This window comes from Watersipora subatra, chromosome 7 (genome assembly GCF_963576615.1).
Source record: "Watersipora subatra chromosome 7, tzWatSuba1.1, whole genome shotgun sequence".
In the NCBI taxonomy this organism is placed as follows: Eukaryota; Metazoa; Bryozoa; class Gymnolaemata; order Cheilostomatida; family Watersiporidae; genus Watersipora; species Watersipora subatra.
Genome location: NC_088714.1, coordinates 42,887,097 through 43,143,190, shown reverse-complemented (window position 1 = coordinate 43,143,190; position 256,094 = coordinate 42,887,097). Strand labels below are relative to the sequence as shown.

At 36.6% G+C, this 256,094-nt stretch overlaps 8 protein-coding genes across 10 annotated transcripts; 3 read left to right on the top strand and 5 right to left on the bottom strand.

Moving 5' to 3' along the window:
* Window positions 1-13,406: 13,406 nt before the first annotated feature.
* LOC137399466 (RNA-binding protein Pasilla-like) lies at window positions 13,407-24,857 on the bottom strand. The gene is made up of 7 exons (XM_068085595.1): window positions 24,697-24,857; window positions 23,636-23,788; window positions 19,680-19,834; window positions 17,742-17,886; window positions 14,968-15,076; window positions 14,715-14,860; window positions 13,407-14,619 (listed from the first exon to the last, which is right to left on the bottom strand). The coding sequence occupies exons 1-7, from the start codon at window positions 24,779-24,781 to the stop codon at window positions 13,799-13,801; spliced, it is 1,614 nt and encodes a 537-aa protein (XP_067941696.1). The 5' UTR covers window positions 24,782-24,857; the 3' UTR covers window positions 13,407-13,798.
* An 88-nt stretch (window positions 24,858-24,945) lies between these two features.
* Window positions 24,946-78,183, top strand: LOC137400780 (mitotic checkpoint serine/threonine-protein kinase BUB1-like). The gene is made up of 25 exons (XM_068087117.1): window positions 24,946-25,094; window positions 35,376-35,580; window positions 35,859-36,055; window positions 39,810-40,023; window positions 44,176-44,319; window positions 46,013-46,149; window positions 51,276-51,387; window positions 51,583-51,670; window positions 52,515-52,779; window positions 54,325-54,423; window positions 58,781-58,883; window positions 61,614-61,753; window positions 63,323-63,863; window positions 64,946-64,983; window positions 66,627-66,842; window positions 69,139-69,398; window positions 70,453-70,619; window positions 71,164-71,278; window positions 71,424-71,507; window positions 71,620-71,762; window positions 72,542-72,667; window positions 72,973-73,091; window positions 76,608-76,779; window positions 76,921-77,039; window positions 77,551-78,183. The coding sequence occupies exons 1-25, from the start codon at window positions 24,946-24,948 to the stop codon at window positions 77,735-77,737; spliced, it is 4,140 nt and encodes a 1,379-aa protein (XP_067943218.1). The 3' UTR covers window positions 77,738-78,183.
* A 29,496-nt stretch (window positions 78,184-107,679) lies between these two features.
* Window positions 107,680-131,819, bottom strand: LOC137401206 (WD repeat-containing protein 43-like). Its single transcript, XM_068087603.1, has 12 exons — window positions 131,600-131,819; window positions 129,316-129,459; window positions 128,479-128,600; window positions 120,564-120,681; window positions 118,628-118,846; window positions 118,226-118,459; window positions 115,918-116,133; window positions 113,654-113,788; window positions 113,321-113,527; window positions 112,572-112,752; window positions 109,069-109,130; window positions 107,680-108,480 (listed from the first exon to the last, which is right to left on the bottom strand). The coding sequence occupies exons 1-12, from the start codon at window positions 131,795-131,797 to the stop codon at window positions 108,433-108,435; spliced, it is 1,884 nt and encodes a 627-aa protein (XP_067943704.1). The 5' UTR covers window positions 131,798-131,819; the 3' UTR covers window positions 107,680-108,432.
* LOC137401207 (splicing regulator SDE2-like) lies at window positions 131,308-143,154 on the top strand. Of its 2 annotated transcripts, none has more exons than XM_068087605.1 (8): window positions 131,308-131,370; window positions 134,157-134,277; window positions 135,037-135,148; window positions 135,774-135,951; window positions 136,976-137,058; window positions 137,145-137,563; window positions 138,099-138,255; window positions 142,817-143,154. In XM_068087605.1, exons 2-8 carry the CDS (start codon window positions 134,169-134,171, stop codon window positions 142,875-142,877), a joined length of 1,119 nt encoding a protein of 372 aa, XP_067943706.1. In that variant the 5' UTR covers window positions 131,308-131,370; window positions 134,157-134,168; the 3' UTR covers window positions 142,878-143,154. The 2 variants fall into 2 exon arrangements, with proteins under 2 accessions (XP_067943706.1, XP_067943705.1); XM_068087604.1 differs by lacking the exon at window positions 131,308-131,370 and adding an exon at window positions 132,041-132,364.
* Window positions 143,155-143,408: 254 nt separating this feature from the next.
* LOC137400779 (UDP-GalNAc:beta-1,3-N-acetylgalactosaminyltransferase 1-like) lies at window positions 143,409-184,283 on the bottom strand. The gene is made up of 8 exons (XM_068087116.1): window positions 184,072-184,283; window positions 181,319-181,551; window positions 180,608-180,768; window positions 180,001-180,228; window positions 176,228-176,414; window positions 146,147-146,242; window positions 145,708-145,849; window positions 143,409-143,751 (listed from the first exon to the last, which is right to left on the bottom strand). Exons 1-8 carry the CDS (start codon window positions 184,281-184,283, stop codon window positions 143,682-143,684), a joined length of 1,329 nt encoding a protein of 442 aa, XP_067943217.1. The 3' UTR covers window positions 143,409-143,681.
* Window positions 184,284-189,020: 4,737 nt separating this feature from the next.
* Window positions 189,021-233,756, bottom strand: LOC137399867 (nephrocystin-1-like). The gene is made up of 19 exons (XM_068086119.1): window positions 233,568-233,756; window positions 230,231-230,319; window positions 228,969-229,104; window positions 223,781-223,842; window positions 220,209-220,324; window positions 219,846-219,970; window positions 212,740-212,837; window positions 210,046-210,217; window positions 207,289-207,468; window positions 205,220-205,348; window positions 203,952-204,125; window positions 202,798-202,880; window positions 201,402-201,478; window positions 195,365-195,461; window positions 194,587-194,699; window positions 194,076-194,149; window positions 192,652-192,696; window positions 191,593-191,706; window positions 189,021-189,363 (listed from the first exon to the last, which is right to left on the bottom strand). The coding sequence occupies exons 1-19, from the start codon at window positions 233,631-233,633 to the stop codon at window positions 189,208-189,210; spliced, it is 2,106 nt and encodes a 701-aa protein (XP_067942220.1). The 5' UTR covers window positions 233,634-233,756; the 3' UTR covers window positions 189,021-189,207.
* A 215-nt stretch (window positions 233,757-233,971) lies between these two features.
* On the top strand, window positions 233,972-246,353 carry LOC137400150 (uncharacterized). 2 transcript variants are annotated; one of them, XM_068086467.1, is made up of 4 exons: window positions 233,972-234,074; window positions 238,364-238,433; window positions 241,185-241,306; window positions 246,067-246,353. In XM_068086467.1, exons 1-4 carry the CDS (start codon window positions 234,033-234,035, stop codon window positions 246,202-246,204), a joined length of 372 nt encoding a protein of 123 aa, XP_067942568.1. In that variant the 5' UTR covers window positions 233,972-234,032; the 3' UTR covers window positions 246,205-246,353. The 2 variants fall into 2 exon arrangements, with proteins under 2 accessions (XP_067942568.1, XP_067942567.1); XM_068086466.1 differs by having other exon boundaries at window positions 233,976-234,110.
* Window positions 246,354-247,506: 1,153 nt separating this feature from the next.
* On the bottom strand, window positions 247,507-255,180 carry LOC137400052 (uncharacterized). The gene is made up of 5 exons (XM_068086362.1): window positions 255,048-255,180; window positions 252,198-252,440; window positions 251,620-251,933; window positions 251,059-251,175; window positions 247,507-248,021 (listed from the first exon to the last, which is right to left on the bottom strand). The coding sequence occupies exons 1-5, from the start codon at window positions 255,055-255,057 to the stop codon at window positions 247,899-247,901; spliced, it is 807 nt and encodes a 268-aa protein (XP_067942463.1). The 5' UTR covers window positions 255,058-255,180; the 3' UTR covers window positions 247,507-247,898.
* Between the last annotated feature and the right edge of the window lie 914 nt (window positions 255,181-256,094).

The window sequence follows — 256,094 nt, the reverse complement described above, 5'->3', positions numbered from 1 at the left end:
CTATGTGACCTCTAAAACCAAAATCCGTTAGCACAATTGGCTGTACAACTACATTTACACCTTTCATAGTGGCACAATTACGTTTCTATTGGCATTCAATGCATAAAGATTTGGACAGCTCAAGGAAGTGGCATGTGATGTTTGCATGCATAATCATAGCTTTGGTCATCTTGTTTGACCACTATACCTAGTTGAAATGTGTGATATCAAGCATATCATCAATGTGAGCAAATCTTTGATCTGAACGCTTTCGTTCAAGCGGTGCTTGAAAACTTGAACAAAAGCGTTCAAGCATCTAGTTCAGGTATTTTATATTAACATCTGTCTAACTGTAGATAATCTTCATATCGTTCATCAAATATTACACATCATGTTCTACTTATTAAAAAATTTAGTTTTAAAATATTAAATAGTAGCAAGTTAAACAATATAAGAATGCATAAATGTGATAGTTGATGCACTCGCCGTAAATGATTTGTCTTACTTCGTATCAATGTTTCAGGCAGTCTGTCAAATAAACGGATTGATTTTTTAGTCAATTTGTAAAATGCCTGAAACTTTCGGTCCTTTTAGAAAAGTGTCATTAAAAACTAATCTTCCAAAGTTTTATATCTTCATAATGTAACACTTTTAGAATAAGGAACCACAGGCTAAATAGACTAATAGAGGTTATGGTTACTGGAACTAATGGATAGGGCTTAGACGTCTAGGAGACACAAACCCCCTTTAATATATAGTGACAGGAGACGAGGCTGAGGGTCTCTTGTGATCTTATGTTTACGGTGAGTGATTTGTTGCTCCCTTGAGCAACTTAACATGGCATCATAGACAGTTTTGTGCAGGGAAATAGATGACTGTGCTGTAGAAAAAGACAGTGATAAGTGACAAACTATTCAGTGTTGTAGTGATAACTAGTGATATTGGCGATAGTAGTGATACAGTGCTTAGTGATTTTCCGTGGTGTATTTTCTGTGGAGTAGTGGTAAGAGAGTGATGTTATACATGGAAAGTGGAAGCTATTTTGAATATGGCTAAAAGATTGAATTTCAATGAATTTCCAATATTAGTAATTAGTAGTGATGATGTTGGTGGATCATGGAACATTGGTTAGCTGACTGTGAACTAAGTGTTGAGATGATGGCTATGAAATTAGGCCAAGAAAAGGTTACAGTAGATAGTGTTGAAGAAACTGTTGATTTATTTAGAGGTAAAATAAAATTAGTATCTTTGTTGAATGCAGTGGGTAAGGCGGGTAGAGCAGCTTTGACATATTTAGGATTTGATCAAAAAGTGCAATTTCTACATATGATGGAGCTATGGAACTTTTGAAAACTGTATATAAATTTGAAGAAACTTTTTATGTTAAAACAGGGTATGGTAAAGATAGGAAATCAAGTAAATATAGTAAAGATTATAGTAAGGATAGAAGAAGCTCTAAGGACTGTAGGGGTTCATCTAGGAACTCTAGCAGAGAAAGAAAACTGGCATAGCAGAAGTAGAGATAGGTATTCCCCGAAGAGATATGAAAGGTTTAGTAAAAGCTCTAGACGGTATCCATCCCTAGGGAGAGATAAATGCTACGGTTGTGACGTGAGAGAGCATGAAATTATATTGTGACCAGAGATAAGGTGCTATTTCTTTGCTACCAAAGGTCACACAATTAAGGACTGTAAATTATGTAAGAGTCAAAGTAGAGAAAGGTATGAAAGCAGTGGAAGTGAATCTGGTAAGTTAGGAAGAGGTTCTACTCTCAGAGTAAGGCTTACTGAGTCTATTAATAGCAGCTGACTAAACGAGAAATTTGTCAAAAATTTATATGTAAGTTATAAAGATATTGAGTTTACTTTTGACACAAGAGCTGATGTATCTACTTTGACTAAAAAAGCTAGTAGAAACCTTGGTTTGAATTTGAAAGAGCCTGAGCAGATATTGAATGGAACTGATGGAAATAGACTGAATAACTCAGGAGTATGTAGCTAATGTAGCTATTAAAAGTACTTATAGAGTTATTGATACTTCTGTTTACATACTTGAAGGTTCTAGAAAAAATCTTTTAGGTATGCCCGAGATTAAGAAATTGAATTTGTTAGCAGTTATTAATGCTTTGTGTGCGTACAAATTTGACCCCTTGGAGGAATTTCCCAAGACTTTTGAGAGACTAGGAACAATGCCTGGTATTTTCAGTATTGACTTGAATAGGAATGCTGAACCTGTTAGATTGTACCCACCTAGGTCTATTGCAGCAGGTTTGCATGAAAAAGCTAAAAGAGAAATTGATAACATGTTGGAAAGTAAGGTTATAGAGCCTATAGAAAAAGCAACTGATTGGTGTTCTGGTCTTACCATTGCTCCAAAACGGGGTGGTAAGATTAGAATGTGTGTAGATTTGACCAACTTGAATAAATGTGTTAGAAGGGAAGTATATCCTTTACCTAGGATATCAGACATGTTGAGTAAATTGTCAAAAAGAGTTATGTTTTCGAAACTTGATGCTAATTCTGGATTTTTGGCGATTGTGAAACTTGATGAGAAATGTAAGGAATTAACGAGTTGTGTAATCTTATGGGTAGATTTTGCTTTAAAAGAACGCCTTTTAGGATATCTTCAGTTCCTGAATTTTTTCAGAGAGAAAAGGAAAAGATATTGAAAATTTTAGAGGAATTGTATGTTTGATAGACAATATTTTAGCAGTATATCCTTTTGCCGTTAGATCAGCAACAGTGCTTGCAAAGAGTCGCCCAGCTATCGGTTGTTACACTCCACTATATCGTTGGCTCGAGTGTGGTAGAGAGTGTTGTTCGTCTTCTTTATATTCTAGAGATGGCACAGCTTGGTCATGAGCTAACTCTTGAACTGTGGCCCCTGGTCAGCATGAATCTGCTCTGGCAGGCCCATATAGCATAATATCCACTCGTCCAGTGCACTAACCACTACTGGAGCAGTGGCTTCCAGGAGGACCAAAGCGTCCTGCTATCTGATAAAGTGGTCAGTCAGCACCAGAATCTACTTGTTTTCTCTTCCCATTGTTGGCATCTGTCTCACCAAGTCCACGGCCACCTTCTGCCATGAGTGTCCTGCATACAGTCTGTTTGCAGCCAACCTTTTTGTTCCTTCCTGCTATGCTGCCTGGCAAACTTCGCAGTTATTGATCAGTTTTCTTATTGTGGCTGGCAACCCTGGCCAGTACTAGGTCAGAGTAGGCTGATCGTCTTTTTTACCTCAGAGTGAGCAAGGGTGTGAGTTTGTCAAACGGTTGCCTTCCTGATGGCCTGTGGGAAAAGTGTACACCACCAGGGCCGACCGTGAGGAGATGTCAGAACCCTCAATACACCGTTTGGTCGCAATTGGAAAAATGACTGAATCCTGTGTAGTTGCTGGAGCTCTTGGTTTTTCTGCTCAAGCTGATCCTCAGCTTGAGCTGAAGGATCAGCTCGTTCCTCTGCAAGGATCAGTCAGTTCCTCTGCTCACTTGATAGCTTGGTTTATCATGGCCACCGGTTCCTGGCCAGTTGCCTGCATCCCCGTGCCAGCTCCTTATAAGTAACTGAATGGGGTGAGACTTCCAGGTGCTCTGCTCTTTGTTGTTTTTGTGGGTTTTTTAATATATTTCATCCTGGCTTGACTCCACTCCTCGGTAGCATGGTCAACTCGGCAACTGTCGGCTAACTGGAAGTAGTATCAGAGGCTGTGTTGTTTGCTGAGTTGGGGCTCAGTTCGGTCGTGCTGTCGGTTGCTTCGGGGTCGGCTCCGCTCTGGCAATTATCTCTGGCCTTAGTGATTGTCTGCCACACATAGAGAAGGTGTTACTTCAAAGGAGGTATGACATTGACAAATAACTGACACTGTCAACCGGTCTGAAACATGATGATAAAAGGGGGGGACCACTAACCTAGATGATCAGTGATCAGTTAAACAGACAGGAAAAGTAATAGTGAAATTGGACAGGGAAACCACAAAAATACTTCATCTCATCATGCCCATCATACTGTATACAAGTACACGTATTTGTGTATATAGGCTAATCAGATTCATCGCAGCACATCATTATATCACCTTTTTATAACAGAAAGAAAGATGTACCAAGATAGCCATCCGATCCAGCTGAGATCCCTGTTGAAATATTATTGTCTTTTTTGTCATGTTTTTCATAGCTTATTTCTAGTGTAATGTAATTATAGCTTACTGGTTTATGTGGCTTTTTTTGCTTTTCTAGCTTGGCTTGCCAGCTGTTGATAATACTTGTTATGGTGTAATTAAAAGGTTGGACACTCCTGTTGTAGCTGTCATATTGAACTGATATGAAAAATATACTGTCTCAATGTTCGCTATAGTAATTTCCTAAGGCTGATACTCTCCCTTAAAGGGCCCATTAGGTTCGGCCCAAAATCACGTTTTAGGAGGGGTTTTCAGACCATGGGGCACTGTCAGTGAATTTGCTACTTTAGGGGGGTTTCCACAGCCAAGCCAGTAAAAGGGCCCATGTTCATTAAAGGTTGACTTGCAATAAAATTCACATTACAGTTATTTGGTATCAAAAGATTCACCATGTTTTACTCTGTTGTGGTGTATGTGCCAAATATGTGGAAATGTGATTACAAGCTCTTAAAAGCTCAAAAACGAACAGAAAATCACAGCCATACGAGACCGCCGTAGTTTGGATTTGTTTTCCAAAACGGCTAAAATGTGACGTAGTTGTGCAAGATGGTTTCTGTTTACGCTTTCATGCATCCTTATTCGTCGAAATATTTTCACAAATATACTTCACGCTTGCAATAAAAACCATGTCTATTGTTCTTACGCGTCTATTTTCTCGGCATCGTAATGCTGCAACTTTGAGCACTGATATCTCAAAACCTAACAAAAAAATATGTTTAATTTTTTAATCTTAGCTTGAACGATTGCATATCATCCTCTGATAAACATGATGAGCCTTTTGGTCCGCTGTGATGGCCGAAAAATGCTGTAGAAATTGTTCACTCCATATGGCGAGAATTGTAAGTCGCATGATCAGATAATGTTAGTTTCAGTTCAAGTTTGATCAATCGCAAATAGCAAACACGCTTTCTCGTATTAAACTTGTTAATTTTAATTCGTCATAATGTCTAACGCGTCTTTATTCAGCCAAAGTAATACCAAGAAATTGCACCAAAATTCCAGTCTTAATTTTAATGCAGATTGCATTAAAATCTGCATACTTGCCGACGGGAAAGGAAGGGAAAAGAGACAGTCGACACTGCATCATCTTAGCAACCCTTTAGCAATATACTCAGAATGAATGATATTATATTTCTTTTATTGATATTCATTATGTTTTCCTTTGTAAATGAAAATGATGATCTGATGGTTGATGTTTGGAATCAGTTTTATTAACCCTTTTGGAGGCATAGCGACATTTTGTCGTTTTGCGATACTGACGCTAGTGGGCAGAGCGACTATTATGTCGCCACACGAACAGTTTTTATAAATTGAAAGAAAAAACGATCGTTTTTGCAATACTAAACAAACGAAAAGTCTGAAATAAAAACGTATTTAAATAAAATTGGAATTTTGTTTGTAGCTTTTTTCTGTTTTATTAATGCATGAATCATATTGGATGTTTAGCGGGGCGTGGAACCTGGGCGCCCTCTAGGGAACTCCCAGTGTTTAGGGGGTGTATTTCAAATTGACCAACCAGGTGATTGGGGGAGTAAAACATCCAAATTCAAATTGACCAACCAGGTGATTGGGGGTACAATATCCAAGTCTGGGCCTATCCAGGTGGGTATTTCTTTCAGAGTATCAGCCTTGGGAGTAATTTATGTTTCAGCTATGAAACGTAAACAAACAACAATCCCATACAGAGTAGAAGAGCACTCCCATGTATATATCCTCAAACTACATTGAAAGACTGAGTGTATCACATGACTAGATTTGCAATGCTTGAGCTCAAATTTTAATAGTTATACTTCATGTTAATTTTTGTACTTAGTGTTAATTTTATTTTTATTATACATTGGCAGTAATAAAGGTATTCCTTAGCAATTATCAAACTAATGAATAATAATCATTTTAAATAAATTTCTATGAGATTCTGATTAGTCACAGAATATTCCAGGAAGCTAACTTTTAGGACTGGGCAGAGCCTCTGGAAAATATGTTTTAACAATTATTCACAACTAAAGAAAACTTTAAAAATACTCCATTCAGTAAAATTTTAAACAAATACAACAAAATACATACTCCTTATTTTTCCCAGACCTTGAAAGCTAACAACAAAAGAGATAGGGACATCTTTATAAATTCTACACGCATTAAAATAAGTTTTTTAATCATCATGGGTTCTCAACAATGTGAGGTAATAGGCTAATGGCAGCTGGAGCGTTGTGCTATACCTACTAAGCATTTTCCAAGTGGCTTGCAAAAGATCAGCGCCGAATAAATCAATTATATTCAAACAGACTGTATAAAACAAGCCTCTGGAAGAAACAGCGGGCCAGCAACCAACGTAATAAAAAAGGTTGGCGGTAATTATGACACGGAATTCCCACCACTGTCACCACAGGACAGAGCTTTTTAGATGGAATGGTGGCCCCGAGAAGAGCCGAGATGGGAGAGGGGAACTAATGAAGTGACTATCAGTCGATACTCATATTTATAGACTGCTGGCGTGTGTAATAGAGTTCTCTGAATTTATCGCCATGAATTCAAATTTGAACAGTCAATTATAATGCGCTCGCTTAATACATGTTCATTGTAGTGTAATATTATATGTATGTTTTATATTAGCAAATTTTTATGTTAACCATTTATTACTATATTGTTTTAAGATTTGCATGTTACTATATAAATACTCAGAAAATTATTAATACTCGTATTGCGTGATTAGTTAGTGACAAATATTATCGTTTTTGTATTCGAAATATTTTATTGTGGCAATGGTTGACCTAATTATTGTGCAGCCACTAAACTGTAGATTTTTTCCTTGGTTTGCTATAGTATAACCTTTCAGTTTGTCATTGCTGTTGCATTTGTCATTACTGTTTGGTACTGTGAGATATAACACCAATAAAGATACTGCGTTCTTTACAATAGCTCTGCTTGATTTCCCAAGGCAAATAGTGTAGAAAATTCTTGTCACTGTTTCTGACTTTAGCATTGTGATATTAGCCAGCGTATCATAGCTGCATTCACTATAAGCGCTATTGACCGAACATCAACGATTATTGCGATTGGGTAACTAGGGTGTAACAGTTGGGAAAAGGCACCATCGAGTCTGTTTATCAGCTCGCCCTTGAGTCTATTTATCGGCTCACCCATGAGTCTGTTTATCGGCTCACCATCGAGTCTGTTTGTCGGCTGACTCTCGAGTCTGTTTATCGGCTCACCATCGAGTCTGTTTGTCGGCTCACTCTCGAGTCTGTTTATCGGCTTACCCATGCGTCTGTTTATCAACTCACCTACGAGCCTGTTCATTGACTCACTCTCGAGTCTGTTTATCAGCTCACCATCGAGTCTGTTTATCAGTTTACCATATGTTTATCGGCTCGCCCTCGAGTCTGTTTATCGGCTCACCCACGAGTCTGTTTATTGACTCATCGAGTTTGCGTGAAATCGCTTGAGTTGGGAGTCATCTATCCTTGTCTAGTAAAATTTACTTCACCAAGGGAATGAAAAGTTTGCCCTCCTGCTGCATCAGCAACCATTTCTTCATCAAGCCTACGAAAGGCGTAGAAAGGAAGTTCTGCCACACTTATAGCAACTAAATTAGAGTACTTTTTTTTTTATTTTTATACAGCTGAAGGGCAAGATTGAATGCCAATATTTTTACAAACTTCAAATTTATATATTGTACTGCGATGTATCTCAAGTGAAGATGATTATTTTTATTTTGAAGCGAAGACTATCAAAGTCTGAGATAGGCCAGTCTATTGCTGATCAAATAACTACGCTGATATCCGAGACATATGCGAGATGACATACAGATTTATAATCAACACCTAAGAGAGGCTATACAGTCCCAATTGAAAGGTTTGCCTTTGCAATAATGAAGAATTTCTTGCCTTTCTCGCGAACTGACATTTATGCGCGAGAAAGGCAAGACAACTACCAAATTGGAAGTTATGTTAATATTCAGAAGACAAATCATTTTGAAATTACAGTGTAGCAAAATAAAACCCAAATTCTGCCAAATTAAATTGTCAATTGTAGCAGTTCTGTGGCTCTGCCTGGCATAGTTGAAACGTTGCTACGTTGAAACCACAGGTGTCCTTTAGCGGGGATATTGCCGAAGCCGAGCCGTAGTCTACACACACAAAAAAACATGTTGTTTTGTGTGTGTAGACTACGTCCCGGTCTCGGCAATATCCCCGCTAAAGGACACCTGTGGTTGAAACCTATTCTATTTATTACAAATATACAAGAGGACCTGTCAAGGGCACTGCTTTACATAGAAATACAAAACGCACAATTATTTCATTTATATTATTGTTTTGCAAGTATGTACTTGTATCACTTTTTTTTCACAAGACATTAGTTACACACAGACAAATTAAAATCGAACTACATGTATTCGTTAGTATCAAATTTTTAATCAATGAAATCACTTGTCTGATGAGGAAAACTCCGATTCCAAATCAACCATTGCTTTAGAAATATGTGATAAATCATGGAATACAAAACATTAAAGAAACGAAACAGACACTCCACGATATAATAGTAACGATGTATTTTTGTTTGTGACGTGCCATTTGCGAGTTATCTTCTCGCTTGTCTACTACTACTAAAACATGACTTGAATACTAACACTTTTTGTACTTTAAGCACATCTTTGCTAGTATATTTAACACAGACCTATTAACTATACAGTAACAGTATAGTAACTATTCAGTAATAGTATTATAGTTAATAGGTCTATGATTGAACACGCGCAGTATTCGCTAGACTGACAAGTTTTATCTTGTCAGTCTAGTTTCTATCTTCTAATTTGTCCCGATTTAGTTTTCAATTCAGACAATAAATTTCTTTAACACGTAAATAAATCAGACATACAAACCAGACAATTAATTGTGGACACAATTTTGAGCTAGCAAAGAGCTGCACGACTCCTGCATATCTTAAATGTGATTTTGTCAATGGAATGGTACATAAAATGGTGCTCTTGAAGCTGTTGCTGATGGGCAGAACTTTGAGGAAATGGTTGTCTAATAGGCTGTATGACTGTTACGGTATTCGACATCGGAGGATTGCTGATGAGACTAATGTGAATATTGTCACAAAAGAAAATGCTTAGCTCAAGTTTTCCGGCTCTGACAAGTGAGAAATGTTACATGGTACAGATGGATGTACAAAATGCCAATGTGAACCAGACTTTAATAAGCGAGGGTCAACTGCTGAAGAGGTATTGAAAAATATTTAGCATTTGATAGCCTCTAGAAATTGTCTCTAGAAAAATGGGTCCTTAATATAACTTGCTTAAGAACGGAGGCCACATTCTACAGAACAAATGGTACAAAGAGATATGTACTTTGTAGACACCAACTGTAATGCAGTGCATCAAAAATAAAATGTATCAAAATGCACTCCCGGTTTTAGACATACACTATAAATAATGAACACAGACAGTTGACTTCCATCCAAATTGAACATCAGCATGGAGCGAAAGCATAGTAGTGAACAAAGATTTATTTAAAAAATATACTGTACAGACTAAACAACAAATTTGTGTCATGTTATATAATCTCAGGGCCTGTTGGAATTCCTGAGTAGACAGGAATGACAGTCACAACAGTCATAATGCGCTTGAAATACTGGAACTAGATCGCAAACAATATCCCCGTAGGATTACCTCTTGTATATTGCAACCAGAGATAGCATCAGCAGATGTGGTCTTTTGCAATTCAACATATACCACCTGTCTCCTGAAAAAAACAACAATATGATTAGGATGATCAAGCCTTAATAGGCATAGATATAAAAGGCAAGTAAAGGCAATCAAATCACAAAGTGTTTTTGGTGAAAGGGCAAAAAGGAAACAGTAATTATTTCGTTATTCTAAAGCAGTTGGTGCAAACCAAACTAAACAACAGTAGTTTTTCGGCAATATTTTTGCCAGCTTCTGCTAGTGAGCATACAAATAGGAAAACAATGGTTTCCTATAAGCTTTTGAAACTTCTTACCAAATGCTATAAAATACTTCAATTAATGCATTTTATAATAGATGGACTTACTGTTGTTTCACACAGAAAATCAGCAATTGCTGCTTGATTTAATCCAGTAAAATCTAAACCAATGACTTAATAAAGCACCCTTTGGCTCAGCAAATGAGAGGTTTATCAATTTAGTGAATTCACTACAGGTAAAAGCTAAAAATTCATGCTCAAACATCAACAATTTCAGGGAGTATACAAGGATATACAAGTTAATACATATGAGTATGCTAATGGTGTTGTAACTTCTATCAAAATGATAGCAACACAAACGTATTTTGGCCCAAAAGCTTTTCAAGTCATGTTATAAACCATTCAGTCATTGCTTGAACACATTCACTGGGTTTCCATGCTTTGAATGGATTCGGATTTGACCTCTGCCCATGAATTCGCACTCTCATCTTTCCAACAATTCGGTGTTGCACTTTATCGATTTTTCTCAGCCTAGCGATTTACTCCACAAAACCGAAATTGTTAAAGTTGACTAGGTTTCGAGTATCAGTCGCTTTTCAATTCACATTTCGAACCCTTGTTACACTAACTCAGCCACAACACCTGATACTACTTGCTATAATTATAGTTATTACTTCAGAGGTCGCATGAACGATGGTCTTTTTTATGACAATGCGTTCTATATTGGATTGAATGAGGAAAGCTTCTATTTGCAGACCAGATGAAAGTGTGGTCTTAACAGAGAATGTAGTCAAAACAAACAAAAAAGATATTACAGGATGTAACTATAATAAATTAAATAAAAAGATCATCATCTTGTTATCGTTATATGAGCAACCCATCGTTTGCGATAGTAGTTAGAAGAGACCTCCATTGGTGAGAGCTTAGCCAGGTATTATCGATTCGAATCCATACGCAGGAAGCATTTTTGTGACGTCGAATAGTGATCTCACTGCGAATGGCTTTGCACAAATTTAGTGAAGTGAAACGGCGTCGAATCCATTCGGATTTTACTGATCTATGATTCGGAGTGAAACAAACTCCAAACCCAGAGCCGTATAGTTTCAGAGTCCTGCGACAAATGGAAGCTTATATGGGAACTCGCTTACTTCAAAACAAACAGGCCATGTCTACCATTTTTATGTAGGCCATTATGGAGAGGCCGGAACACTAACCAGCAAAAATTACTCCCATTGACAGTCGCTTTAAAATTGATTGTTGTATTATACACCATTTGAAAGAAGACACAAGTCCCTGCAAAAAGCTACTAATAACTTTTTTGTAAAAACAAAGTAAATACAAAAAAGAGAGGTATTGAGAGCGAGGTATGTATATTCCATTAGATATCAGGATGCCAATTGGGTTTGTTTGGAAACAGGAGTTTTGTTTCTGGCATTTGGTCGCAAAACTTTGTAGAGCTATACGACTCTGACAGTACAGAGCTGTATAACTTCACAGAGTCCTGCGACTAACGGAAGCGTATATTGGAGCTCGCACGGTTCCAAACAGACCACTATTTTTTATATAAGTTATAATGGAAAGGCCGCAACATTAACCAACCAAAATTAGTCCTCTTGGCAGTCACTTTGAAATTGATTGTTGTATTATACACCATTTGAAAGAGGACAAAATTCCCTACAACAAACTACCAATAATTTTTTGTAAAAATGTTAAGTAAATGCGAAAAAGTGAGATACTGAGAGCGAGGTAAGAATATTCATTAGAGATCAGTATGTCGATCGATTTTGTTTGGCAACCAAGTGCTTTTGTCGGGGGACTTTGTGAAGCTAGCCAGCTTTGTCCAAACTCCTTTGAGGGAACCCAGTAATTGTCATTGGTAGGTCAGACATTCTTGCCAAACTTTAGGCGCAGAAGACCAAACTGAAATGCTAATAACTGTTAAAAAAACGGTTACTCGTCCAGTGCTAAAAATCTGGTAAGAATGTGTCAAGATCTTACTCGACAAGGTATACTGAAATATCGAGATAAGCCATGTAACTTTTATAAATATGACAGTACACTCTGTTAGCCAGTACTAATGCTATAGTATTCAGAATACTTGAAACTGCTATACAGCAGACTGAGTAAGGATTTCTACCAAACTAATACGTTTGCAAATATTTTTAAGAGGTGAACACCAATTCTGGTCTTCAGAAGACATTTTAGTGACACTATTTTACTGCAATACAAAACTATGTCTGAAGTTCAGAGTACCAATACTTCTATGACATTCCTAGACCCCCAAAATCTAATAGAGTCATGGATTGAATCGTGGTCTTTGCAGAGCTTAGTCTTTCCTTTTTACTAGCGAAATGATGGGCTAATAATGTAGATGAATTTGTAATACTTGTAGCGGTAGTGATGTGTAGCAGCATCTTGCTCAATTCATATAATCTACAGCTAGAAGATAGACTTTGTAATTATCACTATATAATACTCACCTCATCACTATAGACCAACGACTTCTCAATTATCAGACAACTTCTAAATTATCTTGGTATTAAAGTTTCCATCTTTACACCCAAACCGAAGGTCATGTTGTAGGTAGACCTGAAACATACATAGCAATATCAGAGGTCATCAGGCTCTAACGCAAATGAAGCCAAAAACTAAAAAATGAACGACAAGTCGGAAGCGGCAGACAGAAGTTATCTGCCATTTACTAGAGACAGGAGAGCTAAAAACAAGGACAGGCATATCTACTGCACAACAAAACTTACAAGAGATGGTAACGAGTAGGGGGAAAAGATTTCTATAGTCATTAGCATAACTATCCGCTGTAGAAACGATCAGAAAGAGTTGTGTGAGATGAGAAAGAAAGGCAAATTGTTTAGCACATACTTATTGACAAGGGTGCAAAACATATGCTACTGATGGAAGAAACTTGAGCAGATGGAGTAGAATATTGCAGCCTTACCGTGAATGAAGACAGATGCCAAGAGGATGTTGCCTCAGTTTGTATGCAGCGTTTGTGTAGGCAATTTAAGAGAATGATGACTCTGATGGCAAGGTTAACAATATAGAATTTGTGTGTGTAATAGAGCGTTAACTATGGTAAAATAAGACTTCCATCATCTCCAAGACAGTCAATGTTACAATGCATAATCTTCTTTTCTATCCTCAGAGAAGGAGAGTGGTAGCAGTTAGCGGCAGTGAGAGGAATGCCAGATCTTCCAGAGTGATGGTGCCTGCACGCTAGCAGCGGCTGAGATGGAATGCTGCTGACGGAGATGCAACGAAAGCCAATGAATGATGCATTGCTAACAGATGTACAACGCTTAATATACTACTGTATTTGTGTAATAAAACATGACAAAAATGTTTACAATGTAATTCGCACAGCATTTCATAGTAAGATTTTCTATGAAAGAATAAAAATCTCAAAATCCCGTCGAATTGGAATGAGACTGAAAGATATATTACATAGGGGCTACAAAATACAAGAAGAGTCGAATTTAGAATATAAGCAATGCAAAGAGCAAAAGATAGGCGAAGCATGAGTGATGCTATGCGAGCTGGCGCATGGTAGATGGTAAATAAAATGACAGTATTTACAAAAAGCTGCAAGAAGGAGTGAGAGTCAGCTTGCTAGAACACAGCATGTCAAGACAATGAAATCGAGAAAAAGTCAGGCCTCTGATAGATAAGCTGCTCGATAACAACTAATAAGCATTTTGTGTGCGCCTTTGTTCAGCGTCTTGTATTTTCTGACGCACCATCTGCGCAGCTCTCGTCACCCCAGAACTCGGACCTGAGATGCTAACCACCCGATTTTGCGTGCCTGGAGCATAAACACCCCTACGACTGACAGAGACATGCGCACCTGTCATCTGCTGTATCTCTGTGATACCCCTCCCTTGCTGGCCAATTATCGCACCCGCCAAATTTTCTGCAACCTCAATTTCTTGGCTATCTGAAGCCTCAGGACTATCAGAGTTCTGCTGACCAGTGGTGAACCCACCAAACCCTCCGGAATTTTCATTGCCACTAAAGAGAGATGAATTGTTAGGAAACATGTTAGTTGCCCCTGCTTCGGCCTTCATGCCGCCGACTGGACCGAATGAGTCGCCCCCTCCCTCAGCCTTACCCTGGTTTCTAGCGAGAGTCTGTGTAAGCTGACGGAGCAGCGATGCCCCATCATCCTCAGAGCTGGTGCCTGTGTAGCCCGAGGTGTTGTTCTGGGTGCCAGTGAGGAGGGATGGCACCGAGCCCTGACTGCCATTGGAGGTGCCATTGCTAGTGGTAGAACCAGGCAGATTACGATTGAGGTTCATGAGATTGCCGAGGAGGCTCCCTCCAGTGAGACTCAACACACCATAGTTAGCGAGAGTAGACAGGGCAGTGGCTATCTCATCAGCAGCCGAATCAGTGTAGCCTGTCATCTTAAGAGTCTGGACAAGCTGCTCCAAAACAGGGTTCCGAGGGCGAGTGCCTATGTTTAGATTGTTGATTCCACTTCCGAGGTTATTGAAGCTTCTCATCACTATAACAGTAGCGATGGAATAGTGATAAATAGAAAAAACAATAGAGATGAGGAAATCAACAGCACAACAGTGAAAAACAAAAAGATAAACCTACTGGTACTCAAACTTTGTGCGGCCTGTTGCACCTGCTGCGGTGTCATGGCGCCACCCATATTTGCCATGTTGAATGCGGAGTTAGGGCCAGAATTGTTGCTCGAAAGATTGGTGAAGGAGCCACTAGGAGTTGCCATGTTTCCGGTGCTACAATGCAGACAGAGTGACTGAGAAAATCAAACAAATGTATGGAATATATCAAGAAGGAAGAGACAAATGCAAATGAAAAAAGTTCAAACTTCAAAAGTGCATACTTGTGTCCCATGCCAGCATAGTTGAGACTTGGGTAGGCGGAGCTCTGTGGGTCTGCAGCAAGCTTCTCCAATATCATAGACATGGCTGATCGAATCTCGGAGACATCGCCTTCCGGAAAACAATAAATAAAATATTAGTGCACATAATAGACGGAAAGGCCAGACTAGACACACCTCAACACAACGCATAGCCAACACACAGCCTAAATATTTGTAGGCCAATATAATATCACTAGCATGCTAAAGAATGTTCTGCAACTAATGCGAGCCCCGCAAAATTATCAATCACAAATACGTCTAAATAACAAGTCGCTAATCAGCAGTTTTCTGATATTATGTGAAGTTATCTATTTAGTTGGTATTTTTAATTTATGTGAATGGATGGTGTATTTAGTTTCCTGTTAAGTAATGATTTAACTTTATAATGAACAATCAAATTAACGTTTAATATATAATCCCAATTAACAATCACTACGAAATATATTTCCTCTGATATCGCAATGTGCCTTATTGGGGTAGCTCAATGGAGCAGCAACAAAACTTTATAATGTAGAGCTGTCACACCACATTATAAATCATTTCCGTACCGATACTGGCAATATCGGGTGAAGCATCTGTGCCCAGCGTACCAAATCCGATTCAACTCAATGGAACTACTTTTTGATAGACCTTTCACAATCCTTTTTTAATTAAGTGTTATAACATAAATTTATGTTATAGCAACTAACTATTGGATTCAGTAAATACGACAAAGTCTGTATTACTACTATCAGGTTAATGTTTGTGCTGAACACTCGTGTGCAGACAGTGCATATTCACAAGTTACACTTCCGTTTCGTGAAGTATTTAAAATGATTACACATAAAAACTCCTGCTCTGCTAAAAAAAATAAGCTCAACTCTTCAACATAATGGATAAATTGATTGTGTTTTTGGGCAAATGCACAAAAACTTTCGCCTCATTACAAGTTGTGGCAAGCTCCAGGTTACGAAAGATTTAAGACAAGGCCTTTTATCCTTTTATCTGGAGATTATATCTGCCCTTTCAGGTGTACGAAACTAATCTTTACTACAATAAGAGGTGTGTCCATCTGTCAACTCGGAGGGCCGGTTGGGAAAAATATTGCATCATACAAGATTCGAACTTGCAACTTTGGCTCTGCAGCCAGGCCATCATCTACACTAATTGCTAACATTCCCCTATTTTAGAATAGTTGTGCACATATCTACTGTAAAACCTCTATTTGAATGCCATGGTGCTCTATTTTTCAATCCTTTTCTTTGAGTGGTGCTTTATTAAAGGTGCCATTCAAATAAAGGGTGGCGTTGAATTTTTGAGGTTGAGAAGATAAATTTAACCTTTTTACGAGTGAATCAATTGTCGCCTGTATTTTGCACTCTCCTTCAGACGGTGAGACTAACCTTCATGGAAGCAAGAGATTTGCTTACATACCTCCATCTTGTCGTGGATTTTTAAATAAATATGCACGAGGAAACTGATACATGTTTCTACCAATTGATATTTATTGCTTGCGATTAAACAACAATGATCTTATAGCCTGCATTGCACGTTGTTGAAGCTTTAAAGATTTTTATTTCATTTAAATTTGAAGGTATATTTTCATTTTGTAACTAGCTTCATAAAAGTTTATTGTACTCATCAATGTTTGTTACAGTTCGCAAACATAACTGGCTTGTTATGTGCAATAGAATAGGAGTTACGAGCATCGATCCATTGTAAGCCAAGTTTAGATTATCGCAACCACGCTATCGAATAATATGCAAACTTATAAGTTTTATAAGAATCTAGCAAATGCTAAATATATATTCAAAAGCAAGTGACATAATTACAATAAAACATAAATATACTGTAATTCGTGCTGAAACAAAAATGATAATTTTTAAAACAAATATTCGCATCGTTTGCTTGGTCAGTTCCGTTCTGATTGTTGTTTTCTTTTGAAACTATTCCATATTCTTCTGACTGTTCAATACCTTCCACGGTGTCTGACCTCAACTACTCTTCTACACAGCTGAACTAGTCGATATTAGTGTCCAAACAATATTTTAGCAGAGCGACTTTTTACACGATGCCATTTGGAATAGAAACTTCTAGAGCAAATAAAGAGAAACTGCGTGTCATAAAAATAGCCTCAAAATACGTCGTAGCACAGAATCCATCATAAATGCAAAATCTTTTCCCGCATAAATCGAAGTGTCAAGACAAAAAAGTTTAGAAAGGAACTACTATTAGCCTGATAAAGTCACTAACTATTTCTATGGTGTTGCAAGTTTCTAACAAAAGAAAGTCTAATAAGTTGGAAAATGGACTTGGATACAAACAGAAACAACAAACGAATTGATTGTTATTGATGTAATTTTATTAGTACAGTTTTGTGGTCACTTTTCTAATGATCACTTGCTATTATGGGTTCATAAATATTAAAAATGTCAAATAGTACCGGTTAAATAGAAGTGGTATTCAAATAAAAGTGGCATTCAATTAAAGGGTGGTGTTTTATTTTTTGCAACACTTCTACTGACGTTCAAATAGAGGTGGCGTTCAAATGCGAGTTGTACAGTATTCTCTGCACTTTGTCCCCACACCTGAGGAGCTCTGGTGGCACACCGGACTGACAAGTTACTAGCAGTAATCAAATGAGTTTAATCTAAGTTCTAGTAATGTGTTCAATATTAGATCATCCTAATTTTAACTAAATTTATTGAACACTCAAAGTATGAACTTATGTATGAAGTAGAACATATATTAACTACCTGATACTGTAACGATTCGCTCAGGATTCTCAGACTTATGCGAGACGTTGACATGGGCACCACTGCTTTCCTTTAACTCCTTTATGTAGGCTCCTCCCTTCCCAATGATCACACCTGCACTCGAATTGGGAATGACAAACTTCGTCTAGAACATAGATAGGTAAATCATGTAATGCCAGATTGACACTGATATATGCTAAGTAGCTCTCTTAGCTACAACTAAAACAAGACTACATATTACAATTTCTATACGTACTACATAGATCTATGGGCCCGATTTTTGTTCAAACCTTTTTCCAGGGTGGCTTCACCTGCGGAATCGTTTGGAGTAAAACTTCATGAAAAATCCATTGAAAATTCCTAACTGTGTTAACTGGAGTTGCGACAGAAATTTAACAACCTAATGTCTATAAACAAAGACAATAATTTGGCTTTGAATTTTGAAACAGTCACAGGCAGTTTAGTATTTTACAATGAAAAGGTGAGCGGCAGATAACAGTTTGTTAACCATCAACAAGCGAACTTAGATGATTCTTTATTCTCGTACCTGATGATTTAACTCGAATTCTTACTTGATCTAGATAATATTTCATCGTTAAATGACTGTTATACAAAGCCTAGCTGTGAACAATGGGCAACTTGCCAAAATCTTTACAACCACATAGGAACTTGTTGGCGTATTTATGAGTAGCAAACATGCTTTCAGTTAACCCTTATGGAAGTTAGCCATTACAAGAGCTACGACTGAAAATTGTATATAGATTCTTGAATAACTCATTCAAAGATAATCCAATACTAAACTGTTTCATATGACTGTGAAAAGCAATTCCAAAAATCCTACTGTAAGTTCAATAAAGACTACTATTTTGGACAGTTTAGCCACACCTGTGTTATCAAAACACTAATTAAGGACTCGCTTATACAGATTAACTCACACTTACTCTTTTGTAGAATTCATCAAAAATAATCAGTATTTTTCTCTCATGTGCGATTGTTTTTCATTTTTGAGGTGACCTGATTGTCAGGATGTTTCGAGATTAAAATCTATGAAACTTGCCCACGATTAAAAGTTGAAACGCCAAGAAAAAAAATGTACGAAATGTAGTCATTAGTTGTTATAATTGCACTAGTTGATATCGGCTATTGTGTTCAAGTTGGAGCATTAACCATCTCTATTCTGTCGGTCTCATTACAATTATTATAGATGCCACAATCACACTTTTGATCGATCTGAGCATTTTAATCGGGATGAAATTTCATCGATTTTAATCGTGATGAAATTTCATCGATTCTAATCATGATGAAATTTCATCGATTTTAATCTTGAAACATCCTGGCAATCAAATCAAACATCGAAAACGATTGCAAATGACAGAAAAATTACAATACTTTCCAATAAAATCCCCTACAAAAAAAGTTGTAAAAGTTCATATTTAAAGCCTGGTTCACGTTGGGTACGCCTACATGTAAAAGACGGAAATCATTTTACTCTCAAGACCAGGCTACCCACAAACATAATGCATCTTTGGTGTAGCCAATGTGTTGTGTCAAAACAAGCATGCTCGTCCGCTTCAATAGAAATAAACTGACACATTTGTGATTGGATGAGCTGGTTGACTCTAACATACATACCCTGAAGACTCTAACTGAAAGTAACCTCTATTTGACCACCACTATGAGAAAAGAGTTGAAAAATACAGGTGGCACCTGCTATTTGAACGCCACTTCCATGTGAACGTCACGTTGACAATCTCTGATCTCCATAATATTAAAAGACAAGTAGAAAACTGTCCGCAAAATCGTATTAACAATGAATCGTTTACATCAATAGCAATCAATTATCTCGGAGTCCTCCATCGCGTTCAATTAGAGGGTTTGCGGTATCTATAAAATACAAGCAAAGTGACCAGTAGGACATGGTCTTCTTCATAACAATACCTGATTATGTCTTTGATAGTTTATTTTGCCATCACCATCTCCACTTGGCTTGGGCTGCGGATCAGGTTTATCCATTACTATTTGCGCAACTTCATCATGCGCCAGATGACAGGCACTCACAGTTCCAACTATGAGACAAACTCGCTCTGTTGTGCCTACAATAATTTAATAACTGTCTTGAATGCTGTTGAATTAAGATTGTTGTAAATTACGGTTGTTATGGAATATCTGGATTATTCACATGGACAAATACACCAAAATCTCAATTTGAATGCCATGGCACTGTATTTATCAACCCGTCATATATAGTGATGTTTTTATTAAAAGTGACATTAAAATAAAGAGTGACGCGGTATTTTCCGACTAGCTCGTCAGAATTTTAGGAAGATAAATTTAACCTTTTACACGTGAAGCTCTTGCTAATGTTGCCTATATTTTGCACTCTCCTCTGGGCCGAGCGACACCAATGCCATCCATTTTTTGCATTTTTATTAAACCGTTTTTCATATACATCGAAGTATCAGACCAAGCGAAACAGTCTTCAGATGAGATTGTAAATCACATTTGAACAAATCTGAAAAAAAAAGATTGAATATAGACCTTGTTGACTTTGCATCAGCGTGTAGTTCTAATGATTGAGACGACCGATCTTCTTAGTATGGCATCGCTAAAACCATGACAACCACTATAGCAACAACGAAAAAAGTCCATAATTATTTATGTAACCGAGTCATTACTAGTCCCACTTTGTGAACAGTTGCCTCCCGATCACTTCCTATTGTGGGTTCGTAAAGATCAAAGAGTGTAAAAATGACGGGCAAACAGAGATGGCGCTAAATTAAGGGTAACGTTCAAAATTACAGGTTTTATAATATATGAAACACATTGTGACAAAACCCGAAATGTCACACACCTTATATATTTTACAGGAACGATTAAAGCATATACAAAACTGTCGTGAGTAGGTAAATTTTTCAAAAATAATTATTACAAGAATTAAAAACCTTAACGACCTATCGCAGGCCTTTAGCCCAATCAAGATATTATAACCACCCGAATTCGTTGTTCAATCTGTTGCTGGGCAAATTTCCCAATATGACGTCTCATGGACATTTCATTGCCAATGACATTGCTAAGGCTGTCAGATGCACAGATGAATGAAAAGAAACCTACTCCTAAGGTTATCTGCTGTTAGAACAGTCAAAGCAAATTTTGCCACACTAATATTTCCAAGCCGTGATGATATCACTGGGCATCATCTTAGAACTTCTAATATTCCTTTTTTCTTTCTTTAGGATCTGTTGTTGTTTGTTGTAGTACTGTTTGAAGACAGAATGCATTAAGAACGTTAGTTGTTGCTCTTGCCGTAGAATGTGAAATCTTTTTATTGAATAAGTAATTGGCTTACGCTTTGTTTAAAAACGTCATAATGTCGCTCGAATTTTGAGGCATGGTTTTTAGTCCCAAGTTTTTTTACATGCACATTTAAATCTGCAGATGCATATACTGCTTAAAACACCGGTGGCAGGATCACAGGACTATCGGCTGTGAAATAAAAACCTATATGATAAGTGCTGCTAGTAGTTGTTGGTTGTCAACGCAGAAGTTCAGCGCTGTTCAACTTTTGCAAGGAGCCTCAGACAAAACCTTCTCGAAATGCACTGTACAGATGAAAGTCGGCTCTTTCGAATCGGCATGGTCATTTTTATGAGATTATCAGTGACGCAGTTTCAAGTGAACATGAGCCGCTGAGCCTAGCGCTGCAGGTGTTTTGCTGCCCAAGATTATCGACGGGGTCTCGCAGCAGATATGGGAGCCCTGCTTTGGGAACTTATATTTTTTCTAAGGAGGCGTGGTTTCTTTAGCACAAGGCAACGCTTCTCAAATAATTAGTGCATATTGTACTTTATCGACTGATATCTTGTTGATGTTTAAATTTTACTATCTTTTGTTTAACGTTACTAGACAACTGTTCTATAAACATCTACCTCACCCAACCGACATTTTTGTCATTTCCCCAGCCAAAGGGTTAATGACAGGTTTTATAAAAGTCAAGGTCGCTATGTATTATTGGCATGCCATAGAACCATAATATAATCGAAAAATATCTCTACCAGTTCATATCTATTGCTTGCAATTGATCTGTGATGATATTATAGCCTGTGTACTGCTTAGCAATTTGTTGACATTTTCTATTTTCATTTTATTCTAAATTTTATTGAAATTTTATATTTATATTAACATTGTTGAATAAAAACACATTGCATTGCACTCACGGATATGTTTGCTAGTGTGCCCAAATTAGCTTTTTATGTGCAATAGAAGACCATCGATCCATTGTAAGCCATGTTAAAATAGCCGCAATGATGCTATTAAATAACATGCTATAAATCTGCATATTTAGAAGTTATACAATAATAATCTATCAAATGATACAAATATATATTGATGAACAAGTGACATAAACGAACCATAATTATATTACGTGCAGAAACAAAAGGTGATGTTTTAAAACAAAAAATACTTGGATCATTTGGTAGGATAGCTGCTTTCTGATTGTTGTTATCGATGGAACGAACATCTTCTATTTGTCCAATACTTTCCACAATATATTCGAGCCTCAACTCTTCTTCTGCACTACTGAACTAGTTAATACTAGCGTCCAAACAATTTTTTGGCAGAGCAAAACTTTCACGCGCTGCATTTAGCACCAATGCAACGCGCAAAGGTTTGCTTACTAAGCGTAACCTTCAGTCAAAAACTTGCAAACTGGTTTTTATGTGCATGTCCTTCAAAGTATTAGGACCGCGTTAAACAAGGAACTACTATTAACCTGTAACAGTGGTTATTTCTATGGCGTTGCTTTGAAAGTTCATCTACCATCGTAAATTTACGCCAGTTTTTTATATATATGTAGGCTACTTCGAAGTAAAAAGACTGCGTTAAACAGAGAACTACTACTAGTCTGAGACCGTATTTGATTATTTCTTTGGTGTTGCTTTCAAGGTTTTAACGAAGTAAAAAACTGAAAAGCTTTAGAATAGGACAACGAAAGAATTGATTGTTATTGATATAAAGGATTTTTTAATTAAATTTTGTGGACCCATTTCTGGTGATCAGATTAGATATTATGGGCTCATAACAATCAAATAATGTCAAAGTGGGGGTCAAATGGAGGCAGCGTTCAATTGGAGTAGAGGTCTATTTTTTGACTCCCCTCTCAGAGGGTCAATTGGGAGTGACGGTCAATTGGCAGTCAATTGGTAGTGGCGGTCAATTGGTGGTGACGGTCAATTGAGGGTGGCGATCAATTGGGGTGATGTTGAATTAGAGGTTTCACGGTAGGTTCTAAAATGGCTGAACTTTACTGAAGCTAATGGAACAATTTACAAGGCAAATAGTGTTGTCTTCATGTCATCTTCATCCAAATTTTCTTCATATGGGTTCTTTTAATAAAAAACTCCAATTTTTATGTTTGTACCCTTTGTTGTAGAAACCATATTTGGAATAGTTATGAAGCGAGATGAGAAGTGTAGTTCAAGAGAAAGTTTTACTGAACAGGTTTACACAAGGTTCCATATGTAAAATGAAATATGATAGTCGTAACTATGGAAAACATGAAAGTAAACAATTATTGCTGCGAATATTTTAATCTGCAACTTGACTGCAATTGTTCCCCTGCCCTACTTTGTTTACTGTAATAGAAGTCCTGCCAGCTTTTTTAGTAAAATTTTTGTTACAGTTGGACAAGTGGGACCAAATAGAAGAAAAATAATTAAGAAAAATTAGACTTTCAGAGAATATTAAAAAAGGGTTGTGAAATTTATGCAGCATTGTTGGTTTTGTCAGGACAGATGCCATAATAACACTCATGATTGAAAACGGTCAAACACACTTAAAATGAGACAAGAATAGTTTACAACCATTAAACATGACAAACGAGTAAAGCAAATAACCTGGAAATGTGTCTTGGTTTTTAGACATCTTCATTTTGGTACCGGTATCTCTCTGTAGTTTGCCTATTGTCTCACCACCCTTGCCGATAACGGCCCCTGCAGCACAGCTTGGCACTAACATTTTTAGATGCACATCTTCTCGGGTTGTTGGATCTACAAAAACGATAATAAATACAGATTCAATAAAAAAATACAAAAAAATAAACACAATTTCACACCATTTATTTTATTTTCTAAATTAAGTACCATGACAAATATTAGGGCAGTAATTATGCATTACGTACTTTGATAGCCGACTACATAGGCCTAACCGTATTGGTGCTACTTCGAGTTTGTCATTGAACTTCGGTACATAACAATTATAAACTGCTTTACAATAAAATTATTTCTTAACTACGAAAGAAACCGACATTTTTCATAATTTTCGCTAATCAGAGGTTTTATGTGCAAGCACTAAACATCATATGGTATTACAACATTAACTGAAGGCAATGAGGTGATTCCGTGCAAAATATAGATGTTGATGTGACGGTTGTGATATTTTTTTCATTAAAACCCAGTCTAATCATATACGTATATTAAAGGTTACGGGAATAACGAGCTTAAATAGTGAACTGAATGAAACAGGTAACTCGTCTACCTAACGTAATTGTAATGATTACAATACGTTAAATAGTATGAATATACACACACAGATATATATATATATATTTAATGTATAGTTAAATATATATTATATGTTTTAGTTAATATATATATATATATATATTTAACCTATTAATCCTTCAATGCTACTCGCTGAGAATGTTGAGCTCTACAAATTACGTTATCGGAAATTGTTATAACAGTCGAACACAATATGCTACCACTAATTTATCTTAGTTTTAGCGCAGTTTACGTACAGCTTGAAAGAATAATCTGTTTCTTCACATATTCTAACCAAATATATTAAATTACACAATGATACGGACTGATTTTGCACAATTTGGAATATACTCCTACTTTCAATTGCGGTAGGCTCAGAACAAGCTAATATACATTTTGCATTTGATGAAAGTTACCTATGCCTTGGTTAGAACGTTTTGTCATTCCGTCGTCACCGTCTGAATCCAAAGGACGTTTGCGAGAATCTGTGTGTCCCTCCATTGGTTCGGTTGAAAGCTTCAAGAGTAAGATTAAAAGACACGGTACCAAGATTGTAAAAATGGCCGATTTATAATCACGTGTCCAGTCTCGTTTTCGCAACCAATTAAACAGAAACCTTTTTAATCGCATAAACCAATCATCGCGTGTTTTATTATTGCTTGAAAATGGAGCGCGATGAGGAGATACCTGAATGGGAGAAGAGTAAGGAAAATGTGCAGCCTAGAAAACATGGCCGATGTGCTGACATCTTAAATTCAGGTTTATCCGCACGATCTGAAAAAGACACTTTGACTAAACTGAAACTCGAAAAAGAGTATGTACCAGAGCTCATTAGAATCGATTTCAAGTGAATATTATTGCTGGTACCTAGCCCTAGGATTACGAACTAATGTTGAACTACTAAGTTGATAGAAGATGTACTTGTAATGCAAGAAAATCTTGTGTTAGTTTTAAATTTGCTATAAATAAAGCGTGACCAAGCCTAACACTTTGAACTCATCTAGTTACCTTCGTGAATCTTGGGAGACTCTTAATAGATCAAAATTCTCGAAGCCAAATTTAACGTAGTCCATATTTCCAATTTTTTATATTTTTACATTGCATTATTACCTTTTAATTGCTTTTCACTTTCACTAATAAATACTCCAATGTTTTGAGAAACTTTCAACATTGTAACCCGAACCTTGTAGCCTACGTTGAAACTTGAGTGTAGAGTCAAGCTTAGGCTGAAAATTGACATCAAATGTCAAAAAATCATTTGTTGAAGTGATCAGGATTGAAGCTTTACTGTTATTATACGCTTTTATATTTGCTAAACAGTTACTGTGCAAACCAAAAATATTTGCAAAAAGTGGCTGTCAATAAGAATCAGGTGAAACTGGCTGTCATTTATGATGGTATGAACTCAAATGATGTCACAAACTAGTATAATGTTGACTCTAATCTACACTACATGCAATACACCTGATTGAGCTCGTACATAAATTGACTTACCCAGTCTTCTTTCCACACAGTGCTATATTATTCTTAAAAGTAGACTGGCAACAAAATTCATATTACAGTTATTTGGTATCAAAAGATTCACGATGTCTTACTCTGCTGTGTTGGAGGTGCAAAATATGTGGAAATGTGATTACAAGCTCATAAAAACTCAAAAATGAACAGTTAATCGTCGTTATCACGGAAACGTCATAGTTTGGAATCAATTTATTTCTCTGACGTACTCAAACAATTTGGTTATTGTTTTGACACGTAATGTTATCACGTGAATTGAAAGGTTAATAAAAGGCTTAATATAAAACGCCTCGTAGCACTAGTTTATGACAAACACTTCGCGTTCTACCGGAAAGCCCTTATCAAATATAGATGCTCGCTACTTTACAGTTTTGTTTCGGCTTGGTCTAATCGTCTAGTCGTAATCTGATGTGACTCATCATTCCCGTCATATGGCGCAAACAATTTCTACAGCATTTTTCGACCATCACAGATGACCAACAGGCTCGTCATGTTTATCGGAGGATGACATCCACTCCTTCGAGCTAAGGTGGAAAAATTAAACGAATTTGTATGGTGGGTTTTGAGATATCAGTGCTCAAAATGACACCATTACAATGATGATGTAATAGACGCGTAAGGACAATAGACATGGTTTTATTGAATGCGAGAAGTATATTTGGGTCTATCCATAAATAAATAGATTTTTTGGCAAAATTTTAAAACAGTAATTTAATTAAAATAATGCTTCACATATGAAGTAGACATACCAAACCCTAAAATAGAAAAAAATTGTGGGGGTAGTGCTCCTTTATCATGTTGTAATAATTTGCTAAAGTTAGTGTATATGCACAAAATACTTTATAGTCATAATGGTAAGATAGAGATGCTTGTACACGGTATACATATTACACTGAACACAAATATCTAATTGTAATGGATTTCACAATGGCTTTGCTGCCCGTTAATGCATAAATTGGCATTGCGTGCACTGATCTGTTGGTGTGGGGCTCTTTTATAAGTTGGCATATTTTGAGTAACAATGGTGACAGGAAACATCAATAAGTTTCTGCTACACTTGTATTGTTAGTTAAAATTGGTAGTAACTTGTTTTCAACGCTAACTTTATACGCTGTACCTTTAACTAATTTCAGTTTTGCTCAAAATTGCATATCTTTCCAAAATTTGCGTCACCGCTGTTACACTGTCACCATTGTTATACCCCTCAACTCATCTACCTGTAAGATTAATTTGAGTGAATTTCACATTTAACAGTAATTTGTGGTGTTGTTGATGTTCTCATGTATGAGTTACTCATTATATTGTAAATTTAAGCCATTGTGGGAGTTGAACAAACTTCTAGCAAGTTAGCAAACGGTTGCTACCTTACAAATGTATTACTAAGACTTGCAACTCCGATACTGAGAATGGTTCAAAATTTAATCCGATCCAATCCTGTGAGAAACTTGTAACAAGCGCTTGAAACAGAATATTGTTAGGTGGAACGTCTGTTGGTCATTTCTGCTTTCAACATGGGTAAGACAACATCTGCAGAGCAGATGCGTAAATATCGTAAAAAATATGTCAGTATTCCAAACAATAGACTCAATATTTGACTGCCCTAGTCAAAATCAGAGGAGTAGAACAAAATAAGAAGCTCAACTTACAGAAGATCAATTGGAGGAAACTCGAGAAAAAGCAAGAATTAGAGTTAAGCAATACAGAGATCAGAAAAAAACTTTTGAAAGTAAAATTACCAGGTATGTACATTCATGTTTTTCTTTAAAAAACTTAATTCTTTACTACATCTGCGTACATTATGGATGTTTTAGGTTAATGTGTCAAATATTTTGTAAAAAAAATGTTATTAAAGTTTATATTCATTTTTTGTAGCAACCACTTCCCAATTTGGCAACCCACAATCTGAAGTTAAAGCTGTAAAAAAATTGATCGAGCACTTCTAAACAGCCCAAGCAAAGGTCGCCAGACCGTCCGTAAACTAGCAATGACAGTTGGACTATCATTGTCAGAAGATGGCAATAGAGATGAGAAAAGATAAAATAAAACAAAGAAATAGAAAAGTAAAAGTATGCCATTGGAAAGTTTTAACTTTTACATAGATCCTGATGACCATGCAATCAGTGATCCAGAAAGTGAGTGCAATTCCGAACCCATCAAACAGCTAGCAAGCACATTGAAAGGTGATCATGTGCTAACATTGCTGCCTGGAAAAAAAACTTCTAGGCATTATGTAGAAGTGGTAAACAGTGTAGATGCCCTCAAAGCTAAAGTGCGGGTTTTTTTTAAAGTGAAGCCAAAAAACACTTTTGTTGTTAATACAAAAAATATAGCATGGGTAGAATTTCATCACATAGCCAAGTCACTTTCTTGTCCTATTTTCTCTAAAAGAGGTCAGTAATGTTTTACAGAAGATTTAGAGCATACAGAATGCTCTAAAACATTTTGTTAGTACATTCTCACAATTACATGATCAATATAAATTTTGTCATTTTACGTTATTTAAGCTTAATCATGTTTGTTATGTATTATAACTATTATATTTTATACTTTGAAACCAATAAAAAACATTTCAAGTTAAGGCTTGTCTATATATATTGTAATCATTAGCTTTAATACCATTATTGATCTCATTACAGTGAACTTAAATACCTAAATAAGTTTACAGGATATAATATGCGTAGCGATGGTGACAATCAAATGTAACAGCGGTGACATGTTTACAAGCAGGTAGTTCACAACTACCATCTAGTATCTGGATAAATTTTAGCGCATATGTCAGCAAGCTTCTTTGAAATAAGAGAAACAAGTTTTTATAATTGTGCTTCCCAACAAATCAGAGAGTTTTAAGGATAAGCAACTAGCTCTTCAAAATGCATATTTCTCTGATGTAACGCGAGTGACACACCAACTACAAAATTTCTCAGTAAAAATCAACTTTAGTGTGACATATTATACATCATTCGAAAGAGCTTGTTGAGCTCTAAGAGAATATCTGATTTCAAATCGTATTAAATGCAATACCAATCTTTTATAATTAAATTTCTGCTCTAATTGTAACAATGGTGATTATGGATAGACCCATTTATGAAAATATTTCGACGAATGAGGTTGCATGAAAGTGGAAACAAAAGCCATATCATATCGTTCAGCTACGTCCCATTTGAGCCGTTTTGGAAAGTGATTCTAATCTATGGCGTTTTCGTGATGGCCGCGATTAACTGTTCGTTTTTTAGCTTTTAAGAGCTTGTAATCACATTTCCACATATTTTGCACCTTCAACACAGCAGAGTAAAACATGGTGAATCTTTTAATACCAAATAACTGTAATGTAAATTTTGTTGCAAGTAAACCTTTAATTTAGATAGGCCTATTGAAATGAACGTTACATGTTCCTGACTTTGAGCTGGAGTTTAGCTTCGAATCTATCACCTTCCTTGAAAGGTGCATCTAGCATAAAATGCTGTTCTAACAGTAATACTAGTATTCAGCTCTCCCAATTTTTTTCTAATATCCTCATTCATTGGCTCTGTACGGCCGCCCTCAAGTTGGCTAACGCTATTGGTATAATATTTTATCAGAAGATTTTAGAATATGCACAGTTTTTCTTTTTTTATTCTTTGGCTATTTAGTTTTCGCTGCATGATCAACAAATCTGCTGTTCTTTTGTTTATCAATTCGAATAGCTGGAGTTGCTTGTTTTTGTCTTGTATGTCCTTTAATAAGGAACACATTGATAGCGACGTCAATTGCTCAGGACTTAAGCAAAAGTTGGTTTGGTCACAGACATAAGCGATGGCATGGGTTGAACCACAGCATATAGTAATTGTATATCAGGTTAAGTGAGTTAGGCTTACATCTATTGAAAGTTAATACTCTCTTTTATCACATGTATTAATGTTGTATCAATATATTCCCGGGCACAAAAACAAACTGTTAAGTTACCACTCTTTGCTTACTATTTTCTTCTACTTCCAACATTCAGGTACTACAAATTCATTTAAATGCTAGCTTTGGCCAGTAGTGGGTCAAACTAAGGAGTCTAAGCCTTGTTACAATGTTTAATATATGTGTCATATTTCTGATATAATATTTTCTCAGCCTTGGTCTAAAATACCTATCTGTAAACAGCAGATTAGTGTCTAATTCCCAGAGCAGAGCATGCTAGTGGTGGTGATAGGAAAGACATCTGACCTTAAATTTCTATCGCTCTTTCAAATTAACTAATGCAGAACTTTTCTCAAAAAATATCTGTACTTTTGATAATCTACTAAAAATATTGTCTTTAGCAGGGTTGGCTTGGTTTAAACCAAGTGGTTTAAACCAGCTCGAAAAAATCGGTGTTTATGGTTTTTTCATAATTTTTTGTGAAAAACATAATATTTTAAGCTCCTAGTGGTTCATGTGCGACAGAAATGCAATTATATGTAATTATCAGCTGTGGAAGTTTATTTAGGACACAGTAGTAAATTGATGACAGAGCTCAAGTTGAAACTACATGAAATCCAACAATGAAATAGTGAATTTCATTTTCAATTGGTTTTTATCAAGTGATATGATGATCTCTTTCCTGATGAAATATAAAAACCGTGTGAAATATACTAATCCAATCATCGTCTCTAATAATGAATGAATACTTTCTCAAGTCTGGCCAGTGAGAAAGAATTACTTATAATTAGAAATTAAAACAATAAAATCCTTTTGGGCAAAAGCTTTAAGTTTGCAAACTAATATTTCATTTATTGGGCACTAGCCAAAGTCATTGGATTGTTAGAATTCAGTTTATCAAGTTGTGTTTTGAAAGACAAAGGTTTTAAGGCAAAACGTAATAGGTGCGCTGTCGTAATGCGAGGTCACGCAGATAGGCTTAAAGCTCATGTAGCAAAATGTCAAGCTGAAAACACCAATTCAGACAGTGATGCTAATATTCAGGTGATAGAAGTTGAGTCATCTGCCACAGCTGCCAGGAGTACATATCATTGTCTGATAATCATGACGATCCTGTTGGTCACCTGTGATAATCGAAAAGTGTTGCAAAAATTATTTTTGAAGTATTGGGTCACATGATCAGATTACGACTTGCCTATTAGACCAGGCCGAAACAACTGTAAAGTAGCGAGCATCTATATTTGATACGAGGTCCTCGGTAAAACCCGAAGTGTTTGTCATAAACTAGTACTACGATAAATTTTATATTGAGCTTTGTATTGGCCTTTCAATTCATGTGAGAACATACGTGACAAGACGATAACCAAATGTCATGGCTACGTCATCAAAATAAAGAGATTCCAATCTACGGCGGCTTTTCGTTTTTGAGCTTTTAAGAGCTTGTAATCACATTTCCACATATTTGGCACTTACAACACAACACAGTAAGACATGGTGAATCTTTTGATACCAAATAACTGTAATGTGAATTTTGTTGCAAGTCAACCTTTAAGAAACATGAATTATTAGCAATATAAAACAGTTTGTTTTGATTTTCATTTTAATGGCCAACTTGCGCCGATTGAAAAAAGCTTAATATGTCTGAATCTGCATGTTTTAAGGCTCTATTAAAAACCCTCCATATTTTAGCTTCACTTGTTCACCTAAATTTCACATAATAAATATCCATAATGCAAAGTTGGATAGCTTTATAACAAACTTCTCAAGTACAGCAGCTATCAATTAGGCTATGTAGAATCAAACATGGATAACTCAAACTCTCATCAGAGTCTTCAAATTTTGCAAGGCCTCTGCAACAAAGCATGTTTTACATCTGATCAGTTGTTTGCATCTAAAATGCTTATCAAGTATAGTCTCTAACAAAGTATTTTGTTTAGGAAGATCAACAGCATTAACTGAGTGTAGATATAGACTAAACAGTTTTCATAGGCCTTGCACTCCCTAATATTTATTAAATGTCTGAGAACATTTAAAGCATTGTTTTCATCAGGAACTTTAGTAAGGTCAGGTTCAACAATCTTAGGCTTATCCTCTTTATCGATCATTCGGGTCATCCAGTCGTTCTCAGCAACAGTAACTTCTGCATCAAGTGCCAAAAGCTCATCCGCAAAACAAAATATAAATTTGAACTTATGAGAAAACCACACCATCTCTAAGACATTTGTTAGTCGGCATTTTTCAGTCTCTAAATTTAGCACTAAAGTGAGTGGAGTTCATGATATTATAATAGCAGACCATAAAACCTTTAATTCAATGCCATGTCACTCTATTTTTAAACCCTTCTCTTAGAGTGGCGTTGTATTAAATGTGACGTTCAAATAAAGGGTGGCGTTCAAATAAAGGGTGGCGTTGTATTTTTCAAACATCTCATCAGCATATCGAGAAAATTAAATTTGACCCTTTCGTGGAGAAATCAAATATTGCCTGTTTTGCGCTCCTTTGGGCAGTGCGACAAATTCTTTTGGGTGCAAGGAATTTGCAAACTTACTACCACCCTGTTGTAAAATAAATTGATTATTAAATAAGTATGCGCGAGGAAGCTAAATTACCTTCAACTTGTCGTAGACCTCTAAACGATATGCACAAGAAAGCTGTTAAATGTTTCCACCAGTTGATATCTATTGCTTGCGATTGACCAACAATGATCTTATAGCCTGCATTACTACCCTAGGAATGTTTATGTATTCGCCTCATCTTACTTTCGCGTTTTCGCGGAGTCATCCTCTCGCGAAAATTTCATGAGTGAAACTAAACTATCATAACGAACGAGCGAAAACGCGGAATTAAATAGCTTTGTTCATTGATACTGTAGAATGGAATTTTATAACGACATTTATTTTAACGTTTTTAACGACCACTATAGCATCATTAAAATATAAACCAACAAAATAATTGTACTGTTAAAATTTATTACGTTATTATTTTGCAATTAATTATGATTATTTTCCCATTAATAATGATTTATAATGATAGGAATTTGATGTCAATGCGCAGTAGTGCAATGCATTAGTAGCGTTATTGTTTGTTGGGGACATCAATCAATGCAGTGAGCACCGCGTGTTGAAAGAAAATAAGTCACATTGACACTCATAGTACTACACAAGCAGCATGGCTCTGGAAAGGTTTGGATTCACCACTGACACCTCTTCAATAACTTGTAATGATTCAGAAGATGAGGCAATAGAGAAAGAGTTAGCTCTGACAAATAATACTAATAAAAAGGAAGAGAAGAAGTTATAATAACTACACGCTGTCCTAGTATCTGTAGCTGTAGTATTACTAGCAGCTGTATCATGTATGTATTTGTATACAACTTGTAATTACTGTAATAAAGATGTTCAGCAATTATTAGCAGCAGTTGAGTGTTTTGGAAAACGTTAAAATTGATACCTATACACAACACCGTTGATCGTTAAAATTAAAATACGTCAATATAAAAGCAAGCTAAATTGTGACAAAAACGTTAAAATTTTCAGCGTAATTAAATTCCTTTCTACAGTAGTCCAAGAAACAAATGGCAGCAAACGATCAAATTACATTATCGATCTCGGCCATACAATTCTACCTGCGGTTCACAATTATAAACTAGTCCCAAAATGAAAAAATTCTCTTACCGGCGAACCGAACCTGAGGAATATAATTATGTTTGTTCCACTGCATTTATTTTCACATCATTATATTTTCGCCCTCATCAGAGTTGCGAAATTAAGTTGCAGCGAAATTTTACTCTGTATGCTACTCACGAAACTAAATACTAGCGAAATATAAGTGTCCTAGGGTAGTTAAAGCTTTAGAGATTTTTATTTCATTTTAAATTTGAAGGTATATTTTCATTTTATAACTAGATTTATAGAAGTTTGTTGTACTCATCAATGTTTGTTACAGTTCCCAGACAAAATGGCTTTTTTCTGTGCATTTGAACAGGAGTTACGAGCATCGATCCATTGTAAGTTAAGTTTAGTAAGTTTTATAAGAATCTAGCAAATGCTACAAATATATATTCAAGAGCAAGTGAGATTATTACAAAATTACAACAAATTAAAACAAACCATAATTATAATACATGCAGCAACAAAAATTAACATTTTAAAACAAAATAACATTTTTAAAACTAATATTAGCATCGTTTGCTTGGCCAGTTCCGGTCTGATTGTTGTTGTCTTTTAAAATCATTCCATATCCTTCTGGCTGTTCAATACCTTCCATGGTGTCTTCTGACCTCAACTACTCTTTTGCACAGCTGTTCTAGTCAATATTAGTGTCCAAACAATTTTTAGCAGAGCAAAACCTTTTAGACGATGCCATTTTTAATGGAAACTTCTAGTGCAACAAAGAGAAACCGCATGGGATCAAAATAGCCTCAAATACTTGTTAGCACATTTTCCATCATAAATGTGAAACTTTTTCCCACATACATTGAAGTATCAAGATTAAACAAAGTTAAAAAAGGAACTACTATTTGCCTGATACAGTCACTAATTATTTCTGTGCGGCTGCAAGTTTCTAACGAAAGAGCCCAAAGACTTGGAGTTGGAAAATGGACTTCGATAGGAACAGATACAACGAATGAATTAATTGTTATTGATGTGAGCGAGTCATTATTAGTATGGTTTTGTAGACGCCTTTTTACTGATCACTGCTATTACGGGTTCGTGAAGATCAGAAATGTAAAATAGTGTCAGTCAAATAGAAGCGGCATTCAGTTGGAAGTGGAGTTCAATTATTTGGGTAAATTATTTAACCCTTCTCCCATAGTGACCCCAAATAGAGGTGATGTTCAAATAAAGGTTTGACGGTATGCTAGTTCAAGTTTAGCTGCTTGCTGTCACATTGAATGTGGGATTTATCGTGTGTAACAGCAGATTCAGTTTTCTCAGTGTCTTCTTCAGTATGTCTTCTTCGTCACATCTGTTTGATCACAGTCAGGATTACCAAGCCCGTTGTGAAAACAGTTGGTAACAATTTTTTTTGTGACAAGATTCCAAGCTCCTTGTACTCAACGTATTGCTTGCAGGGCATTAATAGCTGCATCTGGCTTCTTTCCATGAAAGTCAAAACAATCAATAGTCAACTGCAAAGCTTGCTGGCTGTAGTAAAACTTAAAACTTCAGATAGTTCTATGCTTCACAGGTAGCAGCACGCTTGTAGTTTTGAGTGATGTGTTTAGAAGCTTGATTGACATAAGCCTTTTTATAGTTAGGTGTGCTACGTTGTTGCCAATCATGAGAAGAACTTGGTTTTTCTTGGTCATCCAGGAACAAACGTGTAAATATGGTCTCCTACCCATGTTTAAAAATGTCACTCACAATCTACGCCTTGTAGTATTACTGACACGAAGGGTTAGTAAAATTTTTCAAATGACAAAGTTTTCCAAACATTCCTGTTAGTGTCAATTTCCCACAACTGCATTTCTTTCTCTCAACGTCTTTTCTTCTGAACCTTTTAACTGCAATCAAGTTTTGTCAAATTTAATCTTGAAACGTAACGGCAGTCAGATCACATGACAACAAATAAAATCTCAAATAACAGAAAAATATGTATACTTTGCGATACAATCTTTTAAGATTTGATGTGAAAGACCCTTAAATTCTGACCAGCGCAAAACAAATGAAATGATGAAATATTTATTTGTTAGGAAGTATGAGGCAGCATTGCGATCATACTCGGGAGATGATCCGCTTTCTGTATGGTACAACTACATCAACTGGACAGAAGAAAATTTTCCTAAGGGTGGAAAAACATCACACCTCAAAGAGCTGCTGACGTCTTGTGTGAAACAATTTGAACAATCTGAAAAGTATAAGAAAGATGAAAGATATATACAGATATGGATAACATTCGTAAGGTTTCATTCAGCATTTATAAGAACTTTTTGCCATTATGTAAGTTTTATACAAGCCATTATATAAGCTCTCTACTTTTAACAATACTGCTAGTTTTTATCATTCAGTACACGCCATACCACAACTTGACCTTAGTAAACACCTTTGACTTAGTACACACGTTATCCTTAGTACACACTTTAGTCTTTGTGAAAAACTTAGCCTTTGTATCCACCTTAGCCTTAGTAAACATCTTAGTCTTGGTACACACCTTGGCAGTTGCAACCATATTTTAGGCAGGGAAATGCAAAGAGCCATGTGAAGTGTACAAACATATGCACAGTAAAAAGATCGGGCTACAGTCAGCTGCATTTTATAAAGCTTGGGCTCTTGCTACTGAAGACCTTGGCCAGACAAAGATGGCAGACAAGATATTTGTACAGGGACTCACTGTTGGAGCAGAACCGACAGACACACTAAAACGAGCACGAGAGTAAGCATATGCAGTGGCGAAAATTTGTGTTCTTCTTGAAAAAAGTTTTTTGTTTTGTTGTTAGCGTGTGAGTTCCATGCTAGGTAATGAGGGAAGTTTATTATCGTTTTAATAATACTTGCTACATACATGTATATTAATTTTACATTTGTTGCATTAGTCACGTAAGCTGTCTTCTTTTCTGAACCACCAGTGATGATGTAAAATTAAAGTACTGTGCCCCCTCGAGTTATGATGACCCTGTTATACAATCTTTTTGCCATACGATGGAGAACCCGATGTTTTTCGCCCTCGCCATACAATATATTTTTCGCCATACAATATCGACAACAATTTCTTGCAAAATTCAAATTTGGCAGTCGATATGCCGAATACGTCATAATAACTAAGATGCTGATATGCTATCTGTCGAAATCCTTCCCAGAACGCATGAAAAAATACGAGGCTCACTCAGTTCAGCTTTATTCGTAATTAGTTATAGTGAGAACGAAATTGAAAACAGATACGTAATAAGATTGTGGGCGATATGAAACTTTTAGCCACATGTAAAGTTTGCACATGCTTGCCAAGCACAAATTTTAACCTCGAAATAGTAGAACAAGTTGTATCGTAACTCAAGCCAATAGTTGAAGTCATTTTTAAACTCCAAAGCTTTACGGTTTTTTCTTTTAAACCTAGATATCAAAACCATCGAAATAATTAATAAATATATCCGGCTAATGTTTTACATTGCTTTGCCCGTAAAAGGGTTCAATTTATTTTCTCTAAATTCTGACGAGCTATTTCGAAAAATACAACGCTACCCACTATTTGAACGTCACCTCAAATAAAACCCCACTGTAGGAGGTTAAAAAATAGAGCGCCATGGTGTTCAAATACAGGTTGGAGTGTAATTTATTTTGGGATTTTATTTGTGTATCTAAACCATTGCATGTTGAAGCAACTATTCTACTACCATAAAACCGCTAATTGAACGCCATGAAGTTTTATTTTTAATCCTTTCTCTATAGTGGCAGTCAATTGAAGGTGGCGTTCAAGTAGAAGCTGACATTGTTTTTTTCAGATGGCTCATCAGAATTTTGGAAAGATAAATTTAGCCCTTTTACGGGTGAAGCGATTGTCGCTTATATCTTAAAGTCCCTCTTTTTCCGGTGGAGCGATATTAAACCTTTAAAACGCAATAAATCTGCTAACTTACTTCCAACTTGTCAAAGATCTCTTAAGTTTGACTTGCAACAAAATTCGCATTACAGTTATTTGCTATCAAAATATTCACCATGTCTTACTCTGCTGTGTTGTAGGTGCAAAATATGTGGAAATGTGATTACAAGCTCTTAAAAGCTCAGAAATGAGCAGTTAATCGTTGCCATCACGAAACTGCAGTAGGTTAGAAAGATTAGATTTTAACACTGAATTTAAAAATCTAAATTATATTTAAAAAGACTTTGGTAATTTTGCTTTAACAGCAAATGGAGGCGTATAGTGTGTAATTCAAGAGGTAAGCATGTAGTACATGGGTGTAGGTGGTGATACAGATACAAAGAACCTAGTTTAATACAGTAGGGAAACAGAACCTACCTCTATTGTTTGTTATTAGCTTTAACTATCACTTCCAGTTTCTACATTTCAGACCGTTTTGTTTATTGCTTCTGTTAGGTCATTTATAGGAAACAACCTGTTTATGTCATGATGTTAGTCTGAGTCATTTATGTAGAATGACTAAATTTTAGTTTACTTGAAACATCAGTTTTCTTCATGTACACGCTTATTTGGTCAAGGTTCAGGTCAAGGTTCGAAAACTAGCTACAACCTCCAAAAGTCATTTGATGATGCATTAAAAATATTGCGCGTTATTGTTTACAAAATGCTAGGAGTTCATAATTGCTTTAACCAATTGTGATCTACTTATCATGACTTATTTACAAAATAAAGATCTTCGCTAGAAGTACGTATGTGTAGTACATGTCAGTAGTAGTACATCACAACGTATTGTAACTTTCTGGGAAAATATTTGCAAGGTTAAAACTACAAAATTATAAAGCTATTCACAAATGATTAAAGCAGTCTCATAATACAAGTACTCATGTGAATTCTGTTGTTAGTCTGCTAACTAAATGTATCCCCATTCTTCAAGTAATTTAATAAACCTTTTCAGTTGTGACTAGAATTGTGTTAATGTAAGTTGAATACCGGTCATTGAATTGTAAACTTGAACTGTTCTTGAAACTTTTCAATTATTTCTTTTGTTAAGTAAATCTGGTAAGACCCTAAGGTAGGTATATTTAGATTAGACCCTAAAGTATATTTTAATTAGACCCTAAGGTATATTTGAATTAGACCCTAAAGTATATTTGACTTAGACCCTAAGGTATATTTGACTCAGACCTGAAGGTATATTTGAGTTAGACCCTAAGGTATATTTGAATTAGACCCTAAGGTATATTTGAACTAGACCCTAAGGTATGTTTGAGTTAGACCCTAAGGTATATTTGAATTAGACCCTAAGGTATATTTGAATTAGACCCTAAGGTATATTTGAATTAGACCCTAAGGTATATTTGAATTTGACCCTAAGGTATATTTTAACTAGACCCCAAGGTATATTTGAATTAAACCTTAAAGATTGACTTACAACAAAATTCACATTGCAGTTATTTAATATCAAAAGATTCACCATGTCTTACTCTGTTGTGTTGTAGTTGCAAAATATGTGGGAATGTGATTACTAGCTCTTAAAAGCTCAAAAATGAACAGTTAATCGCAGCCACACAAGACCGCCGTAGTTTGGATTCTCTTTCCAAAACGGCTCAAATGTGACGTAGCTGTGGTAGATGGTTTCTGTCTACACTTTCATGCAACCTTATTCGTCGAAATATTTTCACAAATATACTTCACGCATTCAATAAAACTATGTCTATTGTTCTTACGCGTCGGTTTTATCGTCATTGTAATGCTGTCACTTTTAGCAGTGATATCTTATAACTTACCGTAAAAATTATTTTAATTTTTTAACCTTACCTCGAAGGAGTGCATATCATTGTCTGATAATCATGACAGCCTGTTGGTCACCTGTGATAATCGAAAAGTGTTGCAAAAATTATTTTCGAAGTATTGGGTCACATGATCAGATTACGACTGGACGATTAGTTCAAGCCGAAACAAAACTGTAAAGTAGCGAGCATCTATATTTGATACGCGGGTCTTCGGTAAAACCCGAAGTGTTTGTCACAAACTAGTGCTACGATAAGTTTATATTGAGCTTTTTATTGGCATTTCAATTCACGTGAGAACATCACGTGACAAAACAATAACCAAACTGTCATGGCTACATCACAGAAATAAACGGATTCCAATCTACGGCGGCTTTTCGTTTTTGTGCTTTTAAGAGCTTGTAATCACATTTCCACATTTGGCACCTACAACACAACAGAGTAAGACATGGTGAATCTTTTGATACCAAATAACTGTAATGTGAATTTTGTTGCAAGTCAACCTTTAAGGTATATTTGAATTGACTCTAAGGTATATTTGACTCAGACCCTAAGGTATATTTGAATTAAACCCTAAGGTATCTTTGACTTAGACCCTAAGGTATATTTGAATTAAACCCTAAGGTATATTTGACTTAGACCCTAAGGTATATTTGAATTAGCAGAGCAAATTGAGAAGCAAATTTTTGTCATTAAACTTCTATGAATGGTGCCATAATGCTGAAAAGTTTTGCTTGAAGGAGTGGTTATTCACTTGTTTGCAGGGAGTTTGAAACGAGAACATGCAGAAATATGATAGCCAACATGTCTACCTCAGACGAGTCGAATGAAGAACTTGCTTGTCAACGTAGAGCTCTTGTCCCTCTCACTTCTAGTAGCAAAGGAAGAGCACCTTGTGACAGAGTTTCTGGCGCTCGACCAAATATCGTTGCTACTCATAGCACAGGAGAGCTGACTAGTCCGCAGAAACCTCTGCAGGTAAGATCCAATGTAAACGAGTTGGAGATTAGAGTGTTTGTCGCTCTCATATATCATGTTTATACTGCATAGCAGCTGAGTGAGCTTGATATTCTTAGCAACCAACAATTTCTTTCATATGAGCTAACAATAACTTTTTAGGGGATTTATTTACAGTGCACCTCCTCCATACGACATTAATTCGTTCCGGTGTTGGCATTGTAAGGCGAAAATGTTGTGTAGAAGGGTATAGAAACCCATAGTAATTAGATAATGCGAACACCCCTTGTAAAAAGCATCAAAATTTTATATACATATTAAAAATTAGTAATAAAGTAGCATATTAACCTTAGTAACTATAGTTACCTACAGTAACTTTAGTGTATTTAGTGGTTATGATCTGCTGATGATTATGATTTTTACTTTTTCCTTTAATGTCGTTATCAATCTTAGCACCCATGGCTAACAAATTGAAGTTATATATATGTAGTTATGTACGAATAATGAACTAAATGGAGTTTATAGTAAATATTATATTAAACGGCAAAACACAATTAATTTTTGCTCACTTTTCACTAATTTTTCGTTTCACTCACGCAATATCAAGCATTTACAAAACACAAAGAATTCTGGAGGTAGAGAGAGAGAGAGCATCGTATCTCGTTCAGACATTGTGCAAGGGATGTCGGCGAATAGCATATCGGCATTTTCATTATATTATATACCGATATATATATTATATTATTATACCGATGCATTCAGCACACCGACTGCCAAGTTTTAATTTCAAGATAAATTTTTCTTGATATCGTATAGCGAAAAAATGTCAGGCGAAAAAAAAACAGTATAACAGGGACATTGTAACCGGGAGAGGGGGAGGGGGTAAGGTGCACTGTATTCTGTTATTTCAATTAGTAAGACATGAGATATTTTGATGCCTAATCGTAGTGGTTTATAACATGATGTTGTTCTTAAACTCGTCTCCTTAAATTGATTTCTGTTAACTGGTAACAAACATTCCATACTTCTAGCATAGTTTTTTCTGTCTGGAGGCATTCGATAGACCATTTCATAACAGCGGGTAACAGATACATAAATAGCATGGTGGTTTGGCCTACACCTTACGCCGTCATGGTAACTACAGTCAAACATGGATAACTCGTCCACGGATAGCTCGAACACATGGTTAATTCGAACATTTCTTTTGGTCCGTTCCCACGTAATGATAAATTGCTATAGATAACTCGAACTCAACACTGTTAATTCGAACTGTTTTTTTGCCCAACAGCTACCAAAACGGTTGTTTTCGCTTTAGAAAATCACTTTATTCAAAGCCATAGAGGTAAACTTCATCTTTTCGTAATTCATAAGCGTCGATATTACCACCATCGGCAAAATATTTTTGTCAACGACTTTTCTAAAAGTTTGGTGAAATTTGATTTATACTGCGATACGATGAATAGCACGGGCTAGCCGGGTCACAGGCGCAAGGATTTTCGCCACGCACATACAAAACAAAAATCGCATGTTGTTTTGTATGTGCGTGGCGAAAATCCTTGAGTGCGTGACTCGGCTAGCCCGTGATGAACAGTTTTCCGACGTTGATTCCGTGTTGAATCAACGTCGGAATGTTGAATGTTTAAAACGTCTTAAAAAATGTTGTAATTAAACAGATACGTTGTCTGAGCTACAAAAAACTATTCATCGTTTGACCTAAACACAGAATACGTGTGTACATTCAATAAGTATCTATTAAAAAAGCGTGAGTGATATAGAATGTACCGTAAAACCTCGTAAAACTTCTAATTGAACTGCCTCGGAGTGTTGCTCTTAACGAATCCCAGGTAAAGTAAGGTAATCTGCATAAACTTCAAGAAAAAACGGCAAAATTGATCGTGGGTAAAACCCCAAAAGAAAAAAATGTCTTTTCTTTTGAGCATTTCAACAACGATCAGGTTTTGCCAATGTCAATCTGAAAAACGTCCTGGCAATAACATCACCTCAAACAACAAACCAATCTCAAGTGATAGAAAAATCTCTATACTTTTTCATGAAAACGTTTTAAACTTTACATTAGAAGCTTTTAATTTGAAACAAGCCATTTGTGCTTTTGATTTATATTATAGTTTGTATATGTACATGTATCTACTAATAAATAAGTAAATATATGGACTTGTGACAGTGCTCTGATAACTTGAATGCTCTGATAATTCGAACACTTTTGCTCGGTCCCTTGAAGTTCGAGTTATCCATGTTTGACTGTATTTAGCAAGCATGAGGCAAGTTTGTGTACATGTGTTGACAATAGTCATGTGCTTGCCATTTTTAATAGTAGACTCGATAGTAGTTGGAAGGAATGAAGAGCACGCTATTAGGGTACTAGTACTAGTTTCTTAGATCAATAACTAGATTCAGAGAGTAAAGATAGCTTGTTCAGCATTGTTGTTTCTCAAGGGCAACTTAGGTGAAAGCCATTCACAAGATCTGCTTTACTAACATTATTTCATCGCAGCATTTGTCTTATCATTGGCAAGACAAATGCATCAGCAAGCGAGTTTAGGCTTATTTTGTTCAGGTAAAAATATTGAACTGTCTACAGTAATTCTCCACTTTTCGCAGTTCATGGTGACCGTCATCCCTCGCGATAGTGAAAATCCGCCAAATAGAGACTAGTTTTTAGTGTATGTGCAAGCTAAATTTTAATACCAGAACACTTAAGCCGCTGTCTAAACATATTGTATTTATTTCCTATGTAATAGGTAAGTAAATTGAAGTTATTTTGACTGACTGTCAGATTATACTTCAAATAAGTCTCAGTATTGTAAGCTGAAGAAGTTTGGATTTTATCTGGTCTGAATATTTGTACTTATGGTTAACTAGATTTGGTGTGAAAAGGAAGTCACGTGCTTGTAACTGTATTTCATGTATGTATATTTGTGCATTTAATTGTTTTAATGTTAATTAATTTTCTTTCATTTCTAAGGAACATTGTTTAACCGAGAATTCGCTGAACCACTGCAATCTTGAAAGGTGAGCCGCGAAGTAGCGAGGAATTACAGTAATCTAAATATAGATTAATCCCTCTTACTTTGCGGCTTCAACTACACATGTCTGCATTGTATCACAAGTTTTTAATTGCCTTCGTCTTATTACTAAATCTGTTTATGAATTACATATTGTAGCAATTGAGAGTTATCCCCTCTCTCATATTTGCAAATAAGTCATTTCCTTCTCACAATGAACCCAATTAATCACATTAATCATCAATTAAATCATCATTAATATTCAAACTAGAACAATTCTATACTTAAGCATGAATACATGCTCTGGCTTAAAATACTGTGAGAGAAGAAGTTGAAATGAAAACTTAAAATCAAATCCCTTGCGTATCCATAAAACTCACACAATCTGCGCAAAACAGGTCATGAATGTGGAACGCACCTTATATGAAAGTGGCATTTCAACTGACTAGTTGCGGTCAGCAATAAAAGTATAATCACTTCCAACAAGAGCTTAGAGCACTTTTCAACAATTGAATGGAATTTGACCAATTATCCTTCTTCATCTACAGAGAATAGCCAATAAACACTTTCCATCGTTCTACTATCCTGGCACTGATTGGTTCAAAAGTATTTAGCACTAACTTTACCTCTTTGATTCTCACCCAAGTTATTCTTTGGTGTTCAGTTCTTGTTATTTTCCTACGAATTTATGTTTTGTAATATGCAATGACACAAAACATACAATACAAGTATATTGTATGTAGAGGGACATGCATTTAGTAATTGTTTGGAAAGCAGCTAAGTGTTAAGAAGGGTAAAAAATTATGGCTCATACTTAGAAAAATATCAGTTTTTATTTCACAGAAATTCGCGTTTCTCAGGTCTTGAACTTTGCAGCCACCCCTGCAAAGAGGGAGGGATTGCTGTAGTCTATATTTCCTACAGAAACTGACTCATTACTTACAGGCTTCTAAAGCCCATAACTCATATAGCCTACTTTGTCAATTTCTGCAAGTTTTCTTACTAGTGTGAAGCTTGTGGGATTTCCCACACGCCGACTCCCTCACTCTGACTCTTTCATAATATTGTGTTGAAATCAACTTGTTTGCATGCAAATGTATAGGAGGTCAAGTAGGTGAACTCTCCTTCTTTCATTCATTACTGTTTCTAGATATTTGTTGATGAGAATGACAAGGGTCAGCATTTACCACTTCAAGGTCAGTCTCTAGGTCAAGGTCAATCTTCTAAACAGTCTGTTCTACCAAATGCTAAAGAGAATCAACTGGCTGCTGGCAAGTGGAATAAAAGTGAGACGGTAAGTGTCTTTGATCGATGCGTGCTTATCAAACATTTCGAGACGTACCTAGGCATGAGATTTGATGGAATTTCACCCTAGCAACAAATTACTAATTGGTAATGGAACAATAAGGAACAAAGTATTCATATGAATAACTCAGCATGCCAATTATATTAGCCAGGATCCGCTTGCCTACTAAAATAACAACATGGCCACATGAGAAATTTGTAAGTGTGACTTGGAGCGATTTATTACAACTGGTTAATATTCTGAATCATGCAAAACGTGTAATAGGTCATATAAGTATACAGTTTAACCTCATCAGATGCTCACATCTGCTTGCAGATTTCTGGCATACTACGTAAAGTTCATTTTGAGCAAAGTTTGCTCCCATCATTTTACATGATTTCTAACATACAACTTCTGAAGGTTATAGAAATACTGCAGGTTGACAAATTGGTGCATATGTGGACAATGTAGACAGTTCTCCTGCAAATAGTTGGTTCTAACTTTTACATTGCTACAATATTACTAAATACTGCTTCGTACCATTCTCTACTAAATCTCGTCTACTCTAATAATCATAGCTCCTAAGGAGGTGAGTACGAGTGGTAATAGTTGCATAAAAGGCAATGCTTTTCATTTTAATTAAACGTAAAATAATTGGAAAGCAGAGACATCGATTCTAGTAGTCATCAGAAAGAAAAAAGGTGGAACTGATAGGAGGCCAAAAATGAATGAAAGTGGAATGATTAGACTGAGCATGATAATTAAATAATTTAATGTTTTATAATCTTCAAATTTTAATGCAAAAAATATAAATAATGTTAACATACAAATATATGATCTTTCATTAGTCTAAATTATGCTAGCTGTTAGGTTTAGTGAACAATTTATGCGTTTTAGTTTCGATATGAGTGATAGAGTTGCAATGCCATTTTAAATGAGGTTTATTACTGCTATCAATCACGCACTAGGATTTAATTAACTAACCCATTAATAGATGCATATTCCATTAATATTTTCTGAAATAAAAGAAACGACCTTGCAACAGTATCAGCTCGATCAGCTCTTGCATTTAATATCGAGGCATCTCTAGTTTTTGTCAGTTATCTTATTTTTGTCAGTTATCTAGTCTTTGTCAGTTATCTTATCTTTGTCAGTTATCTTGTCTTTGTCAGTTATCTTATCTTTGTCAGTTATCTAGTCTTTGTCAGTTATCTTGTCTTTGCAGTTATCTAGTCATTGTCAGTTATCTTATCTTTGTCAGCTCTCTTATCTTTGTCAGTTATCTTATCTTTGTCAATTATCTAGTCTTTGTCAGCTATCTAGTCTTTGTCAGTTATCTTATCTTTATCAGTTATCTTATCTTTGTCAGTTATCTTTGTCAGTTATCTTGTCTTTGTCAGTTATCTTGTCTTTGTCAGTTATCTTGTCTTTGTCAGTTATCTTGTCTTTGTTAGTTATCTTATCTTTGTCAGTTATCTTGTCTTTGCAGTTATCTTATCTTTGTCAGTTATCTTGTCTTTGTCAGTTATCTTGTCTTTGTTAGTTATCTTATCTTTGTCAGTTATCTTATCTTTGTCAGTTATCTTATCTTTGTCAGTTATCTTGTCTTTGTTGGTTCATTTATTTATAAGAGTCCATCTAGCTAAACATAAATTGTTCAGATTTCATCTCTCTTTGTCAACTTACTCATGGTTTTTGGTAGCTCTATAGAACATCGACGTCGACTGTCCCTTCAGCGCAGAGATGCAAAGAGAGCAACTTTGATGTGCATGAGGATGCCACTACAGCAGCTACATCAGCTAAATCTACAACATTGTTGGGTGCAGGAACTGGTTTGAGGTAAGTTATTTTTCATGCGTGGCACTTTGGCTAGGTTACTATTCTGGTTACTTAAATTTTTTAAGCTTGTCTTAGAGGTGTCGTGGTTTCCTAATAATCAGTGGCTCAGCTTCAAAACTTAATGAAAAACTGTTACGGGCAATTCTACATGAATATATAGACATGTATATATATATATATATATATATACATTTTGAATTAAGTTTGAAATTGTGGAATGAATTAAACGCTATAAAATGAATTCTTATAGAAATCTTTGCTCCAATATACAATGGTGCATGTATAATGGAGCAATACATATATATAATATATAGCATGGAAAGTAATGCAGTACCCAAAACTGTAAACCAACAACTAAATTATTTATATGATATCACTGAACCTGAAAAGTTTTTATTGTCATCTGACTATCAAGCTTGAGACAGCAAACGGAGATGTAGCCCAGGTGATATTTACCATATATCTCGTATATAAGCCTATCTCGCATATATGTAAGCTAACCTAGAAAAACAGTCCTAAAATCAAGTAATTTACAAGAACTCGCATATAAACCAACCCTACAGATCGTAACACGTCGTACGCATCTAGCAGAGCAGAAGGTTGTGGAAATGGGCCGGCTTTTGTGAGCTTAGTACAAAACGTTTCTGATTGGTGAGTAGTTGTATAGTTTACGTATCGAGTATCCACTTAATCGGAAGGAAACAATCATCTGTTTACGTTGAGCCAATGTCAAACATGTTTGCATCTCACGTTGACTTGAGTTTAGCTTTTGAAAAGCGCATTTTTACAGCTATTTGTTCTTCGCGGTGATCAGAAGCATTACAGCTATGTAGGCTTCCCAAATCTTAGATCGATGGACTTGCGATGATTATCTATTGGGCAATTATAGTAGTAGTAACAGTATTGATTTCAATAGTAATAATAATGCTGTAAGCTATAGTAATAGCGGTAACTCGTCTGGCTCCGGAACATGCTTAACTTGTCCACCACGATAGTATGAAGAGGACAAAAATGTGTCCAAACTGATTTTACAACACATTTGTGGCCTTTTTATGGCATCAGATGATGTACAGTTTTATGCTAATTAATTAAGTTGAGTTAATAAAGGATTGAGTTGTTAAAATTAAGTTAGCGTGATGTCATTTTGTTTGCTTTCAATCAAAGTTGCGCACATATAAGACGAACCCCCTAAGTTTTGTCAATAAATTTTGTGTTCTAGTGTCAGCGTCTATGCGAGGACATACGGTATATAAACGATATACAGTAGACACTCTAATAACGTACACCTCCTATAACGTAAATTCCAGATAGTGTAAAAAATTCTGTGACATTTTTGCTTCCTATTACGTAAAAAGCTCCATATAACAAATTGTCAAGACGGGTGAGTTATCAAAATCGATTTGAATGGTAATTATTTCGCCGCACTTGCGGAAGAAAGAACGTCGTGCGATTAGCATACTATTTATTATATATAACTTTAGCGACATTCTAGTTCGTCGTCATAGACCGTTAAATGTGTCGACAAAAAGGCGAATAAGATAGCTGCGGTAGGTGTTATAGCGTCAGTCTGCCAGTCTTATCGTCACGAGTTGGAGTATCGTCAAAACTTAGCTTTATCCTAGCCTTGACCCTTGGATAGTAATGGACGACGAACAGGTTGAACTGCTTTTTATAGTAAAAATATTTTGTTGTTTTGCTTTATTGTAGACGTACAAAATATTTGTTATTAGCGTCACTTTGCAGGATAGATTTTGCCATTTAGAAAAATAAGCAAATCGTTGTAAATGATCGTCGAAGATGGGCAGCTCCTATCAACTTGTTGTAATTTACCGCAACCATGGTCTATATAACCAGTGAGATTGATCATAAAAAGGAGAAAGTTGTTGACGCAAACCAATAATTCAGCAGTTACGGTACAGCCCACAAATTAAAAGAGTTTTAAGTAAAGTTTTCCTTTTTTGCATGACCAAAGGGGTGAGTTTGGAAAGATCTTGGAACGAATTAAGCAATTTACATGTATTTTAATGTTCTTAAAACGTAAACTCCCTATAACGTAAACATTCCTGAAACATATGATTTATGTTCTAGGAGCGTCTGCTGTATACAAACGGTGTTTGGATATAGGTAGTAGTATGGTGCAAGTCTAACCTACATGAAAATTACATGACCTGTTAATGAACACATTGTATTGTTTTTTAGGTAATATTTTTTACATTTTATCTTTAACCCTTTGAACCCTAGCAGCCAGTTTTCTGGCATTGCGTTGGGTGTGTCAGAATCCCCAAAGGCCGGTTTTCCGGTATTTACATGGCTTTGTTAACAAAAGCTATTTCTAAGTAACAGCAGAAACCAATCAAATTAATTCTTGCACAGGATATTAAATCAAAATTTTCACTTCCCTTTGTTAGTTTTCAAATATCTTTACCCACTTCCTTTGTTTTAATAACAAATTTTATTAGAACGATATTGCGAAAAAAATCGATACGACCCATTTATTGGTAGGTCATAAATGATTGCGATGCAAATAAAGAATTTTATGATACTAGTTATAATTTTCCAGTATATTTTAAGTCATGAAATGATGATAAACAAGTGCACAGTGGATATGCTACTGTAAATATTTTTACGAGTTTTATAAAATCGTACGAACTTTTATAGTTTTAGCCCAACTAATGGTGAAGTACTGTTTTTTCTGTTTGATGACATTTGCTGTGGGTTGCCCGACTTTTTTGCTAGTGGTTTACTAAATATCCTTGTATTATGAGCACGTTAAGATATATTAATTTTAATAAAAGCTTAACAACTTCGAATCGTTGGACAGATTGCCCAGGGTTACTGACATGCATTTACAAAAACGGCCAGGGTTCAAAGGGTTAATTATCAGGTTGAGCATCTCCACCTACACTAGTTTCATGCTCACCTTTTTAGTACAGTAGGCACCCCTCAAAGATGAATAATTTGTTCCAAAAATGTTTACATTATAGGAATTCTGCACTATATGAAGCGTAAAATACTTGTAAATAGCCTCCATCGTTCCATTATCTTCCTAAATTCAGCCCTTTGGCTCTTCAAAATGAAACAAACTAAACTTAACCCATTTAATTTTACGACTGTACAATAACTGGGATATTATTGGTTTGTATCGATAAATTTTCCTTTTTTTATCACTTGAATTTACATTAGTTAAGAGTTCACGATTACAGTAATTTTATGTTGAGTGGAATACGTACCTTCAATGTCAATTTAACTCAATTTTTTCTGCAGCTAGGTAAAACAAGAAAATATATTATAGATGGCTCAAATATATTGCATGAAAAATATCCTTACCAAAATAAGAGCGCTATCTATCCGTCTGTCTTTCCATCTGGCTGTCTATCCGTCTGGCTGTCTATCCGTCTGTCTGTCTATCCGTCTGGATGTCTATCCGTCTGGCTGTCTATCCGGCTGTATGTCTATCCGGCTGTATGTCTATCCGTCTATTTGTCTGTCTGTCTATCCGTCTGCCTGTCTGTCCGTCTGTCTGTCTATTCGTCTGTCTGTCCGAAGACGGGATTAGAGGTTAAGATAAAAGATTGCTTTAAATGGGACTTTTGATATCTTGGTAGACCAACACTCAACACCTGCACCAATCGACTGCCTTGCGGTATTTCTGAATACTTATGCAGCCACTTATTCTCTATTCCTTGTCGGAAACCTGAAGATCTCTCACCGCTCGTCTGAATGCTTAAGGCTAACTGTGTGACTTTCGTTATTCAAATCAAATTTGAGAACTTGCACCGACTTTACTCTTTCCATTATATAGAATTCATTAAGTAATATAATGCAAAAAACTACATTAATTTTTACACTCAGTGGAATTTATGTAAAAGGAGGTTTATGCTATAGGAGTATAGGGACATCTATTATAGTATTAAAGCCTCATCTGATTTATTTTGAAAAAACCAATAATATAACAAAACATAGGCTGCACCTTTTGTATAGGCCGCAGAACTCATGACGGTGCTTTTTAACACAGCCGCAACTTGGCTGGTTGGAACCAGCCGGACGCTTTAACCAATGATTTTTAACCCAGTGCCTAACGGAACAGTTCGGTTAAGCATTGTTTTTTTTTTCTTCGCTAGAAGTGCACTACTGGAGATTCCGGTTAATGCGCCCTAGCGGCGAAAGAAAAAACCACAGAATAGCCGCACCCTTATATAAGCCGCATGGCTCAAAACATCAGAAAAAAGTAGCGGCTAATATTCCGAAAAGTACGGTATTTTAATTATAAAGTATACATGGCCTCCTAAAGTATGCATAGCCTCCTAAAGTATGCATGGCCTCCTTCTTAAGTATGCATGGCTTCCTTCTAAAGTATGAATGGCCTTCTAAAGTATGCATGGCCTCTTAAAGTATGCATGGCCTCCTTCTTAAGTATGCATGGCCTCCTTCCAAAGTATGCATGGCCTCCTAAAGTATGCATGGCCTCCTTCCTTTTTCCTTCTTTCCATCACTACTATCACTAGGATTAGTCTTCTGGTATCAGAGGTTTTTTAATCTATTAAAATGATTAAAGTTCAATAACATAAAACAATATGAAGCATTGTTTGATGTTATTTGAACACCGTACAACCAAACCATGTGAAGGAGAACTGCGCGTGCACACGCACACACACTTACTGATCTACAAAACTGTGTTTTTAGAAACTGGAAATAACTTTAGATTTGCAGTCAAATATTTGCCTAAATTTGATGTCGTATCTGAATTTAATTGTAGGTTACAGTTAGACTGATAATTGAAATGAAAAATGTTATTACTATATAAAGTTCCCACCACTTCTGTAAAAGCCATGCTACGTGAGGGTAGCTTTTTATAATCTGATTTATGCCAAAGCTATATTTAGGTTTGTCTTTCTTTCGTCTATTGCACAATGGTGTATTGACTCCTCATTTGCGCTGCTGTCGTATGAATAAAAAATATGTTTTCTTATCTCTAGTGTGGCAAAACATAAGAGAGTTCGATATAGGACTAGAAGGTGGTGTGTAATCTGGTTTTACTCTTAATGATTTTCTCCTTTACAAGATAATTCACACCGATTTCCTTATGTAATAATTGTTGGGTAAAAACTAATGTCATTGCGCTATAGCGTGAAGAAAGCAGAAAAGAAGGGGATGAGAGATGATGCTCCTCATTTATTTACTAACCAAGAGCAAGGGGACTACTACGTACAGGAGGTTCCTATGTATGACAAAGCCAAGGTAATGCATCTCCTCTTGAACTCTATCATGAGTTATTGTTTGCTGATTAGTCAGCAACTACATGTAGGTAAAGTTGTTTGTCAGTTGTGTATGTCTCACCTGGAATTTTTTAGTGCTTGGTTAGCCTAATCCTCGCTCTCTATGTTGTCAGCTGTCTCCTCCGCGACAAATTGTCAATTTGAACTTGTATTTAAGGTATATGCTGGCGTTATGGAATACTCATTTGAGGAGTTGCACGCTCTTAAATGGCATCAGGAAGTGGAAGAGAAAAAGAAGGAGCAAGGTAGAGACTTTAGTATACACATTGATAGCTGATCTAGTGAATGTCTTACTTATAGTTCTTGGAGTCTATTTTTGTCAATCTGCTGTATCATCTTCATCACATATGCATTTTGAATGCTATGAATTTTACTGTCCATCTGCAACCATTTTATATAGTTTTCTAAATTCATTTGCAAATTGAGCTTTTTATCATACTTTTGGTTGTATGTTTTTGGCACGGTTTATTTCCTGCTTTGATAATTTGACACTGCAATACATTGTGCTGGTGTTCACCACATTTACATAATTCTGCCTCTGCAATTATCTCCCTTTTCTTAGGCCCTCTGTCATTTATTTTACAAGGACAAGTTATCTATTAAAATGAATAGCAAAAGCTAGATAGTTTTATTAGCTAGTTCACTAATACTACAGCAATTTATTGCTGGAACAAGCCTACAGCAGCCTCTCAGTTACAGTTGTCAGTCGTAAGTTTATCTTCTAAACTGTTTTTGTTGAACAGTATTTAAACGTAAAAGCAAGTGGTCGATGTCAATTTTATTGTAGAGTTTTGAAGATGGAATATGCTAAGCTATAGCCAATGAGAAATGCTATAAAAAGCTTTAAAATGTTGGGAAATAGTATTAATAGTTTTTACCGACACTATACGAGGTCAAGTGTCTGTCATGAAAGCTTGTCACCTCATTGTATACAGGTTAATGTAGATGAAACTGATAATATAAACAGCTCAGAGTTAGTTGACTGGGTGGTGTAGATGAGCTGAGACAGTTTAAATAGCTCATAGAATGTTGACCAAACAAGAAAGCAAATTATGTGAACAAGCTCATCTTCGGCTGGCATCATTGCAGAAGCAGCCACTCTCCTACAGACCCAACAAGCCCGATTGCAAGGTGAAACCGAACAACAAATGTTTAAGCTCACCCAGTTATACAAACAGTTCTCTCATGAACTCTCTATGGAAAAGGTCGTTGTTTTGGATCAGTTGAAGGTAGAACTGCGGGAAGTTGTATCAAAGTCTGTTTGTGAATTGGGAGAGAAGTTGCGTGACGAGTTGAATGCATTGAAATCCAATGAGGCTAGAAAAGCACATGATTTGGAGTCATTGGAGATGAGGTGAGATTGTTCTTCCTATGTTTGTGGGTACACGTTTTCACCTAGCCTGTCTTGACAAACTGTTGTTTTTGCGAAGTTGTTCCCCGTCGAGCGGGCGAGCAACAACAGCTTGTCACAAGACGTACTGCAGCTGATGCATCAGCTGCACTGAAAGGGAGTTGTTCTCTTCCGTCTATGCGGCTTGGTTGCGATGTTATGTCGGTCGCTCCATTAGTAATCATAACGGATTTCGTGCAAAAATTTATGTAGAAAAATTAAGATAAGAACATTTAACTAGCCACCGGTCTCTGCTGTAAACTTTAGTAGAATTTGAGAACTTAGGCAACAACAGCGACTAAACATGTCATTATTTGTGCGCTCAGTCAGTTTTATTTCTATTTTTGTATCAGTCAGTTTTATTTGTTCTTATTGATTTTATTTTCAATTAATTTTATTCTTAAGTTCTAATAAAGTTTACCACATAGACTGGTCTTTGGTTAAATGTTGTGATCTTATTTTTTCTACATAAATTTTTGCGTGAAATTCGTTATGATTACCAATGGAGCGACCGACATAACATTGCAGCCAAGCCGCTTAGACGGAAGAGAACAACTCCCTATAAGTACAGCTGATGCATCAGGTGCAGTACGTCTTGTGACAAGCTGTTGTTGCTCGCCCGCTCGACGGGGGACAACTCCGCAAAAAACAACAGTTTGTCAAGACAGGCTAGTGTTCACCATTTCTAGCAGAAATGGTGAACATGTGTACCATTTCAGCTAAAACTAGCAGTTTGTAAAACTTGGTAGATTTTATATAATATAAAATCCTAAACTTTCAAGAGTTGATCTCCCAGCATATTCTTTTATAACAAGCTAGTTGAAGCATCCGCTATTAATCAGTCAGCAAGGCGCTGCCATTATGTTGCGATGAGGTTGTTGCAAGAAGCTACTTGGTTTCAAACATTTACCAACAGGTATGCTTGATCCATAATTACTAGTAAGTTGATAGCAGTTTTTTTATTAGTTTTCACTCATTTGCACTAGCAGTTCATTCATTGCAAATATTCCATTGCTTTACAAAAAATATGCCTGCTTATGAAATACTAAGGAGGTTCCAAAGTTCAAAAACCCATGAAGATGGAACTGATAATGTAACCAGTTCAGAACTAGTAGACTAAGTGGTGCAGATGGGAGTGATAATATGAACAGTTCAGAGCTAGTAGAATAAGGGATGTAGATGGGAGTGATAATATAAACCGTTCAGAGCTGGTAGACTGAGTGGTGTAGATGGGAGTGATAATATAAACAGCGCAGAGCTAGTAGACTGAGTGGTGTAGATGGAAGTGATAATATAAACAGTTCAGAGCTAGTAGACTGAGTATTGTATATGAGAGTGATAATATAAACAGTTCAGAGCTAGTAGACTGAGTGGTGTAGACAATTTTTGTGACAATCACATGATTGGTGCTCAGTACATATTTCAATAGGCACAAAAGAGTTTATAGTTATCTTCTCCATGCATTATTGCCGAGTTGGGATTAACTTGTTAAGACTTCTGCTTTTGTAGAGTGGATGCATTACAACAACAACTATCTGGCTTGGTGCATTCATCCAGTGCTGTCATAGCTAATACAGAACAAAGACTAGGAGCATCTATGAGCTCAAAGTAGGTGCTAGATGTACGCTAGATGTATGCTTGCGGTTTGGGAGCCCTCTGCAAACTCATTCACTATGTAACCAGTTATACGATTGAGTGATTAGGTCTGCTCTCTCCATGTTAAGCTTGATTCCCATACCGGCTGCGAGACCCCGGCAGTAATCCTGCGCAGCAAAACACTTGCGGTGCTAGGCTCGGCGACTTATGTTCACATAAAGATAGCCACCCGCTGTGCCGTTTTGAAAGTGTTGACTTTCACCTGTACAACTGTACAACGCATTTTCGAAAGTTGACAAGTGCTGAATTCTTCCATTGATCGCCTGTGACAACCGACGGTACTTGGTGCATAGGTTGCCATTTCAACGTCAATAGCCCTGCAATCCTGCCACCTGCGCTTGGTGCGTGTATAGAAACCAGGTTTTATCAAACAATTCGCCTGCTCATTGTAACTAAATAGTGAGTACAGAATGGTTGCCCATGTGAGAGCAGTCTTTAACTATGAAACAAGCAGATGCAGGGTAATGTACTGACAAAGGTTGGTGAACTTCCCAGTGGTATGAGGTGAGGTGTGATCAGCTACAGTCCTCTGACATTAACTGAACCTGTCGGCCTATAAACTACACTTAAAAGTGTTTAGCCTTCCAGACAGACTACATAGGTATGATTGTATTATAGACAGGGTTGTTACGATTTAAATCGACCGATTTAAATCGACCGATTTAAATCAACCGATTTTTATCTGATTTAAATCACCCACAAAAATCACGATTTTATTGATTTTTTTATAACACGGTACATACGTTTGAAATAAACCTTGCTATGTATCTTGAGCTCACTGAAGGCTCTTTTGCAGACCATTCTAGCAATCTAGCTCATTGTGTGCAGCAATACAGTGGGTAGGGAAGGGCTAGAAGTAGGGTTGCACGATAGCTCGATAGTCAATTTCGATAGTCGATAGTTGTCTATTTTTAGCTTACCGAAACATCCGAAACAAATATATTGTTATCGAATAATAAAAAATAATATAACTCGATAGTTATCACCCTCGGATAGCTCGAACACATGGTTAACTCGAACGGATTTGTTTGGCCAGTTCCTATGCAATGATAAATTGCTTTAAATAACTCGACCTCAACTTGGTTAACTCGAACAATTTTTTGCCCAACGGCTACTACGACGGTTGTTATCGCTTTAGAATATCACTTTATTCCAAGCCATAGAGACAAACCTCAACTTTTAGTAGTTTTTAAGCTTCGTTATTACCATTACTGGCAAAATATTTTCGTTAACGATTTTTCTAAAAGTTTGCAAAAATCAAATTTTGCCAATCATCCGCTTGCGATGGCCCTCCGAAAGCTAAGAAAAGTGAGCTAACCTTCGAATAAACTTAATTAAAGAAAAATCGGCAAATTTGATCTTGGTTAAAACAATGATATACAGCGCCCTGTACATGTATATCATTCCTGGGGGCTGTATATCATTGGTTAAAACGCTCAAAAAAAGATGTCTGTTCTTCTGAGCATTTCAACAGAAATCAAGTTTGGCTAATTTTAATCTGAAAACATCCCGGCAATCACATCAAACAACAAACCAATCTCAAGTGATAGAAAAATCTCTATACTTTCTGATGAAATTTTTTTTAAACTTTACACTAGAAGTCTTTTAATTTGCAGCAAGCCATCTATGCGTTTGATTTATATATAGTTTGGAAAAGTACATTCATCTACTAATAAATACATAGACTTGTGACAGTGCTCTGATAACTTAAACGCTCTGATAACTCGAACACCTTTTCCTATTCCTTCTCACAATCCTCTATTTTTTCAGGCACGATAATTCGATAGTTTTACCAGCTGCCAATTCACTCGATAACTATCGGTGAACTCTGTCTACTCATTGATAATTCGATACTATCGCTAACGGTGGAACAACTCCAACGATAGTCGATAACACCTTTGCAAACAACAAATGCCATCCCTAGCTAGAAGCCTTCTAATGTCCATAGCTTATAACGATGCGGTTATAAACAGCATTGTACCAATGATATACAGCCCCCCAAGGATAGCCGACGGCTATCATATGGGCGGGGTTTAATGATGGAGCTCAGTTAGGACTGTGCTAGCCTGGGCTTTGGAGCAAACACAACTCTCGCGGGGCGGTTGCGTTGCCTTGTTAGGTTTTGGAAAACACGACTCGCTGTTATCGTTTCATTAGCTCATTCAGTCAGTAGACCCGCGGTTCATAATAGCAAACCTTGAATTTCTACAATGTAGGGGTGATACCTAACCAAAATAATGGATCCATGCAAAATAAAACATTTCAAATTACTTTTAGTAATTTTAAAATTGGTAAAGGTCGTAGTATATGCTTAAAGTTGAATATAATTTACCCGAAATTATCCGAACAACGGCCTTATTTTCCTAGTTTTTGATTAATATGTTGCCACCCCTAATAGAAAATGACAAAGTCTCTCATTGTTCTCACATTGTTTTACCTGGCCAATAAGATGGGACAGCAGGCAAAGCTGTGCAGTGTAGTTTTCATACCCAAAATCTAAATACAAAACAGAATTTGGGCTATTTTACGATTGTGCCTATTAATATAACGAATGCTTGTGAATGGCAACTGACTGATCATAATGGTGACAATATTGGAATACTATATTTATTTGACAACAAAATGAATTCAACAGATAAGTAAAATAACCACTACAGTTCATAATATTTGTAAATTTGCGAGGGGCTTTATTCAGCATATTTGTTTGTTCGGTTGCCGTGTTCGGGTTCATCCCAACAGAGCTCCATCATTAAACCCCGCCCATATAAGAGCCGTCGGCTATCCTTGGGGGGCTGTATATCATTGATTGTACCTTTCATTAACTAATGGAAGGGAAGACAAGTCGTCTGGTAGATAATTAAATTTATTTCAATCTTTAATGACCGCACTGATTTAAGTAAAAGACTAGATGTCTAGGCATTTGCATCTCCCCAATGCTTCGTATAAAGCAGCGGGTGGAAAGAAACTGCCTATGGTCTGCGATGTTCGATCGAAGAGTGTTATAGATACGTTGGAGGCCTATTATATCGCAAACTGGCCAAATCTCTTGGCAGTGTGCGAAGAGCATCGAGACAAGATTGACAAGGGGATAGCTAAGAAAGTAGGAGACATGTCAATGAAACGGAATGTCGAAGATGTCATCATTTTCCTGAAACCTGTAGCGATAGCCATCGATCAAGCGCAAGCCGAAAACTGCACCATAGCTGACGGTGTTCAAATCTGGCTGTCATTGGAGCAGAAGTTAGAGGGAGCTATTGATGCAGCAAAAATGCAGAAGCTGAAACTAAGCATGATTAAAAACTTAACAGCTTACCACTACTTGGCATACATGCTTACTTCTAAGTATGCCAGCTCGTTTACGCTTTCTGATGAGGTACTAAAAAGTGTGACCAAATCTCTTTCTGATGAATGGCCAACACTGCTGCCCATGGTGATGAATTACCAAGCCAGAACTGGGCCATTTCAAGCTTACCAGTTTGAGAAAGGAGTTGTCGAAGCAGTCGACACAGCAACTTGGTGGAAGTCGGCTATCGGTTTAGATCAGGAACACAAAGCGGCGGTTCTGAGAATGATTGGTGCCATATGCAGTAGTGCGAATGTGGAAAGAATTTTTTCATCATTTGGCTTGGTACATAGCAAACTCAGAAATAGGCTTGGAACTGAGAAGGCCGGAAAACTAGTGTTTTTGTTCAAAACTTTAAATTCTTAAGACTTGATGCATTCTAGATAAATTGCTATTGAACTAAGGAGTTAGGTCTATGTATTTTGGTTTCTTACTTGGGAATGTCAATGTTAACATGTAATAATGCTTTGGGTTGTGTGATCTGTTCTCTGTGATTCTTCATCTTCGTTTCTGGGTTTAAAATGTCCAGCGCATAAATTATGCTATCCTTTTTGTCGTGTGTTAACTGTGTAAATGTTTTTTCATTTCCTAATTGTTGTAATAGAACTAAATAATACCCCTGCAAATCATAAATTCCAAATTGATAGCAATAACTTGCAATTCAGAACACAAAACATCTTTTTGAAACAAAGAAAATCAAAAAAATCGATTTAAATAACAAAAATCAAATAAATCAATAAAAATCGATTTTTTAATTTTTTTTTAATAATTATCGATTTTTAACAACCCTGATTATAGATCGTGTTAGCCTTATAGATTCCACACTCTTACTTGGCATAATCTAAGAAATTATCAGAGTCTGGTTTTGATCATTATTCTACCTACCGCAGGCAGCAATTCTCTCTGCCATTAAGTCAGTAGCAAGGCAAGGTGTTTGTATTATACCTTTCATTGTCATGGCAACAGGACACCAAGAGGGAAGTGCAATTCAAGTCAGTCCAGCGGAAGTGTATCATTCAAGCGCCACAGAACACCTGATTCATCTTCCGCTAAGCGATCATTAATCAAGGTACACAGTTTCATCTTTAGTACTATTTTTTAACCAGTTTGATTTATTTTATTTATTTACGTTAAGGTGACTGATTGACTATATTTTACTGCATGTGCCTGGGGAGCAGCTGTGTTCTATAGCGCTCCATGATTAAAAATGTTATGCAGCTGTTGAACCAACAAGAATTTAGAACAGCAACTTACCAAGTATTTTCTTAGATGTAATTTAAATGTCATAATCTATGGGGCACTGTTCCTTCTTAATCATACCTTACTCTATTTTCAACGCTCGCTATCTTCAGCATTTGTACTTTGTACTCAGCTTATGTACTCTATATTCAGTATACGTACTCTATATCCAGTGTATGTACTCTATATTCAGTGTATGTACTCTATATTCAGTGTATGTACTCTATATTCAGTGTATGTACTCTATATTCAGTGTATGTACTCTATATTCAGTATACGTACTCTATATTCAGTATATGTACTCTATATTCAGTATATGTACTCTATATCCAGTGTATGTACTCTATATCCAGTGTATGTACTCTATATTCAGTATACGTACTCTATATTCAGTATACGTACTCTATGTTCAGTATATGTACTCTATATCCAGTGTATGTACTCTACATTCAGTATATGTACTCTATATTCAGTGTATGTACTCTATATTCAGTATACGTACTCTATATTCAGTATATGTACTCTATATTCAGTATATGTACTCTATATCCAATGTATGTACTCTATATTCAGTATATGTACTCTATATCCAGTGTATGTACTCTATATTCAGTATATGTACTCTATATCCAATGTATGTACTCTATATTCAGTATATGTACTCTATATCCAGTGTATGTACTCTATATTCGGCATACGTACTCTGTATTCAGCATACGTACGCTGTACATCGACAGTACAGTGCATCGACAGTACATATTGTTGTACATCAACATGTACAACAGCGTATGTATCACACCCTGTTTTACATGTTGATGTTTGATAAGGAGATAATTTTTAACCACACACCTCATACATAGGAAAAAGAAATATTAAATAATAAAGTTTAATTCAATTTCGTCGTTATTTTAATCTTCTATTACACATTGGAAATCAATAATAAGCTTTGATGCATTTTATCATAACTGTATTACAGTGTATTTGCTGACAGTTAAAGGTTGGATAGTCTCTATAATTATTCTTAGTTTTATGTACTGTTTAAAGTCTCAATATTGCATACAATAATTTAAATGGACAGCAAATTGATGATGTCATGTTTTATTTTTGGCTGCTGCGAATTTATTAGCATAAGTAAGAAAAATATATGTTGTAATTTAACAGTTTTAGTAATAACATAATAGGATATATTATAATTAAAGTAATAACAGTTTACCAGTATAGTAGACGCTCTTGTAGCGTACACCTCATGTAACGTACACCTCCTGTAACGTAAATTTCACATAATGTAAAAAAGTTGGTCGAGTTTTTGCTTCATACAGCGTAAAGAGCTCCATATAATGTAGTGTTAAGTCTGTGCAAATTTTCCAAATTCGATTTGAATAAAAAGAATATCGTAGTTAGCTCTAAAAATAGTGATATCATTTACCAAACTTGAAAGAGAAAGCTACATATGTATGGGGCTCTCTATACGTACCCTTGCAATCTAGTTCGTCGTTGAAGATTGTCAGGCGTGTCGACAAAACACAGAAAATAAGTAGCAGCGCAATTATTCAGAAATAGGTGCTTAAGGCGGTCTATTGGTGCGTGCATGTGAGTGTTGATATAGCAAGCTTAATGTTACGAGTTTGAGTTTCATCGAAGGCTATTTCCTATCCTAACCTTGAACTTTGGCAATGGTTGGGCATACACACACCGCTCCTAAAACGTCCAGTGAAGGTATATTTTTGTTTTACTTTATTTTAGACATACAAAATATTTTGCAATATTTTTTCTTTTGTAGAATAGACAATGCTCTCTAAAAAATTAAAAATAACCAATGTAGGTTGACATTGAAGGCGTGTACCCCCTGGACGAGTATAACTGGAGTGGCTCAGAACCTCGTCACGTGACGGGGGAATTTTATGTTTTTGTCTAATACTTAATATCTTATGCCAAATCTTACCAATTTTTTCGAGATTTATATTTTTTTTTGTACATTTCTCTATTTTTCTATACATTTTCCAAATACCTCTGTGTGTACAATAATCTTATGCAAGATTCTGCAACTATTTATGCACATTTTTGCATAATATCTTATCTTATATTTCTTAACAGTATTGGGTTATTAGTAGTGGGTTATTGCAATATTGCTGTGATAGAATATAGCATTGTGGCAAGTGTCTAATATTAATTAAAATGTATAATATTAAATTAAAATTCAATGCAACTGGGCATGTGCAAGACATGTGACAAACTCAGAAAATTCCCCCGTCAAGTGACAAGGTTCTGAGCCACTCCAGTTATACTCATTCGTACCCCCTCAACTTATTGTAAAATTACCATAATCATCAATCATAAACCGAGTAAAATTGATATGATAAAGTATTAAAAAGCTTTTTCAATACAAACCATTAATACTACAGTTGTTGTATCGCAAAATTGGCAAACCAAGTATTCAGGCAGTTGTAGCCCAAAGAACTAGTCGCTACGGAAAATACAGTGGCCATTAAGAGCTAAGCCCTAAAGCTAATTTAGTGGTGCAGCCTTATTTACGCTCTGATGTGTCTGGTGTTTGCTGCAGAACTCTCCTCTGTCCGTCACCCAGGACTGCGCTCGTCTCATTAATGGCTTCTTTAACCAGACACTTGGAGCAGGCGCTGTGACAGCTAGTTCTGTTCCTGATGAAGCTACTTGCAGTGTCCAGGATCAGCAAAGCAATCAGTACGACTGACTCAATTATCCTTAGACAATGTTTACATCGCAGCTATTGAGGAAATGCTTTAAAAGATTTATCATTTTACAACAAGTGTCTAGTTTATTGCAAATGTTTAAATTATAGATTGGAAATGATTGGCTTATGGAAAATTTCTAGCCAATCATTTGGTTGATGATTAAACTAGTTTCTTACCTTCAAGCAAATTGTGAATACTTTGTCTTAGTCTCAGTTTGAGACACGTTGATAACATGTGAACCATGGGCCATATGTAGCGGATCATCAAATAGTGGAATAATATTGTTGCTTTGTTATTAATGAAGCAAGCTTGTTGGTAAAATCAGGCAAATTTTTATGAATTGAGTATTCAGTACAGTCATGCCTCCACTAACGAGTGCCCCAACACGCGAGAAACTAAAGATACGAGCTAACTTTCTAGCATGTTTGTTCCTTGAGATACGAGATACGTTTGTTCATTGAGCGTACAAGAAAGTTCTCGATGGCCATTACACTATATGCATGGGCAAGTATGCAAGAGGTCGCCTTCAAGAACAGCATCGCTCGGTATTTTTCCACGAATCAGTTTGAAAAAAAATTTTTAAGGTTGGCTAAAAATTATAGTATACGCGAGGCAAAAGCCTGAAACAGAAAAAAGGTACTAAATAAATATGGCAACAAAATCAAAGTAAATTTAGTTAAAGATTAAAACTTAGCTCGAAGTGTGTGTTTAGTAAGCTAAATTCTTTTAAGTTAAATTCAATGTTTCTGTTACGTAGGGTCACAAAAGTTTAGTGTACCAAACAGTAAACTGAGTAAGTTGACATACAAGCTCAGTCCCAGAACACATTAAGCTCATATGTCGAGGTATGACTGTAAGTTATAGAAGACTCAAATAGACAGACTATCTGTCTGTCTGTCTGTCTGTACAGTCATTTGAGTCTTTGAGAGTTTAAAGATAAACTTGCACAATTTTTAAGTAGATTTCATCAAAAAGTATCCGTGTTTTTCTATCATTTCCATCAAATTTCCTTTAAACCGCTCAGATTAGTCATTGTCGATTAACATCGACTATGCTTGCTTGTGATTAAGCCGCTCAGATTAGTCATTGTCGATTAACATCGACTATGCTTGCTTGCGATTAAGCCGCTCAGATTCAAGTGAAAGTGTGATTCAGTCGCGCTGTCACTCTTCAGTCACAGTCTGTAGTTGCTCTCGGCAAATAGACCAACAGAATATAGCCACGTAATGCTGCAAATTAAACGTAATAGTTGATATCAATAATGATAGAGACAGTCAGCCGTGCAACTAGTGATGTCATTTTGTCATGTAGTCTTCTGAGCGTTTTAACTGCGATCAAGTTTTGTCAATTTTAATCTTGAAACATCCTGGTAGTAAGATGATCTCAAACATCAAAACAATCACAAAAAATAGAAAAATACTGATACTTTCTGATAGAATCTACTAACATTTTGTTTAAGTTTACCTTTAACTTGTATAGAGCTGTACTGCTACTCACAATAGCTTTTGGTTCCGATGGATTTCCGCTCAGTTTATGGTGCTATTTAACTTTTCTGTAGATTTTCTATTTATACGGAACAAACAGAACAGCACAAATCTGTCCATGAACCTCCAGCTCAGGAGGCACCCATCACCATATTTACCGATGCGCCTTCTGAGGCACCCGTCACCGTATTTACCGATGCTCCTTCTTCTGAGGCACCCATCACCATATTTACCGATGCTCCTTCTTCTGAGGCACCCATCACCGTATTTACCGATGCTCCTTCTGAGGCACCCGTCACCATATTTACCGATGCTCCTTTTGAAGACCCTCCAATGGAGGTTACTGCAGCACCATCGCAAGTTGTCAGTGCTATGTCACCTCATACTGATGCTCGTGAGCCTGCACTTGCTTCAGACCAGCTGCCACACTATGGGGCTTTTGAAAAACCATTGTCAGCATTCAAACGGCCAGAGAATGTCCTGGGTAGTCACTCACTGCAACATAAGTCGGTGGGCAACCCATTCTCTGTCTTCACAGATCCGTCATCTCATAAAGACTTTCCAGGGCCTGATCACGCCTCCAAGAGTGTGCGTGTCTTACCCCACCCTAACCAGGTACGTTGTTGTCTTATATTAGCCCTAATTTGACTTTTTACTTTTAGAGATTTGGTATTTGGTTATTAAAGCATGGTGAACAAGGACTTTGTCATGGCATACAAACATCTATCAAAAATTCATATGTTCTCACATTCGTCTGTATGAAATTCAACTCTTTATTATCATGCAGTGGTTATTTACAGTTCTTTTGCTCATTTTTATTAGGGATCTGATTTGAGGAGATAACTCTCACAAGCTTGGTCTTAGCATTTCGTTATGCTTGTCCAACACACCTACCAGCTTTCTGCACTCCCATTCATCACTGCATTTATTTACTACATAAGTTTGGCATAAATTCTTAAAAGGTTGTAAGGTGGGAGCGTGACAGTAGATGCGCATACACACTAGGCGATATGTAGTGCGAGATCTTAAATTGTGTCGCGTAGTGCTAGAATTCTCCCAGCGAGTTGATGCTGAGCGATAATGCTAGACTTGCTTAATCAGAACTTTATTGGATGAGAGGTGCATTTCGATTGGTTGTTTTTTCTAAATAAAAAGTTGACCATTTTGAGAATATTAAATATTTATTATATTAGAAATTAAATGTTAGTATAAAGTAAATTATATATAAAAATTGTTAAATATTGTAGTTAAAAATATTAAAATCATTGTTTTTTTGTAGTGTGCAATTCATAAGAATGAGATAGCGGCTTCAAGCAAAAGTTGTATACGTCGTTGTCTTACTTAAATTCATTACCGACTCCGAAGAAACTTTTGATATAAAATTTTAATGGCTCCTTTCGAGCGTGCTCGCGTTACCGCTCACTGGTGAATCGTCCGAGTGTGTTTTAGTACATGCCATCGATATCTCCCTGCTCCTCCTGTAAAATCACCTAGTGTGTTTGCGATTTCAATTCTAGAAATGGTTTTGCACTTCATTGGCCTTCTTTTTATCATTCACCTTCTTATCATTCACCTTCTCCGTATCGTTCACCTTTTACTCTTCACCCACCTCCTTTCCTTCACCCATTTTCTCCCCTTCATCTCCTCCTTTAAGGCTTGTTGTATTTATTGATGTTAGACTCAACTATTTTCTTTAGGAGAATGAGCCTCCAAAGCCACCTACACTGAAGTCCAGGTATGGCTTGTTTATAGCTTTAATATTATTACAATCATACCTCGACATACTAGTCTCCCAACATATGAGAAGTTTGAAATACGAGAAAAATTTCTAGCAAACGTTTGCCTGGAGATATGAAACAAATTTGAGATACGAGCATACGAGACAGTTCTCGATGCGGGTGCTAGATGACTGAGTATGGCTGAGAGGCCGCTTACAAGAACAGCATCACTCGGTATTTCCTGTCGGATCAGTGTAAAAAACTTTTTAAAAAGGCCGACTAAAAGTGAAGGCGAAAATGAGGAAAAAAGAGAAAAAGAGCCAAGCCGAAAGGGAGATAATAATAAATTGAAAACGAAGACAAAATTAGAATCAAGTTTTGTTTAAGAAAACTTAATTTCAAGCGTGTGCTTAGTAAGCTAAATTCTTTTTTAAGTTAAGTTCAAAGTTGATGTTCGTCTCACTAAAGTGCAACATGCTGAAAGTGTTGCCGTGAAATCTCCATCTCACCACTGTTAGCCACTACCGTCTGTACATAATAAATGTTACATTTTATTGCAGATCATAAAGACTAAACCACTAGATAGGCATTTATTACTTTGTGAGCGTAGATGGTGAACTAGGTCAATTAAAAGCATGTTTTACAATTGTAATATTCTATTGAGGTGGTTTTTTGAAGAGAATGGATTTTTATTTAGTTAATTTATATATAAAAAAATTATTATTGAAGACTTTTATTACCCAGCGGTGCCCGGGTAATAAAGGTCTTAGCACAGAAAAACTTCATATCATGTGAAAACTGTTTTGTGAGGTTTAAATAAATAAAAGAGAAGAAAAAAAAACTGGAAAGGTTTTCAAACCTCAGATCATGAGGAAATGTTTTGTGCAGGTCAAATAAATTAAGAAACAAAATAAAACAACTATACAAGTGTTTAAATGTTAATGTGAAATAATTAGCAAGTAATAGCTAAATTTAGTCTGATTTGCTATGATTACAATAAAAGATGATTCGGTAATGATACAATTAATACGAACTGAGAAAACAAAATAAAAATCCTGAATATGTGGAATTAATAATAACAAGTCTTGCATAGAAGTGTGTGTGTGTATAAAAAGGTTACTGTTCTACGAGAGAAGCTATCTCTCAAAACTTTGAATACGGCGATACTGGTGCCTCTCGATACTGGTACAAATGTAAAAATGAGATATCTGACTTTTTTTGACCGAACGGAGAGAGAATGTAGAAGCTATTCTTACTCGATAATACAATTGTCCGCGTGAAGAGTATTAGCATTGACCGATTCAGCAATTGAACCTTACGAAAAACAGGAAATAAAAGTTCACAAAAACACAAAACAGCATTGTGTTTCATAGACTTATTTGAGTTTCAATTAATCTGTCGTTTAGCGTATGAAATAGGGAAAAGGGTGTATACAGTAAGAGCTACCAAACGTAAGAGTCTTCGTAGACTCGTGGTTAGACGATTTAGTGTCAAACCTGCGGTGGTTTCGTGATTTCAATTCCAAGATATTAATATCTATAATATTTTAATAATATTTATAATATTTATAATTCTATAATAATATCTATAGCCGGACATATTCACACATACTCACAAATTCTGAGAAATATACGTATAGATTGTCAATTATTGTAAGCAGGCTGATGTCAGGCTCAGACAGCGCTGATTTGCAAACGGATATGGAGATACGGGCTAACTTCAATCAAGCAAGTCGCATCGTTTCTTCCACCCCTTTTGGAAACGAAAATCAACTCTCAGGCCCAAGCATCAGTGAAATTAAACAGAGTGAAGCATCTGCAGTCCCTAAGAGATGCTCAATAGCTCCAATAGACTTTGCTCCTACTCAAGTGCTCAGGTACATTCTAAAGCTTTCTTTCTGCTCTGGCAGCCACTTAGGCTCTGGGTATAGAAAACACAACTGACATCAAATAATGATAGTTGTGTTGTTAGGCCTTTGTAATAAGAGCGTGTTGAGTAGCCGAGTCACCTCCAATCGACCGCGTTGCCACTGTTGGGAATACTTGTGCGGTTAGTTACTACACCTGACGATCTCTGCCAGGGTACTAGCTTTACTAAATGCGTTAGGTTTTGTCCGAGTAGAGGCTAGTCTCACAATGAATTGGTCTGTTCTTGCAGTCATGTGAAACATTTCAAGAGATGCACCAGGTACTTGGGGCAACCATTTTTGTTCAAAGGTAAACAAAGTATAAATTTGTTCCGAAAGGGCTTCAGGAATGTCCGATGACTAAATAATAGGATGGGTCTACCACATCTTATTAATTTAGTCTGGTAAAAATTTGTATGACGTCTGGGTAAGCATTTCCCCATGGCTCCAGACAGTAACTAATTTCTGAGCTAATAAACACGTTGTATATTAGTTTCATAACACTTCTGGGTAAAAAGTTACCCAGAAGTGTTATGAAACTAATATACAACGCATTTATTAACTCAAAAATTAGTTACTGTCTGGAGTCATGGGGAAATGCTCCATTTTGTTGTTTAAAAAAATACTAATATTACAAAAATGTCTAATGCGCATAATGTTCAATAAACCACCACTTACTTCATCTCGGTCCCTGTTTGTTCAGCTGTCTGTGTTGCCTGTTGATAAACTTTACCTGTATAAAATTTTCTTGATAGCTCATTCAAAATTTGATTCAAGTGACGAAACCAAGAAAGATTCACACTATAACACCAGATCTTTGGAAGCCCATTTACCTTTACCATAATTTTATACCGCTTCAGGTTAAAGCACAATCGAATACAGAGTACCATCACATTGGAACAGTCTTTCAATAGATATGCAAAACCCCTGCATTTACTAGTTTTAGAAATAATGTTAAAAGCCATTTGTTAAGCCTAGATTAATTCAGACCTGCTGTTTGAGTTTACCAATTCCTGTGGGCCCAGCACCTCTACAGTAGCAGCAGTGCTACTGCGCATGTGGGCCTCATCATGCCTTAACGAGTAGGAACTAAGCTTTCATTTATTTTGTTTAACTCAATCAATATTATAACTATATCTTTATTTTGCTTAATGTTATATTTCTACTAATTTATACACACATAGCAAAACATACGGTGTAATAATATTATCATTAAAATTGAATGAGGTTGTATTTCTTTTAAATCTATCAGTTGATAGAATGAAAGCTAGTGAGTGAAAGTAGCTTTTCTAGCAGTTACCTCCCTTTTATGCATTGCTCATCCAGTATTAGCCAGAAGTTACTGATATGACCAAAGTATTCGCATTGAGAGCCTATTAATTTGTAGACAAGCGACATTTGGTGGTTTGAGTAGGATTACCTTGACATGATAATTAATACATAAATATATACACGAGATGCATAGATTTACTTTTATTTTCATTCGTACAGAGGGTTAGTTTTTCTTTGCTAAATAATACATAAAATAATTGATTTTAATTTAGTAGGTAATATTTACTGTTGTTCGCTTTTATTTTATCAGGTAATGCATTAGTGTATCATAATTACTTTGATTACGTTGCGTGAGGATGGCAAGATATTTCATTTTAATAATACATGAACTGTTGGCAGTAGACTCATTCAGATTTATAAATTACCAACAGTTTACTGTAATGATTACCATGGACTTCCATAAACTACCAAGAACTTCCATGGACTACCATGAATTACCATGGATGACCATGAACTACCGTGAACTACCATGCATGACCATGAACTACCATGGATGATCATGAACTACCATGGATGATCATGAACTACCATGGACGATCATGAACTACCATGGACTACTATGAATTACTATGAATTACCATGGACTATCATGGACTACCATGAACTACCATAAACTATCATGGACTACCATGAACTATCATGAACTACCATGGACTATCATGAACTACCATGTACTATCATGAACTACCATGGACTATTATGAACTACCATGTACTCCCGTGGACTACCATAAACTACCTTGGACTATCATGAACTACCATGTACTATCATGGATTACCATAAACTATCATGAACTACCGTGGACTATCATGGATTACCGTGAACTACCGTGGACTACCATGAAATATCATAAACTACCATGTACTGCCATGGACTACCCTACCATTACCTAATGCTAGTTATAAATAATCATGTGCCAACGCTTGCATTGTAGTCCTATCTGTGAGCAGAGCCGCGAGTCTGTCTCAGCCAGTCGTAGCACATTTTCTTCTGATGGCTCTAACCAAATGGGAATCACTAATGCAGTCTGCTCTAGCAGTAGCAACATATGTCTGACCAAGGTCACTTCCGATATGATGAGGACTCGTTGCCATGGTGGTAGTGAATCGGACAACGCTGCCGCTACAGACAGTAACTCGGAAGCATCCTTAGCGCAGAGCAAGTCAAAGGCACGATTATCCTTTCATGAACTCGGTAAGATTTGCACTCCTGTTTCACACTGCCCTTTTTTTGTCAAACACTCGTTCATATTCTTCATCCTGTTGCTTTTCTTTCAGCAAGTCTAGTCATGCTATCTCACTAAACGCTAACTGAAACAGGATGATGTACTCTCTGCACTGCATCTCTGGCTTCAGTGTTTATATTCTACGTGAACATCAGCGATTTTACTCTGCTTCGCACTGCATTCTTCACGCCTAGATTATTGTGGATTTTTCCAACGATCACGGTTCTATTATCATAACACGGTGCAAAGGCGGTGAAGGCCAAAAGTCTAATAGCTCAATTCGAAGGCTAATAACCTTCGAAATTCCTTGATTGAAAACTAGACACAGAAAAGAACAACAATGGCTCGACTAGCTTATCCGTTCATCAAAGATTACATGGGTGAAGGTGATTTGCAAGGCAAACAAGCAAGCAGTCTTACTCATGTGTTTTTCGAGTCAGACAATGGAGTGAACGAAATATTTAGTTGTCAGTTGATTTCGGGTGAAAACTTACTCACAAACAGCTCTTTCACTCTGGCTTATTTAATAAACGTAGAAATAAGCACTGCTTGGAATACATTCACTTTATGTGGTTAGTACTAATTTTCATCAACTGCGATAGACTGAGTGACTATAGGCTGAGTGACTAGATTTCAGTGGGGCGTCAGCCCATTTGCAATAAGTGTCATAGACCAATCAGAGCAAAATTATTGCATCATAGACAATCAGAGAGAGAGAGAGAAAAGATTATATGTGAGAGGCCAATTATAGAAAGGGCTAAACATTACATATCAATTCATATTTCCTCACACTGAAACACTCTTTTTGATAGTGTTGCTGAATGCTATAAAAATAGAACTTGGATTTGATAACCCAATCACTTTTTCAGTTTGCTAAGTGTTCAGGGTCAGTCAATTTTATGGAGGGGAGTTGTGCTTTCATGGTAGGGTTGCTTGGGTAATTTTCAGGCATTCAAGCGTTAAAATGGATGTCATGTGTTTGGTGGATTATAGCTGCTCACTTTAATGATTGGCATGTCTTAGATGTGGTCAAGGAGGAGAGTGGAGAGATACTGCAGAAGGCCACGCCAATAATTGATTCAACTTTCTATCAGCCACCAGAGCTGACAGAAGCACAACTTAATACTACAGTTTTCATAGACCCGAGTAATCCCTTCTCTGAGTCTGTCCAGTCCAAGCTTCTTCGGAAGGTACGTCACGATGCTAACAGGATGTTACAGGGCATATAACAGCAGATGTGTTACTGTGGGCGTGTCTTTGCAGAGGTGGTACTGGGGGCGAGTCCTTGCAGAGGTATCACTGCGGCTGTGTCACTGCAGAGGTGTTAATGTAGGCGTGTTCTTGCAGTTGTGTTACTGTGGATGTGTCCGTGCAGAGGTGTTACTGTGAGTGTGTCACTGCAGAAGTGTTACTGTGTGTGTGTCGCCAAAGAGGTATTACTGCGGGCGTGTCGCTACTGCAGGAGTGTTACTGTAGGTGTGTCACCGCAGAGGTACTGCTAGGCTGATAGCTTTCTAACCTAAAGTTATAATGTAAATTGATTATGTTTTCATATGAGCGGTTCCAAAGACATTAAATGGTACTTGCTCAATAAATGCGATAAAACTGTTTTTCTTACTCTTATTTTATACTTCTTTATGTTAGCACCATAGACTTATTAACTATACTTAGTATAGCTAATAGGTCTATGGTTAGCACTAACCTTTAAATGACATTTAATATTGGACTCTCCAGGTTGACCTCAGCTCTTACGAGGAAGTTGAGGTACTTCCCGATGCTATGCCAAAAGTGAAAGTAGGAAGTAAGATGACTCTGTCCGGCCTGACTTTGAAGATTGTCAGCAAGATTGGTAGACAATTTTTTACAAAACATTTCAATTATTTTGTTTGCATCATTAGATTAATGACGCGTGTAATAATCTCCAATGTGGTACATTTGGAACCACATAGGGTCCCAAACGAGTTTATTGTATACTCTCTTCTGTGTGTTTGTAGGCCAAGGAGGATTTGCCTCCACATACAAAGCAACTATCTTGCAATCAGAGAAGTCATTGCAGACGTCTGTCACTTCTGAATATAGTATGTTATGCCTTAGACTTAGCTAGTAAAATCTTATAACGTAGTAAAATGCCATAATATCTTCGTCGTCACGCATCGTGGCAGGTTATAAGGTGACACTATGCTGTTGCAGGTTTGACTACGAGCTCACAATACATCAAGTCTCACCCTGTCTGTATTAAGATGCAGAAGCCGGCATGTCCGTGGGAGTTATACATTTGTCGAGAATTGAGAGAGCGCATGCAATGCATGGACGATGATTTAGATAGAGATATCGTGAGTAGACTTTGCAATGGCTTATATCCTGTTAATGGACTAGAAGAAGATGTTTTCATCAGACCAAAATCTTTGTCATCATTTCTTTTATTCAAAATATATAATAGTAGGAATTATACGGCAAACTTCATGAAGACTCAAGAGACTCTAGTTATAATACTTTATTATACTTTGACTTCAAGAGACCCTCTAGTTCTAAAACTTTATTATACTTTGACTTCAAGAGACCCTCTAGTTCTAATACTTTATTATACTTTGACTTCAAGAGACTCTCTAGTTCTAATACTTTATTATACTTTGACTTCAAGAGACTCTCTAGTTCTAATACTTTATTATACTTTGATTTCAAGATACTCTCTAGTTCTAATACTTTATTATACTTTGACTTCAAGATACTCTCTAGTTCTTATACTTTATTGTACTTTGACTTCAAGAGGCTCTCTAGTTCTTATACTTTATTATACTTTGACTTCAAGATACTCTCTAGTTCTAAAACTTTATTATACTTTGACTTCAAGAGACTCTCTAGTTCTAATACTTTATTGTACTTTGACTTCAAGAGACTTTCTAGTTCTAATACTTTATTATACTTTGACTTCAGGAGACTCTCTAGTTCTAATACTTTATTATACTTTGACTTCAAGAGACTTTAATTGGTATTTTACTTGGCAGCCTGTACGTCAAGTAGGTATGTTGTTTGTCTAATTTTGTTCATGTTTTACAGATTGCTTCGTTAGTTTGGGGTAAAATCTTCTTTACGTGGACTTTCATTGTTTCAGCTGACGAGGGTGATGCATATCGCACCTGCGGTCTTCTATAGCGATGGTTCCTTAATGGTCAATGACTTTGTGCCCTTTGGCTCTCTCCTAAATCTTGTCAACTTGGCCAAGGCCAGAAGAATGATGGTGTGTTGCCGCAATCTTTTCCTAGCTCATTTGTTTTACATCGACGAATATGTTGCGTGTGTTGCTGTATACAACCGAGTACGCTGTATATGCTGTTATATACAACCAAGCCTTTACTTGCAATCAGTTTAACCTACCAGTTTTCCAATACACGATCTAATATTTGAGTGATTATCCTCTAACATATAACTTCATAAGTTTCTCGGAGCATTTGTAGTTTGATATGCAAAAGTTCAAATCGAGAATACACTGTTCAACTGTTTACAAAATGATAGAGCAACTCCATACCATTTGTATTCTTTTAGCTGCATGAATCACTGGTTATGTATATAACCATAGAGCTACTCCATACCATTGAAGTGCTTCACAGGTGTAAGATCATCCATGGAGACATCAAACCAGATAATGTACTCTTCATTGGTTTGTGAGTATTTTCTTGCTAGTCTACATGCTAACTTTGGTGATCACTGATTTTACATGGGAAAATTACTACATCACAGATTAGTTAGTACATCGAGGCATCGAGCAATTCAATGAATTTTCATGAAAAAATATTTTTGATGTCCAAATAAATTAGGTTTAGTGTTAAGAATACGTCGTAGAGCTTGGTGTATTTCCCAAATAGCAGTGATAATAATAGCATAAATAGTTAGAATTTGTTAATTTTGTTTCTCTGGTTATTAAACGTCGACTAAATCACTAAAATGACATGATTCTGTACAAAGTGTGCAATTATAATGCGCTTTAGACGAAGAAGTGTCGTATCCATTCTTCATCACAAATTATCAATTAATCAAGTCGTTGTTGTACATTTGCTTCTTCAGCACTTGGCGATTGTAAGTTCCATGTCTATGCCATGTTATTATCAAGTTCGCTGGCAAAATTTTTACTGGAAAAATCTCTATCATGGAATGAGTGTCCTCTATTAGTTATTCCAACCCTCAGCGAAGTCAAACCTGTACATTTAAGAGTAATTCATCACCTTATCTGCTTTGTATATCAAAGTGATCATGAAATATGTACAAATTACTCTATCGGAATATAGAGTAATTTATTCCGGAATTGAGTAAATACTGTAAGTAACTGCACATAGCGTTAAAAGTTAAATTAACGCTAAATTAATAAAATATTAGTCTATAAACACAGTTTTGATTTTTACTCCATCATAGAGACAGGAGAATGGAAGAGCATGGTGAGAAAGTAGAAAGTGTAATAAACATTTATGTCATCTATATTTTGCACTCTCCAGCGTAAGCAGTTATTTACAATAGCTTCTCATATACATCGAAGTACATATCAAACTGAGTTAAACAAGAGACCACTTTAAGTAAAGGATCTGGACATCACTTGCATATGGACCTGCTGTAACAAAGGTGTCTTCTGATGCTAGTATACCATACACTGTTCCTGAATAGCATTCTAGTCACCCATCTAAACGTTTTAAAGTTTTCAAATCGGGTTGTAAAACACTTCATGGACAGATCTGAATGAAGTGGGTAAGATTTAAACCTTAAACTTAGTGACTTGGAATCTAAGCGAAGTTCTAATGATTCTGAAGATCAACCCTCTCAGGAACACTCGTCATCACTAAAACCTTGTTTTCCATGACAACAGCGACAAAACATTCATATATATATTGATGTAATCTAGGCATTATTCATATATATATTGATGTAATCTAGGCATTATTTGTATATATACAGTCAAACATGGATAACTCGGCCACGGATAGCTCGAAAACATGGTTTATTCGAACAGTTTCTTTGGTCCGTTCCCACGTAATGATAAATTGCTATAGATAACTCGAACTCAACACTGTTAATTCGAACTGTTTTTTTGCCCAACGGCTACCGAAACGGTTGTTATCGCATTAGAAAATCACTTTATTCAAAGCCATAGAGGTAAACCTCATATTTTCGTAATTCATAAGCGTTGTTATTACCACCATCGGCAAAATAATTTTGTCAACGACTTTTCTAAAGGTTTGGTCAAATTTGATTTACACTGCTATATACGATTAATAGCACGGGCTTGCCGGGTCACGCGCCCAAGGATTTTCGCCACGCACATACAAAACAAAAACAGCGTGTTGTTTTGTATGTGCGTGGCGAAAATCCTTGAGTGCGTGACCCGGCTAGCCCGTGACGAATAGTTTTCCGACGTTGATTCCGTGTTGAATCAACGTCGGAATGTTGAATGTTTAAAACGTCTTAAAATTGTTTTTACTAAACGTATACGTTGTCTTAGCTAAAAAAAACTATTCATCGTTTGACCTAAACACAGAATACGTGTGTACATTCAATAAGCGTGAGTGATATACAATGTACCGTTAAACCTCGTAAAACTTTTAATTGAACTGCCTCGGAGTGTTGCTCTTAACGAATCCCAGGTAAAGTAAGGGATTTTTCTTTGGTAACTTTTTCTTGAAGTTGCATAAACTTCAAGAAAAGTCGGCAAAATTGATCGTGGGTAAAACGCTCAAAAGAAAAAGATGTCTTTTCTTTTGAGCATTTCAACAACGATCAAGTTTTGCCAATGTCAATCTAAAAAAACGTCCTGGCAATAACATCACCTCAAACAACAAACCAATCTCAAGTGATAGAAAAATCTCTATACTTTTTGATAAAAACGTTTTAAACTTTACATTAGAAGCATTTAATTTGAAACAAGCCATTTGTGCTTTTGATTTATATTATAGTTTGTATATGTACATGTATCTACTAATAAATAAGTAAATACATGGACTTGTGACAGTGCTCTGATAACTTGAACGCTCTGATAATTCGAACACTTTTGCTCGGTCCCTTGAAGTTCGAGTTATCCATGTTTGACTGTATATTGATGTAATCTAGGCATTATTCATATATATATTGATGTAATCTAGGCATTATTCATATATATTGATGTAATCTAGGCATTATTTGTATATATTGATGTAATCTAGGCACTATTCATATATATTGATGTAATCTAGGCATTATTTGTATATATTGATGTAATCTAGGCACTATTCATATATATTGATGTAATCTAGGCATTATTTGTATATATTGATGTAATTTAGGCGTTATTCATATATATTGATGTAATCTAGGCATTATTCATATATATTGATGTAATCTAGGCATTATTTGTATATATTGATGTAATCTAGGCGTTATTCATATACAAATATATATTGATGTAATCTAGGCATTATTCGTATCATTTTGTAAAGAATTGTTTACTGCAGTTCTCATTTGAGTTCATAGAAATCAAACAAACTGCATTTAAGTGATGACCAAAGTAGTTAACATGGAGCATATTAAAAAAATAAAATAAATTAATTTTCCCATGGGATGAAAAATTTTGAAAGGTGGCCCATTGAAGGGTTAGCAGGTGTGAAAGAGGGGATACATTGTAACATAGTGTGACATGGACAATGCTTTTGAAACCTCTCTGGAAATTGCCTCAGGTGTATCAAGAACTGCTGCCGAACTTTGTGTCACATATTCAAAGATTTGGATATTAAGGTGTTTATAAGAAAATGTTTCACTGTATGTCATTAAGTCAGACTCATAAGTCATTCGTTTATTGTCCTCTTAGTTTTAACTTCTACCTGAGAGCATGGTATTGTTTGGGAAGACTCACTTAGACAAGCAGGGCATGATCATGAGAGCATGGTATTGTTTGGGAAGACTCGCTTAGACAAGCAGGGCATGATCATGAGAGTATGGTATTGTTTGAGAAGACTCACTTAGACAAGCAACACATGATCATGAGAGCATGGTATTGTTTGAGAAGAATCACTTAGACAAGCAACACATGATCATGAGAGCATGGTATTGTTTGAGAAGACTCACTTAGACAAGCAACACATGATCATAAAGTCAGTGAACGACACGAAAGCCATGGCTGACTCGCTGGCTGTTTTCCTCTACTATTTTGTGGTTGCTTACAGTCCTAAAGTAGATGAGGAAACTCCATTCGCGACAAGCAGCATCAAGCTGATAGACTATGGCCGAAGCATAGATATCTCGAAGTTTCCTGCGGGAACAACATTTACTGCAAACAACGAAACTGAAGGATTCATCTGCGTAGAAATGAAAACTGATAGACCATGGACATACCAGGTAGGAGATTATTACTCTTCCCCTTTTGTTACACGGTAGTTTGGAGCTCTGGTGTTTTAGCTTTTTTATAGTTCTGATCTCTTTCTGTCACATCTTACTTGTTAGAATGACACAATTGGTGCCATGGTGTGAATTTTTCAGACTGACCTCTTTGGGGTGCTCGGCACAGTTTATACAATGCTCTTTGCTAGCTATATGAAGGTCAACTATGACAGCTCAAATGACAAATGGACGGCTGGAAAAGTCTTTGGAACCGCCAGGTGAGTTTTTCATTTTCTGCAGCATATTGTATTGTTTATATAATAAATTAAGAAGTCGATATTATGCGTTGAATTAACTGAAATCTATGTTTATCTATTGAAACTAAGTCTAGACCATTGAGTGGGCGTTCAAAGACCTCGCAAAGATGGCTAGAGTACTAATATCGGTGTGTTGGCATGCGTTTGTCACAAGTGACAATGAGTGACAGTGCTAGAGTCTTGCATAGGTGTTTTGGCATATACTGCCTGCATATACTGCCTGCACTAGCTTATCGGATGCATAGAATTTGTAATGTTCGTCTTGAGAACCTTCAAATGTGAAAATGGAGTATTATTTTGTGGAAGTTATTTGAAGTGCAAGAAGCAAAGATGTTGCATTTTGTTCCTTGTCAGGTTAAGAGTCACATACACTTATTTGCCTATCCAGTTCACAACTTGACATCTCAAGGCCTTCATTTTACTTCAAAGTTAGGCTTAGGCAAGTTGATATCCTTAAAATTCTCTCTTACAGGCACAGCCGTTACTACTCCTCCAAGCTCTGGGAGAAAATGTTTGATGAGTTCCTCAACATCCCATCTTGTGACGAGATTCCTGACGTGTCTCTTTGGCGTGAAAGGTTTGAGGATGAGTTTGCTGAAATGACCAGAGCCTACAGTTGTGCAGCTGCAACGATTAACTCACTTATTTCGTCGAGCTAAAACCCACCTATGAATGGCTGTGCTTACTTTGGATTTGTCAGGGTTCATAGCTCGCGCTTCGTATTAACAGATGTCTGAACTTGTAGGCAAGTTTATAGTAAACTGACATTTGACGTGATGTCACAATCTAGCTGTATCACCTGCATATTCATCTCTTAATCATATTCTTACCCTATTCTGTGGTAGATTTTGTTTATATTATAATTTTCATAGTTCCTTAACATTGCGCTAATATACATGTGGATATCGAAAAATTTTACCAAATTTTGTCTGTTATGTGAAATATTGGCTGTTGAAAGGTTGACTTCTAACACGATATGAGACAAAACAGAACAGGTAGGTAGTATTGCACTTCAGCTTAGACATGGCCTGTGAATCGTTTATATATATTTATGTATAAATATATTATAATTTATATATATAAATATATATATTACAGATATGTAGACATGTATGTCTAAGTATCACACTTGGCATACAGTAAAATAATTAACCTTCACCAGGCTGCTCATCAATCATCCCGGCTCAAGTATTTCCTTTCAATCAACCACAACTAGTCTACTATTTTCTGAGTCCAGAAATGTGATTAGAAAATGAATACAGTGGAACACATAGTGGTGTCGAGGAGGGTATCTGTCAATGTTCTGCTGTGCTATCATACCACTAATCAGATGTCTGTGCGTTTGCTCCTTTCTTTTATGGCTACAAAACACAAAACACTATCCTCTTAAGGGAAGTTCAATTATTGTGAAAAGGGTGGTTTTGCAGAAATAGGCATGCAATACACTATTACAGACATTGTGGTTTCGCTAACAATAATATCCTAGACACAGTTGATAAGGCGAAATGCCTCCAAAACCTAGCGAAATGACTTCCAGGGGTTTCAGAAAGATGACTAACACAACCATAATCTGATGACGGCAAAACTAATGCGGGATAGTAGTGTGCATGTACTTGACAGGTTGTTTCATCTGCTGACAGTTTGCTTAAAGATTTTCTGTCAAGGTCCTACGTAAAAACTTGTAAAAATATTTTGATCAGCAATTAGATATTTGGTTCACTCTGCTGTAAATTTATTCAAACTTGTGAAAATGTCCGTCACTTCCTGAGTTAATTCTTCTTCTCACCTCCTATCAAGTCAGATTTAAATTCATTCATCTCTCTCCTTATCTCATTGAGCAGTTCTTGTTTGAACTGCTCAAGTTGCGGTGGCAGCGTGTATCCGAGTTCGTGTGTATTATCAGTAGTCGGCCCGACCTTTGAGCCTGACCTAAAAAGGTCATAGTTGCTGATCGCACTCTAACATCAACAGCTTTCAATTCACTTTAGCAGTGTTCAATTACTTACTAAATGTGCCATCTGGTTCGTTAACAGCTTTTTTAAAGAAATTAAAGATGATTTTGGACGAAATTTCAACAGATTTTGTTATAAAGTATCGGTACTTTTTTATCATTTGCGATTGTTTTTGATGTTTAAAGTGATCTGACTGCAAGAATGTTTCAAGTTTGAAATTGACAACAGTTGATTGCCATTAAAATGCTCAGGAGAAAAGGATTTGCACAGACTTCTCCAAAAATGATGTCAGGAATCATTTATATTGTTTATAAGTGATAAATATACTGTCTTATTGGCATCGGGTCCTTATAGGTTGTTACACAGCCTTTAGAGGAAGATGTCAGGCAATTTGTAATCACCTAATCTATTTTTAAACTATTGGAAACATCTATAGAAATGTATCTGAAGCTATATTTTAATTTTTATGTTAACATTTAAGAAGTTAAGAGCAAATACAAAATAAAATATCTGACAACAGAGACGTGTAAGGCTACATCTTGAATGCAATAGCTGATGTCATAGCAAGAGGGACAAACAGGAAACACAACTACTGATATCAGTTTTGGAGACGAATTTTTCTTCTGAGCGTTTTAACAGCGATCAGACTGTCAATTTTAATCTTGAAACATCCTGGCAGTTAGATCACAGCAACATCAAAAACAAGCTCAAATGATAGAAAAATACAGATGCCTTTTGAGAAAATCTATGAAAATTTTGTGCAAGTTCATCTTCAAATGTGGTAAATGACTAAAACCCTTTTGGAAAGCAGCAAGCTGTGTGGAATTCTATTCAGAGTAGGAGATTCCAAAATATTTCTGTTTTCCAGGTCATAGAACAGGGAAACCAGTCAGACATAATACAAGCTTGTAAAAAAAACAAAGCTGGCAGTAAATTTAGGTCGGGAAAACTAGATATAACATTCAAACTTAAGTAACGAGGGAACAAAGTTCTTTAGGCAAACAATACAACATGGAAAACACAGAAGAAATATAGTTACCGGTTAGGTTGTTTTGAACAGTTCTGCGAAAAAACAGCGGTATGACTTGACAAAACTGCGCAAAATGTTAATCTGATCATTGGAAGCGTGTAAACTGTAAAGAACAAAATTTAGTGATGTAAAGTAGCTCATGTAATCTTTAAATATTGACGTTTCGAAAAACAAAAAACTTCTGCGTCTAGAGACAGTAAACTGCATCTCTACACTATTACTAGTTGTCAAATATCTCTACCCTATTACTAGTAGTCAACTGTCTCTACACTATTACTAGTAGTCAACTATCTCTACACTATTACTAGTAGTCAACTATCTCTACACTATTACTGGTAGTCAACTATCTCTACACTATTACTAGTAGTCAACTATCTCTACACTATTACTAGTAGTCAACTATCTCTACACTATTACTAGTAGTCAACTATCTCTACACTATTACTAGTAGTCAACTATCTCTACCCTATTACTAGTAGTCTACCATATGTGCTGTCAAGCAAGAAATGTGAAGGATTCACCACATCAAGTCGATACCCCTAACTTCAGCTTACTTGAGAAAAGGTTTCGGAGAGAAAGTGCCCGATCGAGCATTAGCAAAGGGAGAGTTTCTTGCACTGCTGTCCTCAGATGGAGGGGAAGCATCCTGTGAAATAGCATGATGAGAAATAGAAGCAGGCAACCTGATCCAAGTCAAGCTGATCTATTGTTAAGGTATTGTTGCTATATATAGAAAACTTATTTAGTGAAATCTGCAAAACATTGTCGGAGAAGTTTTTCAATCATTTTTCAGTCCATTATCATGGATCAAACTCAGAAACTCAGAACATACCCCATCGATTTTTGCCTTCCTTCTCGCTAGTTTCCTTTGCATCTCTTCCATGAGAACTGCCTTCGCTCCAATGAGAGGGGCAGGTATTCCAGTTGTCTCCACCTGTCCAAATAGCAGAGCCATTCATATACTGTCATGCCTCTAAGACAAACTTATGATAATCTATTAGAAATGAACAACTATGGTTAACTGACGGTATATATAGCTCAAAACTAAATGCAGTTTTAGAGATTTGGCTTCATACTGAGATTCTGAAAAGAAAATCTGAAAATAGGTGGCAAAGTTAATTCATACTTTTGGAGTCTTTCTTAATGTTGCAGATTGGATGGCAGTGGCAAGCCCCGACATGGACATAGAATTAGCTTTGCTGCCATTAGTCAGAGTTGACTTAGCTAGGGGTGGTATGCCACCTGCAGGAATAGGAGGTGGAGGTGGGGGAGCCGGTGGCGCTGGAACTAAAGCTGCCAATGGCAGAGCAGACTCTGAAAGATTAGCAACTAATTATTTAAAACAACACATTACCCTTGGTCAATTATTATACATGTATTCCGTTATATCAAAAACAGTAAAATAATGTACAAAAACTCGACTAGCGCTTTTCCCAGTTTTCTCATTCACATTTATGTTGCTCAAGGGTTCGTAAAGTGATACGAGTTAAGCTGCCAAATGGCATGTATAGGAATGAGCAAGGGGTGTCAATATGATAATGGCACAAACAAGCAAGTGACTTGAGTAGGCAGGTGACAAGAGAGAGTGTGTGGTCCAAGTATGTAAAGGTGGTTCACGCCATATCACAGCATGTCAGCGTTAATCTCACAATACATTGGTCTGTGATAACATAGTTTACACTATCACAAAGCCATCCACATTTACTAGTCACACAGCATCTACCATGAAGTGAAACAGATAAAACAGTCCGTGACAGCCAGCAACTATTGCTGAAGTGTTGCACATCGCGCAAACTGTCGTGGATGCTGATGTAATGTTTCCTGACATCCACATGAGTCTGAAATATCCGACATAATCGCCGAGAGAATAACTCCAACTACAGCGATACAGCGTGAACCAGCCTGGTTGGCAAAGTGGCACAATAGGCAATAGGCATCGAGCTGAGTAAATCTGAAGTGAGTTTGGCAAAGTAGGCAGATGGCATGTAGCAGTTAGTGACAATAGGGGACAAGTGACATGAGCTACTAGAAGCCAGAATAGGTGAGTGGCATGAGTGGACAAGTGGCATGTTAGCAGAGGTTGGATTGGTTTGATTGGACAAGGGGCTTGAATAAACAAGTGGCATGAGCTGCCAGAGTACTTGAGTGGCATGGGTAGGCAAGTAATATACTGTAATAGGGTAAATGCCACGAGGGGTCAAGTGATATGAGCAAACAGGAGCTAGAGTAGGTGAGTGGCACGCGTGGACAAGTGATTTGAGCAGAGGAGTGGCAAGAGTGGACAAATGGCATGAGCTAGCAGGGGCTGGAGTAGGTGAGGGGCATGAGTGGGCAAGTTATATAATAGGGTTAATGCCCGGAGGGCATAAGTAATGCTCGAAAGGCATAAGTAATGCAGGTTACCCATTATATTATTGCTTTAATACACTGTTGAGCAGGCATCCCAAGAACTAGGAAAGAGCTAAAGTAAAAATATTGCTGTCTATGCAAGTAAGTTATGTAAGACATTCAGCTGTAAAAAAAGGTTACAATAATGTAAGAAGCTTTTATGAACAAGATGTACATTAAAACCACAAATGTTTTAAATAGAGGAACACCTTTTTGATTACGCACTCTATAACATTTTCACTCTCTTGATATAGAACAGTGTTATACAGTTATCACCATTTCAATAGCACATCAGTTAAAGTTTCTAGAAAGTTCTGAATATATTCGAACCTTTACTAGGAATACCTTAGTAAATAAGCCATCCAACGCATGGTATAAAACGTGAGCAAATATTTCAACAAACAAACAATTTCCGATAAATGATGATGAGAATTTGCACATTCGGAAGTCAACATACTAGCAAGAACTTGTAATATTCAGATTGTGGTGAGCGAATGAAACTGCCAGTCTTATTAGTTGGTGCTATTGCCAGATAATTCCTGGATCAGGTGTTCATATTTTCAATGCGTATGCGATTTACAGGCTGCTTGCAAATTTACAAAAGACTGCTATGTGAAGTACTTGTAGAGATCTATAGAAAGTCTTGCTGACTTTTGACCTCTCCACTCGCCTACCTGTATTCTCAACTAATTCGTCTTCAGCAGTCCTAAAACCTGGTAGAGCAGCTGGTTTACTTGCGTTCAAGGAATCAGGGATGCTGAGAGCTCCAATCGTTGAACATAAGGCAGCATCTGTGCTTTCTGGTTTTCCATATTCAGCCCGGCGGGCTGACAGCATCGTGTCGCTACTACTAGGGTGCAGCATTAGGGGTCTGAAAGACTGATATTGATTGGCTGAGTTACCGTCATGAGTGTTGACTGAACCAGCTCGATTGCTGCCGTTATCTCGATTGCTGCCGTTATAGTCTCGGATGTTTTGTAATCCAACTAGTTGAACAGGGTTGGTAAACGAGCTGTAATTGTTTTCCTGACTGAAGGGCTGGTTTGAGAACGCTTGTGGAGGTGGTCTATAAGCTCCCCAAGTTGCTGATGGTACGATGGTTTCATAGTCTGCGTTTTTGGTGTGAAAGTCGTGTTCTTTTTCTGCTCTTATCTCCTGCATGTAGTTACAGATGGAATGATAAAGTATCTGTCAAAACAGTTTTTACCAACTCTGCAAGTGTTGGCTCGGCTTAAAGGTTGACTTGCAACAAAATTCACATTACAGTTATTTGGTATCAAAAGATTCACCATGTTTTACTCTGTTGTGTTGTAGGTGCCAAATACGTGGAAATGTGATTACAAGCTCTTAAAAGCTCAAAAACGAAAACCCACCGTAGATTGGAATCTGTTTATTTCTCTAATGTATTCATGACAGTTTGGTTATTGTCTTGTCACGTGATGTTCTCACGTGAGTTGAAAGGCCAATAAAAAGCTCAATATAAACTTATCGTAGCACTAGTTTATGACAAACACTTCGGGTTTTACCGAAGACCCCGTATCAAATATAGATGCTCGCTACTTTACAGTTTTGTTTCGGCTTGGTCTAATCGTCAAGTCGTAATCTGATCATGTGACCCAATACTTCGCAAATAATTTTTGCAGCATTTTTCAATTATCACAGGTGACCAACAGGCTCGTCATGATTATCAGACAATGATGTGTACTCCTTTGAGGTAAGATTAAAAAGTTTAATGAATTTTTACGGTAAGTTATAAGATATCACTGCTAAAAGTGACAGCATTACGATGACGATAAAACAGACGCGTAAAAGCAATAGACATGGTTTTATTGAATGCGTGAAGTATATTTGTGAAAATATTTCGACGAATGAGGCTGCGTGAAAGTTTAAACAGAAACCATCCTGTAACAACTACGTCCCAGTTGAGCCGTTTTGGAAAGAGAATCCCAACTACTGCGGTCTCGGGTGGCTGCGATTAACTGTTCGTTTTTTAGCTTTTAAGAGCTTTTAATCACATTCCCATATGTTTTGCACCTACAGCAACAGAGTAAGACATGGTGAATTTTTTGATATCAAATAACTGTAATGTGAATTTTGTTGCAAGTCAACTTTAATAAACCCAATTCCAAATCAGCATACAATCATTTTAGCTTATTCACTTCAACATTGAGATAATAATATATGGTAATACGTAATTTTATAATATAACTTAAAGAAATGAGTGTTTAGAATATGACTATATTAAATATGTTAATATTATCATTTTGTAATACGCTAAATTAAGTTTTACTAGTAAACTGGTAGTCTAGTGTGCTGTGAGAGACCGTCATGTGTAATAGTGTTGTGCACAATTATTCCAAAATGTAACAAGATGGTTGTTATTATATATATACTAGTACCCTGGTAGTCTCGCGTGCTGTGAGAGATCATCAAGTGTAATAACTATGTGCACAATTATTCCACTATGTAACAAGATGGTTGTTATTATTAATACTAGTACCCTGGTAGTCTAGTGTGTTTTGAGAGATCATCAGGTGTAATAACTATGTGCACAGTTATTCTACTATGTAACAAGATGGTTGTTATTATTAATACTAGTACCCTGGTAGTCTAGTGTGCTGTGAGAGATCATCAAGTGTAATAACTATGTGCACAGTTATTCCACTATGTAATAAGATGGTTGTTATTATTAATACTAGTACTCTGGTAGTCCCGTGTGCCACGAAAGATCATCAGGTGTAATAACTATGTGCACAATTATTCCACTATGTAACAAGATAGTTGTTATTATTAATACTAGTACCCTGGTAGTCTAGTGTGCTGTGAGAGATCATCAGGTGTAATAACTATGTGCACAATTATTCCACAATGTAACAAGATGGTTGTTATTATTAATACTAGTACCCTGGTAGTCTAGTGTGCTGTGAGAGATCATCAGGTGTAATAACTATGTGCACAGTTATTCTACTATGTAACAAGATGGTTGTTATTATTAATACTAGTACTCTGGTAGTCCCGTGTGCCACGAAAGATCATCAGGTGTAATAACTATGTGCACAGTTATTCTACTATGTAACAAGATGGTTGTTATTATTAATACTAGTACTCTGGTAGTTTAGAGTGCTGTGAGAGATCATCAAGTGTAATAACTATGTGTACAGTTATTCTACAATGTAACAAGATGGGTGTTATTATTAATACTAGTACCCAGGTAGTTTAGAGTGCTGTGAGAGATCGTCAGGTGTAATAACTATGTGTACAGTTATTCTACTATGTAACAATATGGTTGTTATTATTAATACTAGTACCCTGGCAGTTTAGTGTACTGTGAGAGATCATCAGGTGTAATAACTATGTGCACAGTTATTCTACTATGTAACAAGATGGTTGTTATTATTAATACTAGTACTCTGGTAGTCCCGTGTGCCACGAAAGATCATCAGGTGTAATAACTATGTGCACAGTTATTCTACTATGTAACAAGATGGTTGTTATTATTAATACTAGTACTCTGGTAGTTTAGTGTGCTGTGAGAGATCATCAGGTGTAATAACTATGTGCACAATTATTCCACAATGTAACAAGATGGGTGTTATTATTAATACTAGTACCCTGGTAGTTTAGAGTGCTGTGAGAGATCATCAAGTGTAATAACTATGTGTACAGTTATTCTACAATGTAACAAGATGGGTGTTATTATTAATACTAGTACCCAGGTAGTTTAGAGTGCTGTGAGAGATCGTCAGGTGTAATAACTATGTGTACAGTTATTCTACTATGTAACAATATGGTTGTTATTATTAATACTAGTACCCTGGCAGTTTAGTGTACTGTGAGAGATCATCAGGTGTAATAACTATGTGCACAGTTATTCTACTATGTAACAAGATGGTTGTTATTATTAATACTAGTACTCTGGTAGTCCCGTGTGCCACGAAAGATCATCAGGTGTAATAACTATGTGCACAGTTATTCTACTATGTAACAAGATGGTTGTTATTATTAATACTAGTACTCTGGTAGTTTAGTGTGCTGTGAGAGATCATCAGGTGTAATAACTATGTGCACAATTATTCCACAATGTAACAAGATGGGTGTTATTATTAATACTAGTACCCTGGTAGTTTAGAGTGCTGTGAGAGATCATCAAGTGTAATAACTATGTGTACAGTTATTCTACAATGTAACAAGATGGGTGTTATTATTAATACTAGTACCCAGGTAGTTTAGAGTGCTGTGAGAGATCGTCAGGTGTAATAACTATGTGTACAGTTATTCTACTATGTAACAAGATGGGTGTTATTATTAATACTAGTACCCAGGTAGTTTAGAGTGCTGTGAGAGATCGTCAGGTGTAATAACTATGTGTACAATTATTCCTAGATTTGGAGAGATGGTTGAGTGGTGCTGCGATAGCATGCTTGTCTTTGAATCCCAACTACGCATCCAGTGCAATTCCTGCTCGGTGCAATCTTCTTTCCTAAGGCTCTTAACGTAGTTTCAGGCAGGCGGACACGACTCTTATTATAGTAAAAATTATGTCATACTGTGATATAGTATATTGGGTTATGTAGCATTATATTATGTTGCACTGCGCTACACTATATTATATCACATTATATCATGTACCGCACATGTACTTATTGCGAAGACTCGGGGCTTTACAAAAATGTGGAAACAACTGTCCCTGCCTGAGCATTAAATTGCAATAGGTTTATGCCAATTGGCCATATGTATCTCTTTCACTCACCTGGTGATTGACAGAAAGTGCAGGTGCTTCATTTAAACTATCTTGAAGAACAGGCTTGCTGCTGGTCAATCTGGCAAAGATATGTTTGCATATGAGTACAATGCTTTGAGAGCACCTGCGCTGAACGCCATGAGAGACAAAGTCATCTAAGGATATAGTAACCACTAGCTAAGTTCTTTGGGAGAATGTGATGCTGCAAGTGTCATAACTCTGGTAAAAGGTCATATTTACTAAGTCTCCATACAGTGATAGTGTAGTGACACCTGGGTACGCCAATGCTGAAGCTCTACACTGGGCCAACAAGCAGAGCATGTTTCCACAGAGTGCTATAGTAGAGTGACGGTTGTGTGACTCCTTATGTCAAGGTATATGTCTGCTTATGAAACAACAGGAAAGCAAGCCCTATGTGTATGCAAAGTGCGACGCCGTTCGTCGTTATGACCATTTCCATGGTATAAAGTTGGTGTTTTGAGCGGGTGTTTCGCTTCGAAACAGCAACGCTGAATCATGACTGTTTCTAGCTGTTTCCACGATGGCATTGCAGCGTCCTATAGGGGGGGGGGGAGGAGGGGGGTATGCTATCAGCTGTATGGATACTTAGTAAGAATTGGGCTCATTTAGTAAATGCAACAGCTTAAGTAGCTATTGTGTATTAAAATCAAATTATATGAACCGAGTGCTGCTAGGAAATAGATGTTCTTCTGTTGTTCTGGTTCACTGAAACTGTTGATATACTAAATCAAGAGTTTTAGCACCACCGCGAAGGCAGAGATAATTTGATCGGTACATCATGGTCAACAGTCAGTGGTGATTTGATACCAAATAAAACTTTTCAAAAGATAGGCCAAAGACCTTTAAAAATGAGATGGTATTTAAAAACATGCAACAACTAATAGTGTGGAGTTTAATGTTGGCAACAGACACATTTGCTGATTGTTGGCATCGGATCATCAAACTAGAAAACTAAGGCTAAAGATTTTACATATTGTACAACTGTATATCAAATACTATTTGATTGGTACATTTCCAGCATCCATCTCGGGCACTTCTAGTAATATGACAGGCATCTGCATGTATGATATCCAAAATTCATCTCTTTGTTATTCATTATTACTATTATCCTGGCAGTCTAGTGTGCCATGAGAGAGCGTCAGGTGTAATAACCATAAGTACAAATATTGCACATGTACAAGATTTATGGTTGGCTGATCGGTTCAGTTATTAGAGTGTGCAAGTATAATGTTGGGAGTTCAAATCCCATATAGTGCAATCTTTTTATCCAACATACATGTCCATCTGTCACTTCATACGAATAGACACGGCTCTTATTATAGTAAAGACTAGATGAATGCCCGGGGTTGCCGAGTAATAAAAAAGTCTTTGGACAAAAAATGTATATATATATATAACTTATATATATATTAATATGCACTGAGAATAAGTCAGCCTGCTTGGCCAACCAACTAGATAGTATGAACAATTCTGGAGCTTTGCTCCAGAGTACACACCAATAAAATATTTATAGAATGACTAGGTGAATGCCCGGTGTTGCCCGGATAATAAAAGTTTTGGCGCAAAAAACTTATTTTTATTTAAGATATGCAACATTTACTACTGCAACTTTTAAACTTCATATCATGAGAAAATTGTTTTTGTGCAGTTTAAATAAATTAAGAAAAAACTAAACAATGAGTACATACTTATAGTGCATTTAAAAAGTTTACTGTTGTAACAGAAGCTCGTTGTATTCAAAGTTTTGATGGACCATGCTGGTACAATGTACCTCTCGATACTGGTACAAACGTAAAAATGAGATATCGGACTTTTTTTGTCTGATCCGTTGTCTGACCAAATGGAGAGAGAATGTAGAGGCAACTCCTACTCGAGATAATACAATTGTCCATGTGAAAAGTATTTAGCTTTTATAGATTTACCAAAACAGGAAATATGAGTGTAACAGCACATTTGAAGTTGAAACGGCACATTTGAAAATTACACATTAAAAAAATAGGCATTGTAGTAAAAAAATTTACTTTTTAAAAAATTCAAGGAAATAACTACTAGTAGTTACTACTAGTAGTTACTAGTAGTAACTACTAGTAGTTACTACTAGTAGTTACTAGTAGTAACTACTAGGAGTTACTAGTAGTAACTACTAGGCTAGGATAACGCTTATTAGTTATTAGTAGACTTGTGATTTGAATGTCGCGAGTTCAAGCCCCCTATGCAGGGGATTTTCTGTTACTACAACTTTATCGCTAGAACTGAACAGATGAATGACAGACAGACAGACAGACAAACATTAAGATTTATATATACAGAAAATAGAAGATTACAAACGATCGGATAAATATACTATAACCGAGGTGTCTCGACGTATTATTGTATCTACATGCGGAGTCTCCAAAGCACGTCACTGCGAAGTAATTTTATTCTACTCAAGTCATGGGTGACCTTGAAGAATTGCTCAACGTTTGACGCTTTGATTTGTAAGCAAACCAGTTTGGTCGTTGATATCCATTGATATCAAACACTCTCATGAGTCCAGTGAGTTACCAAATAAATTTGTTTCAAAAGATTAAAAGGTGATAAATTGTCAGCTAGCTAAACAGGCCATCGGAGAGAGATGCTGGATTGAAAAGGTTTGAACAACTGCAATAAAGATAAAAATTGATGAACTCATCATGGCAGCCATGCTGACTGTAAACAGTTTGCACAATTGCAAAAGCACTTCATTATCCCCTTTATTATAAACACACAGCATGGCTAATTATGCCTATTACTACATGTATAGTGCATCAAACTGCCTCCGCACCTCACTTCTCACTTACAACCCTTCACCTTGGCCAGTTTTATCTTCTTTGTAACTGGCCTTTATACTTGCTTTCTGTTTTAGAATAATAATGTAATGAGTTAGGTGTATTGCATCACCAGCCCTTATAAACTATTTTATTGCAGCTTTTACATCTGAAGTTGCCAAGTATTACATTTCAATACGTATTCAACTAGAGGTCAGAGGGATTATAATTGTCTAAGCGAATGAGAATGACAGGCAGTTTGTCGCAGCTAAAAGAAAATGATAGGCTATGTTTATGGTTTTAGTCCGATCTTGAGTCTTGTAAGCTAATGCATATAATTACAATATCTTTACGGAGTTATCTGATCACTGCTAGTATGAACAGGATTCCATAACTAAATCATATTTTTATTTAAGTGGCTAATTCTACTATCACGATATAGAATGTCACAGTTTTTTACCTATATTTGAAAAGTTCAACGCACAAAAACATCACATGTTGACAAGCAAGAAGAATTCCGAGTCAAAGCGCCACATCCTGACCTTGACCTATGAACAGCGATAAACATATACAATATGGGATACTTCATTTCTCTACGAATCCCCTAATGCGTTGAGCATTTATAACTGTTTATGGGGCACATCTGTTCTCCAGGCTTTCCTCATCTGTCTATATATGATTGCTCATCCCCCTTTAATCATTTCATGCAGCGACCGTATTTTACTTGAACTAATAAAGAGGTTTTCTTGGCAAATCGAGAGGCTAGGAGAGATGCTACGTTCAGTTCAATAGCAGCTTTTGAATAAATGAAAGTACAGCTTAGAAGTGCCTAAGTAGAACTCGCAGAAGTATCCTGTAAGAACTCGCAACGCTGCTCGTAACAACACACTAACGTTATATTGTCGGTAAATGACCATCTTCAAAATCTGGATGGATGTGTTCACATGGTATATCTGGGTTCTGACTAGTAGCTCATTATTAGTAACTAGTGTTATAGATAAAACCAAAATGTTAAATGATGAAACCCAAACTCACACGACACTGCAGGACATAAATTATAAATTTATCAAATCAGACACTTTCTGTTCCCCCTTTGTATATTCAAAATCCCCCCAGGGGGGAATTCATCCCTGGTTGGGAACACCTGGTATAGGTAGTAGAGTGTCAGTCTGCCAACCTAGTAGCCATGAGTTCAAATCTCAATGAAAGTAAACTTTTTCTAATGCTCCAAGCGTGGCTTCAATGTACACAGCTCTTATTATAGTAAAGAATCATGAGATCTTATTTGCCTATTTCAGGCCAGGTCCGTTCTCCCACTTATCAGCTTTCATTCTCCTCACAGCATCAACCTTCGCTCTCTGTACTATAGATTTAACATCTCAAATTTGGCAGCAGAGTTTTCTAGATTACTGTGACATCCTCAGATTTTAATTAGGAGATTGTGTGGACTGTCAACTATCGATGCCGTTTTCTTTTACGCGTTATACCTAGACACATCTTCAACTCACTTCTCTCCCCTACACACTTACACCCCTTTCTTCTCCTCTACACACTTACACCCCTCCCTTCTCCCCTACACACTTACATCCCTCTCCTCTCCCCTACCCCCTTACACCCCTCTCTTCTTTCTACAACACTTCTTACATCCTTTCTTCACTAGACACTAATCCTTTTCACTCGTATTTCTCACTACATGTATTCATTAAGGCATATAGGCATCTAATATTATCTCTTTATGGTTTTTCATTACCTTTTCTAGCCTCTCTACACTGTCTCTCCACACCGTCTCTCCCCGCTATCTCTCCACACTGTCTTTCCACACTGTTTCTCCACACTGTCTCTCCAGACTGTCTCTCCACGCTATCTCTCCTGACTGTCTCTCCACGCTATCTCTCCACACTATCTCTCCACACCGTCTCTCCACACTGTCTTTCCACACCGTCTCTCCACCCTATCTCTCCACACTATCTCCCCACACTGTCTCTCCACACTGTCTCTTTACACTGTTTCTCCACAATATCTCTCCACACCATCTCTCCACGCTATCTCTCCACACTATCTCTTTACAATGTCTCTCCATACTGTCTCTCCACACTGTCTCTCCAGACTGTCTCTCCACACTGTCTCTCCACACCGTCTCTCCACGCTATCTCTCCACACTATCTCTTTACACTGTGTCTTTACACTGTCTCTCCACACTCTCTCTCCACACTGTCTGTCCACGCTATCTCTCCACACAGTTTCTCCACACCGTCTCCCCACACTGTCTCTCCACACCGTCTCTCCACACCGTCTCTCCACACCGTCTCCACATTGTCTCTCCACACTATCTCTTTACACTGTCTCTTTACACTGTCTCTCCACACTCTCTCTCCACACTGTCTCTCCACGCTAATCTCTCCACACAGTCTCTCCACACCGTCTCCCCACACTGTCTCTCCACACCGTCTCTCCACGCCGTCTCTCCACATCGTCTCTCCACATTGTTTCTCCACATCGTCACTCCACACCGTCACTCTACACCGTCACTCCACACCGTCACTCCACACCTTTCAACTCTTTTCAGGGCCAGCAGCTCTAGAAAGAGCTTGTACAATATATCAGAATAAAATTTGCCTCTCAAGACTCTACCATGCTCGAGAATAGGAGGAGAAAACGCCTTAGTATGACATTACTCTGTTTGCTGCAAACAAAGGTAAAACTGCCTAACTTCCTTTTTTTCTCAACTGCACAGTGCTGTCAGCTATTATGAGACCACCCACATTTTAAGAAACATTTGCTGGTAGCGATGATTTGTTGGCTCAAGTTTGCTAGAAACTCCCACAAATTATGTAAGATTAGATGCAGAATTTTCTAATGTTTAATATGGAGTGAGTTTCAAATAGGCAGCGATTGGCAATTAACTTTTTTAATTAATTGCCAACTGCAAATAAAAATATATATGCAACTGACCTTGACCAAAGTCAAAAGATAAAACTAATAAATTTGTTCACTGCAAATATTATACAGAGCATATTGTCAACATTTGCTCCTGAGATTTGGTAGAAAAGCAATTGTGGTTGGATGCCATTCCTAACACCACCACTGGTTCTCCTGTGATTTGAACTACTGACCTACTGATTGCATGCCAGCAAACTAACCACTAAACAACTGAACCATGGCTGCTTTCTAATTCTCTAACACTATTGCAACATAGTTTAAACAATTTAAATAATTGATGACCTTGAAAAGTGTGAATTGGCTGGATTATAAGGAAGATATAGCATAATTGCACGAATTCCATCACTTCTACTATAAAATGAGAGTGAAAGGCTTTTGTTATATTTTGCTAGAACAAGGAGAAATTTCTACATCTAATGATGTGCAATCGAAGGTCATTAAATGGATTAACATGGCTTCAGCAAGGGTGCCAAGATGAACAAAGGTGTGAATTATCGGTAATCTTATAATAGTTTCCGACAGCGCTGTCCTTGGAGAGTAGTTGTGAGTCTTGGTCAATGTCGACATAAATAATTCAATTTATACAAATTTGGTGACTATCCGCAGTTCTCTTTCAACCTACCTTATGCAACAGACATGAATGTTCAACTTAATCATACTCACATTATTCTCCGAGGGCTGACAGAACTTCTACTAACGTCCGCAGAGGGTGTAAGGAATGCCCCACCATTAATAACCTTGCCTCGTTCAAAAAAGCTTGGGCTTGGAGAATGACGAAATGTCCTGTTATCACGAATTCTAAAATTTGGTGATGTTGGACAATGAAATTCAGGGTTGTCATTGTTTATGACTGGAATATTGATAGCGTCCCTGCCAGTCATCGCGCACGTTTTTACCTTCCACCGTCCCTCAAGATACCGGAATGTTTTTTGACGAAAGAATGTGCGACGCTGGTCTTTTTGGAGAATATGATTTACTGTCTAGCTTAATCTAAAGACGTTATGAAGCAGCAATTTAAAGAATGCACTCGCTTCCTACTTCGTCTATATATATCAATCGCTTGCGGTTGGCATGTTGGAAACTCAAAGCCTGGCAATTAGAGGAATGCTAATGCATTCATGTTTGCTATTCAGTAATTAGATAACCTTTCTTACATCCAATACAAGTTATGGCTTGAAAGATTTTCTGTGCATATCTGATCTGATAGAAGTAATGATTCCATGTACATATAGTCTGTACACGTATCTGATAGGAGTAATGATTTCATATGCTTGTAGTCTGTACACGTATGTGGTTCCAATAGGAGTAATGATTGCATAATAGTCTGTATATGTATCTGATCTGATAGAAGTGATGACTCAATGGACATACTATTTGTAAAACGTAACTGAAGCAGTTAAACTGGGTTACCAACATAGACTGCCTCGTTTTAAATGTTGAAAGATAGAAATAAGATTGAATTAAATTTTTCCCAGACCGTAGTACATTTCTACAGCTTGTTTGGGTCTTCCACAACCATCATGGATTATACTTCTGGTTTTATTTGTAGATCTTGTGCTAACAGTATTGAAACTCTAAAAGAGTTTTAGTGATATAACTCATTTTTTTAAAGATTCTAGCAGTTTTTCGTAAAGCTATCTCGAGATAACATTGTACACTAGAGAGACTGGATAACCAATAAACTCATTAAAATCTTGGTTATAGTATAAGGTCATGGCAAAACGACAGCAAATTACAAAAGTTTTATTCAACTCCACTGCGAGCTCATGTCTTAGTCACAAACACTGTCATATCCTATAAAATATCAGCTCTACACGTATCATGTACACTGTCATATCCTATAAAATATCAGCTTTACACGTATCATGTACACTGTCATATCCTATAAAATATCAGCTCTACACATATCATGTACACTGTCATATCCTATAAAATATCAGCTCTACACGTACCATGTACACTGTCATATCCTATAAAATATCAGCTCTACACATATCATGTACACTGTCATATTTTATAAAATATCAGCTCTACACATATCATGTACACTGTCATATCTTATAAAATATCAGCTCTACACGTATCATGAACACTGCCACATCTTATAACATATCAGCTCTACACATATCATGTGCACTGTCATATCTTATAAAATATCAGCTCTACACGTATCATGTACACTGTCATATCCTATAAAATATCAGCTCTACACATATCATGAACACTGTCATATCCTATAAAATATCAGCTCTACACATATCATGAACGCTGTCATATCCTATAAAATATCAGCTCTACACGTATCATGTACACTGTCATATCCTATAAAATATCAGCTCTACACGTATCATGTACACTGTCATATCCTATAAAATATCAGCTCTACACATATCATGTACACTGTCATATTTTATAAAATATCAGCTCTACACGTATCATGTACACTGTTATATCTTATAAAATATCAGCTCTACACGTATCATGAACGCTGTCATATTTTGCAAAATCAGCATATATAAATTGTGTTATGAGTTTTGCATCAAGACTCGACTGTTCTCACTTATCAGATAGCAAAAGATGAGAGGTTAAGAGTGCCTGACCTGTAAATGGCAGGTTCATAGAGGAGGTAGATTAGTCTGTATGCTGACAAGCTTAAAGGTTGACTTGCAACAAAATTCACATTACAGTTATTTGATATCAAAAGATTCACTATGTCTTACTCTGTTGTGTTGTAGGTGCAAAATATGTGGGAATGTGATTAAAAGCTCTTAAAAACTCAAAAATGAACAGTTCATCGCAGCCACACAAGACCGCCGTAGTTTGGGTTCTTTTTCCAAAACAGTTCAAATGTCACGTAGTTGTGGTAGATGGTTTCTGTTTACACTTTCATGCAACCTTATTCGTCGAAATATTTTCACAAATATACTTCACGCATTCAATAAAACCATGTCTATTGTTCTTACGCGACTGTTTTATCCTCATTTTAATGCTGTCACTTTTAGCACTGATATCTTATAACTTACCATGAAAATTCATTTAATTTTATAACCTTACCTTGAAGGAGTACATATCATTGTCTGATAAGCAAGACGAGCTTGTTGGTCACCTGTGATAATCGAAAGTACTGCAAAAATAATTTGCGAAGTATTGGGTCACATGATCAGATTACGACTAGACGATTAGATCAAGCCAAAACAAGACTGTAAAGTAGCGAGCATCTATATTTGATACGGGTCTTTGGTAAAACCCGAAGTGTTTGTCATAAACTAGTGCTACGATAAGTTTTATATTGAGCTTTTTATTGGCCTTCCAATTCATGTAAGAACATCACGTGACAAGACAATAACCAAACTGTAATGACTACGTCAGATAAATAAACAGATTCCAATTTACGGCGGCTTTTCGTTTTTGAGCTTTCAAGAGCTTGTAATCACATTTCCACATATTTGGCACCTACAACACAACACAGTAAGACATGGTGAATCTTTTGATACCAAATAACTGTAATGTGAGTTTTGTTGCTAGTTAACCTTTAATTAACAGGTGTTTAGGGATCAAGAAATAGGACAGGAAATAAGGTCATATTTTACTGAAGCTCTAGCAGTAAACATCTCCTAATCTGTATATTTCATTACTTAGGGAGAGCAGATGTGAGATGTGAACATGGGCACCCGTCTGCGTGCCGTCCTGTAAGCGAGTTTTAGCTTCGTCATTGTATTTTGCTTCCTATCAGCATGTGTAACATACCATTTGCCTTTCTACAAGCCCCAATTGCAGCCTGTTTTAAGGCGAGTTTGTCATTAATTGGGACTCTAAGGTAATTTATAAGGTTTACACTAGAAAAAACACTCAATCGTTTCTTTCTACGACAATCTCTTGTAAGCACATTGTATTCTTACTACCTCTCTGGACTCGAAGCTCCGAAATACTATGAAATATGTTTCTAAATTCAAAAGGCCTCTCAGCCTCTTGAATTTTCAACTCTTCATTACTTTTACATTTTTGGTAAAAGTTCATTCCACGGATACGATGTACAACGCATCTCACTTAGTTTTATTTTTCCGCTAAAGTCAGCAAATGACAAATGATCCACTTTTGTTGGCTGTATAAATTGGAGTTATCATTTATTACATACAGAGTAAGACAACTTTGGTTTCTAGCAATTCAAACACTGTTTACCGTATGATGACTGTTGATCAGTTCATGATGATGTAACCAAATCTTTCTACCTATGTTCCTAAAAATGTTTATTCTGAGCAAAACAAAACCAAGACAATAATACAGCACCCACCTCTTCTGACCGCTGTCCTCCCATTTCCCATAGTTTTTGCTTAGCCTCGTGTAGACGACCAGCACCAATGATAAACAAACAAACGAGCCGCTTGATGTTTCTGCTTATTAATTTTCTGTTCTTTCTTTTTTATGTGTAAAAATATAGTTCTAGGACGTATTTGTTATGGGTTTTAACGATAACATGCACATGTGTTCACAATTTATACAAATGTTATGTCTGAGTTTTTTGAAGGCTTGCAACGAATTAGGCGATTTATATGATAAAATAAGATTCTCTTTACAAAGTCAAAGTTTTTTACTCAAAAAACAGCTTCCCGAATGAATTAATTTCGTATGTAAAAGTTCTACTGTATATTGGAATGATTTACTCGTAGGGTCTATCAATAATGTAAATTATGAACAGCATCTACCCTTTGCAATGCTTGCTGCAATGCAGAATATGTATAGATAATTTTATAGTTTAAAAAACAAACAAGCGCTCAATAAGCTTTCAGAGCCTACAACAACAATATTGCCTTTTTGCCAAAAGAACTACATGCAAGCTGTCTAGCTAACCCTAATAAAACTAGCAATTAATATTTTACCTACAGAAAGATGGAGCTAGATGATTCATCAGCATCAGGCTTTGACATCTTTATCTGGTTAGCTGATGGTACATTGACATGTAATGGTTGGTTAATTGGAGTCATTCTCTCCTGGTGTCTGTCTAACATAGTATAAAGAACAACTTCATAGGAATGAATCATAATGACTTTTTAAATTAAATGTAAAACAACCTTATTTTTTTAAAACATAGCTCATTAACTTGGAAGCCTGAGGGGCAAGAGCAATCCAAGTATTATATTTAGCAGAATATAATTGAGATCTGCCGACATCCTATTGCAACTGATTCTCTATACCTGTTCTTTCACTCATCACAACCTCAAATGCTGCTCACAAAATCTTTAAAACCTAAACCGTACGTACTGTTGGAGCAGACAGCATGTTGTGTTGAAAAAGGAAGGTTCTGGGCTTTGTCTTAAAACAAGTGCTATGAGAACAAATAGTGTCGAAACCAAGAGTTGTACTCTCTTGTGCTAGGAAGATACTTTAGTTTAAGGCGAAATGTACTTGGTCAAATATTCCCCACTCTTTGTTAACATGAAGCATGCTCACTATGAAAAATGTTTGAAAATTATCTGTGTGAAGTGACCTAATTATGGAAAATAACCTAAAAGTGTGAAGTGACCTAATTATGACTTGATCAAGTGAGTACATAAATAATAATGAGCATCAATGGAATTCAATTCAATTCACTTCTCATCAATTCTCATTCTGAATTCAGATGAGAAACAGCATCCTCGCTCATACTTATTTCCGTGCAAGATGTAGGCCTACTTTGAAAAGGCGCTGAGAAGACGACTCGTGTGAAAAATGATTATTATGGCTTATAAATTAAATGGAACCTAATTGTTTGGTAGCCCTATTGAAAAGGTAGAATTCATAAGGTAAGAACTTCTTGCTGCCCTACATGATTAGAAAGTATACGCAGTTGATTGACACTGCACCTGTTTTGGTGTCCAGCTTGGCGACAGCAAGCTGCTGAAATCGTATGATGGAGAGTATGAAACGGCTAAAGGTTGAGGCATCGTCCTGACTCACAAAGTTCAGGCCATGAACAGTTCCATGTGAGTCTCTCCACTGATGGAAGGTTGGAGTCGCCTCGCTATACTTCATATTACCAGATACCAGTGTGTTTAGCGTAACCTTCAATGCAAAGGTTATCAGAACTGATTAATGCCGGGGCTGGTAAACATTGACAAGGCCTTCAGGGCGTTTACTAGTAAAGCTACTAGCATTCAATTGTAGCATGTATATGTAAACAAAATCCTGATGTTGTGGATATTTTGAAATTATTTGATGGATATATTTTTTTTCTAAATATAACAGCTTTAAATAAATATGGAATTATTGCACTGTAATGTGTTATTCATCAAACTATTTTTAATTCAAATATCAATGAATAAAATCATAGTTTAATATCATTGTAAATCATAAAGAATGCATCTTCAGTTATACTAGCAGTTGAAAAAAACTATAAACTTTTGATATAGTTATTTAATAAAATCTATTTACTAGTAAAACTAAAGAATGACATTTTTTGTTTTTTATATTGTTCAGCTTACACTTACACCCACTTCCTGTATCTGGTATAAATTTCAGATTTCTTATATATTTGAAGTGATTTCTAGCATAATTATGGTTTTGAAACTTCTTGAAGCATTTTAGAGATTAGTAAATGAATCTGAGAGGTTAAAAAACCTGAAAATTAGGTGCAAAATATATAAAAGCAACAAGAAATATATAAGCTAAGTTTGCATAAACATTACTCGGTGTACATAAGTTACAGTAAGTTACAGTGTATATCTATCACGGTCCCTGTCTTTGAACTACACATCGTCAAGTACATATTTCCATTTACATTGCTTTTTGAAAAGGTAACAATAAAATATCTTTTCAATTAATTTACTTAATCAATTTAAATTTTTAAATAAAATTTGTTCTTTGCAAAGAAGGAAATTTTTAGAATGAGTTTGAGTTTGATAATTTATTATCTCACTATTCTGGCTGCTATTTGCTAACGAGTCTGGTGAACCGAACGCTTCAGCGAACCCAACAAGAAGAAATTCTAGCAGCTAGACTAATGGCTTTATCAGAATCTGTTAGTCTTTACTACCATGATGTAATAATGTAAAGTATTCCTTTGATTAGACTAGAGACTTAGGCTAACTGCTTCAGTTAATAAAACTATTTAAACTCATAAGTTGGGTGTGTCTGAAAAGAACCAATCACCAACTGAACTGTAACAAAAATTTCAAAAGTATTTCAATAAGATAAGCAAGCAGAACTTATCTTTAGCATTTAGAATAATTTAAATCATCTAATCGCAACGCTCTGCTAACTGCCAATTATGTAAAAATTCTTACAAAATTATAAAACAAATATTAGAAAACACTTAAACGCATTAAACCATTAAAAACAGATAAATAACCAAATAAAAATGTAGTTAACAACAAACAACATTTTAAGATAACCACAAACAGTATTTATTAAGCTGAGTTTGAATAAACACAATAAACAACATGCATAATTTTAAGTATTCTTGTAGACTAGCAAAATATCAATTGAATGTTTAACGACATATTAAGACATATTAAGACTAACTGTTATAAAGTCATCACATGCTGTAATCCACGCGAACTGTATTTTACATATTTGTGTGGCCAATACTGCTGAAGTCATTATCCTGTATTATCCTGTGTAGCTAGTCTATTATTCTGTATTATCCTGTGTAGCTAGTCTATTATCCTGTATTATTCTGTATAGCTAGTCTGCTATCCTGTCATTATCTTGTATTGCTAGTCTATTATCATGTATTATTCTGTATAGCTAATCTATTATCCTGTATTATTCTGTATAGCTAGTCTGCTATCCTGTATTATTCTGTATAGCTAGTCTGCTATCCTGTATTATTCTGTATAGTTAGTCTGCTATCCTGTCATTATCTTGTATAGCTGTTACTATCTTGTGTTCAGTTGTTGTTTAGTCAGTCAAACATATACACATACAGGTCCGGAACTCTCACCTGTCTCATATATTACAATGACTATTATTATGTCTACTAGTATTATTATGACTACTACATACTGCAAGCAACTTAATAGTAACCTTGTCCAAAAACCAGCAAACCTGCTAAAGATACCAAATAAACAGTTTTTAAGAATTTTTAAGTCAACCTCACCCGAGATGGCCTTCGACGTACATAGCAGCCATCTGTTCAGGGCTATAATATACTTCATAGGGTTTGTCCTGTCAGTTATCTCTATTTGTTTTTGGTTAAACAACATGATATAATTCAGGTCTCTACATAGTTTTATGAAATGCATCTGTTTTAATTCTATATATAAATTTACCTGCTGTACTTGTTACGGGGTTCTCCTATGTTTGTAAGCTGTGAAACAATTAAACAAATCACAGTGTATTTCTATGCAATAGTATCTTGAAAGTATGGTAGTTTTAACTTGGGAAGCCGATATCAGATTTAATTAATTTCTCACCCAGAGGTTTTACCATGTATTATATTATACAATATTATATAATTTTATATTATATAATGTTATATTAAAAAAGCTCCATAATTTGTAAAAATAAAAGATAAAATTAAGCAAATAGGGACATATTAAAAAGTTTATGCAATTGGCAATAATAAGAATAATCTATATATATATATATATATATATATATATATATATATATATATATATATATATATATATATAAATATATATATATATGTATATATATATATACATATACATATATATACATATATAAGATGGCCTAAGGATGCCAAATGGTACCATCAAAGATATAGAAGAAGGGTACAAGTACTTGGGGATTATGCAAAGCAACATCAACCACGAAGCCGAGGTAGGTCACAAAGCCATTACCGAATACAAGAAACGCCTTCGGCAGGTCTTATGGAGCCAGCTCAATGCCAAGAACCAAGTCATGGCAATAAATACCTACGCACTGCCAGTAATAAGATATCCAGCAGGCATAATAAAGTGGACTGAGGAAGCCATCAAAGAAACAGATATAGCAACTCGTAAACTGCTGACCATGCATGGAGCACTCCACCCAAAATCTGATACTACTAGATGGTATCTTGATAGGAAAGATGGCGGTAAAGGACTCAAAAGTGTACAGCAGACAGTGAAAGAGGAGGAGCAAAGCATCAAAAAATATGCAGCCTCCATGGCCATCTCAGATAAGTTGCTAGCTGAATTTCAATCGGCTGCTCTTACAACGGACCTTCGCCCTGATGATGAGGAAATTGACTGGCACACGAAACCTCTTCATGGTGCTTACCACCAACAAATATCTAAGGTTGGCGATCTTCACCAGACATATATGTGGCTGAACAAAGGAAACCTAACGGCCAATACAGAGTCGCTAATCATGGCAGCCCAGGGGCAAGTGCTCCCAACCAGGCAACTCCAAACGAAAATCTATCACACTAGAGACGATCCTAGACGCAGACTGTGCAAAGATGCACCTGAGACCATCCAACACATCATCAGTGGATGCAAGCAGCTAGCAGGGAACGCATACACTGAGCGGCATAATCATGTCGCAGGTGTTGTGTATAGAAGTCTATGTGATGAGTATGGCCTTAATAAACCACAACACTGGTGGGAAGCTCCTGGTAAGGTCAATGAAAATGACCGCGCTAAGATTCTCTGGGACTTCTACATCCGAACTGACAAGCATGTCCTAGCAAACCAACCAGATATAGTGGTGGTAGACAAGGAGAACAAGAGGGCTACTATAATAGATATAGCAGTACCCAATGACTACAATATAGCCAGCAAAGAAAAAGAAAAGATAGAGAAATATCTCCCTCCTGGAGAAGAAATTGAAAAATGCTGGAATGTAAGAACAACTGTAATCCCAGTAGTCATTGGGGCACTGGGCGCATTAACACCGGCGCATAAAATTTGGCTTGCCCAAATACCGACAACAATCAACTCAGGTGAGTTGCAGAAAAGTGCGCTATTGGGAACAGCTAAGATCTTGAGGCGAGTGCTCAAACTCCCAGGTCTCTGGTAGGAGACCCGAGTTAGAGCAGAATTTACCACCGATATGGGGTATCCGGGGTGAGGAAACAATATATATATATATATATATAGCAGAACTATATATATATATATATTATATTTATATATATACATAAATATAAATATAGGTGTTTGTTTGTTGGTCTGTCAACTGTATGTCCAGTTATAGTGATAACGTTATAGGAACGGAAAAACAGTTTTGCACTAGCATTGAACTCGGAAACTTTTGGTTATATATATATATATATATAGCAGAACTATATATATATATTATATTTATATATATATATATATATATATATAAATATAAGTGTTTGTTTGTTGGTCTGTCAACTGTATGTCTAGTTATAGTGATAACGTTATAGGAACGGAAAAACAGTTTTGCGCTTGAATTGAACTCGGAAACTTTTGGTTGGCAGTCATGCACACAAACCACTGCACCATGCAACCATCTTGCCACCCTATGGAATATTGCTAATATACTCATTACACCTGCCAATCATTAATGGCAATTGGTTAAAATATGTATGCTTCAGCTAGCATGTCTAGACTTCCTCAAAATGCTATAAGTATATGTATATATAACGTAAACGTAATTAAACTTATAGCACACATAGACGTAAACAAACACCTTCATTTGTAGTTTAAAATGGTAAATGTTGTACAGATATGCTGATTAAAAATAAATTTTTTGCGCAAAACTTTTTTATTACTCAAGCAATGCCGAGCGTTCAGCTAGTCTTTACTACAATAAAAACTGTGTCCGTTTGTCCGTAGCAAAGAATGGGAATTAGAGAAAGAGCTTGCATCATACAAAATTCAAACTCATGACATTCGGTTTACCAGCCCAGTAAGCTACTACCTTCATTAATCATTCACCTTGCAGAAGTTGGAATAGTTATGCACATAATTATTCTTTGTGCTTTATCAGCACGCCTGACGATCTCTCATGACACACTAGACTGCCAGGGTACTAGTTGCTATTAAAAGGTTAGTGGATCTCAAATAAAGAAATCGAGACTCTATGGATAATAGCCGCTCGCATCTCCTCTCCTCAAATGAACTAAATGGAGCCCTTACCTCTTTATCATGTATTTTCCTGGCGATTATTTGATAAGTTTTGCACATCGGATCATAAAGTAGCTGCACCTTCGAGACACCTCTGGGAAACTCTCCAGTTGGCAGCCACTTTTTGTAGATGTCATGGTAGATAACTACGCTGGCTCTAACAGTCACAAGACAATGTTCTTCGGAGCGTCTAAAACAATTAATTGATGTAAGAAATACTTTATACTTCTAAAGTGGTCTCTCAGAGCTTCAATGTAAACTCATACTATATTCCATACGAACTCATACTATATTCCATATAAACTCATACTATATTCCATATAAACTCACACTATATTCCACATAAACTCATACTATATTCTATATAAACTTACGCTATATTCCATATAAACTCATACTATATTCCATACAAACTCATACTATATTCCACATAAACTCATACTATATTCTATATAAACTTACGCTATATTCCATATAAACTCATACTATATTCCATACAAACTCATACTATATTCCACATAAACTCATACTATATTCTATACAAACTCATACTACATGTATATTCCATATAAACTCAATCTGTTCTATACATAACCTTACAGACTCAAGGTTGATCATACAATCCTTACCACAGGAGTTGTTTGCACCCGTCTAGTTGACCTACTAACCCCAATCCCCTGGCTACCTTTAATCAGTTTGATTATGAAAAATACAGACACCTTACAAGAGAACTTATGAACCACAGTCACACCTCTGTATGCATTTAAGTAGGTTTATCAATAAAATGACCACAAACTTATGTATTTTCAATAGAATAGACTAATTTACAATATAGTGGCAGTCATGGAGTAGGTAGTTCCGTACATGGATTCTTTTGTTAACGCTTTAAAGTGTGAGATTGAGATAATTCGAGCAATTGTCCTCCTCCCTGATTGTTAGCACCAATAAATTCTGCTGCAGTTTCCCTTTGTTTTTTTTTCTGTACCTTCAATTTTTGTACTTCTAGTTTACACGGGGTTATAAAAGTTTGGCTGGTATGTGCGTAATGTGTTTTCAGTAGAATTTTGAAGTTTCAAGTTGTTTGCACTGTTTTTGAAATGTTGCAGAGAGCATTTCTGATCAATCGAGAAATAAAAAATAGCTGCTGACAAGACATTAGTTTCTAATGACACGCAGATAAAAATCCTTGGTAGTGAAGGATAAAACATAGAAAAAGATAGAAAACCTTTTCTCCTCGGCGATAAGAGCTTTATACTAAAACTTGTTTATATTCATTACAAGTATACACACTCTATTACACTTAATGTACTATAGCCAAATTGTTTCTTCAGTTACTTCTAAAACATCACTTTTATGAAATCGTGTGAAATAAGAGCTATTCTATTTGATTTTTGTTTTTTTTATGGAGTTCTACAAACTTGCAGCTTTAAAATAATATTCATTTCAAAAGAAATTGAGCTATCATAGGTATTTTCAGTCAATTGAAACTTGTTAATAGACTCTAGGATCAGGGGACCTGCTTGTGTATACAAGATTAGACTTCTAAGTATTAAATGATCGCAGCATTGTTCTTTGATGCATTGGAGTTGTCAGTCTCTCATTTTATTAATCTTTTGCTTGTATTCTTTTTAACGATTTATTTTATTAATCCTTTACAAAGTGAGTTGTTTGTCATTTTTGCTGCCAACTTTACAGCCTCACAGAACTCCTACAGTTTTTTAGTATGTGTGGCACAGAGGGCACAGTGTGGCCACAGATAGACAAAAACTGATAAGCCGAGAAACACTGCTGTACTTTCACAGTCAATTGAAAGTTGTTGATACGGTCTAGGGTCTGCTTGAGTTTACACGGTTAGGCTTTAAAGTGCTATACATTATAACATGGAAAATACTGGGCAGTAGCAAATTGACCAAACTACGTTGATGAAGTTTGAGTTGTTCAATTTTTAATGAATTGCTTCATTTGAAATTTAGTTCATTAAACATTCAAAAGTTTTGAGCAATTACACATATCATTGGTCCTGGCAAAGTGCTTTCACTTAATTCTAAATTTGATGTTTCTTATTACCAGGAATTATATAATTATGTTATCATTATGTACATAATTTGATTTTAAGGCTTTAATATATATTGAGTTTGTATTTAAATGATATTTACATACCTCTCAGCAGCCATTATTTCGGTAGCAAGCATTCTATCAATTTTAGGTGGCGCGGAGGAGCTCCTCTTAGAAGCACTCATTACGTAGCTGCAGGATGTGCTAAACTCTTTGTAGGAGTCGTGCGTTGATGTTTGAGTGTAGTCAAGCTGAGGTAGGACGAAGCCTGCCTCTATTGAAGCCTTATTAATCCATACTAATTAACTTATAGGGTGAAGTGCTGGTACAATGTTGTAATGGCCCTGAGTGTAAACAGGCGCTGAACCTAAAGGGCCTAAAGCAGTGCTTTCTTTGAAAACTAGTTTTGGCTGGTTGTTCTTGTTGTAAAAAATAACAGACGTGTTATTTTCAGGTACAACTGCGGTTGATATTATCCCACTGAAATAGATCACTTCGGATTTTTTGAATTCAAAAGGTCACTTTGGCCTTAGTATTTTCTTATTGCACTGAGCATTGCCTTGCTCTTTTCATGGATGAGCCTTCTTGATGCTACCACTTTTTAAGATTCCAGGCATCGCGCGTCTGCAAGCTTCCCTTTCAAGAAGACAATGTGATAGATTGTTCAGCTGATATTTCCCATTTTCAACTCATTCATGGTTTGCAAATGCATTAACTGATGTCTCCCAGTATCATGGAGCTACATTTAGTATTTTAAAAAGAGACATTTAATGAAATGCGCAGTTTACCACAGGACTAATCTACAATTAAGATGACATCATTTTATTTCCTGAAAAGTCATTGCTCATTAGTTTTATTGGTCGACTACTACATGTAGATTTGTCCTGCAATATTTGCCACTGGAGTTGTTTACACCTGTCTAGTTGACCTACTGACTCCTATACCCTTGCTAGCTTTAATTAGTTTGATTACAAAGAATACGGACACCTTAGAGGAGATTTCATCAACTACATTTACACCTAGGAGTGTATTTGTGGTAAGTAGGTTCAACAACAAAATGAAAGCAAGATCTTTCCAATGAAATACTAATTTACAGTATAGGAGCAGGCAGTCATGGGGTAGTTAGCTCGGTGTGAGAACTCTTTCATTGGGCGACTACTAGTTGATCCATAATCTACTCTTCTTAACTATTATACGTATTTATATATGTAATACCTTACAGTTCGTATCTATTCATATTGAAGCTACATCTCAGTAGGCTGGGAAGTCACTGTTATAACTTACTGTTATTTAGATTACCAGTCAATCTTTTAGCAGCACGATGCAATTTGATAGTAAAGATTGATTGTCTTTTTGCTACATATTCCTTTCAGACTCTTTATAGTGCCAGCACATGCTGCCTCTGAAAAGTTGGAAAGCCATGGTTTTTAAATATTTGCTTGTTGGAGCTGATGCAAACACCATGGCACTGCAACTAGTAACTGTTTTGAGACAGTTTGTCAAAATGATGTCATTTAAGGCATGCTTTAGCAAGTGATGGCAAAGGCAGCAAAGGATACCATGTCCAAAGGATGTGCATACCATGTCCAAAGACTCGAGATAACAGCTGGTATTCTAAGTACATACCCTAACCATAGACGCAAGATGACAGATAATATTTAGTTTAAATTTATGTATTCTCGTCATTGATCTAAAATAGCCTTGCACAAGATATCTACAAGGTTCTGTTCTGATTTGGAGCCTAAAGTTAAACACAACCTATACAACACAGTAATAGGCATGCATTGTCACGGGCAGGCAGTCACCTACATGGGGCTCTACAAAAGATATCGCTATATTGCTAAGGACAAAATATCTTCAAGCATAGAGATGTTAGCTGTTTCAAGGTAGATGCAGTGACCTCAAGACAAGGCACCCAAGATCAGTCGCTCAAAATATGGGATAAACAAGGAGAGACTTTAGAGTCCTTGTATATACATTCATAGGGTTTAATGTACAGCTAATGTTCTTAACCAAATCATTCCTAGCATCATCTTGAATAACTAGTAAAGTTTCAACAGTATAAAAGGCCATCAAATAAATAGACAAAAGTATAAAAAGTAGCTAACACTTTTATCTGTCTATTGATTGGTTGGAAAGAAGATTGACAAACGTGTGCCAATATGGTAAGGAGAGGCCTAATGAGGAGAAAGCTTCCTCTATCTGTTAACTATATAACAGTGGCAACAGGCATCTTTTAGAACCTGATGCGAGTGATATAAATGATATCATTGATGTACATGGAACATGTAAAAGCATTGACTAGCCCACTATTTCCCACTATTTCCCACTCTCCCCGACATCTGGTTGAAACAAGTAGAAAGTTGTGAAAAGCATCTTTTAGTCAGGTTCCCTGATAGGGTCAGAGAAACATGACTGAATCACTGCGCCTTCATTAAATCATCTTCATCCGCTGACAGATAGCCGTCCTAAAATAATAAGGATGCCAGGTTGTTAATGCATAAAAAGAATGAAATGATAAATGGTTTATGTCACCCCCTGTCACCGTGTCAATCTTTACTGGTACATCTATCTGTACAACTAAACACCTCACTGTCTGTAGCAAGTGGACACCTAGACAACGCCTTCTCTCATCGAGTCTACTCACAGTTCTTTTGACATACATCGTTATATTTATATTCGTCCAACTTTATTATTTTCCCAAAACTTACTGTTACCGCCTTAAAAACTATAAGCTTGCTCAATACTGACTGACTGCTAACCATCCTCAACTAGGGAAGCTGTTCAATATCAACTAAAACTAACCTTCTCACCACAAGTGACTAGATCACATGACAAGTGTCTATGTTGCTTTTATGAGCCTAACTTCAAGTTAAAAGCATTTTCATCTGAATGTGATATACATGTACGTGCTTGCTTTGCCTCTATCAATCTATTCATTGAAACTAACAGTGGCTAACTGATATGAATAAACCTGACACATTTACACAATACGCTATACAATATTATATAGAGGATAGAGAAAGATAAAGGAGAAAAAGGAAAGTGAGACACACCTCAGACTCGGAGTGGGCCATCATCATATCTAAGTCATCTAGCATCTCATCTTCTGATGACTCTACAATAGACACGCACTTGGTGAATTCTCAAGAAAACAGCTCTGTTCCTACAGCTATGACTTGGGTCTATTGCTGTATAAATGAAGATAACCATAGAGGCCATGACCTGAGTGACAACAGACCTATTGCTGGGTACTTAGAAGGGCATGTTCGAGTCTATGAATACAAAGTTTATGAACACTATATTTTAACGTAAACCACAGATAATTGAAACTTTTTAAATAAGGTCGATAATATAATTTCTTGTTTGCAGATATATACATTTTCAAATTTTCATGAAGAGTTATCTCCTTTCGCTCGTGTTGAATAAATATATAAGAGGACTACAGCAAAATGTTTTGACAGTTCAAAGCTATACTAAGGCACATGATCCTCAACACCAAATGGACCAGCAGTGTGCATGTTTACATTAGGAACTATCCCCATCACACAACTGGACACTGTATAACCAACATCGTGAAGCGCACCAATACAAGTCTATAAAATTTACATTCGACTCGTGGCTGTTGTGTAACATCAAACCATGACATGATTTTATAATGATTTCGACCAGCCTGAGCATCATTCCGATTGAATAAAATTATGATGGAAATTCATATCGAGATTGCCCAGCCCTCCATGATTGCTATTAGTTCTAGCAAGTTTGTTTCCCAATAATGTTCAGATTGTTGCAATTGTTATTACTAAAGTCAATTCTCCAGGTCATAAAATATACACAAGTTCAAAAGTTCAAAGCTAGGAAATAATCAATAGGCATGCATAAAGCATTCTGTTTAGAGTATAGTTATTTTTATTGGCTTGAAAACAATGTAATATTATGTATATTCTGAGAAAGTTGCAGCAAATCAATTTATGAGACCCCTTAGTAGTAAAGAAATGAACTGTATTTCACACTCACAAATACATACTACCTACAATGTACCCTCCATGAACTTCTATTAGTTACTATGTACCTTCCGTGAATACATCCAGGTGAATTGGTGAACAAGAAACTTAATGAATTTAACGTTTTAGAAAAATGTGATGGCATGACAAACAGGTGTCTGCAGCTTGATAAAACAGTTTTTTATGGAATGAGTTGATTTAAACACGCAGCTCACAGTTTAGTCCCGTCATATTCCCCAGGACATAATTTTGGATGATGACGCTACATTCATTCTGACCTTTGTTAAGTGCTTTCAAACATTTTGTAACAGTTACAATAAAGAAATGTTACAATACTATCCAGATGCCCGGCGTTGCACGGGTATTAAAAAACAGCCTATAATGGCAGATAATGTAATTGCCTACTACTTGCCATTAGCCTTGCACATTGCCAATGACTAATTTGAGTAAGCTACCACCCTTATTGCTAAACTTACTAATAAGAGCAAGCTTTGATGTTGCGTAATGCGGAGGGTAATGCGGAGGGCTATGTGTATTTTAACCGATGTTGCCGAGATTAGGCTCATATTGCCTAATGAGTCCATTCCATCACGCGTAACTAAATTGGTTAGTTTATCACCTGGCAAACAGGAGATTCCGAAATCAAACTCCAGCATGACCCGGAACTTTCATTCCTAGATTTTAATAGCTGAAAAGACCGAATGACAGACTTTGAGATTTATATATATAAAGCGATCTGTCATTTTACTCATGACATGCTTTTTAAGCAAAAATAGTATTGTAACACTTTCAGCATTTAACAATAATAAAAATATTAACAATAATAAATTACATTTTGAGACATTTTAGTAATACCCTAGGACACTTATGTATTCGCGTCATCTAACTTTCGCATTTTCGCGGAGTCATTCATCTCGCGCAAATTTCATGAGCGAAACTAAACTATCATAACGAATGAGCGAAAACGCGAAATTAAATAGCTTTGTTCATTGATATCCACAATAAAATCGTCATATTGGAAATGCAGGTAACCTTTGTGTGTGGTTGGGCTCATTGGGCAATTTCTGTTAAACTCATTATAGCTAATACGCCGACTGAGCAGCGTGGCAAAGCAAATTGAGATAACAAGTTCTTTTGGAAAAGCAGGCCTGTATTCCCTGGTTGCAAATTGGGGCAGCTAATGTTAGGCGACTAGTTATGAGCATCTGGGGGTTTGGAGGGGCGGTATCAGCCCCCTCAACAGGTTTCTTTCATGTAGGGCCTCAACTGGGCATCTCACATAAAGTTTTAAAAGATTTTATCGGAAATTATAAACATTTTTTCTGATATTTGTTTGTTTTAGGTGATGTGACTGCTAGGACGTGTTCAGATTAAAATAGGCTAATCTTGACCGCAGTTGAAACGCTCAGAAAAAGACATCTTTTTTCTTTTGAGTGTTTCAACAAAGATCAATTTTGCCGATTTTATTTTTAGTTCATCCGAAGGTTTTTACGCTTTCGTTGGGCCATTGCCAAACGGATGTTTGGTAAAACTTGACCCTTTGCAAAAGGGTCAAGTTTTACCAAACTCCTTTATAAAGGTCCTTTATAAAAGTCGTTAACGAAAATATTTTGCCAACCATGATAATAATGACGCCCAAGAACTATTAAAAGTTAACGTTCATCTCTCTGGCTTGGAATAATGTGATATTCTACAGCGATAAAAACTGTTCCCGTAGCCGTTGGGCAAATAACTGTTCGAGTTAATGATGTTGAGGTCGAGTTATCTAAAGCAGTTTATCATTACGTGGGAACGGACCAAACAAATTCGTTCGAGTTAACCAAGTTTTCGTGATAAAATTTTACATCTTCCTCGTTTGTCTTGGATAACAAGACAAACGAGGAAGATGATGATATTAGTTTAGTCACTGAATTTGTAACTGATGAGGATGAAAGTCTGGTAGGGAAAGTCATATAATTGAATAATAATTATTGTAGCGATGAATTTTATTACCAACCAAAAACAATAACAGCCTTGAGCCATGGCCACCGGCGTGCTATAAATACTTGAGATACAATATTGGTGCCACATCAGTCACGGCGGCAAGGGCAAGGACCTAGACGTCATTGATAGTCCAAGAAACAAATAGCAGCAAGCGATCAAGTTGCCTTGTCGATCTCGCCCACACATTTCTACCCGCGGTTCACAAATACAAACTAATCCCAAATTGAAATTTTTTTTTACTAGTGAACTGGACCTGAGGAATCCAAATATGTTTGTTCTATTGCATTTATTTTCACATCACTATATTTTCGCACTCATCAGATCCGCGAAATTAAGTTGCAGCGAAATTTTACTCTGTGTGCTACTCACGAAACTAAATACTAGCGAAATATAAGTGTCCTAGGGTAAATCTAATTTATGGAGAAATGTTGGCCAACAGACTTGATACTCGGTCACTAGCTAACTATTATGGCTAACAGCCATGATTACTTACGGCTTGCATTAGGGTAAGTCACAGACTATCTACCATAAGATATTCGGTGCTCATAAAACGAGAGGACCAAAATACATACCATCCTGAAGAGTAAGGAGGGCTGTGGAGTTTTCAACACTCTCTCCATCGTCTTTTTGACGAGCTATCTGTGAAAGAATGAGCTCGAGACGCCCCTGTAACCTGCTGAAGGTGCCCAGCTGGCTCACTCTATTCTCCATTATAGAATACATCCTTTGCAGCCGCTCCATCAAACCTGGAAACTAAACAAAACAGCCTTGGCCACTGAGTACAGACTCATCTTTTTACAAACTATCAAGTGTCTCCAGAAAAAAAATCATCTGTGATTTGATGCCCACCGAACACCTGCAAATGGTAATATCATGTGGCAACACCCAATTTATGCCATCTCACTAATATGAACATCCAATGCATGCCTATCTCACGAATATGAACACCCACTGCATGCCCATCTCACTAATACATGTATGTTCACCCACTGCATGCCCATCTCACTAATACATGTATGTTCACCCACTGCATGCCCATCTCACTAATACATGTATGTTCACCCACTGCATGCCCATCTCACTAATACATGTATGTTCACCCATTGCATGTCCATCTCACTAATATGAACACCCACTGCATGCCCATCTCACTAATATGAACACCCACTACATGCCCATCTCACGAATATGAACATCCACTGCATGCCATCTCACTAATATTTATGCATAGACACACTCATATATCAGGAAGAAGTATTGAGAGTAAATGCATCAACAAATAGAAATGATGACAAAGGATCCATCTGTCACGGTTACTTACAGTGGCAAGATACGAGGCATGAATGTGCAGCAGCGCCCGGAGCCACTTTACCAGAGAGGTATGAGCTGCCACGCCTCCCATACCGGCTCGGCTACCATAGACTTCCAGTCTTGCCGTCAAATGCTTCATTAGAGGCATGACACAGCTTAGTGGCAGGCGCCGCACTGTCGTGTTTATTATCTTTGGATCACTCGTCATCAATGTTTTCTGCAAATTATAGCAAAAGCAGTTGTGGTACAATTAACATGCGCGGAGTATTTTATGTCATGTATATAAACATGGAATGGAGAAAGTAGCAAAGTAGCAGGGCATGAGCAAGGAATATCTACTCACATTGAGGATGGTGGAATCATCCGACTGGAGGCCTTGTGACAGGAGTGTAGCCAGAGACTCTAACGGACCTGTCATATCTGTAGGTTTATCTCCGCTGGAACCCCGTAACAAAGCTAACCTCTCCTCTATTGTAATCTGAAGACATGCGATAGATGATGAATGAGTACATTGAAAGTTGGCAACAAGTAAATCAACTACTAGGAAGAAATATACATACAGTAGACGCTCCTAAAACGCATACCTCCTATAACATAAATTTCACTTAACGTAGATAAGTTAAGTGATGTTTTTGCTTCGCACCACATAACAGATTCGACATAACATAATGCATCAGGTCGGCACAAGTTCTCAAATTCGATTCGGATAACAAGAGCCTCATAGTTAACCTTGAAATTATCATTTTCTCTCTTGCCGAACTCAGAAGAGAAAACGACATACAGTGAAACTCGGATAACTTGCGCTCGGATAGCTCGAACACATGGTTAACTCGAACGGATTTGTTTGGTCCATTCCCACGCAATAATAAATTGCTTTAGACTATATGTCAATTGCACAATCGCGAGATCACGCAATGCTTGAAATTAATTAGTCTCAGTAGTGCCCCTCAACATCACAATAAAAACAGAGGGCTAGTGCATAATATCATCGGCAAAACATAGTATGGTGCTTGGAATCTGAGCTATTTATCATAGAAATAATCGGTACATGGAGAGCTAATTACAATGATTCCTTTGTTATCTTCATTGGTTTTCTGGAGTTGTCCTACCTTCGCCTGCCACTAGCGTCATTATCGTAGTTGATAAATATAAGCGGTAAGCAACAAAATAAGGGGTAAGAGCGCACAACACCGAATATGAAAATTGTGACGTCACAATTTTCGACATTGGTTGGTGTTTATAGGATTTCCCCAGAGCTTTACCGCAGAAATGTTCAATGGTTTTGGCTCGAAAATTGTGACGTCACAATTTTCGAGCCAATACCATTGAACAATTCTGCGGTAAAGCTCTGGGGAAATCCTATAAACACCAACCAATGTCTGTCTCACCATGTTAAACAATGGCTCAGTTGAAAGCCAAGATATTGAAGAGCCTGAATAAGCTGAAACAGTACTTATGTAAATGATGTGCGTTTACATAAATAAAATTACTTTAATCATGGACCCTTTACCAAAAGAGAAAAGTTGTCGATAGAATCCAGTGATACCAGCTAATGTAAAGTCATTAAATTAAAAAGTTATGTTTAGTTTTTTTCCATTTTGAAAGACCAAAGGGGTGAGCTTGGGAAGACCTAGGAAGGGATTAGGCTATTTACTTGTATTTTACTGTTCATATAAGATGAAATCCCTAGGACACAAATGTTCTCAGAATGGATTATGATAGTTCTCAGAATGATACTATGTTTGTTGTGAAAAAAACAGACATAGTATCAAATTTAGTATGAAGTTTATAGTATGAATCAAATAGAATGAAATTTATAGTATGAAATTTGTATCAAATAAAAATTTCATTTACTCTAGTTGACCGAATGGGCAGAATTTATCATTTGAAAGATATTAGTAACAAGCGATTATAGTAAAATCTCTATTTGAATGCCATTGCATTGTATTTTTTAACCGTTCCTCTATAGTGGCGTTCTATTAGAGGTGACATTTAAATAGAGAGCGGTGCTTTATGTTTGCGACTAGCTTGTCAGAATTTTGGGAATTAATAAACTCGCTCATAAATGTAACCCTTTTACGAGCGAGTATTTGGTATCATTTTGTGGAAAATTTTCTACTGATCACTTTCTATTATAGTTTCATAAAGAACAAATATAATGAATGTCGGAGTGGCAGTATATTAGAGGTGGGGTTCAATTGAAGGGTGGCACTGTATTTTTCAACTTTTCCCTTATGGTGGGGTGCTACTAGAGGTGGAATTCAAATAAAGAGTGGCGCTCAAATAAAGTTTTTAGGCAACTCTCTCTCATTCAAATCAAGCGGTTCTGGTATATTTTACCTCAATCCATTGCTCCAAGCTGACATTGCCTCAAATATACAATGCTATAATTATAGAGAATGCAAATTACTGGATTGGAGAAACAGTAAATGACTTAGAGAGTTACTGGTATAATCTGTACGGATATACTCATCCCCATGCAATATTTGTTGAACTTCAAGTAAATTCACAAGTCATCATACCAGTCATTCATATCACAAGTAGTATTACTCTCACGATGAAAGGAAAAGGGCTAATATCACTCAGACCGCCTGCAGAAGCAATTACCTCAGGCTCATCGAGAGATCTCTTCCCTGGATGTTTCTTCGTACGAGACTTCTTAGAGGAAATGGTTCCGCCTCCTTCTACAGCAGGAGTCAAGGTCGTCACATTACCATCCGTCTTTGGTTTCCTAACATTTCCAACACTTGTAACCCTTGTCACAGGATTGGACTTGCTTGGGTCCGCTCTTTTTAAATGCACATCATCAGAATCTGTACTCGCCTGTTCGGAAAGAAGACTGGAGTAAAACACAAATTGATACTATTTTCGAGAGAATCCAATCAAATTAAGCTAGAAAACTAACTTGATATATTGTTCTAAAAACGTAAGTAGGGCCTTAATGAAACTAGCTGCATAGCATACAATAACCCGGATAATGCGATATCGGCTCAATAAACTTGGTCAGTAAAAACCAACCAGGGAGACTTTAATAAAGGGATGATAGAGGCACTGAGTAAATTGCATGGCCAATATGGATTTAAATGCTAAGTATTTACAGGTTCTGATAAATTGGACCAGTTTCACGGTGAGTTCACATACTCAGTTAAATTTTTCGTTAATGTTGTAATGAGAGGATTTGTAATTAGCACCACAACTGAATATTCCAGATTTTTATGATTGCTTGAATTACTTGTTACATGTATTGAATGTATATGTTTTGAGTTATACGGCATTCTTTTACATGTATGTTTCATCATTGTTTTATTGTTAACGAGCTACAGTTTCCGTTCATATTCAAATTACTGGAGCTTCACACAATATTTTTACTAGTTGTGATGTCAGATTGAACGAATCTGACATCACAACGAACCATGTTTATTACATGTATTAGGCCTACCTGTCCAAACCATGTTTGTAATCTGAGCGCACATTACTCTTACGCAGTTTGTTCAAGCATCCATTCTATAATATCAGAGTAAACCCATCAATTCAGAGCTCTTTCTGTGAACCAAGTAATGTTAATTTTTGAGCAAAGACTCAAAAGCTGGAGTAGACAGTACAATCGACAAGCACACGATAGCGAAAAAACTTGATAACTAGTATATAATTAACATTGAAACTTAACAATTATAAAAGTTCAGCCATGAGTGATAATATTTAAAGGACAGTTTTCTTGTAAAAACCTGAATCATGCACAAAGTCAGTTGTATATATACAAACAGGTCCAAATCTTGACATTGAGTTTAATAAAAAATACAGCCCCATGTAACTACGGTATACTGATTGGCAGAAAATATAATTTCTTTTTAAAGTGTAACACGAAGGAAATACAGGTTTTCGGCTCAAACAATAGGAAAATCACAGACAAAAATCACATCTAAACAAGCAATTTTGTGAACAAAGTGGAGTCTTATCCACTAACATCTTATCCAGCTATCCATCGACATCGGTCAATAGATTGCAACTATAACAATTACGCTCCTAGTAAGTTTGAACGACATATTGGAAAAGACGAGGAATAGCACAAATTAATTCTTATTTGCAATGCACAATGTATTACTGTCCTAACTTTTGACTCGTAGTTGGCAATTTTAGACTTGGAATTGTGCACACGTTGAGTAACCGTGCAATAAGTGTCTCAATGGTCATTTGCATTTGTTAAAAAGATAAAGAATTCTATGCCAGCGGTCATAGCGCGACATTCCTGTATCATCAAATAGAAATAGGAACGTATAGGAAAGAATGAAAAATGTTTAAAATGGAACAGCTTGCAAGACATTTTATTGCGCATCATCATTTTATGCGTATCAGGCATGAAACATTCGGTAAAAATTTGTGAGTAATAAAACTTGCTTAACTTGCAGATTTGTGCTGAGTTTTGCACGAGCTGACGGAATGACTCAAACTTGTTTGTGCTGAGTCCTGCACGAGCTGAGGGAATGACTCAAACTCGTTTGTGCTGAGTCTTGCACGAGCTGACGGAATGACTCAAACTCGTTTGTGCTGAGTCTTGCACGAGCTGACAGAATGACTCAAACTTGTTTGTGCTGAGTCTTGCACGAGCTGACGGAATGACTCAAACTTGTTTGTGCTGAGTCTTGCACGAGCTGACGGAATGACTCAAACTCGTTTGTGCTGAGTCTTGCACGAGCTGACGGAATGACTCAAACTCGTTTGTGCTGAGTCTTGCACGAGCTGACGGAATGACTCAAACTTGTTTGTGCTGAGTCTTGCACGAGCTGACGGAATGACTCAAACTTGTGGATTAATCGCTTCATGGAAACATAGTGATAGGTATAAGATATGACAATATATTACCATTTGAGGCAGCAAATATAAATAATATAAGCATAATGCAAACAGCATAGCTTACCAGCTCTAGGTTCTCGAAGGCAGGACAAATAACAGATCCATACATGAGAAGCAAGCTGTCCATACTAGTGAGATCTGACACCAGAATTGGTAGCGCTTTTCCTGTCAGAGTTGACAATCTGACACGGCTAAAAGCTTTGATTGGTTTCTTGCTAGGCGCACTGTTGAGCAAGTGAGAGAAGATTTCCACAGTACCTCCGGTCGTTTGCACGGCTATCTTCAAACTACCCAAGTCCTGAGAACACACATTCCATAGGTATTGAAGCAAATAAAAACCTCAGTTTGATTGCAGTATCTTCAACTACCAATAGTCAGAATTCTCTGAATAAACTTGATGGACAGATTACGGATAAAAAGAGAATAGAGGATATATATGTATACATAAAATAAAACCGCAACTTACCCTGTCATATCTGAGAGATGACCACCTAGGTTCATCTTCAAGTATAAAAGAAGCTTTTGCTCTCTTACTGTTGCTTGACTTGGACTTGGGTGACCAAAGTGAAATCACTCTGTCATCATTTGCGACGGACACGACGTGAACAGAGTTAGCATCAACAGGGCTATCTTCTGGAACAATGCAATGCACCCTCAATATGTCTGTCGCATGGCCTGTGAATGTCTATAAAAGACAACAACCTCAGAGCCGTGATGTTTAAATTACAGCAATAAACTTCACACAGATCTACACTTTATATAAATCTATATATATGTTTCTCAAATTTTGTGTGTATGTACATGTATGTGGATATGTGTGTAGTTACAGCTATTGCTAATAAAATTTTTGAATAAAGAATCCGTATCCGCAGAAAATTTGATCTCGAAATGGCCGTACTTGGTAAGGCAATGGCCATACTTGGTAAGGCAATGGCCGTACTTGGTAAGGCAATGGCCATACTTGGTAAGGCAATGGCCGTACTTAGTAAGTCAAGCATGCATCACACAGGTGAACGTCTCTTGTGTATGAATGCAATAGCCACTGCGGAAGGACGCTGGTCAACAGGCCCCATAAATAGTCTTAATGTGAAGACCAGATGTTCGCTATTTACAAAGTCTCACCTCCATAAATGACTTAATGTAATGATGAATGACAGCTCCGACTTTACAAACTTACAAATTTTTTTTGTTTCAGAACTAGTTTTTTGTTTCAAGACTACTCAAAAGTTGACTATGAAAAAATTTGCAAAGTTTTTAAATTTATCTGAATGAATTATCGGGCCGCTTCATGTTTAATTTGATGTCAAAAAGTGTGATGAAAACAACTGTTGTTATTTGAACGATACTTTTAGAATGGGCCGTAACCAGTTGGATTCTGCTTGTCATTTGTGCTATCACTAAAATGTATTGACAACTTCACAACTGGCCTTTTTTCTAGCAGTTAATAAAAGTCAACATTTTATAGATTTAAAATCTATGTAAACTGTTAAAAAAATCAAATATTCTTAGAAACATTGCGTGTGCTTTTAATACACACATTTAGGGCACTATCAAATAAGTATTAGTCCAAGGAGTTACAAATGATGAACATAAATTTTTATACAATTCAAACGTGAGTGTGACACTTGACCAGGTCTCACCATCTTATGTTTTACAACTATTTCAGCAGTCAAACAATTTCATAATTCAACTACATACTAAAATCTAAAAGCTAACCTCAGGTAAAAATAGACAATTCTATAAACGGCCACTTCAGATCTGCCTAACTAGTATAACAAGATCCTGATATTAAAATATGCAGTAACATATAATTGTTTATTTACTCATGTTTTGTTGAAAAATGTTATATATATAAAAAACACTTGCATAAAACCACTAGCAAATAAATAAACCATGTTTCATCTCCAACTATAATACAGAACAACTGCACACTGAGTGCCAACCAACAGCACTGCCACAAAAACTCAAGCTGATATCTGTGGCTATTGCTGAAAAAAATGGGATAGTTACATTAAAGTTATAGCTCAATTACAGTTCACTTGTATCACAATTTTGATTATTATTGAATTTCATCAAATACTTTCTTCATTACAATAATTTTGTTTCGTATTTTAAATATCAATATTTTAGCTAAAATGTAACTCAGCTAAATTAATTAAATTTAGTTAGTTTTTTTATAATAAATTCTACTTGAAGTAAAATAATTAGTCGTGAAAGAATTAAAGGGAAATGAGAAGCAAAGCATGGCAACACAGTAAACACGCTCACGCAAGAGGTAAGATCTGGACACAAGTTACAATGGCCAAGCGGGTGTTATCTGAGCAGATGACCAGGGCGTGGAAGTGAGAAGGGTGAGAGAGGGCCCAAGAGGGGTTGAAGGGAGTGCAGAGATTATCACCCACCTTTTCTTCAACAAAAGACTCTAGGTTCCACATAGATATGGTGCGACTGGCAGAGATCAAGTGAGTTGAACCACATAAAGATAAGTTGCTCACGCTGGACTTACTGCATTTCCATTTCCTGTCAAAACCAAGTTCAAGTTCAGCCAAATTGTCAATAACTTTGATTTTAACATTTTTGGAAACCTCGTGTTGGATGAATAAGTTCATAGTATAATTTGCGAATGTGGAAAATAGAAATGTACATGTAAGTACAGACAGAAGCTGATAATCTAAGAGATTTTGTTATACTCGACCTGTCAATCATTACAAGGCTAACATTCAACTAAGGAGACTCTTTCCAAACAACCAGTACAACTAAATTTAGACCAAACTGAATTTAAGCGGAAGCATTCTGTTGTGATAAACAATCGGAGAGGTCTTTTGAGAGTCTAGCATTGCAAACATTGACATTTATTTTTTACATCATGCTTAATCTGCTCTAAAAGATCCTGGTAGGTGGTACTGTTGACAGCGGTGCCTTTTTAAGTTCCTGGTAGGTGGTACTGTTGACAGCGGTGCCTTTTTAAGTTCCTGGTAGGTGGTACTGTTGTAAGAGGTATTTTTTAAGACATGAAATAATGATAACGTCTTGCATGTCCCCAAAAAAACAGTAAGCATAACTTTAAGAGTAGACCAATGTGACTTGAACATCTTCTTGATAGGAGATTTGCTATATTTCCACTGTATTTCCACTGTATTGACTGATGCTTGGATTTCGGTTCATAGTGCCAAATCTATGTCTCATGATAAGTGGCAAGCCTTCTAAGAAACCCATCACTTTCTCTTTCACATCGAAAAAGGTTTTCTTGACTCAATCTTCTGTCGGTGCTTTTGGGAACATAGTGACAGATGAATTTTGAGTAAGCAACGCCCTCATGAATAACTTTGCGCACTGGATCAACTTACACACAAAATTTGTTTCCAACATTTTCCACTGTTACTATTCTTTTAGTTTGAACAAACTCATGAACTGCTTCAATCAGATTAGAGGTTATCACATCAACCAGTCTACCTGATCTCTCTTCATCACCAATACTCATCCTGCCATCTCTAAACCATTTTACCCATTTGTACACATTTTCCGGCTAAAACCGTCTTCTGCCTAAACATTCACAATCTATCTGTAAATCTCACTGGCTTTACACCTTCAAGCTATCAAAAACTTGAGAGCTGATTTTTGTTCAACTCTGGAGAATGTGTTATGGTCGGCCATTTTAGAAAACCTCATTAAAGGATCACACAACTTCGTAACTCCAAGAAAAATTATGTGAGCTATCAGTAAAGATTGTAAAAATTAAAAAAAATTAGGCTTCTACTTATAATAGAACTGTTTTTATAAATAAATTCACCTATTTATCAAAAACCCTTGTACACTAATAAATACAAAAAAAGATTCAGTTATAAATATTAACCATGTAAAACGTGAACCTACTACGGTGTCAGCTTAAGATTAAACTAAAATTAAATGGTTACAGTGCGCCCTTGCCATACGATTTTAATTCGTTTCACGGTTAACACTGTATAGCGAAAATGTCGTATAGAGGGGTATAGAAACCCATAGTAATTATATATAATGCAAACATCTCCTAGTAAGATCATCGAAATTTCATATAATTACTGTACATACTAAAAATTAGTAGCAAAATAGTCTATTAACCTTACTACCTATAGCTAACTACAGAAACTTTAAAGCATTTACTGGTTATGGTTTGCAATAAAATGCAACATTACAATGTAATATGTACAGTACGTACTGTAGGGAGTTCTTACCTTCGAGAGAGACATATAACAAACTTTGAACTTAACTTAAATAAATTTAGCTTACTAAACACACACTTGAAGCTAAGTTTTAGTATGCATTTTTAACTATTTTACTTAATTTCAACTTTTTCATTGCTAAAACTTTATCACTTATTGGTTTCCAGTTTCGTTTTCCCTGCTTCGGCTTCATTTTTCAACCTAATTCGATAAGAAAGCTGAGCGATGCTGTTCTCGAAAGCGACCTCTCGCTACTTGACCATTTAATGGCCATCAAAAGAAAAAAAGAAATTTTACTATTGTACCTTTGGAGTGGCGCGACTTGAGCTGGTACATGAAGTGGGTAGAGCATAAAGGAGGCAAAAAATTGTATCAATACTAATTATGTTACTGTACACTTGAAAATCAATTTAGTACATAATGAAGTAGATTTTTGCTAGCAGGCTAAGAGAAGTTGTCCGATCCCCTGTTTGAATTGATCGCAACACCAACTTTGCTACTAGTTATAATAAAGGGAAATAGTGCTTCTTTTTCCATGAGAAAGTTGAACTAAAATAAATCGTTCATCATATCTCTTTTAGGCGTTGTAAGTTTTTTGATAAACAGCATATCGGCATCTTTGTTATTTCAATGTAATAAGCACACTGATTGCAAAATTTTAATTTCAAGCGAAATTTGTGGTGAATTGGTATGGTGAAATAGGATTCGTGTGGCGAGGACGAAGAACCACCGTGTTCCACTTCACAAGGCGAAAAATCATATAACAGGGACATCATAACCTTAGGGGGCACTGTACGTATATACAATCATCTCTGACTGCAAGGAAGTTCAACTACAACTATAATATAAAGAATAGGTATTTCTACAGATGTTAACATCAATGATTGCAAATACGTACAGCATATACAGTAAAACCTCTAATTGAACGCCATGGCAAGCTCTATTTTTTCACCCTTCGTCTCTAGTGGCGGTCAATTGAAAGCGCCGGTCAAATAGAGGCTGGGGCGATGTATTTTTTAAATGGCTCCTCAAGAATTTCGGGAAGATAAATTTAGCCCTTTTTCGGGTGAAGCGAATGTCGCTTATATTTTGACATCTTCTTCAGGTGGAGAGTTTGTTAGAGCTCTCAATTTTTTATTTCATTTTAAATTTGAAGGCTTATTTTCATCTTATATCTATATTTAACAATGCTGAATAAAAGCTAATTGCACTCATTGATATGTTTGCTACAGTTTGCAGCCAAAGCTAGCTTTTTATGTGCAATAGAAGAGGAGTTATGAGCATCGATCCATTGTAAGCCGTGTTAAGATAACAGCAAGGATGCTATTAAATAATATGCCATAAATCTGCAAATTTATAAGTTACTAGCTGCATTACCCGCCTACAGGAATAGATTCACGTGTAGCATAAGGTTTATTGAGAGATGTCTTTCATACTGTATAACAACTCCAAATGTGCAGTCTACTGAAATTGTAGTCTTGATGTATTATTATGTAAATTGTCTACTGAAATTGTTGCCCTGAATATGCATACACATATACATGTCAATAATGTTGGGGAAAACAATGAAAATCTGCAATGTGTTTTACAGCTAGATGCGTGTAAAATCTAAAAAATTCATGTATTCTTGATTCATGTGTCTAGATTCATGCATCCATTTATTCCCGTCTATATTTGCAATTGACGATCGCGCACTTCTGCCGCCGAGCCCCAGCCTTGGCTGACCAGTCTTTACCCGCCGAGCGGTTGACCATTGCACTCTTGCACTCGGCTTGCAATCAATCGCCTCGCAATCAATCGCCTCGCAATCAATCGCCTCGCAATCAATCGCCTCGCACTCGCAATCAATCGCCTCGCACTCGCAATCAATCGCCTCGCACTCGCAATCAATCGCCTCGCACTCGCAATCAATCGCCTCACAATCAATCGCCCCACACTCGCAATCAATCGCCCCACACTCACAATCAATTGCCTAGCACTCAATCGCTTCGCAATCAATCGCCTCGCACTCGCCAACTCATTCATTCAGAAAGCCGCGCCTGGATACTCTCGCTGCACTCAGGGCGAAAAAGGTCTCCCGCGCATCCCCAAGTGACGCCACCATCCCAAACCGCTAGCTGCATTACTCGTCCATGGGAACAGATTCATGTACAGCAAGAGGTTTATCGAGAGTTGTTTTTCATACTGTAAAACAACTCCAAATATGGAGTCAACTGAATTTTTCTGACCCGATCACACTATGCATACACATATTAGTGTTGGGCCGGTATCTAATTTAGTGCCGGATCGGATATCCTTGCACATTTTTATCGGTTTTCCCGGTATCGGTATCCTCGGTATTTACCATCTTCGGTATACTTTGCCAACTAAGAAAGTTCGGTATTGTCGGTACTATTGTTCGGTATGTGGTTATCAGTGTGTCTTTAAATGGTTTAAACTTTAAATCATAACTGTCTCGAACAATTTTTATCGTTGTGCAAAAAGTAGCCTGTGCAAAAAAAATGCTTTAGTCAGCAGTATATTTTTACGGCAAAGAGACTCCTTGTTTTAGAAAGCCAAAAAAGAAAAGAAAAATGAAAATATAATTTTCATGATAAATGTTTTTATTGTTTATTCTATTAAAAAATATAGTTATTGATACAAACGTTATGTATAATAAAGAACAGATAGATAATGGTAAGGGCTCTCTTTGTTAAATATACTGAAACAGTTAAAAAAAATCTTACTATCACATATTGTAATCAGGTAATGTAATCACATAATTATACGCAGTCCAATTAGAGTCCAGTCCCGTTAGAGTCTTTAAACGTCCTCCCATCTGTGCAGAACTCCCAAACCTTCAAGGCTGGTGGCATTATCAATGTAACGTAATATAATAGTAGATACAGTAAGCGTGGAAATTTTCGTTGAATTTGTTCGCCAATGCGTGCTGAGATTAGCATGTTCGTCACGAAGCGTTTTAAAAATCTCTCCGGATATCCGTATAACCATTTATCGGTAGGCTTTTACGGATAAATACCGATCATATCAAACCGGCCGCGGATACCTAGCTGACACCGAAAATGATTGGTTTCCTCAGATACCGAGAATCCCTCGGTATCGGTAAGAGCGGATAACCTAATACCGGCCCAACACTAACACATATGCAGTCATATATGTCAATACTGTTGGGAGAACAATGGAAATCTGCAATACATTTTACAGCTAGTCTACAATGCATCAGTCTCAAACCACTCAAATCGGCATTGCCCTATTGGTGTACAGAGAACTGATAATGATAGCGACATTGCTAGGGGAACAGTTCAAACTGGCAGTATTGAAAAGTTTTGCATCTTTTAAAAAATGTACAAAATATTTTGCTATCGCCAGCATTTATTGAATGGAGACTTCTACATTCTTAAAACACTAGTCATAGCTCACCAGTTTTTCATCTATAGCCTGTGTTTTGACTTGGTATATACAAACAGTAATGAGGCTGTGTCGATAAAATTTATATGTATAACAGCACAGACAGTATGATGTCAAGGCAGATACAGCATTAGCACCTTACAATAATAAAACATAGCGCCAACATGATAGCCTTTGTATGAGATACAATAAGGAAAGCAAATGCATGAAAATATATATATGCTAAAAAATATGTTAGAAAATGCTGCATGTGGTATAGCAGAACATGAAGAACATAACAATAACACAATGCTAGTTCAACGCAACGCTTGCGGATAGACAACATTTTTTGTTTTTCTGTCAGGTGTATGAACAAACAGTTGTCGGCTTGTGCCTACTTTTGAGCAGGCGACGTACAGCTGGTCATGGCTAAAGCAGGGTGACAGTAAGTCGATAGCAGCTGCTCTCTTTCTTTTCACCATCGCCTATCGTAATCCTCGGAGTACTCGTGCAAGTTCTGTGGTAGCTGTAGTTCTGTGTACTCGTAGCTGGAACAAAAGTAAAAGTAACTCGGCTGCGGAAGGAAATAAACATGTTTACTATCACAAACAGTGGCAAATCTAACGTTTTTAACCCTTTCACTGAAGTGGACTCATTTATGCGTTTTCTATGGTCGATCGCGTAGACGCATTTTTGCGATTTTAGCAGCAATTGCTAGTAACTGAAGTTTATTATTTGTTGATAACATAAACAACGGTCTTTAAGACTTTTATGGTAGTGACAGTGTTGTCCTAAGATTTCTTTATAAAATTAGCCTAAAGTTTAATACTTTAATCTTTGTTTGGGGATTTCCAACTTAAAAACGAACATTTTTGTGTAAGTTCATCAAAGCCGTCCAAGTTAGACAACAAAAAACTACTTATGTTGATGATATTATAGCCGATTCAGATTTTTGTGATTACACAGTTAATTAAAACAGCAATAGCAGCCCTGACTCTGATGATGGTGAAAGTAATGGTTTTGTAAGAATAAGGAACATTGTAGAGGATCGTTTTAGCTTTGTAGCTTCACATCGCTTTATCAATGCACAAAGTATAGATAAAATGAATTTTTTTCATAGCAGTACTTGTTAACATGTTGGCAAAATGAAATATATAACCAAAGAAAATGTTCTAGAAAGAGTTTGAAATTGAACAAAATAATGTATACATATTAAGCAATATCGGCAAAATGACTGGCAGTAGGCCAATAGCTAAATTTGTACATGAGCGCAAGTGAAAGGGTTATGTATTCATAGTGTGGCAATTCATAGACAATACAACATTGTATAAGATGTACTTACCTTTATGTGTAAATTTAGTGGGCGAGAACTGCGTTTTTCCGATGTTCACGTGACTTTCGCGGTACACGTTGGCAGTAAATATTAATGGCATGTAAATCACTACTCGTTAATTTATTTTATTTAATGAGTAGTACATTTGTATAGCTGTATAGACACCTTTGTATAGGCCGCAGAACTCAGGACGGTGCTTTTTAACACGGCAACGACTTTGATGTTTTAAAAGCGTGCTAACCGGAGATTTCGGTTAATGCGCTCTAGCGGTGAAAGAAAAACAACAGAGTCGCCGCACCTCTATATAATCAGCTTGGCTCAAATCGTCACACGAAAGTAACGGCTACTAGTCCGAAATTACGATATTTACTACTCATATTTATTAAGTTGGCTTCGTACGACCGAATAAAAAAAGAAAGACCGCTCTCTTAATTTATTTACTGTCAATACTAAATTAGTCATATTAATTCAGTTCGCTTCGTACGACCGAAATTCGAACGACAATAAAAGGAGAGACCGCTCTATAACAACGCGGACACTCAATCACACACGCACGCACGCACACACACACAACGATTGCCGTTTATATAATAGATATAAAGATAATCGATCAAATGCTTGAAATAATGTACATATATTCATGGACAAGTGACATGAATGAACCATACTTACATTAAATGCAGAAACATAAATTTACGTTTTTAAAACAAAAATATTTGCATCGTTTGCTCGGTCAGTTGCGTTCTGATTGCTGCTTTCGATGGCACAAACATCTTTTGATTGTCCAATATCTTCCACAATGTCTTCCGGCCTCAGTTCTTCTTCTGCACTGCTAAACTAGTCATAATTAGCGTTCAAGCAATTGTTTGGCAGAGCAGAACTTTTACGTGTTGCATTTAGGACCATGCAACGCGTAAAAGTTTGGCTTGCTAAGCGTAACTTTTGTACCATCGTGAATGTAAACCGTTTTTATATAAACGTACTTCGAAGTATTAAAAACGCGTTAAACAAGGAACTATTAGCCCGAGGCAGTTATTAATTATTTCTATGGTGTTGCTCTCAAAGTTTTAACGAAAATTAAACGAAAAGCTTTGGAGCTGGACATCGAGAGAATTGATTGTTATTGATGTAAACGATTCATTATTAATACGATTTTGTGGACACTTTTCTACTGATCAATTGATATTATGGCTCGTAAAGATAAATGTCAAAGTGGTGGTCAAATGGAGGTGGCCTTCAATTAGAGAGCGGCGCTCTATTTTTCAACTCTTCTCTCAGGGTGGTGGCCAATTGGACGTGGCGTTCAAATAGAGATTTTACGATAATTCTTATAATTGGTCCTTACCTAAACAAATACAGCATATATGTTTAGGTAAAAACCATTTATAGAGGACTTACCTTATATGTTTGGCAGTGGTAATGTTCCAGTGGACAACAGAGCCATCTGCGTGGCCACTATACAGACTGAGACAGTCATTAGACCAACATAAACTAGTGATTGCAGCTGCGTCTGATGCCCCCTAGCAACACATCATAGAAGCAAATTAACCAAAATCACTACTGTAAAATCAAATTTTGTAATTTATTCGCATCTAATATCCTTTCACTCCCCACATGACCGTGAGTGAAGTTTGGATTTTCCCGCCTATTGCCACACGTGGCTACAGCAACATTTAGTTAAGCACTTTAACCATTAAAGTCAACTGCTTTATAATATTTTATTGCTGATGAATAATCCAGAGACTCTCACATTTTGCATTTATTTGAAAGCGCATACAACTCTACAACTCATATCGAATGAAAAATAATTTTTTACATATTTCGCCACACTCAAGCGATGTTAAACATGCAACAGTAATATTCTTCATGAAACAATCAAAGATTGTTAGCAAATGAGCATTGCGGAGTTTGAGACATATGTTTTCTCTCAGATAACCTACTTGCTAAGGAAAAATACATTTTCCAATCAGACCGTTTTTTGTGTTATTGATTTTCATAAGGGTAAAATAAAACTTTATAAGATGTATAATTGTTAGGAAACTACAACGTAAGTTTTAATAAGTTTGAAGCAGTAAATTTGTTTAATATTCAATAAAACAAAATGTTTCAAAAAGTGGCGAGTACTGAATTTAATCCGACAGAAGAAGAAGATAAGCTTGACAAATTTAGCCGTGAAAGTGTTAATTAAAGATAACCCTGCAAGTAGGGTTGTTCAAGTTAATATGACAAACATACCAACTGGCATTGCACTGTGCCTTTGCTGGAACAGTACAAATAGACATTGCCGGCAGCAGAACCGAGTGCCACTACACTGGAATCATCCTGCTGTGATTCTGAATCCACTGATGAAACAGCTGATTTTCGAGATCGTTTTTTTTTCTGAAACATTTCAAAAGACAAACAATGATTACGCAATCTAACATTGCATTTACACGTAATAACTTAATATATATTAAGAAATATCGTAAATTCTCTCTCTCTCTATGCAATCCCTCTCTTTAGAGTAAGATGTCTGCTTGCTTTATTGATGTGTTTGGTGTGTTTCAAGATGGCTCCGTAGTCCGATCATTGCTCTGCATTGACGCTTGCAATGTGGACATTGGTAGTCATCATTCATCAAAGTATCAGATGAGCTAAGCCGCACTTTTCGTGCTGCTTTTTCAGCAATAACTTTGTTGTTAGTGAAACAAAAACCATTTAATAATCCAGTTTAATCAATCAACTTTAACGTAAACTTAATTAAGCATTTAACGTTAACCAAATTACATTGAACAACCTTTAACCAATATTAGTTTACGTAGACACGCATAGGTGTAAAACCTAAAAATTGCTTTCTAAGCTTGGCATGGGTTAGTATTAGCGTTATAGTGTGATATAACTATTCAAACCAGGTAGTTCAACAAATAATCCTGACAGTATTTGATTTAAACTCTGTTGAATCATTAAAACCGTAACGCATTGTAATCCAAAAAACAAAAAGGTAGGTTTAAGCATTTTCAGCGTTAGCCAAGAGATCTCCGTTGAGATCAAAAAATATTTTCAACTCTCTTATATTTGACAGACAAGTCAGTCCTCGTGAAGATGGCCATTTATAACTAGTGTATGAATAAAATTCGTGTTTGATACTTGTCAATATGAAACATACATGTAGGGGGGTATACATTATTTTGCTAACACACCATCACCAATTACGATAAATGTAAAAGCAAGCCTAAGTTTCTTCTTTATCACAAAGGTACTACTACGTGTACTATGTGTACGAATTATTTATTTATGATATTTATGTATTTATAATTTACTAAAAACATCTCTCTCGGGGATAATTCCTGTGGCGAAGTTAGGTAAGAGAAAACAAAATGTTCCTGAAAGGCTCTCTCTTCGGAGACTTGCAGATGCATACATGCTGATATGGTTAGTTTGCATTAAGCATTTTCAAGTATGATATACCAGAAGAGTGGTTAAGATTTAATGGTTCAATTAACAAATAAATACTTCATGGAGTCCGTATTAGTTGTGTGTCTAATATTAGAACCACTTGTGTTGTAAGATTTATTGATTAGGAAACTATTAGTCAACTTTGAGTTTCCAAAAAAGATCTTGTTTAGAGTGGGGATGTCTTTATTCTCTCTGCTCGGGATTAGTGTGGGCCACTGTCTGTTTTGCATTCCCAATGAGATGTTATCATAATTTTTGAAAAAGGTTAGTCAATCTACAAGCTTTTTTTTAAATTTTTTTTCCAGATTATAAATCAATGATTTCATAAATGAACTCCATATTTCAAAAAAACACTATTAATGGCAAGCAAAAACTAAAATGTGAAATTTTTCTGGAAGAATATGAGGCATGCCTTACAATTCTCATTAGCCTATTTAGTGTGGCATTCGCCTTTTGGATTGTAATTTTATCATAATAAATATTATTTTAATGTGGTCATTATATAACAGGATTAACACACATTGACAAGTATAAAAAGCTATCTGAATGTAACTGTGGGATACCCTTAAAATGATAAGCTGTACGAGTAGTTATAAATAGCATTGACGTGTGTGCAGTTCCCTATACTAAAACTCAGTAATCAGTCACTGTCCCGTTTTTCTATTATATTTAATTGATCTTGTAGAGTACTGCTATCGAACTGGCAGGTAATTGGTCGATAAACAATTGCGTCATCTGCAAACAGTCTCATGTAGGCCTAGGTATTTTCACATCTAATACACAATGGGGGTCATTGATATACAACAGCAAAGGTCCCAGCACAGAACCCTGTAGAACGCCTGATGCTATATGAATGTAATTTACAGATACATGAACATTTTTATTAGAGAACCAGTGTTCGATCCAGTTGACCACTTTGTCATTTGGACCATATTATCTAACCGCAAATTGCAGCTTTTAACAACCTCTGAATCCAAACATGGTACACCCGTGTCCTCGATGGTGATACATTTAAAAGGACAGTCATACACCCTCTTTTCATCAACGCTTAAACGCTGAAAGTGCGTTGAATAGTTTTGCATACCTGGTGGGGCGTTGAGCAACGGAATGAGCGCCATTTGATGCAAGTACACGTTGCCGCTAGATGAGCACTAGGTAAAAACTCATTCTTAAGTAAAACTGATTCTGAATCCCAAATCCTAAGAACTCCGTCAGAAGATGTGCATGCAACATTTTTTGTTGTGTGTTCCACATCGAACACACAACTTCCCGACGTATCCATACTTTCTAATTCGTAAGTTTAATGGGAATTTCACGTGTAGTAATTTGCGCGTGCGCGTGAATGAAAAATAAACGGATTGAATGGAATAAAAATTTTCGCCTAGGCGTTATTGAGTCGAGAGTTAGGGCGGAGAAATAAGCATCGATGGATCCAATTTATAATCCAAATACAATATCTGCCAACTACATACACTATATACCGTAGATATTAGTTTTACAGCGCTGTAATTGCGTTGATGTGAATAAAAATCCAATAAATTATCGTAATATCTAATAAAACGTTTTGTCTCTATATACCATACTCCATAGCGTCAAGATTTAGTTTTAATAACTTCTGTTCTAACTTCGTGAGAATCAGCAAATTTTAGTGTATAGGACATACGGGTGCTACGAGCGTTGCGATAGACTGCGGCAGTAGTAATAAGCTGGACCTTTTAGACATGCTATATACTCAATCCCAACTTCTATCATAACACCTTCTACCTTCAACCATAATTGATTCCGCGGAAAGGTGTTGTTACACTAACACGAATTTCAGTTTGCCTAATCTATTGCTTCAAACAAGAAGGTAAATCAGTCTCTTCGGCTGTTAGTAGTGAAGCATTAGTAATTACAGCTGCAAAATATTACATTTCTATCAGACATTATGTTTCTTTCCTTGCGCTTTATTTTGCTGATTCTGTTAATTTGTATTTGAGAACTTAAAAGTTTTACAACTTAAGCACTTCGAACGCTAAAACCACATCAGAATGTGTTAGTGAAATTGTTGTCATTTGGAAAGTGCAATTGGCTGATGTGAAGTATTGAGGTTATTGCTTGATTGTGGAGTGTTAGTAGTAAAAGAAAGTTGCTTGTGTGTGTGTGTTTTTTTTTCAAACAACAATCCACCAACATGGTGTGGTTTAGCCTAAACAATGATTGTATGTATTTAACTAATTTGAACTTTTAATTTTACACTTATGTGAATTATTTCGGTGGACCTCGATTGAGTTCCGCTATTGTCTTCAAATGCCTTTAATAGCAGTTAGTGTGTAGCGTAAAAAACTTTTTGTGAAGTGTTCTAATCAATAATTGTTCTAAGCCTAGTTGTTGTGTAAAAGTGTGTGAGCTGTACTGAAATATAAAGTTAATTAATAAGTGGATTATGTTGTTGGGTGAATGTATTCACCACTAAGGAGTACATCTGCTCAGCAGGAGACATGTAGATGTCAAGATAGCAAAACACTGAAAAAAGTTTGTGATAAGTAAAATAGATGGCCTCTAAAATATGTACACGGCAGCTGTTCCTCCTTAATCAAAGTGCACTCAAATTAATTTATGCTGCCTTAATTGAACATCAGCTCTAATAAGAATATAAATGTCATAAATTATTCATTATGTTTCTAGATTTATAATACATGTATTCAATAACTGTGATCACACTCTCGTTTATTTCATACGATGTATCACTACTCTAGTCAACTCATCTAGACATTGTTTAAATGTTGTCATCAAGTTATCACTTTATTTCTCAGCTTTAGTTTCATCATGCTTTGAGTACTTCTCGCCAAATAAAACAGTCTTTTGTTTTATTCTCTGAAGTGTTACATTTTCTCGATCACCCAGGAGTGATTGGTCGCTCGTTCTTCAACAAATCGTTTCAAAATGATAATATGTTAATTTGAACCATTTTTGCTCATTTGCTTTCAAATTACATTCTGCGTGAAGTGTAGATATGAGTATAATCACATATCTATATAAATCTCAATGTCTGTTTGTTCAGTGATAGAGATAGTTTTAGGAACGGAAAATCTGCTGCACACTGGATTTGAACTCACAGCCTCAAGTTCTGCAAGCAGACATTTATCCATTATACTATGCTGTCCAACTGGCTTTATTATGGAATAAATTGGACACATGCTTATTACACATGCCAATCTTTTATGGCTTCACACTCAACACTGCAGCTAGCGTTATGCCATACCAGAAGAAAAATGCTTAAACTCAAATGACCAACAAGACTATTGCAATCAGTATAGGCCTGTATTAGGCACTGCAGGCTTTACAGTATGATTACGCAGAAATAGACGCAGTACACATAAATAAACACAGTACACAAAAATAAACAAAACATCTTCATTTAAAAGTTAAAATGATAAGTGTTGCATATGTTGATTAAAAATAAATTTTCTGTGCAAAAGCTTTTTTATTACTCGTGCAATGCCGGGCACTCACCTAGTCATTCTATAAATCTTTTCTTGGTGTATACTCTGGAGCAAAGCTTGACAATTGTTCATACTATCTAGTTGGTTGGCCAAGCAGGCTGACTTATTCTCAGTGCGTATTAATATATGGAGTGTCACAGTAACATTTTCTTTTAGACCTCTTAGGTAATGGATGACTACTACCTTGTTTGCAATGGGAGAATTGTGGACAAGGACGAGAAACAAGATGAAGCAAAGATATACCATGTTTGCTATCGACTACCCGGAGGCAAAGGAGGTATGCTGGCTAGTAATGTTAGCATCGATGCTTGCCTTTGAAAAGAAATGGTTAATTTGGATTAGACCTCTAAAGCCTCGTGGAGTGTCTTTCGTAAATGTCTTGGAGGCGCAGCTAGAAAATCTCATTGTCTACGCCCAGGTTTAAAAGTGAACTTATCCCATTGATATGATGGAAATGAAAATAATATCAATATAAAGCTAAGACATCAATCTTCAATTTGATGCAATTTTGTCTATGTGGACTATCCCAGTCCAGAGATATAATAGTTTGAGTGAGTTTCTTTCTTAGAACGCTCAGATTCAAGCGGAAGTGCAATAATGACACCTATAGTTGCACTTCAGCAAACAGACTGGCGGAATAGAGGCATGTAATGCTGCAAATTGAACATAATAGTTGATATCAATAACGATAGAGACAGACAGCCGAGCAACTAGTGATGTCATTTTGTCATGTATTTTTCTTCTGAGCGTTTTAATCACGATAAAGTTGTGTTAATTATAATCTTAAAACATCCTGTCAGTCAGATCACTTCAAACATCAAAAACAATTGCAGATGATAGAAAAACACCGTCAATTTTTGATAAAATCTAATAAAATTTTCTGTAAGTTCATATTTAATGTTTATCCATCATGTTCTTAGATTACTATCTAATTAGTTCAGTTACAGACATTCAGATTAACAAAATAACACGGAAATTCTTGCTTGACGTAGAACAGAGATAGTTTATGGTGAAGCGGAGTCATGTATATTGGCAGGGTTTGGCTCAATGCTGCGTACAATCGGTGCCCAAATTGAGAAGACGACTAACAGAGAGGCTATGAGAGACCTTAGCGGTCGACGCATGCGAGATATCAACAATGAGAAAAAGTAGGTCTCCTGACTGTCTCGAAGTTCTCTTGCTAGCTAGTTTGCAAGATTGTTCCAGAAGGATCTGACCACTAATTAAGATAAATTGACATTTGCTTTGTATGCCCAAGAATATATGTTGAGTTTTCAGTTTCTAAAGGAATTTAGGAACAAGTTAAGTATATGTGCGACTCTTCGGGTCAGAGCTGAATGCTTTTGTGGACCGAGCTCATATGTCATTTCTCTCGTATCTCAAATCAATCTTTCGAATATAAAATAACCAAATACAAATTAATCCGTTTCCCATTTTCTGAAAAAATAAAAAAATAAAAACAGGATATTATCATGGAAAAGTGTGTTTTTAATTGTTCTTATCCACTAGCTGCACTCACAAAGTAACAAATACTTATATAACGGTTATGATCTGCAATAAAATGTGACGCTATTTGCAATATCGTCTAGAATTCTTACCATATTTCAAAACAAATATTTGCTCAGAATTTTTCTCCTATCTCAAATTTCTCGTCTGTTAAAACGCTGGCATGTCGAGGTATGACTACTTTTAAAATACTAATAATTTTAGCTAATTTTGGCTCGCTTGTTATCTATTGCTTTTTGTGCGATATATGATCTTGTATGATGCCAGACTTGCTGACTGGGTGGCTGGTGCTGCCGACCGGGAAAGAGAGCAGGAGACGAGACGGCAGGAACGGTTGGAGAAGAGAAGGGCAGAGGCCGAGGGCAGGATGCATAAGTTCAGAGATGAGAAATACATGGAGCAGAAGGAAGCGGTTGCCACTAACTTGGATGATGCTCTCACGCAGGTGTTGTGCACACTTGCTAACAGTGTCTATACATGTGAAAATATATGGTTAACGAGAATTGTGCTTTGAATAACTTCTTTTAAAAACCCTTTACAAGATTTTTAAAGGTTTAAACAAAACCATAGGTTTAAAAAGGTATAAACATTTTTAAACCTATAACTCTCTCACCCTTAATGCTAAACAACTCATCGCTTGAAATCTGGGTTTAAGAGACAACTTTTGAAAATTTAGGTTTCATTTAATGAAAATTTTTACTTTCAGCACTTTATATTGCTCTCAAGTCGAGTTCATATTAAACATTGCCCTAACTTGATGCAAGTTACATCCTGTTTACGCTTTTGAGTTTTGTTCACACACCTTCATACAAGTTGACAAAATTTTCAACCTTCCAGCCATTTAGAGCCAATAATGGAGGTGAAGGTCATTATTCCACTGATCATTTTTTTTTTAAATTGGTAATTGTTGTTGGCAACCAGAGCTTTTATTTACACTGTTGATGAGGAGTTCAGTTTATAAGGCAAACAGGCAGCTGCTCAAAAGGTATTATTTATACAGCCAGCTACAAGACTTGCTGACAGAGGCGTCATATATATGTGGGACCTCTGCATGTTTGCGCATTGTTAATTAAACTCAGTTACTTAGGGTGTTCTTTGAATCATTTTAATCTAAATAATTTAGTCAGAAAATTTTAGTTGCTGAAATGTCAATAACTGTATATAAATTGATTTTAAGGCATTTAAAATGTTTACGATTTATTTTAATGTAGCAAATACAATGTAACCCTATTGATAGATATGATGTTGTATGTTGTAATACCCTACATCTATCGAATAAGCTTGCTAGCAGTCATACCCCTACATCTATCGAACAAGCTTGCTAGCATACCCCAGTGAAGCATTCTTATTTGCATCATGCATATTTTACACCTACATTCACACACATATTCATCTAGTTCCTTGTCAGTTTTATTTGCGTGATGCCCGGTGTGAACCAGATTGACAGGCCTTCACCTCTTAAATTGTAGGGCCTAAAGCGGTCTGCTGCCGGTACCAGCTCAGATCAACCTGAGAAAAAGGGCAAAGTATCAATACCTGCTAGTACATCCTGGTGAGTCAGTAATGACGTATTATTTGGCAGGCAGAGTTAAAGTAAAAAATAGTTTATTATCAGAGTTGTCCTCTCATTAACTTTAGGGCAGGGATTGACCTTGACGACCTGTCCTCTAGCGATGATGATGAGGGAAGTTCAGTACATCAGAAAACAGAGCTGGAGCAGCTACGAGAGTCAATACCAGTCAGAGCAGAGCTGCCCAAACATGAGGAGGAATCCTCAGAGGGCATTATGGCTTCTGAAACTGCAACAAAATTGATTGGGAAAGAAAATGAAACAAACGACACTCATATTAGTCATGAGGAGAAGAATAAACAACCTCCTTCAGTAGATACTATAAAGCCACAGGCTATAGATAAGTCTGCTCTGAAAGAAGAACATATGAACAATGCTACTGCAAGCCAAGAGGATACAAAGGAGGATTCACAGAGGAACAAAGATGGCTCAGAACAAAACAAAGATAAGTCAGAGCAAAACAAGGATGAGTCGCCGCGGAGAAAGGGTGAGTTTCTGTAGGGAGAGGGTGAGTTATTGTAGAGAAAGGGTGAGTCACTGTAGGGAGAGGGTGAGTCACTGTGAAGCAATGGTGAGTCACTGTAGAGAGAGGGTGAGTCTCTGTAGAGAAAGAGGGTGAGTCACTGTAGGGAGAGGGTGAGTCATTGTAGAGAGAGTGTGAGTCACTGTGGAGCAATGGTGAGTCACTGTAGGGAGGGGGTGAGTCATTGTAGAGAGAGTGTGAGTCACTGTGAAGCAATGGTGAGTCACTGTAGAGAGAGGGTGAGTCATTGTAGTGAGAGGGTGAGTCACTATGAAGCAATGGTGAGCCACTAGTGAGAGGGTGAGTCACAGTATATATATATATATATATATATATATATATATATATATATATATATATATATATATAGGAACACTTTCATATTGCACATATATATGTATAAGCAAGGCTATATGCTGTAACTACTTCTATAATCAAGTTAGGCTGTGATTTGCAATATCTTACATCACCATACATAGAGCTGAATATTTATATGTAGATCTTCAGCCAGGGAATACTGAATCCATTGACTTAGATTCACATCACAGTGCTCTTGAACTGGAGCGGTACAGTCTTGATCACCTCAAACATGAACTGACAAGGCGTGGGTTGAAGTGTGGTGGATCCTTAAAAGAGAGGGCCGAACGGCTCTACAGGTGAATGCCATACTTATGTGATAATCTTGTGTTCGTGGAGTTCTGTGTAGATTGTAGGTGCGCTACTGAACTCTCTTACATACCCACCATATGGCCAATATTTTAGTTTGGCTAAAATCTTCTTCCGTAATAAGCCTTAAAACCTTCCGTAACTAGCCCTAAATCTTCTTTCGTAACTAGCCCTAAATCTTCTTCTATAACTAGCCTTAAATCTTCTTCCGTAACTAGCCCTAAATCCTCCTCCGTAATTAGTCCTAAATCTTCTCTCGTAACTAGCCCTAAATCTTCTTCCGTTACTAGCCCTAAATCATCTTCCGTAACTAGTCCTAAATCTTCTCCCGTAACTAGCCCTAAATCTTCTTCCGTTACTAGCCCTAAATCATCTTCCGTAACTAGCCCTAAATCTTCCTCCGTAACTAGCCCTAAACCTTCTTCCGTTACTGGTCCTAAATCATCCTCCGTAACTGTCCCTAAATCTTCTTCCGTAACTAGCCCTAAATCATCTTCCGTAACTAGTCCTAAATCTTCCTCCGTAACTAGCCCTAAACCTTCTTCCGTAACTGGCCCTAAATCATCCTCCGTAACTAGCTCTACATCTTCTTCCGTAACTAGCCCTAAATCTTCTTCCGTAACTAGCCCTAAATCTTCCTCCGTAACTAGTCTTAAATATTCTCCCGTAACTAGCCCTAAATCTTCTTCCGTTACTAGCCCTAAATCATCTTCCGTAACTAGCCCTAAATCCTCCTCCGTAATTAGTCCTAAATCTTCTCTCGTAACTAGCCCTAAATCTTCTTCCGTTACTAGCCCTAAATCATCTTCCGTAACTAGTCCTAAATCTTCTCCCGTAACTAGCCTTAAATCTTCTTCCGTTACTAGCCCTAAATCATCTTCCGTAACTAGCCCTAAATCTTCCTCCGTAACTAGCCCTAAATCTTCCTTCGTAACTAGCCCTAAACCTTCTTCCGTTACTGGTCCTAAATCATCCTCCGTAACTGTCCCTAAATCTTCTTCCGTAACTAGCCCTAAATCATCTTCCGTAACTAGTCCTAAATCTTCCTCCGTAACTAGCCCTAAACCTTCTTCCGTAACTGGCCCTAAATCATCTTCCGTAACTAGCTCTACATCTTCTTCCGTAACTAGCCCTAAATCTTCTTCCGTAACTAGCCCTAAATCTTCCTCCGTAACTAGTCCTAAATATTCTCCCGTAACTAGCCCTAAATCTTCTTCCGTTACTAGCCCTAAATCATCTTCCGTAATTAGCCCTAAATCTTCCTCCGTAACTAGCCCTAAATCTTCCTCCGTAACTAGCCCTAAATCATACTGGCAGTGTATGGTCATGGAGAACTTCTTGCAGTAAAATATGAAAAATTTGTTGGATGTAGCACCTTGCAATTATTTATCTAAAACTGTGGCTAAACGCAGAACATGGTGTCAATAATTGTCTGTGTAAGTAATAATTAACTTTTATCTTTTGTATTTCATTGGAGACCCTTTTCCAAATAAATTTGTGTCTGTGTAATATACAATGTAAAGCCTCACTGGATTGAATTTTAGTTGCAATAAAAACAAGAGCAAATACAACTGAACAAACTGCAAAGATATTTGTTGGCTTTTTCTTAGAAGAACATTAGGGGCTGGTGAGTCGAGGTGCCGCAGCGTACAATAAAAAAGCCTTGTTTTTACATTTCTCATTCAGTCTGTCTTTGCCCAAGCCTCTCATTAGTATTTCACTAGGCTGAGAGGTTTTGAGTTTAATGCTAGTAATATGGTGTATTTATTGTTAGTTGTGTCATACGAATAAGTACTAAATGTATATTTCACCACTCTCGTCATGGTCGCTATTCCTTCTTGTGTTTTGAGAGTTTTTAATAGTATAAATATATTTTTAGTGGAACAAGTTCTTCATACACGGTCACCAGAAGTGCGGTACTTTTCTAGATTTTGTACTTAATTTTCTATTTACATTTTCCAATTAATACGTGAAAAATCCTTATTGGTTTTAGTAGTTGTCAATTTATTTAATTATTGTAACATTGTTGAGGATTATTTTACGTTTCCAAATACACTGTGGAACCTCTACTTACGAAAGACTACATAAAAAAATTTCAAGTTATGAAACATCTTTTAGTAGAAATATTGCTTCAACTTGCGAAAGATATTTCTAGGTACGAAAAGCCTTCTGTGTTTTAGCCCGTTTGTTTCGTGTCTTGGCCCGTTTGTTTTGTGTCTTGGCCCGTTTGTTTCGTGTCTTGACTCGTTTGTTTCATGTCTTGGCCCGTTTGTTTCTCGTGGGTACGACATGACGTACAATGTGCCTTATTCAGCTTCATATGCAAGCGAAAAGTCCATAAATGACAACTGTTTTGTTTTGATTTGTTGTATAATTTTGAATTATCATCTATTACGTACAGAGTAGCACAACTTTGGTTTTTAGCAATTCAAGCAGCGTTTTCTGTATGATGACAGTTTTTCAGCTCATGTCGATGTAAATAAATCTTTCTATTTATGATCTGAAAAGCATTCATTCTAAGCAAAAAAGACAACAATACAACACCAATATCTTCTGACTGCCGTCCTCTCACTTCCCTTCGAAAGCTCAGCCTTGTCTAAATGTCCATTTCCAAATGTCAACCAACAAACGTACTGTTTGTAGCTTTTATTCATTATTCTTCTGTTCTGCTCTCCATGTGTACTTTTTCTATTTACGATGTAGTAATATAATTCTAACATGTATTCGTTACCGTTTACCTTTACATGTATTTTTAATTTATACAAATGTTATTTCCGAGTTTTGTGGGGCTCTCTAACTGTTTAGGGCATTGATATAGTCAAATCAGTTTTTACTTTAAAAGATTTTCTGCTTACCTAATGGAATTACTTTCGTAAGTAGGGGTTTCATTGTATATGCTTAGATAAAGTTTTTTAACTCACAGAATTAATGAGTTAACAAAAATACAACAGTACATGTAGTCTGCTGCTTTAGTGTATTGTAGCTAAAAGCTGGCCCACATTAGTATCCGTCACGATAGAGCATATGAGAGACTTCTATGAATACATGCTTAGGTAAAACTTGCTGAATATTTGTCCGGTAGATTTTCATGGCTTAACAAACATATTTTTCTAAAATCTCTGAAGCCCGGAAGGTACAGAATTATACCTAATCAGCAAAACGCTGTTGAAGAGGATATCATATCCGAAATTTGCATTATTGGAACACTGATCTTTAACATGTGAATATTGTACTAGCTATATAGCAAAAGCTTTGTACACTTTGCTGTTTGGTTTAATAAGTAATAACTCATTCATTGAGTTTACGCTCAGACCATCACAAAGAGAACACAACTACAATTAGTTTACTCATTGGAAACTAGTCATTGACATAGTATTTTTTTATTGTTGTCAATGTAATTAGCAATATGATCCCTGGACACCTGTATTTATGCCATCTATGTTGACCAATAGGATCATCGCTCTAGCTCAGGCTGTTGCCCATGAGCATAGCATTAAGCGATGTGTTTTAGCGGTTTTGAGGCTAGAATCTAGCTATGATGATTTTTTGGGCTTGTACATTCATATATTAGCTAGACACAATGTACCGGTATGTCTATCAGTGCAAATAAGTTCATTCATAGCATCACTAACTATAGCACTCTTGCGTGTTACCTTGATGCCCGAGTATTGTGCCTTCTAGATAGCTGGTAGAAGGATAACTTGCAGTTTCTTATAAACTGCAAGTTATCTAAACTTGAACTAATAAACTGAATAAACTAAAACTTTGTTTTAGTTTATTCCGGTGTAGTCTTAGGCACTGAAAATGTTTGGGGTGGTTATTCCTTGCACCCAATTTTTTTTATGAATCTTTGAGTAACATATACTTGTAACTACTGGCTACAGTAATCCCACACTTTTCACGGTTAATGGGGACTGGCATTTCCCTCGATAAATGAAAATCTGCGAAATAGAAACAAATTTCTTTAAAGCATATGTATGAGCCAAAACTTCAGGACCAGAAAACTCAAACAGCTTTTAAACATATTGTAAGTACATTGAAGTTATCTTAATTGACTTTCAGTTTATATTTCAGCATCAGTCCCAGTATTTAATACGGGGAATGTACGTTTGTAGAACGGGCTTAGTTTGGAATTCCTCTGGTCTGAATATTCGTACTTGTGATTAACTGGGTTCGTCGTGAGAAGGTAGTCACGTTTTTGTAATTTATGAGATTTATTTATATTTAGGTATTTTAATTTTTTTTAATTTACTTTTATTTTTTAATGAATCTTTTTTAACCTCGAAGTACTGAAACTGAAAGAAGGGCCGTGAAGGATTATTGTATGTATGTAGTATAATACTACGTAATTATCTACATGATGTAATGCATACAATAACTACATGTACATAGCATATGCTATATATTATGTAATTATAGTATATATAACTACATATGGCTATACTCTCAACGCTATAGCGAAAATGAGGTTGCTCAAAATGCCAAGGCTTATTGGCTGTTTCGAATAGGTATGTATAATCATTGATATCTTATAACAATTTCTGTTGTTAGCGTGAAAGGACTTTCCCCTGAGCAGATCAGCCCAACTCTTCTAGCCAAGAAAAAGAAGTGAGTGGAAAAGAGAGTTTTAGCAAAAAGCTGGAGCGGGTTGTTTTTTATGGTTGAACTATGCGCTTCTGCGGGTTGCGCCATTTTGTGGAGGTCTGAGCAATTTTCTTGTATAGTAAATGTCAAATACTGCTTACTCTACCATTTACTCACTTTCACTTGTGTGAATAACCAGACAAGTGGTTTACCATTATTACATGTATAAGTGGATTATCAAATAATGTTTGTTATGGCGAAAATATCCCACATTAATTCTTAATATACAATACAAGGCACAAACATCGCAAAAAATGAGTCCAAATTATTTTGATTCGGAGCATTGTTTCTTTTCTTTTCAAGGAGTGCCCTGATGTGTATACGCTGTATTGGCAGGGGGATCTCACATATAGTACACAAAGTACAAGCTCACTAGTAACATATACTGCAAATATATATTATGTATTATTATTAGTGCAAGGTACGTCATATTGTATATTATGCTAGAGGTATCATATACTACAAGGTATGTCATATTGTATATTATGGAAAAGGGATCATATAATACAATGCATGTCATATTGTATATTATGGAAGAAGCATCATATAGTACAAGGCATGCTCACTTTCTTAGGCTCATAAAAATGCACAGCATCTTCAATATCTTTCAGGTCATTAATAAATAGAATAAATAATTTTTTAATTTTCCCATCAACTATTTGAAATGTCATTCACCAACTCAGCAGACACTGATTGGTCCCAAGTAAGCTTGCCAGCAGCTGTCTTAAACGTCACCATAATTTTGCATGAGACTCGTTAAAGAAAACTTTTCCTACTCAGACTCTTCTACCTTGTTTGGATCGTATCTTTCACTTATGAGTTTCCAATACAGCTCAGCAAATCTAAAAAATAAATTCTCAATTTCTTACAGGAATGACAAGTACTGGCATTAACACGCTAGTTCAGCTCTATGCGTTGGTTTGTGGCACATCATAAATACTAACATCATTAAATATTTAATAAAACTGCTTTTTTTACTGATGCTCATTAGACAGGTACTTGGCAAGTGCTTGTTAGATGGGTAATTGTTAGGTGCTTGTCAGACAGGCATGTGGCAGTTGATCATCATCCATCCGGGTTCTACACAGGTTCTTGTCAGATAGAGACTGCACAAGTGCTTGTCAAACAGGTACTCCACAAGTGCTTCTCAGACAAGCACTACCCACCTGCTTGTCTGATAGGCATATTGTCTGACTGGATACTCTGCAATCGCTTGCCAAAACACTAGTTCTAGTCTGACAAATGGACTGCAGGTGCTCTTCAAATGTTACTCCACAGTTGATATCAGACTGTTAAGTAGCATTCTACCGGTGCCTGTCAACTAAGTACCCGACAGTCACTCCCCAGAAAGAAACTCGGCAAGTGCTATTAGATAGGACGGTGAGGTTAGGTAACTCACATGCTTTTAATTAAGCCGCATCTCTATGTGTATGTGAGCATTATGGGTAATTAAGACATTGTGCCCGTATATTCATTGTAGATACTACTTAGGCTGGCTCTATCGTTTAGAACCTGATGGTACAAGTGTATGATGGAATGGGGGTAGAAAACACATAAAACTTATATAGTATTATTTTTGTGGAAGCATTGCTAGATTCAGTCATTACACCAAGTCTTCACAACAGGTAATGAAGATGTTCTAGTGAGGAAACAGAAACACATGGCATTAGTACAACCTATATCTAGATGAAACTTTGATTGTACCCAAATTGGTCATTATGGAAACTGCATGTAATTATAATCGTTGCAAACAAGTTCATAAATGGCCTTCTCCAGCTGATCACTGAATATGCTGATAGAGCGGGTTATCTATATTCTTTAAGAGCACGATAACACCTGCTGTAAAACATTAACCACACCTGGTTGCTAATAGACCTTGATATCTGCAACTAAATGCGTACTGTAATGGGTACTTGTTATCTAGCTGTCTATTGAAATTGGTACTTTGTATCTAAACATACTTTTCAGTGTGAACGTCTGGTCATAAATTACACATAGGCATGATGGTTAAGATTTGACATGTCAAATTATTTGTAAAGGATGAAACAAATGTAATTCAAAGAATGTATTAGCGGAATGCAAAACTGGAGTCTTCAACCCGTAAATTTATATATCTATTTACATAGCATTTATGACTCTGTCGCACGGAAAATGTAGCTGGGCAGTGCTTATTAAGTTTGCAGCAAAGTTTTGAACACTGAATTTATTAAGGTGCAAAAAAGAATTCATTTTGATGAATTATTCACTCTTATAAAGAATGAGTATGGTTATTGTCTCCGGCAGCAAAATCACCATAGCTGAAAAGACGACAGGCATGTATTATAATTTATACTATACATATTTCTACCGAGCAAGAAGTCAAATTGACAGAAATTGATCACCCCTCAATATTTTCATGCCATGTTGGGTATTATGTCATCCACACACTTTTCTTTGTATAAGCGTGCAAGCGTAAAGCTCGGATTTGCACGCGATCTCTCTTATTCTCAATCGTATAGAGTGTAGATTTTTAACGCAAATTGTTTCATTATTTTCATAACAACAATCCATAAATGCGCTCACTGAAGCTAATTGTCCTTAACGCATAAAATTACAAAAGTGTAGTCATGATTTTCTAATCAAATATATGTTTAAAAGGCTGGGTCTCAGGAGCAAGACAAAATTTTGAAACCAAATATTTTTGGTGATCTGTCGGAAGGCAAATACGCGTGTGTAAGTTGAAAAAAATCGGCAGAAAATTTGGAAAGGCGTAGGATTTACGCAGACTAACACACTTACGCTTGCACATTTAGCCATACCTGTCAGTATGTACGTGTCCAATAAACATAAGCTCTGGTCTTGCTACAATTCTCTCTAAAAACTTGTCCAAGTTGCTGTAGATTGTAGAGAATAAGGCAGTTAGTTGGTGGACCTTCTCATTGGCAGCGCTCCTCACCAATCCTACATAGATACAGTCACATTAGCTGTTGCATTACTATTACCATACCTATTTACTACATTTCTATGGGCTATACAACATGCATGATGATAAAGGACAATATTCCACTAACACAAGTTGAACTTGACGTTTGGCAGGGATAATAAGATTCTCTTCATGTGCAGGCCTTTGTGTGTAAGGTATTGAATGCTAATGACATCACAAATTAAAAGACAAATCAAAGGCGAACATCGGTGAACATTACATACTGAGTAAACTAAAAAGAGGGAGCAAATTTTGGCCATTTCTTATTAATTTACCTGTGAAATAAACATCTTCCATTGCTATAGTATGAACATCCTTAACATGCTTTATCAACTTTGGCACCATCTCTGGTGGAATTATATAACCATAACCTGAAAATAAGAAACAGTATTAGAAAGACATATCTAAATATAAATGTCATGCTCATTATGTTTCTAGATTTATAATATTCAATAGCAGGGATCACCCTCTCATTTATGTCATACGATGTGACTCTAGTCAACTCAACTACACATTTTTGAAATGTTGTCATTATCAAGTTATCACTTTATTGGCCTTTATTTAAAGCACATCAATTATATCAGTACTTTTATCATATATTTCAGTACTTCAGAGTCTTGGCTTTTGAATAAGCCTATATTCAATACACAAAGAAAAATAGAACTATGAAAAACAGGGTGTCAAAAGTATGTCCTGCAATAAAAAAACACTTGGTTGTGGTTCCCACAATGCGATGTCATAATTAGCATTTAGCCTTAGGTCGTCGATCCATTTCGCTGCCATTGAAGCTGCACTTTTCTGTGACAATCGGTGCTAGAGAGCGCTAACAATAAACGAGGGTTCTAGGTAATCAACAATGCCCAGGGATCGCGCTAACGCCTGACCAATACAAACACATGTTCTGGGTTAATAGATTTCGGGGGATTGTTAAAGTTTGTCTGAAGAATTCATATCGCTTTCTATGTTGCTTTCTAAATATGATTATGCTTCAATAATATGCTGTCGTTGATAAAGGTAATAAAATCACATTGATTAAATTGTGATCTGCAGTGGTGTGGCCCTAGGACTATATGTAAATTGCACTCTCGCGAGATCATGCAATGCTTGAAATTAAATAGCCTCAGTCGTGCCCCTCAACATCACAATAAAAAGAGAGGGCTAATGCATAATATCATCGGGAAAACATAATATGGCGCTTGGAATCTGAACTATTTATCATAGAAATAATCTGTACAAGGATAGCTAATGACACTGATTCCTCTGTCATCTTCATTAGTTCTCTGGAGTCGTCCTACCTTCGCCTGCCACTAGCGTCATTATCGTAGTTGATAAATAAGCAGTAAGAGCACACAACACGGAATAGGGAAATTGCGCTGTCATAATTTGCGACTCTATACCATTGAACATTTCTGTGGTAGAGCTCTGGGGAAATCCTATAAACACCAACCAATGTCTGTCTCACCATGTCAAACAATGGCTCATTTGAAAGCCAAGATATTGAAGAGCCTGAATAAGCTGAAACAGTACTGATATAATTGATGTGCTTTAAGTTCGTTTAAACCTACCCTGTCTTGACAAACTGTAGTTTTTGCGGAGTTGTCCCCCGTCGATCGGAGCGAGCAAAACACCAACTTGTCACAATACGCACTGCACCTGATGCATTAGCAGCACTGAAAGGGAGTTGTTCTCTTCCGTCTATGCGGCTTGGCTGCGATGTTATGTCGGTCACTCCATCAGTAGTCATAACGGATTTAGCCCAAAAATTTATGTAGAAAAAAATAAGCGAACGTTTCCGGTGCCAACAAGGAGCGTTTAGGCCACGCCCCTTTTTTGTGCTAGTCAATCGTAGTGATTGACTAGATCAATAACATCAGCCATGAGAATGGTTAAACAAGGATCATGAATTTCCACAGTTAAGATAGTAATTAATGCTCATATTAAAGAAATGATGATTATAGTTTATTACTCTAATATAGGTAAGCTTATTATTTAAAGCAATTCCATACCTACATGACTTGCAAAGGCGCTGAATAGATCACGGGCTAGCCTAGTCACGCACTCAAGGATTTCCGCCACACACGCAAAACACAACACAAACAACAGGGTAGACCCACTAATCGCGGTCTTCCGCACGAGTATTCAAAAATGCCAACATATGTTAATTCTATCGGCCAAACACAACCTACTAATGGATGAGCAACCTATTAAGGTAGCCAATCAAATTATTACTGTTCATATGAACGCCTGCTTGAATTTACCGCTAACTCTAATGTTGTGACTGCAGTTGAATTTGATTAGCTTAAAAATAGTTCAACTTTCAGTACGGGGGCAATGGACTCACCCGATAATGCTAGATAACAGATTACCTCCGGAACCCGTGAGAGACATTTTGGTGTATGATGAACCCTGGTTATTCTTGGTCAAAAATCGCGGGCAGGCATATTTCCAGAGAAAAAATGGGTATTAACCATTATGTAACTTGGTTGGCCTATTTTATATGAGGTATTCGGATACATTAATAGGTTGCTCATCCATTAGTAGGTTGTGTTTGGCCGATAAAATTGACAAATGTTGGTATTTTTGAATATTCGTGTGGAAGACCGCGATTAGTAGGGCTACCCTGTTGTTTGTGTTGTGTTTTGTGTGTGTGGCGGAAATCCTTGACTGCATGACTAGGCTAGCCTGTGGACCATTCTAACTTTTAAGCTTTATATCATGAGAGAATAGTTTTAAGCAGTTCAAATGAATTAAGAGAGAAAATAAAAACAACTGTAAAGGTTTCAAGCTTTTTCAAACAACTACAACTTTTAAATTTCATATCATGAAAGAAGTTTTTTGTTGAAATAAATTAGGAAGAAAAATAAAACTGCAATGTGTTTAAATGTAAATGTGAAATAATTAGCAAGTAATGGCTAAATATAATCTGTTTAGCTATGATTACAATAAAAAATCATTTTTAATAAATGAGGTAATAAAAAGTCTATTTTATTTTTATATAATTATAATTTAGTATAATTAAGTATAATTTATTTTTATTTAACATAAAACAACATTTGCCACTCTAACTTTCAAACTTTTTGCTCGCTTACATCAAGCAAGGATGTCCACTAACTAGTGGACATCCTTGCTTCAAGTTAGTTTATGTATTTGATTGATATGTATTGAAATCTAATATTACATGCAAGGGCTGTTTGTAAATTGTGGTGTCAATGAATCACTCTATCACCATACAATGTCAATACTTTCAGTTGATGGCAGTCGATTAGGTTCCCATCACACCAATGTAATGTAATACAACCCCAGTATGACTATCTATCTTATCTATGAGTAACTGATTGCATTAACTCACCTACTTAACACTATCTATTCAGTGCCTTTGCAAGTCATGTAGGTATTGAATTGCTTTAAATAACAACCATATATTAGAGTAAAAAGCTATAATCATCATTTCTTTAATATGAGCAATAATTACTATCTTAACTGGAAATTCATGATCATTGTATAACCATTCTCATGGCTAATGTTATTGATCTAGTCCAGGGCTGGGCAAAGTGCAGCTCTAGAGCCGCATGCGGCTCTTTGCAAACTTTGTTGCGGCTCTTTCAACTCTGTGAAAGTTCAAATTCTTTTGGCGTATATAAAAATATCCTTATAGTATGCTCTACAAAACTCCATGCGTTGTGATATATTAGGCTTATTTAAAGATGCACTATTACTGTATTATATATAGCCTACACATGCATAATGATTCATAATTCATGACATCATGCACATGTAGCGTTTCCGATGTAATAATGTCCGTTGCAGAACTAATAATGACAAAATTAGAATGCTTCAAAAATGTTCATCAGGAAGTCATTTCATTATGATTTCATAATGCTGGCTTATATAAGATGCTGTGCAGGGCCGTATCCTATACCGCAGCTACTGCCATGGCAGTACCATTTTTTGAGGCTCAAAATCCCGGAATTCACGTCATTTTTGCTTGATTTTAACACTTTGGCTGGGAAAATGACCAAAATGTCGTTTATCGGTTGCGTGGGGAAACGACATTTATATCGCTTTCGGTAGACGTTTATAAAGCTGCCGTCTCATAACGTTAAACAAAGGATATGAATGCTAGTAAGTGTTAAATATCATCAACAAGACATTAGTCGATAAATTAAAATATGAAACGATTATCCAAAAGGCGTTGCTCGGTGCTAAAGAAATCGCGCCTCCTTGGAAAATAATAAAAGCTGGAAATACCAGTCAACATCGGCTCAACTTTCAAAACGGTAAATTAAAATATTATTTGATCCTCCGATCGTAAGTGATTTTTGGTGTGATTAGAATAACAATAATTCAGATAATAGAAGTGATGTAAACTTTTTAGACTTTTATTATACTTGGAATATACAGAGAAAAACGATCGTTACGATAGCTCGCAAGTCAACGTTATAGCGCCGGACTTTACCGAAAGGAATGCGCTTCCAAGCATTTCATACAGAGACAATTGTACACGGTTGTATTTTTTGTAGTAGTAGATATGTAAATGAATGCTTATGTACAAAATATTTTGTTCATAGAAATAAATTTAAGTTTGAGCTATGCATGTAACATGCATAGCACAAACTTAAATCTACTACTACTTGCTCAGTATTATAGACTATAGTATAAATGCATTACTTTTGACATGGTGCTCTATTAACTTTACTTTTTAACTCTACAATATTATTTAACTAAATTATTTCATAGGAGACTACTCCTCTCCAACACCATTCAGCATTGTACCCGGTGATAATTCTACCTCATGCTAGCTGTGGCCAACCCCTTTAGCAGCTCTCATTCACATTATATTTTTAATAAGCGTTATTAAAGATTATCTCAATAAACAGTTTTATATTTAGAAAACTGGATTATAATGTCACATTTGCTGTTAGAACATGTGCCCCATCAGGAGCCAAGTGTGCTAGATTTGCACTATTTAGACTAGTTATACTAAAAATTTTCCCCCCTCCTCCCCACTGAGAGGGCATTCGGTACCCCTCTTGGACTCTCCCCACTGTACTATTTTCAAACAGGTGGATACTGCCCTGATGCTGTGTCTTAGTTGTCATTTGCAATTAAGCCAATTAATGCTGTGGGGGTAGCAATGGCATCTTCAACTAAACAAACCATTTCCAGAGTTACAATGGGGGTCTAACAAAGTAAACGGAATAGAAACGAATCTACAAGAGAATTCCAAGATGAGTGAACCCTGGAATATGCGTTCATCTTCAGGCATGGCAAACCGCAATGTCTGTTGTGCCAGAAAACAATCTCTTCTAACAAGAAGACGAACATCAAACAACATCATGAGACGAAGCACAGAGAGTTACTACTACATTCCTATTGGAATTTGTAGCTAGACATCAAAAGCTAAATAAACTTCAAAATCACTAATTTCTTCAGAAAATATGCTAGTTTCTTTTACAACTAGTGATAAACGTCCTGCAGAAGCTTCTCTACGAGTCTCAAAAATTCCAGCAAAAGCAATGCTTCTCTATTCCCATGCTGAGATTGTAAAAGAATGCATGACTGAGGCTATGCAAACATTTTTTTCAGATAAGCGTGATGTGATTGGTAAAATGAAGGCAATACCTCTTTCTAGGAAAAACTGCTACTGGTAGAATTGAAAGCATTAATGATTATCTAAGTATGACTTTGCTAACCCATATAGACGAGACAGATTACTTTTCAATCGCTATTGATAAATCTAATGATATAATGGATGTAGCTCAATTAATAGTCTTTGTATGGTATGTAAGTTACTTTGTACACTAACAACTGGTAATGTCATTTTTAGCATGCAGTTGCAAGCTGACGTCATTCAAGTGCATTGTAAGACAGTAAAGAGAGAACACAACTCCAAGAAGAAAAGGATGCACCTACTTTATGATTTTTGTTTATAAGTGATTAATCCTCACATTTATACTACATGCTTCTTTATAAAGCATCAGCATGTTTTTTTTATGCACAGGAGTATGCTTTAGTCCTATACCTTGTGTTGAATATTCTTTGATGGTGAAGAAATTAAGGAGGAGCTTCTCACTTTGGTTGGATTAGAAGGAGATACCACCGGCCAGGCTATCTATTATGCCCTCGTTAAGGGACTTGATAATACAAAAATACCTCTCCACAAATGCTTATCTGTAACAACAAATCCTGCACCAGCCATGGTTGGAAGAGAGCAAGATGTCATAGCTAGATTGAAAAAGGATATGCCATCAATGCTAGCATTCCATTGCATCATCCACCAAACTTTTTTATGCGGAAAACTAAATGCTCACTTTCAACAACTAATGTGTAAGGCTATGAAGATGATCAACTTCCTCAAAAGTCAATCAGCTCTCAGACACAAATACTTAAGAAAGTTTCTCAAAGAAAGCGATGCCACTTGTGAAAATTTACTAACATACAATAACATTAGATGGCTAAGTAAGGGAAATGCTCTGTCGAGTTTGTGGAGTCAGGAGCTAATCTCATTTTTAAATACATGCACAAGCCTGAATTCCAAACAGTTTCAAAAGATGATGAGCTTTTTTAAAACTATGAGTGACCTTGCCTTCCTTGTTGACATATGTGGCCATTTGAATGATCTGAACCTCAAGCTTCAAGGGAAGAGCAAGACTATCATCGATACACTACCAGCTGTTCAAGACTTCTCAATCAAATTGGAGTTGTTTCTGGTGGATGTGTGATGTGATATGCTTTAGTATTCTACCTTGAAAGCATTTTTAAATGAGGATGAAAAAATGACTTCTTGTACAGCTGATTACACTCACTTCATAGAAAAGCTGCAACAAGAGTTTAACAATCGATTTAGTTAGTTTCAATCTTTGAAACACATCATACAACTCATAAAAGCACATCAGAAGGCAAAGCCTAATGGAGAGTGGGTTACTCAGTTGCCATTGAAGAGGGTTAATGTCTCATCTCTGCAACTGGAGTTGTGTAACCTCAAAGGTACAGATTTAGATGAAATTGGGAAGGGCTTCACTTAAAAGCTTCAACAAAGGCTGAATATCCACAGCTTGCTCAACTAGGAAAATGGTTGCACACTGTGTTTGCTGCCACATATTTATGTGAATCAGCATTTTTATACATGAATAATATTAAGAGCAAGTTGAGATCCAATTTGACTCAATATCTTCTGTGTCAGCTCCTAAGAATAGCATGCTGCAGTAGAGAGCCAGATTACCAAGAGATAATGAGCAGCCGTAAATAATTCCATGTATCCCACTAAACTTGAAGTTATACAATGCTCTTTAAGCTTACTTCAACATTATTCAATGCTATGGTAAAAGTATTCTAGAGAATAAATTTAATTACAATACAACTACCAAACTTGTATTATCAGTATGAAATGTTATACATAAAACACATATTATGCGGCTCCCAAATAACTTGCAACATTGAAATTTGGCTCTTTGAGAAAAAAATTTGCCCACCCCTGATCTAGTCAATCACTACGATTGACTAGCCCAAAAAAGGGGCGCGACCTAAACGCTCCTTGTTGGCACCGAAAACGCTCGTGTTGTTGAAGGCACTGTTATCACTCTAGGGAAGATAATTCTATGCTACCGGTATATTTGTCCGATTTTGACGGCGGCCCTTAGCGGAGTGCAACAATAAATTGACCAATCATATCTCGCAATATTGCCAAAATTTGCAATAGCGCGGGAAACGTAAGCATAAAAAATGGATGTGTATTCCGTTTTACCTGAAGATCAGCTCCAACTAGCATTAAAATCTATCAATATTGAGCAGCTAATTGCAGAGTTGGAACCACGGATATATATATGGAACCATGCGAATCATTTTTCACGGGCACGTGCTCAAGAACAATTTGTGGATCTAGCCAAGTCGATGAACAGTACAGGTTAGTAGGGGGTTAGTAGGACTAGCACTAGTGAGCAGTGCAATGTCATAGTGCAAACAGCTGATCTGGCAATGGTAGTAAACACTTAGTAATTAAACATTATTAATGTTTATGATGTAGGCATAGTTTTATTACAACAAATTTATTAATAAACGCTTTTATTTGAACCCGCACCAAACTGCAACCTACTTTCATCGATGTTGATGGTGTTCTTACAGACCACCCACTTTTACCTACACAAGGATTTAATTTGTAAATTTATTTTGTTTAGTATCATTTTAGTTCAAATTGTCAAAGCCAAGTATAAAGGACTACGCACATACTGGGTAAAACAGTATAAAAAGATGCTCAGTTCCCAGGGGTCTGGGGCTGGAGATACGTATCGACCATCTTGGCCATATTACACCAGCCTAATGTTTCTTTCCGCGACGGTGCATGTCAATCAGACTGAGTCCAGTATTGAGATGCCTAGTGAAGGTACTGTCAAGGGAGAAATTTGTTATTTAATAATTTTTTAATTTATTATATTTATTTGAAGTTTATTATAATAATGAATATAAAAAGTAAGCTAATGATGATAATTTGATATTTAAATAATAATATGAAATGTATCGTTTTTGTGAGTTTCCTTTGAGTGAAATACTACAATGGTTCTATGGTTTTATGGTTCTATGTGTAATGGTTAGCCTCTGGACCTTGAGTTCAATTTCTCCCAAGACAAATTTTGACCGCAGACAAAGTGGCACTTCTGCCCCAGAAAATCAGACCGTTGCTATAAAGCAAAATTGAAATACCAACTCAATCAATGGAGATGGGCACTACTATAGTTATCCTTGCAATTTTGTTTTGACAGTAAGGCGTTGCTGTATCAATGAGCCCAAGTATCAAGTATTATTGAGATTATGAGGCCTACTATCTCTTGTAGGCAACTCTCTGCAGGTAATTATCTTATAATTGACAATAACACGCCAGTGGTTTGTTTCTATGTGTCTGCAAACTCTATTTTCCTCCAAAGGTCAAAATAACAATTATTCTGTCAAGGCTTACTAGCTCAAGCAAAAATAACAATATGCTTAGCCCTATTTGTTATGGCCTTACTAGGTTAAATGAGTACGTATCTGTTAGGCGTGTAGTAGTAGCTCTTACTGTAAACAGGGGCGGCTGAGTTAACTTTCTTCTCTCAGGGCTTTATGGCTTCCTGGCTTGCCACCTCTTTTTGGGTGAATCGTGTTTGTTGAGTCTATCCTCGGCGAGCTGGTTGCTGCTGGCTCCTTGGCTATCTTGGGCTTATGTTAATCCTCCTATCTTGGCTCTTCCTTGCGGCGCCCCTTTATCGTCTGGCTCGCTGCCAGCTTCTCCTGCTCTTCCCTTGATTTTGCCCCTCTTTTATACTTGTCCTTGAGCCATTGTCGAATGTCATTGGTTGGTTGTGTTTTACTTGTGGTCTTTGCGTAAGCTTTTGTTTAATTTATATTTCAGATTCCTTGCGGTGAGCTAAAATTCCTTACTGTGGTTGGGATTCCATGACGACAAGCGAATGAGAAGTGAAAAATATTCTAAGTCCGGTAACAAATTGTACAAAACTGGCCATAACTCAAAAACTAACAATGGCAGCATTATAAAATTAATTTTACAGTAATCCTCGTTCTAAGACGCTATTAGCTAGCTAATTTATATGAAGCAAGAGAAACTATTATAATATTATGCCATTCTTTGTACAACCATTTCGTCGATATTTTCTCATAAAATACAATATCTGAGTTAATGAATAATTATGCTATATTTTTCTACTGCTCTACAATACAACATTTTCTAGACTATAATGATGTTATAAGCTATAACTAAATATACTAAATAAAGTGTTGTAAATGATTCTTTCACTGATGGCTGGTTGCTGATCTGGTGCACGCCAGCTGCTTCTTCGCTCCAACAAGTCATTAATGTGGCTGGCTCCTGTAATATTGGCGATATACCTCCATTTTTGCCTGATACTCTGTAGAGTTGTTTGCTTCGCTGAATATCCATTAATAATTGTTGTAACTAGTTAGTCTCTTTCATATTAAGTGGTGTTGATCAATAATAATCGTGATTTAGTAACAATTTTATGCTGTTTTTCATTCATTAAGCTTTTCATTATAATGGTCAGACAACTCCCAATCGAAATGATGTCCCATATATTCACATTGCATCAGCTATGATAGTTGGACAACTCCCATGCTTGATATTTCCAGCAGCATAGCAATTGCCATATATTTCATGTCTGCTTATTGATGCATCACAGTGCTTGCTGCAATGTTTTGCAGCAGTTGTGGTATTAGGTGATCCCACAATTTATTATTTCTTTTGACTTTTGGTCATCTATTGCTTCAAACCCTGACACATACCGGCCCTCAGGTGAAGCCAGACCCTGGCTTATATTTCTGCGGTTATTATTGGCAACTCCATCATGACCATTTACTATAAAAGGCCCCTGTCCTCCTTGTCTCTCCATACCTGTTTCTCTTGATATCTTCTTGGAAAGGATGGCAGATTTTAATTGTCATATTTGCACCGTTGAGGGTGTGACTCGGCGTTGCGTCTATCGCTGTGGCCATAGCGTCTGCTCCCGCTGCCACGAGGCCTTGGTTGCGGAGGCCGTTTCGCACCGTCGCAACGAAATTCATTGCCCTGAATGTCGGGCAAGTATCCCAGTAGTTATTGCTGAGGAACACGGTCCTTCTCTGTTGGCTGTTCTATATTTGGTACAACTATCCGCCTTTTTAGAGGTAAGATATCTAATCTTCTTCCACACTTAATTTTCACGTGTTTTCATCAGTATTTAATCCTCTAATAATTGGTTGTCACGCTATCACGTCCTTTCTCTCTTTTTTTTTTTTTTTGCATCTATTTGAATGGCATAATTATGTTTTGTAGCTTGTGGCCTCTCATGGTTACGCTAGGAGGCGTACCAATTTTCGTGATAGCCACCCTTATCATGGAACAACCTTACACGCCTTGAGAGTGTTTTGGAGCACACTGCGGGGTGCCATCGACTACCTATTAGTGACGGACACCCTGCAGCCTTTGTTGGCCAGCCGAGCTGAAATGCTACCCATCCTAGGCCGTCACAATGGGACTGGCCATTGTAAGTACTCCTGATTTTATTTCGTTTTCTTCTCTTGATTTCCTCATCCCTCTTCTGTTCATGATTTGATTTTATCCGTCATTCCATTCACTCTCATTCTCCTGTTTCAGACCGTCTACTTTCCGGAGTCACTGGCCAAAGATTGCAAGCAAGCAATACAAATGACAGCATGGAGGATATTCATCAACAACTCGTTGATAGCCTAGTCCTAATGCGGGGTGGGCGACCACTGCCCAGCCCACGCGCTCATATAATTCATCGTACTCCTCCCCAATCACCTTCCACAGGCTCTTCAGATGTACTAAGAAGGCCTCGTTCTAGAGCTCGCCCTTATTGACTGTGTTAACTGCTTCTTCTTTTCAATCATACTGTTGCTATGCCCTTTTCTTTGTGTTTCTAAATTCACATGCCATGTTGAAATATATGTATCTTGTTTATAATTACCATCCCACCATGTCTATTCTGCTGTGCATATCCATGATCACTTAATAATTACATATTAGTCATCGACATACCAGAGCGGTTGCTGTTTTCACTTCTCTGTCATGCCTTTGTTTAGGCTATAGTGAGCTCTATAATGGGCGTGTCTTATCGCATCGCCTTGTTCATCATTCGTCATTAATTATACTGTACGCTAGCCATTGGAGGGCTCTCCATCGTTTGGGTAGCTTGCCTTCGCAGTAGGAATAACACGAATGATCTGTATCAGATATATCTTGACCTCTGAAGAGGTTGTATCGTAGCTAATTGTTATGATCGTTCTTTCAAGGTTGTCTATATCGGCCCCTCATATCATCGCGAGGGTCATTCGTATTGGATATATGTCTATATCTGCTTATTATTTTGCGTAAGTTGCCTATAATTATTAGGGATCCGTACATGTTCAATTGTCGATAGATATCTAGTTGTATATTTGCTATAGGATCAAGCCGTAAAGCATCCTTTTTTGGTAGGTTTTGTGTTTGAAAAATTTTTTTTTGGTTCGTTGGTATGTTGATATATGTGTAGAGCTGGGCGTTATAAGCTATTCCCATTCATACTCTCCCTCATCGTCGTAAACATAATCTTGCATACGCTTATTTTTTGTACGGCTTCGTAGCTCATACCTTCTGTTTGTTGTTGACGTATTTCTTGGTAGGGTTTCTTCATAACTCCCGCCTTTCGGCTGCACATCATTTGTCGCTTCAGACATATAATACTGTCTTCCTTCTAGTGCTTCGTCTATTTCATCCGGGTTCTGTGGGCTACTCGGTGGGTACGATGGTCGCGGTAAACTCTGATCCTGTCTCCTGTTCCTATCATTGGCTGCGTACTCTTCTTCCATATAGTCACCATTCTCCCACTCCTCAGAACTTGTATCTTCTTCTAAATCTGGTGTCTCCTGTGCATTGGTTTTGTACGAGGGTGAAAAATTTTCACGTACAAGTTTTAATCGCTTTATTGAAACCCACTTCGGTTTTGCATAGGGCTCGATACACGGCACTATGTTTGCCATGACATCTGTTAGATCTAAAATACGAAACGGGCCCAGGTATTGGCTTGAGAGGGCGCGGCTGCAATTTTTGCCAATCTTTGGTCTGAATAGGTAGCATCTATCTCCTATTTTGAATGGTATATCCGTTGCTTGTCGATCATAATATTCCTTGTACCGTTTATTCATTTTCTCATGTGTCTGATATGCCCTTTCCATCGCTTCCCGAATTCTTAGCACTAAGTCCTCTCTATAGTCGTCAGTCAGATGTGTCCTTTCATTTACGTTTGGTGGTGCAGCTTCACCGAGCAGATTGAATAATGGCACCCTGCAGTCTCTTCCGAAAGTCAGAAAGAATGGTGTGTCTTCAAAACTTGAATTAGATCGGCATATGGTAGTATTATGAGCTAACACTGCTGCTGGTACATAGAAATCCCATGTACTCTGTGCTTCGGTAGAATAACACTGAAGAGTTCGCTGAAGTGTTTGTATAGCACGTTCTACTATTCCATTTGATTGGGATGCATAAGCTAATGTGAAACTGTGTTCTAGATCTACTAGCTTTTCTAGCTCTGTCATAATATTGTTCCGGAAAGATGTAGCGTTATCACTTCTGATTTCTCGCGGAAATCCGTATACGCAAAATAACCGACTGAACAAGGTGTAGGCTATAGTCTTTGCAGTCAGATCTTTAATTGGTTCTGCTACCATAGTTCTTGTCACAGCTTCTATGCATACAAGTATGTGCTTATTTCCGTTTGGTGTGATTTTCAGATCTTGTAAACAGTCAATACTCCACCTCGCGAAAGGCTCAGTTACTGGCAAGTGCTTCATATGTGGTTTGATATGGTGAGGCGCTCTCTTCACCATGCCACAGATCTGACAGTCGGCTATATAGCTCCTGACATCTTCAGTCAATGTTCTCCAAAAGAAATGCCGGGCTACAGCAGCTATCGTGGCAATTACTCCACGGTGGCAACTTCCAAGGTTTGAATGCATTGTTTGTAAAATTAGCTTTCGTAAGTTTGTAGGTACAACCAAACGTAATCTCTCATCTTCTCTAGAAACATACCACAAAAGTCGTTCGCGGGTCCTGTATTTATTTGCCGCATCTTTAAACAGATTTCGTAATCGTACCGTCAGGTCAAAATCCATCTGGCCTCTCTCCAGATATCTTAATATGACGCCGTAGAAGTCGTCGGCCATTATTCCTTCTCGGAATTTGTCAACTATCATCTCATTGTCAATTAACTGTGCTAGGAACTCAAACTTCTGCTCTTCTTTTTTTGGTTGTTCTTCTGATATATCATCCTCTCTTGTTTCTTCATTATCTATAATGCTTACCTGTAGATTGCATTTTCTTGATATTAACCCATTGTGCTGATCAGCAGTTTCCTTCATAATTTGTGCTGTAGTATTTGGAGATGCGTGCTCATTCAATTTTTGTTCCCCTGGTTGGTCCATGCGGGATAAGAAGTCGGCTGCTCGGTTCCTTTCGCCTTCGATGTAATGGATTGTCACATTATCAAACTGGCCAAATCTAGCTGCTAATTTCGCTCTTCTGGCTGTCGGTTGTTTAGTGCATGCGTCTAACACAGTCTTACATGCCATGTTGTCAGTGTAGCAGTGCACCTCCATATGTTTAGTAAGGGACATCCAATGCTCTAGGGATGCAACTGTGGCCAGTGCTTCGAGTTCATAAATTGGATAATTAGCCTCTGTTCTGGAGAGTTTTCTGGAAAAGTATCCAATCGGGTGTAGTGCTTTGTCATCGTCTCTCTGCGCACACATTCCAGCAATAGCGCCTTTTGATGCATCACTGTAGATTAGAATGGGGCGATCAAATCTAGGATGCGCTATACACGGATGCGATGTTATGGCCTTCTTGAGTGCTTCAAAGCTTTTGGCTTGTTCTGATTTCCATTCAAATTTAGCTTCGGCTTTTAGTAATTCTGTGAGAGGTTTAGAGATGGATGCAAAATTATAAATGCATCGTCTTAGGAAACTGCATAGACCTAAAAATCCGCGAAGCAATTTTTTTGTTGTGGGAGGCGCTAGTTTTTTGATCTTCTCAACATTTCTGTCATCTGGTGTCAATCCTTCTTTTGCCAAGACAAATCCTAGGAACTCAACTTGTTTTTGAAATAGATTACATTTTTGTGGTTTCAACATGAGTCCTGCCATTCTAAATCTGTCGAATAAAGTTTGTAGCAGTTTTATGTGGTCATGCAGGTTGTCTGGGCTTGCCACAATCCAGTCATCTATGTAGCACTGGTAGTTCTTTGGTGGTAGTTGTGCTTTCACAATATTTGCTATTTGTAGGAAAGCTCCTGGTGAAATGGAAAGTCCCATTGGCATCCTCTTAAAGCGGTACTGTGAATGGTTCCCATATACTGCAAATGCTGTTTTATTCATGGTTTCTTCATCTTGTAATGGCAGCGCGTAGAATCCTGATGCTGCATCTAGGGATGAGAACAAAGCATTCCCAGCCATATGATAATTGATCTCTCCAATTAGAGGTAAGTCACTCGGTGCTTTCTTGCACATTTTATTTAGTGCTCTGTAGTCAACAACCAGTCTGACTTCCTTTCCATTCTTCTTTGGTACAAATAAAGATGGCGATTGCCAGTTAGAATGAGAGTGCTCTATTACTCCGGCTTCCAGTAATTCTTGTATTAGCTGGTCAGCTTTCTCTTGTAGTAGTGGATTAATAGGATATGGCCTCATGAAGATTGGTTTGCCATCACCGGTATCTAGTACTGGTGAATATAGTGACGTTGCTTTTAGAGCTTTCAGTCCGCCGGTGAGAAAAACATCTTTGTTTTCAATTATCAGTGACTTGATGTCTAACTGCTCTTCTTTGCTGTATTCTGTCCATGGGATATTTAAGGAACTCATTAGTTGCTCATCAGTAACTTCGTGTTGATAAGGTTTTGGTATATATAGCTCATCCTCGTCTCCATACTCCTCCATAGTTTGTAATAGCGTATTGTGCTGTGTGATGTCTTGTGGTAATTCAGTATCGGCTTTATCAGTTGATGTTGCTCCTTCATCTATCATTCCAGCAATTTTTGTGTTGGATAATCGAGCGATTAGTTCTATATCTTCTCCATCTATATTCATATTTCCGTTCTTGATATCAAAGCTTGTTACTCCCATTTGCCAAAAAGCTGAAAATCCTAGCAGCAGATTATTACTTGATGTCTTGGTTATGGTAACTGTGATGTTAATAGTTTTGCTTCCGATAGTCAGTGTTACATCACTTTCTCCTTCAAATATTACTCGTGTTCCACCAAAAACCGTTGCTGTAGCATCACTTTTACGAACACTGAGTCCTAGCTCCGATGCCATTTCCTTACTAATAATGTGCATAGTACTGCCTGTGTCCAAAAAGATTGTTATAGGTTTATCATTCAGTTTTCCCTCAATTAGCGGCACATCATACGGGCAATTTGACTCTGTCAAATCTTGGATAAAAATGCGTGGCGTCAGTGTGTTGATGGCATTCCTCTGACTGTCGTTTCCATTAAAATAGTGTCTGATTGCTGGGCCTGTCTGTGAAAAATTCTTCTGCGTCATTATTGATCCAATCGAAATAATTACTCTGATGATTATAAAGGTCACTGTTAAGTTGCAAACTATATTCCAGAATGTCATGAATTTCATAAATCCGCCTTGAATCCAGTCAAATAAGCGAAGCTTACCAATATGAAAAGGTAACGAACTGTTTCCTGTGGTTCCTGGTCCAACTGGCCATATTCCTATTTCCTTTGCTTGTTGTCTTTCTCTTTGGATAGCTTCTATGAATCCTCCTAGAATGGAACTATCTGGTTGCATATCTTCGAGGGTAAATAGTCCAACTCTTTCTCGGTATATCAATAGTTTGCTGTCGTTATAAGTCACTTTGTGGTGAAGTAGATTCTCCATTGTATCATTATTAGTATCATTAACTCTCTCTATCTTCTTTTCGTTCCATTCAAAAGTGTGTAATGTTTGGTTAAGGGTGTAGTAGATCACCTCATTTGTTCTGCATTGTTTCATAGGGTGATATTTGTGAAGAATGTTGGTGAGAGGGTCCATGTACATTTGTGTCTGTTTAAATGCATCGTAAGTAACAATTACTGGCAGCCATGGGCTGCATCTCTCCGTACTGGTGCTATTTTCTAAGATTCCGATAGAATATTGTGAGTCATTAAGCTTGTGGCATCCATATACTGCTAGGTTATTCAAAGTCAATGCTTTGGCTGTTATGTAATCGTCTCCAATTAGCTGTCTTACTGTTGCCGTCGGCTCCCCTAGCATTAGTTTGGAAATTAGCATAAGGGCAATTTTCTCATGGTTGCAAAGCGCATTCACACTTTGCCAGAATAACTTTCTCGTTTCGTTGTTAATCCTGTTCGATAGTGAGGTGGCTATCGCTTCTATTTCGCCCATCACCAAACTCGTTACATATGGCACCTTTAGGTCTTGTCTTGTCTTACTTTTGTGGTGAGCTGATTTAACTCCATGAATGGCTGTAGTATTCTTGACATATATGCCTTGGTCTGATTTAATGAGCCATAAATCTGGATTGCTGTGCGCGCATACCTGGTAGCTTTGCCATTTGCTGTCAGTGAAAGTTAGCACCATGTTCTGGTCATTAGATACCCAATGTTCTCCACTCTTCGATCCTTTGATAATTATTGATTCCTTGAGTATACATTCATCAGTTATGTTTCCTTTCCAAACCACAACTCCACTGTCTTCTACTGTGCAAGCCATGTCTTCAAAACCACATTTAGAAACTCTAGCTAGTGTTGACTGTAGCACTTTGGTGTCTCTGTGAAAATAAACATTTCCTGGGGTGATATCATAGTTGACCACGGTCTTTGTCCGCCATGTGCAACACCATTGGTATTCAGGGGTAGTAGAATAATGTGTTGATATTACACCATGTTTCTCATATAATTTCTGTCCTTCCATCTGTTGGGTTTGTACCATGTTCCAGCATAGTTCAGGTGATACAGGGTTGTAAGTAGTTTCGCTTTTTGTCAGCCTTTCATCATTGAAGAAGTATAACAGTGTTTGTATAGTTGTTACTCTTTTTGTGCACATGTATGCTTTGTTTGCCAGGATTAAGGTTGTTGTCTTGTATATTTGTAGATTCAAGGGTGTTACATCATCTGTGGATTCCTTTGGTTTGGAGCATGTTATTTCGTCAGGTAGGTCCAGTATTAGATGTGGGTGTGATCGTGGGTCATTTGCTGTGTGGCATAGCATGGGGTGGTCTGGGTATGCTTTCGCTTTTCCAATTAGGCTGCTAATCAGAATAATTATGGTTGCCAGAGCAATTGGGCCTCCTGCTTCTTTCAAAATGGTTGTCAGTCTTCCTGTCATTGGGCTTGGGCTGAGTTGAACATTGTTATTCCGTGGTAATGTTTGTACCTCAAAAGTCCTCCCTTTAGCACTTCCTGGTGCTTCGCATGTAGGTGTTTTAGTTTGTTCCGTTAGTTGCTGTAGTTCTTTTGCTTCTGTGGTAGCAATAGTTGATGGATAATGCTTGTTTACTTTGCTGTGTGCTATTGGTTCTTTTGAGGTTTCATATGTCTCCTTTCTACTTCTCAAGGGTGGGCATGAGAGTCCCTGTGGATAGTCTGGTATGCCTGTGGTTTGCTCATCAGGGACTGTGTGATTGTCAGATGTCTGTAATGATTTCTCTGCAATGGCGTCATGTTGCAGCTGGGCTTTAGTCATCTTATTGACTGCATTTCTCTTCCTCTTCTTTTGCTTTGGTTCTTCAATTCTTTGTGTAGAATTTTTCCTTTTTAGGTTTGTATCTTGGTGGGCTCTTGGATAAGTTGTCTTACATTTCGTGGTTACAAGATCACAAAGGTGTGTATTTGTATCGTCATCATCTTCTCTACTTGTATGTTGGCTATTAGAACTCTCTCTGATCCACAATTGCGCCATGCGAGTATCCAAGTCATTGAGAACACCGTATGGATGTAATGGTGGTTTCCTTATGTAGCCGTTAGGATATCCAGGTTGGTGTTCTGATCTTTGCTCTTGCCTCTTGTGATTCTTGTCTTTTGCTTTAGATCGTTTTGACTTTTTCTGTATGATGTTGATTTGCGTTATTGTGTCATCTGTTGTCCACCTTACTTCTCTGTCATCGTAAACTTGTTCTGCAATATTTTGTTGTTCATCCTCTATTATCTGGCTCTCGGTCGCTGTACTTTCTGCATTAAGTATATCTTCTATGTCCATCTCTAGCTGTGTCAGTTCTGCTTCATATAATTGATCCCAGTTTTCTTCGTATGTGTTGCATTCATTCACCCATGTTAATAGGTTATACCATTCTTCATCACTTGCAGTTTGTGTAGTATTGTGTTCCGTGTCTAGCCTGTGAACTTCATTTTCTACAACCCAATCTAGGAATTCTTGTAGTTGCTCATCTATCTCAGGCTCATCTACAGGTTCACAGTTGTCCTGAGCAGCATTTCTATCTATATCCAACTGTTGTTCTGTATCTGGGTGTGGATTTGTCTGCTCTTCAGCTGTTGTTTCTTTGGAATTTACTTCTGCTTGAGCTGTTGATGTAGGCGTGTCTTGATCTACGATGTTCACCGTTCTTGTCCTGTTAATATCTTGAGCTCTGTGGCTAGTGACATTGTTGGCGGTCCTAGATTGGTTTCTGGTGTCTTCAAAGCGTACCATGCGGTGTTGTTGAGTTGGCTGTCCCGCTGGCATAGAATTAACTGTTTTTCTGCAAAAATAGTGTTGATGTCCGATGTTATTGCAATTTCGGCAAATGGGTCGCCCATCCATTGTGAACTCTTGTCCCTCATGCTGGCGGTTGTGCTCCCGAGCTCTTAGCATCTGGCTCTCTCTCCATGATTGTCTCTGAGGTGCTCTAGAGAAGTTGGCATTTCTGTGGTTTCTCCAATTATTATTAAATCTTCGACCTGAAGAGTATCCTGCTTGATTATTTCTATAGCTGCCATGGAATTGTCTGCCCATTGGCCTGTTCCATCTTCTGTCTCTCCAGTTTGTGTTAGTTGCCGCACTGCCACCATAATTCCTATCTCGTTCGAACCAGTTGTTATTGTCATTCCTTCTGCTTCTATTCTCGGCTACTCTTTCAGCTTCTCTTAGCTCCAGGTTTTTCAGGCTTCGTTTAATTGCTTCCAGTTGCTCTTCCTGTCGTATGTCACGACTTACTACGCTAACATTTGCATGTGCTGATTCATTAAGTAGGATAGCATTGGTCTTTTCCATCCTCTGTGCTGCCTTGAAAGCGCCATCTGCTGTGCTGATGCTAGGATTGTTTAGCAAGCCCCTCTTGAAAGTCACTGGCAGGCCTCGAACAAATGATGATAATATTATTTGGTCTAGTGCATCAGCATTCATGGTGGGAAAGAGTCTTTTAGCCATAGTGGTGATGCTGGCATAATATTTACCAATGCTTTCAGACTCCTGCTTTATTCTGTTATTTAGGTCCACTGAGTTTGCTATTCCATCTGTTACAGCAAATTCTTCAGCAAGTTCAGCTGTGAGCAGGCTGTAATTTTCTTTGATGTATGGGTTCCTTGCTATTATATTACGATAAGTGATGAGAGCACCTTCGGTGAGATACAGTGGAAGTATTTTTCCCCAATTTTCTCGTGGAATGCTCAGGGCTTGGCAATTAAGCTCATAGTTGTCTGTCCATTCACTGAAGGTGGTTTCTGCTGAGGGTCCATTTGAAAACTTCTCTACTTCGGGTAGTTTTGTGGCTACATTTATTATGTTTGTGGCTTGCTTATTTGATTGTTCCACTGTTTGTTTTGCAGGTATTCGTTTGGTAGGCAGTCCTTGTGTTCGTTTATTTTGACAATAATCTAGGTCAGAGCTGTCAGATTCGTAGTAAGGCACCCATGGCTCCTGTAATGGCTGACTGTTTTTTCTATAATGCTTCTGGCTTGATGCATTGAGCCAAGGTGTTGATTCACACGTGTCTTGCTCTGGTCTAGCTTCTCTTCCCAATTGCATCCCTCGCTGGCTATGTTTCATCTCACACTCCGGATAGTTTACTCCCTGTCTCATCTTTAATTTCTGGTGTGGTTTGTAGCGTAATCTTTCCTCATTCAACTCCCGCTGTCTTTGCTCTTCTAGCCATGCTAACCGCTCTTGTTCAAGTCTTTCAAATCTTGTTGAGTATGGCTCTTGTAGGAGTTGTCTCCTCTCTTGATCTAATGCTCTACCATACTCATTGTTTGCTTCGGCCATGTGATACTGCTTTGGTTTGAGTATGCTTTTCCTTGGTGTTACATCGCATTGATAATCATAACACATTGCTTGTCGAGGCTGGTAGCATTCTTCATCAAATTTTACTTGTTCTTGGTGTCCTAGTTCTAGCCAATCTTTTGGAAGTTGTCTCCTTTCTGCGCATGGTGACTGATTTCTGCACTCTTCATATCTCTCCAATCCATAAGGCCATGTTAGTTTTGGGTTGTTTTTCTTGTAATAATTCTCACTATGTAAGTTTAGGTTGCTCATCTCTGACCTTTTGCCTCGCACTTCTTCCGGCATGAGTTCTTGTGTCCTTCGCCATTCTCGTTGCTCATTCAGTTTTTTCTCGTGTTGTGGGTTTCCCATGTTCTGTAGAAGCCGTCCTTTCTTGTGGTGAGCTAGCTGTTCTTCATATTTATTCGCTCTTTCTTCTCTATAATTTTGTATTGGTTGCTGGGTGTCAGCTGCTTGTTGTGTGAAGTCATGTTTATTATTAATTGCTCTGCTACTCTCTATTTCAAAATGGTTTTGTTTGATATTGTGCTTTTGCTTGCTGGGTTCTACGCTTTTGCATGTGCAGCTCTCCTCGTCTGAGCTCTCCTCACTAACTATGATTGCATCGTCACTAAATAGTATGCGAGTTGTTGGTGGGCTGGTTTGTGAGTGCTTTTCTTTTCTGTTATTTTGTAGGTTGTCTTTATCCTTAGCATTATAACTTGCCAAAATGCTTTTTGCTAAAGGTCTCTGCATTGCTTGTGGCGTTTGGTCTATTTCTCTGTAACTGGACGCTGGGGATAATCCTTGTCTCGAAATTGGTATTTCATCATCATCTGTGCTTATATGCAAGGGTGGTGAGAACAAGTCAGCATGACGCTCAAGTTGCTTTACTCTCGTGTGTGTTTTGAAGCTCTGGTGTTTGGCTCCGCGATCTTCATCCCCGAGCATATCACATGTCAATCTATTTAACCAGTCATTGTATCTTGCTAGCTCTGCTGCCTTGTTTATGGCTGTAGCGTCACTTCTACGCTTTGATGGTTGTGCTAACATCGCTTGCTCTCTGCGTTCCTCATCATCATCGCTGTTTTCTATTGCAGGTGGTCTGGCAGTAGGTGCCCTCCGTATTGTTGAAGTCGAAGCAAAGGGATCTGCGTCTTCGTGCTGAGCTCTATACTCATCCAAAGTAACAAACGTCTCATCGCTCACACTCTCTCTATTGTGTGTCTCCAACTGACCTTGTCTGTCAGCTAACTGGAGAAGCTCTTCTTCTTGCTGTAAGTTTTCAGTAGTCATTTCGCTGCCCTCTCTATTTTCTTTAGTTGCTTGTGCTTCTGATTCACGCTTCCTTTGCATTTCTTCTGCTGGCTCCTCACTCCTGCTCCTTCTATTTCTTGGAGGCTGTACTCCTATTAGATATTTAGCTGTCTCTCGTAGTCGGCTCATAATGGCATAAGCTTAATATAATATGCAAAATACAGATCAAATATTTAAAGCGGTACTGATTAATTAATAAAGCTATTTTTGTTTGTTAGTAATATCAAAATAATGTTTCAGAAAGAATTAAAGATATGTAGCGTCAAAGTAATATATCCTGAAACTAGATAATTAAATCCAAACAGAAATTTTTTTCAAATAAAAATGTTCGATTCAATCTCGGGTTTCAAGCTCCACTTTGTCAAGGGAGAAATTTGTTATTTAATAATTTTTTAATTTATTATATTTATTTGAAGTTTATTATAATAATGAATATAAAAAGTAAGCTAATGATGATAATTTGATATTTAAATAATAATATGAAATGTATCGTTTTTGTGAGTTTCCTTTGAGTGAAATACTACAATGGTTCTATGGTTTTATGGTTCTATGTGTAATGGTTAGCCTCTGGACCTTGAGTTCAATTTCTCCCAAGACAAATTTTGACCGCAGACAAAGTGGCACTTCTGCCCCAGAAAATCAGACCGTTGCTATAAAGCAAAATTGAAATACCAACTCAATCAATGGAGATGGGCACTACTATAGTTATCCTTGCAATTTTGTTTTGACAGTAAGGCGTTGCTGTATCAATGAGCCCAAGTATCAAGTATTATTGAGATTATGAGGCCTACTATCTCTTGTAGGCAACTCTCTGCAGGTAATTATCTTATAATTGACAATAACACGCCAGTGGTTTGTTTCTATGTGTCTGCAAACTCTATTTTCCTCCAAAGGTCAAAATAACAATTATTCTGTCAAGGCTTACTAGCTCAAGCAAAAATAACAATATGCTTAGCCCTATTTGTTATGGCCTTACTAGGTTAAATGAGTACGTATCTGTTAGGCGTGTAGTAGTAGCTCTTACTGTAAACAGGGGCGGCTGAGTTAACTTTCTTCTCTCAGGGCTTTATGGCTTCCTGGCTTGCCACCTCTTTTTGGGTGAATCGTGTTTGTTGAGTCTATCCTCGGCGAGCTGGTTGCTGCTGGCTCCTTGGCTATCTTGGGCTTATGTTAATCCTCCTATCTTGGCTCTTCCTTGCGGCGCCCCTTTATCGTCTGGCTCGCTGCCAGCTTCTCCTGCTCTTCCCTTGATTTTGCCCCTCTTTTATACTTGTCCTTGAGCCATTGTCGAATGTCATTGGTTGGTTGTGTTTTACTTGTGGTCTTTGCGTAAGCTTTTGTTTAATTTATATTTCAGATTCCTTGCGGTGAGCTAAAATTCCTTACTGTGGTTGGGATTCCATGACGACAAGCGAATGAGAAGTGAAAAATATTCTAAGTCCGGTAACAAATTGTACAAAACTGGCCATAACTCAAAAACTAACAATGGCAGCATTATAAAATTAATTTTACAGTAATCCTCGTTCTAAGACGCTATTAGCTAGCTAATTTATATGAAGCAAGAGAAACTATTATAATATTATGCCATTCTTTGTACAACCATTTCGTCGATATTTTCTCATAAAATACAATATCTGAGTTAATGAATAATTATGCTATATTTTTCTACTGCTCTACAATACAACATTTTCTAGACTATAATGATGTTATAAGCTATAACTAAATATACTAAATAAAGTGTTGTAAATGATTCTTTCACTGATGGCTGGTTGCTGATCTGGTGCACGCCAGCTGCTTCTTCGCTCCAACAAGTCATTAATGTGGCTGGCTCCTGTAATATTGGCGATATACCTCCATTTTTGCCTGATACTCTGTAGAGTTGTTTGCTTCGCTGAATATCCATTAATAATTGTTGTAACTAGTTAGTCTCTTTCATATTAAGTGGTGTTGATCAATAATAATCGTGATTTAGTAACAATTTTATGCTGTTTTTCATTCATTAAGCTTTTCATTATAATGGTCAGACAACTCCCAATCGAAATGATGTCCCATATATTCACATTGCATCAGCTATGATAGTTGGACAACTCCCATGCTTGATATTTCCAGCAGCATAGCAATTGCCATATATTTCATGTCTGCTTATTGATGCATCACAGTGCTTGCTGCAATGTTTTGCAGCAGTTGTGGTATTAGGTGATCCCACAATTTATTATTTCTTTTGACTTTTGGTCATCTATTGCTTCAAACCCTGACAGTACGTAGTTCATTTACAGAATTTTATAAATTGTACATGGTACATTTACCAATATCCACGCTATTGTATGACAAATCTACAAATAACTCATGTTAGTCATCTTTTTTCAGCACCCGCAGACTCAGCAAGTCAGGCTGACATGGAGAAGTCAGCTCCAACTGATTCATCGGTGTTAGCTGAATCAATTGTCATGTCACCCAACCTCGCGGAATTCAATGATGAAAGTGCGCCTAAACCTGAAACTTCAGTTCAGGCATCCCGGTCGCTCAAGCGCAAGAGGTCAGAGCCCGACGAAGTTAGAGATGAAGCACTACAGTCTATAACCGATAACATGATTAAGGTGCAAAAAAAATTAGACGAGTTTGATTATGCTGGCAAGATGATTGCTGAGCAGCTCCGAAAAATTCCTAACAAACAATCAGCCTCGATCGCATTGTTGAAGATCCAAGGAATTCTCCATGAGGCTCAGTTTTAAGAACGACTACCGACTCCTATATGTGCTCAATCAACTGAAGCAGACAGTTATCCGAGCTATTCAGTAATATAGTAACAACAGCAAGTTTTATATAATCATAAGCTTATATTTCCTGCAAGCTTTATGCACTTCATGCACATATTACTGACCCGAGACACATCATGTTTATTTTGCCTGGTAACTAAATAATAGGCTCAGTTTTTATTTTCACAACAAACAGTTGTACTGCATTGTATTGTACTGTGAAAAGATTTCATCTACCTACTACAGCCTTGTGCGAAATAAACTGGAACGTTTTATTGAAATGCTAAAGTTCTCATTTACAGTATGGTTACCCACTGTGCATTTAGTCCATAGCCATAAATTAAATGTGTTCTTTTTTGGTCTTCATTTCAAATATGTAAATAAACCAGTTGTAAAATTGTGTTTTTAAATTATTATGTAGGCTAAATTCTGAACATTTCATATTTTTAATCTTCAACATTTCAAAATATTGAAATGGTCAGAATATAGCCTACATAATTATTAAAAAATATAATTTTACATCTGCTTCATTTATATATTTGAAATAAGGACAAAAAGAGGATTAATTATATATATATATAGTTTACGGCCATGGACTTAATTTACACTGGATAACAGTGTTGTAAATGAGAATTTTAGTTTCCCAGAAAAAGACATCCAGTTTATTTTGCACACCACTGTATACGTCATTAGCTTGTGATGCTTTTTACACAAATCAATAGGACTCAATATTCAATAAACATGCACTTTAGACACTGTCTGTACCATTGAGCCAGATGTTTAACTGCTGTATAGTAGATGGCAAACACCATAACTGCTGCCATAAAATGAGCTCCTGTAGTGTGGGTTGATGTACATCGAATATAATAATAATTCATCAAACCATGACTGTGTTACCGTTGCTTGACAGATCTAGAACATAGGTAATTCTCATTCACTACTGCAATAGACAGTTTTAGATGTGCTCACCAAACTACACATCAACCATGTGAAGATTTTTAAAATAATTGCAATTATTTGTATCACCGTGCACAAATTGCTGATGAGAAATGTCAAAACACAAGAGATGAATTTCAAGCAGCTTAGTTATAAAATATTTTTAATTAAGCTTACCTGTATCATTGTGACAATGCTTACTCTCTCGTCTATCAGACTGCTCCATCTTTGTTGAAATAATCACAGTACTGTTCCCAAATCAACCTAGCATCTTCAGTTGGTCTTATGGATCAAGCTTCAACACTAGGTATAGTGTCACCTAGATCACACGGTTGTCGAGGTAAAGAGCGCAGCAAGCCAATACAATGGTTCTAGTGTTATCTGGTTCAAGGTCAATGCGATGGAGTAAAATTCTCCATGTCGAAGAGAAAATTCCAAAAGAGTTTTCGATTAGTCTTCTAACCTGTGACAAGGGTAATAAAAAATCCTCTCGTCTGTCAAAACTTTTTGGATATGGTCGCATCAAGTGAGCCTTTAAAGAAAATGCCTCATCGGCTAATATTACATAAGGTAAAGGTTCTTTACACCTTGGCAGCAAGTGAGCAGGCGGTACATTAATTTTATTGCTGTTCAATGCTGCCTGCAGCTTACTCACTTCAAAAACACCCCCATCTGAAGCTCGACCTTGTGCCTCAACATCAACATACCTAAAAGAGTAGTTTGAGTCATACATATCCAGCAAGATAATTTATTCCTGCCCTTTGTGGTTATGGTACTCAGACCTAGCATGCCAGGCTTGTTCATCATGATATGTTTGCCGTCAAGGGCACCAATGGTATTTGGGAAATTCCATTTCTGTTCCAAATTATTGGAGATGTTAAGCCATTCTTGCACACTAGATGGAGTTTTAATAAAATCATCTCTTAAACAATTGTAGATTGCTCTTGAAGTTTCGGGAATTATTTGTGATAAGCTAGCAACTGAGATGTACCATTCATAATGCAGCTGAGTTAAACTAGCGCCGGTAGCTAAATATCTCAGTGTTATCATCAATCTTTCTTCTGCAGTAATAGCTTCTCTATAGTGGGTATCTAGCTTCTTTATTTCTAGCTCCACTTTTGACAGAATTAAGCGAAACTCTTCCTTAGACAATCAAAAGTAATTTTGGAATGTGACAACCCGGTTGGATGGTAGCTTGTCATTGCCAGTAGCAGCAATTAGCTTTGGCACAGTTGAATAAAAAGCGACATGTATGGTACGTGATCCAGTGATTGAACCGACCCATGGTTTACTTTTTTCAAATCTTCCTACAGATACACAAAACATGCAGTAGTAGAATCAAGTAAAAGGTCGGTTTGGATCACAAGTCGAGGAAATATTTTCCAGAATAATAATAATCAATAATTCTCCAACGGTGTGTTTAACCGGGTACAGTGACAATTAATAAAATTATGTGAATTAAAACAATGATATAAAAACATGAACAATATTATTAAATTGAATGTTTATGATATGAATAGCATAAACAATAGACTATATATCAAAATTAAAATATGCCTACATACCTGTTGTTCTTTGACTTCATCTAAAATATCTTCAATTCAATTCTTCTAATCTTCATCACAACATAGTGGCAAATCGTTGTTGTCTTGTACCATCATTGCAAAAATTTACTTTAGACGAACTGAATTACTACTATTATTACTATAAGAATCACTGTAAGAAGCAGTGTGGGCGTGAGATGCATCAATGGTGAGGCTTTAGTCAAAATGGAATAGGTATGGATGTTGTATTTAATTGGTTAAAATAGTGACCCATTTTGTATAATCGGAGTTGGAGTTGGTCCGGTGTAAAAGCCTCTGCAAAAACGTATTTCAAATCGTAAACAGACTAGAAGCAGTTCCAACTCAGACTCTATCGGAGTTAAAGCAACTCTGATAAATTGCCCTGGTGTAAATGCACCTTTAGCTTCAGTTTCATCGTACTTTGAGCACCCCTTGCCAAATAAAACTGTCTTTTGTTGCATTCTTCCAAGTGCTACATTTTCTCAATCACATAGGAGTGATTGATTCACTCATTCTTCAACAAATCATTTCAAAACAATAAAATGTTAATTTGAACCATTTTTGCTCATTTGCTTCAAAATTGCATTCTACATGAAGTGTAGATATGAGTATAATCACATATCTATATAAATCTCAACATTTGTCTAACTGTTCGTGTGTATAGTTATATAGATAAAGTTTAAAGAATGAAAAATATGCTGGGCACTGGATTTGAACTCACAACCTCAAGTTCTGCAAGCAGACATTTATCCATTATACTACACTGTCCAACTGGCTGTAATATGGAATAAATTGGCACATGCTTATTACACATGCCAATCTTTTCTAGCTTCACGCTCAACGCTGCAACTGGCGGTATGCGTGAAGCCATACCAGAAGAAAATTGCTTAAACTCATATGACCAACAAGACTATCGCAATCAGTATAGACCTGTAGTAGGCACTGCAGGCTTTACAGTATGATTACACAGAAATAACACAGTTTACATAAATAAACACAGTACACAAAAATAAGCAAAACATCTTCATTTAAAAGTTAGAATGGTAAGTGTTGCATATGTTGCTTAAAAATAAATTTTTTGTGCAAAAACATTTTTATTACTGGTGCAACGCTGGGCACTCACCTAGCTAGTCATTCTATAAATTTTTTGTGTGTGTACTCTGGAGCAAAGCTTGACAATTGTTCATACTATCTGGTTGGTTGGCCAAGCAAGCGGATGACGCAAGATGAAGCAAAGATATACCATGTTTGCTATCGACTACCCGGAGGCAAAGAAGGTATGCTGGCTAGTAATGTTAGCGTTGAAGCTAGCCTTTGAAAGGAAATGGTTAATTATGATTAGACCTCTAAAGCCTCGTGAAGTGTCTTTCGTAAATGTCTTGGAGGCGCAGCAAAAGATCTCATTATCTGCACCCAGTTTTAAAAGTGAGCTTATACCATTGAAGTGATGAAAATTAGAAGGGTATCAATTTAAAGCTAGGACATCAATATTCAATTTGATGTAATATTTGTAGATGTAGACTTAGTCAGTCCAGAGATATAATAGTTTGAATGATATTCTTTCTTAGAACGCTCAGATTCAAGCGGAAGTGCAATAATGACACCTATAGTTGAACTTCAGCAAACAGACTGGCAGAATAGAGGCGTGTAATGCTGCAACTTGAACATAATAGTTGATATAAATAATGATAGAGACAGTCATCCGTGCAACTAGTGATGTCATTGCGGCACATATTTTTCTTCTGAGCGTTTTAGTCGTGCTAAAGTTTTATCGATTTTAATCTTGAAACATCCTGGCAATCAAATCACCACAAACATCAAAAACAATCTCAAATGATAAAAAAATACCGACACTTTTTGATAAAATCTTCTAAAATTTTTTGTAAGTTCATGTTTAATGTTTATCCGTCATCTTCTTAGATTACTATCGAGTCAGTTCAGTTACAGACATTCAGATTAACAAACTAACACAGAAACCTTTGCTTGATGTAAAACAGAGATAGTTTATGGTGAAGCGGAGTCATGTATGTTTGCAGGATTTCGCTCAAACATGCGTGCCATTAGATAGTTGTCATGTATATTTGAGCATACATGACAACGTATATAGGCACATAGTTCACTATATACCCCTAGCATTAGATAGACACATAGTTGACTATATATTCATAGTATTAAATAGACACATAGTTCACTATATATCCATAGTATTATATAGATACATAGTTCACTATACATGTATATCCATAGTATTAGATAGACACATAGTTGACTATATATCCATAGTATTAGATAGACACATAGTTGACTATATATCCATAGTATTATATAAATACATAGTTCACTATATATCCATAGCATTAAATAGACATCTTGACTGCTCTTGATACCATCATATATTGACAGAAATAGTGCTACAATAGCTGACATAGAGGCAATCATCATTGGTAATACTATTTAACTAGGTGTAACATGCCTTGGTTTCATAAAACACGCTTTATGAAAATGTGTTGAAGCCCTTCCACAAAATCTGCTACTGCTAGAGAAATTTTGCAATGACAAATAATGTCAGTCAAAAGTAATATTATTGGAGCAATGATTGCTCTTCCAGCGTTCTGGTAATTATTAACTGGAAAAGGACTTTTGCAATACATGCAATTTACAAATCAGCACCTTTTTTATTTCGTATACAGAGTTATCCTTATTTGAAAATAAAAGTCTAACAGAATTTCAAGATGATTTGATTTTGTTTAAGATCTCAAATTGTTTTATACCTAAAAGTTTAACTCTGATGTCATTTGACCGGGTCGTGTTAGTTAAAGATTCTAGGAACCTTGGCAAGTTGATTTTTATTAGTTCGGTTTTTTAAATTGCTTTCTCTCTTTCTCATAGGCTATTTCAGTCTGTTTATTTTCAAGTTTAATATGCTATACGCTTGCTCAGTTGTATTTGTTGAATATATGGAGGAGTTTAATAACACTGATATAAACCGGTGAATAGAAGTCTGAGATTGGCCATCTAGCTTCAAAGAGTACTTGCTCACCTTGACAATATGATGGATACGTGTCATTAGAATACTCTGTCTTAGAGACATAATACTTGCTAGCTGGATTCCTATAGGGCTTAGAATAGCTAGTCATTCTGCAAATTATCTTTTTCATGTTAGTCTTTGTCTGACCACTCAAGAACTTCGTCATTGCAAATGGGTTTACCAGAGTGTCATCATCCACCTATAGGGACAAATAACACTTGTCGGTACGAGTATACGCATAAGCTCATCTGTCAGTTTATTTCAGTCTATAAATATATATATTTCTCAAAGTTTCTCGTCTGTTTTCGGTTTGTCCAGCGATAGCTATTGATATCTTGGAATAACCATTGGTTCGTTGGTTTATATATTACACTATAAAGTTAGTTTGTATATTACTCTATAAAGTTATGTATATATATATATATATATATATATATATATATATATATATAGGGCCTACTGTATATATACTGAAATGTATATATTTACTAGCAGTGCTATCCTGCATTGCCCAGGTATTAAAAATCAGCTTATAAACAATGAGAGTTGCCTGCCACTTGCTATTAGCCTGGCACATTGCCAATGCATAATTTAAGTAAGCATACAGTAAGCATATATATATATATTTATTTATATATTCATATATGTATATATACCTCTGAATGCCGCTGCACACTAGTAACAGTTTATAAACGTTGCATTACTTACCTACTACATTACCATTAAGTACATTACCTGCAACTGTTTTTAAGCTGTTTTTATTACCAGTGCAATGCCAGGCATTCAGCTAGTAAGGCCAGCTGGTAATCGTTATATGTGGCATAGCGTTGTTATGCTTATTTTAACCGATGTTATCAATATCTTTTCTATTAATAATTGCTAAGGTCATTAGGACACGTAGTAGTCTAATGGGTTGGTTCCCCTGTCTGCAGACCTGGAGGTTCCAAGTTTACATCCTCTATGAACGTGATTTGTCATAACTCAAACGTTATCGCTCTAACTGGACACAAAAATGACGACAGACACTTGGATATATATATAGACACTAGGTCGATGCCCAGCTATTAAAATCAGATTATAAACAATGAGAGGTAATGAGAGTTGCCTGCCACTTGCTATGAGCCTGGAACATTGCCAAGGGATAATTTGTGTAAGCTTACTAATAAGAGCTACCGCTTCTCATGACGTTACGCCATCACTTTGCGTTGTGACGGAAAGCGGTAGCGTATTTGCTCCCATATAGCGACATATTTTGCCTGTTGAATCTATCAAGCTTGGCTGGCTTAATTAGTAAAGTGTCGGACTGGTGAACAAAAGGCTCCGAGAAGGAATTTTCTATAATACGGATTCTTTGTTCCAAGATTTTAATGGCTATAGCTGGACAATCACAATGACAAATGAATACACACATAACCAACTTTGAGAAATATATGTAGATATATTAATGTAGTATTGCTAGAAACGATAGTTTTTAAAAAATAATAAAGGAAAAGCACATAATACGCTATGTGTAGAGTAGATAATGTATAATATGGAGAGTTCTTAGCTGTTGATTAATTGCGACAGATCTGTTTAGGGCAAACATATGTCTACTTGCATTGGGTGATAGTTTGAGAAAAATGGATTACAAGATGGCTACTAGTGAGTGTGAGAACGACTCATCAAACACATCTCGTTGGTCAATGGGTAATCGCCATCAACCAATGAGAAACCCTTATGTGGTTTCTTCCTTGGAATGGCTGAGCAGATAACACCTAGCATGCCTGCATGATGATGCAAATTCATTTCTTTCACTTAATGTGCATTGGTCTCTGGCTTGCAAATAGTCATGAATTTTTTGAAAAGGCAGAGCTTACATTTTTTGCTTGTATCGGAGTAGGCTTTACACTGCCTAACTTTTTTTCATCAAACAGTGTACGCTACCACTTGGTTTTTAGTTTCCAAATATATTTGCTAAGTTCAGTATGGTTTATTCTACTTGCATGGTTGAATGATGCTTTGTGGTTGTTGTACCTAGCTTTAAAGTCAGTTTTGCGCAGTCCTACATATGTTCCATTTGTATTGTTTTCTGTTCTAGTCACTGTAACTTGGTACACTATACTTTTTGTCCTGCAATCGGCGTCAAGTAGTCATCTATTTTTTGTCTGCAGTTGCAAGTTTTCTTGGTTATAGTTGTCTTGTTTTTGAACTCTTTGAGAATGCTTTTGTTGTGTGCATCGATCTTGGCTTTCATGTTTGGCATGCAAGAAAAGTTAAGTTTTAAAAGTGTCTGTGTTAAATATTTGGTGGAGTTTGTGGAGTAACCGTTTTGTAATCCATTTTTCTCAAACTATCCCCTAATAAGAGCAGACCTACATGTATGTCTGTTCAAAACATATCTGTCGAGATTAACCAACAGCTAAGTACTCTCCATATTATACATTACCATATATATTATATATAAATATATATATAATATACAGTATATATATCTTATATCTATATATATATGTCTCAAAGTATGTCCGTGTGTCGTATGTCTGTCTGCATTCCGGCTATAGCTATTATTAGAATAGCCCAGCTGGGCAACAATGCTGTCGCAATGTCAATGCCTACCGGCATTTGAAGCTTACTAACTATTACTATGTTTCCATGATGCGCAGTGCTTCGGAGTTGCGCTATCTCCGAATCATGGAAACGGCGTCTTCGCACTGAAATCACTGCGCAATGATCAGTGCGAAGCCAGTGCAAATTCGCAGCAAGGAAACAGCAACTGCGCAGTGGCTGCGCATAGCTTTCATGCCGTGGAGACGGATTCTTCGAGGGCCATAAACTAGTACAAAGGTTGTCCTGCTAATCTTGTTTTTTTTCTATTCTTCCGATCTTCTTTCACCTAAATTTAATTATGGTCTGCATTCACGAGGATGATGAAGTGATTACTTTCCTGGACTTTGTTATCGATGCCAACACTTCGAAAAATAGGTGGCAAGTCCTAAATTGACGTTTAAATAATATATTACTTAAAAATACTTATTAAAAATATATTACTTTGTAAAAAGTGTGTTAAGGTTTGTAAAACCTTGTGAATGTGTATTGTAAATACAAGTATAATGACGACAGAATCATAAAAAGACCGTTTATGATATTCGGTATCCGCGATCGATTCTATTTCTCCATCAGGCGATTCGATTTATACAATTTCTCTTCTCTGGCTAATTTGCTGAAAACCACTGCGCAGCATGGAAACGTACAATCCCCTCGACATCGAAGGTGGCTGCTTCGCAGTACTGCGCACCATGGAAACATAGTGTATGTTAGTGGAATTTTCTATTGGCAATGTGCCAAGCCAATTGGCAATGGCCTGCCACTTGCTGGAGAGTTGCCTGCCAGCAAGTGGTGAGCAAATCTCATCACTTCTCATTGTTTATAAGCTGATTTTTAATACTCGGGCAACGCCGTGAGGCACAGCTAGTAATATATAAATATAGACTACTTTTTGACGGTGATTACACTTTAAACAGAAATGCTTTCTGAAAATGCCATTATACAAATATGTTGGAAAGATATGACTGATTGTTGCGGCGTACACTAACTGTTCAACACAGATGTTTGTCAGCAGAAAGATTAATGCTATGTTAGTGTGCCACTACAGTAAAAATCTGTTCACCAAAAATGACAAATCTATGAGGTAAGCTTTCGGTTAGAGCAAACAAAATTTTTAGTATTCCCAATAGAGTAGTCTTGTTAACTTAACCGGTATTTTGCTCCTTCAGTTGTGATGCTTCGATGCCAGCCCACCTACTTACCTTAACAACCCTGTAGGGACTTGGGCAATATTTATTCACCCATTTAAGGGCACTCATTCCCTTTATCGTCAGATTTCTGTAGCTGTCTACGTAACTGAGGTCTTGCACTATGTCTTTATGCTTTTTGCTCTCCTCTATCAACTTTGGAAGCTGCGTATTTGTTTTTCCATAAGTTTTACCAATAAAGAAGATAACTCTCAATTCTTTTCCCATACCAATGTCCTTCACCTGAAGTACCAAATTATTTGTAAACTGATCAAGATACTCATCTGTAACATTCTTAGGCTTGAAATTTTTAAACATGCGGGCAACTCCTGCCCGTTATTGTGTGGGTAATGTGTCTAAAGAAACAGAGCTAAACCTACCCAAATATCTGATAAACTTCAATTGTGATGTAAAAGCTGGAAGCTGTAGTACACGAGAAGCATGTACTACATGACAGACTAGACATGATGTACAGACAGATGTACTAGACATGTAGTACACCAGAAGCCCATGAGCAGCACTGAAGCTTTCCAATTAAATCAATTTTTATACTAATTTATTGTTTTTAGACAATCAATGTTTGTCCTGAACGAACCGTATTACAACGCTATGCGATACTCACGGAGGCCCAGGTGCGCCTGACTCTCTTTCGCTCTTTGAAGTTGCCAGGTGCTGAGTAGACATACAGTAGCATGATATGAGAGTGGTTGCTCTTACATCGCACAGGCCTGTCATCAACGTCTGGATTTAACTCAAGTTCTGTATGGTAAGGTATTTCTGGCTCTACGCATGTACAAACAATACTAAATTCAAATTATTGTAGAGACTTTCTTCTTTTGCCGCAGCCTAGTGGTCTAAAGTTATTGACCTCTGAACAACGTGTTGTAGTTATAATCTTTAAAACAACACTGATAATGATAGCAAAGGCAACTGATCTCAAATCTTTCGCACACTCTCCCTCTTGCACCCTCTTCCTCCTTTCTTTTTATACTCTCATTCACTATTTCATTCACTCACTCTCTCTCCCTCCGCTCTCTCTTTCTCCCTCTTTCTCTCCCTCCTCTCTCTCTCCTCTCTCACTCTCTCTCTCTTTCTCTCTCTCTCCTCTCTCTCTCACTCTCCCTCTCTCCCTCCCTCTCTCCCTCCCTCTCTCTCACCCTCTCTCTCTTCTCTCTCCCTCTCTTTCTCTCTCACTCTCTCACTCTCTCACTCTACTGTTGGTAAACAGAGATCTTATTTATAAAAGCGTACTGTGATGAGACTGTGTTCAACACTTGCACAATTTATCTCCTAATCAAATAAGCACTTTACGCACAAATTTTGAAACATTTACTTGGTTCAACAACATCTTGATGGCTGTCACCATCTGGGCTAAGATCTTCTTTCTCTCCATGAATATTCTCATCAGGCTCTCCATCATCGCTTGTTTTAACACTTTTAGCTTGAAGTTCTTTATCAAGTTTAATTTCCTCAGCCTCTTCTGCCTCTTCAATCTTTCGCCAGAGCTTTTCTCCTTCATCTACCTTTTCAGCTATATGCTTTTCTCTTGCCTTCACAGCATCATCTCTATTGTTACAACCATGAGGATAGCAGACTATATTCTATACATTGGACACATCATTCTCTCTATTGTTACAACCATGAGACTAGCATACTATAATCTATACATTGGACACATCATCCTCTCTATTATTACAACCATGACACTAGCAGACTATATTCTATACATTGGACACATCATTCTCTCTATTGTTACAACCATGAGACTAGCAGACTATAATCTGTACATTAGACACATCATCCTCTCTATTATTACAACTAGGAGACTAGCAGACTATATTTTATACATTGGACACATCATTCTCTCTATTATTACAACCACGAGACTAGCATACTATATTCTATACATTGGACACATCATCCTCTTTATTATTACAACCATGAGACTAGCAGACTATAATCTATACATTAGACACATCATCCTCTCTATTGTTACAACCATGAGACTAACAGACTATATTCTATACATTAGACAAATCATCCTCTCTATTATTACAACCATGAGACTAACAGACTATATTCTATACATTAGACAAATCATCCTCTCTATTATTACAACCATGAGACTAACAGACTATATTCTATACATTAGACAAATCATCCTCTCTATTATTACAACCATGAGACTAGCAGACTATATTCTATACATTGGACACATCATCATCTCTATTATTACAACCATGAGTATGTTGGTGTGAATAGAAAACTATGTTAGTCACATGTGTAGAAAATAAATACAAAGATTCTAGCTTGTAATATAAGTATTACTAGCTGCTTACATGAAAAGTATTGCCCTTCTGTTAGTGTAGGGATGTTGAGCACCTATATATACTTTCTTTTACAATTTTTCATTACCGTAAGTTCTCATGCTCAAGCCCCGCGGCTTGTGCTCAAAACCAGATGACTCACGAAAGAAAAATCCTCGAACAAGCCGCGTATGCCCACAGACCGCGGCTAATGACTGAGGTTTTGTCGTCCTTTACCCCTTCAGGAGCGAGAGTGTTGAGAAGGGTTTCGCTATACCCCATCCTCTTGAACAAAAAAACAGGCTACATCAGTACATGTGAAAAGAATTTTCTTTTACATCCAAGTTCGAATTAAAATTCCTAAACCCTTGCATCAAGAACTTACTTGCCATGTCTCAGCTAGATTTTTATTGCGCTGTTAGAGAGCTTCACATTTATGGAAAGATGCCGGTCAAGAATGAAACGGTTTTAATAACCTATGACTGTAGTGAGTTAAACATTAGCAATAAATTATTTTTCAGTCTAAAATATTCCATAAACATGATCTTGAAAATAAACGAGTAGGTCGCCAAAATCCTGTACATAAAAGTGTATCATGACTGCGATTCTATGGTTATAGCACGGAACTGAGCAGAGACCACATTTATCGAGAAGCCGCCCTAAGCCTCACGTAAGTTTTAAAAACTTGGCTTTAGCCGCGGCCTATGACCTTGAACCAGAAGCCGCGCCCAACGACAAGCCGCGCGGCTTGAGCATAAGGACTTACGGTAACTTTCTTATTGAAGTAACGCTATTGATTATTCAGATGGAGAGAGTTTCAGCAGCTGAACTGGAAATGCTGACTAACTGGTCTAAAGCCTACTGCTGCAAGAACATCGTTTTGCTACTAACCAATCATAATAAATTATTGTCATTTTTGTTTATTTATCAGCCAATCAATATCATCTCAAGCTACCAATAATCTGTTAGCGATTACATTTCAGCGTACAGCAACAAACTTGCTATTTTTTTAGAAGTGAATGAAGTGACACTTAGAGATTTACTGTCTGATCTCTAAATAATGCATAGGCAAACAGTGCTTACACGAACAATGCATAGGTTGTCTTTGCTATCTTATGCAATAGCGGTAACAATTGGTCTCATAAATGGAATCTGCAAAAAGCTAGACTAAGACTGCATTAAGTGAAGCATTCAGCACTTTTCTAATAAAGAGATTATCAGCTGCGTTTTGATTATCTACTGAAATTGCTAAAAAAGAAGCTGTCAGCATTAACTTTTATGAACATATCAAAATTTTTAGACTTGTTGGCTCATTTTAGATGATTGAACAAAGCAATGAGTACAAATCAACAAATGAAAACGGTTATCAGCCAATAATAAGTCAGCATTAATCTTTACTATAATAGGAGACGAGTCCATCCGACCGTCCGAAAGCATGCTACGAGCAGTAGGAAAAAGCATCACAAAAGAATTGGACTCCGATATGTGGCTTAGCAGCCAGACACTATCAACTGCACCACTCACAACCTTGCTGTATTGCGGAATAGTTGTGCGTATACTTATTACACAGAATACTCTCTCATGACGCACAGGACTGCCACATACTAACACATATTGTTTTTATAGAGTGAACTCATTTGGTCCTTCCAAACTTACCATTTTCAATATGTCTTTTCTTCTATAAACAAGCAACAATCGGTACCTGATTATCTCTAAATGGCTAAAATATGACAAAGGTGTGATATGAATATTATGGTTAATTATATGGCAAAATTCTTACTGCACAACTAGGTCCTTCTGTTGAGTGGCATTAATTCCTGAACTTATGTGAAGCTGTTCGATGCATTTGCATTCAGATGCAGAGATGCTGTGAATAAAAGGCCGTGAGTAAAAGACTTCGAAAAGGAAGAGCAGTTGGAAAGAGCCAAATATAAGCATAAGGAAGAAGACAGTCTTGACAGGCACCGTAGCATCCTTGTTTATCCCAAACATGTTTTATCACCTTTCAGCACCTGTCACAAGCAAAAGTGTTTCTACAGATCAAAACTGTTGAATCTGCTAGTATCTTTGTCTAAGTCGTCAACAAGTAAGAGACGCAACAAATTAACACTTTTATAACCGTCCCTTGGACTTTGTTTATTTAATGCTTTTAGCTCTGCCTAGCAAACATTTGCCTTTTCTAATAGAACCGACTTAGTTTGCTCGAGTTACAAAAAGTCGGCAAATAATCAACTTTTCAAATGGCACTAGAGCAAGGTCGATTTTATGAACGGCATGCTCTAAACACAACAGTACAGCTAGTTTAAATATGACACTGAGGCTAAAAAACTGAACATCTGTTTAAAGAGAAGAGTGCATTTTCTATTTCTAACTACGTACATACATACCTAAATGAAAAGGACTTATTTAAGGCATCTCTTGTACTTCGGAAACACCCCTAGAGTATTTTAACTATTCCAATAATTCTACTCAAACAGCAGGTAGAATTTTAACAAAGAATACTTTATGAATGACGGATAACAAGTGATAGTGAGAGATATGCTATGGATATACTAATAGGCATAGCTAAGTCTATAAACTTCTATATACTGTAGATATAGAATTGGATATACTGGTAGATGAGAGATGTATTTTAGATATAGAGTTCAATATACTGGTTGGTGAGAAATACACTGTAAATACCGAGTTGGATATACCGGTAGCTGAGAGTTATATTGTAGATATAGAGTTAGATATACTGGTGGGTGAGAGATGTATTGTAGATATAGAGTCAGATATACTGGTAGGTGAGAGATATATTGTAGATATAGTGTTAGATATACTGGTGGGTGAGAGATGTATTGTAGATATAGAGTCAGATATACTGGTAGGTGAGAGATATATTGTGGCAGATATAACAATTGGGAGCCGCAGTAAAAACTAGCTTGAAGGGGTGGTTGCAAATTTAAATCCAGATCTGCACTGCCCACGTATTCGCCTACTTTGCTCATTAAAATCAATTCATGACTATGCAAACATTGCATATGTGAAATACTATCTTAGCAACCACAAGAGTCATATGCGAATAATATTTGCAACTTCGACTTTGAGAGAACAGCTCAAATATTGACATTAGCTCTATAAGCCAGCAGATTGTCATACACTGAGCGGCAAGCAAACGTCATTATGTCAAGCAAGCATGCTTGCGGCATGTCTATGCGGCAAGCAAAGTCAATTATGTGAACCACTCTACACCTTTTTACATGATATTATATTTGCTTCTCGTCTCAGACAGAGCAAATGATGCTTTGGTACTGTTACATTCCTTCATGTGAGAATATAGATACTTGTCATTCTTACACCACTTTTAACTTGTCAGGTTTCCTTCATGTGCTCAACCTCTTTAGGTTACCTTTAGTTTTTAGATAAAGAAATTCTCCAAAAGAGTTTTTTACAAACTCTTTAAAAAATAGTCATTATTATACCGAATAAGTTATTATGGCTGATATGATACCGTATCTTCATCTCTTATCTTTAGAAAACTATAAAGTATTTTACTGTTTTAATGCCTCAGCAATACTCCAGTGAACAATTGTGTGTGAATAACAGAATACAGCATGGTCTTTTTAAATTAAACAGAAGCAATAATACTTGGCACATGGTGACACATGACTAGCGTATAACAGAGTCTGTCATTATACTCAGACTAGTTAATATTACTAGCGTATAACAGAGTCTGTTAATATACTCAGACTAGTTAATATTACTAGCATATAACAGAGTCTGTCATTGTACTCAGACTAGTTAATATTACTGACATATAACGAAGTCTGTCACCATACTCAGACTAGTTAATATCACTGACATATAACAGAGTCTGTCACTATACTCAGACTAGGTAATATCACTGACATATAACAGAGTCTGTCACTATACTCAGACTAGTTAATATTACTGACATATGACAGAGTCTGTCACTATACTCAGACTAGCTAATATTACTGACATATAACATAGTCTGTCATTATACTCGGACTAGTTAATACCACTGACATATAACAGAGTCTGTCACTATGCTCAGACTAGTTAATATTACTGACATATAACAGAGTCTGTCACTATACTCAGACTAGTTAATATTACTGACATAACAGAGTCTGTCACTATACTTAGACTAGTTAATATTACTGACATATAACAGAGTCTGTCACTATATTCAGACTAGTTAATATTACTGACATATAACAGAGTCTGTCACTATATTCAGACTAGTTAATATTACTGACATATAACAGAGTCTGTCACTATATTCAGACTAGTTAATATTACTGACATATAACAGAGTCTGTCACTATATTCAGACTAGTTAATATTACTGACATATAACAGAGTCTGTCACTATATTCAGACTAGTTAATATTACTGACATATAACAGAGTCTGTCATTATACTCAGACTAGTTAACATTACTGACATATAACAGAGTCTGTCATTATACTCTGACTAGTTAATATTACTGACATATAACAGAGTCTGTCACTATACTTAGACTAGTTAATATTACTGACATACAACAGAGTCTGTCACTATACTCAGACTAGGTAATATTACTGACATATAACAGAGTCTGTCACCATACTCAGACTAGGTAATATTACTGACATATAACAGTGGCCATCACCATGGTTGAATCGGGTGGGCACAGGAGAGTAATTACCAATTCTAGGAGTGAACATGATAAGGCGGAATTCCTACTATGTTTAGTTTCAGCTAAAGCGCTCCCACATACTTTCATTAGGCAGTAAATAGTCATTTTTATAAAAAGAATGTTTACACATGGTACCACAATAAATTAAATAAAAAGAAAGGTATCACGGTATGGCATCGTGAACGCAAAAATAAATATTTTTACAAGCAAGATTTGACACTACTCTCTTTTGACAAATGATTAAAAGACTTAGCAGTACAATTGTTGACTGCATCTATGGGTAAGTATAAAATGAAGTCAGTGGATATCTGGTGCTTGAGAATTGAATTATATCAGTGACGTAGGAAGGAGTTGAATCATTCAGTATTTAAAATCCAAAAAGGTTAGTTAACTATGTTAACATATCTGGCAGTGGAAAAACGTCCACACATAAACGTAGATGGTATAAAACAAGGTACCAATTGTAAATTACCCTTACAACGACCCACCTCTAGTCATAAAATAAGCTTAAATCTATGATTTCTTTAGTTTGAGCCAAACTGGTTAACGCCAGTCGCAACCAGTTTAAAACTGGTTGTGCTTGTAAATTAACCCACCTAAATTAGGTGGGTTAATTTAGAGTCTATCAGAATCATCTCTCCTAATTAGTCATGTATTTTGCAAACAAGAAAAAGCATATGTTAAACAGAATTACACTTCGCTGTTGACTTACCAAAAAACTCGGCAGCCTCGGGTCTTAGCCTTGTTCTTACCTCATAGAAGGTACCTTTAATGATGCATTGGCCTATCAACATACAAACTACGAAGCAATGGCAGCACCAGATAAATGAGCACTTCTACGTTGTTGATAACAATTTTGTAAGGAGGATCACGATTGACTAGACTTCAAACTCAATCAATAGGTTCAGATCACAGCACTGGCTAACCCTTCGAGCACATGGCTTGTTGCAACTATAACACATGAACTAAAATGCTCTGCTTAAGTTATACACGCACTTCATTTTTCTTTCAGTTTATGGTAATCTATTGTTGGCTTTGTTTGCTCAAATTGCCGAGTCGATCCACTTGATCTGCTATACTGAAAAGAAGCTATTCATATCAAGTGGGCAGCTCTTTTGCAAACCGATAGGGAGTGAACTATTCATCTTCACTATACCTGTTAGTTACAGCTGTTAGTTTCACCAGTTAGTTTTATCTGTTATTTACACCCGTTAATTACAGCTGTTACACCCGTTAGTTACCCTCATGCTTATTACACCACAAATTGACATCTAAAATAAATTCTGAGCTTGTCATAAAAAACCTACAGACCTTACAAAAATTATCTGTGGTTATATGATATATGAACACCTATGCTTCAGAACATGTTAGCAGTAGAAATCAGAACTAGGTACCTCATGTTAGTGTGTAGTCAGAACATGTTAGCAGTAGATATCAGAACTAGGTACAACATGTTAGTGTATAGGTAGTCATAACATGTTAGCATTAGATATCAGAACTAGGTGCATCATGTTAGTGTATAGTCAGTACATGTTAGCATTAGAAATCAGAACTAGGTACCTCATGTTAGTGTGTAGTCATAACATGTTAGCGGTAAAAACCAGAACTAAGTACAACATGTTAGTGTATAGGTAGTCATAAAATGTTAGCATTAGATATCAGAACTAGGTGCATCATCTTAGTGTATAGTCAGTACATGTTAGTAGTAGAAATCAGAACTAGGTACCTCATGTTAGTGTGTAGTCATAACATGTTAGCAGTATGACTCAATACGCACTTATATGATGACACATGCACGCATGCACACACGCCAGTTTTAGAAAGTTAAGCAACACTGTATGAAAAGTTGAACATGAATTTGTTGCGAGTGATCACTGTAGTGCTCAAGTTTAAAATAAATCTTACACATTCACTCTGCAGTGTACATGTATGCTTGTAACAATGTTAGTTATAGTAGCTGAAATCTCATATCAACATTCCAAGAGCTCTAGCTCATTAGATTGTTATTAAATTGTTAAATATGTAAAATATAGTAGAGGATATTGAATGCAACATGTATTTGCCCCTCACATACTTCAAGCAGCATAAATTATCAACCATGATTTGAAATATATTAACAGCATGATTGTCACAAGCTCAAAACTGATAAAAATGACCAACTAAAAATCGCATGCAGTTAGTCTAACAGCTGCATTTACTCCCCGATTGACTGTCAATGGCTTCACAGCATCAAACGGTTGCTATACAATGCGCTCCTATCATCCGGTAAGCAACTTCTGTCATGTCGAAGGGTTCAAACTCCAATGTTGGATCGAGTAGTGCTGAAAGGGCAGAGATCTTTGCAGAAGCCTGAGTCAAAAATCTGTTGATGATAGTTGTCCTCTCCTGAAAGAAAATTCTTGATCGTTATCATTAGCTTTACTAATAACACACTATCACAAAAAACTTGAATCTACTGTTTATTAGAACAACTATTTGACCTAGTTTTCAGTTATCTATTTTTAGAATTAGCTTTTTGGCAATAAAGTTACTGTCATCATAAATTGTGGTAATAGAGGTACCAACACTGTAAAGTGTGGTGATAAAGGTACCATCATCATAGAGGTACATCACCATAAATTGTCCTAACAAATCCTTCGATCCACAATCACCTCAACATACAAAATTTTCAACAAATCGCATAAAATTTGGGCAAATATTTGCCTACACATAACGTATGTTCCAACATATGACATCCGAAGTTTCTCAAATGATTGCCATTATGTAAATCAGTACAAGTGTATTAAGTTCCCTTCACATAGTTTGATTCTCAAATGTTCTAATAACATTACACACTGCTTCACACCATCACTTTTATAGTTTTAAAATTTCAGAAACGAGACAACTAACCCAAGTAATAGTAGTAGTAGCGAAAAATAGGAAATGCTTTTCTTTAAACTCGAAACAACAGATAATAAAAATCCTGTGCAGACATCATCAGTAAAATTCTTTAAAAAAGCTCTGAAGTTGTTTAGTTATTGTAGAGAAAAAAGTGATGTGAGGAGAAGAAAGAGTGAAACTTGAAAATGGAGAGGATGGCTGTATTTATATACATGAATATAATACTTTATTGGCAATAACTTCATTTTAAATAAAGATGTTTTTCAAACATGCTATGCAACAATCATAAAAAGGGTACAGCTAGCCACTAAAATCAAATAAATAGTTTGACAAATAGCATTTAAAATACCTTTCTGTGTTATGAGAACGATTACTAGGTGGAAAATTGTTAAAGCAGCTAGCAATGATATTTTCAAAATATTTTAACTGTATTTAAAATATTTTCAAAATATTTAAATGACTGAATGATATATTTCTAAATATCATAAAAATATAAGCAAGGGAACTGTATAGCTCAATAAAAAACACTAGTCAATACTTTTTGAAGTAATTTCAGTGCGAGGTAGGTGATTTCGGCGCGAGGTAGGTAATTTCGGCGCGAGGTAGGTAATTTCGGCGCGAGGTAGGTAATTTCGGCGCGAGGTAGGTAATTTCGGCGCGAGGTAGGTAATTTCGGCGCGAGGTAGGTAATTTCGGCGCGAGGTAGGTAATTTCGGTGCCAGGTAGGTCATTTCGGTGCAAGGTAGGTAATTTCGGTGCGAGGTAGGTAATTTCGGTGCGAGGTAGGTAATTTCAGTGCGAGGTAGGTCATTTCAGTGCGAGGAAGGCAATTTCAGTGCGAGGTAGGTAATTTCAGTGCGAGGTAGGTAATTTCAGTGCGAGGTAGGTAATTTCAGTGCGAGGTAGGTAATTTCAGTGCGAGGTAGGTAATTTTGGTGCGAGGTAGGGAATGTATTTCATCATCATTTAAAATTGTGAACCTAACAAAATATAACTACTTGGCTACTACTTCCCACTATTCTTAGGTGTAAATACTTTTACATATGGCATATACACAAACTATTGTTTATAAGTACATAAACAATAACAATATCCCGATAACAATAGTTGAATAGGCATAATATAATTTGTACAATTTGAACTAGTAAGAGCCATGTCCATCCGTCTGTCCAAAGCTACATTGGAGGTTAGGAAACAGATTACATTGAACAGGATTCGAAATCATGGCTTTCAGCATAGTAGACTGACACTCCAACAACTGCACCAATCGACCAGCCTTCCAGGTTTAAGAAATATAGTGCATATACTATGCGCTTTATTGACACTCATGATGATCTTTCATGGCACTCGAGCCTGCCACGGTATTAGTATATATAATATACTTCAGATGAAGTTTGGAAAAAGGCCGTTTATTAATACACATTTATTAAAAATCACTGCTTTGGAACCAAAGCGTGTCACTGTAATTTATTGAAGCAGCTTGACTAAGAACAAACCGTACTAAATCATTATTACGGCACCATTAATGTTTACTAGGTATTAGGTATTAGCTAGTGGCAGCTGCCAAGTACAAGGTATGGCCATGTAACATACCTACAGTAACATACCTGCCAAGTACAAGATATAACCATGTAACATACCTGCAGTAACATACCTACCAAGTACAAGATATGACCATGTAACATGTCTGCAGTAACATACTTGCCAAGTACAAAATATGACCATATAACGTACCTGCAGAGTCTTTGAGTGGCCAGGTTTATAGGATGGAAGCGACATGTGGATCAGAGGGTAAATCCATTCAGTAAAGGTAGAGATCAATGTACTGACAAGGATTTCTAGATCTCGCTAAAACCAATAAAAAGGCATTCATAACAAATTATTCCAGTTCTATAAAGTTGTTGCCTGTACAACATAATGGCGATATTCTTGACTAACCAAAGTGAAGTAAACTGAACAGCCATCAAATCTTTGTCCACAAACGAGTATTTGATGAAGGTGGTACAACTTATAACAGATTCCTAAAGGGTAATGTGATTGTTTGGGTCCAAATTAACAAAACTAACAAGCTGGTTACCATTCTGACATTACGTACTACGTCAGAGTGTTGTGCTTTCAAAACAAGATAGAATTAAACAATTAAAAAGAAAAAGTGAGAAACCAAACTGTCACAAAAGTGTCTCAAATAATTGAAAGCTAAGCATGTCGATGACTGCAAGATATAAAGATGAACACAGCGCAAGTGTAGGCTGCAGACGTGGCGATATAGAGACACGGTTAAACAGAAGATGGCACAACTTAAGCGTGATTAAAGGGTCATCACGTCAAAATTTAAAGGGCTTATGAGAAAGTATATATTTGTCTATCATTTGAGATTTTATTTATTGTTTGAGGTGATCCAACTTCCAGGATGTGTCAAGATTAAAATTGACCAAACTTGATTGCAGTTAAAACACTCAGAGGAAAAAGATGTGCCCAGACTTTTCTAAAAATGATGTCAAGAGAAGTCTATTTTGTTTGTAAGTGATAAAGATATGGTCTCATCAGCATTGCATACTCATACATTCACACAGCATTTAGAGGAAAACAATGGAACAAATTATAATCAATATATCTTTAGATCCTTTGAAACACTTATGACAATGCTATGGTTGAAACACCTGGCAGTCAGATCACCTAAAACAACAGACAAAATATTAAACGATAGAAAAATATCCATAATTTTTAGAAGAATCTTTCAAAATTTGATGTGAGCAACAGCAGTTAACAGATCTGCTGTCAAAATATATTTACCTTATCTGCTCTGCTTTTAGCCTTTAGCTTGCTCTCCCAACTCTCCTACAAGGAGAAATTAGCCGATAACTGATTGGGTAAGAAACGAACAACCCCTAAAAATATGAGAGTCTTCTCACATAATATACCCAATCACTTGAGTCTGATATGCAGATGAGTCTCAGCATTGAAGGGAATTAGTGTAAAATGAGACGGTTTTTTAAAAGCATTAAAACTGATAGAATTGCAAGTCCCTTAGCATTAGTCGACAAAAGAGAGAGAGAGGGAGAGAGAGCGAGAGAGAAAGAGCAAGAGAGAGGGAGAGAGAGTGAGGGAACTGGGGAGGAAAAGGGAGTGTGAGAGAGTGAGGAAGAGAGAGAGCTGGGGAGGACAAGGGAGTGTGAGGGAGAGAGAGCTTGGGAAAACAAGGGAGTGTGAGAGAGTAAGAGAGGGCTGGGGAGGACAAAAGAGTGAGAGAGAAAGCGAGAGAGAGAAAGCGAGAGAGAGGGAGAGAGGGGAGGGAGAGAGAGCGAGCGCGAAAGGGAGAGCGAGAGGGAAAGAGCGAGAGAGGGAGAGAGGGGGAGGGAGATAGAGAGTGAGAGAGAGGGAAATCTGGGGAGGACAAGGGAGTGTGAGAGAGAGCTGGGGAAAACAAGGGAGTGTGAGAGAGTGAAAAAGCAATCAAGAGGGTGAGCTAGAAAGCAAGTGAGAGAGTGAGAAAAAGAGACAGTGCGTGGAGCAAAAATCAAACGCAAGCGGGAGAAAAAACAAGAAAAAGAGCGTGACAGAGAGAGAGCCATAATACAGTCTAATAGAGTTAGTTGATGAAAGAGCAAACACTGATATAGTCTAATAGCATTAGTTAATAAGAGAGAATACTAATATAGTCTCATAGTATTAGTTGATAAGAGAGAGTACTAATATAGTCTCATAGTATTAGTTGATAAGAGAGAGTACTAATATAGTCTCATAGTATTAGTTGATAAGAGAGAATACTAATATAGTCTCATAGTATTAGTTGATAAGAGAGAATACTAATATAGTCTCATAGTATTAGTTGATAAGAGAGAGTACTAATACAGTCTCATAGTATTGCTAGATAAAAGAGAGTACTAATATAGTCTCATAGTATTGCTAGATAAAAGAGAGTACTAATATAGTCTCATAGTATTAGTTGATAAGAGACAGAAACAATAACGTGTTTTATTACCTTGTGTTTTTTGACAAATGACTAACACTTTTATGCTTATTTTACGTTACGCTACGACTTCATATAGACACAGTCACCCTTTATATCTAGCGCTACTGCTGGCAGAAACAGATAATTTTAAACTTCCCTCATTATAAACCAGGCATTCTTAGTCCATATTTAATTGTCCGCATGCACTTATAAAAGATTACAAATTCACTATACATGTAAATGGATTAACTCTATGGGTACTCACCAGTAGCATATCTATGAGGTCAGGTTGCTCAAGTACACTAGGGAAGTGAACAAGAAATGGATCAAACAGACTCTCTACAACCAAGAAAAAGTGCAATGAATACATCATAAGTATGCAAATGACTGTTGTCCTACCAACACAAAAACTGTCTGCACTTTCTGATGATACTGCAACAAAGACTTTTTGTGTCAGGTTAAACCATATTCGCTGGTGATCTGATTAGGAAACTACTTTGTTGAAAATCATAAGGAATTTTGATCAGAATAGGAGAAACTGTAACTAAAATTAATAAGATTGAGCCAGTAGAAAAGTCATTACATAATACAGTACATAATATATATAGATATAGATATGGAGCCTCGAGTGGCTGAACACATTGTTCAGCCACTCTTTAAACTTGAGATATTCCTAATGCAAGTGTTGAGACTAAGAAGCTGTACAGACTAGACTACAACCAGCAATGCTGTACGTAGACTCAGTTACAAGTCGGAACTGATGAATGTTATTGCACCTGTAGATTGAAGGTTCTCCCTATCACGTATAAGCACATGAGCCAGATGATGTCTGTACAGAGCCAGGGCTTGCAGGTAACAGAGTTTGCCTGCTATTACGCTCGGCAGCACGCTGCAATGAGTTGCAGAAGATACTAGCATAGCACAACATAATATAAAACATAATAATACATAAAATACAATATAATATCACTTATCTATCTACAATAAATCATTTTTTAGAATTAGTGTTTTGTAGTTCTACCTATTGTTAATTGAATGCATAAATAGATGTTCGCTCACTAATACAAAAAATCTTGTATTGCTATTAACATAAACATTAGACAATTTAGAAATATTTAATAACTTTACGTTGGCTGCTGATCATAACAAAAATTATTGTTGTTTTCATTCTTCTCTTCAGCTCTTTGTGAATCGCCGATTGTAAAGTGCATAAGATCACTAGAAAAATACAACTGTTATATGGTGTCTAACCAAGTTGTCGCATTTTACAAAACAAAAATATGTTAAAAATACTAAAGAAAACTTACTGATGTTTATATAATTGTATTATTTTTATCGCCACTAATGCTATACATAATTATAATTATATATTATCTAAAACCCTTAGGTAACAAAAACCTCAATTTAAGCTACAAAAAGACAGAAATAACTTTTATGATAACTTCATCAACCAAAACTACATGTACATGAAGAGTGTGTACATTTATCATCATTCTAATGATATTTGCAATCCTACATGCAAACTGAAAGAGAAAGTAATGCCTATAAACTCACTCAAATCGCTCCTTCTGTTCATTTGTCGCTGCACCTGTCCTAATAGTCAATGTAGGCTGTCGGTTCCTTGACAGCATGCTGACAAACTTGGAAGATGCTACAAAAAACCAAGCAGCCAAGCTAGATGCAGGTAGATGTAAGTTACACAGCATTACTTCTTTGTCAATAACCCACTTTAATCAGGTCTGCAAAATCTGCAAGTAAATGTTGCGGAGTAACACAAATAAAATATTGCACTAAAAACAATAACAGCAGTCTCTCCAATCAGCCAACAAAAAATACATTGATGGTCACTATTAATATTTAGTTGCGACAAGTAAAATTTGCTATGGCTTATGCCATTGTGTTACATGTATTATTGGAGTGAGAATGGTTAGATTCAGGGATATTGGAGAAAAAGGCAAAAAAAGACAGTATCTAAAAAAGTGAGGGATGTTGGTAAAATTAAACTCAATATCTGTAATCTGACATCAGAGTGAAAGCAGACAATCTAATCTAGACAAGTAAAAGAGAGTAGACAGATGATACCTTGACATCATAGTGAGAGTAGACAGATGATACTTTGACATCATAGTGAGAGTAGACAGATGATACCTTGACATCATAGTGAGAGTAGACAGATGATACCTTGACATCATAATGAGAGTAGACAGATGATATATTGACATCATAGTGAGAGTAGACAGATGATATCTTGACATCATAGTGAGGGTAGACAGATGATATTTTGACATCATAGTGAGAGTAGACAGATGATACCTTGACATCATAGTGAGAGTAGACAGATGATACCTTGACATCATAGTGAGAGTAGACAGATGATACCTTGACATCATAGTGAGAGTAGACAGATGATACCTTGACATCATAGTGAGAGTAGACAGATGATACCTTGACATCATGGTGAGAGTAGACAGATGATACCTTGACATCATAGTGAGAGTAGACAGATGATATATTGACATCATAGTGAGAGTAGACAGATGATACCTTGACATCATAGTGAGAGTAGACAGATGATACCTTGACATCATAGTGAGGGTAGACAGATGATATATTGACATCATAGTGAGGGTAGACAAATGATATCTTGACAGAATAGTGAGGGTAGACAGATGATATATTGACATCATAGTGAGAGTGGACAGATGATATATTGACATCATTGTGAGGGTAGACAGATGATATCTTGACATCATAGTGAGAGTAGACAGATGATATCTTGACATCACAGTGAGACAAATGATATCTTGACATCATAGTGAGAGTAGACATGAGTACTGACTGAATAAAAACTAGATTGAATGAATGACATCTTTAGACAGAATAAGAGTGGAGAGAAGGTACCAACAGCCAAAATAAAGTAAACAAACATTAAACAGCATGATGAAACGGATCACCATTGAGCAAATGGAGAACTCTTTTTCATAAATCAACCTAGATGTAAGATGATGGAAACCAGTTTTGTCAATCAATTACTTCCAGCTAAGGGCTGGTTCACACTGTATCATTGTGGGACTGGAGTTGTCCTCTCGGTGATACTCCTTGACTATGTGCACAGCAAACGGATGACATCACTGAGGCAAGGCGTAGAAGTCAGAAAACATTGTAGCTGTCAAACTTTCACGACACTTTGCTGAGCATTCAAGACAGTCTGTACAACGCGCACCACATCGCCAATAGTGATTGGCTGTGGCGGTATGCTTGATATATATTTTCTGTCATGATAGTTGCTGCGGGACTAGCTTTTCATCGTTTCAGCAACCGCACCGTTTGATAAGAATACTAAGTTACAAACTATTCGCCGATGTAAAGGTGAATGGGTTTGTGATAGTACAACAGTTGTTATCACAGACGATCACCGATGTGCGTCGACGTTCATACCAAAAATGCGAATCAGTGTGAATCAGTTTTTAGCTAACAAAAAAGGTAACCAACATAATTGCATCTCTAAAAAAAATATATTTACAACAATGTTACACCAAATACCTATAACTTATGTTTAATAAACGGTACATAGAAGAGACAAAAGAAATCAAAAGTATGTTGTGAAGCTTAATTTTATTAATAAAAACTCCACACAGCAAGATGCTCTGTTCAATAAGTGAAGCAGCCGGAACCCATTACATAAGCTTTAGCAGGCAACTCAGCTGATGGCGCATCTTTCTGGCAAGAAAATGTGATTAAAGATAAACTTTCACCAATTTTAGTAAATTTTATCAGAAACTATCGGTATTTCTCTATCATTTGCAATTGTTTTTGATATTTGGGGTGCTCTGATTACCAAAATTGATAAAACTTGATCACGGCTAAAAGGTTCAGATCAAGAAAAAGTGCGATTATAACATCTATAGTTGCAAAGAAACTGACGGAGTAGGGATGCATAATAACAGCAACATCAATACGACAGTCGATACCAACTATTGCGACGATAACAACTATTTACATCGTTTTGCACTTATTTTTTCTTCTGAGCAGTTTAATCGAAATGAAGTTTAATGGAGTTTAATCTTGAAACATCCTGGCAGTCAGATCTGCATCAAAAACTGTCCAACAAGAAAAATACAAAAAAGAAGAAAATACCGATGCTTTCTGATGAAATATACTAAAATTTGCTGCAAGTTTGTCTTTAATGAATCACTCGAAACCAATAAACTGTATCTTGATGAGTAAGTTAGTTATTAGTCTAGCAGTGAAAATAATGGACAAAGGAGTGTAGAAACAGACAAGCACTAAGAGAGGTACGAACAGTCACAACTGAACCTTGATGAGTTACTACAGCCAGGCTCTACTTACATGCTATTAGTAGTGGCGGCCATAAAACAATGCAGCATGGTGTATTATTTAATTAATGGCATTAATTCTATTTCAATTGGCCAACATTTATTCAAAGTAAGAAAGTAAATAGCGCAACTGTCGCTTTCTGTCCATGTGTCATCGACTGGTGTCGATAGGGCACACGCAACCATGATATATTTAAAGTAAATAGCACACATTTTACTTTTTCATGCATGTGTCCATAGACCTATTAACTATACGTATAGTTAATAGGTCTATGCATGTGTCATTGACTAATGTCAGTCAACAGGTGACACCAACCAAAATGTATTTAAAGTTCATAGCACATCTGTCGCCTTTTCATCCAAGTACCATTGACTGGTATTAACAGGTGATGCCACAACCAACATATATTTAATGTAAATAACACACCTGTCGCCTTTTCGTCCACATGCTATTGACTGGTGTGAACAGGTGACACACCATTTTTTCTAAGCAACAACTAGGCAGTACAGCAATTTCTACTAGAGGACAATCATGTAGAAATTGAGACATTCGGTATTAATACACATGCAGTTCCATCAAACAGCCTCTAACCAATTTACTCGAAACCGGTGGAATGTTGAGTCAAACCAACAGCCAGTAAGGTCAAATGAACCAGATCATATAAATTATAGCCACAATTATGCTCATACATGTATAATAGTAAAGATGATTATCAGATCAGGTGTCAGACTACACACAGAGTGAGAGCAAATGGAGTTAAAATGAAACAAGTGTTAATATAAACAATGCGAGGTTAATTTTATAAAGAAAGTTGTAGGACTCTGCCTGACAGTCAAGTGGGAAACCTAGTCTTCTATTAGTAAATGTGTTGAATAGTATTACCGGAGAAATTCATTTAGTAGCTACCATAGACAATACTTGCTATCATATGATAGCTACCATAGACAATACTTGCTATCATATTCTAGCTACCATAGACAATACTTGCTATCATATTCTAGCTACCATAGACAATACTTGCTATCATATGATAGCTACCATAGACAATACTTGCTATCATATGATGGCTACCATAGACAATACTTGCTATCATATGATAGCTACCATAGACAATACTTGCTATCATATGATAGCTACCATAGACAATACTTGCTATCATATGATAGCTACCATAGACAATACTTGCTATCATATGATAGCTACCATAGACAATACTTGCTATCATATGCTAGCTACCATAGACAATACTTGCTATCATATGATGGCTACCATAGACAATACTTGCTATCATATGCTGGCTACCATAGACAATACTTGCTATCATATTCTAGCTACCATAGACAATACTTGCTATCATATGATGGCTACCATAGACAATACTTGCTATCATATTCTAGCTACCATAGACAATACTTGCTATCATATGATGGCTACCATAGACAATACTTGATATCATATGCTGGCTACCATAAACAATACTTGCTATCATATGCTAGCTACCATAGACAATACTTGCTATCACATGCTAGCTATCATAGACAATACTTGCTATCACAAGCTAGCTACCACAGAAAATACTTGATATCATATGCTAGCGACCATAAAAAATACTTCCTATCATATGCCAGCTACCATAGACAATACTTGCTATATTACGCTAGCTACCATAGACAATACTTGCTATCATATGCTAGCTACCATAGACAATACTTGCTATCATATGCTAGCTACCATAGACAATACTTGCTATCTTATGCTAGCTACCATAGACAATACTTGCTATCATATGCTAGCTACCATAGACAATACTTGCTATCATATGCTAGCTACCATAGACAATACTTGCTATCATATTCTAGCTACCACGGACAATACTCGCTATCATGTTGGACATTTATTTAATGGTTTTTAGGATAGTTAGCACCACCAAAGTGAACAACACCATCCTCACTCATTCTGAATGTGTAAAAAGATTGATATGAATGGTTCAGGGAGTAACGGCCACCCATCAATGATGTTGAATAAGAACCTGAGCTACATACCAAGATGGGCTTTAACAATTGATGAACCTGCCATCCAAGAGCAACATGTAATCTGAGAAGAGTTTCATCAACGGTAAGTTTACGATAAGACAAGTCTTAAAGGAAGTCTGACAACAGCAAGGTCTGTAGATTTTGTGAAAACGGTTACGGGGCAGACGACGGTAGTTAATAGAAAGTTTCCATAAATGAATTTTCAAATCAATCAGCATGTTTGCACGCAAGTCATAACTCAGTCAGCGATAAATCGAAATTACTAGTACACTTTTCAATTCCGTGCACCGTGAGAGATCGGTCATGAGTAATCAGTATATGGAGAATTATCCAACAAATTGGTAAGGCTCCTGAGTGGTGTAGTGGTAGCATGCTTGACTTTGAATTCGATACCCAAAGTTTGACTCCAATGCGAGAGAATCTTTTTTCCTAATGCTTTTAGCATGTCTTCAAACAGACAGACGAACACCGCTCTTATTATAGTAAAGATTATTGCCAAGATTAATAGTACCCAAGCGTTGTGGTGCCGTTGAGAGAGCATCATGTGTAATAGCTGTACGTACAATTATTTCAAAAGGGGTGTAAGGCAGTTGACTGATGCAGGTGGTAGAGTTTAGTCTATGAAGCAAAAGTTGTGAGTTTGAATCCTGACAAAAGCAGCCTTTTTCCTTAACCCCTAAGGGTGGTTTTGGATGAACGAACGAATAGGTTTATTGTAACGATGACTACTATATATTTAATGAACTAATAAAGCAGGCTTGCTAATGTCTAGTATAATTACACCACTAATTTTTAAATCTAAAGTATTTTTAAGGCTTTCTTAAGGCCAGTTTAAGACTTCTCAGGAAACTACTAAAATAGTAAAATCTTACTACTCAAATAATTGTCGACCCTTTTTTATTAAACCTAGTCTTGTTTAGTAAGCGATGCTAAGGAATCCATGCAATGTATAAACTATTATTTATCATTACAAGTTAATAAACCGCTGTAATTCAAAAAGCAGCAAAGTTAAGTGCAGTGAGATTTTTAATTTAAACCCCATATGACCATAAAAACATCCCAAATCTCTCGTGTTAGAAAAATAAAAGCTAATTAATGATACATGCTCATCGGCAGCAGAACAAAGATGCAAAATTTGCCTGTCACGTCTCCTTTAAAAAATCGAGCAAAACATAGTATGCTATCACGACCAATTTGAAAGTGGTGAAATGGAAACTTACTTCTTCTAGAAATGGTCGGGTCCACTTCGATATTCTTCTCAAATGGCGTTCCTCCATTGACATTCAAGTCATACTCCCTGCAATTGATAAAATAAGAATATCTTATGTTATAACACAGTTTACATTAGAGTTGTTCTGAACCACTTGTATCTCACAAAACTCATGTAATACATCCAAAAGTTCACCATACCACCTCATGTAGTACATCCAAGAGATCACCTTACCAACTCATGTAGTACATCCAATAGATCACCCTACCACCTCATGTACTACATCCAAAATATCACCTTACCACCTCATGTAGTACATCCAATAGATGACCCTACCACCTCATGTAATACATCCAAGAGATCACCTTACCACCTCATGTAGTACATCCAAAAGATCACCTTACCACCTCATGTACTCCATCCAAGAGATCACCATACCACCTCCTGTTCTCCATCCAAGAGATCACCTTACCACCTCATGTAGTACATCCAAAAGTTCACCATACCACCTCATGTAGAACATCCAAGAGTTCACCATACCATCTCATGTAGTACATCCAAAAGTTCACCGTACCACCTCATGTAGTACATCCAAAAGTTCACCATACAACCTCATGTAGTACATCCAAGATTTCAAGATACCACCTCATGTAATACATCCAAAAGTTCAGCATACCACCTCATGTAGTACATCCAAGAGATCACCATACTACCTCATGTACTACATCCAAGAGATCACCATACCACCTCATGTACTCCATCCAAGAGTTCACCATACTACCTCATGTACTACATCCAAGAGATCACCTTACCACCTCATGTAGTACATCCAAAAGATCACCTTACCAACTCATGTAGTACATCCAATAGATCACCCTACCACCTCATGTACTACATCCAAAATATCACCTTACCACCTCATGTAGTACATCCAATAGATGACCCTACCACCTCATGTAATACATCCAAGAGATCACCTTACCACCTCATGTAGTACATCCAAAAGATCACCTTACCACCTCATGTACTCCATCCAAGAGATCACCATACCACCTCCTGTTCTCCATCCAAGAGATCACCTTACCACCTCATGTAGTACATCCAAGAGATCACCATACCACCTCATGTACTACATCCAAAAGATCACCATACTACCTCATGTACTCCATCCAAAAGATCACCATACCACCTCATGTACTCCATCCAAGAGATCACCTTACCACCTCATGTAGTAAATCCGATAGATCACCCTACCACATGTAGAGGATATAGCTACAGCGCAAAGTAGCCAAAATATAGCGTAAAACCTCTAATTGAATGCCACCCCTATTTGAACCGCTACTATCAAGGAAAGGTTGAAAAATGGAGTGCCATGGATTCCAATTAGAGGTTTTAAGGTAGCTTACTTGTTTAAAATAAGAGCGCCATTCTCCTCAAACATCCGTTTAAAAGCCCATCCACAGCTAAGCTCAGTCAGCTGATCACTGTCCTGCATATATAGTAGAACAATGACACTTTCATTTGATGTAAGCTGTATATAGTGTGAACGCGTAGTGAGATTTAGTAAGTTTTCATACAGCGATAGTGTAGCGACATATCCTCATATGGCTTTGCAATGCCATCATGAGAACAGATGTGTTGCTCTCATTCTGTGGTGATTCAATGTCAGTGTTTGGACACGAAACACCTGCGCAGGGTGACGCTTTGCGCCATGAAAACGGCCTTAGCGACAGCGTCATACTTGTGCGGGCGGTTAAGATACAACCTTGACATAAAGCCTCACACAACCATCGCTCTACTATAGCGCCCTATAAAAAACGTGATTTGCTACCGGTCCAGCACAGCACTTTGCCATCGGTTCAACCAGATTCACTACACTATCACTGTATGTAGACTTAGTATACGATCTATAAAAGGAAGTGAGCCAAAGTACATTATTGATGGAAACTGTACAGGTTTGAACAACAAGATTAAGTTAATATCGTACTAAGACTAGCTACATATTGCTAACACTGGTCTCAATTCCAGTTCAACTGACATAAGAACACGTTAGCACTTTAACCTTTGATTGCCTTTATTATGATGCTTAGCTCTAGGTACTTTCTAAAGCCACAATAATACTTGAAGATGAACTTGCACAAAATTTTAGTAGATTTTATCAGAAAGTATCCGTGTTTTTCTATCATTTATGATTGTTTTTGATGTTTGAGGTGATTTGACTGTCAGGATGTTTCAAGATTAAAATCGACCAAACTTGATCGCCGTTAAAACGGTTAAAATATATTTGTACAATTATACAGATATATGTGAATGTAACATTACATCTTCGCAATTGTAAATTTAAGTTCTAGCTGTGACCAAAAACCAGCAAGTTTGAAGAATTAAGCTGAGACAACCTTGACCTACGCAAATTTTATGAAGAACCCGTCGCTATTGAAGCAGCCAGGATAAGTACTCTTGAAAGCACATTCCTTAGAAAATACATTTTGAAACTTTCAACAAAAACAGCGAGTGATGTAAAATAAAATGTTTAAAATCAATGCAAGGTCAAGGACAATACCTTTTTGCTATAGATCACACTCAGTTCTATGAGGATTCCGGTCTGATTATTTGGCTCTGAAATCCTTACGAAGCATTCAGGGGACTCCAGACTGTTGGCTTTCATTGGAAACTTCCAGATTTTTCCTTCCTTGTCAGTGCACTGAGCCTGCACTGTCACTATATTGCTGAGGAACTGTAGAAATGAAAATATCCCTTATATAATCTATTTATTTAAAAAAAATGCCAAATATATCTACTTAAGGCATCTAACACTACTATTAGCAACTACTGTTAACATCCAGTATTAAGGACGATGCTTAGTATGAGGAAGTGCGATCAGGTCGCTGCAGTGGATAGACTCATCATTTTTTTATTTTAATATTATTACCTCTACTGCATGTACTCATGGAAAAATGTCTTTTTCTAGCTGTACAGTACTCTATGGTGCTAGGATTCAACTTGTTTTAATGATGATGCAACTCTCCAATTTTTTAAAACGCAACTAATACATTTAATCATTTTGTCAATGATAAACAGATATTGGTTAAGGTTGTCAATGATAAACAACTATTGGTCAGGATTGCCAATGAAGCACAGCCATTGGTCGGGGTTGCCAATGATACAAAGCTATTGGTTAGGATTGTCAATGATACACAGCTATTGGTTAGGACTGCCAATAATGCATAGCTATTGGTTAGGGTTGCCAGCGATACACGGCTATCGGTTAGGATTGTCAATTATACACAGCTATTTGTTAGAATTATCAATGATACACAGCTATTGGTTAGGATTGTCAACAATACACAACTAGTGGTTAGAATTATCAACGATACACAGCTATCGGTTGAAATAGTCAATGATACACAGCTATTGGTTGAAATAGTCAATGATACACAGCTATAGGTTAGAATAGTCAATGGTACACAGCTATTGGTTAGAATAGTCAATGATACACAGCCATTGGTAGAATAGTCAATGATACACAGCTATTGGTTAGAATAGTCAATGGTACACAGCTATTGGTTAGAATAGTCAATGGTACACAGCTATTGGTTAGAATAATCAATGATACACAGCTATTGGTTAGAATAGTCAACGATATACAGCCATTGGTTAGAATAGTCAATAGTACACAGCTATTGGTTAGAATAGTCAACGATACACAGCTATTGGTTAGAATAGTCAATGATACACAGCCATTGGTTAGAATAGTCAATGATATACAGCCATTGGTTAGAATAGTCAACGATACACAGCCATTGGTTAGAATAGTCAATAGTTACCAACCTTATTCCCATCAAAGAGACACAGTCTAGCCAGTCTGTTGATAACAACTGTGTTGCTACCGGGTAGAGGGATATTTTTAGCCTCTGTTATCGTAACAGTCTTCTGTATTCGGGCCGTTCTTGGTCGCACCTACACAACATATATGATTACTGCATTGCATTACACACGATTTACCCTTGCAAAATCCTTGGCAGAACAACAGCTAAAATTCAAACATGAAAATTACTCGTTTTTATTATTGCTAGTACCCTCAAAGCTCCTTGAACCTTGACCCTAGCAGACTCGAGTGCTGTGAGAGATTATCCTGTGTGTATGCAAAATGCATTGGATATGTACATGTACAGTAATTCTACTGACATTGACAGTGAATGGTTGTCGCATTTGGTAGGTAGCCTGCTAGGTGTTAAAACTGAAAGTTGCGCATTCGAATCCAACATGATGCAATAATTCTTCCAGCCTCGAATAGAGGCTTTAGAGTTTAGACAGACGGACACAGCGTTATTATAGTAACGATTGTCTTGCTATCTCAAGATCAAAAGATACAGTAAACTGTCTACCTATGATCACCTCGACAAATTTTTAAACATACGATGAAAAGTTTAAACGAATACTTGATTCTAGACACAAAGCGACTTCTAATATGCAAAATCAGAAATTTGTTATGATAATGCAGCTCTGTAAGTGCAAATAAAAAAGTTAATAAAAATTAATGTAAGTAAAGATGATGTATAAATAATCATATAAAACATATGAATGTAGGGTAAACTTCACATAGAATAAATTAGAGTAAATTGTTGTATCTCCACCACAACCTCTACCACAAACCTAAGCTCTGCTGAGCATACCCTTCCCTCAGAGCTCCCGTGTCTCTGAGGTAAAGTAACAATAGAAACATCTATTGATTGTTACCTTGTTACCTCTATTGATTGTTACCTCGTTACCTCTATTGATTGTTACCTTGTCATCATATAACTTGCATATACATGTATATGTAGTTCAGTTTTGAATGATTTCATCATGTATTTATTGTAATTATAGGCATTTGTAATTACCTGTTGTGTTTATTAAAAACCTTTGGCAGGCAGGTTTTTGCAGTTGAGGTACAGTGTATTCTTATATGAATGCCTTCTCAAACATACAACAAACCTTGAAGCAAATTGACTCAGTGTGTACAAGTTTTACTGTAGTACTTACATATATATAGTACACTAAAATGATGACCTTTGACAAACGAATACAGAATGCTTTCTTTGCTAAAATAAAAAGTTGTTACACTAACATGCTATCTATATTCTGAACTTGACCAAGCAGATAAAAAGACGTGTAAGGGTTGATTGAATTGCTGCTGTTTGCATGAGCAAACGACTCATGCAAACAGGGTAAACTATTTAAACGATTCTATTAATCTCCTTGCATACTTTTCGCTGCAAACATCTGATCAAAGGACTGATGGGTAAATAAAGCTTGAAACGAATGAGGGTAGTATCAAAGAATTAGCTGACAAATTCACGAACTTTTACACTGCGGCTGATACTAGCAATGAATGAGGCGTAATCGCGTGCATTCGGGGAGCTCATGATTTATGCCTGCTGCTTTGTTATGATTGAGCAGCTCATTGTCAGGAAAAATATTTTTAATGAAACTCATATAAATCAAGTAGTTCAACTTACGGTATAAACTCAAATAATCTATAATACAAGATGATGTTAAGAAATATTATGTGTTACAAACATAATCAAAAATGAATATAAAAATATCCAACTCATATTAAGAAATTTAGTTTTTTAAAATGTTACGAAAAATTTTGAAGTATTGTTGCAAAACTTTCACAAAGCTTATTTTTTTGTTCGAGCACGTTTCAGCCTTGCAAACCTGCATATATGAGAAATACTCAGACAAAAGAAAGAGAAATGTTGAAGTTGTTCTTCCTGTTTGCGCTATGATACCACTTAGTTTAATGGGCTGCTCTGGATGGCCTTTCAACCGGCAGTAAGTATCAGAGATAAGCTAGCGAATTAGTCTATAACAACTAAACCAAAGTAAGTAATAGAAAAAAGGAGTGAACTTACACGCTGTGTGATAGGGTTGTAAAAAAGATCCTTGTAGAAGACATTGGAGTTGCTGAGTTTAACACTGCTGTAGTTAACATGGGTGTGCTTATCATCCAGTGCAAGTAGCTTGGCACAGGTAGGCTCTCTAAAGCCTGCAGGTACAGCTCCTAGCGCATGCAGCACATCTGTGGCACTAGTCTACAGAGAGTCAAAGAGATATCTGCAGTAGATACGAGGAACTTCAGGATCAGACTGGGAGATATAAGAGTGAGAAATATAAAAGTGAGAGATATAAGAGTGAGAGATATAAGAGTGAGAGATATAAGACTGAGAGATATAAGAGTGAGAGATATAAGAGTGAAAGATATAAGACTGAGAGATATAAGAGTGAGAGATATAAGACTGAGAGATATAAGAGTGAGAGATATAAGAGTGAGAGATATAAGAATGAGAGATATAAGAGTGAGAGATATAAGAGTGAGAGATATAAGAGTGAGAGATATAAGAGTGAGAGATATAAGAGTGAGAGATATAAGAGTGAGAGATATAAGAGTGAGAGATATAAGAGTGAGAGATATAAGAGTGAGAGATATAAGAGTGAGAGATATAAGAGTGAGAGATATAAGACTGAGAGATATAAGAGTGAGAGATATAAGACTGAGAGATATAAGAGTGAGAGATATAAGAGTGAGAGATATAAGAATGAGAGATATAAGAATGAGAGATATAAGACTGAGAGATATAAGAGTGAGAGATATAAGAGTGAGAGATATAAGAGTGAGAGATATAAGAGTGAGAGATATAAGAGTGAGAGATACAAGAGTGAGAGATATAAGACTGAGATATATAAGAGTGAGAGATATAAGACTGAGAAATATAAGAGTGAGAGATATAAGACTGAGAAATATAAGAGTGAGAGATATAAGAATGAGAGATATAAGAATGAGAGATATAAGACTGAGAGATATAAGAGTGAGAGATATAAGAGTGAGAGATATAAGAGTGAGAGATACAAGAGTGAGAGATATAAGAGTGAGAGATACAAGAGTGAGAGATATAAGACTGAGATATATAAGAGTGAGAGATATAAGACTGAGAAATATAAGAGTGAGAGATATAAGACTGAGAGATATAAGAGTGAGAGATATAAGAGTGAGAGATATAAGAGTGAGAGATATAAGAGTGAGAGATATAAGACTGAGAGATATAAAAGTGAGAGATATAAGACTGAGAGATATAAGACTGAGAGATATAAGACTGAGAGATATAAGAGTGAGAGATATAAGAATGAGAGATATAAGACTGAGAGATATAAGAGTGAGAGATATAAGAGTGAGAAATATAAGAATGAGAGATATGAAAGATATAAGAGTGAGAGATATAAGAGTGAGAGATATAAGAGTGAGAGATATAAGAGTGAGAGGTATAAGACTGAGAGATATAAGAGTGAGAGATATAAGAGTGAGAGGTATAAGACTGAGAGATATAAGAGTGAGAGATATAAAAGTGAGAGATATAAGAGTGAGAGATATAAGAGTGAGAGATATGAAAGATAAAAGAGTGAGAGATATGAAAGATATAAGAGTGAGAGATATGAGATTGAGAGATATAAGAGTGAGAGATATAAGAGTGAGAGATATAAGAGCGAGAGATATAAGAGCGAGAGATATAAGAGCGAGAGATATAAGAGCGAGAGATATAAGAGCGAGAGATATAAGAGCGAGAGATATAAGAGCGAGAGATATAAGAGCGAGAGATATAAGAGCGAGAGATATAAGAGCGAGAGATATAAGAGCGAGAGATATAAGAGCGAGAGATATAAGAGCGAGAGATATAAGAGCGAGAGATATAAGAGCGAGAGATATAAGAGTGAGAGATATAAGAATGAGAGATATAAGAGTGAGAGATATAAGAGTGAGAGATATAAGAGTGAGAGATACAAGAGTGAGAAATATAAGAGTGAGAGATATAAGAGTGAGAGGTATAAGACTGAGAGATATAAGAGTGAGAGATATAAAAGTGAGAGATATAAGAGTGAGAGATATAAGAGTGAGAGATATGAAAGATAAAAGAGTGAGAGATATGAAAGATATAAGAGTGAGAGATATGAGATTGAGAGATATAAGAGTGAGAGATATAAGAGTGAGAGATATAAGAGCGAGAGATATAAGAGCGAGAGATATAAGAGCGAGAGATATAAGAGCGAGAGATATAAGAGCGAGAGATATAAGAGTGAGAGATATAAGAATGAGAGATATAAGAGTGAGAGATATAAGAGTGAGAGATATAAGAGTGAGAGATATAAGAGTGAGAGATATAAGAGCGAGAGATATAAGAGCGAGAGATATAAGAGTGAGAGATATAAGAGCGAGAGATATAAGAGTGAGAAATATAAGAATGAGAGATATAAGAGTGAGAGATATAAGAGTGAGAGATATAAGAGTGAGAGATATAAGAGCGAGAGATATAAGAGTGAGAGATATAAGAATGAGAGATATAAGAGTGAGAGATATAAGAGTGAGAGATATAAGAGTGAGAAATATAAAAATGAGAGATATAAGAGTGAAAGATATAAGAGTGAGAGATATAAGAGTGAGAGATATAAGAGTGAAAGAATGAGGTGTTTACAGGATGTTAATCTTGAATATGTGTAAAGTAAACACTGATTGTGTGAGTCAAACTAAATTATCTGAAAACAGGAAATATATTCAAACTTCAACAATTAGCAGGACTACATCAAGGAATAGCCATTCTTGTGTTTATAGCGCCACATACCTCGGTCAAAGCCTTTTTGACACTGCCCCATAACGCTTTGCCAGTTCTCGGACTCGTGGGACTGTCATCCTCTTGCATAAGGTCAGAATACATAATGTGCTGCTTGAGGAAGGTTTTTGGGAGAAAGCCTGTGTCACCCTGAGCATTCTCACATTGCCACCACCCATCTTCCCTAAATAAGTACAACAGCCTCTATGAGCCTTTTACATTGCTAAATGAAGACTCATACTATAGACCACCAAATAGGCCAAATGCGCAAGAGGGCTGAAAGTTGATTTTTGCTAAATATGTCATAACTAGGGATAGAACTCACGATTACATGGCCCTGAGGTTTAGCAACTGTATCAGCATTGCACTTTTGACCTAAGTAGTCCCATTCAATGCAGACAAATGGCAAATTGATACAGATTGTTTTTATAATGATCTTGGCAAGGGCTGCCAGGAGAGATCTGCGAGCTATCCACATCACTGTTGAAGCAAGATGTCTATTGTAACCTCATCATATTTCAGCAAGCACCAATTACTCAGCTCAAGTACAATAACTGCCATTCTTTATATAGAATGGTTTTTAAGCATTGATATAATTTGAGAATATAGTAAGCTTTTCTACTTCAGGGAGGGGCTTTACCTTATAAACCGACTAGCAAAATGGGAATTACTGAGAAAAAGAAATGAGATTCTTTTAAATATGAACAATAATGTAAACACTTAAGAACACTTACACTGCTTTCTAAACTTTCACAATTGTTATACATGTAAGTAAGCGTATATATGTCATTGTACATGCTATATATTTGTATAATACATTACACATATAATACTCGAACTATGAGGAACTAACAAAAACTGGACAGAAAAGAATAACTTGGATAAAAATCAATGAGGTAAAATTAGTGCTAAATACTCTTGAACCAATCAGTGCCAGGATAGCATATCGATGGAAAGTGTTCATCGACTATTTTTTGTAGATGAAGGAGGAGGGTTGGTCAAATTCCATTCAAATAGTTAAAATTAGTCTCGAGGTACTCTTGGTAAATACCTTGCTATTACTAGTACCCTGGTAGTCTAGTGTAATGTGAGAGATCATTGTGTGTAATAACTATGTGCACAACTATTCCACTATGTAACAAGATGGTTGTTATTATTAATACTAGTACTCTGGTAGTCTAGTGTACCATGAGAGATCAACAGGTGTAATAACTATGTGCACAATTATTCCACATTGTAACAAGATGGTTGTTATTATTAATACTAGTACTCTGGTAGTCTAGTGTACCATGAGAGATCAACAGGTGTAATAACTATGTGCACAATTATTCCACATTGTAACAAGATGGTTGTTATTATTAATACTAGTACTCTGGTAGTCTAGTGTAATGTGAGAGATCATCAGGTGTAATAACTATGTGCACAATTATTCCACAATGTAACAAGATGGTTGTTATTATTAATACTAGTACCCTGGTAGTCTAGTGTGCTGTGAGACATCATCAGGTGTAATAACTATGTGCACAATTATTCCACAATGTAACAATATGGTTTTTATTATTAATACTAGTATCCGGGTAGTCTCTTGTGCTGTGAGAGATCATCAGGTGTAATAACTATGAGCATAATTATTCCACAATGTAACAATATGGTTTTTATTATTAATACTAGTATCCGGGTAGTCTAGTGTACTGTGAGAGATCATCAGGTGTAATAACTATGAGCATAATTATTCCACTATGTAACAAGATGGTTGTTATTATTAATACTAGTACCCAGGTAGTCTAGTGTGTTGCGAGAGATCATCAGGTGTAATAACTATGTTCACAATTATTCCAAAATAGAACACAGTGGTCGACTTGTGTAGATGGTCGCGTGTCTGCAGGTTAAACTAAATGTTCAAGTTTGAATCTTGTTGGATGCATAATTTTTCCCAACATGCAACCATGGCATCGGACGAACAGACACAACTGTTATTATAGTAAAGATTGCTGACATCAACCAGCTTGCTACTAAAGAACGTTCATAGTGGATAGACTGTCCGCTCCCTTTCATGTCTCAGTGACAAGACTGGCAGTTAATTACTATACACATGCAAACAAAGGCCACCAAAAACTTGTGATGCAGCAATGCTGCCATAGTGATGCAGCACTGCTGCCATAGTGATACAGCTATGCTGCCATAGTGATACAGCAATGCTGCCATAGTGATACAGCAATGCTGCCATAGTGATACAGCTATGCTGCCATAGTGATACAGCTATGCTGCCATAGCGATACAGCTATGTTGCCATAGCGATACAGCTATGCTGCCATAGCGATACTGTTATGCTGCCATAGCTATACAGCTATGCTGCCATAGCGATACAGCTATGCTGCCATAGCGACACAGCAATGCTGCCATAGCGATACAGCAATGCTGCCATAGCGATACAGCAATGCTGCCATAGCGATACAGCAATGCTGCCATAGCGATACATCAATGCTGCCATAGTGATACAGCAATGCAGCCATAGTGATACAGCAATGCTGCCGTAGTTAAAACAGTGTAGTAGGAGGGATTAATGCATGGCGAAACACCTCACTAAATCATAAGTAAATTACTTTATGTACCAAACATATACCAAAATAAAAGAAGGCAACTCCATGGTGAATGCAAAGTCAATTACAAGTGCCTAGGTGGATTTACTTACACCCACTATCTTACCTTACAGAACACAGAGTCACAATTTCTCCCTTCTTTACACTCAAGTCTCCCTTCTCCTGCTTTTCAAAGTCATGAAGGACCTCATAGTTTATCCGAGTCTGCAATAGAACATACGCGCACTTAACCCGTATACAATGTACATCTACTTGTGAAGACTAAACCATCGAAAGATGCATACCTCTATGTAAAAACATACCTACAGAAAAATAAGAGCTCCGCTTATGTGTGTCTATACGCTTTTAATATATCAATGTTATCAACTGGCGTGACATGTGGCTGACCTTGGTATAAGGAAATGCCTATAGCCTTAGCCTCACAGAACGATTGCTGAAGATCATAAACTACATATAGAATGTTTGTCCGTTCACTGCTAGCTTATTTACAGAGAAATGGGTCATGTCTCGCGAGCTTGTTAAAATTTCCCATGATTATTCAAATAATGCAGTTGTTATGGTATTTCATTTGAATGAAGTTCAAATAAAAATGAAAAACTCCCAAAGTATTCTCTATTGGTTGCATTTGATCAATTTCAAACTAAGCCATACCTTTAGATTTGTATTGTGACAAATATTTGCAATATTGACTACTCTGCCAGTTGATATGTGCACCATTATTGTTGTAGCAACAGAGAGTACGTCATTGTTTGGTTAATAGCCTTTTATGATTTTTGGGCGATTTATTTTTAACACGATTGTTTTTCAGCGCAGATTATATGTTACATTCAAACACAAGTTTTCCTTGCTCTTTAAAATAGATCGTATACAATAAACATGCTATAAATTATAATAAAATAATAGCAACATTGTTTGTGAATTTTAAACCTTACTGTATCGGTAAGTATCCCAAAAAGCAAAGAATAAATGGATTGATACTTAAACTAAAATGTTAGTCAGAACCTATAGTCGGAGTATATAGTCAGAGTATATAGTCGGAGTATATAGTCGGAGTATATAGTCGGAGTATATAGTCGGAGTATATAGTCGGAGTATATAGTCGGAGTATATAGTCGGAGTATATAGTCGGAATATATAATCGGAGTATATAGTCGGAGTATATAATCGGAGTATATAATCGGAGTATATAGTCGGAGTATATAATTGGAGTATATAGTCGGAGTATATAGTCGGAGTATATAGTCGGAGTATATAGTCGGAGTATACAGTCGGAGTATACAGTCGGAGTATATAGTCGGAGTATGTAGTCGGAGTATATAGTCGGAGTATATAGTCGGAGTATATAATCGGAGTATATAGTCGGAGTATATTGTCGGAGTATATAGTTGGAGTATATAGTCGGAGTATATAATCGGAGTATGTAGTCAGAGCATATAATTAGAGTATATAGTAGGAGTATATAATCGGAGCATATAACCAGAGAGTAAAGTCAGGACATATAGTCGAAGTCTGTAGTAAGAGTATATAGTTTGAGCATATGGTTAGAGCGTATGGTCGGAATTTATAGCCAGAGCATAATGTCAGAGTATATAGTCAGGACATATAGTCGGAGCCTGTAGTAAGAGCATATAGTCGGATAATCTAGTGAAGAGTTTGTAGTCGGAGCATGTAGTCGAGCTTATAATCGGAGCATTTAATAGGAGCCTGTAGGTGGAGCATACAGTCGGAGCACATAGTCAGAGCATACAATCAGGGCAATACCAAATTTAGACAATATAGCAGTATGAACACTCTCACATGACTAAAAATCCAATCTTAATATTGAAAGAACACAAATCCAAAGTAAGATATTACAAAGTATATTCTTATGTCCTGCATGAATTATCATACAACTATTAAAAATCAGCTTATGAACAATGACAGGTAATGTAGTTACCTGCCACTTGCCATTAGCCTGGCACATTGCCAATGGCTAATTTGAATAAGCTAGTATCCGTATTGCTAAACTTACTAATAAGAACCGTGAGAGCACGTTTTAATCACGGTGCGTAACGCATATCACTAAGCATATTTTCACCCAGGTATCGACTCACATCGCCCAATGAATCCATCAATCTTGTGTAGCTTAATGGTTTAGCCTATTATCTAAAAAAGGTTCCGAGATCAAATCTTATGCGATACGGATTCTTTATTCCAAGATTGTAATAGCTACTAAAATCTGTGTGTCTAGCTATTAGCTATAGTTATATAGTTATATAACTAGACACACAGAATCACACACAAACTTTGAGATTTATATAGATGCTGCAATTTTACCATTGTTAACCAGGAGCTTTTAACAGTTATTCTAGTCGCGTAATAGTAGTTAGTAATAAATATAATAATGTAATCTATATCGCAATGTTTGTCATTCTGTCATTAGTGTCCAGTTATAGCGATAAAGTTTTACAAAGGAATACTTCGCTTGGAACTAGATTTGAACTCTAAACTTCCAGTTCTGATGAGAGGCATGTTATCCATTAGACTACGCGTCCAACTGATACCACTGTGGAATAATTGTGCGCCTGGCAATCTTCAATGTGAAAATACCTAGTAACTGTTAGTAAATGTTATCTTGTTCAGACTTGCAAAAAGCTACAGAGTACAGTATTGGATAGTTATTCATAGACTACAACAGCTATTTCAACAATTTTGTTTCATTGACGATAAGTTTTGCAAATGTAATACATATAATTGCTATATATTGCAATTAAAACAATGACCAACTGTATGTAGTTCTTTATTTATTGGTGTTTCAGAATGATTTCTATTCTCTACAACCTGAGGAATTCGCTGACAAAATATTTATTAGCAAATTGATTGTTTCAAAAACTGGAATCTATTACTATAATTAAAGATGAAATTTTTATCCCAATTTTAATAGATTTTATTACAAAATATCAGTATGTTTCTATCTTTTGCGATTGTTTTTGATGTTTTGTCTCCTCATTCACATTCTTTGTAGCAGGAGCAAAACTTCTCATTTCACACCATTGGTTGATACATCAGCTTATAAGCAATGCTGGAAAATCAGTAAAGCTGCAAGTGTATGATGGAAGGCTTCCACTCTACATCTTCAAGCAAACTGAACAGGAAGGAAGTGTGTGAGAGTCTAGCAACTTTTACGGATGGAACCAAGGAGCTTATTGACAAAGCTAAGACACTCCTATCTCAAGGTGCCAACCTCAATTTGTCTTGCATCTGTTTGATAGAAATACTCCTGAGATCTGCATTGCTTCAATCGAGTACTATATTGATTAGCTTGATAAATTTATATTCATAGGATCGGTGGAAAGCTTTGTTGACTCTCAGATAGGTTGCTTATTTCAACTCAGCCTCATGTATGGCTCTGAATATAAAAGGTGAATAATGAGCATAGCATATGCTGTCGGATGACCCAAAATATTTACATGGTGGACAATCTCAAATTATGAATTATATTATACTAGCTGCATTACCCGTGTTCGGGAACAGATTTACACAAAGCAATAGTTTTATTGAGAGTTGTCTTTCATACTGTAAAACAACTCCAAATATGCAATCTACTGAAATTTTTGTGCTGATCTGACTGCATACACATATGCAGTTGTATATGTCAATAATGTTGGAGACCAATAGAAATATGCGATGTGTTTTACAGCTAGTTTACAATGCATCAGTCTCGGACTACTCAAATCGGACTTGTCCTAATTTTGTACACAGAACTGATAATGAAATTGACATTGCTAGGCAAACTGATGTTCTTCAAACTGGCAGTATTGAAAAGTTTTACATATTTTAAGAAATTCTAGAAAATATTTTCCTATTGCACTGCTTAGCTATCAGCAGCATTTATTGAATTGAGATTTCTACATGCTTGAAACACTAATCATGACTCACCAGTTCTTCGTCTATAGCCTGTGTTTTGACATGGTATATACAAACTGTGCAGCAGTAATGTGGCCGTGTTGATAAAATTTATTATCAATAAAATCTACTATATAAACTACATATATGGCCTCTCGCCTTTTCAACGTAAGGCATTACATCTGGAGCATTTTTGGACATTCGTCCCATAGAAAAATTCGGCCCTATACTATGTTGCAGGACTGTAGTCAAGTGCAAAGTTTTCTGGCCATACACGGCGCCTGGTAGCAGCTGCTGTAGTTAGTGCATCACGCTGTTGTCGCCGTTTCATCTGCTCAGGAAATTCAGCTCACCGAGCAGCTGTTGTAGCTAGTGCATCATGTTCTTGTCGCCGCTGCATCTGCTTGGAGGTTTCTGCATGTCTGGCCGATGTAGCGGCTGCTCTGAGCCGTTTGAGTCGCTGCTGGGTTGGTTCAGTAGTCTCTGCACTTCTAGCGGCTGCAGCATCTATTCTGGCCTGCTCTCGATGTACCTGTGTTTGTTCAGCAGTTTCTGCTCTTTTAGCAGCTGCTATTCTGTTTCGTTGTAGGCGTAGCTGTGTTTGCTCTGCAGTTTCTGCACTTCTAGCAGATGCAGTAGCAGTTCCGTTTCGTTGTGGGCGTAGCTGGGTTTGCTCTGCAGTTTCTGCTCGTCTAGCTGCTGCTTTGAGAATTTGGTCCCTTTCTCTACGGGAATCAATTTGTTCTTGCGTTTGAGCAGTAGGCTTTTTAGAAGGCATTGCACTGCTTCAAGCATTTTTAAAATTGAATGAGATTGTGTGCTTTTTTTGTAATATACCTGCTCGCTTTCTTCTCACCGTCGCCTATTGCAACGCTCGGAGTGCCCGTGCAAGTTCTGTAGTAGCTGTAGATCTGTAGTACTTGTAGCTGGAAAAAAAGTAAAAGTAACTCAGCTGCGGAAGGAAATGAACATGTTTACTATCACAAACAGTGGCAAATCCAACGTTTTCAACCCTTTCACTGAAGTAGACTCATTCATGCGCTTTCCATGGTCGACCGCCGTAAACACATTTTTGCCACTTTCCCAGCAATTGCTAGCAACTGAATTTTATTATTCGTTGATAACATAACCAACGATCTTTAAGACTTTTATAGTAATGACAGTGTGTTCCAAAGATTTCTCTATAAAATTAGCCTAAAATTTGATTTTAAATCTTCGTTTGAGAATTTCCAACTTGAAAACGAAGATTTTTTGTGCGAGTTCATTAAATGCGTCCGAGTTAAAAAACAAATAACTACTTATGTTGATGACACTATAGCCATTTCAGATTTTTGTGATTACACAGATAATTAAAATGCACAAAGTATAGATACAATGAATTTTTTGCATAGCAGTGCTTGTTAACATGTTGGCAAAATCTACTATATAACCAAAACAAACGTTCTAGATGGAGTTTCAAATTGAAAAAATATCATGAAGCAATATCGGCAAAATGGCTGGCAGTAGGCCGATAACTAAATTTGTACGTGGATGCAAGTGAAAAGGTTATGTAGTGGAACTGTGGCAATTCGTAGGCAATACAACATTGAATAAGACGTAGGCCTACTAACCTTTTCAATGTAGAAATTTAGTAGGTAAAACGCAGTAGCAGTACCCGTGCAAGTTCTGTAGTAGCTGTAGTACTCGTAGCTGGAAAATAAGTAAAAGTAACTCAGCTGCGGAAGGAAATGAACATGTTTACTATCACAAACAGTGGCAAATCCAACGTTTTTAACCCTTTCACCGAAGTAGACTCATTTATGCGTTTTCTATGGTCGACCGCCGTAGACGCAATATTTGCGACTTTCCCAGCAATTGCTAGCAACTGAATTTTATTATTCGTTGATAACATAACCAATGATCTTTAAGACTTTTATAGTAGTGACAGTGTTGTCCAAAGATTTCTCTATAAAATTAGCCTAAAATTTAACTTTAAATCTTCGTTTGAGAATTTCCAACTTAAAAATGAAGATTTTTGTGCGAGTTCATTAAATGCGTCCGAGTTAAAAAACAAATAACTACTTATGTTGATGAAATTATAGCCATATCAAATTTTTGTGATTACACAGATAATTAAAATGCACAAAGTATAGACACAACGAATTTTTTGTATAACAGTGCTTGTTAACATGTTGGCAAAATGAAGTATATAACCAAAACAAACGTTCTAGATCGAGATTGAAATTGAAAAAATAATATATACATATTAAGCAATATTGGCAAAATGGCTGGCAGTAGGCCGGTAGCTAAATTTGTACACGGACGCGAGTGAAAGGGTTATGTAGTGGAAGTGTGGCAATTCATATACAATACAACATTGATTAAGAAATACTTACCTTTTTTATGTAGAAATTTAGTAGGAGAGAACTGCGTTTTCCAGTGACCGCAAGAAACCAACGTTCGCGTGACCTTCTCGGTACACGTTGGCAGTAAAAATTAATCGCATGTAAATTACTACTCATTAATTTATTTTATGTAATGATTAGTACATTTGTATAGCTGTATAGGCAGCCGAACTCAGGACGGTGCTTTATAACACGGCAGCAAATTTACTGTTTCAAACGCGCCAGTGTCGTTGGGCGCCGTAAAGAGGCAAGCGCTAACCGAAGGTGACGTGATTTTGTGTAAAACCGATGAATAGGTAGGTTATGTAATATGTATAGATGCGTGTATTAACCGTCGATTCCCGTTAACGCGCCCTAGATACCTAGTAGCGGGTAATAGTCCGAAAAGTACGGTACTCTATAAGGCGGACAATCAATCACACACACAACGATTGCCGTTTATATAGTAGATTATATATGTATATAATTATATTTATGAATTATATTATATATATGAATCTTATTAATATTAAAAGGCAGAGATATTGTCCTTTGACAGATATCTAACATGAGAATCTTACCAATTTCAGACATATTTTCTTCTCTTTATTTATGCTAAAGATGAACTTGCACAGAAACTTTGGTACATTTTATTAGAAAGCATCGGTATTTTTTATAATTTGCGATTGTTTGATGTTTGAGGTGATCTGGCTGCCAGGATGTTTCAAGATGAAAATCGATGGTTTAAATCGAAAAAATCTGTTTAGATCGAAAATTTATCATGGTTAAAACGCTTAGAAGAAAAATACATGTGAAATGATGTCATTAGTTGATATCGTTGTTAAAACGCTCAGATCAACGATATTGCAATCATAGCAAAGTAAAGATCAGCAAGCATATACCGAGCATATACCGAGCATCTAGCTAGTTATACCTATACTTAGCAATAGCTCATAAGAAATACCTCTGCTTTTGTTTCCTCATCAGTTGCTTGTTCCTCTTCTTCCTCTTCCTCATTCTCTGACCCCTCATATGACCCCTCTTCCTCCTCATACCCCTCCTCTTCCTCCTCATACTCGTCCGAAAACTCTGCTTGCAAAGGAGATGAACAAGTTTGAGAAATCAAGCAAACATGATTAACAAAGAATAAAAACCAATCGTGTAAAAAGGGGAGAACTGAGCTCACTAGCAATTCAGGGGTCACATATGTTAATACAGTGATAATAATATGTAGCCTGCTTAGAGAGCAGAACCTATTATCACATCCTGTCTTTCTAAGAAATGACAAAAAATATAAAAAGAAGTGCATTGTCTCAGTGGCAGCTACCTTCTTCCTCACACTCCTCTCCCTCTTCTTCAGCTTCCTCCTCACCCTTCTCTTCTTCTACATCCTCCTCCTCCTCATACCCCTCCTCTTCCGAGTGGAGGTCTTCTTGAATCTTTCTGCAGCAACAGAAACATTTGTTTGCATTTTGTAAAAACAGCGAGACAAGACTCTGGTAAACAGAGGAGCACCAGTGCCTACAACAGTGGCTGATTACAGGTTTATACAGCTAGAATAAACAACAAGGCAACTCAACAGAGAAAAAAGGAGACGATATTTTTTTACTAACACCACTACGTTTTTTATTCACGTATCCCAAGTTATCAATAAACATGTCTTTTTCCATCAATGACCTTTGACCTGTAACTAATTTAAAACAACTAAAATTAATCTAAATGAGACGCTACAACAACAACAGCTAGCTGAGAACTTCCATATTGAAACTGGCTGGTCTGAAGCTATAAGGGAGTTGATCTCGATCATGTAAATAGACAGCTATATGCCTCCTGATGTGTGCAATTATATGCCTACAAAAGTGAAGCTGCATGACTACAGATATACACAACTATATGAATACAGATGTTCAACTTATGACTACTGATATACAACTACATGTCTACAGATATTCGACTATGTGACTACAGATATGCAACTACATGTTTCCAGATACGCAGCTATGCACCTACAGATATGCAACTGTATGACTACAGATGTGCAACTGTATGCCTACAGATGTGCAACTGTATGACTACAGATATGCAACTGTATGACTACAGATGTGTAACTGTATGCCTACAGATATGCAACTGTATGCTTACAGATATGCAACTGTATGACTACAGATATGCTACTGTATGACTACAGATATGCATTTACACAAGAACCAGGGTTGAATGTTCGGTCAACAAACTGACTCGTACAGCTAGGTTATCCATGGGTTCCTCTTCTTAGGTTAGAGCCATGTTATATTAGATCAGTATAATCTACTAGCTGCAATGTTAGCCATAAGAAAAAGGTGGTTCATGACAATGAACCTGAGCAAAAGGCTTTTCTCAACTCAATTCTTGACACATTCATGCTGAAGTTAAAAGTTTGAAATAGAAACGATCACTCCTATAATCTCAGTTATTGAAAGCGACTTATTAATTTGCGTGTTGCAAAGCTTCGAATGGGTTCAGAATTGCTTCTGCTCCGAATCAAAGAAACGGTAAAATCTGAATGGATTTAACGCCACTTTGCTTCGCTAAATTAGTCTAAAGACATTTGCAGTGAGAATACTAGTCAACATCATGAAAACACTCACTGCTGCTGGATCTAAATTGATGATATTCGACGATAAAGTTCTATCCAGTGGAGGTAAAAAGATTCTTCCTAGACTGAACTTTTAGCTTAAAAAGGTTGTTACTAGAAACGATTAAAGTATGACATGTATTAATACTAAGCAGTAAATTCTGTTGATATCTTGTAATATAGAGCAGAGCAATCAGAACACAAAATAAAATCACATTCAGGCATCCTGGCTTAGTGCAAATAGTTGACTGACTACCCATGAATTGAAAAGTGACCTTGACCTGAAGGTGAGTCTACCTTAACAACTTTCGTTTTGAGGGATACATCGTGATCTATACATAGGTCTATACATAGATCTATATAGTGCAACTTCGAATCGTTGAACCGGTAAGGTGCGAAGCCGTCGGTAGCGAGCAATTCGAAGCGCGGAAACCCAATGATTGTAGCATTAGCTCTCGGGTCGAATTAGCATGAACTAAGAATGGTGCTACTAAAGCTATGAGCCGACACACCAGAAATCTCTTTGTTGTAGTTTTTGCAGTAAACCTGACTTCATGATCTCAACTATTTTATCTCGCATACTATCATCTGCAGCTGTTAACCAATAGAGTGGTAAAATGATGTTTCAATTCCTGTTCAACTGATTATTATATTAAATCTCCAAGCTTGTAGAATTATATTAGAAACAGAAACAAAAACAGAAATCAAATTTAGTAATTAATTTTTTTGACGCTCTATTAAAGAAATAATGTTTTAGAGGCAACTGAAGAGACATAATGGTTGATGTACACCGAGACTGATCAAGTGTGTATATTTTTTATGAATAGAACAAAAATAACTTGGAGATCACTTGATGTTAACAAGCCACTATATGGTCATCTAAATCATTGTCTAATTGTACTGATAGTATACTACTTGCTCCACGTTTCCCTTTCTTTCCTTATGCAGCAGTAATAGTGCTATGTAATATAGAGTGAAACTTATACAGTCATATACTGCAAACTGAACACTCAAGTTACTTGTCACTGATCTAATGCTAGCATCCTGACTGAGTATCAAATTCTATAAGGCTACAAATATACGAGGTGTGAGAGATCCACTTTCTGAGTAGAACAATTGGTGTGAGAAACAATACACAAATTGAGAAGTAAGACGTGAGGTAGAAAACACTGAGACAACATACATCCAGTTCAATACTACTTGGCCAATCTAACAAACCTATTACTTGATAGCAACAACTTTATAAACATTGGAATTAGACAGAAAGCAAAAAAAAGTAATGAGATGGCGTCAGACCAGCAGCCCCTGAAAGAGTCGCCTTGCATACCGACTCGTAAAGAGAATGCCAAACAAAGAATACAGATTGTGTGACACATAAATTATAACTGCTGCCTAATGAAAGAAAAGGAAACTTGAAGCAAGTAAAATACTATCAGTACAGTTAGACCTGAGATACTTCAGGAACATTTTTTTCCACCTGATCCTACACCTGTGTAAACTCGGCTGTGTAGTTCTGCTTTGTTTTTCCATATTTATAATTTACGTAGAACTATAAAATTTTGGTCGCTTTGTGCGATACATGTTTTCAGAACAATTCCTAGGTTTTTAATCAATTGGACTACTAATTTTTGAGACGTTGTCAAAATTCCGAGGGTACATCTAACCAACCGAGAAATAAAAATGGCAGCCAACAGAACATTAGTTTCTAAAGACACACTGATTAAAATTCCTGGTAATGAAGGGTCAGAAGTAGACAAGGATAGAAAACATCTTCTCTTCGGCAACAAGAGCTTTACGCTAAAACTATTTGTTTTCCTATTTATAAAAAATACACACTCTATCAGACTCGGTGTACATCAATGACTGTTTCTTCAGTTACCTCTAAAACATCACAAATTTGAAAGAGTGTGAAACAAAACTATTTACTCTACTTGATTTCTGCTTTTTTTTTCATCTAGTTCTACGGGTTTGGTGATTGAATATGTTGTCTAAGTTAAGTTAAAAAGTTGATTGTGTTCTTTTGCACGCCCAAACGAGCCAGGGAGAGGCCCGACTGGCCAACTGCCTGGCAACTCAACATGAGATACATGATTATATTGCTAGCAACTTGCCTATCCGATCACCCTATAACCTACATACATCTGCTTGTATATACAAGGCTAGACTTCAAAGTATTAAAGAGTATGCTATAACAGCAATCAATGTGCCAAAAAGATGAAAACACTTTACATCTGAAAAAAGGATTCTCTACAAGAATGAGAATAACCACTGAGCGGGGCTCTTACTTGAAGTAGTCTTCCTCAGTAAGGTCTGGCTCCAATTTCTTCTCCATCTCTCCAACCTGAGTCTGAAATCAGACGTCAAATTGACTTCATAACGGAAACTAAAGAGGGGAATAGAATAAAGAAGAGAAACCAGAATATAGAAGGCCATCTTGATGAGGTCCGTGTACTTGACATATGTACCCTATCTAAGTGCTACCCTCTTGTTTTTCTACTGGGGTGTTCCATATTCCAAGCAGAATGTGTGCATGGATTCAGTCTGTTACTTAAGCGCACAGCTCAGGACCACAGCATCAAACCACTGGCAAGGATACCAAGATGACTGGAGAAGCTGGTAGCTGGACGAGATGGCCATTGTTCACGAGAAATCTTCTGACCTTTGTCAGGTGTTGTATTTCATTCTGCAAGATTTTACATAACCTCCTTTCCTGAGAGAGTTGAAGGAGGGGTACCAGTTCGGAGACCAACGATCTGTCTATGTGACAGATGGTGCTGGGCTTTATGATACCAAAAAAGTGTAAGCTTTGACCTAACCTAGGGTACTAGTAATATATCATGTCTAACAGCCCTTAACACTGATGAGCTATATGTGTTATTAGATATATGTTGTCTGAAATACTCTGATCAGATCTCCAATCTGCATGAGTATCCATTACATTCCTACTTTCCCAAAAATGCCCAACATCTTATACCAAACATCAAAGCCTTGCCAATCCAAATTATAGAACAGCACTATGCGAAAAGCTTTTTCTCCCAATACACATAAATTTAGTTTATTTGATTCAATTTTGTGTTTTATGGTCTAATTTGCTTTGAACTTCATTGACTCGTGATAATAAACTTAATCTTCCTATCAGAATCTACCATAAAATGACATTTGCTGACTTTCATGCAATAATGTTATGTCAATAAAATGATAAAAGAATGGTACTGAATAAATGCTAATATTTTTGCTGTCTTTAGCGTTAAGACTCTAGCGCGGATTCTATGCAGGCATCTAGGATATAATGCGGAAGATTGTCTACCCAAATGTCCATGTGGTACTGAGTCTAACCGAGGCGCTGTGGACAGGATCTATGCTGCCAGGCAAATAAAGGAAAAGAGCAAAAAATAGCACAGGGAAATCTATGTGGCTTGTATCGATCTCACCAAAGTGTTTAATACATTAAAAGGTAGGACACTGAAAAGTTTTATATGATACTGGATGCCCTGATAGACTCACAAGAATCAGTCAACTGCTGCATCACGACTGTGTGACGCTGCAGGCTTCTGTACTTGTTGAGGGATATAACACTGGGAAATCGAATGCTTAAACTACTGTACAACAAAGTTGTGCGCTTAACAGTTTTCTCTGTGTACTTGCTGGAACTCTTAAAGTTAGTTAAACTACATTTAACCACAGGTATCTAAATCTGGTACAAAATTAATGATAGCTTCAGCATCCCTCATCAGAAGGCCAAAACAAAAACTAAAGTTACCACTTTCTATGAACTACAATACTCGCATGATAATGCTATAGTGGCGCATACTGTGAAAGACCTTCAGAAATACCCTGAGGCTTTCCATCATGCACATAATGCTCTCAGCCCCAAAGGGAATACAAAGGAAACTCAAGTACTTCACCAACCACCACCAAGTAACAATCAGAGCTTGTTTGTTTTATTTACATTAAATCCCAACATAACAAGATGATAGAAAATGTAAGGTGCAATGAGGGCCCATGTGAGGGCAGTAGCATGGCTATTCAAGGTGCAAAGCCTGAGTTAACAGATGGGATTGTTAATGAAGAAAACATGGATAGTCTAAGCATAAGAAATCAGAACAAATCTATTCCAAAGAGTCCAGTAAGTACTGCTTCAAAGCAGCCCTAAAACCATCATGACTGTCAATTTTCCTTATCCAAATTAGCAAGGAATTCCATGCTGATGACACCCAATAGGCAGCCTGTCTATGGCCACCAGTAGAAGAGGAGGGTGAAAGAGGTAATGAAAATAAGGAATGACGAGTGTTGTAATGTGTTGGCAAGTTAAATTGAGATTTAAAAGTGATTTGTTGCACCTCACATTACAGTGGAAAAACAGGAGTTAAGTTTAGTAGTCATTCAATTAACCTGACAGTTGCCTCTTTCGGAAAGCTAACATAGACGTCGAGATTGTGAGATGTCTTCAAACCAGAAATGAAGCAATTGGCAATCTTAAGTCTCGTTTCTTTGAAAGCAGAGACACCTATTTTACCTTCTGCGAAACTCAAGGCTTAGAAAGCAAATGTCTATCTACATGTCGGCATGAAACAGAAACATGGGTTACTTACAGGGATAACCTGAAGTCACTTACAACGGTAACCTGAAGTCACTTACAGTGGTAACCTGAAGTCACTTACAGGGGTAACCTGAAGTCACTTGAGTATTGAGACAATGATTGTCAAGAATCAGCTACAGTGGGCTGCCATATTAATATGTATGAATAATGTCAGACTTACCAGCCAAGTCTTTCACTCAAATTTAACAAGTGCAAAACGTAATCAGGGTCTTCAAAGAAAACAAGACAAGGACACCATCAAGCGATATCTCATTCTCTGTTTTATAAGATAGGAGACATGGACAAATGGTGTCACTGATAGAACTAGCTGGAGGGTTTCTATTTATGGTGGTACCAAGGCTTTTTAAGCACAGATGAGATACCATCAAAATGAGCCTAGAAAAGACCTGCTAATCTCTTGTACTGGCTCCGCCTTGCATTGATATGCAGTCGCTGCCAATGACAGTGGCTCTCTCAAAAATTGGATGATTTAGCAAACCAAGAACTTATGACAGAAACTAATGGAAAATAAGCAAACACCTGCTAGGTATGCTAGACATTACCAAATACTGAAGTATTAATCTGCAACTGATTATTACAAATAAAAATTTAAAATCATGAGCAAAATTAAATCCAAATATAAATAATAGAACATTTCATAACAGTTCACTCAAATCCTTGAGATGTATCAGCAAGGACACTAACAACAGTAGTCACTTACTCACAGCAGTGACTCGCTTAACTCCAAAACAGTCAACAAATATAAATTGATGATTACCAAAGATTTGAACATTCGCTGAACACCTAAGAAAGCTTTTATTAATGCAAAGTATACTTCAAGTAGTCTGAACAGTAAAGTTACACGTACTGTTGTCAACCATCTGAACAGTAAAGTTACACATACTGTTGTCAACCATCTGAAAAGTAAAGTTACACGTACTGTTGTCAACCATCTGAACAGTAAAGTTACACATACTGTTGTCAACCATCTGAAAAGTAAAGTTACACGTACTGTTGTCAACCATCTGAACAGTAAAGTTACACATACTGTTGTCAACCATCTGAATAGTAAAGTTACACATACTGTTGTCAACCATCTGAAAAGTAAAGTTACACGTACTGTTGTCAACCATCTGAATAGTAAAGTTACACGTACTGTTGTCAACCATCTGAACAGTAAAGTTACACGTACTGTTGTCAACCATCTGAATAGTAAAGTTACACATACTGTTGTCAACCATCTGAACAGTAAAGTTACACATACTGTTGTCAACCATCTGAAAAGTAAAGTTACACGTACTGTTGTCAACCATCTGAACAGTAAAGTTACACATACTGTTGTCAACCATCTGAATAGTAAAGTTACACATACTGTTGTCAACCATCTGAACAGTAAAGTTACACGTACTGTTGTCAACCATCTGAATAGTAAAGTTACACGTACTGTTGTCAACCGTCTGAATAGTAAAGTTACACGTACTGTTGTCAACCATCTGAACAGTAAAGTTACACATACTGTTGTCAACCATCTGAATAGTAAAGTTACACATACTGTTGTCAACCATCTGAACAGTAAAGTTACACGTACTGTTGTCAACCATCTGAATAGTAAAGTTACACGTACTGTTGTCAACCATCTGAACAGTAAAGTTACACATACTGTTGTCAACCATCTGAATAGTAAAGTTACACATACTGTTGTCAACCATCTGAACAGTAAAGTTACACGTACTGTTGTCAACCATCTGAATAGTAAAGTTACACGTACTGTTGTCAACCATCTGAATAGTAAAGTTACACGTACTGTTGTCAACCATCTGAACAGTAAAGTTACACATTCTGTTGTCAACCATCTGAACAATAAAGTTACACATACTGTTGTCAACCATCTAAATAGTAAAGTTACACGTACTGTTGTCAACCATCTGAACAGTAAAATTACACGTACTGTTGTCAACCATCTGAACAGTAAAGTTACACGTACTGTTGTCAACCATCTGAACAGTAAAGTTACACGTACTGTTGTCAACCATCTGAACAGTAAAGTTACACGTACTGTTGTCAACTATCTGAACAGTAAAGTTACACGTACTGTTGTCAACCATCTGAACAGTAAAGTTACACATTCTGTTGTCAACCATCTGAACAGTAAAGTTACACATACTGTTGTCAACCATCTGAATAGTAAAGTTACACATACTGTTGTCAACCATCTGAACAGTAAAGTTACACGTACTGTTGTCAACCATCTGAACAGTAAAGTTACACGTACTGTTGTCAACCATCTGAACAGTCAAGTTACACGTACTGTTGTCAACCATCTGAACAGTCAAGTTACACGTACTGTTGTCAACCATCTGAACAGTAAAGTTACACGTACTGTTGTCAACCATCTGAACAGTAAAGTTACACATACTGTTGTCAACCATCTGAACAGTAAAGTTACACGTACTGTTGTCAACCGTCTGAACAGTAAAGTTACACGTACTGTTGTCAACCATCTGAACAGTAAAGTTACACGTACTGTTGTCAACCATTTGTTCAAAACTAAGCTTTTAGAATATGTGAAAACATTAATTGAATTTTTATAGGGTGAAAGCTGAATATGAAAATGAGGGCTTTTTCAGCCTTAGTGGTCCTATTCTAGTCATGTGCACACCTGAAATCTGTTTGTTTACATAATCATGTTTTTTTATATTTTTGTATAATCCGGTAGCGCAATATTGTTCCATGTGAACTTGGATATTTGTAATGTGATCCCAAGCTATCCAGTCTTGTAGCACACTTTTGTGTCATATGAGCCAAAAAATTCTAAATTTCCTCGCATACTATAAAACTATAAAAGAAGCAATTGAAGAGTCATTTCTCTCAGAACTTCAGATCACAGTACTTGCCAGAAAATTGTTTAATCTCTTCAGTTCATCTTCCTTTTTTCCATCAAAATTAGATATTTTTGTCGGCTCAGTTGACTTGGTAAGTTCACTGATTCTCTTCTGCAAATCAGTCATGTCATTTCTCAGATCTACACACCTACAGCAGACAAGTGATAGAGACTTAAATCTACAGAAGACAAGTAATGGAAACCCTATAAACCTACAACAGACAAGGAATAGAGACCATATACACTTACAACAGACAAGTACTAGAGACCTTATAAACCTACAACAGACAAGGAATAGAGACCCTATACACCTACAGCAGACAAGTAATAGAGACCTTATACACCTACAACAGACAAGTACTAGAGACCTTATAAACCTACAACAGACAAGTAATAGAGACACTATACACCTACAGCAGACAAGTAATAGAGACCTTATACACCTACAACAGACAAGTAATAGAGACCCTATACACGTACAACAGACAAGTAATAGAGACACTATAAACCTACAGCAGACAAGGAATAAAGACCCTATACACCTACAGCAGACAAGTAATAGAGACACTATACACCTACAACAGACAAGTACTAGAGACCTTATAAACCTGCAACAGACAAGTAATAGAGACACTATACACCTACAGCAGACAAGTAATAGAGACGCTATAAACCTACAACAGACAAGTAATAGAGACCCTATACACCTACAACAGACAAGTAATAGAGACCCTATACACCTACAGCAGACAAGTAATAGAGACCCTATACACCTACAGCAGACAAGTAATAGAGACCATATACACCTACAGCAGACAAGTAATAGAGACCCTATACACCTACAACAGACAAGTAATGGAGACCCTATACACCTACAGCAAACAAGTAATAGAGACACTATACACCTACAGCAGACAAGTAATAGAGACACTATACACCTACAACAGACAAGTAATGGAGACCCTATACACCTACAACAGACAAGTAATACAGACCCTATACACCTACAGCAAACAAGTAATAGAGACACTATACACCTACAGCAGACAAGTAATAGAGACACTATACACCTACAACAGACAAGTAATGGAGACCCTATACACTGACTGTACAAAAATTGAGCAATTTAAACAGCAACAGAGCACAGGAGATAATAGAGTATTTAGGCACATGCAACAGTTCAACAATTAGTAAAGACCTCATATATTTGCAGACCAGCTGCTAAATAAACACTGGAGACTGGAAGAGACTTGAAATAATTCTAATAACACCAACTCTTGGTATTGAGTCTTTAACTTCTCCGCTCTGTCTGACATTGAAGGATTCTTCAATGTTGCAGCACATTCTTTCTGCAGTTTGTCCAGCTATAATAGCAAAGAGTACTTGCTTTATTGACACTAGAACCTCCTAACTTCAAATAAAGAGTTGTAAAGCTTGCTTCCATTTCTGTAAAGATCCAAGCCTCAGTCAGTTTACTCCAAAAACATCAGTTTTGTTTAGACTACCCATCTCAGTCAAAGGTAACTTGCCCAAGTAATTACACCATTTGTGACTGCTATGCTGTTGTAGCTAAGTTACCACTAATCTTATATGTAGTATTGTCACTAACAAAACATATGGGAGAAAATATGTCAACTAGACACGAAGCAGTCACTGGTAGTTAAAATGCTGATACAGCATAATGAAACAGATTTTAGTTTAACTGATATTCATTCCGCAAATGTGAGCAGTAAATGTTGCCTGTAATGTAAATGTTCTAGCCTGTGTTCCAACAGTTTCTAACACTCTCAACCAGTGTTGCAGTGAAATCTCAAATAATCTTCATTGGAGAAAAGTAAATGATATCTGTGAATAACCACGCCTCTGCATGTTATACCAAAACCAAGTAACTCATAATTTTGTGATTAATATTTGTCTATAAGTATTAAAGTTGATGAAAAAATTTCTACCAATACATATAACAGAGATTTGGAATATGTAATATCTAGTAGATGCTTACATACGGTTAAGTTCCAGCACAAAATGTGTAGTACGCAAGAAAACAATTAAGAGTAAAAGACCTAAGGCTCTGAAGCAAATTAGAAAACCTTATTTTATAGTTCGGAGTTGTAAGACAAGCAGCCAGATTAAGCTAAACCATGTAAAACAGTTTGATCAACTGCTCAGGTTGAGCTCGAATATTGCTTCACTTAAAAGCTGCAGAAAACAAATCAACTATTTTCATGCAATAGCAAACACAAATTAGCTAACCAAAATCCAACCAGGGGCGACCCATTTTGCAGCCGCTCCTTGTCTAATTTTATTATCGTGTTATCACCATTTTGTTTTTAATTCTGATAGTATAGTACTTGGTTTTCGGTAGATATTTTGTATTAATAATATACATATGTAATTGTATAACAGCACATTAGTAATGCAATATCAGACATTGGTCACATCATTTTTATTAAAACAAATCACTCTTTGCAATAAAACAATGCAACCCAGCAAATAGTGTCTGTAAATAAAAATTTATTACATTCAACAGTGTTTACCTACTGTGGAATCTGTTAGTCATGTCGAATTCCATGGTCTCTATGGCTTTAAACCAGTCATTACCAAAACAGATAGGAGAACTGGTGTGAAGATCCCAGATTTTATTCAGCACAAATAAAATACAGGCCTGATAAGAGGTAAAAAAACAGCTCAACAATGACCCTGTAACAAAGCCGTAGTGTAGTACCTATTCATAGGTGTCTAAATGAAAAAAACCATAAAATTAGTTTAACGCCATTTCTCATATAGCTTTAAGTTGTTAAAGGAATTCCTAAAAAGAAATTTAAAACATGTCCTCACATGAGTAACCTGTGTAAACACAGTTATTAACAACAACTCATAAATGTGCATGTTCTTTATAGACTACATTTATCAAAACACAGTCTCTTCCACAGAAGGCGCGAGTTTCGGAGTGACTGAATTTTACAGTATTTTTCTACTCTCATCTCACTTCTGTTGTTCTTGAGTGTATTGACAATTCTCTGCATCTCACTTACCTCTCTTTTGCGTACCTTGCTTAATTCGACTATTTTCTCATACGGACTTGCGACATAACACGCGTTGCTGCTATATTAGCTATAAGGTGAATGCAGAACAGAAAAGCTAGTGGAAAGCTCACAAATCTTACATAAACCATACAAAGAACACTTTGAGATATACACACAGAAATTTATTCTTCCAACAATTCCCCCATGTCTAGTCAATGCCAATCTTGCTTTAATCTTTGTTTAGTTCTTTTTGCCGCAGTATGAGTTAGCTTGTCACACTTTCACATAACTTCTGCACATAGTAACCCCGAACAGATAACTGCTTAGAAGTCCTCTCTAGATTTCTGTACTGTAGTTCAGAGAATGTCATTCTGTTTAATGATAAGGTTGTCCCATCTCACAAGCTGTCTCAGTTCTTGTGAACTTTTTGCAGCTAATCACTTTTCAGTTGTCTTTGTTCAGCGACTAACTGATATACCGAAACCACCTCTCCATTGTCTTCTTGTTGTACTTTAGCTAGTTAAGTCACAGCTTAAATCTGATCTTTTGGTTTAGCGTTTAACTCCAGATAGTCGAGATGGTTGATCTCTTTTTATCTATCACTAGTTTCTTTGTTTCTAGATTACCTTACTTTAGTGTTATAGGAGCATAGTTATTTCCATTCCAGAGTCAGACAGGGATTATTTCTTGTATTCAAACGCATTGTTTACACCCATCGCATGGGTGGCGACTGTGACATCAGTATATTTTGCTCCTGGTTTGGGTTTTATGACAAAGAAAAAATCTGATAATAACTCTAGCCAGTAGTTTGTTTAGCCAGTCAGCTTTGTTTTTCACCCAAACTATAACAGAAAATGCATGGTAAGTGCGAATCTTGAATCTGTTTTCATTTAGGTATGGACGAAAACTTCGGACTGCCGTGATGACAACCAGTAATTTTTATCTTGATTTACAGTAATTTCTCCTTGAATGGCTAAATGTTTTCCTTTATTAGAAGATGACAACCTCATCATTGTTACCATTTTGTGACAGTACTGCGCTAACTCCGCTACCACTAGCGCTTGTGTCCAAAATAAACTCTTAAATGGGTCTGGATACTTGAGAACTAGAGCAGAGATAGCAAAATCTGTGTGCCATGTCAAATTTTGTGGCATTTATAGCCTTACAACAATCATTACTAATACCAATGATATACAGCCCCCACTGGGGGGGGCTGTATATCATTGGTATTAGTAATGATATGTGATAATGTTTCCCATGTGATAATTATTAAAATCATATCACATGAGAAACTTCAGTAAACGCAGAGATTAAATAAAAATAACAACTGCGCCAATCCAATTGCAGATCCCTGCACAGTTTTATTTTTACGAACACGTTGCGAGAAATATAAGCAAACCGTGATTTCCAGTTGGCATAAGATACGATCATAGAACGTTCTAAGATACGATTTGGCAATTAAACTTTTGCAATACTCGTCTTGCAAAAAACGGTCTGTACCACTAAGATAAGCGTCAAAAACCGATTTAAAAATGACTCCAAAAAGAGCCATTAAAGGCAATGTATTTTGTTAGGTCGACCTAATGTACCTTCTTTTTATATCCATCAGCTTCCTTAGCATATTGCTTCAGAGAAGGGTTAGACGATTTACCCATGATTTGAAATTGCTGTAAATTGATAATAACCAATGCTGAATTGTCATAAATAGTGCTGCACGGGCACACTAGACATTCATACAAGCATATCGTAAAGCAGGTTCAGATGTTCCTTTTTATGGCAAGTATCTAGAGAAGCCATGTGGTCTTGCAATATTCACTCTAGATGATCAGTTTTTCATATACATATAGTGTGGCATTCAAGTCTTAAAGTCTTAAGGGCTTAAGACTGCTACTGTTTTTAACACTCAGCCTCAGCGCTAAGGTAAATGTAAATTGTTGTTTGTATTCCTCATTCATATTACGATTTACCAATATAAGTTGGAGCTTAGGCCACATGATAGGAGCTGGTGGCCGGTGAACAGATCGTCGAGCTTGTACTATTTTGTCGTTTTCGCCATGCCAATTGGATATCGATTTGATGGCTTTTCTGGAAGATTGGTAGGCTCGTCAAGTAAAATGACATACAGTCCACAGGTTTCTGTTCTAAATCAATGTTAACTGAACTAATACGGTAATGTGACCATGTGGTTTGATTTTCGGCCGTTATTTTATTTGTGTGACTTCAACACAGGAATAAAATTTTTATTCTCCAGCTCGTTTCTTTTTTCATGTTACATAACGTCAACTACCCTTTATTTAAAAAAGCTACGCGTGACAAGCCATATCATTTAAATTAATTTACTGTTTTTCGAAGTCGTACTAACCATTCACCATTTGGTCGTAAGTATTGGTATCAATACATTTTTGACATTTTCAAACAAAAAATTGTTCGAGACTAGCTTTGCTTACAGAGTAAATGACAGAACTTTAAAAAATTACATTATAATACGGCCGGCCTGCACAGTGGTGGTAATCCCCACAAGCCTAAAGTGGTGATAACCATCATTATTCTCTATCTTACCATGTTCAAGTTCTCTGAAAACCCTATTCAGATTTTTGGTATCGACACTATTTCCAGCTCTAATAATTTAAAAAATCTATCTCCAATAGGTCAAAACAAGCTTGACATGTAAGCATTTTTTAAAGCTAATTGTGAACGAACGTTCAAAAAGTCAAAAAGATAAATAAAACATGTTTTCAATGCCATCTAGTTTTCTGTATTAGAAACGTTTTTTTTCGTTGTCGAGAGTATTTTTAAGTATGTATGTAGTTTTGTCAGCAGTTCCAGCGAAAACGATCTGTCGAGTTGTTTATATGACAAAGCCTTTCATCTGTGGAAAGTTTTGCTGTATGGTCAGCTCACAATTTCACATTAATCTCATCACAGGTTTTTTTATAAATTGTGAATAGAACGGCCATCATTATACCTATGGTAAATTCTGCTAGGCAAGGTCATTGATGCCAGTGGTATGCTCTGTGGTATCAAAGGCAATGAGATTCGTTCTGAGTCTAGTCTAAAATCCATAATCCAAACTTCATTTGCACTCCTAATTCCAAAATGACTAGTTCGTGTAAAACAAAATGAGCGCAAACCTATTATGGTTTCAATGCAGCCATAAATAAATGTATACCACAATAGTTAGGTGCTGTTCAAGAGCTATTCCATCAGTATTCAATATTTATAAGAGAAATAACCAACTTTTTGTCAGATAGTTTACTTGATCTATATATCATTATGTTTAAGAAGCTAGTATACTTCGTGAAACAATCCAAGAGTAAATGAGTCGGTCGCATTGATCTTTCAAGATTTAAAGTTATATTCACATATCCACCATTTGGTTTATCTATAATTCACTGTTTTAGGCGATAAATTGTTATTTTTTTTCTTCTGTGAATCATATAAATGCCATTTGCAAGCTTATTCAGCAATTATTTTTGCTATTGTAGGCAGTTCATGTTTATTAAAATTCTTGTTTATTAAAATTAAAATTTTTTTTTCAGAGCCATAAACTCGATCATCGTGCATGCAAAGCAACTACGTGTCAGTTTGGTTCGATTGGTGCTGTTTTAATTAGTTTATTATCATCAACTTTTTCAGCTTCTTTCTTGGAGAGCTGTTTGACAAATATAATTATTTCTATAAGCTTTATAAATACGCTACATTTCTGCAAATTAAGTCGTATTTATTTAAAAGCTGCGATTTATTCTGGTGCTAATGTAAACAAGTCTATAGTTCATTAAGTCCTAATCAACAATATTCCAGGTGTAGTGTTGGTCCATAACACACCCTTGTACAGCTGAAGTGTTCATAAGTTTACAACCATCTTTATGTTTATACCATGTTTTTACTGAACATTCACTGTACAGATTATAACTTCATTATTACAAGTTTTCACAGTTGTTAACTATCGTAATCTATTTTCATTGTTTAAAGTCACAGTAAAAAATTATGGTATGAGCATTGTTTCATGCAGCACCAATGCAGTAAAATCTAGTTCCTCAAAATAATCGTTTTCTATATTGGAAAAATGGTAAAATAAAAAATGTATTTCCATGTTAGGTTACGGTCTTTCCTTACATTGTGGTTTAGGACATCCAATTCAAAGTTTTTGCTTTGTTTATGGTAACCTTAGCTAAAATGCATAGGATTTTCTACTACCAAGTTGTTTTATAAAAAGTGAGCGGTCAAAAAGTATAATGTAGGAAAACAGATTTGACTAAAGAACATGTATGAGAGAGTAATTATTCTTTTTGCTTTGCTAATTTGATTCTGTTTTCTGCTTCATTAAAATCTTGGGAAACTTTCCTTACAGTCAAGTCATCTCTAACTCTCTGTACCCAACGGGCATTGTGCATATTTCATATTAGTTTTCCATTAAGTTACGTATGACTTAGATTAATTGCCAAATCTTAGATGATCAAACTGATGTGATTGTAGATTTTCACACTTTTTATAGCCACAAAAAAAACTACTAAATATTACAACAGCTTTGCAACTGCGACAAATATTTCTCTCTGGCACATACCTTATCTGGTGTGGTCACCTGAGAAAAGGAGCAGCTTGTTTGTATTTGTATTAATAGCTGGTTAAAAAAAATTTGGTGCATATTTCTGCTCATGTAGTAATTGCTCCTGTACCATTTCTTGCCATTGACCTTTGGTAGTAGGCCTATATTAATAACAATATATCAAGTATTTACGTATTACAAATATTTAAAACGTATAAAATTTTGTTATGTGTTTGACTCTGAATAAAAGTTAGTGACCATCTATATAAAATGTTTTCTCACAGTTGTTAGATTATCATAATAAAAGGAAAGTAATTTTAGACTTGCGTTTAGTTTTATACTAAGTTTCCATTCAGCGATAGCGTAGTGACTAGTGCTGGGCACGAGTACTTCTTGGTCAACGGGTTTAGACCCGCCCCCTTCTGTTCGGGTTTTTCGAGTATCTGGTAGCTAGTAGTGCTAGGCTCGGGTATTTCTTTGCCTACGGGTTTTTCGGGTATCGGGTTTGTTGATATGGATTTTGTTTAAATTTTTTAAACAGATATATCTTCAAATTTACAAAGCAATTTTATTTCTTTTCAATTTATTTATCATTTTTCACAGTTTTTATCGGCTGACATTCATACTCGCAGCGTTAACAGGCGGATTGTTAAACAGTCAAGATAGTCTGGGCCACAGGGCATTTTCGTGTCAACAGGTGGTAGAAGATAGGGTCTATGGTAGCTTAATACTTAAGCATGTTCTATGGACCTCTCTGACTTTTTGTAGATGGTGCTCCAAATCTCATAAAAACCTTTACATTATCGGCTTTTTCCCCGTTAGTAAGGCTTGTTGGCTTAGTAAAACTTAGTTATAATGAATTATGTAATCCATAATAGCTAGCTGTGGTAATCAATTTAAACAGAGTTATTAAATTTTCACTGCTACTATCAACGCTGATGGCAGTTTCTAACAAGGCGATAGCGGAAACAGACTAAGGACCTATGTGTTATCGGTGATAGCGTGTTGGTGATAGCGAACACGCGCCCACCGTATTAAAAAAGGCATAGATTTGTTTACGAAGCCGATTTGGCTAATTGCACAAATAAAATTTGATGTATTTCTTCTCACCTTTTAATGACAAGTAATCACTGCTCGACTACAATATTTCTAGTAGGTATGGTAAATAAGGTATGATATGTTTTATTCTATTTATTAAATTAAAGATTCGTTGAACCCCATTGTCGTGCCTCCTTAGCAAAAATGACACAGAAATGCCCTGTGGCCCCAGACTAAGAGCGCAGGGTGCAATAAACCGAATTTTTGTTAACACTACCCTACGGATCCGTGTACCAAAACCCGAACTCGAAAGTCAAAACCCGAACCCGAAAGACCGGAATACCCGAAATCTCTATTACCCGATACTCGAGAGAAGATAAACCCGCGAGTTCAGCGAGTATTACTACTCGTGCCCAGCACTAGTATTGACACATCTCCGTATGGCGCTGCGATGTCATCATGGAAACAGACGTGTTGCTCTAGTTATGTCATGATTGAGTGTCCCTGTTAGGAAACGAGACACCTGCGCGATGCGCCAACTATGTGCATTGGAAACAGCCGTAGTGACCACCGATGTCGCACTTGTGAGCGCATAGGGTTTGGTTTTCCTGTTGCTTCATATGCAGAATTTTTGATCGCTAAAATGCTCAAATCTAATCAACAACCATAACTTTACTATAGCGCCCTGGTGTCTGCTACACTATCTCTGTATGAAAACTTAGTATGAGTCTCATGGCTTACTAATTAGTACTATACTACTATTATGTGTTATATCATTTTTTTGTTATATATTTTTAACAGGCTTTCAAGCCAATAGAGGAGATGCCTATCACCAAGATGACTCCTTCAGAGCGGCCAGCATTTGTGAGAAGTATGCATTACTTATACCTACAAAGTATTTCTTACAGTTTGTAAAATAGGGAATAGGAAAAATGTTTTTATTTGTGCTAAGTAGGCTTGATAGCCTACTTAGCACAAGCCTCATGTTTCTATGAGCGACATGATAGCAATCTCCATGACTTATTCAAGTATTGTTGGGTTCGTTTACATTTTTGTCAAGATGGTTTACCAATAGGTTTGGGTCTATCTTATCTTTTTCATGATTGCGTGTTTTACTACTAGTGATAAGAACGATTTTTGGAGCAGATGTTAGGCACTTGATATGTCCAAGGTTGAATATTATCATTGCTAATTTATGTATGTGGAAACTTTGGGCAAGCTAGTTAGACCCTCAGTGAAGTATGCGCACTGTACATGATGTGTAGTTTCACTTGCTCTGGACTACATATACTCATGCTATCATAAAGTTAAGCTCATTCACTATAAATGTTTGATATTAATTGCAATATAATATATATCAAGGGTGTAAAACATCTGCAATAGAATAAACATGGAAAATTTGCTGGCTGTCTATGAAATTATGTTAGGTTTAGATTTTACTATGAATGTTATAATGAAGCCCACATCTCTCTACACATTGGCTCAGTCAGTGAAAGGCTGTCTGTTAGCCCGATATCTTTAAGTAACAAACCAAGTAAGGTTTGGGTTTCTAATCAACCTCAACTAATGAAACAGGTAGCTAAAGAGCCAAGGTATAAAATATTTTAAAGAATGTCATCTGTTACAAGCACAAACTGAAGCATGCACAAATCTAAAATTATTGCTTACAAGGTCAAAAGTGCACTTGAAGGTTGCTGTATGACCGAAGTATGGAAGCCATGAGGTTGGTTGAAGGTGTCATTCATTACTTGAAGAATTGTAAGCAGAGCAGATAATAGAAATATTTTGTATAACCATAATATACAAGTCTTATCACATGAGCTACCTAAAGTGATATTGGTAGTCGGCTCGATAAGCACACTATATACAGCTATAGTTTGATTTTGTATCATGTCTATGAAAGTTGATGTAAGGCCATTAGCTGTGTTTGGAATTTGAGTTACATGTATTAGAGGTGCCAATAACCAACACATTTCCTTCCTCTTAGTGCTTATTGTGCTTACTTATAGCTAGCTCATCATATGCATCTTTACAGGCAATAATTCACTTTTTGAACTGGTGTGGATTGTGGTCAGTCGAAACCAAGGTTAAACTGTATTATCAATGTGTAAGTAGAGTTTTTAAACCGCAACTGTGTTTATGTCAGGAGAAAACAACTCATTTATAAAGGACCATTTACTAAAGATGTACAAGGTCAGGTCTAAACATTCCAGGAATTGAGCTATAACTCAAAATGCGTTGCTTCAGTATCTAGTTAGTCTCTTTCGAAGTACTCTCCTTGACTACCAATACACTTGTCTCATCTCTTATGCCATGCAGTGATGAAAGCCATCGGCGTCGATGTTGTTTACCTCTCTCGTTGTTGCACATTGAATCGACTATACTGTCAAATCTGGTTCCTTTCATAGTAAGTTTTAACTTAGAAAATAGCCAGAAGTCACAGGGAGCCAGATCTGGTGAATATGAACAATGTGGTAGAACAGCCATGTTGTTTTTAGTGCAATACTGCTTCACAGAAAGTGCAGTTTAGGCGGGTGCGTTATCATGGTGTAGCACCCATGAACCTGTGTGCCACAGTTTAGCACTTCCGCACCAGATCTCACAACTCTTTCTCTAAGGCATCTCAAAATCTCAATCCAAGCATGCCGATTCACAGTAGTACCCTGTGGTAGGTATTCATGGTGTACTATTCCATAAGTATCAAGAAACGCGAACAGTATGGTCTTTACACCTGACAGAGACATCTTTTTTTGTCTTGGGAGCCTGGAGACTTTCACTGGCTACTTTGGAATTTAGTCTTGGGGTCATAACCAAACACCCAAGACTCATCTCCAGTTATTATCAATGAAAGAAAGTTTTTGTCATTGCTTGACGCTTCCTTGAAATCGTTACAAGCGTGCATCCGGAAGTATTTCTGTTTATCTGTTAGCAAGCATGGCACGAACTTTGCTGCGGCTCTTCTCATGTTCAAATCATCAATTACAACCATTTGAACAGTCTCAAAGCCAAGTCCAGTCTCTAGGTATTTCTGTAATAGTTAAACGACTATCTGCCATGACTGGTATTGCCTCGCACTACTGTCAATTGGTGAGCAAGTTCCTGCAGAGGCTGGTCCGACAGACCTCACATCATCTACAGTTCTGGCTCTACCTTCACGAAAATGTTTGTGCCACTCAAACACTTGTGTTGTCTTTATACCTACATCTCCGAAAGCAATATTTAACATTTCACTTGTCTGAGTACTCGTTTTCGTTAATTTCACACAAAATTTAATGCAAATACACTGTTCTAATAGATAAAACATGTTAATAAATTTTTTTTTTTAAATAAATTGCTGGAAACACTTGATAGACCTTGACATCATCGCATGGGCTCATACTATGATGTCCTAGTGACCTGAAATTTTGTTACAACACTCCTGAGATGTCTGTTGGTGAACACTGTAATGGGGTTTTCCAGCGTGCAAATATGCAAGTGTATACAACTCCATTCCAGAAACTTTTGGATCAGACATCGTGTAATTAGTCAATGACTCAGTATTGAGTGAAAGATGTGCTGGACCGCATGGGTGATTATATTTCATTCAGCCTTTTCAATTGTATGATCGCTTTTACTCTTTCAGCTGTGGCTAACATGAGTAGCCCTGTTGAGGCCCCTAAGATTATCCCACAGACGGAGATACATGGAGTGTTTCCAGACAATGCTAAGTATAGAAAAATTCAAGAGTGGCAGAGAAGACTGACCGTAAGTACAGAGAACCTCAGGCTTCAACATGCTCGCGGTTATGCAAGAAGCCTGGCATTTCATCGAGAACTCAGTTTAAACTCTATAAAAGAAGTTACTTCTTTGAGAGATGTGATTCATACGTTTACTGCCTTGTATCCTTCATACAAATGCACTTATTCATCTCACTGTCATCTCAAAGCCTTTGATAAATCCTTAATAACTTCTCTGGTAACTACATGTAGTAGAATTAAAACAAATGTATTATATAAAGCTACTACTGAATACCCAGTGTTGCATGGGTAATTAAAAAAGTTTTTGCATAGAAAATTCATTTTTATTCAACATATCATTCTAACTTTTAAAGGAAGGTATTTTTATATATTTATATATTTGATTATTTTTATATTTGGTCAGTGTGTTTGAGTTGGCTGACACCTACTGTCATCATTTCCACCCCACCAGAAGGTAGACCAATGGTGCAGTACACATTTTTAGGGTGGCGGGCTGAGCAGTAAGCATATCAACTACCAAAATTTTATACAATTTCTATTATTTAAAGAGTTTGATTGTTGAACATGAAGTTTTTTTTAAATGAAAATAGAAATCCACTAAAACATATCATGAGAAAGGTGTTTTGTGCAGTTAAAAAAATTACAGAAAAAATAAGACATTTAGTAAACGTGAAATGTATATAATAAATGGGAAATAATTAGCAAGTAATTGCTAGATAGAATCTGTTCTATTTACAATGATTGCAATATAAAGCATTTGATGCTGATGCAATTAATACAACCTGAGAAACAAAATAAAAATAATGAATATATTGAATTAATAATAACAATGAGTACATAGAAATATGTGTATAAAAATTATTACTGTTGATGTAGAAGCTATCCATCAAAATGTTAAATACGGCGATGCCGGTACAAACGTTAAAATGAGGTATCGGAATTATATACATCACTGAAGTGCGTGTGGGTAATTGATCTTTTTTGTCCAGGCGAGCGAAGAGTAAATGTAAATCACGAATTCGATGAAAAGTGTCTACGATAATACACAAAACAAATATTGTAATGAGCTTTCGTGTTGAACGCACGTAATGGGCTCAATGCTCATTTGAGGAAAGGAAATCGTGCATGTTAATGTACTATATCCCAATTAAATCAAAAATTGGTAATATTCATACAAATGATTATGTTTTAAATGAAATTGAATAAAGATAGTTATAAAGAAAATTAGTTTTAATTAAGTTAAATATAAAGCTGTAAATAAAAAAAGAGGCAAAGTTTTGTTCGTATTCAATGATTGTGGCATGCAAGCTAAGACCCAAGTGTGCCAGTATTTTCGCAAGCGCTGTATAAGTGTGTGCCTAAATAATTCATAGTATGGCAAGGTCAACGTACTGTAGTGGTTAACTCCCGCTAACTCCCTAGAGGTTCGGAGTTCAAATCCTGCGAAGCGGATTTTTCGCACCTAAAACTTTATCGCTATAACTGAACACACAAACACTGATATTTATATACATGTAATAAGCGGAGGTCAAGGTGACTTCTGTTTGATATAGCTCTAAATTGGTTTCAACACTGTTATAGCTGTAGCACTAGTAATGCTTAAGCGATAATTAAAAGGACTAAAGTTTTATTAGTAGCACTGAGGCTATGAGGCATTACATGATTAGATGACTGTTAATGGACAAAAAGTAACTAATCACAATTGTAAAGGTAAAGAGTTTTGGTTATGTATAATTACCTCGTATCCTAAAATGCTAACTACTCTGGAGTTGTCTATGCTAATTACTAAAATGAGAGTTCTCTTTCAAATCTAGTTACCGTAAAACCTGTATTTAAACGCTATCTTTCTATAACGTTACCTCTATGTGAGCGCTGCTATAGGAGAAAGGTTGAAAAATAGAGTACTGCCCTTTAATTGATCACCACCTCTATTTGACAGCCACTATTTGACATTCTTGGATCTTTAGGAACCCATAATAGCAGTGATCAGTAGAAAAGCCTCCATAAAACCATACTAATAATGACTCGGTTACATCAATAACAATTAATTCGTTCGTTGTTTCTGTTCGTATCGAAGTCGGTTTTGCAACTCGAAGGACGTAGGTTTTTTCATTAAGAACTTTCATTGCAACCCAATAGAAATAATTGGTAACTGTATCAGGCTAATAGTACATGTACTTTTCGGACTATAAACCGCACCCCTATATAAGCCGCATCTGCTTTATTTTCCAAAAAAATAATAATCAAATAATACATAGTCCGCACCTTTGTATAGGCCGCAAAACTCAGGATGGTGCTTTTTAACGCGGCAGCAACTTTGCTGTTTAAAACGGCACTGTTTCGTATTAACCAATGCTTTTTAACCTAGTATCTAATGGAACAGTACCGTTAGGCATTTTTTTCGTATTTTCTTTCACCGCTAACTCCCAGGCGCACTAACTGGAGATTCTGGTTAATGCGCCCTAGCGGTGAAAGAAAAAGCCACGGAATAGCCGCACCCTTCTATAAGCCACATGGTTCAAATCGTCAGAAAAAAGTAGCGGCTAATAGTGCGAAAAGTACGGTAGTTCCTTTTTCAACGCGGTCTTGGCTTCTCGATTTATGTGAAAAAAGTTTTCACAATTACAATAAAATCTGTGCTACTACGTATTTAGTGGCTAACATTTTGATTCTATTTTGATTTTACGTGGTTTCTCTTTATTTGCGCTAGAAGTATGTCTATGCAATATGGCATCGCGTAAAAGTTTTGCTCTGCCAACAATTGTTTGGACGCTAATATCGACTAGCTCAGCTGTACAGATGATGGATTGAGGTCAGACGACGCTGTGGCAGGTATCGAACAGCCAGAAGATAATGAAATGCTTCCAAACTGAATCAGCAATCAGAACGCAACTGTCTGAGCTAACGATTCTAGTATTTTATTTAAAAAATTTTTAAAAACAAATAGTAACATTTAATGTTAGTATTTTTTTTATACATTAGATAGAATGTTAATTTTGTTTTTTGCATGTGTTATGGTGTGTTTGTGTCACTTGTTATTGAATATATATTTGTAGCATTTGATAGATTATTATTATTAAAAAACTTATAAATTGGCAGATTTAAAACATTATTTAATAGCATGATTGTCGTAATCTGAACTCAGCTTACAATGGCTCGAGGCTCGTAACTCCTGTTCTATCACACATAGAAAGCCCGTTTTGGCTGCAAACGTATCGATTAGTGCAATGAGTTTATATGCATCCTTGTTAAATATAGTTATAATAAAAACTTATAATAATAACTTAATAAAAATATGCCTTCAAATTTGAAATGAGGTAAAAAGACTTGAAAGCTCCAACAAATTAATGTTGATCACAGATAATTGTATTTTAGTTGCAAGTAATAGATATCAACTGGTAAAGACCTGTATCAGCTTCCTCATGCATATTTATTTAGAGATCTAATGTAGTAGGTAGTAATAGAAGTAAGCAACTTTCTTGCATCCAAAAGGGCTACAGCACCCGAAGGAGAGGGCAAAATATAGGCGACATTCGATTCGCCCATGAAAAGTTTAAATTTAATTTCTCAACATTCTGATGAGGTGTTTGAAAAATACAACGCCACCCTTTATGTGAACGTCACCTCTAATAAAGCGTCACTATTGAGGGAAGGGTTGAAAACTAGAGCGTCACGGCATTCAAACTGTGATTTTAGATATTTTTAGAAAGAATATAAGAGTTGTCTTTCCTTTCAAATATAGTTATTTTTAGATATTTTAAAAAATATATGGGAGTGGTCTTACCTTTGAAAAAGGCACGCACTAGATGTTTGATTAGATGCATTTATGACTAACTCTGGTTTAATAAGTATCAAAGAAGTCAACCGCTGTACCAAAGTTATTGAATTGATCATACCAACAAATTAAGGAAATAATTCATGTGGAATACATTATAAGTCTGATATAATTCCCAGTTAATCTCAAATTACGATGTTTTCAAAGGATGGTATGCAACAGCAGTTAACCTTAGGAAAATGAATTAAGAGGCAGACACCTTTATTTAGTCTGGGATGGTTTCTTTACGGTACTTTTTAATGCCTAGGGATGCATGAAAGTAGTAGCGGAAGTCCATTATACATAGATTGTTATTATCCCTATTGTAGACTAGGTCCATTATCAACTTGCTAATGTATTATTATTATCTAACGATTTTTCACATGCAAGGCATTTGTTATGCTCTGCTTCGGTTAAGTTTAATTTTAATCAAGACACCCTGATATTAGAGTGATAATCTCCTGATATCATTTTGGTTGCTTCTTTATTAAGTCTGATTTTCATTAAATCACATCGCTAAAACGTTAGTCTATTATGTGCTTTAGGCTATCATTGCGAGTCATATTATATGACAAGTTTAGTATTTTAAAAATCAATAAATCCTATTATTACTCGATTTTTCATTTTAACAAACATGAAAATAAATAAGCAGAGTTTTTTAGTTTTAATTGTGTAGTAAAAATTCTTCAATTATCGAGCAACCCTACTTTTATCTTTTCTACTGAACAACCACTTGTGTAAGCAGCTATAAAAGCGCATAGCTGGTAACATACTGGTAACTTAGCTGAAGCATACCTGCATGCGAAAGATAGACCAGTGGAGAAAAGTTTAATTAAAATTTGGTATCAATTCAAAGTAAGAAGAGGCAACGTCACACTAAACTGCTCATAACTGGCATTGTCAAGCAGTGTTCATTTCCTTGCTATATCTACTGTAACCCTTTTTTCTTGTAGAGGCCAGATGGGAGAGAGATTCACGTGAAACTTCCAAGGGATGTGACATCCTACAGAGCTTTCTCCACCCTTATCGCCGTTACAGGCGTCATCTTGTGCCACAGGCTCTACCTTTTCATGTATGACAAGAAGCCTTGAGTTCATACGGATCGGCCACTTGCGCGTTTCCGCTCTGGCCATGTTAGAGAAACTGCTAGACTATAGTTAGAGGTTGAATGTTCTTACACTTACGATTTATGTTTCTGTCGTTTGTGTCTTTAATAAATGATATATTGTGATTGTTCCAACATGGTTCAGAGTTTTATCTATTATATACATGTACTCTAGATTAGAATTTATCTGTAACTCATCCTCTATTATTCATACTTGGTATCAACTTAATTGCATCACTAACATGCGTGCTGCTGTCTTCCTCATCAACAAATTCACTCCTGCCTTTTCCTTCATTTCTTTTCTACTGCATGACCTTTCCCTCAGGTGCAACAACGGAGTCGGGTGCTAGAAGTGCCTAAATATTATTCTTGGAAAAGTCGAGTTAATTTATCACACAATACTTATATTACATCTTATCAACGGATAAAGTTAATTTTACATGCAAATTCTGCACATTGGTATTGGTCATCTCTTAAATGGTAATCACAGCTCATAAATAAATCTTGCAACAAGGGTAGCTTTAGCAGTGGAGTCCATACACTGTATTGTCCTAAGTTGTCATTGGCAATCGGAAGTATTTGGCATGTGATAGCCTCTGATTTATTTAGTACTGTAATGATTTAGTCATGATCACAAGATGTAGTCGATTGGCAGGCAGTTGTTTCTCTGAAACAGGAAGTTCAAAAACATCTATTGATAGCCGTGAATAATGCCAGCCCTGGTGATTGGAACAAGAACAATATTTCTGGGAATTGTCCTACTTCTATTTTTGCTATGTGAGTGAATTGGAATTATGATGCATCATAGCAATGCCTTGTACAATTGCAGCGTAATAAGTTGCTGACTGCTTGTGTAGAGCCAATAGCATGATTTCGAACAGCTCAAAGCATGTCAACGCTACTTAGTAAGCTTGGAAATAAGGCTGTGCCGATCTTTAATAACATTGTATAATGTTCAGCAACTTTCAAATAGCTGCTGTGCCAGATAGCCATAATCTTCACTTGTAGGTTTTCGATATTGTAGCTAAAGCTCTGGAGTATGATGTTCATTTAAATAAAAAGTTAATAGCGTGTCGAGTTAAATTCTGGCGGCTGAACTGTTGACTGCACAAAGGAAAAAATCGACCAATTTCGTCATTTGAAATTGCCTTAAAATTCTTAGCTATTCACTGCATTGATTGTAAAGTAAGAGATGCAATGCGCTTGACATGACTTTTCTCCAATGAGCCAACTGCTTCCTTTGTCTTCGAGGTGTGCATATGTCATATCAAAAGGAAATGTCCAAGAATAGTGGTCATCTCATTGAGTTTATTACTGGTACAGATGACTTATGACTGACAATAATAATAATAACAGGTAAGAATAAAGATCTACTTCAAGCAAAATGCTAGACGGAGTTGTTGAAAGCTGAATGAGACCTGATGCAGGCCAGGGGTTACTTCTATTAAACAGAAGAATTTACGCATGCACGCAGACTTCAAGTAGGACACTGAAGAGCTACAGAGCTGAGGTAATACTATAATGGCACTGGGAACACAAACTATATAAATTAAATCTCCATATGTATAAAGTTTTCAATCTATAATAGAAGTTTTTATAATTGATAAAATATATAAAATAAATGCTATATAATAATAAGAGCTATAAAACAGAGAGATATGTATCACATTTCATAATTTCCTATTCTTTATGGCAGTTGGAGAAATGGAACTTGATAATGTCATAAAGCTCAGTCTTTGTAGATTCCAGTTTGTCCAATTTCTCCCTAAGTTCTCTATTCTTTATCGTGAGTACATCTATCTCCTAAAAACAGATATTCAAATCTTCTATATATTGTCCATTATTCACAGAAATCATAGAAGTGTGAAGGGAAACTAGGAAGCTATAATTAGCTAGTCACGAGGATGTATGCCTTCATGATACCATTCTCACATGTCTCTGAGGGCGTTTCTTACCATGCAGAACTGAATCATTCACAACTAATCTTTTAAGATGACACCCTCTACCCAAGAGATATGTGTATAGTTTTGTTACGAAATAAAAATATTCATGTGTAATTGACTACGTAGTTGAATAAAGAATGAACTAGAAGGAATTTGTAAGGGATTTCCCCACAGTCTCCCTGGTAACGAGCCTAGTCTACAGTTGCTTAAAGAACTTTCGAAAAGCATGAGATTGCAAATTCTTGATTGCCGTGGCAACAGAGCGATATGCAATGGGGCTCGGCAAGCAAAAGCGGATCTGAAAATATAATACCATGGTGGTTATTTAAGTAAAGCTTTGAAGGAGATAAAATCATTGTCTATTAATAAAGCCATTACTCGCAGCCAACTGGCAACCGCAAGACCATCTTCTGCCTTGAAAGCGAGGATTAACAGTTCAGTTCCGTGATACGACTAAGTATTGTTAGTCAATGAACAAGTGAGTGCAGGTGCACGCATAGTCTGTCACCTTTAGGTGCAACAGAAGTGCTTTGATTGCAGACACCGCTTCTAAATGAAAAGATAATCACAGCTCAAAGGCCAAGGTTACGGAGCACTATATAGCCTATGGTACAAATAGACGTTTGCGAGTTCTTACTGCGAGCTAAGCTGAGTCGGCCTGGCTACACACACTGATGAACCGTGTTGTCTGTCCAGACATGGCGATGCGTTGGCATCGCAATGACGATACATTGCATCAAAATTTAAAATGTGAGTCTTTATTAACAGTGACGAAACTAATAGACTCGCTATCCGAAGTAAGAATGAACGTATCACTAGTGGCTCACTCAAGGCTGTGCGCCACAACTCTTTCAACTATGGGTCAAATTTTTCAGCAATAGATACCATTTTTGTTGGTAATCATGAATCAATGATATTTAAAATGAAAGAAATAATGGCACTATTTTGTATTGATAAAAAGGGTTAAGGCACATCGGCCTGAAATGTCCAACATTTACAGTTGGAGCATCTCTTTGTCGGTCACTTGTCTTGCTTGAAATATAATAGTGGCCTCCAAGCGGCATGACCAAGGACATCCTCCTAACACACTAACTTACTGCATATGCGGCAGGGAAACTTCCAGGGCAGTTGTGTGGCACCTCGCGGGTTCAGAGTGGTTAAAACATTAGTCATTTTTTATCTCCTGCAGCGCTTAAACTGGGACTATTGAGCAATAATTTTGGAAAGCAATTGGAGATAAAAGATAATCATAGGGCCGTGTAAGCATTGCTAACAGGGGCCCATGCCGAGCCATTTCTGTCAACGGCAATAGAGTGAAATATAAGTAGCCAATCATAACACAGGCACATGACTATGACTCATGCAGCTCAGGTACCGCGAGGCGTGCTTTGTTTAAATAGCGATGTCGCAACGTCACCTTATTCACTGATGAACAAACACTCCAAGCTTTCAAGCATTGCGCAAGTCAAATATCGATTATCTTGAGGTGCATTTAATTGTCCAAGCCCGCACAGCGTTAACACGAGTCAACTGACACAATGCAGTGAATGTCTCCACACGCATGCTTTTTATAGATTTGGGTATCGCCAAGCTTATTAAACCCGCAATCTAAATATATATTTCAGCCTTTAGTCTTAGATATGAAAAGGCAGTTGTTTCCCAATAACCAAATGATGGAAGCAATGGATATAATTAGAGCGAGACCTATTCTCTTTGACTACAGACGACATGGCAAACTGCTTGTTTTGAATCTGTAAAAAATCAAAAGCGTCAGGTATATTTTTAGCCTCAGGCAGTCAAAGAGTGCTACGACAACTAACAGACAATGAGGGTTGCAAAAGCATGATACTTCCAAGCAACAAACTCAAACAAATTTACGGGTGATAATAACAAAGACATAGTCACAAATTAGTCTTTCCTGATCGGTTTGGGTAGCAGACATCCCACTTAGTCGCTCTGCTTTAATAGTAATGTAACTACATGTATTTAATAATGCTTGAATTATTTATAGACATTAGCTAGTTATGTCATGCGGAATCAAACAAGTGAAATACGTAGCTGGGTAGCGCAAACATCTGCTACGAAAACACCTAGTGTAATGAGAGTTGACAAAAAAGTGAAGGTAATGACATCCTATATCCTTGCCAAGACAAAGTCACTTATTTAATTTTCTACCACGGATTCTGAAAAGTTGGCAATGAAATAAGCATTTATGCAAACGCCTGCACTACCACTATGGAGAAAAGGCTGCTCATGACTGTCTATTTTTGATGTTTTGGAAAGAAAACTTAAGAAATGAATAAAAAGACTCTGTTAGCTAATGGCGGGCGGCGTAAGTTATTACATAACAAAGACCTACATGGTGGTATAGAAACAATGGAAGCCTATAGGGTATACATTAGTTGTGAGACTGATGCTTGTCATTGATGTTGATGTGTGTGGTCACAGCTTTAAATCTCTATGTAATAGCATGGCACTGCCTTTAGGACCATATGATAGAACTGATAGCTCATGAGATTGATAGCCATATTTGGTCACGACTCCTAATCAATCTCATATTGATTAAGTAGTACCATATAAGGATCTCATTTTACATGACCATATTTGGTCATACCTTTTGTGTTATGTTAATAGATCAGTGGTTTTAAAGTAGTTTTTACAAGCTGTCCGGTGTCACCTTTTGTGGTTTAAAATGGGAGACGGCTGTGATTGGCTAGTAAAATAATAGCACAACAAGCGTCATCAAGATGACCTAGTTTGACCTTATTCTATTCCAAACGCAGTACCGTTGAAGCTGGCTCAACATGACCTAGTTGGGCTTCGGTCTATTCCAAACTCAGTAACGTTAAAGCTGGCTAAAAATGACCATAAGTAAGATGTCTTCTATTAGGACTTACATCTTCGAGCACATCTGCATGACTCTTTCTTTTACTCCTGCATCTCTGGGCCGCAAGCCTGTTTAGCTCCTTCCTTCTCAATCTTTTCTGCTCTTCAGTAAGGGGAGCGGTGCACCTCTATAAAATCATATACACATAAATGAACTCATAAAAATCAACATATATATGTAACAATATCCTGTCATTCGTATAGAAGCTACCTAGTCTAGCTAAAGTCACCAAGGGAAATTTCAAATTAAATGTATTACAAGTTACAATAAGATCACATGCATGTAAAGCAATAATGTAGAAGATATGATCACGAAGGCAGTTTATACGTTAAATGTTGAAAGGAAGGCTTGTCAATGGGGTGAGGTATCAAGGTCAAGGTTGTCAATGGTTTGAGGTATCAGTCACTGATTCTGGACCTCCATACCACCGAACAATCATTCGGTATAAACTATACTAAAGGACCTGAGGGTAAGTAAGACTAGAAGCTGACAGTTTTTCATGTTCCATTATTAAAATATACCATACTATGAGATATCAGAACCTTGTGGTGAAACTAGGCGACAAACCAACCTTTGTTCGTTTGGTTGATTCTTCGATCTCTATTTGTAATTCAAGTTCAGATGCCTGAGATGAGTGACGTCTCTTCCCGGCTTTTGTAAAGGTAGTTGTTGGTTTTGCTGCTTTCCGTTTCACCTGAGAAACATCTGGTATTTCATCATTACTTGTAGGATTTAAGTTAAAATGTCTAGTGTCAGATGTTGACAACCAATTTGAATCGAGTAGGTCAAAAGACAGCTGGTTCATCGAACTATTCTGGACAGAATCTAAGTCCAGAAGATCAGCTGACCGAGTACTGTCAGTGGGATTGCCAATTAATTCTACATCTGCAGCAAAAAAACAAATAGAAATAATAAATATAATAATACTAGCAAAAGAAAAATAGTCGTTGAAGAAGCTGTTGAAAGCATGTGGATAGTTCAAAGGAGTTTTCAATAGCAAAATAGCAAAATAGTTTGTAGTATTATATGGAATGAATGAACAACTATAAGCCTAATATGGAAAATACATGGAAAGCACAGTAAATCTTGCAATGCTCCCGAGCCTATGCAAAGGAAACAAAAAATCAAGAAAAAAACTGGAAAATTTACCTGGAGATTCTAGATTGAAGACGGATAAAGGTTTATCTGTGTAATTGAAGACAGATGAAGGTTTTTCTGTGTAATTGCAGTAGAATTGTGAGTAGTCTTCAGAATGAGGAGATAAAAGTGTGTTTATTTCCTCGGTATTTGATGAGAGTGAGCTAACATCATCTGAGAGGTCTTCTAGCGTAGATGGAGTGAGGTCGTTTAATGGGTCCAAAAGAAATGACTCCAACATATCGGACTGTGTATCTGAAAAGAGGTATTTAAAAATCATCAGCTGATCAATGTGCATTTGACAAGTTTTATAAATATTCACAGTACCTTCTTGTGAGTCCTTACTTTCCCCAGATCACAGAAACTGATTCTAGCATGTCTTTTATTACTGCATTGGCAATAATTTCATTTTAAACAGAACTTTTTGTCAAATTTTGCCATACAAGAATCATAAAACAAAAAAGGATTCTGATTTTAAAACATATGTGCAAGACTGAAATGTACTTATTCGGTTTGCCATAAAAGTAAAACAACAACCTAAAAAAGAGCTCAATAGAAATATGGAGAAATAAGATTAACTATTGGGAATAATACTCATTGCAGCAAAAATAATTTAAGATAGCATTGGGCTGTTATAAGTTTTACAAAATATAACTACTTGGCTGCTACTTACCACTATTCTTAAGTGTAAATACTATTATATATGGTACATACATGTATATATACAAACAAACTAATGTTTATAAGTACATAATGAGTATGGTAACATGGACTGATCTGTATCACTTTCAAATAACTTAGCCCTTGGTTTAGTATTTTATTAATTTTAATCTAGAAAATCTTGTTGCTATTAGTATTTTCTTGGTTTTGTTATTTAACGATCATCATTCTCATCATTGTCATTTCAGTTCATGTCTGTTTTCCACTGTGGGACAAAGGCTTCAGCATTTTCCTTCCGATATCACCTGTCATTCGCCTTTCTTTTCCAGGTTGTTCTCTTCGAAAACCGTTCTATTTCATCTTTATATCTTTTGTTTGGCCTTCTTCTGGTTCTCTTGCCATATCTTGGAGACTAACCTGAAATCCTGATGGTCCATCTTTTATCCATCATTCTGCTAACATGTCCAGCCTATATTCATTTTTTTCTTGCGCACTTGTCCTTCACTTTAGCTTGTGGTTGCGCTCATTCATTTGTTTTTCCATTCCTGTATGTTATGCCTAACATCTACAAACCTCAAGCGGATAAGATATTCTACATCTATGTTTGACTTTGTGAGCTTCTTGATTTTGTTTTTCAAAACTGCAGTGAAGAGTTTAGGTGATATAGTGTCTACTTGTCTTACACTTTTCCAAATTTCCATTTCTTTTGCATTTTTGTGCATTGTTACTATAGCTTTGCTATTGATACATATATATGTCTCTCAGTATATCAATATATACATTATCTACACCCTGGTCTTTCAAAATTTCTTTTAAGATTGCATCGTTTTCATAGAGTCAATGCTTTCTCATAATGGGATGGTGTATTCTTGACCCTTTGCTTTAAGTAAATTTACGGTGTGCATGTGCTCGGTTTATAGTCCGAACCTCGACTGGTTTGAAACTCGACGAGTTTGTATATCGACAACGGTTGGCCCAATCTCGACAGCAGTTTTACTATTTTACCATCTACTATTTTCATAGTAAATGAGCGATTTATATGTAAAAGATTTATTTGCGCAAAAATATCTTGTGATCCATTTGATGCAGCACTCCCCAGCTTAGGTAGGCCTAACAATATTTTGCCCAACCTAAATATAGAACGAATGCTAAAACACGTAACAATCATAAATACGGTTGACTGTTATGCTAGCAAAATGTTTTATTTGAAATCTAAACTTCAGTGAGTAGCTTTGATTTTTTATTTTTTGAAGTGAGGATAGAACTGCAAAAAGACATTTATTGTTTGTTGAAGATTCAATTATCGTAAAACTGCATCAGCCTTTGTCGATGTTCGGACCAACCTTTGTCGAGATTCGGACCAACCTCTGTCGAGATTGGGACTTGTCTAGGTTCGGACTTGTCGATGTTGGGACTGTTTCCCATGTGCTCTGTGCACTGTCTTTTAAATCCCGCCTGTTCCACGCTTGCTTCCCATCCAGCACTGTACATAATCTCAAAGTTAGGATATTTGTGTATAGCGTACAAAGACTTCAAAACAGACATATTGGACTATGTTTTTAATATCCTTCCTGTTTTCTTTTCTCACGATAACTATTATATTTGTAATTTTTTATGTTACGTTGTGGTGTAAAAACTTTAGATATGGTAGTTTTTATTGCATTGTTTACACCTGCCTTGCTGTTTTCTGCCTTAACATTGTCCATTCCTGCTATTCCCCTTATTCCTCAACTCCCTCATTGTAGTCCACAATTAAAAATGGTAAAATAGGCATAATATAATAAAAAATCAAGTAGAGAAGACAGGAAGCAAGGGTGTATCAAAGTAATCTGTACGCATTTGACGTGCAAGATACTGATCAATTTACACGCATTACAAGTAACATCCGTTAGTCATAGTAATAACCAACGGTTACTAACATCCAATACATTGTAATTTTCCAACAACAAGAAGTGGTGCAGTTAGATATGCTCATCTAGAAAAGTAAGTAGGGTAAACTGAATTATACTATAAAATATAAGCAGTACTTAGCTGTTCGTCAGCTCACTATAAAGATACATAATATAATGTAATACAGCAACAAACTCTAACTTGAAAACTTTACGAAGAGAACGTATTAGAATACTATAATAATTAATCATGCGATAGCTGCAATGCTTCGGTTTTCGGCGTTGCATAAGGGTAACAAAAATGTGTGTTTACCTGTAAGCATGACGACAGCTTGTGAAAAGTATATCTTTGATTAGTCAGTTTTGCAAGATTGAAGTAGCGTTAAAATAAAGAGAATGATTACTAGCGAATGATAGTCCGTCCTTAACGTTAGCGGTTTCACGACCAAATGAAACTCGAACGGCCTGTTCGGGCATGTTCTTACACAATGCTGACTCAACACACGTTTGTTATTGTATTTATGCGTTTGATGGAATTCCCATTCAAATAGTTTAAAATTCTTTTATTAATAAATATTTTATTTAATTTTTAATTTTATAGTATTTATATGCATATTTAAATGTGTTTAAATATTATTTTTATTTGCATTAAAAACGGCACGTTTCAAATTTTTAACTGTTTAGTTTTATGCTGCGCAATAACATTAGCAGTTACGGCGTTATGGCGCAAGCGTCATGTGATGAAACCCACGTGATGAGTTAGTTAAGAACGAACTATCGTGACTCACCCTGGTACACGTGTATATTTCCAACAAGGCCTGCTGTAAGAAGTTCAAAGGCATCTTTTGATTGACATTGCAAAATTTCCCAGGTGCTTGTAAGCAGAGTGTGTTCAATAATATGTTCTTGTTTACATTAAGATCACGAATGCAGCAAATTGATTTAAGCTATCTAAAGGAATTCACCAGACTGCCTATGATAACGGAATATAGGCCTATACATAATTTTATAGACTGCAAGTTATAAAGAACTTTTTAGTTAATTCAAAGATGTATGGTAATGCCCTTGTATGTAATGGTATGTAACGTCTTGGTATGTAATGCCCTTGCATCCTATTTGCATAAGGTCTTTGATTATTTTGCTAAAAGATATTGAGGAGATTGCCTGCTGATTGTGTGTTTTTTGAGGTCAGACATAGTTCCTACATAAGCATAATACATCTTCTGGTACGGTGGCTCTAAGGTATTTGCTGAAAACTAAATATCATGTTTGTGCCAGATTTTGCGCTGAAATGTTTACCGTTTACAAATTAACAAAGTGAACCAAATGTATAAGGATATTATTTCTGGTGTTAATCTCC

Excerpts from the sequence above, each read along its gene's own strand:
- LOC137399466 (XM_068085595.1), bottom strand. The coding sequence starts at position 24,781 with ATGGAGGGACACACAGATTCTCGCAAACGTCCTTTGGATTCAGACGGT. Across the intron at positions 14,861-14,967 it reads TATGCTGGCATGGGACACAA|CACCGGAAACATGGCAACTC; the intron begins GTATGCACTTTT and ends TCTGCATTGTAG. Across the intron at positions 14,620-14,714 it reads CGCACAAAGTTTGAGTACCA|TGATGAGAAGCTTCAATAAC; the intron begins GTAGGTTTATCT and ends CTACTGTTATAG.
- LOC137400780 (XM_068087117.1), top strand. The coding sequence starts at position 24,946 with ATGGAGCGCGATGAGGAGATACCTGAATGGGAGAAGAGTAAGGAAAAT. Across the intron at positions 25,095-35,375 it reads AAACTGAAACTCGAAAAAGA|GAAGTATGAGGCAGCATTGC; the intron begins GTATGTACCAGA and ends TTTATTTGTTAG. Across the intron at positions 61,754-63,322 it reads CAGGATCAGCAAAGCAATCA|ATTTTCTATTTATACGGAAC; the intron begins GTACGACTGACT and ends ACTTTTCTGTAG.
- LOC137401206 (XM_068087603.1), bottom strand. The coding sequence starts at position 131,797 with ATGGATACGTCGGGAAGTTGTGTGTTCGATGTGGAACACACAACAAAA. Across the intron at positions 128,601-129,315 it reads GCACAGTGCAATGCCAGTTG|GGGGCATCAGACGCAGCTGC; the intron begins GTATGTTTGTCA and ends ATGTGTTGCTAG. Across the intron at positions 112,753-113,320 it reads ATGCCTCGTATCTTGCCACT|TTTCCAGGTTTGATGGAGCG; the intron begins GTAAGTAACCGT and ends TGTTTTGTTTAG.
- LOC137401207 (XM_068087605.1), top strand. The coding sequence starts at position 134,169 with ATGGATGACTACTACCTTGTTTGCAATGGGAGAATTGTGGACAAGGAC. Across the intron at positions 135,149-135,773 it reads GATATCAACAATGAGAAAAA|ACTTGCTGACTGGGTGGCTG; the intron begins GTAGGTCTCCTG and ends GTATGATGCCAG. Across the intron at positions 137,059-137,144 it reads ATACCTGCTAGTACATCCTG|GGCAGGGATTGACCTTGACG; the intron begins GTGAGTCAGTAA and ends CATTAACTTTAG.
- LOC137400779 (XM_068087116.1), bottom strand. The coding sequence starts at position 184,283 with ATGTTTGGGATAAACAAGGATGCTACGGTGCCTGTCAAGACTGTCTTC. Across the intron at positions 180,769-181,318 it reads TCAAGATGTTGTTGAACCAA|AGCCAGAAATACCTTACCAT; the intron begins GTAAATGTTTCA and ends GTACATGCGTAG. Across the intron at positions 180,229-180,607 it reads TCAGGCGCACCTGGGCCTCC|GTGAAGGACATTGGTATGGG; the intron begins GTGAGTATCGCA and ends TTGGTACTTCAG.
- LOC137399867 (XM_068086119.1), bottom strand. The coding sequence starts at position 233,633 with ATGGGTAAATCGTCTAACCCTTCTCTGAAGCAATATGCTAAGGAAGCT. Across the intron at positions 205,349-207,288 it reads ACAACCCTATCACACAGCGT|GTGCGACCAAGAACGGCCCG; the intron begins GTAAGTTCACTC and ends TATGTTGTGTAG. Across the intron at positions 189,364-191,592 it reads GCCACTCAAAGACTCTGCAG|GAGAGGACAACTATCATCAA; the intron begins GTACGTTATATG and ends ATTTTCTTTCAG.
- LOC137400150 (XM_068086466.1), top strand. The coding sequence starts at position 234,033 with ATGCCAATTGGATATCGATTTGATGGCTTTTCTGGAAGATTGGTAGGC. Across the intron at positions 238,434-241,184 it reads GCGGCCAGCATTTGTGAGAA|CTGTGGCTAACATGAGTAGC; the intron begins GTATGCATTACT and ends TTACTCTTTCAG. Across the intron at positions 241,307-246,066 it reads AGTGGCAGAGAAGACTGACC|AGGCCAGATGGGAGAGAGAT; the intron begins GTAAGTACAGAG and ends TTTTTCTTGTAG.
- LOC137400052 (XM_068086362.1), bottom strand. Across the intron at positions 251,934-252,197 it reads CTTCAATCTAGAATCTCCAG|ATGTAGAATTAATTGGCAAT; the intron begins GTAAATTTTCCA and ends TTTTTGCTGCAG. Across the intron at positions 248,022-251,058 it reads ATGCAGATGTGCTCGAAGAT|GAGATAGATGTACTCACGAT; the intron begins GTAAGTCCTAAT and ends ATCTGTTTTTAG.